The 288,358-nt window shown below is 45.6% G+C and overlaps 2 protein-coding genes and 2 long non-coding RNA genes across 12 annotated transcripts; all 4 read left to right on the top strand.

Annotated features, from left to right (window-relative positions):
• The first annotated feature begins 45,337 nt into the window (after positions 1-45,337).
• On the top strand, positions 45,338-173,458 carry RNF182 (ring finger protein 182). 8 transcript variants are annotated; one of them, XR_015251057.1, is made up of 7 exons: positions 137,722-138,682; positions 143,831-143,952; positions 145,469-145,539; positions 151,375-152,320; positions 162,394-164,996; positions 167,671-167,799; positions 172,294-173,458. XR_015251057.1 is itself a non-coding variant. In XM_086706253.1 (3 exons), exon 3 carries the CDS (start codon positions 106,724-106,726, stop codon positions 107,465-107,467), a length of 744 nt encoding a protein of 247 aa, XP_086562379.1. In that variant the 5' UTR covers positions 46,236-46,289; positions 74,147-74,298; positions 106,653-106,723; the 3' UTR covers positions 107,468-107,952. The 8 variants fall into 8 exon arrangements, 4 of the variants coding, with proteins under 4 accessions (XP_086562378.1, XP_086562377.1, XP_086562379.1 ...); XR_015251055.1 differs by having other exon boundaries at positions 162,394-165,102; XR_015251056.1 differs by lacking the exons at positions 137,722-138,682; positions 143,831-143,952 and adding an exon at positions 46,239-46,289 and having other exon boundaries at positions 162,394-165,102.
• A 68,285-nt stretch (positions 173,459-241,743) lies between these two features.
• On the top strand, positions 241,744-243,411 carry LOC147580752 (uncharacterized). Its single transcript, XR_015250769.1, has 3 exons — positions 241,744-241,910; positions 242,562-242,725; positions 243,013-243,411. It is a non-coding gene; the product is annotated as an uncharacterized LOC147580752 (long non-coding RNA).
• Positions 243,412-249,171: 5,760 nt separating this feature from the next.
• CD83 (CD83 molecule) lies at positions 249,172-265,912 on the top strand. Of its 2 annotated transcripts, none has more exons than XM_086706228.1 (5): positions 249,172-249,347; positions 249,456-249,571; positions 262,322-262,535; positions 263,355-263,461; positions 264,774-265,912. In XM_086706228.1, the coding sequence occupies exons 1-5, from the start codon at positions 249,311-249,313 to the stop codon at positions 264,897-264,899; spliced, it is 600 nt and encodes a 199-aa protein (XP_086562354.1). In that variant the 5' UTR covers positions 249,172-249,310; the 3' UTR covers positions 264,900-265,912. The 2 variants fall into 2 exon arrangements, with proteins under 2 accessions (XP_086562354.1, XP_086562353.1); XM_086706227.1 differs by having other exon boundaries at positions 249,179-249,347; positions 264,771-265,912.
• An 8,623-nt stretch (positions 265,913-274,535) lies between these two features.
• LOC147580751 (uncharacterized) lies at positions 274,536-284,752 on the top strand. The gene is made up of 3 exons (XR_015250768.1): positions 274,536-275,821; positions 282,412-282,491; positions 284,625-284,752. It is a non-coding gene; the product is annotated as an uncharacterized LOC147580751 (long non-coding RNA).
• The last annotated feature ends 3,606 nt before the right edge of the window (positions 284,753-288,358 follow it).

Here is a 288,358-nt window from a genome sequence, read left to right as displayed (position 1 = left end):
GGGGCTCAAACTCACCAACTGTGAGATCGTGACCTGAGCCGAAGTGGGACACTTGACTAACCGAGCCACCCAGGCGCCCCTATTTCACTGTTTTCTAAAAGAAAATAATTCTTTTTTAAAAACCCGCACATAACACTCTTACCATACGTGATAAAAATAGCATGAATTCTTTGCTGTCATCAATTATCCAGTTAGCATTTATATGTCCTCAGTTACCTGACCACATTTTTCAAAGTTGGTTGGCTCACGTTAGGATACAGTTAAGGCTCAAACGGGACCCTTGATTGCTCTATCACTTAAGTCTGTTAATTCTAAATTGTCTTCCTTCGGGGTGTTACAGTAGCGATATAAAGACAAGGGTCAAGTTTCAGCTTTATGAGTTTCACAGTAGCCTTTAAGTATTGCCTCAGAGTTAGTCGTTGAAAGTGTCTTGGGCTTTTGAATGCCCTGTCGTTTAAGCATTCAGAGCATAGTATTCACCCTAAAAACAGCAGACGTGGAGGAATGTTGGCTGTGCCATGTTGTTTTTCCCTCCCCAGAGGAACTGAAGATGTCTGGAAGCTGGAAGAAGGGCCAAAGGTGGATGAGCGGGCTCCGAGCCTGTTCCTGGTCCGCTCTGCCGTGCCTGCCGGTGGAGGCTGTGTGGAAATACAGCTGAATGTGTTTAGGGATCAGAGGTACGGAAAAGACCAACCTCATGAGGAAATCAGAGGTGATTTATTCAGAGCTTGCTGTAGCGAAAGAGTCGGCCTTGCTGACTTGCATTTTGAAAGACACTCAAAGGCAGGCAGGGACATGAGAAAGCTTGAGAGTAAGAAAAAGGATCCGCTTCAGGTGTGTCCTCATCAGAAGCCGTTGGCCCCGGGAGGCCGGAGGCAGGGTAACTACAAGGGGGGGCTTCCTGTGTGACTGGAAAGGGATATCTATTTGGTTATCTCTGATTGGTCCTGAGTTGGAAGCAGGGACAAACCTTCGGGAAGCCGTCAGTTATCAGACGAGTCCTGGCCATTTGGGGCTAACTGTTAGGTTTCCCGGATTGTTGCCCCAGGTTGCGGTCCGACTTCCGGAAGGTCTGCTTTTGAGCAGACCGACTTCCGGGGCTGGTCACTGTAGATAAGGGGTTGGTTTCCTGGTCAGGTGCTGCAGGTTGTGGGTCAGAGTCTGACTTTTCTAAATGGTCTGGTCATTGTCTGGTTGTCTATTCAGTCTCTAAAGGGCAGGAAGGACACCTGTGTGCCCTCCGCACGCCGGCCTTGCCGGTTCTCCTGACAATGAGCTGTGACAGGGACGGAGTGGATGCGGCACAGGGCCAGGGAAGACTTTCTGAGTGAGAGGCATGGGGAAATGTCCCAAGTCCTCCTCAGAGAGCCAAGAAAGAGCTGAGAAGGGCCTGCAGGGAGGCCACGTCCTCTGAGTGTAAGAGTAACCTGTGTGGTTCAAGGATCAGAGACCAGACAGAAACACGGGACTCCTCCGAGCTCAGGATTTGGTCTCTAGTTGTCTTAAAGAAAATATATTCTTCTTTGACATTACAAAGATTGCATCATTTCCATCTCATGGTAGCCCTGTGTATTGACTACGTGTTTTTTTGTTTTTATGTTTTCGTGTTCTTGATGCTCTGGCATGTGGGGCCTTCAACCTGGGCCTCCCAGGGCTAGCTAATTCCTAGGGGTAGCAAATAAGTCCCCTGCGAGCTTGCCTTGGATATAAAAACCAACCAGTGCCACAACACTCTAACCATCTCCTTTATCAAATTCTCAAACACCAAGCCAATTTTTCCCTGCCCTAAATCACTCCAGGGCTAGATATGGGTCAACTAAGGACCACTCCTAAAGCCCAGAGCCCGCTGAAATTATTCAAACTATCCAGTCCCACCATGTGGGAAGGGAAGGGGGAAAAAGAAAAGTTACGAAGAGGGAGGGAGGCAAACCACAAGAAACTCTTGGATACTGAGAATAAACTGAGGGCGGATGGGGGGTGGGGGAGAGGGGAAAGCGGGTGATGGGCATGGAGGAGGGTACCTGTTGGGATGAGCACTGGGTGTTGTATGGAAACCAACTTGACAATAAATCATATTAAAAAATAAATTAAAAATATTGTATTGGTTTTACTTGGAAAAAACCAAAAACTACCCAGCCCCAAACTTACTCAGCATATGTACCCTGCCTTGCCCACTCCTTCCTGTGAAAACCCCAACAGAGGCCCTAAGCTATGCTCTCCCTTCTCACCCCTCTTCTGTCCCCTGACTGTCCCTGGTGCTTCTCCATGTGTCCCTGCGTGACATACCTCCTGTTCCTAGGGCTCTGTGAGTATAAACTTCTTTCTTCATTACAATAATCTCTGTGTCTGCATGTCTTACCGTATCTGATGAAAACAAATGAGAGTATTTGTCAACACACCCCCCTCAAAGGGTTTCACTATCCCTGTTGAAAGATGAGTACGTCTGCGTGACTCAGTCAGTTGAGCGTCAGACTCTTGATTCGGGCTCAGTCGTGATCCCGGGGTCCTGAGATGGGGCTTTGTGCTGGGCGTAGAGCCTGCTTGGGATTTTCTCTCTCTCTCCCTCTGTCTCTGCACCTCCCCTGCTTTCTCTCTCCGTCTCTCTCAAGAAAATAAAAAATAAAAAAAACAAAGATGAGCAAACCGAGACTTGGAGCCGTTTAGTGTCTGCTAAGCTGGTGAGGTGTGGAACTGGAATCCAAATCCAGACCCTTCTCTCAATTTATGCGTGTTACACAGAGGACAGCCTCCATCAAGGTTCCCACAGAGATAGGCCCTCTCTCTCTCTCTCTCTCTCTCTCTCAATCTCTCACTCTTCTATGTCTCAAGCTCTGATGAAAGTCACATCCTCTGGGCCCACTGAGGGCCACCAGCAGGGACGGGTGAGCACAAATCCATTGCACATTCCTATCTCCTTGGGTCCTCGGGTTCCTTCCTCAGTGTGATAGGGAGGAATTTCTGGCATCTCAGCTTCATTGGGTCAAGTCTGCCCCTGGCTTCAGGTTTTAGTCAGGCCCATGGGCAGGCAGTGAGAGTCCCTCCTAGTGGCAGAGACTGTAGGCATCATGCGTAGGAATCGCAGCTAAGGATTGTCACCATATAGATGACGTCAGCGCTGAGCTCTTCCCTTTCGGGATAAGTCTCTTGGGGATCTGTGTCCACACTCACTCCCCAAGGGTTCAGAACCTCCACAAACCAGGCTTTCCTTTTGCTGTGAGACTCAGTTTTTCCTGGAACTGTCTTCTTAATTGGCTCCCGAGGGGCACAGGGGGCCCGACTCCATGTGGGTTTGGGGGTGCGATAGAGGAGTGGGGCAGGAGGGCAGTTGCCAGAAGAGCAGGCAAGGTAGGGTCAACCTCATTACGCGGGGAGGATGGTTGCTTCTCCTGGAGAGGGAGACTCAGAAGTTTTGGAGGTTTAAGTACTCAGCATCATCCAAATTTTTTTTTTAATTTTTTTTTTTCAACGTTTATTTATTTTTGGGACAGAGAGAGACAGAGCATGAACGGGGGAGGGGCAGAGAGAGAGGGAGACACAGAATCGGAAACAGGCTCCAGGCTCTGAGCCATCAGCCCAGAGCCCGACGTGGGGCTCGAACTCACGGATTGCGAGATCTTGACCTGGCTGAAGTCGGACGCTTAACCGACTGCGCCACCCAGGCGCCCCTCCAAATTTTCAACAACCATATTTTAAGTCTTTCTTGTTATTGTTTTGGTAATTCTGATTTCTTGAGGGGCCATTTTTGGGGTCATCTCTGATTAGAAGATTATTATTTTTACCTTACATTATGACTAATAAAGACCGTGTGCAAGGGAAGCAACAGCTCTGTCATTTTCTTGTTATGCCCCCGGTCTAATGTCTTAAAAAGCATTTTTTTTTTAAATTTTTAAAGTTTATTTATTTATTTTGAGAGAAAGAGAGAGAGAGTGCACGTGCACGTGTGAGTAGAGGAAGGGCAGAGAGAGAGGGAGAGAGAGAATCCCAAGCAAGCTCCGTGCTGTCAGTGCAGAGCCTGACTCGGGGCTCGAACTCATGAGCAGTGGGATCATGACCTGAGCTGAAATCAGGAGTCCAACATTTTAACCCACTGAGCCCCCCAGGCGCCCCATGAGTAGCATCTTTCATCTGAAGTTTACTCGTGGGCGGGTGTTTCAGCTTGCTAAAGCTTCTGTAGCAAAATACCACAGACAGAGTGGCTTAAATAAAAAGAAATTGGTTGTCTCACAGTCTGGAGGCTGGAACTAAAACCAAGATGTCAGTAGGGTTGGTTCCTTCTGGGGGCTGTAAGGGAGAATCCGTTCTATGCCTTTCTTCTTGGCTGGCAGAGGGCTGTTTCTCCCTTCTTCTTTACATGGTCTTCCCTCCGAGTTTGTCTATGTCCAAAGTTCTTGTAATACAAATGGCAGTCGTGTTGGATTACAGCCCACACCAATAGCCTCGCTTCGACTTGGCTACCTCTGTAAAGACCCTATCTCCAAGTAAGGTGACATCCTGAGAGATGGGGGGTTAGGACTTCCCACACATGGGTTTTAGGAATGACAAATTCTATCCATAACAAAAGATGTCTTCTTAAGTAAAGATCAGTTTACTTACTATAATTTTCTTAAGTTGATTTATTTTGAGAGAATGAGAGCAGGGGAAGAGCAGAGAAAGAGGGAGAGAGGGAGAATTCCAAGTAGGCTCCACACTGTCAGTGCAGAACCCAATGCAGGGCTTGAACTCATGAACTGTGATAGCACGACCCCAGCCGACACCAAGAGTCGGAGGCTTAACTGACCGAGCCACTCAGGCGCCTCGAATAAGATAATTCTTGACTTGACTTACCTAGCACGGGTAAACTGTAATTCACAGCAATTCTCTGAAAGTGAATGAGGCTACTACAAATCCTTGTTGTGGTAGAAATCCTACTTTTCCTTCATGATCCCTTACCTACTACATACAGCACGTGATCTTACTGCCTGTGGGCCCAGTTGGGGCAGAGCAAAGCCATATGCTAAACATTAATAAGGTTTCAGTTCTTATTCTTTACAATCATTCATGTTCTAGTATTTTCTTCCAACTTTGGAGACACTACTTTACTGGTGTCTTTCTGGTCCAAATCAAGAGATCTGTAGGGGTGCCTGGGTGGCTCAGTCCATTAAGCGTCCGACTTCGGCTCAGGTCATGATCTCACGGTTTGTGAGTTCGAGCCCCTCGTCGGGCTCTGTGCTGACAGCTCGGAGCCTGGAGCCTGCTTCGGATTCTGTGTCTCCCTCTCTCTCTGCCCCACCCCCGCTCAAGCTCGACCTCTCTCTCTCTCAAAAATAAATAAACATTAAAAAAAGAAAACACATGAAGGGAACTCTAACTTGAAAAAACGAGGGTAAATTTGGAGAGAATGAAAGAATCCTGGCTGTAGGAGGTCATTAGCTAGCTGTTACAATTAATCATAAAAGAGGTATCCCTCCACTTGGGGTATGAGAGTTGTGACCATTGGTTTAAAGGAGGTGAAGAGTTGGTCAGTAGCATGATTAGCTAAATGGGTCCTCAGTCAAAGTAATTTCCAATTGCTGAGTAATATTCTCCCACAACCCCTTGCACAGCTGAGCAAGCTTAGGTTGACTGAATATATGCACATCACTTTACTAATAAACAAATAGCATTATTTGATGGAATACATCATTACATGATCAAATTCTGAAACTTCAAATCTGAAAACAACAAATTAGAGCCAGTATTCTGCTAACGCAACAACGGCTTTTGGTATTGTGTGGCGTTAGGAAAATACCAACGATTTATTCAATTTATTCATTTTTTTTCAACCATCGGGTTTCTATGCTGAGAAGTGCTGTTTTTGGCTATTGTCCTATGGGACAATAATTTTTTTTAGCCCAGTGGTTCCCCAATTGTAGCATGCATCCAAATCACTGGAGAGCTTGTTAAAAAAACAGATCGCCAGACCCGACTCCCCTCTGATTCGGCAGGTCAAGGGATGGGGTGGGTAGGAACTTGTGTTTTTTTAACAAGTTCCCGAGTGAGAACTGCTCCTCTAGTGCATTCTGTTTTCTTTACTTGTAGATGGGTTTTGATAACTTTTTATCTAAAACTGAAGCAATTGGGAGAGCTTAACAGCACACTATTTTATATTCTTTAAAAAAATGTTTACGTAATCGCCATTTCCAACATGGGGCTCAAACTCATGACTCCGAGATCAAGAGTCACATGCTCTTATGTTAATTTTTGAGAGGGCGGGGGGGGGGGGAGGAGCAGAGAGAGAGACAAAATCTGAAGCAGACTCCAGGCTGTCAGCACAGACCCTGACGTGGGGCTTGAACTCACAAACCATGAAATCATGACCTGAGCCCAAGTCAGACGCTTAACCAACTGAGCCACCCAGGCGCCCTGAGAGTCACATGTTCTTTTGACTGACCAGCCAGGCGCCCCTGAAAATATTGCTTTTGATTAATGCTACATGAAGGTGTAATTATATTGGTAATTATTAAGTTATAAGATTTTTCATTTGTATTGATCTAAATTCCTCACATTGGACTTGCCACCCATTTTCTTGGAGTAGAGATATATATATGTCATCAGCACTATTTTGAGTATGGTTTAGGGAATTATGGATAATGTTAACTTTAATACACATTTCTGCACCACTAGCTTGTCAAAGGAGGATTTAGAACTGTTCCTTGTTTATTTAAAAACTGACATTTTGGGGCGCCTGGGTGGCGCTGTCAGTTAAGCGTCCGACTTCAGCCAGGTCACGATCTCGCGGTCTGTGAGTTCGAGCCCCGCGTCAGGCTCTGGGCTGATGGCTCAGAGCCTGGAGCCTGTTTCCGATTCTGTGTCTCCCTCTCTCTCTCTGCCCCTCCCCCGTTCATGCTCTGTCTCTCTCTGTCCCAAAAATAAATAAACATTGAAAAAAATAAATAAATAAAAAAAAATAAAAAAATAAAAACTGACATTTTATGCCCCATTTCTAGGCAGAAGATGTTGCTTTCTTAATAGTTATTATAAAATTCATTTATCTTAAAAAATTGATTATATGATATCTCTAGGTAGCATAAAGTTTATTAAGCATCAGTTATCGGGGTGCCTGGGTGGCTCGGTTGATTAAGTGTCCAACTCTTGATTTTGGCTCAGCTCTTGATCTCATGGTTTGTGAGATTAAGTCCTGTGTCAGGGCTCTGTGTTGTCAGGTGAGATTCTGTCTCTCCCTCTCTCTTTCTGTCCCTCTCCCACACATGGTCTATCTCTCTCTCTCTCAAAATAAATAAATAAACATTAAAAAACCCCACTAATTATAATTTTTGAGGTAAAATTATTGCTATTACATTAATGCTCAGTAAGATTTTCCCATTAGTATTTAATAAGAAATAATTTATAAAATAAATAATAAAAATTTTTTAATTTAATTTAATTTTTTTATTTTTTAAAATTTATATCCAAATTAGTTAGCATATAGTGAAGCAATGATTTCAGCAGATTCCTTAATGACCCTTACCCATTTAACCCATTCCCCCCTCCCACAACCCCTCCAGCAACCTTCAGTTTGTTCTCCATATTTATGAGTCTCTTTTGTTTTGTCCCCCTCCCTGTTTTTATATTATTTTTGTTGCCCTTCTCTTATGTTCATCTGTTTTGTCTCTTAAAGTCCTCATATGAGTGAAGTCATATGATTTTTGTCTTTCTCTGACTAATTTCACTTAGCATAATACCCTCCAGTTCCATCCACATAGTTGCAAATGGCAAGCTTTCATTCTTTTTGATTGCTGAGTAATACTCCATTGTATGTATATATATATATATATATATATATATATATATATATATATACATACATCTTCTTCATCTGTTCATCCATTGATGGACATTTGGGCTCTTTCCAGACTTTGGCTATTGTTGATAGTGCTGCTATAAACATGGGGGTGCATGTGTCCCTTCGAAACAGCACACCTGTATCCCTTGGATAAATGCCTAGTAGTGCAATTGCTGGGTCGTAGGGTAGTTCTATCTTTAGTTTTTTGAGGAACCTCCATCCTGTTTTCCAGAGTGGCTGCACCAGCTTGCATTCCCACCAGCAAAGCAAAAGAGATCCTCTCTCTCCACATCCTCGCCAACATCTGTCGTTGCCTGAGTTGTTCATGTGAGCCATTCTGACAGGTGTAAGGTGGTATCTCATTGTGGTTTTGATTTGTATCTCCCCTATGATGAGTGATGTGGAGCATTTTTTCATGTGTCGGTTGGCCATCTGGATGTCTTCTTTGGGGAAGTGTCTATTCATGTCTTTCGCCCATTTCATCACTGGATTATTTGTTTTTTGGGTGTTGAGTTTGATAAGTTCTTTGTAGGTTTTGGATACTAACCCTTTACCTGGTATGTCATTTGCAAATATTTTCTCCCATTCTGTCAGTTGCCTTTTAGTTTTGCTGATTGTTTCCTTTGCTGTGCAGAAGCTTTTTATTTTGATGAGGTCCCAGTAGTTCCATTTTTGCTTTTGTTTCCCTTACCTCCAGAGATGTGTTGAGTAAGAAATTGCTGTGGCCAAGATCAAAGAGGTTTTGCCTGCTTTCTCCTCAAGGATTTTGATGGCTTCCTGTCTCACATTGAGGTCTTTCATCCATTTTGAGTTTATTTTTGTGTCTGGTGTAAGAAAGTGGTCCAGATTCATTCATGTCGCTGTCCACTTTTCCCAGCACCACTTGCTGAAGAGACTGTCTTTATTCCATCGGATACTCTTCCCTACTTTGTCCAAGATTAGTTGGCCATACGTTTGTGGGTCCATTTCTGGGTTCTCTATTCTGTTCCATTGATCTGAGTGTCTGTTCTTGTGCCAATATAATAAAAAATTTTTAAGTATTACTGTTAATCCAAACAACATGAGAACTTTTAGTCTTTTATTGATTCAGAGATTTTTAAAAAAATGATTATATAGCAATTGCAGATGTAACGGGACCACCAATTTGTTCAGAATTTAATTTTTTTAGTACAGAGTCTAATTTGCTCAAATTTGAGGCAAATCTCAGGGCATCTGGGTGGCTCAGTTGGTTAAATGTCTGCCTTCAGCTCAGGTCATGATCTCACGGTTTGTGAGTTCAAGCCCCACGTGGGGCTCTCTGTTGTCCCGCACGCAGCCTGCTTCAGATCCTCTCTCCCCCTCACTCTGCCCCTCCCCCCATTGTGCATGCCAGCTCTCTCTCAAAAATAAATAAATAAAAACTTTTTAAAAATTTGAGGCAAATCTCAAGAATTGACAAAGTGGGTAAAAAACACGTGCATTTTGAATAATTCCAAAATAATTACATACTTCTGATCCTTGCTTACTGTCTTGTTAGTAAAGAAATTGAGATTCTCTTATGTCTGCTTCTACTTCAATTATTTTATTCATTTATTAATATACTTCATTTATTGTATTCATTCTACCATAGTCCTGCCTATGGTAGGACATTTTGAATGCTCCAGATCGCTGAAACTCACAGTATCCAAAATTAATATAATTCTAGCAAGTTGAACCATCCTCCAAAACAACAAAATCAAGAAATGGTTCCTTGGTATCTGTTTTTTTTTTTCCCTCTCCAAAAAATAGATCTTTGGAAAATTTGGCTGTATTTACACACTAAATTTAGTTGAACTCTTTGAAAATATTTTGAGTTGTATAAGCAAGGCAAGGAAAATATAGAGGCTCTTTAATCTATCTACTTAATTATTTTCCTAAGTGGCTCAAGCATTTAGTAACTTAATTTTGCATCTTAATATTATGTCATAAGTCCAAAAGTTGCTTGATGCCTACATTATATTCCATGGAAAACTTTTCCACATTAAAACTTAAAAAAAAATTCTTGTTGGTTAAAAAAGTTATGACAATATTAATTACTTTAAAGAAGTTAGCTATAGGGGCGCCTGGGTGGCGCAGTCGGTTAAGCGTCCGACTTCAGCCAGGTCACGATCTCACGGTCCGTGAGTTCGAGCCCCGCGTCGGGCTCTGGGCTGATGGCTCAGAGCCTGGAGCCTGTTTCCGATTCTATGTCTCCCTCTCTCTGCCCCTCCCCTGTTCATGCTCTGTCTCTCTCTGTCCCAAAAATAAATAAACGTTGAAAAAAAAAATTAAAAAAAAAAAAAAAGAAGTTAGCTATAGAGGGGTTTATAATTCAGGTTTGAGATTCCCTATGTTGTCTATGGTCAAAAATCATAATTTATATACCATATGCATTGAGACTTTTCCAAAAATGGAATCATACTAGTCTTATTACTTTGTAGTTTGATTTTCTTTTCCCACTTAGCATTATACCTAGGACAGACCTTCAGATCAATATATATTGTCCTAATTTATTACTTTTCATTGCTGTGTATTATACCATTCTTACAGCCCATGAATTTTTGGACGACTTTAGAATGAGTTTAATGAGTTTCTCAGAAAGTTGTCTTCAAGCTCAGGTCACGATCTCACGGTTTGTGAGTTCAAGCCCTGCACGGAGCTCTGTGCTGACAGCTCAGAGCCTGGAGCCAGCTTCGGATTCTGTGTCTCCCTCTCTCTGCTCCTCCCCTGATCACGCACACTCTCTCTCTCAAAAATAAATAAACCTTAAAAAAATTAAAAAAATAAAAGAAAATATTCCTAAGCCATAAAAACCATGTTTCTTAATTCTAAGGCAATGTTTTGACCCAACTGACAAATGGCTGGTCAAACATCTTCCTCTCACTCTCCGTGTTACAATGACCTGTTCTGACCAGTTTACATGCACCTGCCATCCAGTGGGATGTAATAGAATTGGAATGTGAATGGGTTTGGATAAGCCGATGTGTGTGCTTAAAGAGGCAAAGGAAAAGGAGAGACAAACTTGGGTGATGTATCCTCCTTGGAACTGTGAAAGGGGTGATTGATGTTTTGATACAACCCTTTCGACAAGGGTAATTTGTTGCAGGCTAAAAAAGTCATTTGACTTGCAACCTCTAACTGTAGCCACATAACAAAGCTTGACAGATACTGCTGCCTCTCCTGGCCCCCATCCCATCCTTGACTTCATTCCTTCTCTTTTAAAAGATATTCCATTTGAAAATTTGTATCTTCGATTATTGATTTTTTTTCCTCAGTGGAAACATTACGATAAAAACACACACAACATAAAATCTGCCACCATGACCATGTTTCAGTGTGCGATTCGGTGACATTAAGTACATTAACGTTGTCCTGCAGCCATCACGACCATCCCTTTCCAGCACTCTTACCCATCTTGCAAAATTGACCCTCTGTAACCATTGAACAATAACTCCCCGTTTCTCCTCTCTTCTTTTTTTTTTAATTTTTTTTTTCAACGTTTATTTATTTTTGGGACAGAGAGAGACAGAGCATGAACCGGGGAGGGTCAGAGAGAGAGGGAGACACAGAATCCGAAACAGGCTCCAGGCTCTGAGCCATCAGCCCAGAGCCCAACGCGGGGCTCGAACTCACGAACCGCTCCACAGCCTCGCCAACACCAGTTGTTTTCCGAGTTTTTTTGGTGGTAGCCATCCTAATAGATGCGAGGCATTCCCTTCCCTTTTAACTGGCACGAGGGTGTGCGGATTCCAATCAACTTGGGATCGGTTGCCTGAGAGAGGCTCTGCGTAAAAGAAGCCAGTAGCTATTGGCAGGGGTGAGAGAAACAGCATGAGACGGATTGAGCTAGAAAATGCATCGCCGTGCAGAAGTGAATTGGCATCACAGCCGTTCATCGTGCTTTACGAGACTCCACGAGGATACACGGAAAACAAACCCTGTTCAGCTACGGTGTTGGGATGGGTGTGACAGGCAAGCCTCTGTTTTGCTCCCGAAGTTCAGCAAGAAGCAAAAAGTAGGGAAGAAATATCCAGGAGGAATCGCGCTGGGGGCCAAACTGCTCTGAGTTTGACTTTGGTGGAATGCTTCCTGAGATAACTCTCATTAATGCTTATCAGGCAGAAAAATGTGCAGTGAGCCCGCGTAATCCAAGGTGAGGTCTTGGGTGCTCAGCCAACTCCGGCACCCAGGCTCCTGCTTTCATGGTTTCCCTTTACTTCCGGTGAGGGTGATTCCAGGGACGTTTTAGTCTCGGGTGTCTACTTGTGGCTCAGTCTCTTTGCCTGAGTGGAGCTACTCCTGTTGTAAGAGAAGGGTTTATCTCCCTCCCCCCAGCCCCAACTCCCACATGTTATTTACCAGCGCTCACCCACTGGAAACGGGTTTATGGAACCCATTTGAAGCGGTTAAGGAACTTCACACCAATATTTGTGAGTCGGGGGGAGAAGGGGGCTTAAATATGGGCAACAGGTGGCTGGCACGTATTTAGTGTGGCCACAGCCTGAGGGGTGCTTGTGTACAGAGGACAGACGGTGAGAGGACACAGGGAGAAAGCGGCCACTTACCGGCAAGGAGAAGAACCCATTGACCCCTTGATCTGGGACTTCCAGCCTCTAGAGCTGTGGGCAGAGACTTTGTCCTGATGGGGCAAAGTCGAGAAAAAAGAGGAAAGCTGGCTCATCTTCTTTTCTTGGGGGGGTGTGTGTGTGGGAGAGAGAGAGAGAGAGAGAGAGAGAGAGATAAAGAGGTGGAGGAGAGGGCAGGTGGCTTTTCTTCCGGGGGATCAGAGTTGATGATGGCAACAATCCCTTCCCCCTGCCCTGCCCTTCTGGTGAGGAGGGGGGCGCTCACCTGCCTGCCACATCTCAGGCAAGGGTTAATGATCTACCCCCCAGGCCCTGGGGTCCCAGGAGAATGAAGAGGCTGCGAAGTAGGTGGCTGGGCCACCAACGACCGGGAAGGGCAAGGACTGTCGAGGAGAAGCGACCACCACGAAGGAATTCTCCGCACTGCTCTCCTGGAGCAGGAGCTCTGAGCGCCGAGGCAACGGAGGTCCCCCGCACTGCCGTGCGGAGTCCCACCCCTTGGTGGTCCCCGGAGCACAGGCCACTGAGCACTGGAGGCCCACCCACGGCTCCCAGGGCCATGGCCGCAGCGGCTCACAGCTCACGGTGGCGGGACCAGGTGAGGACAGGAGCAGGTGCAGCGGCGTGGCGGTGGGGGCGGGGCGGGGACACCTGGACGGCTGGAGGCCCAAGCGGCACAACTTCAAGGATAGGTGAAACTAGGATTTACGCATCTGAAATCCCCGGAAGGGTCTGAAACATTGTCAACAACCACTAGCTTTCAATCGGTTTCCCGCCCGCCCCTAGGGCTGGGGGGGGGGGGGGGGGGGGACCGGGGGGGGGGAATTGGGCGGAGCTCCTGGGAGCAAAGTCATGATCAGTTACCGAGAAGAAACACTCCACCAAGACCCCTGCGTCCCGAGAATCCTTAAAGAGTCAGTTCAAGGACCCCCGTTGGACAGTAACTATTGTATAATCAGCACTTGGAGAGGCTGGGTTCCAGGACTCACGCAAGGAAAGCTGCCCTAGCCAGCTGGTCCAAAAACCAGACTTTAAGGCAGAAAGGGTTACGAGACCGAAAGAGGGTCTCTTCATCATGATAAAACATTTACCGGAAAGAAATAACAATACTCGTGTTGTGTGCGCTTCATTTCCTTTGATACACAAAGGAAAAAGCCATTAGGAGAAATGGACAAAGCCGCCTGCCTATGGAGCTATATTAACGTACCCTTTTCACTTCTAGGAGACCAAAAGAGAGTAAATCAATAGGGACGGAAGATTTCAAAAATACTACTAACAATATTATGACACATTATAAAGTCTTGCATCCATGAATTGGAGAATAGAAATATTTTTTACAAGAACACTTACACAGAAATTGGCCATGAAGGGGCCATAAAGGCCATCTTGACAAATTTCAAAGATCACATTTTCTTTTTTTCTTTTTTAATGTTTATTTATTTTTGAGAGAGAGAGAGAGAGAGAGAGAGAGCATGAGAGGGGGAGGGGCAGAGAGAGAGGTTAGACACAGAATCCGAAGCAGGCTCCAGGCTCTGAGCTGTCAGCACAGATCCTAATGTGGGGCTCGAACCCACAAACAGTGAGATCATGACCTGAGCCAAAGTCAGAGTTTAACCAACTGAGCCACCCAGGTGCCTAAAGGTCACGTTTTCTGAGCACAGTGAAATTAAGTTAGAAATCAACAAGAACAACTAAAAACTCCATACATTTAGAAAGTTAAATAATACATTTCTAAACACCTTGCAACCAATTAATGAAGAAAGCACAATAGATATTTTAAAAATATTAACCATGGAATGATAATAATAATACTAAGCTGAAAGCCTATAACTAAAGAGGTATTTCATGAGAGATTTTTAATCTTAAAAAGAAAAGCTGAAAATTCAGGAAGCAAAACGCAGAAGAGGCAAATAATGACACGGAAAATGAAGAAACAATAAAGGAATACATTAACAAAGTTGAAAATGGGATCATTGAAAAGACACATTTCTGGGAATGGTAAATAAAAGGAAATCTGCAACTAGACATATGGTAATAAAGTTGTAAAGCATCCAAGACAACACAAAATTCTTAAAGTAGCCGGAGAGAAACCATGGATTACACAACAAAGAACAAATTTAGACTGGTAGGGGAGGAACCAAGAGTGGGGAGGGGGGGAGGGGGGAAGAGGGAAGGGGGGGAGGCGTTTAGCCAGAGGAGAAGGAAACAATATAAAGTGTTAGAGGAAAATAATTATCAACCTAGAGCTACATACTCTGCAAAGCCATTCTTTAATAAGAAGGCTGAAATATAGACAATTCTGATAAACACTGAGAATTTATCACCAACAGATCCTTGTTAAGGGAGTTTCTAAAAGATATACCTCAAGAAGATGGAGAACCACCCCAGAAGGAAGAACTGAGATGCTTATCTGTACCCTTTCTTCTAAGTTTTTATCATGGACTTACCACCATCTGACCTACTGCATATTTTTCATATTCATTTGATTTTTGTCTCCTCCCCCTTCTCCCCTCCAATGGGATATAAGCTCCAGAATGGAAGAAAGTCCCAGGGAACAATACTTAGAGTCCCTCAATAAATATTTCTGGGGGCGACAGAGTTACTTATACCATAAAAAGGATCTTAACTTCAAAGAAGAAATTTACAGTGATAAAATAAAAATACGTTGTTTTCAAAAACTTTTCCTGTTATCCAGAGGTATTACAGGATCAGCTCCCTAGTGAGCAGACTGGGTCTGATTCCTGGGCAATGCTGGCTCATTGCTCTGGCTCACTGCCCCTTTAAGCAGAGCCCCAGAAGGATCCACCCCACCCCCCTCACCCCAGCACAAATAGCATTATCGTGTATTCTCCGCTAGGGAGAGCCGGGTGGTTTGGCTAGTCATGGGAGAGACTTTTAAAGAGAAAGGTTCAGGACCCTTGCTAGTTGGAAATTAAAATTAAGATGATGCAGGGCGCCTGGGTGGCTCAGTCCATTGTGTGTCCGACTCCTGATTTCAGCTCACGTCATGATCCCAGGGTCACAGGATCCAGCCCCGTGTCAGGCTCTGTGCTCATTGTGAAGCCTGCTTGAGATTCTCTCTCTCTGACCCTTCCCCACTTGTGTGCACTCCCTCTCTCTCTCTCTGTCTCTCTCTCTCTCAAAAAAAAAACTGAGATGGTGCATTCTGATTGGGTCACTAATTTTTTTTCTCTCCAAGTATAGTTTATATAGTAACAGGTGTTTCCTTGGCTTCCCACTTGCATTCATAGTAGTTACGGAAAACAGTAACAAATTGATTTTGAGGCTCTGAGCGGTCCAGCTACTTCTGGCTAGCAAGCCCTTGAAATTCCTCCTTCTGGCTGAGTGTGCATGTGAAGATACTCATGTGGACGTCCGAGCATGTGTGTGTGTGTGCGTGTGTGTGTATGAGCATGTCTGTTCGTGAGCAGGGAGGATGTGTGTGTGAGAGCGGGTGTGTGTGCATGTGAGGCGTCTGTGTGCACCTATGGGGAGTTTGTGTAGGAGTCTGCATATGTGTGTGAGTGTGCGGATCCCCCTCCTCCCCTCCCTCCTGCCCTCCTCCCCCTCCCCCTCCTCCTTCCTCCTCCCTCCTCCTCCTTCTCTTCCCTCTGTTGTTTCCTTCAGTTTCTGCCTCTTTAGAAAGGTGTTCTGTGCCCTCACTTCCGGTCTCTTCCTCTCTGTTTTGGAGTTTGGCACAATATCTTTCCAAAGACACACCTATTCCACAGAATAACGTACAAGTAGTCTCCTTAAACACAATAGTTACGTTTCCACTTTACCAATTATATTTTCATGACTGATATCAATATTTCCCTCTCTTGTAACTTCAGACTTTAGCTGATTAAAACAAGACACTTATACTTGGTGACCGAAAGAAATGCCTTTCTCCTCTCTGGAGCATTTCTTTTGGCCTTTGTAAATCTCCCCTTGGACACTTTGTTTTTCCTCCCTGTCATTATGGAGCAGAGTATTGTTTCAGCTTCTGGAAACAATACTTACTGGTTTTATAATTTTGCTAGTTCTCTTCTTAATGGCTCTCTGAATCTTCTCCAAAATGTTAACATTTATCTCCAATTAAAAGGTGCCAAGAACACAGCCGTATTTCTTTCCCTAGCTTGGAGCTACACTAACTGGCCTCATCACTGAGCAAGTGCTTACCTTGTTCTGAATCCAGCCGCTCAGGGCTTTACTCCTTTCTCTGGGAAGGGGACCACCCTCCACCCAGTCTCCCAAATGACTCTTCCATTTACTTCACCACTGACGGCAAAGCCTTCTTGCTTTCCGCCCGTCAACTGTGGCTCAAGCTGGGAAGGTCCTCTATGTCCTCACAATGGTTTCCCTCTGAGAGGCCACCGTGCTTCTGCACCCTATTTCCCGAAAGCGCCCTGGGTTTGGTCTCCTCACGTCACCACATCATCACTAACTGATTCTCCATCTGCAACCTGTCTTCCATCGAATCCACTCTACAGCCAGATAGTTCTGTGCAAAACAATTTTTTTTTTAATTTTTTTTATGCATTTGCTTTAGATCCTGCAATGGCTCCCCATTGCTCTTTGTAGAGGGTCAAAACTCCTTGGATGGAGCGCCTGGGTGGCTCAGTCGGGTAAGCATCTGACTCTTGATTTTGGCTCAGGTCACGATCCCACGATTCATGAGATCTGATTTTGGCTCAGGATTGATACGATCTGATCTGAGATGATCTCAGGATTTGTGAGATTGAGCCGGGTGATGGGCTCTGCGCTGACAGCTCACAGCCTGCTTCGGATTCTCTCTCTTCCTCTTGCTCTGCCCCTCCCCTGCTCTCTCTCTCAAAATAAATAAATAAATAAGCATTTTAAAACACACACACAGAAAACTCCTTGGATGACCCAATCACTCTCTACCCCCACCCCTCAGCTTCCTCTCTTACCACTGTGTCCCCTCCCACCCTTTCGCTGTGCAATGATACACCATCAATTCTCATTTTCTGACCTTTATTCCTGGATTATTCCTTCCCCCACTCAGCCTGATGTCTCCCACTCCTCTAGAAGCCCTCCCGGACCACCCCAGTCTAATGAAGTGCCCCACATCTGCACTTCCGTGATCGTGTTCATCCTATATCATTGCACTTACCACGTTATTATAATCACCCTTTGGTCTATTATCCTTCAAGAGGGCAGGAGCCGTGTCTTACATGCTGCCCATCGTATTGTTAGTGCATAGCATTGTGCCTGACAGAGACAAGGTGATGGTGATGATGATGATGGTGATGATGGTGATGATGATGATGGTGATGACGATTGGTGAATAAATGAAATAAGTTGCTGCTCATATAAAGGAATTTATGATGATGGAATTTCAGGCAGAGTGGAGATGCTGTTTGGCAGAAAGAAGTCTGGCTTTCTGTATTGGCTAGCTTGGGCTACCCTAAGAAAATACTACAGACCGGGTATCTTAAACAGCAGAAATTTATTTGCTCGCAGTTCTTTAAGCTCAAAGCCCAAGATCAAGGTGTTAGAAGGTTCGGTTTCTTTCAAGTCTCTTTTCTTGGCTTGTTGATGACTGCCTTCTCAGAGCTGTGTCCTCACCCGGCCTTTCTTCTGTGTGTGTGTGCATTCCTGGTATCTCTGCCTCTTCTGATAAGGACACCAGGCCTTTTGGATTAGAACCCATTCATATCTGACCTCATTTAACGCTAAACACCTCTTTAAAGCCCCATCTCCAATCACAGTCACATTCTAAGGTACTGGCAGTTAGGACTTCAACATACAATTTCTGTGACCCTCAAGTTACAGGACACATATCTGCTTATTCCGCCCGCATATACCGCAAATTCACATCTCTGCTTAGGCATTGCTCAAACTAAGTACGCTTGCAAAACTTATCCCCTGATGATACGCACCACTGATAAAGAAAGATGTAAAAAAAACAAAAGAAACGAAAAAACAAAAAACGAGGCGCCTGGGTGGCTCAGTCGGTTACGCGTCCGACTTCGGCTCAGGTCATGATCTCGCGGTTTGTGAGTTCGAGCCCTGCGTCGGGCTCTGGGCTGACGGCCCGGAGCCTGGAGCCTGCTTCTGATTCTGTGTCTCCCTCTCTCTCTGCCCCTCCCCCACTCACACTCTGTCTCTCTTCTTCAAAAATAAATAAACATTAAAAAAAAAAAAAAGATGTGATAGTATTACCAGTCTGAAGAATAATACTTGTGTAATCCTTAGAAAAACTGTAGAACAAAGAATATAAGATGATGCTTCAACTGCTCTGACCTATTTTACAAACACAGTTTCTATTTCTTTAGGTTCATTTTCGAGTTATAACGTTGCTCACAATATGTGGGACCCATTTTAACTTTTGAGCTTCCTTTCCGACAGACCACCTATTTTATTGACTCTTTAACTACCGACCTGTTCACCCAATGAAAACACAAATACAGGAAAACCTTAGACTGCGAGGAACTTGTTCTGCGAGTGTTCCACAAGGCGAACAAACATTTCTAATAAATGTTAACTTGATAAACGAGCCATGTCTTGCCATACGAGTCGTACATGATGCTGAACGTCACATGGTCACAACTAAGCCAATGGTTCTTGAAATTCATTTTGATATATGAGCGCTTTGGATTACAAGCATGTTTCCAGAACGAATTATGCTCGCAAACCAAGGTTTTACTGTACTTACCATTGCATGTGTATATTTCTTTTTTTTTAAAATAAAGTTTATTTATTTTTGAGAGAAAATACAAGCAGGAAAGGGCAGAGAGGGAGAGAGAGCATCCCAAGCAGGCTCTGCGCTGCACTCACAAACCATGAGATCATGACCTGAGCCAAAATCGAGTCGGACATTTCACTAGCTGAGCCACCCAGATGCCCCAGCACATGTATGTTTCTGCTGGTATGTCTTTAAGTCTCAGAGTGTGAAATCCCAGGTAATTTGGCAACTCTTTCATGACAAGAGGGATCGTCTCTGACTAGCACTTGCATTGTAGATGGCAGAAAAGCTCAGAGTACTTCGGAAGCGGCTTTGTGAATTCAAAACCCACATTGATGCCCCTCTTTGAGGACTTTTCTGACAAGTGTTCCTGGAAGAACGTAGCGATCCATAACTTTGAAAACATTACAATTCTTACTACGTGCCCAGGAGGACCCTGGATCCAGTGTTTGTTTGGGTCGTCACGGAAGCTTCTAGCATCTCTAGCACCTGCCCTCCTTCTTGCCTTGCAGGTGAATATTTGGATTTTGGAGGGCTGTTAGCTATTTTGTGATGAATTGTTAGCCAGTCACAGCTGGTCCTGTATGCGCTGTGCCAGGAAGTTGTGTAGCCCTGTAGACATTTAAATTCTGAATTCAACTTTGCATTGACAAACTGTGCTAAATAAGACTTTAGCCAAAGTGTACTCATTGAAGTAAAAATTGCGAAGCTTAGGAATCATTCGAGCTAAAGTACCCTGAATCACTTAATCACCTAGCACCTAAATGATAGAGCTATCCTCCTCCCAGTGGAAAAGATCTCAGGCCAGCTTGTTTCATTGGTGAATTCTACCAAACATTTAAAGAAAAATGAACAGCAATCCTTCTCAAACTCTTCCAAAATATTGAAAAGGAGGAATACTCTCAAACTCTTCTTATGGGGCCAGCATTATGATGTTAACAAAGCCAGATAAGGACACTACGAGAAAAGAAAACTACAGGCCATATCCCTGAAGAAAACAGATGCAAGGATTGTCAACAAAATACTAGCAAACTAAATCCAATAGCATATGAAAAGGATCATGCGTCATTATCAAGCGGGACTCATCCCTACAATTCAAGGATGGTTTAACATATGCAAATCAATAATTATGATTCATCAACTTAAGAGAATGAACAATAAAAATCATATAGTTATCTCAACAGATACAGAAAAAACCTTTGACAGTATTCAATATTCTTTCACGAATAAAAAAAAAAAAAGCTCAACAAATTGGATATAGAAGAAATATACCTCAACATAATAAAGGCTGTATATGAAAAGCTCAAAGCCAACATGGCATTTAATGGTGAAAGGTTCGGAACTCTTACTCTAAGATAGAAAACAAGACAAGGATGTCCACTCTCCCTGCTCCTATTCAACGTGGTTCTGGAAGTCCTAGCCAGGGCAATCAGGCAAGAAAAAGAGGTAAAAGTCGTTCAGATCAGAAAGGAAGAAGTAAAAGTGTCTCTGTTTGAAAATGACATGATCTTGTATATAGAAAAATCCTAAAGATTGCACCAAAAGAACGTGGTCCCTGCTTTTCTGACTCCCATGGACTGGCCTTTGAGGCCAGCTGAATAGCTGTGTCCAAATGCTGGCTGTCTTGGGCTTCAAGGATTTTAAAATCGATTTGTTTGTTTTTGAGAGCTGGTGGGGGGAGCGGGGGGGGCTCTCCACTGAACAATTCTCTGACATTGGAGAGTTGGCTCCGGTCGGATTGTTTGCACCTCTGCTTAGCTCCTGCCACCGCCTGAATGGCCAGGCTTTTTGCTGTTTGGATTCTTTTGTTTAGTGGATCCCGATAAGAAAAAGGCTCATGGCTGACTTCTTTCTGGGGAAGGGCACTCCTGTGTCCTTGCTGTGCCAAATGGTGGGAGGCAGGCTGGCCCACTGCTTCTGTCTTTTTCCACGTTACCTTCTCACTCTCATTATTGTAATTATCTTAATTTAGCACTATGCAGTTGGAGCTTTATTTAGAATATCCAAGGATTGGAAATGGATCAAGTCTCAATGATAGGGAAAAGGTTAAAAGAAATGTAATTCAATTTTACGGTGAAAACCTTTATAGTCGTTAAGAGTCACATTTTTAAGGAATAGTTCATTGCATGAGAAAATGTTCATAATATAACAGTAACAGAAAAACTAGTTAATTGTTTACAGTAAATCCCAATTTTACTTAAGACACACACGTGTGCATGCACACACACACACACACACACACACACACTAACACTCACACTAAGCAATCCTGCAGGAAATATAAGACAATGTTAATAATGGTCTCACCTGGGTGGCAGGATTATACGTGACCTCATATTCTTTTTTTTTTCTTTTTTTTTTTGAGAGAGAGAGAGGGCACAAGTGAGCAAGGGGCAGAGAGAGAGAGAGGAAGAGAGAGAGAGAAGTGGGGCTCACCTGAAGTGGGGCTCATGTCACCCAATGGGGCACTCTAGCTCACGAACCATGAGGTCATGACCTGAGCTGAAGTCAGATGCTTAACGGACTGAGCCACCCAAGCTCCCTGTCATATTCCGTATTATAGGTTTTTTTTTTTTTTTTTGGTTTGTTTTTATTTCCTCCAATTATCTGTAATAAATATATGTGCTTTTTTTTTTTTTTTTTAATTTTTTTTTTCAATGTTTATTTATTTTTGGGACAGAGAGAGACAGAGCATGAACGGGGGAGGGGCAGAGAGAGAGGGAGACACAGAATCGGAAACAGGCTCCAGGCTCTGAGCCATCAGCCCAGAGCCTGACGCGGGGCTCGAACTCACGGACCGCGAGATCGTGACCTGGCTGAAGTCGGACGCTTAACCGACTGCGCCACCCAGGCGCCCCATAAATATATGTGCTTTTATAAGTGAGGGAAAATTTTCAATCCTGTCTGTCTGCCACTTGTAATAAGGGCCATGATCTAAGACCACTGGGGACAGTGTAGGAACCAGTGTGCCAATAAAAAGGGGTTGAGGATAAACAAAGAAATGCCTTCCTGTGCATTTTACCAATTGCTAAAGGGAGGGATCTGTGCTTACAGTCAGGCACTGCTCTGTTACTCACACTCGTGATATATAACAACGGTAAAATTAACCATATAGTAGATTGGATATGGTTCTCATCTCATAGTGTGCATCATTTAATAACTGTCTTAAGAAGGTTTGATATTAAAAAATCCTTTCTGTTGCCCCTATGGATTCCAATGATTTTTTTTAAAGTTTATTTTTGTTTTATTTATTTGTTTAAAAAAATTTTTTTTTCAACGTTTATTTATTTTTGGGACAGAGAGAGACAGAGCATGAACGGGGGAGGGGCAGAGAGAGAGGGAGACACAGAATCGGAAACAGGCTCCAGGCTCTGAGCCATCAGCCCAGAGCCCGACGCGGGGCTCGAACTCACGGACCGCGAGATCGTGACCTGGCTGAAGTCGGACGCTTAACCGACTGCGCCACCCAGGCGCCCCTATTTATTTGTTTTAAAAAATAAAGTTTATGTTTAAAGTTTTGTTTATTTTGAGAGAGAGAGAGGGCATGAGAGCGAGCACGAGTGGGGGAAGGGCAGAGGGAGAAGGAGAGAGAGAATCCCAAGCAGGCTACATGCTGTCAGCACAGAGCCAGACTTGGGGCTGGATCTCGCGAATGGCGAGATCGTGACCCGAGCTGAAATCAAGAGTGGGACACTTAACCGACTGGGCCACCCAGGTGCCCTCCCCTCCCCAATTATTTTTAACCAACAAATTCTTTCTCTATGTAGATGTTGGACCCCAAAGTGGGATGCTCTTTACTACCCTTTCTCACAGGTACCCTCAATCCCAGTGAGTCTTTTGAGGATCCTCTCCCTTTGCTTCAGGATGATGGTGAAGAAGAAAGCTTCCTTCCCATGAAACTGCTTTCTGACTACTCAGAGATTCCCTGTCCTCTTGGGAGGGGCACTGGGTGGTGGAGAGTGGCAGGGACCAGTTCTGTGTCCTCAGTAGGTCAGAGAGACATGTAATTGTGGGCAGGTCTCTTTAGAAAGTGGAAGTCCCGGCTCAGTCAGTTGAGCGTCCCACTGCGGCTCAGGTCACGATCTCGTGGTTCTGGGTTCGGGCCCCACCTCGGTCTCTGTGCTGACAGCTCTTTGTTCTACCTTTGGGTGCTGATTGTCAATGCAGGGTCAACAGGAAAAGACTTGAATAGCCCGTTGCATTCTTAGTCACTATACTACATAGACTCTTGGCTGTTCGCTCTTCACGTTATATTTCACTACAGGCACTATTAAAATATATTGCTTCGCAGAGCAAATTTCTTCTCACTAGGCTTTTGTCGCTCTCTGCATGAGAGGCTCTTCAGTGTTGCTGTGTGAGCAACGAAAGGGAACTGTAGGTAGGTAATCCACATGAAGGGTCTAGCACAGTACCTGGCTTGTTGACCCTGGAAAAGTCCAAATCATTAATCCCTTTATGTTTTCAAGGCGAAAGGACTTAGGTACAGTTCAGGTCCGTTGGACTCCTTTTTACCAATTTACAGAGATTCAGAAGTGCTCCTTTTGATAATAACGGGTCCCTTTTGGGGGGCACAAAACCGTTAGGAATAGTTTGGGCCACAAATAACATAAGACTGAGGTGCCTGGGTGGCTCAGTGGGTCAAGCGTCCAACTCCTGATTCCGGCTCAGGTCCTGATCTCCCAGTTGCGAGATCGAGCCCCGACTGGGGCTCTGCTCTGAGCCTGGAACCTGCTTAAGATTCTCTCTCTCCCTCTGCCCCTCCTCAGTTCATGCTCTCTCTCTCTCTCTCTCTCTCTCTCTCAAAAAAAATATAATGTAATACTAACAAATAGTTGCTCAAGCTGTGATACATGTAATTATCTTACTTAACAAGAAGTTTGTGGGGCAAGCATTTCCAAGTTTGGTGAAACGGCTCAAGCGTGTCTTCAAGGACACTTGGTACTATCATTCTGCTCTGCTCTCCCTAGCCTGTTACTTTTTCTTGCTGCTTGCCAGATAATACAACAGCTCCAGATGTGACTACCTCTGAAGGCAGGAAACAAGGGGACGCGGGGGAAGGGCATTCTTACGGATCGCCCACCATTGGGCTTATAATCCCTACTCCCCCAGAGAGATGTCTCTTACAAAGCTTTGGCCAGAATTGGTTTGTCAAGCTACCTTGGCTGCAAGGTAGATTGGCAGAGCAAATTTCTTAATCGGCGTCAAGAGATCTGGGTCTGCCTTGCTAAACTGCCGAGTACCTTGGGCAAATCATTCAGCCCTCTGGAGCCTCGCTTTTCCCTGCCCTACGAAATCTTCGAGAGAAGGATTCAAACAGCCTGGACTGAACCTTAGCCCAGTCACCACCTTGGTCAACTTTCTCACCCCCTTTGTATGTTGTTTCTTTACATGTCCGATAAAGGTAATAGTAACTATCTAATACGTTCCTGGCGCACAGTAGGCACTTTCTATTCCCTTTATTTTAGGAAAGTTGTAAGATTGAAATCTAGACTCTAGCTCAACACACTAGTTTGACAAGTGAGAACATTGCAAAATGGAGAAATGAAGTCACTGGCAGAAAGAATATTCACTGCTTAAGCGTCTGAATCGTGACGAACTCAACTCTTCTGATGTGGACCTGTGGATCCCTGTATCAATCCCTGGTGATCACTTGTGATGCCAAGCTTAACCATGAGAAGAATAGACCTCCTTTTGTGGGTATTTCATTTTTCATCAATTGTTTGAGTTCTCATTTAGCCTAGTGAAGTAGACTAATTTTACAGCTGTTGAGTGAAGAGGTTGGTGGTTCGCTCCACAGCACAGGGAAAGTTAGGGGCAGCTGCAGGATTAGCACTCTCTTTTCCTTAAAATGAACCCGAGGGTGGAGTGAAAGAAAAATGTGAATAAATTTCTACACCAGGTCAGTAATGAGAATGTTGCTCTCTACTACATTCCATCGACAGGAGAGATTGCATGATTTTCCATTATAAATGTAAGTGGTTGTGGGGGGGTGAGCTGGGTGGCTCAGTCAGTTAAGCGTCTGACTGTTGATCTTGGCTCAGGTCATGATCTCACGGTTCATGGGTTAGAGCCCACATTGGGCTCTGTGCTGACGGTTCAGGGCCTGCTTGAGATTCTCTCCCCCTCTCTCTGCCCCTCCCCTACTTGTGCTCGTCTGCTCTCTCAAAATAAATAAATAAGCTTAAAAAATTTTTTAAAAAATGTAAGTGGTTAACTAGAAAATTGGAAAATACGAAAAGGTATAAGGAAGAAACATAAATGAGACTGCCACGATCGAAACGACGTTATTCTTAGCGATGGTAAATTTCTGTTTTATTTTCCATTCATTCAGAGCCCTGTTGCACACATTTGAATATATACTTCTGTGTCTTGCCACTTACCCTTAATATTAGTACCATTATCATTACCGTGAGCATTTCATGTTATTTCGTGGTCTTAATGCTTCTTATTAAATGGCTGCGTAATATTTTATTGAGAGTGGCGGTTTATTTAACTATTCCTGTTAACCACTTGGGTGTTTCCACTTTTCTGCTATTACAATAGAATCCTCTTTACGAATAAAGACTTTCTATATTAACTATTAGTGGATTAAAGAATATAAATGACACAATGCTTATAGCACACAGGAACTGTCTTAAAGGACCACATTCAGCTGACACACAAACTTTCATTTGAAACTTTCAGGTTATTAATGTGCAATTTATTTATTATACCGGCTCATATTTAAAATGACACAGAAATCCTTGTAAATTGGAGAAGTAATATGTGATGATTGTAAACACTTTACACGATGCAGAAATAAATCAGGTTGAACATGAAATTATCCTATCATGTTATTTCCTAGGATAATTACTGTCTATGTTTTGTTCCATATACTTCCAGATTTTTTGGGTATGCATATACCAAAATCATTAATCCGTTTATATTTTGAAGGCAAAAGGATTTAGGTACAGTTCAGGACCATTGGACTCTTTTTTTTTTTTTTTTAATCAATTTACAGAGATTCAGAATTGCTCCTTTTGATAATAATGGGTCCCTTTTGGGGGGGCACAAAACTGTTAGGAATAGTTTGGGCCACAAATAACAGAATACCAAGGTGTCTGGGTGGCTCAGTGGGTTAAGCATCCAACTCCTGATTCTGGCTCAGGTCCTGATTTCCCAGCTGGGAGATCGAGCCCCGAGTCTAACTCTGTGCTGAGCCGGTGCTGTTACCGTTAGTATTGGAAACATGCATGACATTTTGCAACTTGCTTTTCTTCATTTATTCATAGATGTTAAATATCGTGCCATTGACACATGCACATTTCCTTCATTCTTTCTAATAGCTGCGTGGTCTGAACACAGCACAATCTCTTTATGTCATCTCCTTTGATAGACATTTGGGTTAGTTTCAAGTTGTCTCCACTTGCAAACAATGCTGCAGTGAGAGCTCTCGTATACATGGTTTCTTTTTAATGAGCATTGACTGCTGGAAAAATGTGACTTGGAAAATAATTGTTGCCAAGATCCTTCTCTCTCAGTGTGCTGAGACTTGCAGTATTTAACCATCATTTAAATTTTAAAATTTGGATTGAGTCATTCCCATTAAAACCAGGTTAAAATCACAATGATCTTTTCCTCTTAAATAGGAATGAATCCTCTTGCTCCAGACGGGACATAAAGCTTCTTAAATTGAAATTCATTGCACGGGGGGCTCTGATGGCCCTTCGCAGACGGAAGAGCAATCTCGTTTGGATGGTTATGCAATTCAGCGATTATCACGGAACCCTTCAGATGGTCTCAGAGGTGAAGAGGCTGAGGGTTCACTATATTTGCTTCTTTGTGTGTATTTATTTGTTAGTGTCAAGAAGGCTGGAATCTGAGATCCGTGCACATAACACAGTCTGGTCTAAAGACAGATCTTGGGATCCAAATCAAGCATTTGGATCGCAGTTGGAATTCAAATAGTTTCCTGTTAAATAACCTCGGGAGGATCATTCCATCTCTCGTTTTCACAAGTATGCCACACAATGCCTCTAGTAGAAGGGCACGATAATAATATTCATTCATAGATATTTATTGAGACTTCTGTGCTGAGAAATGTTCCAAGTGCTAGAGATACAGCTGTAAACAAAATAGATGAGAATTGATTCCCATTCCTCCGAAGGTGATGTTACCTTCCTCAGCTGGAAGCAATCACTTGATCTACTCAAATGCAGTCGATACACCCTACCAAAATTTAGCCTTTATGCGTTACATCTTAGTAATGCATGCTACACTATGGTAAACATATTAACAAATTAAACGATCTTGTCTGAACTTACTCATTCAGCAAGATGCTATTTCTCCTGCCTTAGCTACTGTTTGCATTGCTAAAGTTAACATCCAGTTTTTAACACACTACAATCCATCATCCTTGTTTCCCTTTACCTGTGATAGTGCCTCGAGTAAGTATCTAATAAATGTCTATTCCTCTCTCTCTCTTTTTTTTCAAATATTTTTTCATGTTTATTTATTCTTGAGAGAGATAGAGACAGAGTGCGAGCAGGGGAGGAGCAGAGAGAGGGAGACACAGAATCCGAAGCAGGCTCCAGGCTCCGAGCTGTCAGCACAGAGCTCGATGTGGCTCAAACTCACGAACCGTAAGATCATGAACTGAGCTGAAGTCGGACGCTTCACTGACTGAGCCACCCAGACACCCAGTATCTAATAAGTATCTAGAATAGGGATTGGTACATGGTAGTTGCAAAATGAATTTTTGTTGACTAGATATCCATAAATATTTTTTGCCTTAACTCCAGGCACTAGGAATAGCTTTGGAATATGCAAGGACAAATAAAATACTATTTCTGCTTCGAAAGTTCTCACATCTAGTTAGGAGATAGGAATATCAACCAGAAATATGACTGTGCTTTAAGAATAGCGTGCACAGCGGGGCACCTGGGTGGCTCAGTGGGTTAAGCCTCCAACTTTGGCTCAGGTCATGATCTCATGGCTCATGAGTTCGAGCCCCGTGTCGGACTTTATGCTGACAGTTCAGAGCCTGTAGCCTGCTTTCGATTCTGTGTCTCCCTCTCTCTCCCTGCCTTTCCTCAACTCGTGCTGTCTTTCAAAAATAAATAAATGTTAAAAAAATTAAAAAAAAAAAAAAGAACGGTGTGTCTGCCTCAATCTCTTCGACGAAAGTTGCCATTTCTTATTCTCCTGTTCTGTTCACCTACCCTGGACTTTTAATTTGCCTAAAATTAGCAGACCAGGTAAGTAAGTCCAAACAACTTATTTTTTTGTTTCTGTTTTCTGGGTGAATCAGAGATGACAGTGTCTATCTTTTTCAAGGATGTGTTTGGAGGCAGAACTGGTAAATGTTTTATACCTAATGGCAAAGCTGGTATAAATATTTCAGGACACAGTTGAGTTTTTCTCATTAAAACCTGTTTTCTTGTCTCTGTATGCAGAAGTTTCCAGCTCCAGAGAGAAAGTACTATTTTAAAATGGTTGCCATGACAAATAGACCTTTGCTATGATAGGTTTTGATGGGCTTCTTTTTAGTTAGAACAGAGACAGTTTTTGCTATTAAAAAAAAAATCCCTTAACCTAACTTGATCTCTGTTTTTTTTTTTAACGTTTATTTATTTTTGGGACAGAGAGAAACAGAGCATGAACGGGGGAGGGGCAGAGAGAGAGGGAGACACAGAATTGGAAACAGGCTCCAGGCTCTGAGTCATCAGCCCAGAGCCTGACGCGGGGCTCGAACTCACCGACCGCGAGATCGTGACCTGGCTGAAGTCGAACGCTTAACCGACTGCGCCACCCAGGCGCCCCGATCTCTGTTTTTTTTTTAATTTGCTCCCAGTTAAAGGCTGGGGTGGGCCAGACGAATCAGAATCAATTCATTTTTCAAACCAATAGCATCATCTGTGAGTCACTGTTCTTAGGCAGATTTGCAGATATTTGTGGTAGGGTTGTTAGAAATCCTACATCTTTTTTTTTCTCTTATATTTCTGCATTTAGGAAAATCAGTGAATAAGCAAAAAAAACCCTTCTTTGCTACTTTCTGTAGAATGACATTTGAATGCATACTCTTTTTTTTAATGTTTATTTTTGAGAGAGACAGACAGAGAGAGAGAGAGAGAGAGAGAGAATGAGTGGGGGAGGGGCAGAGAGAGAGGGAGACACAGAATCGGAAGCAGGCTCCAGGCTCTGAGCTGTCGGCACAGAGCCCGATGTGGGGCTCAAACCCAGGAACTAGGAGATCATGAGCTGAGCTGAAGTTGGACGCTTAACAGAGTCACCCAGGCGCCCCCCCCTTCAGTCACTTTTAATGTCCTACCCATAGATGGCAGCAAGTGATCACTTTGCTAACGCGCCAGCCCTAGCCAGTCGCCGGTAGGCCCACGTGTTGTCAAACCACAGTGAAGGGAGAAACGTGGAAGCCCATTCCAGATCACATCTCTGGAGGACGCTTCATTTACTTGTCTGAGATGCGGCCCATCCCTTCAGACCTAGAGAACTTTGTTCCGCTTTGATTCTTCTTCTGAGGCTTCAGGGAAGAATCCCAGTAGCCCTGAAGGAACTGTCAAGGCCACGCGGGGAGGGCAGTAGTCGGGGTTTCCCTGATCCTGCCTTCTCCTTCAACTCAGCTCGTTCAACTCAAGTGTCGTGAAACGGAAGTTCCTCTGGCAATTCAATCTTGTTCATTTGGTCTCTATGGGTCTGGCATCTCTCTCTCTCTCTCTCTCTCTCTCTCTCTCTCTCTTCTTTCCCAACCTCCCTGCAAATTGTATTCCGGGGCAGCCCGCAAGTTCTGATATACTCCAGTGGCCCCGCGAGGTTGGAGAGTCAGCCTGCAAATGATTAAAAAAAGAATTTTTTTTTTAACGTTTATTTTTGAAGGAGAGAGACAGAACGTGAGTGGGAGAGGGGCAGAGAGAGGGAGACGAAGAATCCGAAGCAGGCTCCAGGCTCTGAGCTGTCAGCCCGGAGCCTGACATGGGGCTCGAACTCACAATCTGTGACATCATGACCTGAGTGAAGTCAGTCGCCCAATCGACTGAGCCACCCAGGTGCCCCTACCTGCAGATGATTTTAGACAGAATAACTTGAAATAGGCATAAACTGATTGATAGGTATGTATATATATTTTTTTCTTCTATTCTGTGCTTATTTATCTGTCTAGCACAAATACTTTACATACAATATCTTATATAATACTCACAAGCACTCCATAAATTAGAGATTATGAGCGGCGTCTGACTCTTGGTTTTGGCTCAGGTCATGGTCTCACCATTCCTGAGTTCAAGCCCTGCATTGGGCTCCGTGCTGACAGCATGGAGCTTGCTTGGGATTCTCTCTCCGCTCCTCATCCTAAGTAGGCCCTGTGCTGGCTGCCAGCACAAACCCACTGGAGGGCTTGAACCCATGAACTGTGAGATTATGACTTGAGCAGAAACTAAGAGTCGGATGCTCGACCGAGTGAGCCACAGCGGTGCCCCTAAGAAGACTCCTTCTTGAGGAGTGGTAAGACTTTGACCTTGCTCAGTATGTATAGGTTACTTCAACGTGCGTTATGAAAGACATAATTGTTCCATATCCTTGAAGACTTTATAAAATGGGAAGGCTTAGACACAGGAAAAAGACACCAAGGTAGCAGAATTAGAGACAGCCCAAATTATGGTAACTGGGGCCTTTGGAAGACACTGGAATAAAAGTCTTCATAGAAATAAAAGAGGCCTGGGGCGCCTGGGCGGTTTAGTCGGTTAAGCTGCCGCCTCTTGATTTTGGCTCAGGTCACGATGCTACGGTTGTGCAATCGAGCCCTGAGTTGAGCTCCACGTGGAGCCTGCTTGGGATTCTCTCTCTCTCTCTCTCTCTCTCTCTGTCTCTGTCCCTCCCCCCACCTCTGTCTTTCTCTCAAAATAAGTAAATAAACATTAAAAAAAAAAAAAGAAAGAAAGAAGACATGTAAGAGAGCTGGGTCGAAAACGGAACCTAAATAGGAACCTGGTGAACTCAAGATGTACTGTCCTATTTTCCTAGTTTCCCTTGATTCGTAAAACATTAAGAACATGACAGTACCGTCATCTTGCAAGGGCCAAGTTGGATGACCTGGATCTTCTCAAACTCTCACGGGAACCTACGATACAGATCTGCTCTCAGAACATCTCTGGTGTGTAAGGTCTCCTGAAACACCAACATGAGATATTTTGTAAGAATCAATGGCAAAGATGCTCAACATCATCAGCTCTTAGGGAGATACGGATCATAAAGCACAATGAGATGATGCTTCACACCCGGAAGGATGGCTAGAATCAAAAAGGCAGAAAACAACACACGTTGGTGAGATTGTGCTTCATTCACACCACCGGTGGGAATGAAAAATGTGCAGCTGCTTTGGAAAACAGTCTGGTGGTTCCTTGAATAATTAGCCACAGAGTGATGATGGGCCTAGATTTACATCCACGGGAAATGACAATGTTTGTTCACACAACAAGTTGTACATGGGTGTTTAGAGCAGCGGTGTTCATAATAGCCCTGGTGTGGGAACAACCCAAATGTCCACCAACTGATGAGTAGATCTATTCATACCATGGAATATTATTCAACAATTATAAGGAATGAAGTACTGATACATGTTACAACGTAGATAAATCTTGGGGACACTATGCCAAGTGAAAGAAGCTAGTCACAACCCCCCCCCCCCATGTTGAATGATTGCATGTATGTGAGCTGCACAGAAACGGCAAATCTATAGACACAGAAAGTAGATTAGGGGTTGCCTAGGGCTGGGGTGGAATGTCAGGGGTAGAAAGGTCATAGCTAAAGAGGATGGAGTGATAAAAAAGTTCTACAGTTGATTGTGGCGAAGGTTGCACAACTCTGTAAATACTGTATGGAATTATATAGTTGAAATGGGTGAATCGTATGTATATACGAATTCTATCTCAATACAGCTATTAAAAAAAAAAAGAGAGAGAGAGAAAGAACCCATAGTCTGCTACCTCTCATGACACAGAATGTATTTGCCAGGTACTTTCCTAAGCACTGTGCACGTGTTAATTCTTTTAATTCTCACAACACCCTCGTGAAGTAGGTACTTTAATCTGCCCTATTTTAGAGTTAGGGACACCTAACTGTAGATACCGGGGATCAAGGGTCTTGGCCAAGGTTGCTTAGCTCTTGGGAGGCAGCACTAGAATCTCTAGGGTAGAACTAAGAGGGACCCAAATCTGCTCTTAATTATGAGAATTCTGCCTTTGAGAGAGGAACTCTTTTTGTGTGATCACCTCGTTAAACCCTGCCCCGTATTATATTTTGGGGGAAAAAGGACACACGTAGAGTGGACCTGGCTTGGAAGCTCCACCTACTGCTCCCTGTCTGGGACTTTCCATGGCCTCATCCAGGTGCAAAAGGGTTAGCAAGGACAGTATCCGAGCCATGGCCCTAACACAGGAGGACAGTTTTCCCCGAACTTTATTGTTTTGGGATCTGGAAGGAAAGGTAGGTCAGAACACATAGATGGCGGGGGAGGGGTGTTAGAAAGAAGAAAATGAAGGCACAGGCGATGAAATTGGTTGGGGATTTGGGAATTTATGAGAAGCAAAGCGAAATAATATGCCAGCGTGCCCGCGAAATAGTGCCTGTTTCGTTTTTCATTATGTATTACAAGATTTCAGGGGGACTACATCTACAGAAAGATCTTGCCCGAAGTCAGAGTGATTCTTATATGAGAAACTATTAGGTATTCCAGATTCCACTTCTGCCTCTCTGTTAAATCTAGGGAGGCAGTGGGCCATTAGCGGCCGGCAACGGGGACCAGGGACGAACTCCGACATTCTATTAAAGTGACTGAGAGTCCTAGAGTATGACAGAACGCTTTCTGTACTCGTGGATGATCCAATTCCCCACCGTGGTTCCTCTTCGTAGCCATCTTGCAGGCATCACCCTCTTATTTCCCTAAGTCCGCCGCCTGTAACAGACCTACAACAGCTTTTGTGCCCCTCCTGCCTCTTTACCGTACTGGTGGCCAGTTTGGCCCATGCTCTTCTGAGTTTACTTTGAGCCTGAGCTGTCTTGTCAGTTCCCTGGCACTCCAGTGCTCAGGTGCTCCGTTCATCCCCACCGCTGTCTCTTGAATGGGTCAAAATGGAGCACGGTTTCAAAGAGCACTCTGATATTTGTAGCCCTACATTCGATTTGTGACCCTGAAGGTCACCCACCGCGCCGCCCCCCGGGGGAACTTATATATCCACGGGCAGGGGTAGAGCGCAGCATGTTCAAAGGAACACGGCAGCGAACGTGTGAATACCAGACATGAGGGGAAGAGCAATCCATGGAAAAGTAGATGAGGTGACTTTGGGGTGAGAAAGAACAACAAAAAAAGTAAGGATGCAAGGAAGCGTCCTAGGAAGCAGTGATAAAAGATATAGGGCGGCCGCCGTCGGGCTAGCAGGAAGTGACAGAGGTTGGGTGACTCCGTTTGAATGAAAGCTCGCGCCGCGATGGACAGATGGAGAGGCATTTCCCCACAACTCAGGATAAGCCTCTAGGTCATTATACATAAGCCACTATTGACTTAGCGAACCACGCGAAAAGAATGCACAGCGAGAGCCTTTCGGCTTAATTGAAGTCAACACAAGATAAATGTTTTCAGTAACTGCGTAATGAGAGCGTCCAGGATAATAAAGCAAGCCACAGCTTAAATCAGGGAGACCGTCTGGGCTCTTTTCAATTCAGCTATCCTTCCTCGTCCCTTTGATGACGACGGCGACGATGATGATGGCGAAAATAGCAGGAACAGTAGGTTATCACTATTATTTGATTGCGTTTGGATTAATCTATGCGGAAAGGCCTTCATGCACGTCCATTGGTACTGATTTCCGTCTATAAAGCATCTTAGGGGCATGGAGCCAGATGGACAGCATTCTGCAGCTTGTGGCGGGGACCGTGGCTTGTCAGCCTAACCACCACCTCTCCCTTTTCTTCCTCTCAGAGCCCCCTTTCTTTGTACACCTGTCAATGTGCCCGGCTGCAGGGCGTGAGGTCATTGGCCTACATCAATGATGGCTTTAGAATTTCCCTCTAACCGTGATTGGCCCAGAGATGAGCATGTGACGGAGTTCAGCGCACGAAGACTTGAGCTGCTAAGGAATTCTGGGAAAGATGATGAGAAAGGCCTTTTGTCCCATCCCCCTTCTTCCTGTTTGCAGGCAGTTGTGTGAAGATACGAAGTTTGCAGCCACGGCAGCCTTTCTGTGGCTTCTGTGGCTCTTAGAGGGGCTATTGCCGGCTTACTGGGAGGGGAGAGCAGAAAGACGACAAGAGCCCGTCCCTTGTTGATATTAGGAGAACTGCCCTCCTGCAGATGTCTCGTATGAAACAAACACCTGTTATTTGGACTACGCTTAGTTATATCTTTCCTTGCAGTGGAAAGCAGCCTACCTGATATAAGGTATTTTGGTCTGAACGTTTGTGTCCCGCTAAAATTCATATATTGGAGCCTAATCCCCAGTATGATGGTGTTGGGAGGTGGGGCCTTTGGGAGGTGGTGAGGTCATGACAGTGGAACCTTGATGAATGGCATTTAGTGCTCTCTCTCTCTTTTTTTTTTTTTTTTTTGAGAGAGAGAGGGAGAATCCCATGAGGGGCTGAGAGAGAGAGAAGCAGAGCTCCCCTGAAGGGGCTCGAACCCACGGACCATGAGAGGATGGCCTGAGCTGAAGTCAGATGTTTAACAGACTGAGCCACCCAGGTGCCCGAATGGGATTTAGTGCTCTTATAAAAGAGACCCTGCAGAGATCTCCCCTTCTGCCATCTGAGGTTACAGCCAAAGGACGGCCGTCTATGCACTAGGAAGCGGGCCCTCCCCAAGATGCAGTCATTACCACCTCTACCTTGGACTTCCCAGAGGAGTGAGGAAGTGAGGAGTGAACATTTATTGTTTGTGCCATCCAGTCTATGGTCCTTCCGTCATAGCTGTCCAAATGGCCGAAGACGCAGGTGCTTGAATAATGTAATGTTTTGCTGCCACCCGTGTGAGAACAGTCAAGACAACCATCCGGGGTACATGCAGTGAATGTGTCCCAGTGTCCCCCGAGGGAGAGCTAGCTTTCTGCTCCCCGGGACTGCCATCATTTAAAAAAAAATTTTTTTTTTAATGTTTATTTTTGAGACAGAGCGAGACAGAGCAGGAACAGGGGAGGGGCAGAGAGAGGGGAAACACAGAATCTGAAGCAGGCTCCAGGCTCTGAGCTGTCAGCACAGAGCCCGATGCGGGGCTCGAACTCATGGACCGTGAGATCATGACCTGAGCTGAAGTCTGACGCTTAACTGACTGAGCCACCCAGGCGCCCCGGGACTGCCATCATTTTAATCATCCGATTTTGTGCCCACGCATCCCGGTGTTACAAATAAAGCCCCTGAAGAGAAAACAAAACCAAATTAGAAGCGTGCTTCAACAAAGTGATCCTATAAAACCCTTTTGGCGTAAAAGCTGCTGAAACAAACGTGTTTCTAAGCGCAAGGGTGCTCAGGGCCATTAAACAGGGCAAAAGTCCAAGAGAGGAAAAAAAACCCTCCAACAAAAGAAGTCCGCGTGAGTAATTAGGGACACAGGAAAGGAGGTTCAGATCGCAACTCCAGAGCTGGGCTTTTGTGCCAACGAGGGCCCTGTCAGAGCAATGGGATGAGTTAATTTCCAGGCCACAGTTTACACGTTGCCAGCTCTGCAGTTTGCCTGCACCCCCAGCCCCCAAACAAGCAACCACCACCTCCCATATAAAGCACAATGAGGAGACACACCCCTCCCGTGCACCGTCACTTGGCAGCTAAGTGTGATGCCTCAGCAATGACCCCAGTGGATGTTTCACCTGGACCAGGAGATTGGACCCCTGGTGACGTACTTGGCGAATTCAACAAACTCTCAATGGCGGGCATGACACCATGTCAGGAGGGAGGGTGCCACGCGAGGGAGTCCATGGGATTCGAAGATGAGACCCCAAACTTTGTGGTTTGGGAGTTTTTATTCCTGACCTAATGCAGACACCGCTCTGGCACAAAAGGCAAGGTAGTAAGTTCTACAAGAGAGATACAAGGTCACGTGCTATGAGGGGTCCCGGGCGGGAGAGTCTATCCCACCCAAAGGATGGGAGATTGCCTCATGGGGATGGGGGCATTTGACGTGGGCTTTGAAGGGTGGGTAATCCTTGAACCTGGGGAGTTTGGGACAAAAGGGCACGCTGAGCAGAATAAACTCGTCACTGCGGAAAGACACTGTATTTTAGTTTAGCCGTGGCATGCAAACAATGTAGTTAGGCATCACCATGGGAAAAATAAGTTAGTGCCAGCTTACAGGGAGCAAAAGAGTTGGGAAAGGCTGTCATTCTACAGGCAATCGGGAGTTACAGAATGTTCAGGAGCAAAGCACGGCAGTGTGTTGGGAAGCTCAGGCCAGCGACACTGGGGGAGACGACGAGAGGTGGGGGGGGCTGAGGTCATGTGACCAGTTAAGACGCTATCGGGATATTTCAGATACTATATAGTAAAGTCCTTACTAGGGTTATAGAAAGGAAAGTGAGCAGGACGGGGGGTGGGGGGGTGGGGTGGTGGAGTTGAAACGTAAATATTTTATTTATTTTTTTTTTAATTTTTTTTTTCAACGTTTTTATTTATTTATGGGACAGAGAGAGACAGAGCATGAACGGGGGAGGGGCAGAGAGAGAGGGAGACACAGAATCGGAAACAGGCTCCAGGCTCCGAGCCAACAGCCCAGAGCCTGACGCGGGGCTCGAACTCCCGGACCGCGAGATCGTGACCTGGCTGAAGTCGGACGCTTAACCGACTGCGCCACCCAGGCGCCCCGAAACGTAAATATTTTAAAGATTGAGTTGATGGAACGTGGCAAGTGACCAGAACAAACGGGAGAGAAAAAAGTCCACCCAGGCTTTGCTCTATAGTGTGAGTTTCTGAAAGGACCGAGTACCCCTCCCGGCCTACGGGTTTTGTTTTTATTAAAATCAAACTGTTCTAATGAATGTCTTTCCCGTTAGATGAGTTAACTGAAGCCCCCTGTGATTCCACGGTCTCCAACAGCCCACACAGCAGGCCGCCTCAGAGGATTCCTGGCTCCCTGCCTTTCTCCGGCAAGCTGTCATTGATGAGGCTAACAATGGCGCCGGGCCTCGGCGACACTGGATATCCATCCATGGGAACCTGGCCTGGGACCAGCAGGCCTCTTAACTTCTAATACACTTCATTATTAATCGCATTCAGCTGTAATATTTGCTAAGGTCTTTGGAAGGCAGTCTCCTAGAGAACGTCAGAAAGCATTTAAGGGTGTGTGTGTGTGTGTGTGTGTGTGTGTGTGTGTGGTGGGGGGTGGGTGGGTGGTCACCTAGGGGATAAAGTCCCAGCTCCTCAGCTGGAAGGAGAAAGGTCCCCCAGGACTGTTAATATTGAGGGTTAAAAATTGTGGAGGGGGCAGGAAAATCCAGAAGGATGCAGAGTTAGGCTCTGGGAGGTCCTGTTCACCAGGAAAGGATTTTTCCAGAGCTAGATTTTACCAGCCTGGGTTTTAGTGTTACTAAAGAAAATGACTTTTCCTTACACAGCTCCATACACTCTGCTCTTTGCTACTGTCCCAATATCATTTCCTGCCACGAGCCCACAAACACCCTGAGTTCTGGCCACACCGAATCGAGGTCTTGGAACGCGATATGCTGGCTAGCATCTCGGAGCCTTGCGTCTGTGGTTTCCTCCACCTGGAATGACCTCCCTTCCTTTGTTGCCTCGGGGGCCAGTGGGAAAATTACCTCCTTGGTGGCCCAAAGCCTGATCCGTAGATTGTCACAGAGGGCTCGCCACCTGTGCTGCCACTGACTGTCACACTTATCTGCCCTGTACCTGCTTTCCCTCTTGGCTAGGCTGCCCCCTTCTTTACCTCTCGATCTCTGGCCTTGCCCAGAGATTGCATATGGAAGGGAGACAACACAAGAGAATAAAGTCTTGGAGTTCGCTACTGTTCCTCCACAGGTAGTAGGTTAATATCTTAGTGGGTTATTCTTCTCTTGTCTTATCTGTTCTAATCTTTACAAATCTGTAGCTTTTCTCCTTATTAGAGGTTGACATATTTGGCTCATCCCCTAACCTTCCTCCAGCCTCTCTCCTGATTTAGACTCCTGCGTGTGTCCCGGTACAGCCCTTTTGTTGGTGAGGAAAAGAAAGGGTTATTGTAAGGACAAGGCTGTTTTGCAACATCCAAGAGTAGACAACAGACTACGGCCGGCTGCCTGTGAACTAGAACCCGGCACTGGGAAGCCATGGGCTGAGGGACCTTTCACTAAGTGTTTGCCGAGTTCCTACCACGCCAGGTGCTATTCTAGAAGCTGGGGAGTCAGCGTGAAAGGGACAGCAAGTCCCTGAGATCTGGGAGCTGGCGTTCTAGAGGGTGAGGTGGTGGCCAGTATACATGTTAACCAGGGACCATTTCAGAAGATGGTATTTGGAAGACAATAGAAGAGGGCAATGTGATCATGAGAAACTGAGTGCTAGTTCGGATTAGGTGGTTTGGAAAGCTCCCCCACGACAGTAGGTTCTTCCCAGGAGCTGTATCTGCCCCTGCTGAAACCCTCCTGGTGCTCTTTGCCTATAGGGTGGCCTGATTTCACAAAAACAAAGACAAGAGCAAACAAACGAAAACAAGAAAAAACAAACAAAACCCAGAAAACAAACAACCCCAAACCAGAGGATGTCCAGTCCACTCTGACTTTCAGAAAAACACAACGAATACGTGTTTTAGTACCTGCACGTCCCAAACACTGCACATGTGTATTTTATCTGGCAACTCTAACCTGCCCTTTGCCAACAGTCCTCCCCACCCCGCTGAGCAGAGCTCGTTCCAGATCTCTCTTTCGCTGCCTCGTCTGCCACATCTGGCTGCAGTTAACAAGCCTGCATCTGGTCATTTTCCGTGATCTCTGCCCATCTAGCCAAGGTACGCTCTCAAAGCGGTGGTGAGGCGTCAGTGGAAATGGTGTCACGTATCCTTCCTTTGACATACCTCATCCACGAAGAGCCTGTCTGGTTGTAACACCCTTGGCTTGCCTTTGATGGGGTCAAATTCTTCATTTATAATGCTCAAAAGGTCCAGTCACAAAGAGGGCCTTTAAAATAATTTTACTATTAGAATGATGTGTGCAGCACACAGTTTCCCTTTGATACCTCTTCTAGGCTCTCGCTCCAATAGTATTATGGCATGAGCGTCACATAGAACCTTTGATCAATGAGCTTTACGAAACGATCTAATTCAGACTTATGAAATCCATTACCGGGGATAAGGGCAGGCTTCAATACCCACGTTTTATAGGTGAGGAAACTAGAAACAAATCATTTCCATTCTGCTAAGAGCTGCTTTGCAGCTGTGTCACGGATCAATAAGTAAATGAACTATGAATTTAAAACAGATAATATTGAATTTGGTTTTTATGCTGACACATTTGTGCCACTGAAATGAGGTAAGCTGTGAGTGTGGAGAAGGTCTGATGCCAGAGACCCCTGAAGTGAAATGTGAACCTCTGTCTAAGGACCCAAGGAGAGGAAGCAGCATCTTTCCATTGAATACGTTTTTGAACAAAGTCGAAAGTTAATTTATTTCCGACAAAATTTATTGAAAGCAGATTAAAGCACATCAAAAGTTTACAGTGATATGATTTGATCAATATCAAGTTATACTTTTGGCTGAGATATTATGCTGGGCGTTTCCATAGGGAGCTCTTGGCAAAGAACTGTGATGTATTTGTGTCTCTAATTCTCTGCTTACCTGCCATTTTCCCCATTGGCAGATTATATATATATATATATATATATATATATATTTTTTTTTTTTTTTGAGTGGACTGCGCAATAAACCCAAGGGGATCACAAATGATGTCTAAATGCTTCTCAATCCCATCTACTTTTGGCTGTGTTCTTCCAGATTCTTAAAGGATACATTTCTTTTTTTTTTTTTTTTTTAATTTTTTTTTTTCAACGTTTATTTATTTTTGGGACAGAGAGAGACAGAGCATGAACGGGGGAGGGGCAGAGAGAGAGGGAGACACAGAATCGGAAACAGGCTCCAGGCTCTGAGCCATCAGCGCAGAGCCCGACGCGGGGCTCGAACTCACGGACCGCGAGATCGTGACCTGGCTGAAGTCGGACACTTAACCGACTGCGCCACCCAGGCGCCCCAAAGGATACATTTCTCTAATTAGCAGCAACTTTTCTCATGCTGATGTTGATACGTCAGATAGCTCAGTGGTTAAATACTACACTCGATCTTAGCCAAAAGGCCGAGAAGCCATCAGCTCAGTGGTTAAATATATCGCCACTACCGACATTTTTCACAATACCTGGTTAAGTAGCAATGTAATTTCAAAATTTGTCTTATCTTTATGGAATGTACTGCAGTGAGAATTTCTCTCCTCCAGTTATATAAGCAGTTATGGAACTGTTTGGCATTGATAAGAAAGCTGGATGTCTTTTTGTTTCTTGCTTAAGCCATTAGGGTAATCTGTAGCCTTTTGTCAACCAACACATCGTACAGAGACCTCATTTCCAGTTAGGTGAAATTCTTGTGATTTCGTTGGATCTTTCGTTTCCCTAAGAGAGTCAATGTGATGAAGGAATTGAAGATGTTAATTGGGCATGTCTTGGAGCCTTTGAAATAAATATGACTTAGACACTCCTCTATGGCCACAGGTTTTTTAGTTCAAGGCACCAGTATACACACACACACACACACACACACACACACACACACACACACACATATACCTTCTTTGAGCAAGGATGTCCATATTGCTTAGAAGTCGTGTATACAGGAGTGATTTTTCTCTCCTTGTGGGGATATGATCATCAATATTTGCCTTTTTAGAGCAGATTTGCCTGGTGCCCTCCTGGGGCTATTGGAGGAGAGGAATTTGTGAGTTCTGAGTTTTCAGCTTCTATCAATTCGGCAGTGTGTTTGTTTCACTTTTTCAAGCCTTCTGAATGGCTGGAGCGGAGTTTTCCTAATCAAGTTTCGAAACTATCCAAGAAAGGGGCGCCTGGGTGGCTCAGTGGATTGAGCGTCTGACTCTTGATTTCAGCTGAGGTCATGATCCCGAGGTCATGGGATTGAGCCCCGTATCAGGCTCCACAGTAAGCGTGGAGCCTGCTTAAGATTCTCTCCGCCCCCCCACACCCCCTGCTCATGCTCTCTCTCTCTCTCTCTCTCTCTCTCTCAATAAATAAATACATAGATAGATAGATAGATAGATAGATAGATAGACAGACATCCAGGAAGAAAACGGATTTTAAGACATAGACAACAGAAGTATGTTTTTCATTTGTTTTGAATGTGTTCATATCACCTTATTAAACAATGTCAGAACATGACCAGAAGGCAGGGGTTGAGGAGTTATTGCTTAATGAGCCTGTGGTGAGGAAATACTGAAGTTTGCTTTTTTTCTCTGCCTATTCCAAAACTCGTGGCTTAATGGAATGAAACATATGTGAGTTCAAGCTCTCAAATGATTTAAAGATATTTCTTAGTGTGTGGTTAAGAGTCTAGTAATTCTGCTAATAAATACCTACATGACCCTGTACCCAATATGAAACGAATATTACCTATTATTATGGTTTATAATTGAGAAAAGAATAAGGATTTGGGGAGATATATTCCAAACTATTAGAACAGAAACATTTTTATACAAAGGCTTTCGGAGCAATATCTTATTTATTTTGTATAGTAGAGATCTGATGATAATAAGCAGAAAATAAACCACTTAAGGATACTTGTTGCATTGTGTTAAACCTGGAAATTTTAATATTTATCGAAATTATCATGAACGCTGATCTGGTAATTTGAAACTTCTTATTTATTTTGCTAACTTAAAATAGACCAAAAAATCTCTTTGATTTTGATAGTAATGTTATAACCAGTTCAGAATTGAGGAGAATTAAATTTTGATGGCTCAGCCACAGTTGCAATCAGCTTATTTAAAGGAAGGTGAAAGATTTCTTATAAATATAGACTCACCTCAACTGAAGGTTAATAGACTAAGTGACAGAGCTGACAAAGTATAAGGGAAAAAAAAAGCCTACAATTTACTCAGCATTTATATGACAAGGTATTACAGAGTTTTTCACTCATTTGTTTGTCTCATTCTTACAACTCAGCGAGGCAAGTACCATTATTACATCCATTTTACAGATGTGGAAACTGAGGACCAGTTGCATTAAACTGTTTGTCCATGTCGTGGAACTAATAAACAGGAAAGCTGGGATTCAGGCCTGGGTCTGAGAGCCTGCAGCCTGCTTTGGATTCTGCATCTCCCTCTCTCTACCCCTCTCCCGCTTCAGCGTCTGTGGTAAAATCTTTCTAAAATATAAGCAAATGAGCTAATGTTTGTATATAACATCTTTTCTAATCGGTTGACATTATTTAACATAAGTTGCTATATGATGGCACATCTATGAATTGGGAAGCATTAATTATATATATATATATATATTTTTAATGTTTATTTATTTTGAGGGAAAGAGAGAGACAGAGTATGAGCAGGGGAGAAGCAGAGAGAGAGGAAGACACAGAATCTGAAGCCGGCTCCAGGCTCTGAGCTGTCAGCCCAGAGCCTGTTGCAGGGCTCGAACTCACGAACCGTGAGATCATGACCTGAGCTGAAGTCGGATGCTTAACTGACTGAGCCACTCAGGAGCCCCAAGCATTAATTATATTTTAACTAAAAATTAAGAAGAATAGATAACTTTGGATTTCTTGATGATACTTTAGGAAGACACTCCTTCTAAAACAAGGCTATCCAATACGCCGCATATGTACTTTTTAACATTCTAGTAGCCACGTTATAGTGAAAAGAAACACATGTAATAATTTTAATGTTTTGTTTAACGGAACATATTAAAAACATTCCGACACATAAATATTCTTAATGAGGTATTTGGGGGTTATTGTTCCCAGTCTTTGAAATCTGGTGTGTATTTTGCACTTCCTGAACATGCCAATTTGCACTGGCCCCATTTCAAGGGTTCACCAGTCTCACGTGGCTGGTCGTGGCTACTAAATTGGACAGTGCAGCTCAGGAAAATCTTTTTTGGAAAGCAAATTCACTATTTTGGGTATCTCAAAAAGGTGAGGATAAGAAAGGCTTAGTCATGCATCCACACAAAAATTTCTCAGCTTCAGTACCTTCATTTTCAACTTAACTAATTGGATTAATGGCCACCACTTAACCTGTTCAAATGGCATCCCCTGGCAGGTATGGTGGAATATTCTAGAAGGACAGTTTCCTTGCAAGTTTGTCATTTGGTCTAAAAGCTAGAATGAAGCTGACCTGAAGGTAAAACGAAATCTCCTTGGGGAAAGTGAATGTCTGTAAGAATACCTCACAGAATAAGGCAGGACCAGGTCACTAAGGTATTCACTGAGTGTGGACCCAAAAGTGGACTTTTCCAGGCTTTTAACATCTGAGAGCAGGGCTGGCCAACTTATTGGCCCTTCACTGTATTCAGTTCTTAACCAGGCAGTAATGTATATGTCAACATACATTAGTAAGGGACTTTTTGAAAAATTCTTCATTGAAAACGAGATTAAAAAAAAAAAAATCGGGGCGCCTGGGTGGCGCAGTCGGTTGAGCGTCCGACTTCAGCCAGGTCACGATCTCGCGGTCCGTGAGTTCGAGCCCCGCGTCGGGCTCTGGGCTGATGGCTCGGAGCCTGGAGCCTGTTTCCGATTCTGTGTCTCCCTCTCTCTCTGCCCCTCCCCCGTTCATGCTCTGTCTCTCTCTGTCCCAAAAATAAATAAACGTTGAAAAAAAAATTAAAAAAAAAAAAAATCAAACAGACCAAACGATACTGAGTTGTATGTGGTAACAGCTGAGAGTTCTTTCAGTTCTTACCATAGTTTCAAAGACAACTACTGGTATGTATTTTTCCAGACCTTTATCTATGAGACTGTGTCTATGTGTCTGTCTGTCTATTATCTATCTATCATCTATCTATCTATGTATCTATCTATCTAGAAATTCTTTTGCGCAGAAATGGGATCACCCCACACACATGTTCTGTAGTCCCTCTTTTTTTATGTTTATTTATTTTGAAAGAGCACGTGATAGCTCTCGTGAGCAGGGGAGGAGCAGAGAGAGAGAGAAAGAGAGGGAGGAAGAGAGAGAGAGAGTCCTAAGCAGGTTCTGTGCTGTCAGCACAGAGCTGGACACAGGGCTCAATCTCATGAACTGTGAGATCATGACCTGAGCTGAAACCAAGAGTCAGCTGCTTAACCGACTGAGCCATCCAGGTACCCCGATTTTAAAATAAGAAATCAATATCTTTCTGTGTATCTTACATATTTTATTATTTGCAATGACTGCATAGTATTATATGCTATGAATGTGCCAAATTTCTTTAGCCACATGACTGTCGATGGATGTGCAAGTTACTTCAAATTTCTGCTATTACAAAACTGCTTCATGGCACATCCTTGTACCTCTACAATTGCACGCTTGTGTATCTGTGCACGACAGATTTCCAAGAATCGAGATAGCAGGGTGAAAGGTATCTTAAATTTAAATTAAATTTAAAGGTAGCTTAAATTTTGACGAACACTGCGAAACTGCCTGAGAGCCTATCACAAGCCCTTGTCTCCTGACTTCATCTGGAAATACCAATGTTCCTGTTGCAGGAAAGTGGCCAGCCTTCCCGAGGAACAACAAGCGGTTTCTACTCTCCACCATAAAATGGATCTTATATTTCCATTAATTAATATGTGTGGTTTCAATTGGTAATAACATTGTTCTGCTTTACAGCTTCTCAGACAGGTAGCAAACCCAGAAAACATCAGCCACCCTGGATTTTTTTTTTTTTAATTTAAGTTATTGACATTCCTTTGGTGATTCACAAATGCCAGAAAATAAATGCCATGCTCCCTGGGGCCTAAATGAAGATACTGTGGGTTCTGGATTCAGTAAATGATCTTTTAAGAAAACATTGTATGGGGCGATGACTCACTCACCCCACGTAGCTGTCCTCTAGCTCTGTCCTTTAGAGGAAGCCTTACTGTGGGTCTGCTAGTACTTTTCCTCCCTCTTCAAGAATTTCCTTAAGAAGGGACGCCCAGCAGGTGCCAAGGTCAGCCTGGCCGCCGTTCCCTTCCCCGGAGCACCATGCCACGGTCCGGTCCGTAGTGCATGGCCGGTGGTTGGCGCAGAGTAAGCCGGCGCTCAAGGCAGATGCTCAGCAGTCACAGCCAGTAGCCCAGCAGTGGCAGCAGCCGGGGATTCACGCTGCAGCCTGAAAGTTGAGTTTCGGCTCGTGAGGTTACAAGTGTATCCTGTGTTTACAATGAAACACAAGGCCCCCCTCCCGCCTCTCCTACTGGAGCCCTCCACGGGACTGAGGCGCGGTTTGCAGGGAGTGAAAGCAGACCCAGGTGGGGCGATGTCGGGGAAAGGGGGGGGGGGGGGGAGGAGGAGGAGGAGGAGGAGGAGGAGGAGGAGGAGGAGGAGGAGGAGGAGAAGGAGGACGTTGGGTGTCCCTTGGCAGCTCCACGCAGGCTGCGGCAGTGGCAACAGGAGCTCGGGTACCAGTTGCTCAACACTTTATCAGTTTTCACTGCTCCTTCTCTCTTCAGTGATTTTCCATTTTGAGGGTACAGCTCCATAGAGGAAAGGTGTGGTGGTGGGGGGGGTGGCTCGGGATGCCCAGTGCGGGAAATCAAGGTGTGTGGGGGGGGTGCCCGCCCGCTAGGACGGAAACAAGAATTGGCTGTGGGCTCGCTCCCCTCGGTCCCCTTCCCCTGTGGCCCGGGCGAGACACACGATTTGGCGAGGGAGACGAGAGAGGGGCGTGTTTGTGGTGGCGGCGGTTCCAGGCGGGAGGCGGGGGGGGGGGGGGGGTCCTTGCCCCCTCGGAGCACCCAGACTGCGGAGGAGGAGGAGGAAGAGGAGGGCGGGGGTCCAGGCGGCGGCCGCGCGCGCCCGGGACCCCGGCTGCCCTGGGGTCCCCACCGGGCCCGGGGGCCCCCTGGCGGTTGCCATGGTGACGCAGGGTCGGCGGCTCGGCGCAGTGGAAACAAAGCGGCCCGCCCGCTCCTCGCCCGAGCTCCTCCTCCGCGGGCGCCTCCCTCCCCCCCGCCCCCCGCCTCTGGCCCCGCCGCCGCCGCCGCCGGAGCGGCTCCCGGCCCCGCCGCCGCCGTCGCCGCGGGCCAGGTAAGCGAGCGAGCGCGCCCGCGGCCGGTGGGGGAGGGGAGGCTGGGGCGGGGCGCCCGCGGGTGGTGGGGGGGCGCCCGCCGAGGGGAGCGGGCTCGGGCCCGACCGCGCCCGGGTCCCCGAGGGGCGCGTCCCCCGCCGGGCTCCGGCCGGGTGCGCCCCCGACGCCGCGGCCTCCCGCCCAGCGCCCCGCGCCCCCGCCTCCAGCCCGGCCGCCCGCGGCCCCGGACGGCGGCCGGCAAGGCGGGCAGAGCCTCCGGCGGGTGGGCGCGCCGCCGGGGCTCCGACGGGGTGCGCGGCGCGGGGCTTCCCGAGCGACGGGGCGTGGGGCGGGCGCCCTCCGGTTTTGCCGGTTTGGCGTGTTCGCGAGGCTTTGGGGGAAAAAAGATGGGACGCCGTTTCCCTTTGGACTCGCCCGGTGGACTTCCTAACCGATCCTCTCCGAGGACGGGATGGGAGGCTCGCAGGGGCGAGCAAGCCAGGCGGCGGCGGCGGTGGTGGTGTTGTTGAACAGTCTCTGGAAAGCGAGCCCGTGCTTAGGTGCCCCTGCCCGGTTTGGTGCTTCCGAAGTTCCTTTGGGTTTTGAACATAACGACCTTTATCTTTGCAAGGTGTAGTCGCTAAACCTGCAACCGAACGGGAAGGGCAGCCCGGGTTTCCCATCCGGCGGTACCAGAGTTCCTGGCGGGACCAGTACTTTGCGGGTTAGATCCCGGGGGGCGGGGGGCATTCTTACTGTTTCTGGAAGGTATTGTGTTCGCGCTTTAAGGGACTGCAAAATGCCTCGCGTTTCTCTGCGTGAGGGAGCAGCCCGGAGCAGCTCCCGAGGCAGGTGTAGCGTCCGGTGTTTGCACCCGGGCGTTAAGGGAGGGGAGAGAGTGAAGATGCGGTTGCCAAGGGCGTGAGGGTACCGCTCGGGGGAATTGCTCAGGTGATGGGTGCATGCGTCCTTTCTCAAGGGCCCCAAGCCTTGCCATCATTTCGTGATACTTTGTGGCAGACACAGGGAAGGAATTCAAGATACCATTGTAAAGACGGCGTTGGGGCTACTTAGGCAACACGTGTGATACTGGGAAAGAAACCTCGCCGATCCATCCGGAAGGCAATGATATATTAACATTGTTTGCCTTCATTGGGGAGCGACGTCGACTGGGAAATGTTTCAACTTAAGTTGTTGCTCCCAACTTAGTAAAATAATACACAAGTTGGAGTAGATGAGTTAGAGAACATTCTGCGGAAGGCAGGAAATTGTGTCTTTGCTCTTCTAAAAGGTAGTTGGTGAAAAGAAACCGGTGGCACGGATCATCTTGCATTGCAGTTAAGTTGATTAGAATTATGGCTATTAAAGCCACTTGAGCTTTGAGGCGTGAAGTGATTAATAATAGCCCCTCTTCCTCCTCGTGGGATTTCAACACCTGTTAGCCTGCTGATTACCAGGTTTCCAAGTCAGTTTGTGTTTGCCAGCACTTGTAAGTGATGTGACTTCATTAGAAGATCGTATTGAAGACTGAAAGACGAAGTTGCCACCACAGTTTGCAGGTTCCTTCACAACCGGGGGTGGTGTTTGAAACTGATTTTACCTGTAGAGTGATTCACAGCTGCCGTGCTTAGCGCTCACCGATGGTGGCAACGAGAGATGAGATGTTAGGTCTGTTTTGAGAAGGTAACCAGGAGAGAAAATCAGTATTTTCTCATTGAGGCGTGAAAGGCAAACAGAATATTGAAGCCTAGACACAGGATATAGACACGGGAGGGAGTTTCTTGCTTTGTAGTAAAAATAATGATTTCTCTTGCGTGTTCGGGGGTACCAAGATTATAGCTTCATCCAGATATTTGTTAGCAAATCCAGCATTCTAGTGCAAGGCCTCTGGACCTGCTTTTCAGCCAGATGGAGCCCTCACGGTGGGTCCTAGCCTCAATAGTTGACGTGGTGGCCCTTAGCTTGTATTCTCAAGAACGGAGATACAACCCACTGTTGGCTCAGCACCACGAGGACCCACGATTTGCCTTTGCTGCTAACTCACACAAGGCACAAGACTCAACGGAGTTTGGCATTTCTAAAGCTGTCTGTCTTTCTGCCAAAAAGTAAAGTCCGTAAACATCAGGAATAAACAGTCACGGACTGCAGGCACCGCTTTGTAGTGGTTTGTTTCCACCAGTGTCTGAAGCGTGAAATGGAGCTGTTGTCGGGGCGGTGAAAAAGAACTTGGCGTGTTCATGTATGTTGCTGGCATTCCGAGGTATGTGCGTCCCCAGATGATGAAAGAAAAAAGTAGTTGTGAGATCCTCAGGATCTCCTTAGGAAATAAATGCACGTGGAAAGTGTGCTTTATGTCCTTGGTTTAGCTTAGCCACCTGGTGGACGTAGAAAACAGCCCAGCACGTCCTCAGGTGTAAAAAACCCTACTTGTCCGTCCCGCTTATTCGTAGGGGTGTGACTCTTTCGCATTTCTAGCCCCAAGACTCTGTATTTTAGGGAGTACAGCTGGTCCTAATTTTTGGTATAAGTTGTAAAATAGGGTCTGATCACTGTAATCACAGCCCTTGTCCTACAAGAGGGATGCTGTACCTTAACTTACCAAGCGTGTCCGCAGCTATGAGACAAACCGCGGAATGTTCTTGTTGAAGTTAGGATGAACACACTCGTGACATTGAAAGTCCGTTGTTTTGTAACCACGTGAGCCTGCATGGGCAGCAGAAGGCCACGGAAGCCTTTATTGCCTGTTTCTGGGTCAACGTTCTCTTGCAGTTTCTAGTAGCAGTGTGCTGACGGGTTCGTAATTTGGCATCTAGTACAAAGTGTTGTAGCATTTATAAAAGCGCATTTGTGAAGGCCGATAGGTTTTGAATGGTGTCTTCGTTACCAAAACACTCAGGCTCAGATCTGTGCCTGGGGGTGAGTAATGTGGTCCCTGAGACTAGCTCGAGGAAGAGTGAATTTTTATAAATATTCATATTTAATGAATATAATTTCAATATTCAATAATGAATGTAAATATGAATTTTATTCATATTTAATGAATTCATATAAATATGAATATTTATAAATATTCACTGACCTGCTGTGCATGGTGGGTATTGATCGGAACTGTGGTGCTGAGAAGCGGCATGGGAGACACATGATGGTGGCGACAGGAAGTGGCGTTCTGGGTTATGGAATGTTCTGGAATCCATGGAAGTATAGCATAGATTATCAGTAGTGATTGATGGAGATTGAGAAATGTTTGTTGGGCGTTGGTCTCTCTTTTCGTGTTCCCCGTTAAAATGAAGATCCCACGTCTTCGTTAAACCACTTTCTAAACCACAGAACTTGGGGATAATATATACGTTTCTACTGTCTGCCACTTGGAGTGTTACAAATACAGCTCTAGGTCAATGATTGATTTCCTTACCTGCCAGTTATTGGTAGCAATTACACAGTACAGTTTTGGACATCAGTCAACCAATGGTTATCAGGTGTTTCCTTCTATATATTCTGTGTTGCTTGATCAAAGGCATCCGAACCCTTATGGATGAGGAATTACTTGTTTCCAACTATTATGATTATTTCTTTCATTTCCGAACTCATTATGTGCAATAACCAAATGGTCTCCTTTGGCCTAGTTTTCAGCCTCCTTTTTCTTTTAAATTAAAAAAAAAATGCATATTTATTTATTTTGAGAGAGAGAGAGCACACGAGCAAGCACGAGGAGCAGAGAGAGAGGGAGAGAGAGACTCCTAAGCAGGCTCCATGCTCAGTGCAGAACCTGCTGCGGGGCTCGATCCCACGACCGCGAGATGATAACCCGAGCAGAAATCAAGAGCCAGACACTTAACTGACTGAACCACCCAGGCATCCCGATTCTTCTTTGTCTTATGGGGAAAAGTCACCAGTTAATGCCTTGATGATTTTTAAATAATTTTATATCTCCAGAGCTTTAAAAACATGATTTGGCTAATTTGTTATTCAACCAGAAGAATATTTAGAGGCTTAGTTTACAGTAGTGCGTAGTAAAAAAAAAAAAGCCCAGGGGCGCCTGGGTGGCTCAGTCGGTTAAGCGTCCGACTTCGGCTCAGGTCACGATCTCGCGGTCTGGGAGTTCGAGCCCCTTGTCGGGCTCTGGGCTGATGGCTCAGAGCCTGGAGCCTGCTTCTGGTTCTGTGCCCCCCTCTCTCTCTGCCCCTCCCCTGTTCATGCTCTGTCTCTCTCTGTCTCAAAAATAAATAAACATTAAAAAAAAAAAGCCCAACTCATATTATAATCTGACATATTGGACGTTTACAGAGCTGTGTGGTGAATAGGAAAATTTGGCATCCTGTAGGGTGATGAATTGTGCATTTCCCTAAGTGTCTCACGTTAGATTTTTACCTTACGATGAGTAGAAGTAAAAGACAAAGGGCCATGAGGTAGAGTCTTCAATGAATTAAAAGATGTTTAAAGGGTGTAATACACACTGAAAGCCTGCAGGGCATGATGGTCAAGGGGATGGGAAGACAAAAAGACTTTGATGGCATTAATAATCTCTTTATCACCTTATGGTCCAAACTCCTGAAGCAGTTACCGAAGGGCTGTTTCCATGGTTTTCAGAGGCTGGCCACTTCTACACCAGAGATGTGGGTCCTGGTCACTGATCCCCACCTTTTCCCCTGACTAACCAAAAAGCGACTCCCGTGAATTGTGACTAAGTGCACTTTGAATATTATAAGCCTCCAATAAAGGTACAAGAGTAGAAGGGCTTGTGTGTGTGTGTGTGTGTGTGTATGTGTGTGTGAGTATTATGTAATCTGATTGTTCCACTAGACCAGTTAGATTAATCAAGACAGTACTGGAAGTATAAAACTGTGCGTTTGTCTAACACATTTGATGTATTTCAGTGGGAAACTGTGTTTCTGAGTATCAGTCCATTAGGAACCTTCTTCCCTTTCTTATAACCACAGTCCTTCAATGAAGACATGGCATTTTACACAATTTTATCACGCTGTGACATGTCAGGCATGGTTATATTGACGAATAGATGCTTACTCAAACTCTTGAATTGTAAATCTGCAATAAAAGGTTTCTGTGTGGTCTTGTCTGGCATTTCATCCTGTCGCATCCGGTTTTTCTCAGACCACGTTCAGTATGATTGACGTTTCATCTTTTTTCTGTCCATCAGTCACATCCTCACTAGGGCTTCTGATGGGGCAGAGCCTGTGCGAAGCACTCCACAACTCTTAGCTTATTTTTAATGCTCACAGGAGCCCTATGTGGTAGGTACTTTTGTGGTCCCCAGTTTAAGATGGAGAAAACTGATGTGACTGCTCTCTGATGTATTCACCTAAAAGTACACAAAATACACCAGAATCCCAGCATTTAAAAAAAAAATTATTATTTTTTTAACGCTTATTTATTTTTGAGACAGAGAGAGACACAGTATGAACAGGGGAGGGGCAGAGAGAGAGGGAGACACAGAACCTGAAACAGGCTCCAGGCTCTGAGCTGTCAGCACAGAGCCCGACGCGGGGCTCGAACTCACGGACCGTGAGATTGTGACCTGAGCTGAAGTTGGACGCTAAACCGACTGAGCCACCCAGGTGCCCCAATCCCAGTGTTTTGATGGGAAGGAGTGCAGGCAGCTTTGCCTTTTTTTTTTTTTTTCAGTTCACTGGTGTGTGTGTGTAAAGTGTAGAAATGATGGCACTAATCGTTGTGGCACTCCAGCTTTTTTTCTTTCTTTTCAATGAAAAGAAACAAAGCCTAAAGTCACAAGAAGCTTTTGTTCATAGTATATTGTGACATGTACCAGGATTCTTTTCTGTGTATAGAAACTGGCAGAGATTGATTTGCAGAAAAGATACTTTCTGAAGGTAGTTGTCCTTTCATTATGGTTTGTATTCTGTCCTAAAAGAATACATATTTTCTATGGTGTTGGCATGGAATATACCTGTAAATATATCTTTTGAGTGTTGGTCTATTTTGCGTTGCCTTTTGTGCGCTGTCCTCAATCTGGGCTCACCTGTTTTGTCCTTAGCTGACTTCCTGCCCCAAGGACTAAGTAATACTCCTTTTTTACTCTCTTCCAAGATAATTCTGTGTATACCTTAAAAAAAATTGGCACGTTGTGTTCTATTTCTTTTTTTTTTTTTTTTTTTTTTAAATTTTTTTTTCAACGTTTTTATTTATTTTTGAGACAGAGAGAGACAGAGCATGAAGGGGGGAGGGGCAGAGAGAGAGGGAGACACAGAATCGGAAACAGGCTCCAGGCCCCGAGCCGTCAGCCCAGAGCCCGACGCGGGGCTCGAGCTCACGGACCGCGAGATCGCGAAATCCCGCGAGATCGCGAGATCGCGAGATCCCGCGAGATCGCGAGATCGTGACCTGGCTGAAGTCGGACGCTTAACCGACTGCGCCACCCAGGCGCCCCTTGGCACGTTGTGTTCAAAGATACATAGGTCTGTTTTTTTTTGTTTTGTTTTGTTTCTTTTTTTTTTTTTTTTTTTTTGTGCTAGACTGTAAGCTTCTCAAGCACAACAACTATGTCTTAACTCATTTCCAAAGATCAGGTCGGTACAAGGATGCTTTTCTTAATTGAATACTTAAACGATTTTTTATGTGATATAAAATGATTACATTTTACTCTAGTTCCGAAGTCAGTAGTGAGAGCTTAAAAAAAAAAAATCAATTTTAGGGCCTTAGGAAACGGACTCAAGTTTAATGTATCATTTGGGCACTATAAAATTAATTTGAGCTTTTAGTTACTTGAAATAGAACATTAGAAATCACATCACAGTTCTGTTTCAACTTATTTGGATTTCTGATATTCATGCCTTAAAAGGTTATATATAAAAAGCTTAAAAAAATAGTAGCTAGCTTGTTGTGATGAGCCCTGGGTGTTGTATGTGAGTGTTGGAGCACTAAATTGTACACCTGAAACTGATCTTACGCTGTATGTTAACTGGAATTTAAATGCAAACTTAAAAAAATAGCTAGCAGGGGCACCTGGGTGGCTCAGTCGGTTAAGCGTCTGACTTCAGCTCAGGTCATGATCTCACAGTCCTTGGTTCGAGGCGTGCATGGGGCTCTGTGCTGACAGCTCAGAGCCTGGAGCCTGCTTTGGATTCTGTGTCTCCCCCTCTCTCTGCCCCTCCCCCCAGTAGCTAGCAGAATTTTATACTAGCAATTATGAACAAGCTTTTGATTATTCTAGTCAAAGAGCAAAAAAAAAAAAAATGAATCTTTGACAATCATTTACATTTGTTTTTACAATACTTTCAGCATTTTACCTCCGATCGCCCCTCCTCCACCCCATGTAAAGTGATTAAGAGTGATTAAGCATATTAACTTCAGTGACCTTTTCTTATTTAAGCTACGTGAAAAATAAGATGAAGTGAGGGACAAGTGTCCACGAAAGCAAGTAACGAGGCAGAGTTCTGTGGGTTCTTTTAACCAATATTCTAATAGCTGCCATTTATTCAGTACTCCTTTGGTGCTAGGTAATTTATTAGTATGCTACACAAGCAGTCTCTTTTGATCTTCATAGCAACCCTTGTTTCCCCTTCAATAAAATACTAATAAATAGCTTATCCAGGGTTGCGCAGAGTTGGTAAATGTAAAACCGTGATTTGTGTGGGTAAGTCACAATGTGAAGTTGCCTGGGGTTGCTCTGCTAACTCCTGGCAAAGAGTGCTTCCTACAGCATCCAAGATGCTTTTGTTGGTGAGTACTTTGGGAAGAGAGGCCGTTGAGGAAACCAAGAAGAATACATCCTTGTTTATGCTCACCACTGCAGACACCGGTGGGGGTTTTGGGGTAGGAGGAGGGGAGAATGTTTGCTCTCGATCTGTTTTTAGAATTAAAACCAAAATTAGTCGAGCTGTCTTCTGTCTCCTGAATTTATTGCGTTTTATTTTACACTGTGCCCTGGATTGGGAATGTAACACAGGAAAGGGCCACGTGAGATGATCTAGATGAAAAGAAATGAAAACTCAGCATGTGTCGTGTCATATACCTCTGGGTAGGCTTCTCCGAGGGTCAGAGCAGCGTGTTCTTTGTTACGTGGGGGGAGGTCCTTGTCTAGGATGCTGGAGGTCTGGATGAAGTTGAGAAGCCTTGTTCTTTGAACATGCCAAGCCTCCTACGGTTTTTAGACCTTAGCACTTCCGTCCACTTTTCTGGGGCTGCTTTCTCTCTAAACATTTGTGTGACTTTACCCCCTCGTTCCTTTCAGGTCTGTACTCTGATATTATCAGAGTGGCCTTCCTAAGCTCTCTGTACAAAATCGTGATCTTTTGGAGTGCTGGGGTGGCTCAGTCAGTTGAGTGTCCAACTTCGGCTCAGGTAACGATCTCACAGTCTGTGGGTTCAAGGCCCGTGTCTGGCTCTGGGCCGACAGCCCAGAGACTGGATCCCACTTTGGATTCTGTGCCTCCCTCTTTCTCTCTTCTCTTCCCTTGCTCACACTCTGTCTCTCAAAAACTAAAACGTTAAAAAAAATTAAAAGTTGTGATCTTTCTGTCTCTCGTACTCTCTTCCACATCTGTTCTTTTCCACAGCTCTGTCACCACATGGTACATCAAGTAAACAGACGAAAAACATATAATTGTCTTACACAGCTATTGTGTACAATTCCATAAAGACAGTGGATCTATTTTGTTTCCTTTTTTCTTTTTGCTGCTGTGTTCTCGGCTTCTAGGACAATGCCTGGAACATAGTAAGTGCTCAATAAATACTTCTTGAATGAATAAAGTAATTTTTTATGATGTCCATTTCCAGCAGAGGGGACCAGTTTTAGGAAACCACTGGAATATCATAGGAGAGTTTTAGATTTCTGTAGTCAGGTCTCTGTCTGCTTTGGTGTTCTCAGATGGTTGTCCCCGTAGCTTTTTTTTTTTTTTTAATTGTTATTTTTTCAATGTTTATTTTTGAGAGAGACAGAGCGTGAGTGGGGGAGGGGCAGAGAGAGAAGGAGACACAGAATCCGAAGCAGGCTCCAGGCTCTGAGCTGTCAGCACGGAGCCCGACGTGGGGCTTGAACTCATGAGCTATGAGATTGTGACCTGAGCCGAAGACGGATGCTCACCCAACTGAGCCACCTAGGCACCCCGTCCCTACAGCTTATTAAGTGGTCCCAGAGAAGAGTACAGAAAAATGCCATCCTCTGTTCTGGTAAACAGGTCAGAATTAGCGATTTGGTGAAAGTTGAGACATCTGTAGTCCCTGAGATGTGAACATTTCCATGCAGAGACTTTTTCAAATGCGTGGAGAGCTTTTGATAATACCTTTGTATTCTAACTGTTCTGTCCAAGTCTTAAAAAAAAAAAAAAGTACTGTGTAGTCCCTTCTCTTCTCAAGGCTTTTGTAAAACTGGATATAAACCATTCAGAGATAATTTTTGAACTCTTGCTAATGTTAATACGAACTAGAATTTCTTCAATTGTACAATTGTGGGGCTAAGACATAAAAGAACAATACAGCCCTCTTCTCTATGAGCTTGAATTAGCTATTTGCTTGTTAGATGTTCAAGAATTAATAAAAAGCATTTTAAAAAGCATTGCATCCCAAGAGCTAGAGGCTGTAAAATCCATCAGCCTAAGAGTTTGCTGATTTATCTATTTTTTAAAAAATCTGTGTTAGACTTGGGAGGGGGGGAGGTTGGAAAGTTGTGCCTAAGCAAAGCTTTTCGTTATCTCTTCATCAGTGCCATAGGAGCAGGACTATGGAAACAACGAAACACAGCCCCATTCCCCGGGGTTTAGAAAATTCTGCTTACTTGTTGCATGCGATGTGTCTTTGTCACTTAGGAACGTTTTCTTTTCAGAGCTTCTCTCCGTGTCTCTGAGAAAGCGAACAGACTCATTGAAGATTATTAAGTCAGCTCTCAGGTTCTAAACGATGGGAGTGAAATCAAGAGGCATTCATTGGCGTGTGATGTCACTTGCTGGCTCATACGAAGAATCCGGGCTTCCTGGTAGTCAGATCTGGGCCGGAATCCTGGCTTTGCACTAAGGGTCTTGCAACTGCTTTTGGTCTGTGGGTGGGAAGTAATGAGATTTAACTCTCCCTCTGAAAGAGAGGGCTGCGATTGAATAACTTGGCGGGTGTGGGCAACAAATAAATTTGTTGGGATAAGGCAGGAAGAAGTTCTTCCTACTGACAGATGGTGATGGTAGGAAATGAAATTTACAGAGCAGGGTGAATAACTTTTTCTGTTAAAGCTTCTGTACGCTTAATTCTGAAGCTGTCAATCTTGTACTCAGCCCGTGAGCTTCCGGTTTTTGTGAGAGAACGTGTTCATTTGCACCGTCCGTTGGCACAAGTCAGATGAATGACACAGGTACAAGAAGACGCCAGGAGCTGGGGGGCGCTGAGCTGTGACCTGGGTGCGGTACGTCACCGCGGAGGGCTGTTGTGAGGTCACGTGATGGCTGGCTGGACGCACGTAAAGTGTGCACCACGCATTCGACCGATGCAAAGCGCTTAATGAAGGCAGCCCAAAGCTCTTTGGCATCTTTTTCCTCCATCACATGCCCTCTCCTCTCAGCCTCTTCCCCTTACGAGATGAACCCTAACACTTGAAGATCATTTGAAATCATTTCTTTAAAAAAAAAAATAATTCTGGCATTTTACCTTTTTCTTGTCTCGAGGGTCTCTGTTTAGTTTGTGGCCACAAAGTTCTGCACGCCTGTGTTCCAACAGAGGGTCCTATATAATTTTCAAACGACGTTGCGAATCTACTTAGGATATTTAGTAGTGTAACATATGAAAGGGTAAGACCACACTCAATACAGCAGCAATGATGTCTGAATGAGGAGAATGAGGATTTCTTTTTAAACTAAATCTACAAATAAATTTTCATCGGTTGATGAGCATTATAAAGCATTTTTCATGCAGCAGCTTTTTTTTTTGTTTTTAGATACAATTAGGACAGAAATAAGAACAGATAATGATTAGGTTGTGAAATTTAGTTACATATGTTGTAGTAGCTCCTTTTCTAAAATTATGAGTAATTTAATACATTATCTTGTTTTATATATCTTATTTCGTTTTATTATGATGAAATAATTCTTCAGTGATTTTTCTTTTTTTTACATTTGGCTCTTGTTTTGCTCAAGCTGACAAGCGTATTAATTTCACTGTGCAATACTTGTCTTTGTATTCTTTATATTAGCTAACAGTTCTGACATCGATCTTATCTTTCTTTGTGTACTCTGAACTGAGCTCGTGGGGCTTCTGGGAATCCCTCACTTGTGCGGTGCTTTCTCCTGCCCCTGGGCCTTTGCACTGGTCATTCCTCTGTGAAGATGTTCTTCCCTTCTCTCTTCACTCAGTAACTCCTGCTCATTTTACAGATTTCAGTTCATTTGTTACTTCCTTAGGGAAATTTTCCCTGGCGTTCTTGAAGGGGTCAGACATTCAGCAAATGTGACTGAGTGCCGGAAGACTCTCAACTCTGGGAATATCAACAGACAAGGTTCCTTTGTGGTGGTGCTTGCATTTGGGTGAGGAGATAAGCACACATGTGCACATGTGTGGACACACACACACACACACACACAGAAATCCAAATAAAAAAGAAAACTAGCAGGGACAAATGAAACACAGATAATATGCAAAAAACCCCAGAAGAGCCAAAACAAATGTGGAAAAGAATAAAGTTGTGTGACTCACACCGACCGATCTGAAGGAAAAAAAAAAACCCCACACAGATAATTAAACTATGGCAAGTGAGTAGATGCTACCTTAGATTAGGAAGCAAGATCACGTTTAAGCTGAGATCTCAGTGACCAGGGGAGCCTTTATCAGGAGCAAAGCAATTTCAGACTGAAGGAACAAGTGCAAAGGCCCTGAGGCAGAGAGAAGGCAGGAGAATGCCGAGAGATGATGTCAGAGAAGGAAGGAGTGGCCACGTTCCTCAAGGTTTTGTCCGTGGCAGGGACTTGGGTTTTATTCTGTGTGCAGCGGGAAACAGGTGGAGGGCTGTTTGCAGAAGTAGTGGTTGGGAAAATGGGAATACTTTGGTTTACATTTTGGAAATGTTCTTCCACGTAGAGGTTGGGTCTACCCAACCTCTTGTGGTAGAAATGCCACAAGCCACGTATTAGAGAGTGGAAGGTATTTTCACAAGTGGAAGGTAGTCGAAAATGATAGCCACGCTGGTTATAACCACACGATGTTGCTGAAACTATTGAGGTTGTCCTCCTCACTTAGTCATGGTAATTTTCGGGTAGAAAAGTTATAATGTGCATCTTACATTGAGTGTATACATAAGTTGCTTCAAACCTTTTAATGAAAACAATAAGACCTATCAGTAGGATTCGTTTAAGCCAGACCTCACTTACTATAATGGGGCATTTGAAATGGACCGTGATACTGATTCATGTAGTTTGGGTATGGAACTAGCAACCTAGCAGATTTAATGTTTTCCCTTCTCCTGCCTTTATAGACAATGATGGAAGAGTTTGAAACCTTTAAACCATTTTATTCAAACAGTGGGGCACATAATTAGGAAGAGCTTAAAGCATTTTAGAGTTCAATTTTATATCTGGACTGAAATTCAATTATTCTTTGGTCTGCAGTAAATTTAAATGATTTGATTATTAACCTCTAGGTCATGGCCGATTGGTCTATGAATGATAGACTTTTCTGCCAGAGAAAGCTTAAAAAAAAGAGAAAATTTAGACAGCCCATGTTAAAGTCTCTCATGGTAGAAAGGAGGACTTTTTGCCAACTTTACTACTTAATTTTTCCAGTAAGTACTTATTGAATATCCACTGTGTGTAAGGCGCTGTGCTGGGCACTGATGACCCAAAAGCTCATACCTTGCTGGAACTGACAGTGTCGTGCTTGGTCGTTACACTAGAGTGTGATGCGAAAGGCATATGATGCTTGTGGAAGGGGGTGGGAGAGGCATCCAAGTAAGATTTGGGAGTAATTAGTACCTATGCTGAATGACGGGTGGCCCCAGCAAGGCCAGATTGGGAGGACCTTAAATTCTTTTCAGCAGGGAAGTAAATGATGAAATTTGAGTTCTAGAAAGTCTTTCTGGGACTGCGTGCAGACTTTTCAAAGTCATAGCATCCTTTTACCTGTTTTGTGTTCTATGTATCATGTAAAGATATAAGGAAGCGTCATTTTTATTTTTAAGTAAGCATTGTCATTGAAGGTTAACATGCATACAGAAAAGTGCACAGGTCAGAGGGTTATAGTGGTTTGTATTTTCCAAAAGCAAGCCACTTTCGAAACCCCAACTTACATCAAAACATAACATAAAATATTATCGTTACCCTAGAATCCATTCACCGCTTTCTTTCAGACCTTACCTGCACCCAAAAAGTGACCATTGGTCTGAGTGCTATTACTACGGATCAGTTTTGCAAACTATTTTAAAATGTTCTACAAGCGAAATCATGCAATGTGTCCTTTTTTTTTTTTTTTTGTCATTAAGCATTTCTTTGTTATATTTGTGACATTCACCCAAGCTGCTGGATGTAATCATATTTGATTTTTCTTCTCCCACACTTTGGTATTTTGTTATTGTAGATTCCACATTTTTTTCCTATCCATTTGTTGTCCATAGATAGTTGGATCATTTCTAATTTTTCTTTGTTACAAATGGTGCTGTCATGAACAGTCTCATACATATATGTATATGTGGGCATTTCTGTTGAGTATATACGTAGGATTGGAATGGATCATAGGTTACATGTATGAGTTACCACTGATATGGCCAAACATTTGCCTGAAGAGGTTGTACAGTTGACATTCCCAGCACGAATGTCTCAAAGTTCCAGCTGTTTCTCATTTTTGCTCACACTTGGTATTGTAAATCATAGTAGTGGGCAAAAAGTAATATCTCATTGTGGTTTTTATTTGTACTTCGCCAATAAGTGATGTTCTCTGATACTATGGGCTTGCTTTTTTTTTTTATTTAATGATTTCTTTATTTAATGATTTTTTTCCCCAAAGTTTATTTATTTATTACTGAGAGAGACAGAGACAGCATGAGTGGGGGAGGGGCAGAGAGAGGAGAGAGAGAATCCCAAGCAGGCTCCACACTGTCAGTGCAGAGCCTGACGAGGGCTCGAACTCGTGAAACTGTGAGATCATGACCTGAGCCGAAAGCAAGAGTCAGACGCTTTACTGACTGAGCCGCCCAGGAGCCCCACTATGGGCTTGCTTTTTAATCTCGTATTGTTGTGTCTTTGATGAACCAAAGATTCTAATTGCAATGAATTCTGACTTATAAATCTTTCCTTTACGTTAGTGCTTTTTGTGTCTTGTTTAAGAAACCTTTGCTTGCCTCAAGGTCATAAAGATATTTATTTATATTCTTAAGAAGTCTTACTGTTTTGGGGCACCTGGGTGACGCAGTCGGTTAAGCGTCCGACTTCAGCCAGGTCACGATCTCACGGTCCGTGAGTTCGAGCCCCGCGTCAGGCTCTGGAGCCTGTTTCCGAGTCTGTGTCTCCCTCTCTCTCTGCCCCTCCCTCGTTCATGCTCTGTCTCTCTCTGTCCCAAAAATAAATAAACGTTGAAAGAAGTCTTACTGTTTTACCTTTCACATTTAAATTTTTTACCCTCTTGGAATTGAATTTTGTGTGTGGTGTGAGGTAGGGGTCATGATGATTTTTATCTGTGTTATTAACCTGTTAACCCAGCATTACTTGTGATAAAGATCATCCTTTCTCTACTGAATTACAGTAGCACATTTATCCTAAATCAAGAAATTGTGTTTGTAAACCTCTTTCTGGACCCTCTGTATTCTGTCCTATTGGGCTGTTTGTTTAATAAAATACCTTAAATTATTGTAGACCTGGTACCAGGTAGTATAAATCTTTCAATTTTGTTTTTCTTCTTGATTTCCTTTTGGCCTTTTCTTGGTGTTTGGCATTTACATATAAATTCTAGAATCACCCTGTCAATTTTCACAAAAACACTGGATGAGCTTTTGATTGGAATTGCATTGAATCTGTAGATCAGTTTGGGAGAGTTGACTCTTTATAATAATTGAGTCAGTGATAGGGGCGCCTGGGTGGCACAGTCGGTTAAGCGTCCGACTTCAGCCAGGTCACGATCTCGCGGTCCGTGAGTTCGAGTCCCGCGTCGAGCTCTGGGCTGATGGCTCCGAGCCTGGAGCCTGTTTCCGATTCTGTGTCTCCCTCTCTCTCTGCCCCTCCCCCGTTCATGCTCTGTCTCTCTCTGTCCCAAAAAAAATAAATAAACGTTGAAAAAAAAATTAAAAAAAAATAATTGAGTCAGTGAACACAGTATAGCTCTGTGTCTAATTAGGTTGTCTTTAATTTCTCAAAGTAATGTTTTCAAGTTCTCTCTGTGGGATTCTTGTACATCTTTCATGAGGTTGATTCTTTTTGTTGTTGCAGATGACATCTTTATTTTTTTTTCAACGTTTATTTATTTTTTGGGGACAGAGAGAGACAGAGCATGAACGGGGGAGGGGCAGAGAGAGAGGGAGACACAGAATCGGAAACAGGCTCCAGGCTCCGAGCCATCAGCCCGGAGCCTGACGCGGGGCTCGAACCCACGGACCGCGAGATCGTGACCTGGCTGAAGTCGGACGCTTAACCGACTGCACCACCCAGGCGCCCCTCAGATGACATCTTTAAAGTTTCACCTTCTAACTTTAGGTTGCCTGTGAATATAGACTACAGTAGATTTTGGTGTATTGACCTAGATTCCAAGGATTTTGCTACATTGGCTTCCTAGTCTTAATAGTTTATCTGTAGAATCATCCGTCCTTCACTTGAATTTACTCTCAGCGCTTAACCACTTTCCTCATCATGCACAATTCTAAGAATACTTTACCTCTATAAAAGCCCCTGTTCCCTTTTGTACTGTTGCTGTCATTTATTTTAATTTCACGTATGAATAGAACCACACAATATATTGTTATTGATGTTTTGTGCTGTTAATGTCTGTTTGTATTTACTATTTCTCTTCATTCCTTCGTGTAAGTCTGTTTCCCTCTGGGATTATTTCTTTTCTGCTTGAAGACCTGTTTTTAGTATTTCTTTGTATTTTTATTTGAAACTTAAAAAAATCTGTCTAACTTCTCATTGCATGTAGAATTCTGGGTTGTCAACTGTTTTTCAGTGCTTTAAATACATAATTTAATCATCTTCTGTCTTCTATTATTTTTGTTTAAGAAATGAGCTGTCAGTCTCATTGTTGGTCTTTTGAAGATGATGTGCTTTTTCCTCCATTTTAAATTTTGTTTTCTATTTCTTTGATATTGAGGGGTTTACTATAATCTGCCCAGGCAGTTTTTTCTTACTGTTTATCCTACTTGGAGATCATAGAGTGTCTTAAATCAGTTTTGAAATATTTTTGACAATTATCTCATTATATATTAACTTCTTCTGGTCCAATCTCTCTCCTCTATTCCTGAAAGTACAGTTTTACATATAGTAGACTTTTTCACTATGTCCTGTTTGATTCAAACTCTTTTCTGTATTTTCCATTGTATATTTTTCCTTCTTTGCCTTAATTTGGAGATTTTCTAATGATCTATCTTCCAATACACTAATGCTTTCTTCTTAATGTTCAGTATGCTCTTAAAAAAAAAAAACCCGTGTATTGAGTTTTTGTTACAGCTTTATTGAGGTGTAATTTACATGCCATAAAATTCACTCTTTGTAAGCGTACAATTCAGTGATGATAGTTAAATTTATAGGGTTCTGCAAACATTACCAAAATTGAGTTTTATAGGGTTCTGCAGCCACCCCCAAAATTCTCTTGAGCCCATTTGCAATCTCTGCTCCCAGCCCTAACCCCAGGCAAATTCTATAAATTTCCCTCTTCTACTAATTTAATATAAACCGAATCATACAAATGTAGTCTTTGTATCTGGCTTCTTTCACTTAGCATAATGTTTTTGAAGAAACTTACAAGTCTTGTCCATATCGTAACATGCATTGATTGGTATTTTATTCCTTTTTATTGCTGATTAGTATTATGTTGAAGGGATACACTTTGGTTTGTTTATCCATTCATCAGTTAATGAAAATTTGGGTTGTTTCCCAAATTTGGGGGAATGCTGCCATGAAAATTCATATAAGTCTTTGAGTAGACTATGTTTTCATTTCTCTTGAGTAAGAGAAGTGGAGTAGAATTTCTGGGTCATATGGTGCATGTATGTTTAACTTTTTAGGAAACTCCTGAGCTGTTTTCCAAAGTAACTGTAACATTTTATATTCCCACCAGTAGTGTATGATGGTTTCAGTTTCTTCACATCATTGTCCAATGGTTATTGATTATAGCCATTAGAGTATGTGTGTTGAATTTAATTTGTGATTTAATTTGCATTTTCCTAAGGATTAATGATATTGAACACTTTTTATGGGCTTCTTAGCCACTTGTAAGTATTGTTCGGTGAAGTGTCTATTTAGTTTTCTTGCCCATTTTTTACATTGGGTTGCTTTATCGATTTGTAAGAGTATTTTATATATTCTAGGTACAGGCCCATTATCAGATATATGATCTGCAAATATTTTCCCCCCAAAGTGCCTACTTTTGAAGCACAAAAAGATTTGAATTTTGATGAAGTCCAGTTTATTAATATTGTCCTCTATGGCACGCTTTTGTTGTACCTAAGAACTTTTTGGCTAATCTGAGATTCTCTAGATTTTTATGAGATAGTGATTTTTCTATATTTTTTTCCCAGAAGATTTGTGATTCTATTACATTTAGGTTTATGATCCATTTTGAATTATGATTTTTTTTTTTTGTATTTTGTGTGAGGTAGAGGTCTATTTATCTGTTTATTGATTTGTTTGCATGTAGGTGTCCAATCTTTTACCAGCACCATTTGTTGAAAAGACTATAATTTCCTCACTGAATTTGCATCTTTGTCAAAAGTCAACTGATAGTAAATGTAAAGGTTTATTTCTGGACTTAAAAAAATTTTTTTTTTCATTTATTTATTTTTGAGAGACAGCGAGAGCACAAGTGAGGAGGGGCAGAGAGAGAAGGCACTCAGAACGCGGGGCTCGAACTCACAAACTGTGAGATCATGACCTGAACCGAAGTCAGACGCTTAACCGATTGAGCCACCCAGGCACCCCTGTTTCTGGACTGTTAATTCTGATCCATTTATCTATCATCTGTTTGTCTTCTATGCTTATCCCGTATTACACTGTAGATGTATATTGAACTTTGAAATTAAATAGTCATCTTCCAACTTTGCGCTTTTTTTTTTTTTTTTTTGCAATATTGTTTTGGTTATTTGAAGTCCTGTGCATTCCTATTATACACATTTTAAGATACGGTTGTCATTTTCTACCACACACACACACACACACACACACACACACACACACACACACACACACACACACACAAAGCCTACTGGAATTTTGTTAGAGATTGTGTTGCCTCTATAGCTCACTTTGGGGGAGGATTTCCATCTTAACAGCAATGAGTCTTTCAATTCACGAATATGGAATGTCTCCATTTACTCAGATGTCTAATTTCCTTCAGTAATGTTTATGTGGTTGTCAGTGGGTAAGTCTTGCATGTCTTTTGTTAAAATTATTCCTAAGTATTTTATTCCTTTTGATGCTATTATGAATGAAATTGTTTTGTTGATTTCATTTTCAGATTGTTTATTGCTAGGATGTAGCATATTAGCTGGTTTATAGCTGATAGGAAGAAATGTAATTGATTCTTGTGTTTGTTCCTTCGTATTGCAATCTTGCCAAATTCATTTATTCTAGGAATTGTTTGTAGATTCCGTATTCTACATACAGGACCACATAATCTGCAAATAAAAAAGTTCTGTTTTTTTTCTTTTCAAATCAGAATGCCTTTCTTTCCTCATCCTCTTACTCCCTAGTTCCTCCTTGTCACTGTTTCCTCCCTCCCTCCCTCCCTCCCTCCCTCCCTCCCTCCCTCCCTCCCTCCCTCCCTTCCTTCCTTCCTTCCTTCTCTACTTCCTTTCTTATTGTAGGAGCCAGAACTTCCACTACAGTGTTGAATACAAATGGCAAAAACGGACAACCTTGCCTTATTTAGTGGTAAAAGCAGACATCCTTACTTTGTTCTTAAACTTAGGGGTAAAAGCAATCATTCTTTCAATAGTATGTATGATGTTAGCTGTAGTTTTTTCACAGACACCCTTTTGTTAGGTTGAGGAAGACCCTTTCTTTCTTGTTTTGAGAGAGAGAGCGTGCATGAGTCGGGGGAGGGGCAGAGAGAGAGGAAAGAGAATATCCCACGTAGGCTCCAAGCTGTCAGTGCAGAGCCTGATGCAGGGCTTGGTCTCACGCAGGGCTCCATTTCATGAACCACGAGATCAAGACTGGAGCCGACGTCAAGAGTCGGGCGCTTAACCAACTGAGCCACCCAGGGGCCCCAGAGGAAGACCCTTTCTATACTCAGTTTGAGAGTTTTAAAAAATTATAAATGAGTGTTTGATTTTATTAAATATTTTGCTACATGTATTGAGACGATCATGTGTTTTTCCCCTTCATTATTATTTATTAATTTTCCTCTTACTAATATTATATTTACAAATCTAGTTTATTATATCAGTTGGTTTTTGAATTTTAAATGAACTTTGCTTCCATGGTTAAATCTCACTTGTCTCAGCTGTCTTTTCTGGTATTGCTCAATTCAACCTGCTAGTACTTTTTAAGAGGATTTTTGTGTCTATATTAATAAGGAGTGTTATGGCTATAGCTTTCTTGTGATATCCTTATCTGGCCTTGGGATCAAGGCAATACTGGCCTCATAGAATGAGTTGGAAAGTGTTCTCTCCTTTATTTTTTGAATGAGTTTGTGAAGAGTGGATTTTGTTTCTTTAAATTTTTGACATCATTCACCAGTGAAGCCATCTGGACTTGGAGTTTTCTTTGTGGGAGGATTTTTATTTACCCAATTTTTTTTCCTTGTATAAGTCTATGAACATATAGTTGTTTATAATATTCCTTACAAGTCTTTTAATTATATACAGTAATGATGTTCTCTCTCTATTTATTTTGATAATTTGATAATTTATATCTTCTGTTTTACTAGGAGTAGTTTAATTAACTTAGTTGGCTTGCCAATTTTATTTGTTACAAACCAACATTTAGTTTCAGTGGTTTTCACTATTATTTTCTGTTTTCTGGTTCATTGATTTTATTTTTAATCTTTATTATTTCCTTCTTTCCAGTTGCTTTGGGTTGTTTATTTTTATCTAGTTTCTTAAGGTAGAAGCTTAGGTTTTTAAGACCTTTTTCTTCTCTGATACAGACATTTATAGCTATAAGTCTAAGTGTTCCTTTCAGTAGGTCCCACCCAGTTTCATATGTTTTGCTTTCATTTTCATTTAGCTCAAAATATTTTTAAAGTTCTCTTTTGATTTCTTTGATCCAAGTGTCTTGTTTAATTTTCAGATTTTTGGGATTTTCCCTTTTTTTTTTTTTTTTTGTGGATCTCAAATATAGTTCCATTGTGATCAGGGCATATACTTTGATGATTTTAATTTTTTATTTCTTGAGACTTGTTTTGTGGCCAGCCTGTGTTTTATCCTGGAGAATGTTCCATGTGTGTTTGAAAAGAATGTGTATTCTGTACTTACAGAGTAGAGTTTTCTACTAATATCAGTTAGGTTAAGTTGGTTGATAGTTTTATTTCTATGTTGACTAACATTGCTGATTTTTGGTTCAGCTGTTCTATCAATTAGTGAGACTGTGGTTTTGAAATCTCCAACTGTTATTGTTGAATTGTCTATTTTTCCTCTCATGACTGTCAGATTGTGCTGAGTTTTGGGGTTTTATTATTAGTTGTATATACATTTATCATTATTATGTCTTTGTATGTACATTTATAATTGTTATGTCTCCCTGATGTACTAGCAGGTTTATTATTTTAAATTTTTTTTTTTTTTCAACGTTTATTTCATTTTTGGGACAGAGAGAGACAGAGCACGAACGGGGCAGGGGCAGAGAGAGAGGGAGACACAGAATCGGAAACAGGCTCCAGGCTCCGAGCCATCAGCCCAGAGCCCGACGCGGGGCTCGAACTCCCGGACCGCGAGATCGTGACCTGGCTGAAGTCGGACGCTTAACCGACTGCGCCACCCAGGCGCCCCGCAGGTTTATTATTTTAAAATGCCCCTCCTTGTCTCTAGTAATATTTCTTACATTACTGTTTGTTTTATTTTATATTAATATAGCCATTTCAGCTCACTTGTGTTTGGTTTTAACATGGTATATCTTTCTGTGCTTTGATTTCCAGTCTATTTGTACATTAGAACCTGAGGTGTATCCTTTGTAGCTAGCATCTAGTTCAGTTGTGCTTTTCCATTTAGTCAGTCTCTACTTTTTGAGTGAAATGTCTAGTCCATTTATATTTAATGTAATTATTGCTACGGTTTAATGTCTGCCATTCTACTTATGTTCCATATATCTCCTGTTTCATATCTCTCTTCCCCCTGACTTCCTTTTGCATTAGTTGCTTTTTAGTTGGCCGTTTGTCTGTTGATTTTTAAATTATGCTTGTTTTTTTTCCTGTTATTATGATCTTAGTGGGATTGCAATATGTGTCCTAATTTAATTTATGTGTACTTCAGATTTTTTTTTTTTTTTAATTTTTTTTTTTTTTTCAACGTTTATTTATTTTTGCGACAGAGAGAGACAGAGCATGAACGGGGGAGGGGCAGAGAGAGAGGGAGACACAGAATCGGAAACAGGCTCCAGGCTCCGAGCCATCAGCCCAGAGCCTGACGCGGGGCTCGAACTCACGGACCGCGAGATCGTGACCTGGCTGAAGTCGGACGCTTAACCGACTGCGCCACCCAGGCGCCCCGTGTACTTCAGATTAATAGTAACTTAATTCCATTAAAATATAGAAGCCTTGTTCCAATAGTTCTCTTTTTCCTCTCCTTCCTTGGGGTTCTTATTGTCATATATATTATGTCTACATATATTAAGAACTAAATAATTATATTTCTAACTATTTCAAACTCAACAATGTTGTAATTATTGCTTTATACCATTTTTATGTATTTTAAAGAAAATAAGAGAAAAAAAATGGGAAAAATAGTTTTTATACATTTTGTATTACCTACATACTTAGCATTTGGAACACTTCTCATTTTTTCTTGCCAGTTCAAGTTGATGTCTGATGTCATTCTCTTCCAGCTTGAAGGATTTCCTTCAGTATTTCTTGTAAGACAGGTCTCTGCTAGGAACAAATTCAGACTTTTTTTTCTGAGAAATTTTTCATCTTCTTTTTTTTATATTAAAAGTTTTTATTTATTTATTAAGTAATCTCTACACTCACTGTGGGGCTGAAACTCACGACTCCAAGATCAGGAGTCGCACGCTCCTCCGACTGAACCATCCAGATGCCCTTTCATGCTCCCTGCCTAGTGCAGAGCCAGACCTGGGACTCAAGTCTCACAACCATGAGGTCATGACCTGAGCAGAAATCAAGAGTCAACTGCTTACCTGACTGAGCCACCCAGGCGCCTTGGGAAGTCATTGTTAATCTCATTGTTCCTTTGTACATGATGGATGTTTTTTTTCCTTGCCGTTTTCAAGATTTTATCATTTTCTTTGCCTTTCAACAATTTGACTGAGACGTGCCCTTGTGTGGATCTCTGTGTTTATCTTAGTTGGGATTCATTGAGCTTTTAGATTTGTAGGTTAATTTTTTTACATCAGATTTGGAAAATTTGGGGGCCAGTATATCTTCAAATATATTCTTTTGTTCCTTTCTCTCTCTGCTTACCATTTGACTCCCCCATTACATGTATATTGGCATACTTGATGTTGTCTGATACTGGGTAATATTTCTTTATCTTAGTATTACTGATTTTTTGTTTGTTTTGTGGCTATCTCAAATGTACCCCTTGATCTCCTCAGCTGAATTTTTCCTTTCAGTTATTATAATTGTCAACTCCTGAGTTTCTGTTCGGCTCCTTTAAAGTAATATCTCTTTGTTGAGAGTCTCCATTTGTTTAGCCGCTGTTGTCATATTTTTCTTTGATTCTTTGAACTTTTAAGAAAAAGTTTTATACGTGTGTTTGTAATAGCAGCATGAGGTCTTTGCTAAATCTAATACTTGGGCTCACTCAGAGACAGTTTTTATTGATTCCCTTTTTTTCCCCTCCTGACTATAGGTCACACTTTCTTGTTTTTTTTTTTTTTTGCATATCTTAAACATTTTTGTTTGAACACTAGACATTTTGAATAACATACCATAGCCACTATGGATTGTGACTTATTTCTCCCTGAGGGTGGTGGTGGTGGTTTTATTTTGTTTGTGACTAGTAACTGAACTGGCCTAAATTTGTGAAATCTGTCTCCCCATGATCTGCGGCTGATGTCTCCATTCAGTTCTTTTTCTCATCTTCTATTTTTGAAAGCCTGGCTCCCTGGGGACCTTTCCGGAGTCTGCCTCGCTGGGGCTACCGCCAAAGATTAGTCAGAGGTTGTGCTCAAATATCTCTAGTCTGGAAGGCTGCCACTCTGCCCAGGTGAATCTGCAGGTGCACCGGGGGGCTCCGTTCACAGTTCAGACTGCTTTCAAGGTTTTCCTCGCTGCGACTCCCACTGGGTGCTCTGAGGTCTTCTGTATGCGTGTATCTAGGCCCTGTCGACCATGAACGTTTTAGCGTGTTAAACTCTAGTCTCTACTATGGATGTACTCAGCCTCTGGTCAACCCAGGCCACGTGGAGTGCTTTTCACGCCTCCCTTTGGCCTCTTGAACACCGTATCTGGCTAGTCTGCCGGAGTATGGCTTGCCCTAAGCAGAATTGTTACTTTAGGGTAGTGAAGCTGCTCCCTCTTAGCTTGTGACCGAAATGACCACTTTCTTTTTTTTTTTTTAAATGTTTTTTTTTTTTTTTTTCAACGTTTATTTATTCTTGGGACAGAGAGAGACAGAGCATGAACGGGGGAGGGGCAGAGAGAGAGGGAGACACAGAATCGGAAACAGGCTCCAGGTTCTGAGCCATCAGCCCAGAGCCCGACGCGGGGCTCGAACTCACGGACCGCGAGATCGTGACCTGGCTGAAGTCGGACGCTTAACCGACTGCGCCACCCAGGCGCCCCCGAAATGACCACTTTCAACAGCAGCTTCATATCACATGAGCCTCCTTGACAGGAGCGGTGAAGCCACTGTTTCTCTTAGTTGGGTAGGCCTTTGACATGCTGAGGGGGGGTACAGGTTGAAGGGAGCAGCCCCAGACAAGAGCACTACAGCATGTATGGTAATTTCACCTTAGGTCGCTCGTTTTCATGGATAAATGCTTCTCATTTGGTTGTATGCGGAGATTTCCAGAGTGCTGAAATGACTGTTTTTGACAGTTTTGAGCCGCTTTATGGTGGCTTGGTGGGGAGAGGGTTTACCAGCCTCCTCACTCCATCGTGCCCACGTGATCCTGTTCTGGTTACTGTATCTTTGAGATTCACAATCTCTATTTGATCTTTACTTTCTTTTTCCTTTTTGAAGTGTTTATTTGTTTATTTGTTTATTTGTTTATTTATTCATTTAGAGATGCACGCACGTGAGATTTACTTGATTCTTTCTTTTTCCTTTTCAAAGTTTTTATTTATTTAGAGATGCACGCACGTGAGATTTACTTGATTCTTTCTTTTTCCTTTTTAAAGTTTTAATTAATTAATTAATTAATTAATTTATTTATTTAGAGATGCACGCACGTGAGATTTACTTGATTCTTTCTTTTTCCTTTTTAAAGTTTTTATTTATTTATTTATTTATTTATTTAGAGATGCACGCACGTGAGATTTACTTGATTCTTTCTTTTTCCTTTTTAAAGTTTTTATTTGTTTATTTGTTTATTTATTTAGAGATGCACGCACGTGAGATTTACTTGATTCTTTTTCCTTTTTAAAGTTTTAATTTATTTATTTATTTATTTATTTATTTAGAGATGCACGCACGTGAGATTTACTTGATTCTTTTTCCTTTTTAAAGTTTTTATTTATTTATTTATTTATTTATTTAGAGATGCACGCACATGAGATTTACTTGATTCTTTCTTTTTCCTTTTTAAAGTTTTTATTTATTTGAGAGTGATGGCACATGTGCGTGTGAGCAGGGTAGGGGCAGAGAGAGAGAGAGAGAGAGAGACAGAATGAGACAGAGAATCCCATGCTGAGTGTAGAGTCTGACGTGGGATTCAGGCCCACGGTCATGAGATCATGACCTGAGCTGAAATCAAGAGTCAGACACGTAACCGAGTGAAGCACCCAGGCACCCCGCTTTTTTTCCTTTTGCACACAGATTTGCAGTTCTCTGGTGAAACTCTTCAATTGTCCTCTATTTTCTTGAACATATTAATCATTGTGCTTCTAGTGTCCATATCTGATAACTTCAGTATTTGAATCACCAGTGGGTCATTTTCTCTTGTCCCCTCTCTCCCCGGGTTTTAGGCATTTGGTCTCATCCCCTAGCATGCATGATCTTTGTGATAGAATGTCAGCACAGTGTATTTGAAGAAATTGTGGAAGCCCTGTTTGATGTTGTTTTTCCTTTGGAAGACAGGGTAGGGGTAACCCATTTTTATTTAGTCAGGACTTGAAGAAAGAATCTGATTCTCAGTTTTATTCTCTTTGAAGGATATTTGGCTCTTGGTTTTCCTCTATTCCTAGGACATAGCCCTTTAGATTCCAAGTGCAAACCCGAGGTGTTTACTGGGACCTTCTTCTTTGCTAACTCTGGGCTCTACTTTCTTTTTTCTGGACCCTACAAATCTCCCAGAAACTCTGCTTGGTATTTTAGCTTCACACATGCCACTTTCTCTTTGCTTTTCTGGCTTCTCATATCATACAGCTTTGGAAACTTGAAGGGAGATGTTGTGTAGACTGTTGATCTTGCTTCTCTGTACTTTTCTTTTTTGGTGGATCTTGGCTCTTCCAGTCCCATCTGCTTTGGTAAACTTGAACTCTAATTTTTGAGCATAGCTCAGTAAGCTAGAATTTTTGAGTCACTGCTGTCTCTTTGGCTTCCTAGCCCCTGAGTGTGCAAAGAAATTGGCAAATGCCTTGATCATCCACAGCGGCAGGGAGTGTCAGACTCACTTCAGAATTTCTCTTCTCTCCGGGGTCTCCCTCTTTCGAGTTCTGGTTGCTTTGGTTGCTCTCTGAGAATTTGAACAGTTTTTTGCTTTTGTAAGTTTTATTCAGCTTTTCTTCCTGGAGGGTTGACCTGATATGAACTATTTCCCTCTTTATGGAAGCGGATCTCCAAAAGCATTCTTCAGCATCATTGCTTTACTTGACCTAAGTTGAGTTGTAATTTTTCTCTCTAGATCAGAGTCTTTTCTTAGAATCGTCAGAGTGTCTCTCCAAGATAAAGACTAGGTGGGAAAGTTAAAAAACTTATTTTGCAAAATTTGAACCAGGGAACTTCTATTCAATCTTAATCAGTAGCTAAGAGACTACCCGGTTTTGCATAAAAGGACAAACTGACCTGCAATGTTGTTATAATACTGGTCTTTTGAATACTTGCTCTTGAACCAATTAATTCTTTATTCTTGCAGTAAAATCAATGAAATATATAAATCAGTTTTACAAAAATTTGATAATGACTTTGGGGTAGATCTTTATTTGCAATTTGTGGAATATTAAGATCAATTTTATTTGAATTTATTGTTAGGAAAACACACATATTTATCCTGACTCATTAATGTCAAATTATTATTATTTTTTTCTAGTTTTTAGTGAAATGACACGGAATGCTTAATTTTTTTTTAAAAAACTTTTTTAACGTTTATTTATTTTTGGGACAGAGAGAGACAGAGCATGAACGGGGGAGGGGCAGAGAGAGAGGGAGACACAGAATCGGAAGCAGGCTCCAGGCTCTGAGCCATCAGCCCAGAGCCTGACGCGGGGCTCGAACTCACGGACCGCGAGATGGTGACCTGGCTGAAGTCGGACGCTTAACCGACTGCGCCACCCAGGCGCCCTGGAATGCTTAATTTTTAATGCTGGTATCTTTAGGATTTAATACTTTGTATTATAAAAATGAAAATCAATCTTGATAATAGCTTTTAAAAGTTATTAGGTGCGATTAATTGTATCAAATATACCACTCTGGTGGGGGGATGTTGATGATGTGGGGGCTGTGCTTGTGTGGGGGCGGGGAGTATATGGGAAATCTCTGTACCTTCCATTCAATTTCACGATGAACCTTAAACTGCCCTAAAAAATAGGTTTTGGGGCGCCTGGATGGCTCAGTCGGTTGAGCGTCTGACTTCGGCTCAAGTTATGATCTCATGGTCTGTGAGTCAAGCCCCGCATCAGGCTCGCTGCTGTCAGCCTGTCAACGCAGAGCCAGCTTCACATCCTCTGTCCCCCCTCTCTACCCCTCCCCTGCTTGTGCTCTCCCCAAAATAAATAAATACTACAAAAAGTAAAGTTTTCAGGAAAATTACTGGATTCCCAGAAATTACATTCAGCTACTCTGATATACCAGATACAGTGCTGGATAAACGTTTGAATTATTAAGTGGAAATTAACAACCTAAATATGTTAGGTGCCATTTTCCTATGAGCCCCTGTAGTAAACAACCAATATTGCCATGAACTGTAATGATCTTAAGTACATGTTTTTGATAGGCATTGATGTTGAACGAACAGAGGCTCAAAAGTTGAGGCTAGGGGCGCCTGGGTGGCGCAGTCGGTTAGGCGTCCGACTTCAGCCAGGTCACGATCTCGCGGTTCTGAGTTCGAGCCCCGCGTCGGGCTCTGGGCTGATGGCTCAGAGCCTGGAGCCTGTTTCCGATTCTGTGTCTCCCTCTCTCTCTGCCCCTCCCCCGTTCATGCTCTGTCTCTCTCTGTCCCAAAAATAAATAAACGTTGGAAAAAAAAAAAAGTTGAGGCTAAAACATTTTAAAATAAATTTTGTTGTTTTTGTTGTTGGGCAGGGGCAGGGGCAGAGACAGAGGGAGACACAGAATCCGAAGCAGGCTCCAAGCTGTGAGCTGTCAGCACGGGGCCCGACGTGGGGCTCGAACTCACAGACCGCGAGATCACGAGCTGAGCCGAAGTTGGACTCCTAACTGACTGAGCCACCCAGGTACCCCAAAGCAGATTTTAGTCAGTACTACTGCAGTAGAGGAGACAGACTTCAATGTAAACCGAAGCCAACAGCACTGTAACAAAAGGCAGGAGGCCTTTTCCAGCCCGGGATGTGCCAAAGGAAAGGTTTCAAAAGTCTTTAAGAGGAGTCGGTCTGTATGGTTAGGCTATCTGGATCGCCTGGCAATCCTCTGGAGGAGAAATCACCTTCTCATATCTTTAGGACAGGAGGTAGTTTTGCAGATGGGAGAGAGGTGCCCACCCCAGTTAGGCTGTTGCCCTCCCACTGAAGCTGGGGGTCAGGAGAGCTACCTCCCCGGATATTTGCATTTCAAAGAGCTGGCTTCCAGGTCCTTAAGGAGACATTTCTGGGTGGTAGCAGATGAACCTCTCATAGGGGGCAGCCCAAGGACTGACGAGATTGTAAGCCTTTTAAAGTAAGTGCTCTAAGAGAAGGGAGCCCATTGCCAGGCTTTGGCTGGAACGCACGGTCCATTCTTCTGGGGACGTGAGCTTTCTCAGGCAGATGGTTTAGGGACCTGGGGTCCTCATTCTAGGAACAAGGCCTGGAGCTAATAGAAACTATTCTAGTGATTAAGTCGGGGGGGGGGGGGGCGGGGGATGAAATCATTTGTGCTGAAAGGTGCGGTTCTCATAGGCCAAGGTTGAGGCCTGATTGAGGAGAGGGCTCAGAGGAGCCTGAACAAAGCTTGGTCAAAGAGAGAGTCCCATCACACACAGGGCAACCAGCGTACTTTATGAATGGAAATCGAAGGTGAAAGCGAAAATGGGGTAGAAATCAGGGATACCTAGAATTTAATATCCAGTTCTAGCTAGGGGAGAAGGAACTAATGTTTGTTTAACCAGGCACATGACATCTGTCATTTTTAATCCTTCTAATAACCCTGTGAGGTCCATACTGTCTCCATGTTAAATCATGAGGCTCAGACACTTTAGGTAACGTGATCAAGGTCATCTAGTTAGTGACTGCAGGAGTTGGGGGTTCAGACCCAGATTCATTTGACTTCAAAGTGCCAATACATCGTAATACATGCTTTTCAACATGTATTTTGATCTTATTATATAGCAACATGCTTTTCTTAGAAATAATTTACATTAATAACAGCATCGACAAGCTGTTTACTGTGTGCCAAATCCTAAGAAGAAAATTTAGCAAAGCTTAATAAACATTCAGCGAGAAAGTAAGAGTGTTAATAGTGCTTTGTCGGGATATAAATGCTCTCAGTTGTCTCGGGAACTACTGTTAACACCCCAATACGTATGGAAAAGCTGCTCCGGATCACAACTCCCAGTAGTGCTTGAAACGGGAAGGTCTCGAGCCATCAAGCCCAGACTCTTAACTTCTTAGATGAAAAAGCCATGAGCCAGAAAGGTTAAGTGATTTCCCCCAAGTGATTTACTCAGGATCCCAGAGCTTGCTTCAGAAAACTGGAATTGGTTTAACCAGAAATTATCGTGGCCCAATTTGGGGATTTACCCTAAGAGGTCATTATCACTGAACGTATTTATCCAGTGGCAAACTGCCACAGTGTTGCCCCTGCATTCTTCTGGAAAATAACCTTAAGAGGTGAAATTGCCTGTAGGTGGAGGTGACAGTGACTCAGCCGTGTCCTGGGGAGCCCCAGCAGGTGACTTAGCAGATCTCTGTGTCAGACACTTCTGCCTGAATCTGTTAAATCTCTTTTGAGTGACACCCCCCCCCGCCCCCGCAACACTATAGTTTAGGCAAAAATAAAGTAACAGTAATAGGGATAATGATAACAAAACAACCAACTCAGAGCTAAAAAAGCAGACCTTGATTTTTTTTCTTTTTGCCTAAATACGTCCATTACAGTGTTTTAAAAATTTTAAAGATTGAAGTAATACCACCCACGTCTCTTCTGTCGAAACATTAATTGATGCTGTTTTGGGTGTGAAATAGTAAATCGGGGTTTTTCCCCTTATTCTTTTCCATTATTGCCATGCCTGAATTTCATCTCGACAGTTTTCCTTAGCTTGTGCGTGTGTGTGTGCGTGCATACGTGCGTGTGTGCGTGCACACTAAAATAGCCATTAAAAAAAGCTGTAGTAAGAATGCTTAACATGAGATCACCCTTTTTACGACTTTTTAAGTGTGTAGCACCACACTTGTTGACTCTAGGTTCAGTGTTGTTTTCTAGAACTTACTCATCTTGCTTAACTAACTTGCGACTGTTGATCAGTAACTCCTGATTTCCCTCTCCCTACTATTCCACTCTGATTCTATGAATTTGACTGCTGTAGATACTTCCTATAAGTGAAATCATGCAGAATTTGCCTTTCTGTGATTGGTTTATTTCACTTTAATCCATGTTGCTGAAAATGGTAGAATTTCCTTCTTTTTGTGGCTGAATAGTATTCCATTTGTATGTATATGTATACGTATATGTACATGTGTATGTATATATACCACTTCTTTATCCATTCATCCATCGATAGACAGTTAGGTTGTTTCCACATCTTGGCTGTTGTGAATAGTACTGTGGTGAACATAGGGTGCTCATATCTCTTCAAGATCTTGATTTCAGTTCTTCTGGATGAATTCCTGGAAGTGGGATTGCTGGATCATGTGGTAGTTCTATTTTTAATTCTCTGAGGGACCTCCATGATGTTTTTCATGGTGGCCACGCCATTTTGCATTCCTCCCAACAGTGTGCAAGGGGTTCCAATTTCTTTACATCCTTGTCAACGTTTGATATTTTGTTGTTTTTTTCTTTTTTTTAACAGTTGATATTTTCTGATTTTTTTGATACGAGCCATGCTGACAGGTATGAAGTGATGTCTCATTGGGGTTTTGATTTGCTTTTCCTTGATTAGTAGCATTGAATATTTTCTCATATACCTGTTGGCTGTTTGCATGTCTTCTTTGGGAATGTGTCCATTCAAGTCCTCAGCTTTTTTTTTTTTTGAGAGAGAGTGCACACCTGGGCAGGGGAGGGCCAGAGGGTGAGGGAGAGAGAATCTTAAGCAGGCTCCACCCCCAGTGCAGACATCGACGTAACCCAGAGTCAGGTGCTTAACCAATTGAGCCACCTCGGTGCCCCTGTTAGCCTATTTCTTAATCAGATTGTTAGTTTTGTGCAGTTGAGTTGTAGGATTTCCTCATATATTTTGGATACTAACTCCTAATCAGAAACCTGATTTGCCATTTTCTCCAATTCTGTAGGTTGCCTTTCACTCTGTTCATTGTTCCCTTTGCTGTGCAGAAGCTTTTCAGTGTGTGTAGTCCCATTTTGTCCTCTGCCTTTTTGGTGTCCCTTTCATTCTGGTGATACCAGTGGATCCCTGGGTATGGAAACCTTGGGTGACTCTTCATACCATTTAGTCACACAGCAGACAGGGGAGTTACTAGTGAAGATGTGGAAAAAGGGGTTAGCACTGCACTGGGTGTGAGTGTGTGTGTGGTTGTTAATAACCAGTGAGCATGAGTGAGTAGGCACTGAACTGATATGGGAGTTTGGGGTTGTGAGAGTCGGTCGCAAGAGAAGTAAAGGGCCTGTGGGGACCGGGGTGGAGGCAGATTCCAGTCTTTTGCTTTCATGGAGTCATGGTATAGGCAATAGGAAACCCCCAAAGATGGTGGAAGTCAGGGCCACTTGAGCAAGTTCACCTAGGAGAGAAAAGTGCAAAATCAGGATGCTCTAACTACCACAAATAATATTAAGGGGTAGGAATGAGGAACACAGAAACGTGCAGCTCCCCCTTCTTTGCATTGTTCCCTGAGCATCCTTTGGGCCTTTGTCCTGTGGCGTTTACCCTCCGTACTGTAATAGCTGAGTTACTTACTGGGCTCCACGTCTAGATTATAGATCACCTGAAGGTAAGATCATTGCCAGCACCTAGCACATGGGCCATGTTATAGTAAGCATTCAATACATATATGGTTTATGAACAGATACATGTGGTGGATGGACAGAAGAGAAACAAAACAATCATGAACACATACATTGGAAGTGGAGACAAAAAGCTTTGTTAATCGTATGAATTTTTATCTTTTTATTATGAAAAGGTTTAAACATAGTCAAAAGTAGAGAAAATGGCAGAACGAATCCCTTTTTACTACTCAGCTTTTGACAGTGATCAACACATGGCCAATCTTGGGGTGCCTGGGTGGCTCAGTTGGTTAAACATCTGACTTGGGCTCAGGTCATGACCTCACTGTTCAAGAGTTTGAGCCCCGCGTTGGCTCTGTGCTGACAGCTCAGAGCCTGGAGCCCGCTTCCCATTCTGTGTTTCCTTCTCTTTCTGCCCCTCCCCCGCTCATGCTCTGTCTCTCTCTGTCTCTCAAAAATAATAAATAAAAACATTAAAAAATGTTGATGGCCAACATTAAAAAAAACAGATGGCCAATCTTGCTTCATTTATCTGCCCCTTCCCCATTGGATTATTCTACACAAAACCGAGATTATGGGGAAGGGGCAGAGACAGAGGGAGAGAGAGAATCCTAAGCAGGCTCCACACTGTCAGCATGGAGTCTGACGCGGGGCTCGATCTCGTGCACCACAAGGTAATGACCTGAGCCACAATCAAGAGTTGGACACTCAACCAACTGAGCCACCCAAGCGCCCCAAGAGACTTGCCTTTTTAAAAAGTCTAATCACAACACTATTAATACACCAGGAAACAGTGCAGTAATTCCTTACTGCTGGTAAATATTGGATTCGTATTCAGATTTGCCTGATTTGTCTTGTAGATTTTTTGTCCAGATGGTATGTTAGAATCAGAATCCAAATAAGGACTATACCTGCGTTCAGTTGACAAATCTCTTAGGACCTTTCTTCTTGTACATTTTTTATTTAATTTCCCATTAGTTAATATACAGTGTAATATTAGTTTCAGGTGTACAATATAGTGATTCAATACTTCCATACATCATTGGTGCTCATCACAAGTGCTCTCCTTAATCCCCATCATCTATTTAAGTGATCCCCCCTCCCCCCACCTCACCTCTGGTAACCATCGGTTTGTTCTCTAGAGTTAAAGAGTCTGTTTCTTGGTTTCTCTCTCTCTCACTCTCTTTTTTCCCCTTTGCTTGTTTGTTTTGTTTCTTAAAATCTACATATGAGTGAAATCATATGGTATCTGTCTTTCTCTGACTGACTGATTTCACTTAATACTCTCCAGTTCTGTCCACGTTGATGTAAATGGCAAGATTTCACTTTTTTTTTTTTTTTTTAATTTTTTTTTCAACGTTTATTTATTTTTGCGACAGAGAGAGACAGAGCATGAACGGGGGAGGGGCAGAGAGAGAGGGAGACACAGAATCGGAAACAGGCTCCAGGCTCTGAGCCATTAGCCCAGAGCCTGACGCGGGGCTCAAACTCCCGGACCGCGAGATCGTGACCTGGCTGAAGTCGGACGCTTAACCGACTGCGCCACCCAGGCGCCCCAAGATTTCACTTTTTTAATGGCTTAATGATATTCATATATATATGTATATATATGTATATATACATACACACATACATATATATTCCCACCAACAGTGCAAGAGGGTTCCCCTTCCTCCATATCCTTGCCAACACCTCTTGTTTCTTGTGTTGATTTTAGCCGTTCTGACAGATGTGAGGTGATATCCCATTGTAGATTTGTATTTCTCTGATGATCAGTCATGTTGAGCATCTTTTCATGGGTCTGTTGACCACCTGTATGTCTTCTTTGGAAAAATGTCTATTCATGTCTTCTCCCCATTTTAATTGGATTATTTGTTTTTTGGGTGTCGAATTTTATAGGTTCTTTACAGATTTTGGGCGCTAACCCTTTATCAGATATGTCGTTGACAGATATCTCCTCCCATTCTGTAGGGTACCTTTGAGTTTTGTTGACTGTTTCCTTCACTGTGCAAATACTTTTTATTTTGATGAAGTCCCAATAGTTTATTTTTGCTTTTGTTTCCCTTGCCTCAGGAGACACATCTAGAAAGAAGTTGCTATGGCTGATGTCAAAGAGCTTTCTGCCTGTGTTCTCCTCTGGAGAACCTTGTCTCACATTTAGGTCTTTCATCCATTTTGAATTTATTTTTGTCTATGGTATAAGAAAGGGGTCCAGGTTTGTTCTTCTGCATGTTTTCCCAGCACTATTTGTTGATATTCTTTCCTACTTTGCTGAAGATTAATTGACCATATGGTTGTGGGTTCACATCTCTTAGGACTTTTTCATCTATAGATTCACCTTTCCCTTTTCCTTGCATTTTATGTATTGAAGAGGCCAGATCCTCTGTCTGTAGGATTTCCCACAGTGTGGATTTTTACTGATTGTATCCCCATGGCGTAGTTTAATTTGTTTTTCTATCTGCCGTCTTTCCTGTAAACTGCTAATTAGAACCAGAGGTTTGATCAGAGTTTTAATTTTTTGGCAAGAAGACTTCAGAGGTGGGGTATATGTACTTTCTAATGCATGGCCTCCCGGGCACATAATACCTTGTCCCCCGCCTTTGTGACTTAAAGCTTCACCAGTGAGCATAGGTGTTATCATTATAAGCTTTCTCATCTGCTTTTTGCCGAGTGGTGTTAGCAACCATTGATCATTATCGTCAAGATTATCAGGGGTTAGCAGACTTTTTCCGTAAGGGCTGAATAGTGAGTATTTTCAGCTTTGCAGACCATATGGTCACTGTCATTCTAGTGCGACAGCGACTGTAGGCAATATGTAAATAATGGGCGTGGCTGTGTTCCTATAAAACTTTATTTACCAGATTCGATTTGGCCTGCTAGCCAAACTTATTTGCCAACTCTTCTGACCTACATCAGTTATTTCATTAGGGGTGTGCAAAATAATATAATAATTCTATCACTCTCTGTTTATTAATTGAAGTGCTTCTAGAAAGAGGAATTTTGCCTCATCAATTATTAAGGAGCTGTTTGCAAAGGAAAGGGAAGATAAATGCACGAGTCTTTCCCTTTATTTATTATCTATTTTCAGAACAATTGATTCTTAGCATCTTCCAAAGGTGATCGGTTTGTTCTTTTAAGTGTCATCATGAAATTATGGATATTAAACATATTTGATATTTCCGTCTTCCTAGACTGAGGCCCTGTAGATACACAGGAGAACCCTATGGCTGATGTCTGTTAGGAGTCACAGTGCAGCCGTGTGGTACTTCTGAGGCCCTGAGAGCTCCCTGGCGGAATGTCTCAGTTGTAGTTTTTTTTTAAATTGAGGTACAATTGGCAAAAATTGTATTATTTAGTTATTATATTAACCATTATATTTAGTTTAGTAAATAGTATTAATTAACTATTAATGGTTAACTACTAACTAATATTATTATATTAGTTTCAGGTGTACAACATAGTGATTTGACATTTCTTTTTTTTTTTTTTTTTTAATTTTTTTTTTTTTCAACGTTTATTTATTTTTGGGACAGAGAGAGACAGAGCATGAACGGGGGAGGGGCAGAGAGAGAGGGAGACACAGAATCGGAAACAGGCTCTAGGCTCTGAGCCATCAGCCCAGAGCCCGACGCGGGGCTCGAACTCACGGACTGCGAGATCGTGACCTGGCTGAAGTCGGACGCCTAACCGACTGCGCCACCCAGGCGCCCCTGATTTGACATTTCTATACGTTGCAAAAATGGTCACTGCAATGAGTCTTGTCATCATCTGTCACCTTACAAAGTTAACACAGGGTTATCGACTATATTCCCCATGCTGCCCATTACATCCCCATGCTGCCCATTACATCCCCGTGACTTATTTACTTTATAAATGAAAGTTTGTACTTAATCCCCTTCACCCATTTCACTCCCATCCCCAACACCTTTCCCCTCTGTCAGCCACCTATCTTTGTATCTATGAGTCTGGGTTTTGTTTTGTTTGTTTATTTTTTTTAGATTTCAGTGTAAGTGAAGTCACGTGGTATTTGTCTTATTTCACTTAGCATAATTCCCTTAAGATCCGTCGCGTTGTCACGAATGGTACCATTTCATTCTTTTTTATGGCTGAGTAGTATTCCATTGTATGTGTGCAAACACACACACATACACACACATACATCTTCTTTATTCATTCATCCGTGGATAGACACGTAGGTTGTTGCCGTATCTTAGCTCTTCTAAACGATGCTACAGTGAACATAGGGGTGCATGTATCTTTTCGAATCAGCGTTTTCATTTTTGTTCAGACAGATACTCAGTAGAGGAATTGCTGGATCATACGGTAGCTCGATTTTTAATTTTTCGGAGATCCTCCATACCGTGTTCCGGAGTGGCTGCCCTCGTTTACGTTTCCACCAACAGGGCGCAAGGATTCCATTTTCTCCCCATCCTTACCACCAACTTGGTATTTCTTGTCTTTTTCATTCTAGCCATTCTGACAGGTGTGAGGCGATATCTCATTGTGGTTTTGGTTTGCATTTCCCTCATGACTGGGGATATTGAGCATCTTTTTCATGTGCCTGTTATCCGTCTGTATGTCTTTGGAAAAATGTCTGTCTAGATTTTCTGCCCATTTTTAAATTGGATTCTTTGGACTATGTTTTGTTTTGTGTTTATTATTGGGTCATATGAGTTTGTAAGATATATTTTGGATATTAACCCCTTCCCAGATACATAATTTGCAAATATCTTCTCCCACTCAGTAGGCTGCCTTTTCATTGTGTTTATTTTTTATAAATTTTTTTAAACGTTTATTTAATTATTTTTTATTTATTTATTTATTTTTAATGTTTTTATTTATTTTTGAGACAGAGAGAGACAGAGCATGAAGGGGGGAGGGGCAGAGAGAGAAGGAGACACAGAATCGGAAGCAGGCTCCAGGCCCTGAGCCATCAGCCCAGAGCCCGACGCAGGGCTCGAACTCACCCACTGTGAGATCGTGACCTGAGCTGAAGTCGGACGCTTAACCGACTGCGCCACCCAGGCGCCCCAAAACGTTTATTTATTTTTGAGACAGAGAGAGACAGAGCATGAACGGGGGAGGGGCAGAGAGAGAGGGAGACACAGAATCGGAAACAGGCTCCAGGCTCTGAGCTGTCAGCACAGAGCCCGACGCGGGGCTCGAACTCACGCACCGTGAGATCATGACCTGAGCCGAAGTCGGACGCTTAACCGACCGAGCCACCCAGGCGCCCCTCATTGTGTTGATGTGTGTGTTTCCTTCCCTGCGCAGAAGATTTTTAGTTTGATGTAATCCCATTTATGTTTGCTTGCCTTTTTCTTGCCTTTGGAGTCAGATCTTTAAAAACAATCATAGGACTAATGTCAAGGAACTTGCTGCCTAGATTTTCTTCTAGGGATTTTATAGTTTCTGGCTTCACATTCAAGTCTTTAATCCATTTTGAGTTGATTTTTATATATGGTATAACATAGTGGCCTGGTTTTATTCTTTTGCCTGTAGCTGTCTGTTTTTCCCGACATTTATTAAAGAGATGGTCCCTTAAATGTTGTATATTCTTGCCTCCTTTGTCATAACTTAATTGTCCATATAAGCATGGGTTTATTTATGGACTCTCTATTCTGTTCCAGTGACCAGTGTGTCTGTTTTCATGCCAATGCCATATTGTTTAGACAGTATAGTTTTGTGGTATAGTTTGAAATCAGGGACTGTGATATCTCCAGCTTTGTTATTCTTTCTCAAGATTGTTCTGGCTATTTGGAGTCTTTACGGTTCCATACAGGTTTTAGGATTCTTTGTTCTAGTTCGTCATTGGAATTTTGGTACAGATTGCCTTGAATCTGTAGATTGCTTTGGGCAGTATGAACATTTTAACAATATTACTGCTTTCAGGGGCACCTGGGTGGCTCTGTTAATTAAGCATCTGGCTCTTGTCATGATCTCACAGTTTCGTGAGTTAAAGCCTCGTATTCCTGCTTGGGGTTCTCCCTTTCTCTCTGCCCCTCCCCTGCTCGCACTGTCTCAGTCTCTCTCAAAATAAATAAATAAATATTTTAAAAAAGTTAAAAAATATTACTTCTTTCAATCCATGAGCATGGATTATATTTCTATTTATTTCTGCCTCAGTTTCTTACAGTTTTCAGTAGAAGTCTTTCAGTCTTTCACCTCCTAGGTATTTTATTCTTTTTGATGTGATTGCAAATGGGAACATTTTCTTGATTTCTTTTTCTGATAGTTCACGATTAGTGTGTAGAAATACAACTGATTTTCGTGTATTCATTTTGAAACCTGCAATTTTACTGAATTCATTTATTCTAACAGTTTTTTGTATATGTGCTGCCGAAGCGAGCACTATTCTAACAGTTTTTTGGTGGAGCCTGTAAATTTTTCTACATATAGTATCATGTCATCTACAAATAATGACACTTTTACTTCTTCCTTTACAATCTGCATGCCTATTATTTCTTTTCTTGTCTAACTGTTGTAGCTAGGACTTCCAACGCCATGGTGAGTAAGGCTGAGGATAGTGGGTATCCTTGTCTTTTCATAACCTTAGAGTCAAAGCTTTCAGCTTTTCATGGTTGAGTGTGATGTTAGTTGTGGGTTTGTCATATACGGCCTTACGTATGTTCCTTCTATACCCACTTTGTTGAGAGTTTTTATCGTAATTCAGTGTTGAATTTTGTCAAGTGCTTTTTCCGTATCTACTGAGATGATCAAATGCTATTTAACCTTCTTAATGCGGCATATCATGTTGATTGATTTGCAGATGTTGAACCATCCTTGCATTGCTGGAAAAAGCCCACTTGATTATGGTGTGTGATTCTATTAATGTATTGTTAAATTCAGTTGTTAAATTCAGTATTTTGTTGAGAATTTTTGCATGTATGCAGTGTCAGGGATATTGGTTTATAATTTGTGTGTGTGTGTGTGTGTGTGTGTGTGTGGTATCCTTATCTGATTTTGGTGTGCTGACCTCATAAAATGAGTTTGGAAGCTTTCCCTCCTCATCAGGTTTTTGGAAGAGTTTGAAAAGGATAGGTATTAAATCTGAATGTGTGGTGGAATTTGCTAGTGAAGCCATCTGGCCCTGGACCTTTGTTTTAGGGTTGATTACTGATTCAATCTCCTTATTAGCAATCAGTCTATTCAGATTTTCTATTTCTTCATGAGTTAGTCTTGGGAAATTGTAAATTTCTAGGAATTTATCTAGTCAAGGCTGTTCAATTTGCTCGCATATAATTGTTCACAGGTCTCTTATGATCCTTTATATTTCTGTGGTATTAGTTGTAATATCTTTTTCATTTCTGATTGTATTTGAACCCTCTTTTTCTCTTGGTGAGTGTAGCTAAAGGTTTCTTAATTTTGTTAATCTTTTCAAAGAACCGGTTCTTAGCTTCATTGACCTTTTCCATTGTTTTTTTAGTTTCTAATCTATTTCTGTTCAGATATTTATTTATTTATTTATTTATTTATTTATTTATTTATTTCCTCCCTTTACTAACTCTGGGCTTTATTTTTTCTTCTTTCTTAAGGTATATTTTAGGTGTAAAAGTAAATTGTTTACAATTTCTTTTGTTTCTTGAGGTAAGCCTGTATTGCTATGAATTTCCCCCTGAGAACCACTTTTGCTGTATCCTATCAATTTTGGTACGTCCTGTTTCTTTTTCATTTGTCTCTAGTTATTTTTTGATCTCCCCTTTGATTTCTTCTGTAGCCCAGTAGTTGTTTCGTAACATGTTGTTTAATCTCCACATATTTGTAGTTTTTCCAAGTTTTCAAGTTTTCTTCTTATAATTGATTTCTAGGTCCATACCATTGTGATTGGAAAAGATGCTTGATCTGATTTCAATCTTCTTGAATTTATTGAGATTTGTTATGTGTCCTAATGTGTAGCTATCCTGCAGAATATCCCATGTGCACTTGAGAAGAATGTGTATTCTTCTGCTTTTGGATGAATGTTCATTATATATCTGTTGAGTCCATCTGGTCTAATGTGTTATTCAAAGCCATAGTTTCCTTATAGATTTTCTGTCTGGACGATCCACCCTTTGATGTAAGTACAGTGTTAAAATTTCCTACTATTGCTATATTACCTGTTAATATTTGTATATTTTGTATGTTTTGGTGCTTCTATATTGGGTGCATGTATATTTGTAAATATTATATCTTCTTGCTGGATTGACCCTTTTATCATTATATAATGCCCTTCTTTGTCTTTTATTACAGTCTTTGTTTTAAAGTTTATTTTGTCTGATACGAGTATAGCTATACCAGGTTTCTTTTCATTCCCGTTTGCATGGGATATATTTTTGTATGCCTTTACTTTTAGTCTCCATGTGTCCTTACTTCTGAAGCGAGTCTCCTACAAGCAGAATATAGATGGATCTAGTTTTATTGTTCGTTTAGCCACTTTGTTTTTTGATTGGAGTATTTAGTCCATTTTCATTTAAAGTAACTATTGATAGGTATATATTTATTGCCATTTTGTTAATTGTTTTCTGACTGCTTCTGTAGTTCCTCTTTGTTCCTTTTTTCTACTCTTTCTTCCCTTGTGGTTTGATGACTTCCTTTAGTGTTATGTTTAGATTTCTTTCTCATTTTTTCTTTTGTGTATTTACTATTTTTTTGTTTTGTGGTTTACCATAAAGTTCACATGTAACTTCCTACGTATATAATAGTGTGTTTTGAGTTGATAGCAACTAAAATTGGAACACGTCCTCCAACTCTACATTTTACTCTCTCCACCACGTTTTATGCTTTTGATGTCATTTTGTACATCTTTTTATTTTATGTACCCCTTAACTAATTATTGTAGTTTTAGCTAATTTTGCTGCTTTTGCCTTTTAACCTTTATAGTAGTGTTATTAGTGATGGATCTACTACCTTTCTTATATGTGTACCTTTTCCAGTGAGATTTTTACCTTTGTATGTTTTCTCGTTACTAATCAGTGTCCCTTCTTCTCAGCATGAAGTCCCTTTAATGTTTCGTGTAAGGCTGGTTTAGTAGCGATGAGCTCCTTTCGCTCTGTCTGGGTGAGTTCCACTGTTTCATCCTCCAGCTCACTGATCCATTTTTCTGATTTCCCAGCCTGCTGTTGTACCCTTCTGGTGTATTCTCCAGTTTAGGTAGCATATTCTTCAGCTCTGTGACTTCGGTTTGATACTTTCACATGTTTTTTGTTGAAGTTCTCATTGTGTTCATCCATTCTTCTCCCAAGTCCAGTGAGTATCTTTATGACCATCATTTTGGATTATCAGGTAGATTACTTATCCCTGTATCATGAAGGTCTTTTTCTGAGGTTTTGTCTTGTTTTTTTAGTTTGGGACATATATTTGCTCATTTTGCTTGACTCTCTCTGTGTTTGTTTCTATGTATTGGGTGAAACAACTACCCCCTCAGTCTTTTGTTTGTTTGTTTGTTTATTCATTCTTGAGGGAAAGAGAGTGTGAGTGGGGGAGGGGCAGAGAAAGAGGGAGACACAGAATCGGAAACAGGCTCCAGGCTCTGAGCTGTCGGCACAGAGGGCCCGATGCGGGGCTCGAGCTCACGAACTGTGAGATCCAGACCTGAGCCGAAGTCGGAAGCTTAACCGACTGAGCCACCCAGGCGCCCCTGCCTCTCTTAGTCTTGAAGCAGTTGTTTTCTGTAGGTGTGATCCTTCTTGTTCAAGCCTGCCCTAGCTCCTGCTTGTCTCTCAAACCTTCGTGACTGTCTAAACTGCCTAATTGCCCTCATTGATGTGGATGTGCCAAGACCTGTCGGTGATCCAAGGGGAGGAATCTTATTTAGCGCCTAGTTTCAGGCTGTTGGGAAGCCAGACCCTCAGGCAGCAGCGTTTAAAGTATGCAAGTACGTACTGTCCTGTGGGGCCACAACCATACCTAGCAGGGCCAGAGAGGCGCGTGAGGACGGTATCTGCCTGCTTACGTTCTCTGACCTGCCTTCCTTAGCCTCTAGATGTGTGGGAGGCCTGAAGCCTGTCCCTCAAGCTGAAGCTCCAGGCTACCTAAATAGGCCTCCCCTCCCCCCCCCCCCCCCCAAGGAAGATTGGGGTTGTGTTTCCTTCTGTTGTCTGCGTAGTAGCACCCTGGAGGTGGTCGCCTGGCCAGGAGCTGTCCATCTATTTGTTACATTTCTTTGGAGCTCTGGAACACCAGCCTTTAGGCCACCAGGGCAAGGTGCTCAGGGGGTGTCTCCTGTGCGGATTGCACCTGCCTGCTGGCCTCGGGGAGGCAGCTGGAGATTGTAGTGGGTGAGGCACACTCGCTTCAGAAACGCAGTGGGAAAAATCTCCTGTCTGTGTGTGTCCGCAGCTTTGTCCGTGCAGGCGAGGACCTCAGTGGTGGTTCTTAGAAAATACAGCTGTGGTCTCTTTCTGCGGTGGTAAAATCCACGATGCTTCAGCTTTTCAGTTCTATTGGGTAAGGAAAACGATGTTTTTTAAATTCAAAAACTAGACCCTTTCTTGCAGTTTGACATATTTTTATCTAGGTTAACATGCTTGTCTTTTTTTTTTTTTAATCTTTTTTTTTAATGTTTATTTATTTTTGAGACAGAGAGAGACAGAGCATGAATGGGGGAGGGGCAGAGAGAGAGAGGGAGACACAGAATCTGAAGCAGGCTCCAGGCTCTGAGCCATCAGCCCAGAGCCTGATGCGGGGCTCGAACCCACGAACCGTGAGATCGTGACTTGAGCTGAAGTCGGACGCTCAACCGACTGAGCCACCCGGGCGCCCCAACATGCTTGTCTTTTTTATCATGACTAGGTCACTGTTGATGAGCCGAACTGACGTTTTAAAGTTCATAATGCAACATCATTTAGTTGGCCTACGATGTGAAATTTGATCTAATCCCATATGTTTCTTTCATTAGTGCCAAGTGGGGGGGAAAGGGACATACTTGAAGAGCTCAAATTTTAGTACGTCCCAAGAGGCTGTCTCCTGATTGATCGTCGGTATTTCACTGAGATCAGTTGGCTGTGATAATGCTCTTTCTCGCTCCTTTTCTCTGTTCAGCTCTTCAAAGTCATTGTCTATCTTTTGTCTCTGTTACGGCCAGACTTTCACCCCAGCCCCGTGCAGTCCGTCTTTTCCTTAGATGCTTATGGTTACGTGCCGTCTTCTCTAAGTGTTTGTCTCATTGGCCCGCGTGCTGCTTTGACACTTCCCTCTTCGTCGTTTCTGTCCTTGGATTTGCAGATCACCTGTCTTTCTTCCTGTCTTCTTTATGATTCTTTTTCTCTCTTCTCTTTCCCCAGCTCATTAACGATGTTTCCAGATCTTGCTGATGCATCCTCACATTTCTCATTTTCTCTCTCTCTACCTTACTTTAACTTCCTAGGAAGGCTCACGGTTTGCCAGTCTTACTTCTCATGATTTCAGTTACTCCCCATAGATGGATGACTTTTAGAACTCTGTGTCTCGTTCTGAGCTCTGATGTTTTTATCTCTATATTTATTGTGGAGTATAAGATGTTTCAACTTTGACTTTTTTTCTAACAAATAAAAACAAAATCTAAGAGAAAGAGTACACCGTGTTCTCGAGGTGCCTTTTAAATGTATTCCTGTCACTGATGGGGCCCCTGGCTGCTGGTTGATCAATGAAAAGATTTTGAAGATGGGTTTAAAGCCTTCTGAAAGTTGTCTCCCAGTAGCTGTCTTATTTTATTTTGTTTTATTTTACTTGCGAGTAATCATCTGGTTTATAAAAAGATACAACAAATTTTAAAATGATACAAAATATTAGTTTCAAAAACCATCAGAAAGTGAGTGCATTTTTTAATGTTTATTTTTTTATTTTTTTAAAATATTTTTTTAAATGTTTTATTTATTTTTAAGACAGAGAGACAGAGCATGACTGGGGAGGGGCAGAGAGAGAGGGAGACACAGAATCTGAAGCAGGCTCCAGGCTCTGAGCTGTCAGTACAGAGCCAGAGGCGGAGCTTAAACCCACGAACCATGAGATCGTGACCTGAGCCGAAGTCAGACGCTTAACCGGCTGAGCCACTCAGACGCCCCAATAACTGTTTATTTTAATTTTCCACTACACCCGGTCTCTGCATTGGCCCAATCTCGGCTGGCTATCCTTTGCATTAGACTCTATGACATTGCTTCTATGACATTACTTCTCCATTTAATATATCTTGTCCCACAACGTTTCCCTCCTTTCCATGAAGATTTTCTTTTTTCTTTTTTTAAGAGGAAGTAGCATCTTTTTTTTTTTTTTTTAATGTTTATTTATTTTGAGAGAGAGGGAGAGAAACAGGGAGAGAGAGACAGAGAGAGAGAGAAGTAGGGAGAGAGAGAATCCCAAGCAGACTCCATGCTGTCAACACAGAGCCCAATGCGGGGCTCGATCTCATGAACCACGAGACTGTGACGTGAGTAGAAATCAAGAGTCAGACACTTAACTGACTGAGCACTCAGGCGCCCCTCCACAAAGATTTTCTAGACTAATTCTGACCACCTTTAAGGATACTAGCATCTGAGCTCTATTTTTCTCTCAACCATAAAACTGGGAGAAATTTTTTTCATACCTTAGAAGCTTCCCTAAGCCAATTATTTTCTGGGCTGATAAGAAAGACAGCAGCACTCTTCTAGGTTTGCCTTTTGAGGGTCTGAGTGTTTAATGGGTCTGTCACACAACACAGTCGCTTAACCTTAATATGTAATAAATACAAAAGTATCTTTCTTCACAGTGCGGTGCTTTTCCTGTACAACTATCATTTTTATCTCCTCAAAAATAATGTTGTAGCGTTTCGCTTTATCCTGATCTTTGTGGTTGAGTTTGTGCCAGTCAGTAACGCCACATTTTGTAGCTGTGTTGCAAAGTGACATCTTCATTAAGGTTGAGTCTGAAAAGCCTATTGAGAAAAGCCATTCAGGGCAAATAAATGCAATGAAATCTGACTTGATTTCCGTTTCCCCTTGCCCATTTTTTGGCCCATTATTAAAGCATTTTTGCCCCTTATTAAAGCATTTCGTGAATTCGATTGTTCTCATTTTGCTGAGTCAGAGCACAGTTGGACTTTGGTAGCTGTAAATATACTACATTTCAGGAGGTGTTGTAAATGTTTTTATTAGTGCTGGAGAAGAGATGATATGTACTTTAGAATTTGGGAAGTGAACAAAACACTTTGGGGAGAGGAAGAGTATTTTTGTCACTTTGTTTTTATTGTAGAGTAATATTATGAACAACACCTTTCTAGCTTTTCCTGTGTCTATAATAATTTTGAGAAAGCTGTGTTTAGATATAGTGGCGATGACAGTTTTGCTTAGTATATCAGGGTACATGTAGAGAAAATGAAAAAAGGTCTTAAAGCAACATATAGCTTCTTAGGTTGATGTCTGGACATTTACAGAGAAACAATCTTAAAGGAATTGTATTGTATCCATTTTATTAATGCATATCTTTGATGAGCCTAAACCTGAAGCTAATGGTGGACAAATATGTATGAAAATTGGGGATTGTCAGTAATGAAGATAAAGGAATTCATTCATTTGTTCAACATCTATGAAGGGCTGCCTAGATGCTGTGATTTATGAATATTTTTACATATTTACTTTCGAGTTAAAGATTTTTTGGGAAATTCATCTGATCGGATTCAATATTTCTTTACGATAATTACAGGACATTAGATTTATAATTTAAAAATCCAGATTACAAATGTACAGTGTTCAAGAATATTTATGAAGACAAAGTGCTCACTTCACCACACTTAGCAACGTGTGATGTGGTAACACCGATTGATGGAGAGAGGAGGAATCTTGGAGATAATTCAATATATTTATTTATTTGGCAACTATTTACTCTGTGCTGGCTTATGATAGGTGCTTGTGCCACAGTGGGAAACAACGTATCAGTGGCACTTGTATTCTTAGAAACTACATTCTAGCAGTGGAGATTGAGAGCAGACAAATTAATTAGTTAAATTGGGATTATGGAAGTTGGTTGAAGAAAAAAAATGGTGCTATAATAGAAAACAAATGGTAAAAGAATTTTAAAAAGAAGGTAATTAGGGAGGTGCTCCCTGAAGACTTTATCTGGAGGTTCAGATCCGTAAGAGAGAATGAGCTTGGTAAGGACATCTCACATCAAGGGCATCGCCTAAAGCAGGAAAGAGCCTGGACTGTCCGTGCAACTTAACAAAGGCCTATGTGATAGGAAAGGCAGTGTGGACAGCGGTTTAGGGGGGGACTGGAGGGAAGGCAGGGGCCACACTGTTGTGCCTTGCTGTATGGAGTTTGGATTTTAATCTCTATGCAGTGGGAAACTCTCGAACGAGCAATAGGTATGATCTAATTTGTATCTTCAGAAGTGCACTTTTGGCTTCTGCAAAGAAAACAGTTTGCAGTGGGGCAAGCTTAGAAGCAGGCAGGTCAGTGAGGAGGCAGTTTTGTAGTGGACGAGGTCGAAGATCTGATGAAGGTGGAAAGACTGGAGGCTCACTTTGGAAGCGGAGTTGACTTGACTTGCCCGTGGGTTGGACGTGGGGATGAGACACACCGTAGAATCAAAGATGACTCCCGGTTTGGGCCCGAAAAACAGGAAACTGTGGTGCCGGTTGTTCTAATGGGGACGCTGGTTGGGTGGGAGCTGCAGAGGAGGGTTGAGGCCGGTCTCGGACTTAGGTTAATTTGCCATATTTATAAGAGACAGGTGGTGGTGTCCAGTAGGCGGTATGGAGCTGAGAAGAAAGGCACGAGCCGTAGACACAAAATTGGGGGAGTTGTCAGATGGTATTTAAAGCTGTCGGGGTAAATGAGACAATCCAAGGCAAAGATGGCAAATAGAGAAGGAGCATGTGGCTCGAGGCCAAGTGCGAGGATGCTCTAGCATTTAGAGATTTGACAGAAGAAGAGCTGGCGGAGAACGTTGAGGACGAGCCGTCAGGAAGAGAACTGCAAGAGTGTTCCATCACGGCAGCAATGAGGAGAGAGGGTTTCAGGAGGAAGGAGGTTGTCACTGGGTAGACAGCTGTCGAGAGGTAAAACCAGATAAAGGCAGAAAAGGATCCACGTACCTTTATAATCAGCTTCTGCTTTCAGAACTCTTATCTTGTTTGTCTTTGCGTCCCCAGCATCTAGCATCTAGCCGGACACATAATAGATACGAGGAAAATAGTTGTCGAATGATTAAATGAAAGAGAGTTTCAAAAGAGAGCTGTATCATGAATGAGTCAGTCAAGAATTAAATTCAGCAGTTGATCTTTTAAGTGAGTTTCTAAATCCATCGAGACAACGTTACTATCAATTGCTAATAAACTGATAAAAACATATCAGAAGTTTTTGATCTTCCGTGTGACTTCAGGAACGTGACTGCAGTCTTTTTGGACAAGTAGATACATTCCAAAAGAGAGGTGCTTACATTGGTTTGGAAAAAGAGGGAATATTTGCATGTGTGCGTGTGTAATGTTCGTTTCATTCAGTGAAACTGGCATCAGAATAGTTCAGCTCCTTACACCTAAGTTTGAAATTGAAATTGCAGAAATGGTGCAAAGCACCTCAGTTTCTTGAGACATTTTATTCTTTCTTGATATGGTCAGAGAGTTTTAGTAAGCCTTGGCCAAGGGAAATTGTGGAGGAAGGAATTAATAGCAAAGAGATTTGTTTAATGGGGAAGGAGTCAGTCACTTTTAATAATGTCATGTGCAGCCTGTATCCCCGTTAACCCTTGATTTTCTTAAATCTTATCTTTGCCTCTTCCAAGTAAAGAGGAAGGTACAAATCAACCAATCAAAACTTGTAAGACTTCTACATGATCTGTTAATGCCCCCTGTAGACAGATTAAGAAAAACATAATAAAAGATCTCTTGCAACTCATCAGGTAGTGGAGCTTAGTATGATATTGCAGAATTAGTAGCATATACTTTACTTGCAGCGTGTTCTATCTATAGACAGAAAACCTGTGTACCTTTCGGTACTGTATTCAATGCAGAGTCTTCTGTTAATACCAGATTGGAACGCTGAAGGACTTTATTTTTTTTAGAGAAGGCCCAAGTGAGCGAGGGAGGGAGGGAGGGAGAGAGAGAGAGAGAGAGAGAATATCCCACAAGGGGTAAAGAGGCAGAGTGGGGGGGGGGGGGCGGGGAGAGAAGGGAGAGTGAGAAGGAGGGCTCACCTGGGGCTCATGTTTTTACACGAAGTGGGGCTCACGCTCACCCGATGTGGGACTCGAACTCACCAACTGTGAGGTCATGACCTGGGCGGAAGTCAGAGGCTTCACGACTGAGCCACCCAGGCGCCCCTGAGTACTTTAAAAATATCAATGGCTATGTTACTTCTAGATTTCCAGGACATCCATATGGTGCTTATTTATGCAAAAATGTTTATGCCTATGTGATTTCATGGAATCACTGCCTCGTGAGCCAGGGTTCATTATCTTTTAGCCCAAGATCCCGTAACCAGTCAGTATCAGAGCTAGCCTGCAAATCTAGGTCTCCTGATTCCAGATCCCTATGTGTTTCCATCTCAGACTGCCAGAAGTGACGGTCATGTTCCTGGCTGTACATCCAGGGCCGTGAGGTTGCCGATGTGGGTCACTATGCATAGGGCGAGGAGTACCTGGTTTTTCTCCTTTGTTGCTGGACGTTCATTTGGATTAAAACCCTAGCAAAGAATGCATCATAAATCTCTCCTCCGCATGTATAAATAGCGGCTTCTTGTCCAAAATCAATAGCCTAGAATTGTAGATCATTAACTTGGCTGTATTCGAATAGATTATGGTTCCCTATCAAATTAAATTGCTTGGTCCTGGAGGAGGGGCAAGAGTTTTAATCTTTGAGGGAAGTTTCTGGAATGGTGTGTGTGCTGTCAGGCAGCCATTAAGGATTATGGGTGTTGAAGATTAAATTCATTGAGAGTCAGCTGTTGATCTGTTAGGAATGAGTGCTCGGCATCTGTCAAGGCAATTCTTTTAGGGTTTTCTAAGTGACAGCCGTTTATAATAGCAAGAAAGATTGCTTTTAACAAAAAGGCATAATAGCAGAAACCTGAACTCTGAGGCGGTCATGCTGTAATATGAAAGTTCAAATATTGCTAATGTTTCCCAAATCATTAGAGAATTTAGGCTGTCATAAAAACTGATGCCCACGAAGTGACCATGTTTGAGGAGTGAGGCTCCTTTTGCAAAAAAAAAAAAAAAAAAAAAAAAAAAGAAATTGAAAGACAGAAGCAAATCGTTAGCACTGGCTCTGAAAACAGAAACCATAGATCACGGAAATGACAATCCCTTAGTTTGTATCAGTTTTGTGTCGTCGTCGTTGTTATTGTTAGAGAGCCCTTCAAGATCTCTTGACTCATCATGTAGAAAGCGATGCTAGTCATGTTTATTTTCCAGGATGGGAGGAGGATCCAGGAAATGAGAGTTGGAACTTGGCAGCTGTTGCTCTGAAATAAGGGGAAAAATAGAACCTGTTCTGTTGATGCCAAATTAAAATGGTTGATGGACTCTGGGAGCATGATTCAGGCTAAATGAAACCTGTGTGAGAATCACTCGGAAGAACCTAAAGTCACCCTAAGGCATAGAAAATCAACTTGCGTGGACAGTAGAGCAATACACAGGCCAGAGCCCCGGATAGGCGGAAAACCGGATCACAGCGACAGTTTGTTTCTGAGCTCCGTTTGTCCTAACTTAGGGCATCTTGGAAAAAATGCTTACCTTCTATGGGCATTTACACATCTGTTAAAAGGGAATTATAATTGCCTTTCACCGTTAGGAAGATTATGCAGGATTTCTAAAAGTTTTGAGCTTCTTAGAGGCTTATAATTAACAGAAACTTATGATAAAGATCATAAAGGTTTATATATAGCAAAAATACAAGAACTGGATTTTGACCAAGAATTTTCTCACAGAGACAAAAATTGCAAGAACCACAGGGTCAGGCAGCTTCCGAGTACGTAAGAATGTCTAAATCTTCTAGGTAGGAACGGTGGCCATTGATAAATGAGGAAGATAATTTCTTTGGACAGAGATTAGCTTTGGATTTTGTCAGAAAGGGATAGTTTAGTATGGTAGGCTGGTGATCTATTGTTGTAAAGCAAACCACTTGAACACATGGTGGTTTAAAATAACAGCCATTTTATTTGCTCATGATTCTGTGGATCAGCATTTTCTACTGGGTTCTGTAGGGATGATTCTTTGGCTGGTCTCTCTTAGGGTCACTCATTCAGTGGATATAATCACTGGTGGTTCAGCAGAGGCTGGTTGCGCCATGATGGTCTCACTCACATGACTGGTGTTGGTGTGGATGTTGATACTGGCTTTTGTCTGGGCTTCTCGTCTTCACAGAGAGTAGCCTGGGCTTCCCCACATGGCTGTCCCAGGGTCCTAAGAGGCCAACAGAAGCCGCAAAGCACCCTGAGGTCAAGGGTCAGAACTCTTAGGAAGTCACTTCACTTTGCTATTCAAAGTAAGTCACAAGGTCAGCCTCGATTTCAGGGATGGGGAAGCAGCTTCCTCCACCTGTTGATGGGTCAATAGAAAGTCACATTGCAAAGGGCTGTGGAGAATTATTACAACTCCATTTGCATGCAAACAATCTACACGTGATGGGGGAAGGGCAAAGGATAGTTAGGTAAAATGGTCTACTAGTAAATTTAAAATTGAAATAGAAGAATTATATCATGAAAAGCTGGGGGAGAAGACCCAAGATAGCCTAAGATCCAAACAGGAAAGACCATGAACAGTCTAAGTTTTTGAAAGTATATATGAATATTTTTGAAATATGAAAATATGATATGAAGAATTCTTTTTTTAAATTTTTTTGATGTTTACTTATTTTTGAGAGAGAGAGCGTGATTGGGGGAGGGGCAGAGAGAGAGGGAGACACAGAATCGGAAGCAGGCTCCAGGCTCTGAACGGTCAGCACAGAGCCCGATGTGGGGCTCGAACCCACCAACTGCGAGATCATGACCTGAGCTGAAGTCGGATGCTTAACCGACTAAGCCACTGAGGCGCCCCTGAAGAATTCTGATCTAGTGGTTTTTTGATATAACTGATATGTGTTAATACAGCTTCTGAAATAGAAACCAGGACTTGAGAGGTGGCAAGATAGCCAAGGAAAAAGTAAGAGGATTCTGATACTTGTGGGTGGCAAGTTTATGTATTCTTGGGGTAAGACAGTTTGCTATAGAAGGAATAACACAAAAGAATATTCGGGAAGGAGAATCCTTTTTAAAAAGTGAATTTCAAAAATCTTTATGAACTTAGAGATGTATATCAGTTTGACATGTGTCTTTACATAACAGTCACTGAACATGATGAGGACTCCCATGTCCTGCCCCCCCCCCCCCCCAAATTAAACTTTTATCACAAATTCCCATGTTTTTGATCTGGATACACATTTGAAAAAGAAACCCAGGAATTATAGTTGGTGAGGATTCTGGGAAGATGGCAAGGTAAAGTGGTTCACTGTCCTGCCATTCTCCATTCTACCCTGCCTCTCCTGACCCAGACCAACCCCTGCAGCCAACAGAACCCGCAGTGCAGGGAAGTCCTGAGCTCTGTGGAAGTTGAGGGTGAGAGGGAGCGGGTGGGGGCTTACTTCCTGGGCTGGATGGGGCTGGCAATAAAGGTAGGCATCTGATAAGTCCTGGGGGAGGATCAGAATGCATCGGATACTATATAGAGCCTGATCTACAAAGGTTGAGGGAGTCTTGGGAGGAAAATTGAAAACCTCCCTCGCCCCACTGTGTGCGCGTGACTGTGTGTGTACATGTCCCACAAAAGACCAAGGAGAAGACGAACCTTGGGCTGAGTCCTCCCTGTTTCGGAGGCTGGGAGAGAGTGAGGAGACTCTAGAACATAAAGCCCTCCCCCTTGGTGCCTCGGCAGGGCCCTGGTGCCTGCCTGCTGTCGCACTGCTCCAGGAGTCGCTGTACAGGAACAGAGGCCACTGTGCTCCCATTGCTGATGCAAGTGCAGCCACATGGGTCCTCCAACAATCCGACCTGAACCCCAGCGATACAACAAAGAGAAATAATGGCACCACAGCCAGCGAGAAGACAGTCCGTGAGAACAGATAGAACACACGGTTAATGCGATAGAGCAGCGGCTGGAGACGGATGACAATCTGACAAAACGTAGTTAAGAGCGTATGAGGAAATTTAAATGCAGCACGAAAAGGCTTCCTAGAGATGAAATGCGTGAATTTCCAATCAAACATTTCAGCAAATGAATTAAAGGAGGCGACGATTATTCCTGAGGCTTGAATTAGCACCCTGGCCAGTCAGGCAGAAGAACCCGAGAGCACAGAACAAAAATATAAAGGACGGAAATCACAAGAGAAAACAGATCCAGGAAATGCAATGTGTGAGTAACAGGAAAGGCAGAAGGAGGCAAAGGAACGGATGGAGGAAAGGCCATAATTACATAAATATAAGAAACAATTTTTCTGAGCTTTAATATCAAGCCTGGAGTCTATAAATTAAAAAAAAATTGTAATGTTTATTTTTGAGAGACAGCGTGAGTGGGGGAGGGGCAGAGAGAGAGGGAGACACAGAATCTGAAGCTGGCTCCAGGCTCTGTGCATCAGCTGTCAGCACAGAGCCCAATGCGAGGTTTGAACTCACAAACTGCGAGACCATGATCTGCCTGAGCCAAAGTGGGACGCTTAACCGACTGAGTCACCCAGGTGCCCCTGGAGTCTATAAATTCAAATGGCTCATCAAGTTCCAGGCAAGATTTATGAAAAAAAAAACATCTATGTATATATTGGGAAAGCGCTTGAACTCTTGAGAATAAAAAGCAAAATCTTAGAAGCTTCCAGACAGAGAAAACAAATGAACTACCATGAAGAAGTATCAGACTAGCCCCAGATTTCTCATGTATGACAGAGAGTGCTAGAGACAGTGGAGTAACTTCCAGAGACAAAAAGCCAGCAGCCTAAAAGCCACATATATACCCATGCTGCCATTTCCCTGTCAGAGTAAAAGAAAATTTGCTGCTCTTTAGGAACTCAGAGATGCCATCACCCATTTTCTGACAAAAATACTCCAGAAACAGTATCAAACAAAAAGTATCCACATGAGAAGTTCAACAGAAACACCTCAAGGTGAGGAGAGATACTAGCAGAGGAAATTTTTCTACATTACTCAGTTAACTCAAGTGGGAAGGAAAGAATAAATTGGAATATAGCAGTCTTGACATTCAATGAAAATGAACTAAAATTTCCCCATTAAACGTTTGATACTGTTAGACTGAGTTAATAAGCAAAATGCAGTAATCTGGTGTTTATAAGAAAAACACTTGAGACAAAGTGAGAGAAGGTGAAAATAAAAGGATGGACGAAGATCCCATGCAAATACGGAGAGTCAGAAACTAGCAATATGAGGTTTAGACAGGTAGTATTTAAGGGAAAGGCATAAATCAGATAAGCAAAGACATTACATAATAATTTTTAAAAGGCACAGTTGATGAGGGAGGTAAATAAACCTGTATGTATAGAATAACATAGCCACTAAATCTGTAAAGCAAAAGTATTACAAATGCAAATATAGTTATGGTGAGAAATTGCATAAACATCTCTTGCTTGTCTCAACCTGTGCTAACCTTGTATAGAACCCTAAGATGGAGAAATTGAACAAATAAAAAAGTTGGATTTGATGGGCATGGGACACCTCATATCCCTTAACACAGAATATTCGTTTCTGAATCAGATGCAAAACTTGATCATATACTTGACCACAAAGAAGACCTTAGCAAATTCAAAGGCAAGGGATTTTTATAGATCTTGTTCTCTGATCATAACACAGTAATATTAGAGACAAATAATGGAAGGTAGTAAAAAGACCCTTTACTGTTTGGAAATTTAAAAACATTCTTTAAAACCTGAGCATCAAAGGAGAAAACAAAAGTCAATTTAGAAGATACCTAGATATCTGTCAAAGGAGCACAATTTATTCCGAAAGGCTTGGGATAGAGTGGGATAGCTAGTGGGAATTTTACAGCCTTTAGATGTTTTCATTACTTAAGAATAAAGACAAATTGTACCCTTATTATAAAGTGAGAAAAAAGAATGACAAAACAAACTAACAAGTTAGAAAGAGGGAATAATAAAAATGAAAGCTGAAGCTCATAAAACAAAAAATAACGTAAAGGACAAATGCATTTTCTAGTTCTTTGAAACAGCAAAATAGATACAAAGATTCATGTGTTTGATTAGGAAATAAACAGTAAAAAATGTACAAGACCAGAAATGAGAACAAAGACGTAATCAGAGAGGCAGGAACGAATCAAAGAAGATAGCAAAGAGAACGGTATTCAACGCTATGGCAACGAACTTGAAAAACTAGAAGAGATAGGTTATTTCCTTGCCAAATATAAATGTCCAAATTTGGAAGAAAATAAAATTAGGACTGTATCTTATACCGTATATAAAACTGAAAACAAGTTAAAAATAAAGCGAGACAAACTTTGTAGGAAAACAGCCACATGTATAATATTAGGAGCCGCATTAAGATCGGAGACCTAGAAGCTGCAAGAGAGAGGATGAACATCTGACTGTCCGAAGAGTCAAATATTTTGCATTTCAAAACATATGAAGCAAAGCCAATAAATAGTAAAATTTGAGGAAGCGTTTGCAATACAGAGGACAGAGTTTCATGTGTCTCATGACAAGGAATGTTTACAAATGGACAAGAAGGGCCCAACAATCCAATAGAAAAATAAGCAAAACATGAGAAGGTGTAGTTCAGAGAGGAGCAGACACAGAAAGCCACCAGGTGAGAAGGCACTCAGACCCAAATCATGATCTGTCACCCCTCAGACAGGCAAACATTTGAAGTCCAATAACATCTATTGCTGGTGGGGGACAAAGTACTTTTATTACTACTGGTTGATGTATGGGTTACACTCCTGTTGGAGAGCAGGCTGGCCACATCTGTTAGGGGTAACATCTGTTTGACTCAGGAACTCCACTCCTTTTCTTTCAAAGAGATAAAAACACCCGGATGTAAGGATGCTTATCATGAGGTTGTGTTCTGCCGAAATGTACGTGTTGGGGAAGAATGGAGATGGATGAACGTCTACCGGGAGAGAGGTGGTTGGCTGTATTACGGTGTATCCAAATGATGAATGAAATATGCACTCATGAAAAAAGGAATTTTTCATCAGTTGAATTGAGAGCTTTTCATGAACCGTTATTGAATGGGAAAAGCAAGATGCGGACAAGTGGGTATTAAATAGTCAAGACAATGGAAAACACGGTGCTTGTGTGTGCCATTATAATGATATGTACTGGATAAATATGTGTACATGGAACTATATACAGAAGAAACATACCAGCTAGTTAATATGTGTGACTGGGGGGGGACGGGGAAGAAGGTAGCATTGACGCTGATGTGGATGGAGGGAGTGAAGAGGAGAAATTGGCCAGATACACAAGAACACACACACTCATGCGTGCGGACACGCGCACACACGCGACTAATAAACAATGATATTTATGACGACCTTTGCATGTTTAGTAAATTTAAATTTGTATGTATATGTGCATGTGTGCTCGCGCACACAAGTGAAATTTTAAAAGTACGTGTATTCAGTTTTACAAATCATTTATAATTTCTGCCCTAGCAAGGAGGAACCTAGATCTAAAAACATAATACATTCTCAAATCAAATACAGCATGGTAATTGTGTCCGGGGCTCTTGGAGTTGTAAGTAGCAGAAATCCAATCAAAACACCAGCAGAAGCAAAGAAGGGAATTCATTGGCTCACAGGAGCCTCCACCCAGGTCCGGTTCACCTGTCGTCAGGTGTCTGCCTTTTGCCTCTGTCTGTATCTCCACCTTCTGCTGTCTTGTATTTCTCTTTTTGGTTTTGGCTTTGGCTTTTTCTCCCTTTTTCTCCCTCTGGAGGGCAGGACAGTTCCTTGAAACATCTTTTTCTGGTCTGTGCGCCCTCCCTTGGCCTTCCGGGTCACAAAGCCACACCTCTGGAGAGAAGGGAGGCAGCGCGGGCAGTGGACGGTGGAAACACAAGTCACGTGGTTTGAGTGCGCAGGGAGCACGTCCCCGCAGAAGCGGTGGCAGTGGCAGAAGGGGGTGCAGCTCGGTGTAAAGAAGAAAACCGGAAGATCCCAGGTAGACGGAAACCACAGATGTCTGCTGGAGGCTTTGCCTCAAATAGAAGCAAAATTTGCATCTTTAAGATCAAAAGAATTGAGCAGTGGAGGAAGTGGGTTTGAGTCAAACAATAAGTACCGTACATTTAGGGCAGTGCAATTAAACGTTGGTCTGATAGCACCAAGATTCATAGTAGGTAATTATTTACGTGGATGGTCTTACCCCAGATGACTTATAAAAGGATTAAAGACTATTAAGTGGTTGATAAGGAATATCACTTCATATATTTAAATATGTATTTTTCCAGGAAAAGAAAACCTTTTCCCAGCTTTACTGAAATGCAGTTGACAAACACCATTGTGTAAATTTAAGGTGTAACCGTGATGTGATACGTGTACATATTGCAAAATGTTTACCACGATAACATTGGTGTAACACATCTGTCATCTTGCATAATTATGTGTGTTTATTTTTGAGGCGGTTTTAGCATGCCAGACTCTCTCCCCTGTGCCTGCTGAGACAGACTTTCAGCAGTAGTTCTCCTCAAGGAACGTGCCAGACCGGCGTGTCTTAAAGATTCCGTTCATTTCAATATTGACTTAACAGTAGTGCCTGGATGTTTAGGTGATAAGTAAGTGACATTTCAATTTTGTGGAAGAAAAACAAAAAAAAGAAAAGGAATTACAGATCATAGAGGGAAAGATAAGTTGATCTAAAATACCTACTGACAGAAAAATCTAGGCTATTAAAAATACCAAAAATATTTAGGTATTTCCTTTCCCTTCCCTCCCCTCCCTTCCCTGTCCTACCCCTCTCCGCCCCCTCTCCCCTCCCCTCTCCCCTTCTTACTTCTTACTTTTTACCGTGAAAGATAACACCAGTACAGAAACAACGTATTGCCCGATGGCATATCACCAACTGAGCACTCCTGAGAACCCAGAGGACCATCAGCCTATCAGCCGGTGCCCTCCGACCCCGCTTCTCCACCCCTTCAAAGGCATCCGAGATCCTGACTTGGATGTTAATCAATTCCTGGCTTTTCGTCTTAGCTTTACCACCTAAACTTGCATCCGCACAGCTTAGTTTTGCCTCTGTGTGTGTGTGTGTGTGTGTGTGTGTGTGTGTGTGTGTGTTTTGAGCTTTCTAAAAATGGAACCCTGCGGTATGTGCTCTTTTGGGTCTGACTTCCTTCACTCCGCATCGTGACTGTTGCCCGCAGCTCTTGTCAGGGGTGAACGCATAGCTTTTGGAGGACCAAATAACTCTGACTCGTGGCAGCCCAATGAAGTTACAGATTTTCGGTTATTAGTCGAGTCCTTTGAGAGACCCTCGAGTCACAAGGAGACAGTTGAAGTATTTACTCTTAAGAACTCCAGCAGGTGGTACCCTGCCTTCCCGAGAGGAACGATCACCATGCTGCTTTATGGCATCCCAGGAAGAAACCCTTGTCCTGGCCGCATTTCCAGGGATGCAACTCAAGGCTGTCAGCCAGCCCTGCCCAGGGGGGGCCTCTCTCAGAGGCAGGACTTAAAGTATTTGTGCTGGTGAGAGCGGGTTTGCTACGGTTGGCCTTAGGACTGAAGTAGATGTCTCTTTGATTGGATATTCGAACATCTGGTATTTTCTTTGCATGTTATCAAGAAGCCCCCGATGTGAAGTTTTATAAAGAGGAACATTATCACATAACACTGTGTCACCACATTCGAAGGTCCGATAGAGTGGTTTTCTGTGACAAAAGGAAAGCTTTGTTTCAAAGCGTGATACAGAAAGTATTAATGGGACGAGCTGCTCATCAAATGCCGAATTTTCACATCCATACACGCTTCTTGCTGATGTTACTAGATGCACAGTCTAGCTTTCTCTGATTTTGCTAACTTATCCTCACTGAATATTTCACTTGCTCTTTTCCAGATATCTCGGCGTATATGTTTACATTTTGTCTTTTACTTTTTCACACACCTTCAGACACATCGGTCCTCTCGATGGCGATGGAGGCAGTCACTGCTGCGAATTCTAGCCCTATTATTAGTTTCAGCCCGCCTGGGTTTTGGAAGGCAGTAAGGCTGAGTGGGAGGACCGCTGCACAGAGAACAGAACATACTCCTTTGGGATGGGCCTTTGGTCTGTGCGTGGCCACAGGGGACGCCTGACAAGGGGGAGCTGTCCAGGAAGCAGACTTGCCCGGTGCCGGGCCCCATTCTGTGAAGGTGGCGAGGACTGGGTGTAGTGACAGGGATAGAACATCTTCGTGGCCCTTGGCTCCCCTCCTGGAGATAGATGTCCATCCCACAGGAAACTAGGAAGCCAGCTTTGTAGAATTGTGGGCAAGATACAGTCCCATTTCGCGATCACATGGGCACATGCTTCAGGACCAGGAATGAAGAAAACATTGAGGGCACATGGAAAGAAAGGGCACAGAAGAGAGGATGTGTGTGTCTGTATATCCTTTTTTGTGCGTAAGAGTAGATATACAGAAATTGGCTTATGATGGCAGTTTTGAAATAAATACATGCATTCGTATACAATAAACTCTATTAAAAAAAAAAAAACCCGGGGCACCTGGGTGGCTCAGTGGGTTAAGCCCCCAACTTCAGCTTAGGTCATGATCTCATGGTTCATGAGTTCAAGCCCCACGTCGGGCTCTGTGCCGACAGCTCGGAGCCTGGAGCCTGCTTCGGATTCTTGGTCTCCGTCTCTCTCTGCCCCTCCCCCACTTGGGCTCTGTCTCTCTCTCTCTCTGTCCCTCAAAGATAAATAAACGTAAAAACTAAAAACTAAAAAAAAAAAAAAAACAAAAAAACCAAAAAAAACCCCCTACCTCCGTGTCTTGGGTGATACTAGAGATTCTGTTTATGGAGTGACTTCCTTTTCCCAACATTATGTCTCGTAACTGCCATCCGTTATGCCTTTTTGTATTATATGATATCAATTAACAAATTAGCTGAAGTCATAAAAAGGAAGATAATACATATTCACAAGCCAGCTGTTCATAATTCCAAATATTTCAAGTTGAGGCACCTGCTGCCTCTTCTCTGTTAAGCAGGATGACCCACAGCGAGGTTAATCCTCGAAGAGTTGTGCTGGGCTTTCTAGAGCTGCTGCGGCAGCCTTCTGCCACTGGGCTTGGAAGTGTGCTCAGAAATTCAAGTACATTTCGATATTTTCCCCAGCAAAACATAAGATCAGTCTCTTACCAAAACAGTCATACACGTCAAAGCCAAATACTGGTGATGTGGAGACGGCCCAGACTTCAGCCCCCTTTGTGACTGCTAATAATCGAGGACTGACTGGGCGCACGAAATCAAGCCTCAGCCTTCTGTCCAGAGCCAGTAACAGCACCCGAGGGCCGACGTTAGGCACTGTTGACTCTATTATGCTTTCTGTTCACTGCAGAGACAGAGTTTACATGAAATACTGGGCGAGTAGGGGAACTTTGAGGACTTCGTCCCCATAGCCATGCATGCACGATTCTTCTCACTTAGAGATGCAACTGTGCATGTATTGTTTACTTCTCTTTTAAATGTTTGCTTATTTTTTTAGCGATAGAGCAAGAGTGTGGGTGGGGGAGGGGCAGAGAGAGAGGGAGAGAGAGAATCCCAAGCAGGTTCTGTGCTGTCCGCGCAGAGCCCGACGTGGGTCTCGAACTCAAGAACCGTGAGATCATGGCCTGGGCTGAAATCAAGAGTCAGGTGCGTACCCACTGAGCCACCCAGCTGCCCTTCTGTTTACTTCTCTTTTTTGAGAGTTAGACTTGGCCTGGTTGTAATGCTTGTGTCACGTGTCATCTGCCCCATTCTTCCCGGAGTGAACTTATCCTTAAGGCTTTCCTTCTTTTGTGTGTATTCCTAAGCACTGCTGAGGGTATTTAGAAGACTGGCATTTACGGTATTGATGATCTGAATCGATCAGTCTGTACTGAATGGAATTTGATTGCAAATGTGTCTGTTTCTGATGCACGTCCTGTTCTGTTTTCAGAGGGCCCAGAAATGTTACGAGTTTCAGAGAGAGAATCTCTGTATGTAGTCAAAATCACGATGCTCTAGAATTTACTTAGACCAGTAGGAATCTGGATTCGTTCTTTCCTACCGTATCTGTGGACTGAGAAAGCTAAGCATGGAGACAACACTTTCCTGTCCTGGCGCAGAAATGTGTGAGGAGGTGAAGGGCTCTAACCTTTAAATCTATGGCTTCTCAGCCACTGGAGCTCTGAAAATTCCAGAAAGCCCTTTTCAGTGAACTCTTCACTATATTAGAATCTCTTTTTTTCCTTTGCAGACCCTGCATGTGGCCTTTTTAAATATGTGTTTGAGACAGAGTGAATGTAGAAGCTCAAAATGCCTGGACGATTTCTGATTTCTGTCCCTCCTTTTCCTGCCCTTTGGCCCCACTGCCTGATTCGGATGATGTGATATTCAGAGGGACACCTTAATCAAAGTCATCCTTCGGAGAGACACTTCTGGCCAAAGACCGTGTCCACACCATTCAGGATGGCCAGTCAGCCGCCGGAAGATGGGGCAGACTCTCAGGTCTCCGACGAGCTCGAGTGTAAGATCTGTTACAATCGGTACAACCTGAAGCAGAGGAAACCCAAAGTGCTGGAGTGTTGTCACAGGGTCTGTGCCAAATGCCTCTACAAGATCATAGACTTCGGGGACTCCCCGCAAGGCGTCATCGTCTGCCCTTTCTGCAGGTTTGAGACCTGCCTGCCGGATGATGAAGTCAGCAGCCTGCCGGATGACAACAACATCCTGATAAACTTGACTTGCGGAGGCAAAGGCAAGAAGTGCCTGCCAGAAAACCCTACTGAGCTGCTGCTGACCCCCAAGAGGCTGGCGTCTCTCGTCAGCCCTTCTCACGCTTCCTCCAACTGCCTGGTCATAACCATCATGGAGGTGCAGAGAGAGAGCTCCCCGTCTCTGAGCTCCACTCCTGTGGTCGAGTTCTACCGGCCTGCAAGTTTCGACTCTGTCACCACCGTGTCCCACAACTGGACCGTGTGGAACTGTACATCCCTGCTGTTTCAGACATCCATCCGGGTGCTGGTTTGGCTGCTGGGTTTGCTCTACTTCAGCTCCTTACCCCTAGGGATCTACTTACTCGTGTCTAAGAAAGTCACCCTCGGGGTCGTCTTTGTCAGCCTCGTCCCTTCGAGCCTTGTCATCCTCATGGTGTACGGTTTCTGCCAGTGCGTTTGTCACGAGTTTCTAGACTGTGTGGCCCCTTCTTCTTAACCGATGTGCAAACTAGGAAATTTGACACCCGTTTTCACCTTTGAAGTTAGGTCACTCATCATTTGTTTATTTTGTATTTCTCTGTGAGGAGCGTCTGTGACCTTAACGAAGCCGTTGGCCAAATGTTTGTGGTCTCTTTTTCCACCGAAGTCTGGACTCCGTCGGTTTTCCTGTATGCTGGACATAAACACGTTCATTTCTACTTAGGGGTTGGCAAAGATGCAGAAATGTAGGAGCTAAGCCTTCCTAGAGCTCTTCCGGGGAGTCTTCCCCCAGAAATGGCCAAGATCTCCCCCAGCCCTGCTAGACAGGCCCCAGGGGCGAGGGGTCAGGCTGTAGTAAGGTCTTTGTAGACGGCTAGGGATGAACGATTTCTCTCGTAATCCTCGATAATCTGTGGTGGAGGGTAGACACGAGAGGAAAGCTGTTCTGAGACACGGCCGCTTAAAAAGTGTGACTCCCCCTGCGCCCCCCCCCCCCGCCTCCCCTCCCATGCCTGGTTGTTGACGTTCCCTGGAATCTTCAGGTGTTTTGTCTCGAAGTTAAGGCCACTGTCTGTGGTCTGCTGCCCCAGCGAGGGGCTTGTTCCCTGTGCACAGGCCCCTTTGCCAAGAGCGAATCGGCCTCGTGCCCTTGTGCGGTTTCAATTAAATACCTGTTCTGCCACATCACTGAAGAGAAATTAAACCCACCGTGGACTTTGCATCACAGCGCCCTTCATGACAGAACATGGCCCCTTGTCTTTGAGATACACCCTTCCCTCCATATTTATTTTCCTCTCACCTCAGTCTTCTCTGAAATTCTCACAGCCCAGTTAGTGTTCGTGGAAACCTTCCGTGGAGTCTCTCCCTAAAACGTTTTAGTTGAGTTTTGTCTTGTCAGCCACCTTGTTCAACGAGCCCCACCCCTTACCCAGAATGAGGTTCCCCTGAAATTAGTTGTTAGACACTCATGAGGCTTTTTTTTTCCCCCACTGTATTTCAAATTCCACTGTGAACTTCTGGAACTTACTCCTATAACGGTTTGGGGTGAATGAATTGTGGCCGTGGAAGCCCAGAAACAATTGTGGAGATGTTCTAGCTCACGGTCTGAGGTGCCGCGGACCGACGTATTTTGCTGTGCTGTACTGAATAGTAACCCAAACACAGTGGTTTAGGCCTGTGTGCAAAATTGTGTTGCAGGAGGCCGGGCAAAGAGATGGGCCAGAAGCAGAGCCGGCGGGCTGCTCGAGAGGACCCTCCCAGGAAACACAAAGGAAACGGCAGAGAACAACTTGACATATCGCTGGTCCTGTTGGCAGTCCATTTTAGAACGGGTTCAAGTTCTTACGTAATTGATTTCAAATAAAAGCGTAAGCCGTGTGACTCGTGTTAATGATTCTGTGACGGAGGGGAAGTCGAATGTATATATTTATGAGAAGAAATTGTCCAGCAGGTTTTAGGTTTGAGGGAATAGAATGTCCACAGAAACTAGGCCAAAAAAAAAAAAAAAAATAGCGCTTTTCAGTTCCTAAAACCCATTACTGATGATTAACATTAGAATATTTATTACTCTTAGAAAAGGGCGTTACTAACACTACTTGAACTTGTTGGCGATGAAACATTCGTTGCGTGGCACCGTTACAGTGGGTCAGTCCAATCTCCGAATTTTCGGGAAGAGTTGACGCTTATTTTTAGAATAGTCGTAGTTTGATTTTAATCGTATAACTATTGACTCTGAGAATATGTCCACCCAAGGGAAGTATGACGGGAAAGCATACGTGGGGTGTGGCCCAATGAATTGGAGCCCCAAGTTACAGCTCAATACATTTATAATTTCATAAAATCTAGTTTAGATAGCATTGTGAATGCAGTTTCCAAAAACCCATTTGTACTTAGAGTAAATCTAATGTTTAGGAGGTGTTTTGTGGTTCGGATTTATATATTTATAAGGTTTTTTTTTTTTTAATGTTCATCTTGTCTGAAATGTAACATCAAATAAATTGGTGAGTAATATGAGATTTCTAGAAAGCTCTGGTTGTGGGTACTGTGCATTTTGCTTATTTGTGTAATGTCTGCAGTGCTAAATTCGTGTTTCTTTGAATATTGTGATAGTCTCCTTTTTAAAAAGTTGCTGGTAACTTCATTTGGTTCTAAAGAGTTTTAAATGGAAGACAGCAAAAAACTCTTCAGGCTGTTGAATGAAAACACGACAATGCTTCGATATTTTATCCACTGTGATAATATTTTGTTTGTCCATTAAATTGTTATTGTTTCCACACCAGAAGTGTGATTTCTTTGACTCATGGTTGAGATTCAGTTATTACTTTGGACTTCTGTTAACGTCAGATCATTGCAAACCTGAGCTTTCGGAAACACGGACGAAGATGAAACAAAACCATTACCTTTACCTTGATAAATAACATTTTTGGTTTTATTTTTTTTTTTTTTAATTTTTTTTTTTTTCAACGTTTATTTATTTTTGGGACAGAGAGAGACAGAGCATGAACGGGGGAGGGGCAGAGAGAGAGGGAGACACAGAATCGGAAACAGGCTCCAGGCTCTGAGCCATCAGCCCAGAGCCCGACGCGGGGCTCGAACTCACGGACCGCGAGATCGTGACCTGGCTGAAGTCGGACGCCAACCGACTGCGCCACCCAGGCGCCCCACATTTTTGGTTTTAATTTGCTTGACTCATTTTCCGGAATGTGCCTTGCCGCTCAGCAGAACAGTGTCTGTTTTAGTCGGGGAATCACTAGCCTTCTGTGATCTGGGCAAAATTTTTTAAATTACCCGATCTTTAAATGTGACCGTTGTTAGGCAAAGTAGACATCGCTTGGGAATATGTCATGATTCCCTGTTTACGATAATTAGTGAGTTGGCACCACCTGTTCATCAAGAGTGACGGTTTCCTTCACTTCTGAAATTTTTGCACAGATGAGCAAGGAGTCTGGTTAAGGAAGGGCATTGCCTGCGCTAGTCATGACTTAGATGAGTCATGCTTAACGCTGAGAGACCCACAAGTGACGAGCGTTTGCCTGGTTTTGAACGGACACCCTGACTTTGAAGAAGTGTTCTGATATGTCATCCAGGTAGACGCAGATGCCGAAGGAATCCTATATTGATAGATAAACTGACACCGAAGTATCAATGCCATGTCTTTGAGTCCCAGAGCACAGAAGATGGGGGGAAAGAGTTAACTTGAGTGTAATGGGGGCAAACTATAATCCTCCCTGTTTCTGCATTTTTTTTTTTTGAGGCTTGTTCTTTTTCCCCATTCTTTTTGGCAAAAAAAAAACAAAAAACAAAAAAAAAAAACAAACACTTGCGTTCTTTTTTTTTTTAGCATTTGTTTACTTTTATTTTTATTTTTTTATTTTTTTTAATATGAAATTTATTGTCAAATTGATTTCCATACAGCACCCAGTGCTCATCCCAACAGGTGCCCTCCTCAATGCCCATCACCCACCCTCTCCTCCCTCCCACCCCCCATCAACCCTCATTTTATTTTCAGTTTTTATGAGTCTCTTATGGTTTGGCTCTCTCCCTCTCTAACCCCCCCTTTTTTTTTCTTCCCCTCCCCCATGGTCTTCTGTTAAGTTTCTCAGGATCCACATAAGAGTGGAAACATATGGTATCTTTCTCTGTGTGACTTATTTCACTTAGCATAACACTCTCCAGTTCCATCCATGTTGCTACAAAAGGCCAGATTTCATTCTTTCTCATTGCCAAGTAGCATTAATTCTTTTTTATTAATTTTTATTTATTTATGAGGGAGAGAGAGGGTGCGAGCAGGGGAGGAGCAGAGAGAGGGAGACACAGAATCCGAAGCAGGCTCAGGCTCTGAGCCGTCAGCACAGAGCCTGACGCGGGGCTTGAACTCCCAGACCGCAATATCATGACCTGAGCCGAAGTTGGACGCTTAACTGACTGAGCCACCCAGGTGCCCCAAATACTTGCCTTAATTCTTTTGCAACACCCGCAGAAACACCACAGACTATTCCAGAGCTTTCCTCAAAACCAGTGGGAGGCCTGGTTACAGGTAAGATCTCTGAGAGATGTTCACCATTTGCCGGGGAAGCTTGAGTGCAGTGTATTTTCCCCATCTCTGCCCATTTGTTAGATGTTACTTCTCATGGCCTCAGACACTTTATGAATTTTTGCTCTTCCGTGAGGACCTCAAGGCTTCATGTTGGGTCTTCCCTGGCAGGTTTATTTTTGTGTAAAAGAGTCTTTTGGTTTTTTTTTTTTTTTTTTTTTTTTTTTTTTAAAGAAGAATGTGCACGGCTGGATGTTGGAATTTGTATAAATTCCAAGTGAGTCCAGGAGGCTATAGAGATTCGACTCAGTTGCTTATATCATGTAAATTCGTGGTATAATTCAAATCTCAACTAAGTATACTCAGTATATAGATGTTTACGGTTTTTAGGGGTGCCTGGGTGGCTCTTCTGGTTAAGCGTTGGGCTTCGGCTCAGGTCGTGATCTCACAATTCGTGGGTTTCAGCCCTGCGTCAGGCTTCCAGCTAGCTGATAGCACAGAGCCCGCTTGGGATTCATTCTCTCTCTCTCTCTCTCTTTCTCTCTCTCCCTGCCCCTCCTCCACTCTCTCTCTCAAATTAAATACACTTTACCCCCCCCCCCCAAAAAACACGGATATTTATGAGTTTTGACATGAAGGTGCTTTAAATTTAGGAATAAAAAAAAAAATGATGCCCTGTGCATTGTGTATACTAACTGGGGATATGTGGTAATGTATTTTTAAAAGTGGCTGAAGCTTGATTTGATGAAAACATTCCATTACCTGGGACAATTACCCTACAACCATTTTTAATTAGCCAGGAGTTTATTAGATTTGCACCCTATTAACATTTTCCCTTTACGCTGAGATGGTGGGAATTTTATAAGGGAAAAGAACGTGCTCTGACTTAGTAGGTCAGTTTGGATCTTAGGTTTCCCATGAAGTTCAGTGCTTTAGTTAAGTTTTTTTCAGCAGTTCAGATCCATTTACCACAGATCAGCGGTCTGGCCCGAAGACACACATTTGAGAGTCTCTGGCATTTCGATGGCAACGGAAGCTAAGAAAGTAGAGACAAGGAGAGCGGGAGAGAGCAGAGGGTCAAGGTTGAGCTCTCTGAAGTTCTAACTGAATGATCAGTAGCGGAATTGCAAAGTGCAAAGAAATTGCATTAGTGCAGCCAGAGCCCGCGGAAAGAGGTACAGACACTGGGGGATGTGCGGTCACAGGAGCCAAGAGAAAGGAGGTGGAATTAGGATGATTAGATGAACACACGTGAAAGCAGATGGAGATGATGTATTTTGATTAAAAACTTTTTTTTTAATGTTTGTTTATTTTTGAGAGAGAGAGAGAGCATGAAGGAGGGGCAAGGGGCAGAGAGCGAGGGAGACACAGAATCCGAAGCAGGCTCCAGGCTCTGAGCTGTCAGCACAGAGCCAGACGAGGGGCTTGAACTCACAAACTCTGAGATCATGACCTGAGCTGAAGTCAGATGCTTAACTGACTGAGCCACCTAGGTGCCCCAATGGAGATGACTTTATTAACAAAAGGCTTGTCAAGTTTTTCTCCTGATGAAAAAGTTCAGAGAATTGCCTAATTGTCGCTGGTACGCTTAGCAGTTAGAGTCCACACTTGACCTTTTGCTGTATTTGTTTTTTCTCTCTCCCCTAAAAATAAGAGACTTCCTCTAATTTGACTAAAATATCATCATTCTGAGACAATTAAAAATACTTCTCTAATCATTTATGCAGTCTCATCAAATCTTTCTATTCCCAAAGTATCTTTTATAGCTCAAAGCACAAAACACAAGCCGGGAGCTAATCAAGATTCACGCATTGCGTTTGGTTGCTACGTATTTTATTCTCTTTTATGCCGGAACAGTCGACCCACTCTGTTTTCCCGTGACGTTGACTGCTTGAAGAAAGAAGGCCCGTTATTTTGTACACTATCCCGCCTTCGGGATGTCTGCTTCCTCGTGGTGGTGAGGAAATCGTCAGAAATCCTCCTGTCACTTGTAGTTCGGGTAAACTGAGAGTTAGGTATAGAATTTTGATTGCATTCACATTTGGCGCGAGAAGTCTTCTTAGGGGATGCGGTGTACTCGTTACTGCATCACACCGGGAGGCGTGATTGAAAGTTGGCTCCCCCACTTGAAGTGCTGTCTGATCCCTCAGTTAAGGTGGTGACATCTAGGTCTTTCCATTTCCCCTGTGCAGTGAGCAGGTCGTCTTTCGGGGGATGCTCGGGCACCAGGAAATTTCATCTTCCTTGAGAATTTGTTCCAAATGATCTTAGTATCCAATGATGATCCTGGCTTGAATCGGTTATTTTATTTCCCCAAGATTTGGAATGTGTTATTCTCTGAGAACGGATTTCCCACGCCTCATGCCTGCCTAAAGCTTCAGGGAATCTTGAGGTTGGAATGTATCATCGCAGTCGTTCAATTATTGAAGGAATAGACTGGAAAGGATAACACACGTTTGTCTCCTGATGTACCTTCTGTAATCTCAGAGAAGAAGGAAACTCAAATCTGTGAAGTAACATTTGTTCCAGCTTGTAAATAATGTGCCTGACTCGCTTCAAACCTTCAAAATACCACCTGGATATTTAACTACCCATCTGGAACACATTATTACTCTCTGGCTTAGCTTAACCGACTCCCTGGTTATCCTTCAACCATGTTCGGGCTCCTTGTCATTTCCCTTAAGACTGCACATTCCTTTGCCTCAGTCTTTGTCAGATCTTCTTGAACATTCCACTTCAGACAGCTCTATTTTCTTGTTTTCCTAGTAACTAGTGCGCTCCTCAGTTTATCTTCCGAACCTCTTGTTTATTGTCTGACCGTTTTCTCCCTTCTTTTGAGGAGAATTCTCTCATTTCATCATTTTGGCTGTTTTCTGTCTTGTACGTGTTTCAGTAGCTTGTTATGTGCCCTGCACCTGTGAGTACGACTCTATTAAAAAGGGGTCAGACACTGTCCAGGGCCTGGCCCTTCAGGAAGCGTTTTTGAAGTGTGTTGAGTGCATTCTGTTGTTGCATCTCGGGTTGCTTTATCTCCCTACTCGTAGTGGTGGTTTGGACCTTCCAAAGGTGTGCTTTGATTTGTTCGTTGAAGCCACCCTGGAAAAAAATGGAAAAGGGAGGGGGTGGCGTGGAAGACGCCTTATCCCGTACGAAGAGAGAAATGACAGGGCTGGGAGAAAAAAAAAAAAAAAAAAAAAGACCAGGCAGAGAATCAAAGAAACTATAAGGCTTAACCCAGAGAGAGAGAGGGGAAAATAAAGAAGGAGATACAGAAGAGGTCTAAAAAGAATAAACATGCACGATTCAACAAACAACCAGAACAGAGAAGGAAGAAGAAAAAAAAAAGACAAAAATCTATATATAATAAGAATTGACCAAAAATCACATCAGAAAATGCAGAACCCCTGGACAGTTCCCTGTTGGTGCCTGGGACCGGTGACGGTGCTGGTCTGGAGGAGGGGCCCTCTGGTTAAGAGAAGTGTCAGTCTCGCTACCAGGCCCGGGGACTGGCTCCCCTTCCCCCAGGCACATGCCTAGGCAGTGGCTCTGGTCTGGAGAAAGCTGTGCGACCCCGAAGACTCCAATCTTCACTCCGAAGGATGTCTGCAAGGTAGAAACGGACTCTCTCCGTATTGTTCCTTCCCCAGTCCGTGGCCCGGAGAGGTTTCTCTCCTGTCCAAATACAATCCCGCACTTGCACAGCCTCTCTTTCCCTTCCCTTTGTGTCTCCACAGAAGGGGATCCCTCCCCTCCTGGCCTACCCTGCCCGTTTCCTCTCCCCCAGTTGGAAAACGCTCACCTCTGTCCTGCCAAGCTGTCCCTGTACCCCCGTGGAGATGTTTCTGTCACCCCGTTGCCTGGATTCCCGGAGTTCCAAGCGTTTGAGGGATCAGGGAATCTCCGGTTCCCCTACCTCTCCTCCATCTTGACTCCCTCCCCCATTTTTTCCTTTCTTAAAGTCCTTTCCAAGCAGTGGATTCTTCAGGAAGGTTCACTGTGTTTCCAGTCTTGATGCAATTCTGGAACTTTTCTGCATGTGCCCTCCCGTTTTTAGCTTTTTCAGCCCCTTGAGTGGCAAATGGAATTCAGGCAGAGCTCCTGTCAGCTCACATAATAAATTCTATAGTCTTTAGATATAGTTTTAAGGTTTTTAAATTTTATTTTATTTTTATTTATTTTTTGATTTGAGAGAGAGAGAATTTCAAGCTGGCTCCACGCTCAGCATGTATGCCAATGCGGGGCTCGATCCCATGACCCTGAGATCATGACCAGAACCCAAATCAAGAGTTGGACGCCCAACCTACCGAATCACCCAGGCGCCCTATTTTTAAAGTTAAAAAAATTTTTTTTAATATTTATTTATTTTCGAGACAGACAGAGTATGAGCGGGGGAGGGGCAGAGAGAGAGGGAGACACAGAATCCGAAGCAGGTTTCAGGCTCTGAGCTGTGAGCACAGAGCCTGACGCGGGGCTCGAACTCACGGACTGCGAGATCATGACCTGAATCGAAGTCGGCTGCCCAATGAACTGAGCCACCTGGGCGCCCCATAAAGGTTTTTTTTTTTTTTTGACAGACAATATAAAGTTTTTAATAAACATTATTCATAAGCAAAATGTATGCTGTGTAATTCCAAACTTAACATCTCCCCTTCATTCTTGCCGATACAACTCCGATCTGGTTGAATGAGTCATGAATTACCCTGGCTAATAAATGTGAACCGAACTGCAGCGAGGTAGTTTTGAAAGTTGGCTTCATCTCCAATCCTTCCCCGATAGTTTAGAATACATGAAGTTTCCGATGGTTCCATAGCTATAGGTAAGAAAACTTCTCTCCTAACATGGAGTTTTAATTGGATTAAAATTACACTTTAGGAGGTGCCTGGGTGGCTCAGTCGGTTAAGCCTCTGACTTCCGCTCAGGTCGCAATCTCATGGTTTGTGAGTTCGAGCCCCGCATCAGGCTCTGTGCTGACAGCTCAGAGCCTGGAGCCTGCTTCGAATTCTGCGTCTCCCTCTCTCTCTGTTGCCTACTTTCTTTGATTTCTTTAACGTCATTCGTGGAAGAACCTACTTCTCACTGTCCTCCTCCTTCACACATCCTGCACGTGCCTCCTACGCACACACATGCGTGCACACACACTCCAAATCTTCACATTGTATGAAACAGATTTGTAAAGGAGAACCACACTAGTCTTTTGCCAGTTGGTAAATTATCCACTTAAGATGTATTTCGGAATAGTTTTGTGACCTCTAGCAACTACATTTCTGACTGCTCATAGAATAATGGATTCCAGCTCCTTGTTTCAGGAGCAATGAAATATGTGTTTACTCTTTTACAGTATTCACCATTACTAAGCAACAGAGATTATCCCAAGCTATGTGATGGACTGGTTGTGACCTTGCTTCCTTTGGATGTAACTTTTTTCACGATATTCCAGCTGGAACTATGTATTTATATGGTTAAATTTGTTGTCATTACAGGTTTTATCTTTGGTTAGGGTTTTTAAAATTATAGAGCTATTTCCAGCCTATCGTTTGACCAACTCCAACCCCCAGTCGAAAGAGAGCAAGACGTACTGTAATTTTGTGGGATTTTTCTGCTGTCGGAGTGGAGGGCAGAGTGGAGTGGTACCAGAAGGCCAAGAATACGAACTTTTGTTCTTGGAGCCAAGGAGGAAGACCACACTGTATATTACTTAGTCTTCTTCCTTACCTGTAGCTTTATATCCCAAGTGGAAACCTTGTCAGGTTGTGGATCAGACATTTAGATTAATTATATCGGCCATATCATTGGCCATGTCTTGGGCAAATATTCCTTGACTCTTTGACGTGATATCCATGCATGTCCTGCTATGGTGAAAGAATTTAAAGACAATCACAGTGTTTGAAAAGGGTCTCACATTAAAGCAGTTGTTCCAAACCACGTGACGTGGAATGTGTCCAAAGAGTTGGCTCAGGAAGAGAGGGCTTCGTGGCTGTGTGGTCAAGTAGCTATGCAGGCTGTATCTTCCCCTTAAAGATCCTCACTGAGTGGCCACACGGTAAAGTGCCTGGGAAGACAGTCAGTTAAACCCGTTTTGTGGTTTAACCCCGTGTTTTCCCAAACTTAAGAAGCCACGAAAGTTTTTCTCAAAACATCTATGAATATTTAGTGGAATTAGTGTTCTGTGGGGCACATTTGATGACATTTTCACTACCGAATTGATAAAACAGTCGTGTGGAATCTGACGGCAGATGTAAATCACGGAACCGGGGTGTGAATTAAAAAGACAGTCGAGAAGAAAGTCATAATTTGGCAGTGGGTACAAGCAGAATGCCACAATGCACAGGAGGAAGGGAACAGCTTTCCAGCAGCAGGGATAGTAAAATGTTGATAATACCACTTGTTTCCAAGTTAAGTGATTTCTATTCTGATCAGAGTTTTTCATTGGAATGAGACACTGGAACTATGGCTCTAAGCCCTCTGTCGGCATCAGTCATTATGTTACACGTGGGGAAATATCTAAATATAGGCAGAAGGAGGTCCCCGGCAGAATAATGAACTGGTGGCTATTTTATTATTTTTTTTTGAGCCTACAAAACTTGCAGAGTTAACTCGCAAAGGATGGAACCCAGTGTTCCAAATTTTGAAAAACAGGTACCAGATTTAAATGTTTGATCCTTGAATGTTGGGGCTGGAAAGATTTTAGAGAGCACGGTCCCACGGCCTCATTGTACAGAAAGTAAAACCTATGCTCTGAGAAGTGATCAAAGGAGTCAACACGACAAGTGCCAGAGCCAAGTTCCGACCAAGGTGTTTGAGGTCCAGGTTTGCTTTTTACCCCACGCTTCCCTGCTGTTAGTCATATCGGTCAACTTATTTTTTCCACACAGATTATCAAATTATAGACAATGAAATATGCAGCTGGATGAGATTATTTTATTCGTCGAGGTTGTGTCTAGCTGCAAAAATTTGTAATGAAGACACGAGATGGTCTTCGGAATTATTTAACATCCTTCTTTGTTCTGGAGAAATAAGATTAAACATTTGAGTGAGTACTACCGACTTATCCAGAAAACAAACACTAAGAGCTTTAGCACGCACAAGCAGACAGCTGTAGTCATTAGGCAACGGAAGAGGGTATTATGGTAAGAGGTCAGGAAATGCGTGACAAATCATCAGGATCGGTAGGCTCTCATGGGGTCTTACAGTTGGAGAGAGACACTGGATTCAACTCTGGCTCCAGCAAGGACAATGGGGATTTATATCCATAGCGCAGGATGGGGGTCAGCAGATAGAAAATTAGTAAGAGGAGGCCAGAGTGATAAGATATGAAGGCTGGTCAGACCCCAAGGGTAGGTGAATTTTCTTGTTCAAAATGGATTCTGCAAAGACAGAGTGGAAAGCCCAAGTGGGGCAGATTTGAGCAGAGGGCTCAGAGGTTAAAGATGGGCCGTGGAGAGACAGTCTTTGTGAATATGCATCATCCTCATTTACACCCTTACCTGCATAGTTGCAATAGTCTTTGAGGCAAGTTTCCTGCGGGGCATATGGGGATACCCTGCGCTCTGACGTCCTCGGCAGCTGGAATCATCCTCACATCCAGGGAGATGCTCCTCTAATGCCCTGGTCCTGCAGTGCCTGGATCTCAACTCCCATGTTCTGTTCCCCACCCCCCACATCCTCTTGCTCACGTTGAATTATGCAGGTTTGGCTTTTACCACGACAACCGTAATGAGACTGTTTTCTCAAAAGGACTGGTAACTTAAAAAAAAAGTAAATTCTATTTTTATCACAGTTAAACATGTTCATGGTGTCAAAAGCTGAATGTATGAATGCTAAATGTATAAGGTCATGTAATAAAACACAGGTGCCCTGACCTATTCTTTCTGGTCCTCGAAGGGCAAACACCTTCTACTCTAAAATCCTTTTAACTCTTTACTTCCATATTTCTGAAAACTGTGCTTAAAGAATTCCTTATTTTTTTTCCCCCAATTTTAGTCATTATTTATTTTCTGTTGTGGAACGTGAGGATTTAGTGTCTTGCCGTCTGCCTTCCAACACACACACACACACACACACACACACACACACACACACACACACTTCCACTCTTTACAGCTCAATGTAGTTCTAGCGCAAGTTAGAGATTGAGTGCTTAGACTGTTGATGACTATAGAGTGTTGTTCGTAGCTGCGGTCATAGTGTATTGTGAGTACATTTTCTTCTTTCAACAGCTTTTCTTGAAGCATAACTGGTCTACAAAAAAATTGGACCGACTTAATGTATGCAATTTGATGAGTTTGGCGATGTGTGTATACCTGTGAAACCATGCCCGTGCTCCGGGTAATAAACGTATCCGTCACCTCCATACTTAATGTGAGATCTACTCATAATAATACCGAACTGTTAGCTATGGGCCCTATATTGGACAGCGGGTCTCCAATGCTAATTCATCCTGCATAATGGGAACTTCATGCTGATACCAACTCCCTGTTTCCCTCCCCCCTCAGCCCCGGCCAACCACCCCCATTTTCTTTCTTATACAGTGTTCATTTTCCCTAGAATTAATTACCTCATCTAAGAACTTACTTTGATTTCTCTGTACTTACAACTGAATCATCCCGAGAGTCTCTGACTCGGGAAAAAACCTTTCCTTTACATCAAACATGATAGATAATCTGCCAGTTTGCCCTCCTGGAGCCCTTCGTTGCCTTGATGAGATTTGTATGCGTTGTTTTCCGCCCAGCTGTCCTATAGGGACTTCCTTTCATCCTGGGAATCCTCTCTTTCTGAATTGCATGCCATCTTTTTCTTGGTTTATTTATTTATTTATTTATTTATTTTGGTGGAGCACATTCTCCAGCAGCTTGCAGGAGGAAAAAAAAAAAAAAAAGAGGCAGAAGAAGTAAAAATCTTCAGACCTCGTGTGTTTGAAAACATCTTACTTCTAGCCTTAGGCTTGATTCCCAACTGGTTTAGAGATCATTCTTTCTCATTGCCTCTTTGGCTGGCAACCCCCAGCTTGCTGTGGAGAAGTTCTATAGCATTCTGATCTCTGAGTCTTTGCCTGTGATCTTTATTTTTTCCATTGTGTAAACTGTTAGGGTCTTTTTTTGCCCATATCGTTCTGAAATTTCACAGTGAAAAACTGTTATGCGGTTTCTTTCCATTTATTGTGCTAGGTGTTCAGTAGGCCATTTCAGTGTGGAAACTCATTCCTCTGGTTCTAGAGATGCTCCTGAATTATTTTTTAATGTTTATTTATTTTTGGGAGAGAGAGAGAGGGAGAGAGTGTGCAGAGAAGGGGCAGAGAGAGAGAGAGACACAGAATCCAAAGCAGGCTCCAGGCTCTGAGCCATCAGCACAGAGCCCGACGCGGGGCTCGCACTCATAAACCGTGAGATCATGACCTGAGCCGCAGTCGGACGCTTAACCGACTGAGCCACCAGGTGTCCCAATTTTTAATGAAATATCCTCCCCTTCATTTGTTTCCCTTCTGGTTTCTGAAACTCCAGTTGAACCTTCTTGGTTGATCTTCCGATTTTCTTATTCTTTCCCTCCTATTTCTCATCTCTTTCATTTTTGATCTAATTCCCCAGAATTGTCCTCAATCTTCTATCAACCTTTCTCTTTAATGTTACGGTGTCTGCCATCATTTTTAATTTCTTAGAGTGCTTCCTTGTTCTCTGAATGTTTTTTGTTTTTAGTTTTTCGAATGATATTCTCTTCTCCCTTCATGAACACAGGATCTTCTCTTAGTGAGAATCTTCATTCTAGAGTTTCTATGTATTCCTTTGCTCCCTGCATTGTCTGTTTCCTTCAAGTTGATTTGGTTAGTTTATTCTGGCCTCTGTCTTTCATGGAGAACCACCCCTCAACTATGTGATCCCCATCTGCCTTTTTGGTTTAGTGAGGAGCTTGACAGGCCAGTTGGAAATTGTACGCGTGGCTGGGGCTTGTCACCTGGCCCGGGGGAAGGTCCTCCTGCTTTACTGGCCAATGTTCACTTCTTACTGTCTGTGGGTCTTTTATGTTAATGAGTCCCTTCCCAGAGGACGATCGTGGCTGCCAGTGATTTGGAAGCTAAACGATGGGGAGAGGATGTCAGACTCCCTTTCCAATATAGAACCTGTCATTTAATGCCTCTGTTTCCGGTAGGTGCCCTAGCTCTGCCCTCACATCCTCTGGTTGTGTCTGGGGATGTAACCCCTCTAGAAAGTAAGCCTCTGGCCCTCGGTGGGCCGGGGGGAGAGACAAGAGAATCCCGAGACTAATCCCCTCTGCGCCAACTCTCCACCACTCTGTACCCCCATCTCCAGAAACAGCTGGTATTTCTAATTCTCGAGCTTTCCCAAGCTTCTGTTAAATGAATCAACTTGCTTCTCTTTGCCATTCCTTCTCCTTGCCACTTTTTGCCACTTGGTCCTGCTGCAGGCTTAAGGGCATCTTTCGGTAAGTGTATGCTCGCTCTATCTATTAGCTGAGGTGATTCCAGATGAGTTTCATGGGTTCTAGAAATTTTAGAACTTTCTCCTATAGTGCGGTTGAAGTGTATATGCAACACAGTGAGGGTTAAACAATTTCAAAAACATACGCAGTGCCCTGTGCCGATTCCCCCCCGAAGCATGGGTGGGCTCATCTGGGATTCAGAATGGCAAGAGACACACATGATCACCAGCCATCTCGTCAAAGAGAAAGATTCTTTATCAGTGGGTGTTACTGTCTCTATGTTAGAATGTGGGAAATGAGCAGGACGGCCTGGCTGTTTGTTTTAATTTCTTTTTAATGTTTATTTACTTTTGAGAGAGAGAGAGCACGCACGCGCACAAGTGGGGGAGGGGCAGAGAGAGAGAGAGAGAGAGAGAGAGAGAGAGAGAGAGGGAGAAAGAGAGAATCTGAAGCAGGCTCCAGGCTCTGAGCTATTAACACAGAGCCCCATGCGGGGCTCGAACTCACGAACCGAACCGTGAGATCGTGACCTGAGCTGAAATCTGACACTTAACCAACTAAGCCTCCCAGGTGCCCCTGTTTGCTTTTTTTTTTTTTTTAAGCCTACTCTTTCCTATGTTTTTTTTTAAATTTTTTAAAATCTTTATTTATTTTTGAGAGAGAGACAGAGTGTGAACAGGGGAGGAGCAGAGAGGGAGGGAGACACAGAATCCGAAGCAGGCTCCAGGCCCCGACCTGTCAGCACAGAGCCTGATGTGGGGCTCGAACTCACAAACCACGAGATCATGACCTGAGCCGAAGTCGGATGCTCAGCTGACTGAGCCACCCAGTTTCCTATGTTTAATGGAGAGAAGGAAAAATGATTCCTGGTTTAGAAATTGTTTTTAATAAAATCTGAATAGCTATGAACAGAAATCATTTTCTTTTTTAACTTCAGCCTAATAAACATACTACGGCCCTAAGGGGCCTAGTAAAACAACCCTAGCAGAAATGAGACCTAACACTTGCAGTGATGAACGACCTCATAATCTGAAAATCTCAGATCATCAAAGCCAGCATTTTTCTTTTAAAAGGTTCACTGTGGCCAAGTTATTCGTCAAAATCTATTTTGCGTGACGCTGACATCGTCCTAACAGAAAATTCAGAAATAATTAAGCATTTGTCAGGCATCATTTGCTTTTCAAGTATGCAGGTAAATGTGAGACTGGAGTCTGTTGCCTGTGAAAGTATCTGACATTGACACTGACATTAGCCAGTCATGGCCTCACATCGGGCTGGAGGCGGATAGCATGCTATACATAACGCAGCACTAAAAGTGCAGAGATGTGCTCTATCCAGCAATAAAGTTGTTTCCTGCGCTTTTTCAGCTACCTTGTGCTTATGAATTGAGGCCCCTGTGGAATCTGAGGTCCTGTTCCCTCCTCCTGTAGGATACATTTCTGGAAGCTCTGTAATGATCCCATGTGGGATTTACTGAGCACTTACTACTTGCCACAGTCTGGGCGAATGGCCTTAAGCGCGTTCTTTCGGCCAGCTGTCACAGCAACCCTATTATCCTCATCTGGCGGGTAACTGTGGCAGCTACTATGTGAAAAACAAAAGTTTTCTTTTCCCAAACTCAGCTCTACTCTCTATAAGTATTCGCTTTTAACTATGAAAACAAATTTGGGGGGGGGGTGGCACCTGGGTGGCTCATTTGGTTAAGCATCCGACTGTGGCTGACGTCATGATCTCGGGGTTCGTGGGTTCGAGCCCCACGTCGGGCTCTGTGCTGACAGCTCAGAGCCGGGAGCCTGCTTCGGATTCTGTGTCTCTCTCTCTCTCTGCCCCTCCCTGACTTGTGCTCTGTCTCTGCCTTCTTTCAAAGTAATAAATAACCATTAAAAATAAAAAAAAAACAATTTTTTTTTAAGTATCGCCCTTACATGGTATTTGATTCCCTTCTCTGAGAGGGGAAGTATTTAACTCACACTCCCTTTCACCAAATCTCTCTCCAGTAGAGAGAATTCCCATATACCCTATGCTCAGTTTCCCCTCTTAGTATCTAATATTAATATGGTAGACTTGTTACAATTAACGAGCCAATATAAATATATTATTATTAACTAAAGTCCATGCTTTGTTCAGATTTTTTCATTTTTGCCCCAATGTCATTTTCCTCTTCTGGGATCCCATCCAAGTTAGCACATTCAGTTGTCATGTCTCTGTGGGTGCCTGTTGGCCATGGCAGTCTCAGAATTTCTTTGTTTTTGATGACCTTGGCAATTTGAAGGAGATTGACAAGTATAGTTGACCCTTAAACAAATAAGTCATTCAGGTTTGAACTGTGCAGATTCACTTATCTATGGATTTTATTTTTTAGAGAAATATGGGACAGTCCTCTACATGTATTTTCTCTTCCTTATGATGGTTTTCTTTTCTTTCTTCCTCCCTCCCTTCTCCTCTCTTTCTTTCTCTCTTTCTCTTTTTTCTTTCTCTCTTCTTTCTCTCTTCTTTCTTTCTTTCTTTCTTTCTTTCTTTCTTTCTTTCTTTCTTTCTTTCTTTCTTTTTCTCTCTCTCTCTCCCTCTGTCTCCCTCCCTCCCCCGCTTCTTTCCTCCCTTTTTTTTTTTAAAGTAAGCTCCAAGACCAACATGGGGCTTGAACTCATGACCCCAAGATCAAGAGTCTCATGCTCTACCGCCTGTTCCAGCTGGGTACCCCTCTTCCTTATGGTTTTCTTAATAACATTTTCCAGCATAGAGCCCAACGTGAGGCTCAGTCTCACGAACTGTGAGATCATGACCTGAGCTGAAATTAAGAGTCGGACACTTAAACTGACTGAGCCCTCCAGGCGCCCCACTATAATTTCTTTTTAAAATGTTTGGTAGAATAACCAGAAAACCCTATGAGCCTGGTGCTTGCTTTTTTTTTTTTGGAAGATTATTCATTATTGATTAGATTTCTTTAATATATATAGTCATTCAAATATCTATTTCTCTGCATGTAACTTTCGGCAGTTTTGTTGAAAGCTGGACATTTTGTATTGTGTACTAGGAGCTGAAGGAGATAGACCTTTGCTGTGAGGCTATGTTAACTTGGCTAACATTAGGAGTTGAAATAAATATGGAGTTTATAAATTTCTGTATAAAAGCTGCAAAATGCCAACCTGCAAAGATTTCCTGTTATCAGTAAAGGGCTTCCTTTAGCCTGGCAGGCAAAGGCTTCCATGTTTTGTCTTCAACCTAACTTTTTCACTTTTTCTTCTAATAAAAATGACGTTATTATGTATAGAGTACCTGCTATTTATAAGTGTTTAACACAAAAACACTCACTGCAAGGTACATATATGTATGTCCGTTTTACAGATGTGAACTCTAGCTGTAGAAAAGTAGAAGAAATTGCTATGGTCACATAGATAATAAATGCCTAAGCCAGGATTGGATCCCAGGTCTATCTGGTTCTGAATCTCATGCTTTTTCTCACTAGATTTCAGTTGTTATTGCTTTTATCAAGCCTTCTAGTTTACCTGGTCAAATTTGTCTGTTCATCATCCCCCAAACGTGCTAATAGCTCTTGCTGTTCCCGTTGGAATGCCTGAGCCACCTGTGTCGGTAATGGAATGGCCAACTAAAGTATTTTCAATAGTAAAGGCATAGTTACTTCACATAACAAAATTTGGAGGTGAGGGGTCCTAGAGTTGACAGAATGACTCTGCAGTATCACCAGTGACTCAGACTGGTTCATCCCTGTATTCTACTACTTTCATTGTCTTGGTGATGCCACTCATAATGTTCCTTAGAGGGTCGATTCAGCTTCCAGAATCATATCTTCGTAGAACAGCAATCCAAGCGAGCAAGAAAGGGAGTGGGGCAAATAGCAAGACAATATCTCCCAGAATTTGAGCAAAACTGTACCCTCAACTCATCCCTAGATCCACCAGCTGCAAAGACAGCAGTTAGACATGACTTCTCTTTCAGAATGGGCACGTTGCTGTCCAAACAGAATCAGGGGTCTAGAGGCAATGAGGAAGGGGAGAATGACTTTGGACGCAAACCTCTGGGCTGCCAGACCACCCATCCTTCGATGTCCAGATCAGGCACTCTTCCCTGCCCCAAATGATCTCCTCACTAACCCATGCAGCTCATCTCTTTTTCCACAGAATTCTCACATGCATTGTCTTTCCAGGTGATTAACTTTAAATTGTTAATTGTTCAATTGTTACATTGTCTGGTATTATGAGTTATCTTTTTTTTTTTTTTTTTAATTTTTTTTTCAACGTTTATTTATTTTTGGGACAGAGAGAGACGGAGCATGAACGGGGGAGGGGCAGAGAGAGAGGGAGACACAGAATCGGAAACAGGCTCCAGGCTCTGAGCCATCAGCCCAGAGCCTGACGCGGGGCTCAAACTCACGGACCGCGAGATCGTGACCTGGCTGAAGTCGGACGCTTAACCGACTGCGCCACCCAGGCGCCCCATGAGTTATCTTTTTAAGCCTGTATTCAAAAATATCTTACAAGTGTCTTGTGAATACAGGCTATGTGTTACGCATGGCTTTACCTCCAACACGTCTAGTAAATAGTAGACACATTAAACGTTTGCTGGGGTCACGGAATGTGGTCTGGTCAGCAGCATCACCTGATAGGCTACGTCTGTACAGTTCCTTATTGCTCAGATATCTAGACTCCTTGTTTCTCTCCTCTCACATTCATCAGAGAAGGGATTTGCGAAAGTAAGTAGTTTTGAAACTGATGACTATATAGTATTGTTTTTGTAATACATGATGTGCAGAATGAGTAACCGTAGGCCTTGAAAATAGAGACCAGTCTTCTTAAGTCAAGAGAAGTCTCATCCATGAGCAAGGTAGTTTAAAAGATTATGGCTTTGTGATACGGCGTCTTACCCACTATTGTAAAAGACTTTAAGAAAAAAAAGAAGGAAGGCAAAAGCATTTTCCGTTTATCACTTTGATGGTGTTGTTTGATGCATTGAGCTAATGATACCAGTTAAGAAGAAATATTGAGAATCCAGCAGACCACCTTGTTGGCTGAAGGGCTATATTTTGGGTCTAAATGTGCGACTGGGACTTTTCAAAATTCCAAGCACACTTGGATAAGATAGGCTGAGAGAACAGCAGGGTTATAGGCTGCTTCACAGTGTAGTCGGTGGGATGGAGGAGGAGAGAGGGAGGAAGGACGAGGGCACAGGATGGAGAATGGTGTTAAGATGCTGAGCCCAGTCCCAGGATCTGAGTAATCTGCTTGGTGTTCATTTCTTGTGAGATCATCCAGGACGGTAACGGTTTTCACTTCCTTAAAATACATCAGAATTTTATTCATCAATCTTAAGGAGAAAAACTACCTATTGCTCCCATATATTGGATACTGTACTGGGTAATGTATAAACATCATTCTTTTTTTAAATTCTTCTAACAATCCCCGCCCCCAAATGAGTGTTATTATCACTGTTGTTCCAATGGAGAGCTTGATAGTGAAATTGCCCAAGATTACAAAGCAGTGGCGGATCTGTGGTTCTTCCTCACAGATTCTAAAACCTGAGCTCTTCCTACCATTTCTCCTAAGGCAGTTGTTCTCCACGTTGGCTGCACTTAGAATCACCTAGAAGCTTTAAATGCTCTTAACACCAGGCCACGCCCCAGGTCAAGTTACAGGCATACGTCATTCTATTGCCCTCTGCTCTATTGTGCTTTCAAATACTGTTTAAGTTTATTTATTTATTTTGAGAGAGAGAGAGAGAGAGAGTGAGCATAAACAGGGGAAGAGCAGAAAGAGAGGGAGAAAGAGAATCCCAAGCAGGCTTCTCACTGTCAGTGCGGAGCCTGAGGAGGGGCTCGATCCCACAAACTGTCAAATCATGACCTGAGCCGGAACCAAGAGTCAGAGGCTTAACCAGCTGAACCACCCAGGTGCCCCAGATACTGTGTTTTTTTTGTGAATTGAAAGTTTGTGCCAACACTGCATTGAGTGAGTCTATTGGCATTTGCTCACTTCACATCTCTGTGTCACCTTTTGGTAATTCTTGCAATGTTTCAAATTGTTTCATCTCGCAGTATTTCAAATTATTATATTTGTTATGATGATCTGTGATCAGTAATCCTTGGTGTTGCTATTGTGTTCTGGGGCACCACAAAGCGGACCCATATAAGACAGCAAACGTAACTGATCAGTGTTGTGTGTGTTCAGACTGCTTCACTGTTTCCTCCCTCTGTCTCCCTCCTTGGGCTTCCCTAGTCCCTGAGACACAACAGTCTTGAACTGAGGCCAGTTAATAACCCTACAATAGCCTCTAAGTATTCAAGTGAAAGGAAGTGTTGCAAGTTTCTTACTTTAAGTCAAAAGCTAGAAATGATTTTTTTTTTTTAATTTTTTTTTTCAACGTTTATTTATTTTTGGGACAGAGAGAGACAGAGCATGAACGGGGGAGGGTCAGAGAGAGGGAGACACAGAATCTGAAACAGGCTCCAGGCTCCGAGCTGTCAGCACAGAGTCTGACGCGGGGCTCGAACTCACGGACCGCGAGATCGTGACCTGAGCTGAAGTCGGCCGCCCAACCGACTGAGCCACCCAGGCGCCCCAAGCTAGAAATGATTAAGCTCAGCGAGGAAGCCGTATTGAAAACTGGGATAGGCTGAAAGCCGGGCCTCTTGGCCCAGTTAGTCAAGTTGTGCACGAAGGGGGTAGTTCTATGAAGGAAATTAAAAGTGCTACTCCAGTGAACACATAGACGATAAGAAAGCAAAAACAGCCTCATTGTTGATATGGAGATGGTTTTAGTGGTCTGGACAGAAGGTCAAACCAGCCACAACATTCCCTTAAGCCAAAGCCTTACTCCAGAGTAAGGCCCTAAGTCTGTTCAGTTCTGTGAAAGCTGAGAGAGGTGAGGAAGCTACTGTGGGAAAGTTTGAAGCCAGTGAACATGAGGTTTAAGGAAAGAAGCCATCTTATCTCCATAACAAAGAAGCACAAGATGAAGTTATCTCCATAACAAAGAAGCACCGATGTAGAAGCCGCAAGTTCTCCAGAAGATCTAGCTAAGGTAGCTGATGATGGTGGCCACACGGAACAACAGATTTTTAATGTAGATGAAGCAGCCGCCTACTGGAAGAAGATGCCATGTGGGATTTTCATAACTGGAGAGGAGAAGTCAATGCCCGGCTTCAAAGCACAGGCTGACTCTCTTGTTAGGGGTAATGCAGCTGCTGACTCTAAGCTGAAGCCAGTCCACAGCAAAACTCCTAGGGCCCTTAAGAATTATGCTAGATCTACTCTGCCTGGGCTCTCTAAAAGGAACAATAAAGCCTGGATGACCGCAAATCTGTTTACCACATGGTTGACTGAATATTTTAAGCCCCCTGTGGAGACCTACTGCTCAGGAAAAAAGATTCCTTTCAAAATATTACTGCTCATTGACCACGCACTTGTTCACCCAAGAGCTCAGATGGAGGTGGACGAGGGGATTAGTGTTGTTTTCATGCTGCTGACACGACACCCATTCTGCGGCCCGTGGATCAAGGAGTCATTTCAACTTTCAAGTCTTATTATTTTAGAAATCCGTTTCATAAGGCCATAGATGCCATAGACAGTGATTCCTCTGCTGGATCTGGACAGGGTCCATCGAAAACCTTGTGGAAAGGATCCACCATTCTAGGTGCCTTTCAGAACGTTCATCATTTCTAGGAAGAGGTTAAGATCTCAACATGAACAGGAGTTTGGAAGAAGTTGATGCCAACCCTCATGGATGACTTTGAGGGGTTGAGGATTTCAGTGAAGGAAGTAACCGTAGATGTGATGGAAACAGCAAGAGAACTACAGTTAGAAGTAGAGTCTTGGGCCGCCTGGGGGGCTCACTTGGTTAAGCGCCAGACTCTTGATTTTGGCTCAAGTCATGATCTCACGTTTTGTGAGATTGAGCCCTGCATCGGGCTCTGAGCTGACAGTGTGGAGCCTGCTTGGGAGTCTCTCTCTCTCTGCCCCACCCTCACTCACATGCACACACGCTCTCTCTCTCTCCCTGCCTCTCAAAATAAAATAAACATTAAAAAAGAAGGAACTAGAGTCTGAAGATGGGACTGAGTTGCTGCCATGATAAAACTTGAAGGATGACAGTCGCTTGTCGTGAGCGAGCAAAGGAAGAGGTTTCCTGAGATGAAAGCTTCTCCTGGTGACGATGCCGTGACGATTGTCGAAATGACAACAAAAGATTTAGAATGTTATGTAAACTTAGTTGAAAAAGAAGAGTTTGAGAAGACAGACTCCAGTTCTGAAAGAAGTTCTACTGTGGGTAAAATGCTGTCAAATGGCATCACAAGCTACAGAGAAATCATTCATGACGAGTCGATCAATGAGGTCAATTTCATTGTTGTCTTCTTTTTATTTCTTTAAAAATGTTTTAGGATACATGTATGTATTTCTTTCTTTCTTTACTTATTTATTTAAAGTTCATTTATTTATTTTGGGAGAGACGGAGACAGCGCTAGTGGAGGAAGGGCACAGAGAGGGGGAGAGAAAGACTCCCAAGCAGGCTCCATGCGGTCGGCGCAGAGCCCGACATGGGGCTTGAACCCGTGAAACTGTGCAATCGTGACCAAAGCGGAAACCAAGAGTTGGATGCTCAACCGACTGAGCCACCCAGGCACACCTCAACCCAATCTAAAGTTGTGCTATATGAGTTTCAATTTTTCTTAATAATTAAAGCGAGACCCATTGCAAACCTATATTCCTGACTCCATTATCCTCTCCCTCTGATTATGTGTATCGTTCCCTTGCAGGCTTTCATACTCTTACCGTGTGCTTCTTATATACGTCTCTATTAAAGCGTACAGGGTTTCAAACTTTGTGTAAATGGCACCCATAGCACACAACTGTCTGCAGCTTAACTGTTTGGCTTGTGTTTTCGAGATTTATCCACGTGGATGCAAGTGGTTGTGAATATCCCACGATATATATCACAAATTACTCATCTACTCTGCTGGGGGTGGATATTGGAATCGTTTCTAATTGTTTGCCATTAAAAACAAGCCCACAAAGCGTGTTCCTGACTACCCATCTCCTGGTGCGAAAGGGGTTCCTAGGAAATGCACTGAGAAGAGTGACTATTCTTGCCTTGAAAGGCAAGTGTACTCAACTTCACTAGATTTGTCCAAATTGCTCTTCTGTGAAGTTCTTCCTCACATCCTTGACAATCTGAGGTGTTGTTGCAATTTTAATTTTTGCTAAACCGACTATGTGAAATGGCTTAAATCACGTTACTGTGCATTTCTTTAATGGTTAGATGATTTCAGTAGTTTTCTCTGTTCCTTGTCTTTTCATATTTTTGCTTATTTTTCCCTTTGGCTCATTTGTCTTTTCTTTATTGATCTTCAGAGTGTTTTTATGCACATTCAACACTCACCTCTGAGCTGTTACGCACACTGCAAATCCCCTTTCCAGTCTGTTGCTTATCTGTTCCATGTATGGTGTTTTCTAATGAACAGAAGACTTTAACTTGGATGAGGTCAATACGTTGATCTTTTCCTTTATGGCTGATCATTTTTAAAAACTTTTACAGAGTCCTCCCATACTCTGAGGTCATAAAGACCTTTGCCTGTATCTTTTTCTAAAAATTTTAGAGTTTTCACATCTGGGTTTTTAATCCATGCAAGTTTAATTTTGGGTTCTTTTCGTAGTAGGAGAGGCTAGGTTGTACTGCAGAAATAAACCCGAATTCCAGAGGTTTAACCCCAAGTTTATGTCTCATTTATACTGTCGTCCACTGTGGGAGGGTCTCTGCTCATCGTAGCTCCTGGGGGACCCAGGATGCTGGGGGCTTATCTAGACAGGGGCCTCTGGGATCCCTGAATAAAGGGGGGTGAATGCGGTGAGTCTCATACTGGTGCTTAGGGCCGTGCTTGAAGGGACACGTGTGTCTTCTGATCACCTTTCCGTGCCCAAAGCGAGTCACATAACCATGTCTAGTTTCAGAGGGTTTGGGACGATGCAACTCCTTCCTGCGCCCAGAAGGAGAAGAAAACAGCTGTATTTAGTGAATGAAACGAATTTTTTTCTTGGACTAATCAACTGTCTCAACGCTGTTTTTCGAAGAGTCCGTGATTTCCCGTTGATGATGCCACGTTGGTCACATAACAGGCTCTCCCAAGGCTGTGTGTTTCCCGCCGGCTTTCTCTTGGGCGTCGCTGTTCTACTTGCTCGCTTCTGCTGCGATACCCCATTGACCACATTGCTTTAATCACAGCAGTTCTACACGGCTATGAGTGCGATATCTTGCAGCGAAAGACCCCTCACGTTGGCTATCGCCTTTACAGGTGTCTCAGCTAGTCCCGGTCCTTTGCTTCTCTTACGAATTTCTAATTCGGTTTGTCAAATTTGGTGAAATCCTCCCTAGGATTTGGCCTCGTGTTCCACAGCGAGCAGGCACTGGTGCCAGAATAGGAACTTGGGTCTCCCCGGCTCCCGTATGAAAAAGAGATAGAAATGTCAGCCTAGGAACTGGTGCCAGCACGTGAAGACAGAGGGATCGTCTTGCTTCCTCCCCGAGCTCCTTCAGGGCATTGGGTCTTATTTTTGTAGCTTCCACAGCTCCTAGCATGGGGCTTGCCCAGTGTAAACACCACCCAGTGAGCATTTGCTGAATTACACTAAATGTGAGTGTGGGAGACGTGAGGTCTAGGTGCACAGAGTGGAAAGGGGCTTGGAACATTCTTAATAGGTCTGGGTGTGTGTGTGTGTGTGCGTGTGTGCGTGTGTGTGTGTGTGTGTGTGTGTGTGTGTGTGTGTGAAAATACAGACTCTGCTTTCCACTATGAGATGGCTTGATCTCATCACTGGGTTTTGGGGGGTGGGGCGCAGAGGAACATGACCAAGTAGGGACAGGATTTTATTTATTTATTTATTTATTTTTTAATTTGTTTTTTCAACGTTTATTTTTTTGGGACAGAGAGAGACAGAGCATGAATGGGGGAGGGGCAGAGAGAGAGGGAGACACAGAATCGGAAACAGGCTCCAGGCTCTGAGCCATCAGCCCAGAGCCCGACGCGGGGCTCGAACTCACGGGCCGCGAGATCGTGACCTGGCTGAAGTCGGACGCTTAACCGACTGCGCCACCCAGGCGCCCCGAGACAGGATTTTTCATCAGCATCCAGAGCCAGGCATTCTGGACATGCAATCTACTTGCCACTTCTTCCTAAAGCACTGATCTCTGGTCATGAGTCACTTAGCCTCCAGGCACCAACTCGTAGCTCATAAGAGTTAATCAGCCCTGTGGCTCGAGCAGTTTCTCCTTGGGGCAGATGGTCCGCACATGTGCTCGACAAATGCTGTTGTTGAATGGGCTGAGGGGAGATGGCAGGAATTCTAGCTTTCCGGTCCTTTAGGAAATGTGGCTGGTTGGAAAGAAAGAAGGTCATGGAATGCATCAAAGATGCTTCCCCCGTCCCCTCGACTATTCCAGTGGGATTTTCCCATTGTCAGCATTACTCTGTGACTCACAGCTCTGTTTCCGTCCCTGTTCTTTTGTAGCAGGAAAGGGAGATGCTGCGCTCTGGCTCGCGAGTTGGGCTTCTTATGACTCAGTCGGCCAGCCTGTTAGCATTGATTTGTTCCTCGTGGGCACTGGGTCGGGCAGCGGGCTCTGCAAGCCACAGAAGGGAGTGTAAAGTGTGCTCTTGGCTTTTTAGTTCGTATTAGGGAGGCCAGAGCCTCCATCCAAGCACCGAGTACTTTTGTTACCTCCGAGCGAACAATGGGGCCTTGGTTATAGGCTAAGCCGGCGATCTGCACATACTTTTCTACGCATCGCCCTTTTCTTGCATGTTAATAGCACTTTATATAAGAAATGAAAAGGGGGCAACTTCATGTTAACTAGTGTTGCAAATAATTATATCGCAAAAGCATGATACCCCACACAATGAAATAACTGGAACCATTCAGTTGAATGTGTTACCCCAAGAACAGTGGCCTCCGCATCCCTGGAAATGTCCCATGGAGGCTGGCGGAAGTGAGCGTCTATCCATACGGGGAGGAAGATCTGCGTTAAATAGGAAATTGGATGAAATCACTCCCAGGATTCCTTCTGTATTCTGTGTTCCTGGGGCTGCTGTCACACATGGCAAACAGAGCGGCTCCAACAGTAGTTCTGGAGGCCAGAGGTCTGAGATCAAGGTGACCGCGGGGCCACCCTCCCCCTCTCCCAGGTTCAAGCACTGCCTTGGCTTGTGGCCGTGTAACTCCGGTCCGTACGTGGTGTTCCCCTGTGTGTCCGTCTCTGTGTCCAAATTTCCCCTTTTCATAAAGACACTGGTCACGTTGGTTAGGGTCCACCCTACTCCAACGTAACCTCATCTGAACTAATGACATCTGCAACCACCCTATTTGCAAATACAGGCATATTCTGAGGTTACAGGAGCTAGGATGTCAACATGAATTTTGGGGGGGGGGGACACGATTCAATCCGCAACAACGCCAGTCAATCACCCTGTGATTCAACCAGATTCAAGAGATATAAAAGCCTAATTACGATTAATAGCCATGTGCAGTATTCCTTAGCCCTATTTAGCTGTTGCTCATCGAACCCTGGCATTCCCCATGTATGGGCTTAGAAGGAACACGTCTTCGTGTTAACCCCAAATTGCAGATCCTTCAAACTTTCCTGAGTTTAGCTCCATGGAGGACTACTGCCTACCAACTGTGTTTTCCTCTAACTAGAGATTCTTGGACTTGATTGTACTTAATAGAAGGAGAATCTGGGCTTCAGATCAGCAGTTAATTTGATTTTCTCAATAATCCCTCTGCTGTCCCCTTGCCTCTGCGTTTGCCAGTCTGACATTCTGGCACTTTTTCCAATCTGAAGGGAGGATTCTTCCCCATCAACGTCAGCTGCTTGCCCTTTGAACCTTGAGTGTGTGTGTGGATGGTCCCCCACTGTCCATCTTATACCCAAGATTTCAAAACAAAATCGCACACGATTCAGCAACCCCAGAGCATCACTTAATCAGAACCTAATGAAACTTTGCAACAAAAATGTGATAAATGAGTCTATCACAGGAGGACAAAGGCAAAATGATTCATTAGGAAAAGGTTGTGCCCACGGGGTTTCTGTGGTGATAGAGGGAATATTCTTCTTGCAATGTTGAAAGGAACATAAACAAGACATAAATGTATACACATTCAGTACAATTTTCAACTGTGGGGGAAAAAAACAGAAAAAGCCGGAGGAGTGGGTTAAGGCCACATGTTAATGGTAGTTATTGACAGATCGTAGAGTAAGGCCATTTTAATTTTTTCTTTATATCTGCCAGGATTTTCCAAATGTCTTTCAGACAGCCTGTTTCTTTCATCCTGTATCATTCTTTTGTTAGTTGGGGCACGAGAATATGAACTCCTGCTCCCGGAAGGCTGTGCTGTGAGTCACATAAGCTCTTGGACTCAGTCCTCTGCCAGTTGAAGACATTTGCTCGGTATTGGTTGACTAACTGTGAAGAAAGATGCTTTGGGCTGTGGAGCTTTGTAGGGGAAATAGTGTCGAGGGGCCATTTTAAAAAAAAATTTTTTTTAACGTTTATTTATTTTTGAGACAGAGAGAGACAGAGCATGAAGAGGGGAGGGGCAGAGAGAGAGGGAGACACAGAATCTGAAACAGGCTCCAGGCTCTGAGCCGTCAGCACAGAGCCTGACGCGGGGCTCGAACTCACCGACCGTGAGATCGTGACCTGAGCCGAAGTCGGACGCTTAACTGACCAAGCCACCCAGGCGCCCCTCGAGGGGCCATTTTTTCCCCCTCATTTCATGTCCCATGACATTTCCAGGGCGGGTCATATGCCGCAGTCATGATGAAGTTGTGCCCAGGAGCTCACGTTTGGATGACAAAGGGAGTTTAGGCTGAAGACTGGGAATTATCCCGGAAGCTGCTAGTGATGGAAGCCAGTTGCTGTCTTCTAAATTATCCTGATAAAAGAGACTTTTTGCTGGATTTTGTTGCTGGAAATCAGCGAGCTGGGGGAACGTGGATGGAAAGATTTGAAGAATAAGCGTAGACGCCTGGCTTACTGGATCTCTTAATCTATATAGAGCTGTGTGATAGCCAAGGCCTAGATCAGAATATTCTTTTTTTTAATGTTTGTTTATTTATTTATTTAGAGAAAAATCGTGAGCAGGGGAGGGGCAGGGAGGGAGAGAGGGAGAGAGAGAACCCAAAGCAGGCTCCGTGCTGTCCGCACGGAGCCCGACATGGGACTGGATCCCACGAACCGTGAGACCGTGACCTGAGCCGAAACCAAGAGCTGGACGCTCAGTTGACTGAGCCACCCAGGTGCCTCCAGAATACATATTTTCCTTTCAAATTCCAGAGTGAAAGCGTAAGTCAGTGCGTTTCCTCAACCCACTGCAAATCTCCATAGCAACGGAAAATGCCAGGCCTCGCAGGTATGAACGGTGAGGAGCCATTGACAGCTGTGAGAAACACTACCCAGCTGCCACGACTCTTCTCAGAAAAACCTGCTGTTCTTGCCCCAGTGTCTACCTCCATGGGAACGTGTTCGGAGCACGAGCGAAATGGAAAAATCCTCGTATTAAGATCCCGGTGCTATGACCCGAACAGAGGACTCCAGGCGACTTTCCAGGTGAGGGTGGGTGCCCAGCCCGTAGCTCTCCGGTGGTTAAGTCCTCAGGGCAGCACTGAGAGAATCCCTCGGGTGTTGGCATTCATGGTCACGGGCACGTAGCCACGCTTCCTGCTCGACGCGGGGCTTCCTTTCACACGGCGTGAAATTAAGGACCACAGACACCTACTTCCCTACATTTGAGGGATGCGCTTCCAGCAGAAAATTGGTGTCTTCTTTTTGCTCCAAGAAGGACTCATCTGTAGAATTTCAAGCCTCTTTTAACTCTTTGTCCCAAACAAGAGACGGATCCCACTGTGACTCCACAGGAGACCAGTGAAAGCCCAGAGCAGAGGAGGTGATGTGCACCTTGGAATGGGGGCTCTCTGAGTCCCAGGTTCTGCACTTTGCTGAGATTTGACTTCCCCAAAAAACCTATTTTCTTTTGCAGGAAATCCTCCGTATCTGTCTTCACACTGACCTGAAAATGTAAGACGAGTGGAGGAGTCCACACCAGCCTCGCACGTGCCGTTTAGACACGGCGTCTCCTGTGCTGTCCTCCCCTTTGGTGGGCACCCCCATTTGTCACCCCGTTGGACTCCTCCTGCCACCACGTGGCCGTCAGCTCCACGCCCAGATCTGCCTTTTGTGCTCTTTTGACAGTGAAACTGTCATGCTCTCTGCAAAGCTGGAGTTGAAGACGCAATCTGTAATAACAGTTCGTCAAAACTCGTTTTCTTGGTCTATTGGTTGTATTTTAATACAAAAAGATTTACTCACTTATTTGTTCTCTGGGATTCGTTTTAAAAATATTCTTTTGTTTTTTATTTATGTAGTTATGTACTCATGTAAGTATGTATTTATTTGAGAAAGAGAGAGAGAGAGAGAGAGAGAGAGCACGAGCGGGGGAGAAGGGCAGAGGGAGAGAGAAAATTCCAAGCGGGATCATGAGCTGAGCCGAGATCAAGAGTCAGGCACGCGACCGACGGAGCCACCCAGGGGCCCCTCCCTGGGATTCTTGTATCTCGTTCTCTCTGCGCCTAAGTGAGGCCTGGCGAGCAAAGCAGGTGAAGCAGGTGTCTTGGGAAGGTGCCTCCCAGGTCTTGGGTGACGTCTTTATCGTTTAGCGTGGATTCCCATCCCATCCTTCCCTTCCCCTCCGTTCCTCTCCCAGACAGGAATGATGGAGATTCATATGCCTCCCCACTTCCCTGCTTCACTCTCTTTCTTCCTTTCTTCCAAGGAATAAGTGCCTTCTTAGGCTCCATGGCTCCCCTAGGGTGGAGGGAAGGAGTCTCTGTAAGTAGAGTTATTCCCATCCTGTCTCACACCCTCACTCGAATGTTCCCATGACACACGTTTTATTTCAAGGACTCTCCCTCTCCGCGTCCGCCACAGACCTTTCCCAGAGCCGGTGCCGTGGGTGATCTCCTTCACCAAATGCTTTGGGGGTGGCTGGGAAGCCTTTGCAGGGTGGCCGTCTGATCTTGTCACTGAAGTAGGTGCCCTGCTGACTGTGGCTCCTGCTGTTGTGTGAGAGATGCTAAGCGGGGTTTATTTTATTTTATTTTATTTTATTTTATTTTATTTTAATTTCCTTCTTTCTTAAAAACTGACAATTTTCTCCAACTCGCCCGAGATTTAATTTGAACTCCCTGATCCTTTACATGTTTTGACATTTTAGAAATCAAAACGTCAGTGAGATGATCTCCTAGCAGAGTCTGAGCAGATATCACACAGACTTTACCCAAACAGTGATTACTCCTGCCTGTCTGTTCTCTGTTGACGGTGAGGGGTTGGAAGACAGGTTCAGCCTTGAGACAGGGTGGGGGAGGAATCAGAACCCAGTTTCTGTCTGGCTGTGTTCAGAGGAAGCCATCTGCTTTCTCTGCCTCAGTCTCTCTGTATAATAATCATAGAAGTCCCTTTCTTTTTTAAAAAAATTTTTTTAATGTTTTTCTTTATTTTTGAAGGAGAGAGAGAGACAGAGCATGAGTGGGGGAGGAGCAGAGAGAGAGGAAGACACAGAATTCGAAGCAGGCTCCGGGCTCTGAGCTGTCAGCGCTGAGCCCGATGCGGGGCTCGAACTCACAAACTGTGAGATCATGACCTGAGCCGAAGTCCAACACTTCACCGACTGAGCCACCCGGGCGCCCCATAAAAGTCCCTTTCTGAGTGTATGTTTGCTCCATGCCCATTTGTCACAGAACAGCAAGTCTTGTCCTTTTGTGATGTTTATTATTTTGTTTTATTTTATTTCATTATTTTACTTTGTCATGACAAATGCCCTCCTTAATCTCCATCACCTACTTCACCCACATCCCCTCTGGTAACCACCAATTTGTTCTCTACAGTTAAGAGTCTGTTTCTTGGTTTGTCTCTCTGTCTCTCTCTTTCCACCACCCCCCCCCCTTTGCTTTTTTGTTTTGCTTCTTAAATTCCATATATGAGTGAAATAATATGGTCTTCATCTTTCTCTGACTGGCTTATTTCACTTAGCATTATATTCTGGCTCTGTGCGTGTTGTTGCAAATGGCTAGATTGCATTCTTTTTTTATGGCTGAGTAATATTCCATTGTATATAGATACTACATCCTTTTTTAAGTTTATTTTTGAGAGAGAGAGTGAGAGAGAGAGAGAGAGAGAGCACGCATGTGTGTGAATGGGGGAGGGGCAGGGAGAGAGGAAGAGAGAGAATCCCAAGCAGGCTTCCTGGGGTCAGCACAGAACCCAACTCGAGGCCCCATCCCATGAGCTGCGACATCGTGACCTGAGCCGAAATCAAGAATCAGATGCTTAACCGATTGAGCCACCCAGGCATCCCTCCACCTTTAACTTTTTGAGGAATATCCACTCTGTTTTCCACAGGGGGCTGCACCAGTTTGCATTCCCACTGACGGTGCGTGGGGTTTCCTTTTTCTCTGCAGTCTCGCCAACACCTGTTATTTCTTGTGTTGATTTTAGCCGTTCTGACAGGCGTGAGATGATATCTCATTGTAGTTCTGACTGCATTCCCCTGATGGTTAGTGACGTTGAGCAACTTTTCGTGTGTGTGTTGGCCATCTGGATATCTTCTTTGAAGAAATGTCTGTTCATGTCTTCTGCCCAGTTTTCAATGGTGTCATTCGATTTTTGGGTGTGGAGCTGTATCAGTTCTTTGTATGTTTCCAATACTCACCCTTTATCAAATTTATCACTTGAAAATATCTCCTCCCATTCAGTAGATTGTCTTTTAATTGTGTTGATTGTTTCCTTCGCTGTTCAGACACTTTTTATCTTGATGGAGTCCCCATAGTTTATCTTTGTTTTTGTTTCCTTTGCCTCAGGAGACATATCTAGAAAAATGCTGCTATGGCTGATGTCTGAGACATTACCGCCTGGGCTCTCTTCTAGGGTTTTTAATGGTTTCGGGTCTCACATTTAGGTCTTTAATGCATTTTGAATTTATTCTTGTGTATGGTGTAAGAAAGTGGTCCAGTTTCATTCTTTTGCACGTAGCTGTCCAGCTCTCCCAACACCATTTGTTGAGGAGACTGTTTTTTTTACCCATTGGATATTCTTTCCTGCTTTGTCGAAGATTAATTGGCCATATAATTATGGGTTATTTCTGGGCTTTCTGTTCTATACCATTGATCTATGTGTCTCTTTTTAGGCCAGTACCATACTGTTTTAATTACTTCCAATTTGTAATATAACTTGAAATCTGGGATCGTGATACCTCTAGTTTTGTTTTTCTTTTTCAAGATTGCTTTGGCTACTGGAGGTCTTTTATGGTTACATGCAAATTTTAGGACTGTTCTATTTCTGTGAAAAACGCTGTTGGTGTTTTGATAGAGACTGCATTAAATCTGTACATTATTTTGGGCGGTATAGATAGTTGAACAATATTTGTTCTCCCAATCTACGAGCACGGAATATCCTTCCATTTCTTTGTATTGCATTGAATTTCTTTCATCAGCGCTATAGTTTTCAGAGTACAGGTCTGTTACCTCTGGTTAAGTTTATTCCTAGATAGTTTGTTCTTGGTGCAACTGTAAACGGGATTGTTTTCTTAATTTCACATTCTGCCAGTTCATTATTAGTGGATAGGAACATAACAGATTTCTGTACGTTGATTTTGTATCCTGGGACCTCACTGAATTCATTCATCAGCTCTAGCAGTTTTTGGGGAGTCTCTCAGGTTTTCTATACATAGTATCATGTCACCTGCAAATAGCGAACGCTTGACTTCTTCCTTGCTGATTTCGGTGCCTTTTATCTCTTTCTGTTGGCTGCTTGCTGTGGCTAGGACTTCCAATACTATGTTGGACAAAAGTGGCAAGAGTGGACATCCTGGTCTTTTTCTTGATCTTAAGGGAAACGCTCTCAGTTTTTCACCTTTGAGGCTGGTGTTGGCTATGGGTATTTTACATAAGGCCTTTATTACGTGGAGATGTGTTCTCTCTAGACCTGCTTTGCAGAGGTATTTTTTTTTTTAATCATGAATGGATATTGTACTTTGTCAAATGCTTTTCTGCATCTATCGAAATGATCATATAGTTTTATCCTTTCTCTTATTGATGTGACGTATCACGTTGATTATTTTGCAAATACTGAACCACCCTTTCATCCCAGGAATAAATCCCACTTGATTGTGGGGTGTATTATTTTTTAAATATATTGTTGCATTCAGTTGGCTAATATCTTGTTGAGGATTTTTTTTTACCTATATTCATGAAAGATATTGGCCTGTAGTTCTCTTTTTTGCTGGTGTCTTTATCTGGTTTTGGTATCAGGATGATCTCTGGCCTCAAATGAACTTGGAAGTTTTCCTTCCTCTGGTGTTTAAGAATAGGTGTTGGGGCGCCTGGGGGGCTCAGTCGGTGAAGCGTCCGACTTTGGCTCAGGTCATGATCGCACGGTCTGTGAGTTTGAGCCCTGTGTCAGGCTCTGTGTTGACCGCTCAGAGTCTGGAGCCTGCTTCGGATTCTGTGTCTCCCCCTCTCTCTGCCCCTCTCCTGTTCATGCTCTGTCTCCGTTTCTCAACAATAAACAAACATTTAAAAAATTTTAAAAGAACACGTGCTAACTCTTCTTTAAATGTTTGGTCGAATTTGCCTGTGAAGCCATCTGGTCCTGAATTTCTGTTTTTTGGGGGAGGTTTTTGATTACTGATTCAGTTTCACTGCTGGTTAGCAAGTTCTTTCTTGCCCTCTGAAACATCTCTCTGAGATAAAGGCAAAGTCTAGAGAGTCAGTAAAGAAAATTAGGGGTGCTGATAACTTTCTCTGCCTTGATTCAGAGGCCCTTAATTTCCCATCATTGTCAGAAACTGTTTTTTTTTATTTTTTTTTTAATTTTTTTTTTCAACGTTTTATTTATTTTTGGGACAGAGAGAGACAGAGCATGAACGGGGGAGGAGCAGAGAGAGAGGGAGACACAGAATCGGAAACAGGCTCCAGGCTCTGAGCCATCAGCCCAGAGCCCGACGCGGGGCTCGAACTCACGGATCGCGAGATCGCGACCTGGCTGAAGTCGGACGCCCAACCGACTGCGCCACCCAGGCGCCCCTGTCAGAAACTGTTTTGAGGCACTTGTCTGCAGCGGGCTCTGAGCTACCTGTCCCCCTCATTTCTCCTGCACAATGTGCCACTGGGCTTTGGGAAAGCCTTTTCTGGGTTTTTCTTTCTCCTCTTGTAAAATGGGCACGTGGATCTTTACCTGCCCTACCGCATAAAGCTGTTATTAGGTTACCTGGAATGCGCTCCAGTGCTCTGAGCTTTTTACAAAAAAATTTTTTTCCCTGTTTTCCTGTCGTACAAATTCTTGTGGGCTTGATACAAAAAAAAAAAAAAAAAAATGCATTCCCTCAGACATTTGCATTCAGTATTACTGAGCCCTTTGAAGCAGCCGTCAGCCTCACATAGCATGCGAAGATGCTTCTGGTGGTGTGGAAAATACCACCTTGGAAGCCGGAGAAATAAATGTCGGCATCAAGGGCATTGTTGTTGTTTTTAAGGAGAGAAAAATCTGTCCGTCGTGTGCTGCAAATAAACACCAGTAAGGTGACAATTTGTCACAAGAGGATTGATCACATTTAGTTACAGTATCCTGTACGGGGAGTCAAGATCCACATGCTTAGGGCTGCGGCACAGCATTTGGAACCCTGGAGGAGAAGTCAGGGTCTACAGACGTGATCGTGACAGTATTTACAGAGTAAAGGCAAGGCAAGACATGCTAGGGGTGTGTGTGTGTGTGTGTGTGTGTGTGTGTGTGTGTGTGTGTGATTTTTTTCTTTAGTCTTCCCAAGGAATAACGAATTCACTAATAAACCTATTACACAACCAATCCGAATGAGTACGTACCTGCTGATACAAATTAGCAACAATAGTTGTTTACCTGTGTCTAGACCTTTACAGGTTACAAAGCATCTCAGTGTTTCTGCCAACAATTGAGTACACGAGAATTGATTTACGCGGTGATTTTTACCAATAGCCTAGTGGTCCTCACTCAGCCTTAGATACTCCAGAAGTGCTCTTGGTCTCTCTCTCTGTTTTTTTTTTTTAATTTTATTTTTTATTTTTTAAAATTTACATCCAAATTAGTTAGCATAGAGTGCAACCATGATTTCAGGAGTAGATTCCTTAGTGCCCCTGACCCATTTAGCCCATCCCCCCTCCCACAACCCCTCCAGTAACCCTGTTTGTCCTCCATATTTAAGAGTCTCTTCTATTTTGTCCCCCTCCCTGTTTTTATATTATTTTTGTTTCCCTTCCCTTATGTTCATCTGTTTTGTCTCTTAAAGTCCTCATATGAGTGAAGTCATATGATATTTGTCTTTATCTGACTAATTTCACTTAGCATAATACCCTCCAGTTCCATCCACGTAGTTGCAAATGGCAAGATTTCATTCTTTTTGCTTGCCGAGTAATACTCCATTGGATATATAAACCACATCTTCTTTATCCATTCACCCATCAATGGACATTTGGGCTACTTCCATACTTTGGCTATTGTGGATGGTGCTGCTATAAACCTGGGCGTGCATGTGTCCCTTCGAAACAGCACACCTGTATCCTTTGGATAAATGCCTAGTAGTGCCATTGCTGGGTCGTAGGGTAGTTCTATTTTTAGTTTTTTGAGGAACCTCCATACTGTTTTCCATGGTGGCTGCACCAGCTTGCATTCCCATGGTCTCTATCTCTGTTGACTCAAACCTTTCCAGAAGAATATTGGACTAGCTTTCAAAGTTCCCAGTTGTCTCATGATTGTAAAGCCTGCATTTCTGACAACCCTGGAGTCAGTTCAGAATTAAACCCGGCTGCTGTATCTCTCTTCCGACACAGGATGTGGAAAGCTATCTGGCTGCAGGCAGGACCTTGCACTTGCCCATGTGTTTGGGCCCTGAGTATATACCGAGTTTCCAGCTAGCGATGAGGCATCCCTCTGTGGACGTGTTCAAAGACAGGTATGCTATCCGCTTAGAGGTGATTACAGACAGGTATGAAAGATTGTCCTAGAGAACTATTTTATTATACAGCTTGACTGGCTGCCCATCAACCTGTTCTCTTCCTAGGTGTCAAACCAAATACCCTTCCCAACCTCCCTCGAGGCTTTCAACTTCTTTTTTATGAAGTCATTGAGATTTCTGTGTTTATTTGTTTTAGCAGCTAGCAGTTATTACCTTGCCTAATATGATAACCTTTAAGGTTCCATCTAATCCTGAGATTCTTGGATTCTAAATCTTGAGAGACAGCACTGTGTTATGATTACCTGTCCCTCTCTCACCACTTACAATTGATCCTTCCTGTGTTTTCTCTCCTTCTGGTTTTCCACAGGATTTCCATTCCTTTTTTTTTTTTTTTAAGTTTGTTTATTTATTTTGAGAGAGACAGAGACAGCGCAAGTGGGAGAGGGGCAGAGAGAGAGGGAGAGAGAGAAAATCCCAAGCAGGCTCTGTGCTGCCAGCACAGAGCCCAATGTGGGGCTCGAACTCACAAAACTGTGAGATCATGACCTGAGCCAAAACCAAGAGTCAGATGCTTAACCGACTGAGCCACCCAGGCGCCCCCTCTATTACTTTTGATCCTTATTGGGCTTTGGATTCACTCATGGGCAGGGAACTGGCTAGTGTTAGTAACTGGGCTCAAAAGCAAGCATGCTTCCTGGACACATTCAGCCTGCTGCTGGGTAGGCTGAGTACATGAGGCAAAGCCATGCATGGAAACAAGGGTGACACAGCCCCAGGATGTGGTAATGACAGATGACATTGGACCTGATGTGAAGATGGGGCAAGGGTGGTGGAATCAGTGGGACCACGGTGCCTGCCACAGGAGGCACCTGCAGACGCCCGCTGGCCTCTGCTTTCCCGAACAACACCACTGAAGCGGAGTTCTAGGGGCTCCTGGGGGGCTCAGTCGGTTGGGTGGCCGGCTTCGGCTCAGGTCATGATCTCGCGGTCAGTGAGTTCGAGCCCCGCGTCAGGCTCTGTGCTGACAGCTCGGAGCCTGGAGCCTGCTTCGGATTCTGTGTCTCCCTCTCTCTCTGCCCACCCCCCCCCCCACCGGCCCACTCACACTCTGTGTCTCTCTCTTTCTCTCAAAAATAAATAGCCATTAAAAAAATTTTTTTTTGAAGCAGAGTTCTAGTTCCCTACACATCCACTTGCTGAGAAGCCAAGTAAGCAAGCGCTAACTGACTGTATCGTTCCCTCCGGCGTTTCCAAGTGGGTCCCTAATACCTTGTACAATCGTTAACTAATTAATAGAAGTGGAAGGTTCAGAACTTGGGAGAAGGACTTAATGAAAATTGTTTTGAATGGTAACTAATTATTGATAAGCCAAGGGAATCCGATCTAATTAGCATGAACCTCTTCCTGAGAAATCGGGTGTTGGGGTTTAGAACCAGTTTGAGGAGGGCTAGCTTTCCAAGGGAAAATCATCTCAAAGTGCGTTTTGATGAAAATTTCTGTTTTTGTTTTGCAGCCTTTAAAAAAATCATCATCATCATCATCATCATCATCATCATCATCATCAGATTTAGAATCTGAATGAAGGTGAGCATTCTGGCTTAAGAGATGGAAACCCTTGACCAACACCCCGATTCTTATTTTTAACGTATAGAATAGAGTATGATGAATAAGCCTGCTCAGCCTTTCATCCAGGGTGGTGTGTGTGTGTGTGTGTGTGTGTGTGTGTGAGGGAGAGGGAGGGAGGGAGAGATTTTATTTAAGACTTAGATACAATCATTTTTAATCACATAATATTTGTCAGTTACCCAATCAACACGTGATCATGTTCTAATACACAAATATGAATACTGGAGTACTTTATTTAAAAGTGTGCATTATTGGGGCGCCTCGGTGGCTCAGTCAGTTAAGCGGCCGACTTTGGCTCAGGTCATGATCTCACAATCTGTGAGTTTGAGCCCCAGGTCAGGTTCTCTGCTGTCAGCTCAGAGCCTAGAGACTTCTTTGGACTCTGTGTCTCCCTCTCTTTCTGCCTCTCTCTCTCTCTCTCTCTCAAAAAGAAAGAAACATTAAAAAAAACTTTTAAGTGTGCATTGTTTGAGGGGTGTCTGGATGGCTCAGTTGGTTAAGCGTTTGACTCTTGGTTTTGGCTCAGGTCTCACGGTTTTTGAGTTTGAACCCCGTGTCGGGCTCTGGGCTGACAGTGTGGAACCTGCTTGGGATTCTGTCTCTGTCCCTCTCTGCCCTGGCTCTATCTTGCTCCCTCTCAAAATAAATAAATAAACTGAAGCACCTGGGTGGCTCAGTCGGTTAAGCACCGACTTCAGCTCAGGTCATGATCTCGCGGTTTGTGAGTTCGAGCGCCGCGTCGGGCTCTGTGCTGACGGCTCAGAGCCTGGAGCCTGCTTTGGATTCTGGGTCTCCCTCTCTCTCTCTGCCCCTCCCCCACTCAGGCTCTGTCTCTCTCTGTCTCTCAAAAATGAATAAACGCTAAAAAAATTTTTTAAATAAATAAACTTAAAAAAAAGTCTGTCTGCATTGTTCAAATATATTTATTCACCTGAAGCTTTTTAATAAAGTGCTTCCTATGTGGAATTCGATTATTTTAATTAGCCCTGAAGGTGAGGCAATTACTGGACTGTGACATATAGTATTTGAAGGTTTTTTCTCCCTCTTCATTTACTTTCTGATGTTGCATAAGCTACTCACAAATATCAGTTGCTGTTGACATCCAAACCAACAAATATATTTAGCACAACACAGCAGAGGCTGAAGCTTTTAATTAACCTTCAGGGACTGTTCTGAGATCATAGGTGTAAAAAGAAAAAAAAAATTAGAGGCAGGAAGTTCCCTGAGAAAGTAACACATCCATTTTCTCCTGACTTTGGGGCGTGTCACCACAGGGCAGGGCGACCTCTGACCCACCAATGTGAGGCGGGTCATGGGAAAAAAAACCCCATGCAATGACCCTGCCCTGCTAAGAACAGTAATATCCCCAAACTGTGTCAGCGTGATTAGTTTAGAATTCCAAAAACCCACAAGCCCCCCGCAAAGTTATGAGTTGTGCCACATTCCCTCCTTCTTTCTGACACCTTCTCTTCACTCGGGGTCCCTTCCTCCCCTGCCCCAGGACCTGGTGCCCCCTTGCTGCTCCCTCCCTTCCTGGGGTGTGAAGAGGGCGCCCCGCCCTTGCAGGCCGCCCATAACCCCTCCCCCTCCCTCCCCTCCCCGGGCCCAGGCCCACCTGTTGGCCCACCCGTCCCTTGCACACCATCTAGACTCCTCTGCCTGCCTGTGTCAGATGCAAAACAAACCACAAGGTAGGTTGAATGTGGAGAGCTTAATATGAAGATGTATTAACTACAACAGGGGAGGAGGTCACACGGAGGTAAAGAAACCCCTGCAAAACACCATAAGGCTAGTGGAGAGCACCGGTGGAAGAGCCGGGAAGGGGACCCCTCTCTTAGGCTGCGCTTCTGACGGCGCTGGAGAGGGTGCAGTCGCAACCTTCTGGGTGGGCAAGAAGGAGACACCCGTCTGCGGTGGAGGTGGGTGGAGGTTGGCAGGAGAGCTCACAGAAGGCAGAGGGGCGTCAGAAGCCTGCTCTCCAGCCGGGCAGTGCAAGGATTGGGGTGCTGGGTGCTACATCAGGAGCTCTGTGGCCAGGTGGTCACCATGGGCAACCAAGGGGCTGGGGCTGGATGGAGGCTGCTGGGTGTAGGACTGGGGCCAGCCACTGGGAGCCAGGCGGCCCCAGAGGAGACGAGACAGCAGCAGACGAGGAACCACAAAGAGAAGATCCTTCCTCCTGCTGGACCCAGAGCTCTGTGCTGACACAGCTTGCATTTGCTGCGAACGAGAGCTGCTTACAGCTCCTTTATCACAGAGCAGTTGAAGAAGCGAGGCGTTGAGGCTGAGAGCAACAGATCAACAGCCGGCCCCTGACCTTGACTGCTCCCCAGTCTGGCTTACGTGGCTTTACGAATTCTATTTCCCAGCACACACCCTCCAACTTTCAGTTTGGCTGCTTAATCGTCTCTGTCCAAGTGCTGATCTTTCTGGCCTAGGGGGAGTGTTCTTCCTTCTCTCTTCTGACCAAACTCTACCCATTCCGTAGGTCTGGCTCAAGACCCCGCCAGGCAGCCATGAACCGTCTCCTAACTATTCTGTTATAGGTCAGTCAGTTCTGCCACATCTGATTCTTGTCATTTCCTGATTACCTCCCCAGTAAGACTGTAAGCTCTTTGAGAACAAGGACATTGTCTCTCTGGCCCCATTTTCTTTTCTTTTTTTTTTTTTTTTTAATGTTTTATTTATTTTTGACAGAGAGAGAGAGAGACAGAGCATGAGCGGGGGAGGGTCAGAGAGAGAGGGAGACACAGAATCGGAAACAGGCTCCAGGCTCTGAGCCATCAGCACAGAGCCCGATGCGGGGCTCGAACTCACAGACTGCGAGATCATGACCTGAGCCGAAGTCGGACACTCAACCGACTGAGCCACCCAGGCGCCCCTCTGGCCCCATTTTCTATGGCGCCTGAAATAATGCCTTGTCCTCATAGACCCCTAATTGATATTATGCTGTGATTGATTGATGACCTGGAAATTTCAGGGTTGGGGATCTAGTCAGGGAATGCTTGGAGGTCTCTGGAAAAAAATTCAGCGTCCACTCCTTTCTGTCCTCATCCCCAAGACCCAGTCTGAGTGCTTATAAGAGATTGAGAGCCTCCTTGACATGCAGCCTTACTTCTTTTCTTCCTGGAATTAGGAAATACCATCATGGCAACCCACCCAGCTGCTAACAGCATGTAACTTCCTCGGTAATTCCGTGTACCGAGGGAAGGAGATGTAATGAGGTCACATTACAATGAAAATGATTTTTCATACTTTGACCTGAGTCTGGTTGCGAAAGAATGTCTTCCTCTCTTTATCGCTTTTAAGAAACAGAGTTGCTTTCATAATAGAGACTTATTTCTCAAGATGAAATACTAGAGATCATAAAGAGGTGGACAAAGAGAATGACCCGAGTGCTTTATAAGGGACACTTCATTGGATCGATGCTGTTTTGTCTTACTACTTTGTGTTTTCCCAAATGGCCAGTAAGTGATTCTCGAATCACTGTGATCTTAGCCTCAATAGCCAGGGCTAGGCTATATCAAAAGCTTTGGCCTGTGCAATGAGTCACTTGTTGTTTACCAAGCAAGACTCTTCTATCACTTTCCTTTTATATCCGAGCGCCATCTTCCCTGACTACCTCCTCCTACCATTAGACTGAGCTGATTTTCTTCTTTTGTATTTTCTTAGCATTAAAAAAAGAGAGAGAGAATACACATCACTACGTATGGTAATTGTTAGTTAATCCCTTGTCATTCTGGAATGTGCTCTCTTTAGCTACGTATCCCCAGGATGTAAACCAGTGACTTGCACATAGGAAATGCTCAATAAATATGACTTGAATGAACGGATGGTTGGTTGAATGATGAAGCAGTCTTGCTGCTTTGGGTGGCAAACATCAATCACCCAATTTGACCTCTTTTAACCAGATAAGAACATTTTTCAGCTCGTATAGTCAGGAAGATCAAAGGGTACGGCTTCTGGCTTCAGGTAGGAGTGGACCCAGGGATTCAAATTCTGTCATCAGGACTCTTTCCTTCTTTCAGTATATCTTGGTTTCTGCTGACATCCAAATTTACCTCATTCTCAATGAAGATCTCTCCATACGGCCTGCCTAAATAAATAAACAAACACGTAAACAAATCCACTGAAGGTTCTAGCTCAGGGTTTCTCACTGTGGAGGTATTGACAGTTTGGAACTGGTAATCCTTTGTCGTGTGGGACTCTCCCATGCATTGCGGGACAGTTACCACCTCTAGCTTCCAGCCGTCAAATGACACGAGGGATTCCATAAAATGTGACCTATTAAATATGTCCCCCCTTTCCCACTTTTCCTTAGGGAGATAATAGAGCCTCTGGTTGAGATTCCAAAGAAGATGGCTTGACTCCCTGTCACCTGTTTTCCATATTAGTTCTTGAGAAGGATTCTGATTGGCTCTGCTTAGGTTGTGTTTCTTCCCCTGGACCAATCACGGTGTTTGATGTATTGAGGAGTTTGCTATAATCTGATTGGCCAAGACATTAGTTACCTACTGGTGCACAGCAAATTATTCCAACCCTTAGCAGCTTCAAGCATTTGTTATCTCAAGTGATTTCGGTGGGACAGGAATCTGGGAGCAGCTTGGTAGTGTGGTTCTGACTCTGGGCCTCTCACAAGGAGGCAGTCAAGCTGTTGTCTTCCCAAGGCTCTTGGGGGGTTGGAGGATCCACTTCCAAGGGCACCCATGCGGTTGCTTGTAGGCCTCAGTTTCTTACTGGCTGTGGGCTCGCTGACCGAATGGCCTCTCCTTAGGCTGCATGAATGTCCTTTCCAAAGACAGCTGGTTTCACAGAGTGACTGATTGGAGAAAGAAGAGGGGAGGAAAGGAAGGGAGGGGAGGGGACAGGGAGGGAGGGGAGGGGAGAGCCCAGTATCACACCGCAGTCTTTTATAACCTAATCTTGGGACTGACACACCATCCTTTCTGCCCTATTCTGTTGGTCACACAGACCAGCTCTGGTACGCCGTGCCTGAGCCTACACCAGGGTATGAGCCCAGGAAGCAGGATCATTGGAGACCATTTGGAAGCTGCCTTCCTCTTCCTCAGACAACGAGGGTGCAGGGTGCGGACCACGCTCATTCCTGTGCCTGGAAGGCAGGATGACAGGAATGCCAGCCCTGGGGGATAGCTCAGCAGGCCGGGAGCTGCATTTCCCAAAAGGAAGTCCTGCGGTGTAAACAAAAAGTAGATAGATAGCTGCTACAAATGAATATTTAAATTCCCTGCGTCACCAACTCACTCAAGGCCGCACTGGGGCAGGTCTGGTGAAAACAGGGCTATGAATTATTTCTCTCTATCTCTAGATCACCCCTTGTCCCTTAAGAACATTTTTTTTTGCTGCTGCGGACTGATGTTTCCCGGTCAGCATTTATTTACGCGAAGGCGCTCACAAGTGATTCAACTGCTGATTTATAAGTAGGGCTTGTAGGTCTTGGGAGTAGACCAATATTTGAGTGTGCATCTCTTGTATAAATTGTTCTGGCTGCTACTTACTTGTTTCTCCAAAGTTCTCCTTTCTCTGGTGCTCTTTAATTCTTTTGAGTTATAGCAGAGAGAAAGCATCGGCTATCTCCTCCTGGTAGGTTTCCACCAGGAAGAGGTAGGGGGAGGGACTGGAGCAGCCCCGGGAACAGGTGCTGCTGCACCCACTACGAGACACGAGATGACTCTCCACAACTAGGCATTTGGATTCTGTGCGTTAGGATAGGTTTCCTGTAGGTGCGTTCCCCCAGAGACTACGTGGACTAAGTGAATGCTGTTTTCTCATTAGGGATTAATGGCGTCCAGAGGCAAGGTGATTTCCGAGACTTCGAGACTTCGGTCTTTGGTTGGAGTACCGCCAGCAGCTGAGCCATCCCAACACCCCACTGCTGTCAGTAACGAGAAGCCACTATTTGCCTTCTCGTCGCCTCGCCAGGAAGAAGCCTACCAGGTATCCTAGAACCCGTCCCAGACAGCCGATGGAAGATTTGGCTCCCCCTCTCTCCAAGCTTTTGGAAAATAATCGTAGCACTGCAGGAAATGAGTGGCTCCTTTTTGAGATGGATTGAGAAGAAGCCTTGCTGAGGTTTAATCGCATAAACGGAGGCACGGCTTTCCCGCGCTCTCTCAACCGATGGAAACAAAGATGCTAAGCGTGAGGCTCTGTGTTCACTTATGCTTGATTTTGTATAAACCCTGCATATCACATTGGGTACCTACCCATGGACAGCGAATGAGGAAGAAGATGCCTCCGACTTGGGGCAGCTCAGTAGATCACCAGGCAGAGACCAGCAATTATCAGGTCTCTGCACGGGGCGTCTAGAAGACAGGCAAATTCACGCAGCCCGGCCAAAGGGTGCGGATTTACGCACTGGCCTTTTCAGCTGGTCTTCAAAACTGATTAGACGTTTGAAAATGACACTCCTCCACATTTCGTTTGTTCCTGATAATTCTCACTCCTTGAACTCTCCAGGCAGCTCAACAGAGAAGGGTAGAGAAGGTGAAGAAAACTACTATCATCGGTAGATGCACGCTGTTCCCCTGCACAGGCGAAAAGGGAGAGAAGGGCAGAGCCACGTGGATTAAATAGGCTGTCTTATGCTGGGTCTCACCAGGCTTGATGTTTTCAGCTTACATCTGCAATACCCCGAATACAGCAGATCCCCCCTTATCCACCGAGGATACGTTTTAGGACCCCGAGTGGGTGCCTGAAATGGTGGCGAGCAAAATCACAGGTAGAGGGAGGGACTCCTGTATTTGGGTAACAAGTTATCTACGGCTGGCTGCAGTCAAAAAATGAGGGTCATCCCCAGGGGTACTGAGAGAAGTTTCAGTTAACCTTGGTATCATCGCTGGAGGAATGAATGGGATATGTGCGGCCCCTATCCGTGTCCGTGTTTCTCTCCTTACACGTAGGTGATGGCTGTTCTGCTGTCCCATGTTCCTGGCCCTGGTCCTCCCACTCCTGAGTGACCAACTGGCAGGGCTTGGATAGAAAGGAGTGTGAGGCTGATAGTTAAAGGTAAGGTCTCTGGCTCTGGACATAGGCAGTCCTGGGTTGTTATTATTATTATTATTATTATTATTTAATTTAAATTGAAGTTAGTTACCATACAGTATAGTCTTGGCTTCAGGAGTAGAACCCAGTGATTCATCTCTTACAAGTGATACCCAGCGCTCATCCCCAAAAGTGCCCCCCTCAGTGCCCATCACCCATCTAGCCCATCCCCCCAGCCACCTCCCTTCCAGTAACCCTCAATTTGTTTTCTGCATTTAAGAGTCTAATGGTTTGCCTCTCTGTTTGTATCTTATTTTTCCTTCCCTTCCCCTATGTTCATCTGTTGTGTTTCTTAAATTCCACATATGAGTGAAATCATATGATATCTGTCTTTCTCTGACTTTCTCTGTCTTATTTTGCTTAGCATGACACCCTCTAGTTCCATCCATGTTGTTGCAAATGGTAAGATTTCATTCTTTTTTTTTTTTTAATTAAAAAAAATATTTATTTGTTTTTGGGAGACAGAGAGACAGAGCGCAAGCAGGGGAGGGGCAGAGGGAGAGGGAAACACAGAATCTGAAGCAGTCTCCAGGCTCTGAGCTCCGAGCTGTCAGCACAGAGCCTAACGTGGGGCTCGAACCCACAAAGTGTGAGATCACGACCTGGGCCGAAGTCAGACGCTTAACCGACTGAGCCACCCAAGCACCCCAGATTTCATTCTTTTTTTTTTTTTTATCATTGAGTAGTATTCCATTATTATGTATGTATATGTACACGTGTATGTACATACACGTATATACATTATATCTTCTTTATCCACTCATCAGTAGATGGACATTTGGACTCTTTCAGTAATTTGGCTACTGTTGATAGGGCTACTATAAATATTGGGGTGCATGTACCCCTTCAAATCAGCATTTTTGTATCCTTGGGATAAATACCTAGTAGTACAATTGCTGGGTCATACAGCAATTCTGTTTTTAATTTTTTGAGGAACCTCCATACTGTTTCCCAGAATGGCTGCACCAGTTTGCATTCCCACCAGCAAAGCAAAAGAGATCCTCTCTCTCCGCATCCTCGCCAACATCTGTCATTGCCTGAGTTGTTCACGTGAGCCATTCTGACAGGTGTGAGGTGGTATCTCATTGTGGTTTTGATTTGTATTTCCCTGATGAGGAGTGACGTTGAGCATTGTTTCCTGTGTCTCTTGGCCATCTGGATGTCTTCTTTGGAGAAGTGTCTATTCATGTTTCCTGCCCATGTCTTCACTGGATTATTTGTTTTTTGGGTGTTCGATTTAGTAAGTTCTTTATAGATTTTGGATACTAACCCTTTATCTGCTATGTTATTTGAAAATATCTTCTCCATTCTATTTGTTGTTTCCTTCGCTGTGCAGAAGCTTTTTGCCTTGATGAGGTCCCAATAGTTCATTTTTGCTTTTATTTCCCTTGCCTCCAGAGACATGTCAAGTAAGAAGTTGCCGCGGCTGAAGTCAAAGAGGTTGTTGCCTGTTTTCTCCTGTAGGATTTTGTTTCCTGTCTCACATTGAGGTCTTTCATCCATTTTGAGTTTATTTTTGTGTCTGGTGTAAGAAAGTGGTCCAGGTTCATTCTTCTGCATGTCGCTGTCCAGTTTTCCCAGCACCGTTTGCTGAAGAGACTGTCTATTTCCATTGGATATTCTTTTCTGCTTTGTCAAAGATTAGTCGGCCATATATGTGTGGGTCCATTTCTGGGTTCTCTGTTCTATTCCTTTGATCAATGTGTCTGTTTTTGTGCCAATACCACAGACAGTCCTGGGTTCTACTTCTACTGGCTACGTGAGCTGGCACGAGTTACCTAACCTCGCTGGACTCTGTTTTCTTATGCTAACAATGGAGACAATCGTGGTACCTCTTTAACCCAGGCGGCTGCAGTGAGGACTAAGTCAGGGGATGCCGTGAATAGCACAGCTCAGGAAGGATCTACGCTTCTAGCACCTGGTGTGATTTTCTCCTCATAACACTGCCTTCCACAGCCCCAGGGGCTCCAGAGGACAGGGTGGCTGAGCAGGAGGGCGCTTAACTGCTTACAGGGCCCCCTTCCCTCCTTAGCTCTTAGGGCTCAAAATCCAGCCTCGCTGCTGTTGTTCAATCAGTCTTTGTAGGTTTTCTTTCCGGGAGGAGGAGTTTGGGATGTCCCATGGCCTCATCTTAGGGAGTCGGGGGGACCTCTGGCACAGCTTTTGGAACCACCTGCCACTGGCAGTTTTACTGGAAAAACTCCCACATGATCTTCCTGAGAAGGTTTGCTTCAGTGAAGCTTCATAAGGCTGAAGGCAGACAATTTAGCCCACCTTTTGAGCAGGTGGGTTTTTTTTTCATTAAATTAAAATGTATTTATTTTTTTATTTTACGAAAGAGAGGCTAATAATTGTGAAATGCAGCCTGTAAGGAGTAAACAAAATACTTCTGTGTTTACTAAGCCTCGCGTTCATTAATTTCCTACTCGGATTTTTCCCCCCCTTTTTTTTTTTTTTTTAAATTTTTTTTTTCAACGTTTATTTATTTTTGGGACAGAGAGAGACAGAGCATGAACAGGGGAGGGGCAGAGAGAGAGGGAGACACAGAATCGGAAACAGGCTCCAGGCTCTGAGCCATCAGCCCAGAGCCCGACGCGGGGCTCGAACTCACGGACCGCGAGATCGTGACCTGGCCGAAGTCGGACGCTTAACCGACTGCGCCACCCAGGCGCCCCTCCCCCCTTTTTTAAAATGGAAAAATAATTGTGTTCATTTCTTCCTCCCTGGGAGACCTTAAGGGACCTTAATATTGGGTCCTCTGCTGTTTCTCTTCTTCCTAAAGCTCTGCTTCAATCACATCAAAACATTGCAGTCTCGGCTTTAAAACCCAGTTAGGAATGAAATAGGGCCAGAGTCAGGGACCTGCCTTCTCACTGCCTGGGGCCCCACAGATTAGGGCAGGCTTTACCTTAAACGCCCAAATATTGGCACTGAGTGTTTTAGGCACAGAGCCTGGCACCACACGTGGGCCTGCGTCCAGCCCTGGCCCTGCCACACGGGAGCCCCAGTGTCCAACTGAGCGTACCTGCGACCTGGCTGACCAGGGGCAGGGGAACCCAGAGAACAGGCACACGGCCATTGCCACCCCGAGCTTCTGTCCTTCAGGAGAGGTGCAGGCACGGAACCAAGGCCATTGGAAATGCATTCCCAACAGCTGTTGGGAGTGAGGACCCCCAAAAATCAAGGAACGGTTGAGCGGCATAGTGGGGACTCCTTCTCTGGATGCTGAAGGTCCAGTAAATCCCTTGAAAGAAGTGTTTGGGGAGCTCTTCCTTTGCAATCATATTTGAGACTGAACTGGGGGGAAATCGGAGGCTGGGGAAGTGAAGGAATTGATTAGCATTGCAGAGCAGTCCGTAGGCCGTTGGCAGGCTTGTCTGTAGGTACTTTGGCGGAGAGAGCTGGGGTCTGGCCGGCTGGGCCTGGCCCCACAGCCACGTACCTAGCGGCCCAGCAGCTGGCGGCCCAGGTGCTGGGGGAGGCTGCGGTCCTCCAGAGTCTGCAGCATCCGGGGCCTTTGGAGCCCAGCACCCCCGACCCTGCTGAGAGGCCGACCCCAGCCTCCCCATCCACTCCCCCGGCCCCGGAGCCGCCCTTTCCACCCACCCCTTGGCTTGCTTCCGCCCCATCTCTTCTGCTCTCTCCCATCTAGCAGAAGCTTCTGCTCCACCTTGCCTTCCCTGGGTAGCCAGCCACTGCGTTCTGGAAGCTGTGTGAAGGAAGCTTGCATGCGGCTTAGGACCTTTCCCAGGCAGGACGCTGGCCCCGCGCCTGTAATCAAAGACGGGTTCACAAAGGGTTGTTGAATCCTGTCTACTTACTGATGGGCCTGGACTAAAGCTTTACCCAGGACTAAAGCTTAGCCATTGTTTAGGTCTTTCCGCTTCTGGAACATTTTCCTTCACTTCCTTCAGACAATGTCTAAATGACGCCACCAACTGGAGCAGTCCGGTCTCTGGCCCCGGCTAGGGTGAGCAAATGAATGATAGTGAAGGTAGCTTCTGGCGCCCACCCCGGGCCTTTAATTCACTCGGGCGTCCGTGAGCTCACCTCTCAGGACCCGCACATTAGCGACCTCGAACTAATAACTTTCCTGGCAGAGGCAGAAGTGACAGCCCAGCTTGAACCATTAGGTCACTCTTGCCGGTGTAGACGGCCTCCGATGCTTTACCACTGCATCTGGATACATCCAGGGCGCTGTGCCCGGCCTGAACGTGCCCAACAGTCTGGCCCCTGCTGCCTTTCCAGCTTCTTTCCCCCACCCCGCCCGCCTACCCCACCTGCATGGAGCCTGTGTTCTAAGAACACTGCGGCCACTCTGTCCACTTTCCTGGACACCTCTGCATTTTCCCACTTCTGTGCCCTAACTGAAGCCATTCATTCACTGGAACGCCCTTCCCCCTTCCCTACGGGTTGAAATCTCATTATTCTCCAGCGCACAACGCAAAAGCCATCTCCTTGAGAAAGCCTTCCGAGATTTCCCCGAGCCAGGAGCGAATCTGGGCTTTGTTGTGGCCTCTCGGGCTCTCAGCTCCTTGTCCATTTCAGGCTCAATTCCATCAGCCCTCACCTTTGGTGTGGGTCTTGAGCTTTCTGGACTGACTTTTGTTCCACAAACATCCACGGAAGGTCTTTGAGTTCCAACTGCTGTGTTAGATGCTGGCTGAATAAGGATGAATAAGACTGAAAGTGTCTTTGAGGAGGTAGAAAAATCCGGTGGACAGACAGGCAGGTCAACATCTCATTACAATGAAATGTGCTAAGACAGAGAAATAGGGTCCTGGGAGGACTCGGGGATGCACAAGGCCCAGAGCCTGGTGTATCTGAGGAGTAGTTACTAGCCTCTGAGTGGCCAGAAAAGGGGCTCGTGTAAGGACCATGTTGGAAAAAGAAGCTGGAAAACCATGTGTGTGATGGTTTATTTTATGTGTGAACTTGGCTGCGCCATGGTACCCAGATATTTGATCAAACGTTGTTCTACATGTGTTTTTGTGAAGGTTTGTTTTAGATGAGATGAACATTTAAATCGGTGGACTTTGGGTAGAGCAGCATCGTGGGTGGGTCTCATCCAATCAGTTGAAGGCCTTTACGGCAGTAAGACTGGCCTTCCCGGAGGAAGAGGAAATTCTGCCAGGAGACTGCAACACCGCTTCTTTTCTGGGTCTCAACCTGCTGTCCTGATCTGCAGATTTAGAGCTTGTCAGTCTCTGTATCCCCATGAGCCAATTCCTTAAAATCTCTCCCTCTCCCTCTCTCTGTCTCTCCTTCTCTTTCCACGCATGCACGCGCGTGCACACACCTCCACCCTCCTGGTTCTGTTTCTCTGGAGAGCTGTGACACAATACTGATCCCCGATTGTGAAGGAAGCTGGCAAGCAAGCTGTTTCGCAGGCAGGAAGAAACCGCCGGAAGTCACTGAGCAGGGGAGTCACGGGTCAGAGCTGTATTAATAAAGGCCCTGTCTGGGCCCAAGTGTAGCTGTTATTCTGGGGTACCCAGAGACCTTAGGGTGCCCTGCCCCTCCCTGGCAGCAGCGGGGTCCTGTCATGTCAGCCATCAGGAAGGAGTTCTTGTCACAGTACCTGAGGCGCTTGGAAAGCTGTTGCTTTCTTTCCATTCCCACAGACTCAGTTTGGATATTCATCAGCAGAAACCGCTGAGACCCTGTCCCGCCCCATCTCTCCTGCTCTCTCCCATCTAGCAGAGGCTTCTGCTCCACCTTGCCTTCCCTGGGTAGCCAGCCACTGCGTTCTGGAAGCTGGGTGAAGGAAGCTTGCATGCGGCTTAGGACCTTTCCCATGCAGGACGCTGGCCCCGGGCCGCGCCTGTAATCAAAGACGGGTTCACATAGGGTTGTTGAAGCCTGTCTACTTACTGATGGGCCTGAGAAATGAGTGGCCCGCCCCGGCGGAGGCTGGAGGAGCCAGGATATGGTTTATGGACTATAAGCTTTAGCACGGCCCTGCCTAGAGGGTGAGTAAGGGACTGGAACCCGAGGGGGGTGTCAGCAGGGCCGAGGAGAAGCTCACCTCCGTGGAGTGCATCTACGCTACAAGGGCAGGCGGTGCTGAGACTTGAGGCAGCTGGAGTTTGCAGGAGCCCAGAAGTTCAGGGTCACGGGTTCCTCGTTTGGGGCTGCAACTTAATTCCACACCACACTGGCTCGTGTGGCTAAGGATGCTGATTTTTTCCTGTTGCTCTGAGTTCAGGCTCCGGGGCTAGAGGGGTCCCGTGGGAGATGTGGCTGTGGGAGGCTGGAGAAGGTGAAGGCAGGGGAAGTGAGGCAGGGCTCTCAGTCCTGGTATCATGTCGACTTTCTTAAATTAGCGGTGGGGAGAGGAAATAAGAAAGCAGAGCCAGAAAGTCAGCAGTCAGGCTTTTCCACACCATCTGTGATGGGATGCAGAAGGCTGCCAAGATAATCTAGGCGCCAGAGCTAATTGGTGGAACTTGAGAGCAGAAGTCACACGCCATCCCACGAAACCGAGAGGCTTTCCTTTTCTTTTTTCTGTTTCCTTTCCTTCCTTCCGTCTTCCTTCCTCCCCTCCCCTCCCCTCCCTTTCCCCCTTCCGTGCTTTCTTTTTTAAACACGTAGCTCTGTGGAGCCTCAAAGTAATGACACTGCTAAGCAAAATACAGATCTGAAGATTTGGTATAATAAGAAAGCACGTCCATAAACGAGGGAACCAGGATTAAGCTGAGTCACGTTTGACAGTTTAACTCAAGGCGGTGCTAGTTCAGGGTGTAGGAGTTCGACTTCTAAAAACCTTGCTGCAAATTGGATTCCTAATTTGTGATAGCCTCCTCAGGGATATGGCTTTTCAGAGAAACTAATCACGATTGGACCACTGCACGCATGCTTTAATTTCTTCATTTTATTACTCGTAACGCAGAATAGTTTAACTGTGGCTCCTGTGCGGTCTCGTCCGGCGTGACCAGACATCTGGTGTGGTAAGTGCTCCAAGCGTGGGAAGGGTTAAGGAGTCTTTAGGCGAGTGCTTGAAGCTTTTGATCCTATCAAGATACTTCGAAGGCCGTAGAGAGGGTTTGCGGTTGTCAGGGGTGGAATATTTCCATCTTTCCCCGAGCAGATGAGGGAAGCAGCCTGTGCAGTTGTACGACCTGAGCTGAGTCTACAGCCAGTGGTTTACAGAGCCAGCCTCTGATTAGGCGTGTGTGAGTCAGAAACCTGTCCTCTTTCTGCCACATCGTCTTCTTCCTGCTGCCTCTTCACAGGCTAAGGGGCCGGTGGAGTTTGCAGCTGGGACAGTAAGGAAGCGACCCGAATGCCTGCTGGGGGCTCGGGGTTGGGGGTGGGCAGCACGGAGGTGGGGGGCATTGACCCTGATTGGCTTTGAGCACGGTTTCTCATTCCTTCATGCTTCTGCTTCTACGTACTCAGAAGTCTCGGCCGTGAGCCCTGCCCTGGCGACGTTGTGCCCAGGCACGGCATCCCCTGAGTACGGCAGCTGACCTCGAAGCAAGGGCATCCCGTATGTGTCCTTTCTCTCCCGGTGCCTGTGATCCTGTCTCAGGGCAGCCCGACAGCCCCACCTGATCCCCCGGCGCCACCTCCATGAGTCAGCTTTCGTCATCTTGTGCTTCCATTGGTGCATGCCCAACACAGTGGCCCGCCCGAGGACGCACTGGCTTGTCACGGTGGAGTGGGTGGGCTCACAAGTGTGGCCCCCGCTGCCTGGTCCAGGGGTCTTTCCTCCACCACCCTGGTGCTCAGAGGGGCATCTTCAAGGGGCCTCTCCCGTATCGGCTGTATAAGTACACCTTGCTTTTTTCCCTCTAGTTGATCTGATCCCTTTTTGGCATTCTGCTGAGTGTGATTAAATATGACTTAAGTAGAATCATTGCCCAGGGAGTAGGAGACGGCTTGTTCCCTCACGGTTGATGCATCAAGTCCGTAACTGGTGTCTGCTTTGGATGCATAGACTCTTGAGACATTAAAAATGAACAAAGCCCATCGTTTCCTGTGACATGAAGACACAGCCAGTACTGTGTTCCTATTTGTGGTCAAGTGGGATAAGTCCCGGGCTGAGAGCCGGGAAACCTAGATTCAAGTTCTAGCTGCTTGACCTTAGATGGGTCCCGTAACTTGGTTATCCTCAGTTTCTCCCTGTGCACACTGGAGATGCCTAGTGGAGACTCCTGGCAGGCGGCTGTGAGAATTCAAATAAGGTCATTCTTTGAAAGAGCTCTTCACTCTACAAAAGCTCAGACAGATGTCAGGCACGGAAGGTTAAAAAATATTCCACATGGTTTCTCCTCCAGGATCTGCAGCCTGGAAGCTCAGTCCCTTTCATGCTGGCAGTGAGAACTTGTCGCTTGTACACTACACCAGGCCCCCAAATGTGACCTGAAAGTTTGCACACTCTCACCACACCCCCACCTCCATGAGAATCACCAACAAAAGCGAAAAGGCTGATAGAATTGTGTTTCATTTCAAATGGTATAAAGGAAGGAAAAAAATGACTGCCTGCCTTAACACACTATTTTAAGCACACTTTTCCTTCCTTCCTTCCTTCCTTCCTTCCTTCCTTCCTTCCTTCCTTCCTCCTTCCTTCCTTCCTTCCTTCCTTCCTTCCTTCCTTCCTTCCTCCTTCCTTCCTTCCTCCTTCCTTCCTTCTTTCTTTCCTTCTTCCATCCTTCCTTCTTTCCTTCCTTCCTCCTTCCTTCCTTCCTTCCTTCCTTCCTTCCTTCCTTCTTCCATCCTTCCTTCCTTCCTTCCTTCTTCCATCCTTCCTTCTTTCCTTCCTTCCTTCCTTCCTTCCTTCCTTCCTCCTTCCTTCTTTCTTTCCTTCTTCCTTCCTTCCTTCCTTCTTCCATCCTTCCTTCTTTCCTTCCTTCCTCCTTCCTTCCTTCCTTCCTTCCTTCCTTCCTTCCTTCTTCCATCCTTCCTTGTTTCTTCCTTCCTTCCTTCCTTCCTTCCTTCCTTCCTTCCTTCCTTCCTCCTTCCTTCTTTCTTTCCTTCTTCCTGCCTTCCTTCTTCCATCCTTCTTTCCTTCTTTCTTTCCTTCTTCCTTCCTTCCTTCTTTCTTTCTTCCTTCCTTCCTTCCTTCCTTCCTTCCTTCCTTCCTCCTTCCTTTCTTCTTCCTTCCTTCTTTCTTTCCTTCTTCCTGCCTTCCTTCTTCCATCCTTCTTTCCTTCTTTCTTTCCTTCTTCCTTCCTTCCTTCTTTCTTTCTTCCTTCCTTCCTTCCTTCCTTCCTTCCTTCCTTCCTCCTTCCTTTCTTCTTCCTTCCTTCTTTCTTTCCTTCTTCCTTCCTTCCTTCTTCCATCCTTCCTTCTTTCCTTCTTTCCTTCTTTCCTTCCTTCCTTCCTTCCTTCCTTCCTTCCTTCCTTCCTCCTTCCTTCCATCCATCCATCCATCCATCCATCCATCGACTTTCATGGACCACCTGTTAGGCCAAAGTAAGCACACAGGGATATACAATTTATGAAGAGACAGTTTCTGTCTTAGTTGCTTGCTATAGTGAGGGACAAATGAGTAATCAAAAAACTAAAATGCTATATGACCAAGTTCTGTAAGTGATCAGGTCTTCTCTCTGTCTCCCTCCCTCCCATCTCCCTTCTTTCCATCCCTTTATTCTTTGCGTAGAACAGTGTGCTCCGGGGGAGTCTAGAGTCTCTTTTTTTCATTTTCTAAACAACAACAACAACAACAACAACAACAACAACAACAACAACAACACCTATATGTGAAGGAGCTTTGAAGCCTGTACTGTTTCTTTTTCTCCACAGAGAGAAGACAGACTTCTTCATTATGTGCAGAATAACACTTTAATGGACTTTTTCTTTATGAAACTCATAAATCCCAGATCATCTTCTGGAATAAAGAATCTAAATGTTTTCCATAATTAAAATGTCTTCACTGAGGGCAGAATTGCAAATCTCAGATGATTTCCTTCTAGAAACAACTTTTTTCCGCCCTTCTGTGGAAGCCTCAGAAAAGACCCATTTGGACTCCAAGTTGGGAAGACATGGCCCTTTGGAAGCTGGGTTGGCCTTTTCATCATGACCGTGGGATAGGGCCTACGGAGAACGGTGTCCAATGGAAACCCGAGGAAGTCTTGGTGCATTGGCTCCAAGAGCAGCCGAAGCTTCTGTTATCCCCACGCTTTCACCAAAACCTTGTTAATTATTATAATCTATATTTAGCATTAAGGGATGGTCCAGGGTTCAAGCTTGAGCAGAGCAGTTCTGGAAACAACAGAAACCCCGGAAAAGCCAGAGTCCAGTCCACGCGGGTGACTGGACGTGGGCCGGAGGAGCAGACAAGAGCCAGACGGTGTCATTTGGGGCGTCATAGAATACAGGCCTTGGACCACTGTCTTCAAGGTGTTACTGAGCATGTGACTCATGTAGGCTAGAGGGGTCTGGGGCACTTGGGTGTCAGGCAAATTTACTTAGCAATTCCTTATGCTTGTATATGCATGGCATCCCACCCTGGAGTCACTGGCTCAAATTCTTGGCTAAAGGACACACAGAACACTCTTCTTCTTACTCTGATTTCCCTCTCCCCAGCCAGGTTGAACCTCCCTGCAGGCACCTGTCGCCTAACACGGTTTCCATAAATACCTCTTGAAGAGCAGCCCAGGGCCTCGAGTCCTGTAACCCCTTTTCCACAAAGCCTTTTGGAGGCACAACAGAACTGTGGCTTAGAAACTTGGGATCATAAAGCCAGAAAATGCTAGATTCAACCCGTCAGGAATAGCTTGCTCGTCGCCAGGTCTAACCCCCTGAGGATCCACTTGTTCCTTGTTTTTCTTTTCTTTTTTTCTATTTTTTTTTTAACGCTTTATTTATTATTGAGAGACAGAGAGACACAGAACGTGAGCAGGGGAGGGGCAGAGGGAGAGGGAGACACAGAATCCGAAGCAGGCTCCAGGCTCTGAGCTGTCAGTATAGAGCCTGACGTGGGGCTCGAACTCACAAACTGCGAGATCATGACCTGAGCCGAAGTCGGTCGCGTAACCGAGAACGACTTTCCGTCTCCTTGCGATCACTGATGTTGCCATCCGGCACCACCCAGCAGAAGAGGGGGGGAGGCTTGGTGCAAAGCCCTATGTCCTCTTGATCCTAAGGCCTCCAACTGGTCCACATCTAGAGATTCCAAAGAGGCAGCGGTGTGGGGGTCCCTGTTGTGATGTCCTGTATGGAGACTAGGACAGGCTGGCCTCATACCTCCAGAAAGAGAGAATTTTTCTTTTTCTTTTCTTTTCTCTTCTCTTCTTTTCTTTTCTTTTCTTTTCTTTTCTTTCTTTTCTCTTTTCTTTTTTAAAAATCCCAGTTCCTTATTCCTGGAGCCTAAATAGTTCATCATTTTCTTGCTGTCTTCTTGCCCTCCTGCAGTGGGTTGAACGATGTTCTTCCCCAACCTCCCTCCCCCCCCCCCCCCCGCCCCGCCAAAGACATGACTACAAATAATTAAGGATCTCAAGATCATTCTGGATTATCCAAATTGCCACTGACTCCAATGACAAACGAGTATCCTTAAAAGAGACAGGAGAAAAGCAGAGGGGAACACTCAGAGGAGAGGGGGCCACGTGAAGACAGAGGCAGAGGTCGGAACAAGGCAGCCACGAGGCGAGGAAGGCTTGGGGCCACCGGAAGCTGGAAGAGGCAAGGAAGGGTCCTTCCCCAGAGCCTTCGGAGGGAGCGCGGCCATGCTGACCCCTCGATTTGGGACCTGAAGCCTCCAGAACAGCGGGAGAAGACGTTTCTGTTGCTCCAAGCCATCAAGTTTGTGGTAATTTGCTACAGCGGTCCTAAGAGACCCAGACACCGACGCACAGACACGCGCACACACGGTTCTGCCCCCCAAAAGAATTGCAGAAAGAAAACTAAGTAGGGAGAAATACCCATATCCTGGTACTTCAGCTTGTGGAAACCTCGCGTGCGCAGAAAAGCCCCGTCTTCCCTACCTGAGGGAGGGATCCCTGGGAGGGATTGATTCTCTCCAAGTCTCTTTCTTTGCTCCCTCTCCCGGGTCAGAGAAAGGCCGCTGGATTCACTCAGCTGCTTTAAACAGTTGCCTGCTTGTTTTGCTTCCAAACTCACGTGCTCTCTCAATCACGGGGGAGCCTGGCTGAACAAAGCCTGACATGTCCTAGCTCTTGGGTCTGTGCCTGGAGTCGACAACCCTCATCAGGCAGGCTGAACAAAACTCCCAGGATGTCCCCGCAGAATTCCCTCGGCTGCCTGGATGTGGCCCTCCCTTCCTTCCCTCCCCTGAAGACAGCGCAGCGTGTCTGGAGGCTCCATGGTGAGCGAAGAATGTTCTCCAAGTGGAATCATACAGGCTGCCTCCATAGCCCTGGTGGCTTCAGGAGGTCAAGGTCAAGGTGCACCCCCGCCCCAGCTCTGGATAACCCAACTTTAAGAAAGGGTAGTCAGGGGTGTGGGGCAGCTTTGTTTACTGCCCCAAAGCGAAGCTTTCCTGAAGCCCAGGTGAGTGGCAATCCAAGATGTCCGAGAGCCCCCTTGTCTGAGTAAGGCCCAAAGGTTCCGCTGACCCGGGGTATGGCCCAGGGTAGCGGGTGTAGCCAGGTCACCGAGCGGGCCAGTCCGGGGGGCCACGCAGGCAGGAAAAATCCATGTTTCCTCACCACCCATTGCCCTTTCCCCCCGGAATTTCCCACATGCCTGTCTGGTCCCGATGCTTCTCTGGTCACAAGGCCCTCGTGGGCGGCCTCCCTCCCTTAATCTCGTTGAGTCTAAGATCAAAGCTTCAGTGCCTCCAGTTTCCAGCTGCTCACCCAGCAGCCCGCAGTGAGGAGAATGGCAGTGAGGTCTGCTTCTCTGCTACGTCTGTGTTCGTCTTCCCTTTTACACTCCTGTCTGCTCCCTGGGCTGCCTCGACCTCCCCTCCGGGCTGAGGGGGAGGGAGGAGAGACAGGGCGTGGGAGCCTCGTCGCTGCTGGCCTCTGGCAGGGCCGGGTGCCCCAACGTGAGCTCGGATCTTTGTGAGTTCTTTGACAGTGTCCCTCTGGGGGACCCCCTTTGGGGCCGTCCGTTCAAGGCATGGCTCCCTGGTGCACAGGTGCAGGTGACGACCCTTCTGAAGCTCTACCCTTCGCAGACCCTTCTCTTGTGCTCTCTTGCTGTTCCAGGCACCCCATTGGGAGTGCTCCCTTCAAGGCAGCTCAAGCCCCATGACCTTGTGCAGGGCCCGCTCTGGTCTGTGGGAAACGCTCTCTCCCTCTTCCGAGCTCTGGGAAAGCAGGCCGCTCCCCACCCCCACGCCCCCCCAACCTGCTTCTCCCCACGCTCTCCCATCAGGGTGCCTCTGGTTGGACCGGTTTCCAGAACGCTGCAGGCAGGGGCCAGGCGCCAGTCTCTGTCTGCGTCCTCCAGACTCCGGGGTCACATCACGTTCCTCAAGGGGTTCCCTTACAGACCCCTTGTCTGGCTTCAGGAAGGGAAAGAGAACAGGGAACCCCTCCCCTTCCTGCCTTCCCAGCCCCTCCAGACAGGCAGAAACCCTCTCCTCCACTCTTCTCCCTCATCATTGTCCCCCCACCCCCTGCAGGTGATGATACGCTTGAGGTCACAAACTTGGCTTCCCTCAGAAAGTCCCCCAGACATGGCGCAGCCCCTTTCGTTGAGCGTTGAAGGCACTGGCCGGCTTCCAGTCCCCGCCTTGGGCCATCAGCAGGGGATTCGCTGAGAATGCCACCAGGGCGTTCCCCTTGCTTCAGGTTTATCCTCCCACCCGCCATCTGCTGTTCCAGGGCCCCCTTGAAGCCCTTCCTGTTTGGGGCCCACGCCTCCTCCTTCAGGACGCGGCAAGCTTCCCCGTGGGATAATTCCAGTCCTAAGACTTGGACGCTTGTGAACGGCGTCACCAGGTTGTGTCTGGCTGTCCAAGGGGTCCCCCTTTGCCCTGGGCTCCTGAAGGCTTCTGGGAGAGAGGGCTGAGATGGGCTCAGATCCGTGAAAAGGGGGACGAGGGCGGGGGGGCCCGTGGTTACCTCCATTTCAGGGAGGTCTCTCTCCACCAGTGCCCCCTGGGCTTCTCAAGCACATAAAAGTGCCTCAGGGCTGCTCTGTGGAGTGCCTCTGTGGCCACACCCCGGGCTAGTCTATACTAGCGAAGGCATATCTCTCTTAATAGCTGTGTCTTGACCCCAGTGCTGATCAAACAATGGCTTGGCACTCTGATGCTAAGTCTGGTCACGGTGGCGCCACGTTCAAATAATTCTGCTTCGCCACAGAGAAGCAGCCTTCTCTCCGCCCCCTTCGGAGACAGGGGGAGGTACCCTGGGGAGGGGGTGGGAGACGGAAGCACACAGAGGAGGGAGCCCATCTCTGGTGACGATGGAGCCTGTGTTCCCCTGGGACCCTCGGGTGGTTTGCCTGGAGCGTCGTGTGCCCGTGGGCTGTTGGGGAGAAGGGGCGGTGGGGGCGGGGGTGATGCTGGAGAACCGAGCAGGGCACCGATGATGTGAGACCTTGCTGGCCACACCAGGGGTCCTAAAGTTTATCCTGAAGGCAGCGGGGTCTATTACAAAGTTCAAACCAGGGGGTTGGCATGATCAGCTTTGTGTTTTGGAAAGAACACTCTGGATTGCAGCACAAAGCATAGAGCGGATGAGGTGAGACTAGGTGGAGGCGGGGAGACCAGGGAGAGGCTGTTGCAGAAGCCCAGAGGCCGATGCTGAGCCTGGGCTAAGGCCATGGCAGTGGCATAAAGACAGTGGGGTGAACGAGGTGGGGGGGGCAGCCGGGTGGAATCAGCAGGGTGGGGACTCTGCAGGGGCGAAAGGAGGTTTAGGCAGCTGGGTAGATGGTGGCGCCCCACCCAGGGCAGGAGACACAGGAGGGGCACACGACGTGTGTGGGGATAGGTGGACCGGCTCATCCCCACCCTGCCAGGGATGGTCCTGGGCCCCCACATCCTTCAGTAGATGTGTCTCATGTAACTTGCTACCTAAAGCCCTGGTCCTGGTTGCCCTACAGAACACTGTGCTTGTGGAATAATTCCCAAGACTGGCTCTTCCCTTCTTTCTCCGCCAGGGCCCTCTCGATGCGCTGGCCTCCAGGCCTGACCACCGTAGTGTTCCAAGGGGGACTTCAGATCTTGGCACGCTCCGTGGGCACACCAGTTCCTGTGAACTGAGACGTCCGTGTAGTTTGGAACGAAAGGTAACTTTTGGGGCGCCTGGGTGGCGCAGTCGGTTAAGCGTCCGACTTCAGCCAGGTCACGATCTCGCGGTCTGTGAGTTCGAGCCCCGCGTCGGGCTCTGGGCTGAGGGCTCAGAGCCTGGAGCCTGTTGCCGATTCTGTGTCTCCCTCTCTCTCTGCCCCTCCTCCATTCATGCTCTGTCTCTCTCTGTCCCAAAAATAAATAAACGTTGGAACGAAAGGTAACTTTTTAGGTCTGTACAGTGGGTTTTTGCCCCTTGGTTTAGTTCTCATTTGGTCCGGCATCTGGTGATACTAAGTCGGATCAAAGACCTGATTGTATCAGAGTAACAACAGCTTTTTTAGCCCCTTCCATCCTTCCTTCCTTCCTTCCTTCCTTCCTTCCTTCCTTCCTTCCTTCCTCTCTCTCTTTCTCTCCCTCTCTCCCTCTCTCCTTCTCCCTCTCTCTTTCTTTCCTTCTTCCTTCCTTCCTCCTTCTTTCTTTCCTTCTCTTTCCTTTTTCTTTCTTTCTTTCCATTGCTTATGTAGCACACTCAAAGCTTAATGACTTAATAGACTGAAGAAAACATCACCTCTGGCAGAGATTGGCTACATTTCAATCTGGTTTTCTCTTCCCTGAACCCTGGGAGGATGCATTTCCCAGCTGCCCTTGTAGTTAGGCTGGGGCCATATGACTGGGTTTGGGCCAAGGGAATGTGGCTGGAAGAGAGATGTGAGGGGTTTCTAGGCCTGACGCGAAACCCCGTGTGCAGTGGCCCACGCTCTCCTGTGACAACCTTGGAAGGACTCGTGTTTAAGGTGGTGGCAACACAAGATGGAGAGAAATGAGATTCCTGAGTCACCTGTTGGAATCAAGTCACTGTTCCGCTTCAGATGTGACATGAACAAAGGATGAGCCAATACCGTATCGAGCCACTGAGGTTTGGGGGTTGTTTTTTTGGGGTTATCCTGACTATCCTCGTTGGAATATACATATTCTATTATATGTAATATACATAATACATGTGTGTATATTGTTTTGTTTCGTCAGCTAATTCTTTTTATTTTCAATTTGTTTAATATTTATTTTTGAGAGAGAGAGAGAACGGGGGAGGGGCAGAAAGGGAGGGAGACACAGCATCTGAGCTGTCAGCACAGAGCCCAACGTGGGGCTCAACCCACGAACCATGAGACTTCGACCTGAGCCTGCGTCAGATGCTTAACCAACTGAGCCATCCAGTTCAGCTAGTTCTTGAAGTGTGCACCCACGGACAGGTACATGCTTTGGGGAAAGTACTAGACCACACACAAGAAAAATAAAGTAGAAAGAAATCTTCATGCTTCTGGGCAGGATTGATTTTTAAAATTGGAAATATGATGATAACGCTTCATGGCACGATGTCCGCGAGCCCCTCCGTCCAGACCAGCGCTTCTCTTGCGGGCTGAGCGGCTTTTTGTTATACCTCACATGTTCATCGCCGTCACCATGGGGACAGCTGGACACATCCCCCCTTCCCGGCTGAGGGGCCAGGGTGTGGGTGGTGGGGGCGCAGAAAGGATCGCTTGAGATGAAAGTGAGCCCTGGAGAAACCAAACCCATCATATGGGTACACAAATACTGGGGTTTCACCATTTGATTATTTTTCTCTTTTCGGGCCCCGGGAAGGGGGGGAATGAATTTCCTGCTCACTCGCAGAGGTTCTCTTCATGATGTGGTCTCAGCAGAGTGGCAGAGGGAGAACCGAGTTTCTATGAAGGGTTCCTGCAGCTACAGGAAGGAAAAACGTCAGGGGGTGTAAGATTCTTTAGAAATGACTCAGACACAAAAATAAATTAAAGTTCATTTTTCGGGGCGCCTGGGTGGCGCAGTCGGTTAAGCGTCCAGCTTCAGCCAGGTCACGATCTCGCGGTCCGTGAGTTGGAGCCCCGCGTCAGGCTCTGGGCTGATGGCTCGGAGCCTGGAGCCTGTTTCCGATTCTATGTCTCCCTCTCTCTGCCCCTCCCCTGTTCATGCTCTGTCTCTCTCTGTCCCAAAAATAAATAAACGTTGAAAAAAAAAAATTAAAAAAAAAAAAAAATAAAGTTCATTTTTCATGTCCACACGTGTACACTTCAACGTGCACACACATCCACATATACACACATGCACACACATGCCCACATGTCCACACACATGCACATGCATCTAGACACACACACGCACACACATGTTCACAGGTACACAATACACATACATGTCCACACACACACACACACCCACATGTCCACACACATGAGCACACACACACATAATCCATATGCATGTCCACATACATGCACACATGTCCAGATACACACACACACACATGTTCACATGTACACAATACACACACGTCCACACACACCCACATGTCCATATGTACACACATGCACACACACACTTCCACGCATCCACACATGTCCACACGTGTACACGTCTACGTGCACACACATAGCCACACACACACACACATATGTCCACGTGTCCACACATGTCCACACGCACACATGTTCACACGTGTACACCTCTATGTGCACACACATCCACATATACACACATGCACACACATGCACACATGTCCTCACACGTGAGCACATGCACACACCCCCATGTATGCACACATGTCCACACACATGCACATGCATCCAGACACACACACGCACACACACAGGTTCACATGTACACAATACACATACATGTCCACACGCACACACACACCCACATGTCCACACACATGAGCACACACACACATAATCCATATGCCTGTCCACATACATGCACACATGTCCAGATACACACACACATGTTTACATGTACACAATACACACACGTCCACACACACCCACATGTCCATATGTACACACATGCACACACACACTTCCACGCATCCACACATGTCCACACGTGTACACGTCTACGTGCACACACATAGCCACACACACACACACACATATGTCCACGTGTCCACACATGTCCACACGCACACATGTTCACACGTGTACACCTCTATGTGCACACACATCCACATATACACACATGCACACACATGCACACATGTCCTCACACGTGAGCACATGCACACACCCCCATGTATGCACACATGTCCACACACATGCACATGCATCCAGACACACACACGCACACACACAGGTTCACATGTACACAATACACATACATGTCCACACGCACACACACACCCACATGTCCACACACATGAGCACACACACACATAATCCATATGCCTGTCCACATACATGCACACATGTCCAGATACACACACACATGTTTACATGTACACAATACACACACGTCCACACACACCCACATGTCCATATGTACACACATGCACACACATGCACGTGTACATGTATACACATGTATCCATGTGCACATGTCTGCATATACATGTGCATGTGCCCACACACATGTGCACACACCCACATGTACATACATGCACATGTCTACGTGTACACATTGCCATACACACGTCCACGTGTCCACACATGTCCACATGTATACACATGTCCATGCGTATGCATGCACACATACAAGTACCCCCAATTATAAGAGGAAGATAGTATCTGAAACTTCTCTAAAATGTTTTACTTTCTCCCCAGGATCTGGAAACCCTGGGTGTTTTGGAAAGACCCTCTTTTTCTCATTTTCCGATACCAATTTCATGGTTAAAAACACCCAGCCGCAGCCAAACTACGACCACACCACACCAAACACACCCAGCTACCCGTTTTTAGCTGACCCTTGTATCCACACCTAAGCTGTGGTGCTCCTCATTCATTAAGTACAAAGTCGTTCCCTCTTTTTTGCCGTTAAAGAAAACCTCTTTGGGCTAAAATCGTAAACTTGAGATTTAATTCTTTGCTGATTATCGCTGGAAAGGCCTCCTGACTCCTCCGGATTTCTGCTGTCTGTGCTAGCCGCAACGTAGTTGGGGCTGGAGCTAACGCATGGTTTAGAGGCCGCCTAGTCACCGTCTGTGTTTGTTCTGTTCTGTTTGGGAGAGGACTTAGCCACGCTGGATTCCAGTCCATGAACCAGGCGGGTGACCTGGAAGCCTTGATTTTGCTGCCCTGTACCGAACCTCCAAGTGATTATCCACTTCTAACATCCAAAGATTCCAGGACCCTGACTGGCCCTCGGCTGACAGGGCTGCCCTAATTTGTGGGCAATCACGGTCTTCCGTTGTCCTGTTTGGCCAATGAAGTTTTTGCCGCTTGACCCACTTGGGATCACGGAGATGTGCAGGGAGAGGGGGCATCTAAGGCCACTGGTTGCACTAAGATACGCTTTGGCAAAAGGTTTGGGGAAGGAAGTTGCAGGCTGGCTGCATTTAGATGACTTAACGGCTTCAAACCCTCGTTTCATTTATTATATTTGGGGATTTAAGTTCCAAAGTTCATTCAGTCTAATGTCTGGGGAAAATATTTTAAAATCAGTCCTATCACGTAATGTAGTTTGCATTTATTTTCTCTCTGTAGGGCATCATGCTTTCATGGTAGAGGTGGTGACCTTCCACAGCGGGGACGTTACCAGCCAAGGTATCAACACAACTGGAATGGAATCTCTCTCCAGCTTCAGGTTTGATATAAGGAACTACATGGAAGTGAGACATCGTGTGTTTCTACCTCCAAAATATTTGAATCAGCAAGTGTCCTGGCAAATAAGAAGTCGACTTTTCGAGAGGATTTTATTACGAACATGCCTATTGCAAACACATTTCCTTTATTACGCCTTAACAGAAGACCCAACTGATATTAATGATTTTCCTACTTCATATCCCACGAGTTGTACGGCAACCACGAAACAGGGTCAGGATAAAATGAGAAGTCAAAAAAAAAAAAAAAATTGAATTCTGGAGCTGGGCCCTGCGTGTTCTGGAGGTATTTACACTCTGCGAAGAGTGACGCTCTTCTCTGCGCTGTGTGCATCTATAAATCATATTTCAAATTCCGCACCAAATGAACTTATCAACAGCCTTTGCTCATGGCGTTCATTGCCTCTGACAGATCTATCCCCCAGCTGGTGTTGATTTCTCCCTGCACTGCGGGGAGATCATTAATCTTGTATGTTCTTTCACTCTGTGTGTTTTTTTCTCTACTGAGATTTTAAAACAGATTGTGCCTGTTTCCACTGACCTTTGAGAGATTTGTCATGTGTCCTTTTTTTAAACAGGCTGTGTAAAAGCCAATTCCTTGAGTGTAGCGGGGGTCACGGGCAGTAATTCTGCCACCAGGGTGGTAGCCTTGGTTTTGTCATCCTTCCCTACGGAAGAATCAGGGCGAGGCCACCGCCACAGAAGCATTTATTATTAGGCGTCTGAAGAGATGTTCTGGAACCATCCTGATTAGCGATTCTTCTCCAGGCCTGGTGAAGTCACTTCATCCTGCCTCCTGAGCTGCACTGATAAGGCACGGCAGATGCCGGCAGCCCCAGACTGACTGCCAATGCCAAGGCAGAAGGGGATTCCTGAGGAGCCCCACTGCCCCTGCAGACGTCTGTCCTTGAACCTCGTACTGGGCAGTGCTGTCCGCTGCCCAGAGAGGAAGGATTGTATCTGCACAAGCCGCAAAGAGAAGGACAGTAGAATTATCTAGTGAAGACAGGTGTTTGGAGAGATATCAGTGCTTGTGGATGAAAGAGTGGGTATAGGGGCGCCTGGGTGGCGCAGTCAGTTAAGCGTCCGACTTCAGCCAGGTCACGATCTCGCGGTCCGTGAGTTCGAGCCCCGCGTCGGGCTCTGGGCTGATGGCTCAGAGCCTGGAGCCTGTTTCCGATTCTGTGTCTCCCTCTCTCTCTGCCCCTCCCCCGTTCATGCTCTGTCTCTCTCTGTCCCAAAAATAAATAAAAAACGTTGAAAAAAAAAAATTAAAAAAAAAAAAGAAAGAGTGGGTATAGACAACCCACTGTGGGCTCAGGAAGCGCTTCCTTCTCCGTGGCTGGTTGTTTCCTTCTGAATTCTTTAGGACATTATTTAAAGTGCCCGTTTTAGATAAAGTTGCCATTTGCTCCAGTGAAAGGACTTTTGCTTTGGTATCATTCCTTACAAGTGGTAAGGACTCAACATTGATGGAATGTTTACGCTGCTTCTCACCCCACATGGAAGCCCTTTGTAGGATTCAAAGCAAGTGAGGACAAGCCTTCAGAGAAAAAGAGGCCACATGCCTGTCAGACTCGGTCCCCTACCAAATCTCTCTTGCCCGTTCCATGTACCCAGGGCCTGTGAGTGGGAGGCGACCGCCGGGCGACTGCTCTGTAAGCGACATTGAACTCTCCTTCTGCCCACATCTGGTGCAGCCACCCAATGAAGACGCTGCTTTTCCACCTTTACAAATTCAAGTTGCACCCTCCTCCCATCCTCAATCATGATACCTTACTTCTTACTTGGACTCTTCCAATCACAGACATGGCTCTTTGCTTTCTGGTTTCCATCCTTTCTTCTTCTTTTTTTTTTTTTTTAATTTTTTTTTTCAACGTTTATTTATTTTTTGGGACAGAGAGAGACAGAGCATGAACGGGGGAGGGGCAGAGAGAGAGGGAGACACAGAATCGGAAACAGGCTCCAGGCTCTGAGCCATCGGCCCAGAGCCCGACGCGGGGCTCGAACTCACGGACCGCGAGATCGTGACCTGGCTGAAGTCGGACGCTTAACTGACTGCGCCACCCAGGCACCCCTCTTCTTCTTTTTTTTTTAATGTTTATTGATTTTTGAGACAGAGAGAGAGAAAGCATGAACGGAGGAGGGTCAGAGAGAGAGGGAGACACGGAATCCGAAGCAGGCTCCAGGCTCCGAGCTGTCGGTACAGAGCCGGACATGGGGCTCGAACTCACAGACCGTGAGATCACGACCTGAGCTGAAGTCGGACCCTCTACCGACTGAGCCACCCAGGTGCCCCTTCTTTTTGTAGATTTGATGTGAAGTGCTGTGCGGTCTCTGGCTACAAACTTGGGTTCTCTCATAGCAAAGTTGGCTCTATCCTGGCTGCACCTTCAGGTCGCCTGAGCGCACATCATCATTCCGGTGATACTTGAGCCCAAGACCTTGCCACCCCACTGCCGTCCCCTCCAGCACGGATTCTACCTGGTTCAGCCCAACCCTTTGGGAAGAGACAAGAGGCCCAACTAAGAAGGCGATTAAAAATAGCCTGATTAAAAAAAAGCCATGATTAAAAAAGAGTTTGCTAATATGTCGGAAAGAATCCAGTAATACATACACGATGCTGGTCCGCTGTTGACTTCTCTACCCTTTAAAAACTATTGTTGCTGCTGACAAAGGCAATAATAAAAATCGGTGGCTGCTGGGTTTGACTGTCTTTGTGTTTTAACTGTAGTGGGGGTTTCTGCCTGAGAAAGGCTAAGAGACAGAAGTTTGGTTTTCATCACGCCCTCTGAGCTTCCGACTGAGCATTTGGCCATGTGCAGAGGTGGTGAATTCTCCTCCCGAGTTTACTGACTGTTCCACTGGAGGGGTTAGGGAGGGCAGCTACGGAGACAAACCAGATACCCAAAGAGCTTGGGCTCAGAGAGCGTGTATTTTGGTGGGAGAAGAAAAGAATAGAGAAATACGCAGGCACGGAAATAAGAAAGTCTCGGATGGCCTACCACACACGGGGGATCTCTCGGAGCCCTTGACGGGGATACGCTCGGACCCCTTCACCTCTAACTTGCCCCCCTTCTAGAAGCCGTCCTGTAATCAGCCCTCTCCCTGTGAGCTCCTCTCCCCACCGCGCCCGATGGCAACAGTCCGGCCCCACTCCATCTGGCAGCACCAGATGGCTGAGGCTCCCTGGGCCTCAGTTTCCTCACGTATAGAATGGGTGTTTTAGCCTCAGTCTTCAGGGGCTTTTCTATCTAACAGTTTTGAGGCCAAGCGGGGGTGGTGGTGGTGAAATTGAGGTGGGGCAGGGGCAAAGGTGAAAGTTTTGTCTTCCCTCGATGCCTAGAAAGATGTGTGTGTTCTTTTGGGGAGACGTTTTAAGTTCCTGGAAGTCAGAGACCGCATATCTTCTCCCTTACCCTTTTTTTTTAACAGTACTAATATGGGGCTGAGAGCCCAGAAAACACCTGATTAGGAGCTGCTTAACTAGCTAACTAACTAACTAACTAACGAACTAACTAATGTATGTATTTTCTTTCCCTCATCCTTGCCACCTTCACAGCCACCAGACAGAGACGACTGGATGCCAGTTCTACCATACGGTTGCATACATCACCTCACTGAATCCTTGCTGTAACCGTGTAGAAGTTAATAAATGGCAGAACTGGAGTCAAATCCAAGTGTAGACATCCGAGGTACTCTTTGGGGACAGTCTAGATATAGATATAGATATAGATATAGATATAGATATAGATATATTTATTTATTTTGAGAGAGACAATGAGAGAGGGAGAGGGAGAGGGAGAGGGAGAGAAAATCCCAAGCAGGCTCCGAATCATGAGATTACGACCTGAGCCAAAATCAAGAGCCAGCCCCTTAACCGACTGAGCCACCCAGGCGCCCCGGGGTACAGTACCTTGTATTTGATTTTGGGCAAATCTTTAGCAGCAACTTTTATGTTCAAACAGCGGTCAAAATGAAAATCGTGGAAGCGTCAGGAATACGAATGGTGTTTGCGATCCCCAGCTGCTGCCCTTGTTAAGGAGAGGCCTTCGCTGCTGAAGATGGTGATGGACACTCAGGGTCACGCTTCGGCTTTACCTTTGACCTTCTCTGCCCGTCGCTGGACCGCGGCCCTGGCCTCCCCACGGAAGGGCGGATCTCAGGTCTGGGGGCAGACTCTTCCTTGGATGGTCCGCCCCCTGTCACAGATGCTGCTCCTGTGTCTTTAGAATCCGAATGAGGCCCCATCCGTCTCAAGGGTGTCTCGAGGTCAGGACTAGTGACACGCTGGGCCAGATCATTCCCTGCTCTGTGGGGCTTTCCCGTGGACAGTAGGATTCCCAGCCTCCCTGGCCTCTCCCCACCTGCTACCAGCAGCACCTTCAAAGTGGTAGCAGTAGAGAGTGTTTCCAGGCGTCGTAAAACGTCCCGAGGGAGGCGGACTCTCCTCTGACTGAGAACCGCTGCCTGGGTCACAAGTCTCCCCTTCGCATCTCGTCCTACCCGTTCCCGTTTTCTCTCTCTTCGCAGCACCACGAGGTAACCAGGGTATGTCTGTTGAATGTGCATCTGTTTGCCGTGTCTCTCTCTCTCTCTCTCTCTCTCTCTCTCTGGCTTGAATGGACAGCCCAGAAGGGCGTGGGCTCTGTCTTGTTCCCTGCCATGACTGTGACACCTACGACACTGTCTGATAACACGGTGGCTGCTCAGTAAATATGAGCGAATGAGTGGGTGGGAGGAGGCAGGGCTGGAGAAGGCAGGAGAATAGTGCAAGACCCTGGACAGGAAAGGACAAGGTGTAAAGAGAGCAGGAGGGAGGGGCCCAAGAGGCCAGAGGCCGGAGACCCTGCGTGAGCAAGGGTGCTGGGTGAGGAGGCAGCCGGAGCCCCCAGGGCCCTGTGGGGACATGCTCTTTGGCACCCTGGCAGAGCTCTGCGGGGCGGCAGGCAGCAGACCCCTCTCTTTGCCAAAGCCCCGGCAGTATGTCTCTCCCTATGCCGTGTCACGAGGTTTTGCTTTCCGAGAACGAAGGCAAGTTCTGTGTCCTGCCCCGTGGCTGGCACCTGCTGAGGACAGACCCCCCAAGAGCGCTCAACCCAAACCGGGTGACCCAGATGAACACGTGGACCCACAAGGAATCTGCATCGCATCAATGCCAGTGACCCTAAGCCCCGCTCGCTTCTCCGCGCGGATTTTCTTTCAGGTTTCCTTGCTCCCCAAGGAGGCGTCGAGGCCCCCAAGAGGCTGGTAGCAGAGGTGAGACTAATTACATGGGTGTAATGAACAGCGCAAAGCCCTGAGGAACAGAAACCACGGGCTCATTCACAGTTATTTTTGAGGACGGAATTATTTTGCTTTTGCTCAACTGGTTCATTTATTTAAATTCAACGAGATGATGATGGGTGCAAGAGTATTGGTTGAAGTGCGGAGTTCCATAAACTCCCCCGGGGGTGGTGGTGGGGGAGGGGGGTAAGGTGTCGATACTATTGCTCTAAGAGGTAACCTGTCTGCTGTCTTTTAACAAAGTTCTGAACAGGAGCGCAGTCAGTGTTTGCTGGCCGCTGAAGTGAAAAGGGCTTTGTGCCCCGTGGGGAAGAGATTCTGCACTGGTTACTAATGATTCCTTTGAAGGAAGCGGGGACCGTCAGCCCGTCCTTCTCCTGTCCCCCAGAGGGGGCGCCCCTGAGCTAGCTCGGGTGCCTTTCCCAGTTCCCCCCGGGGGCCAAAGAAGCTTCTGTCTGTGTGGCTTGTCCAAAATAGCCGGCTCAAAGCGTGGATCAACAACAGACTACGGATGCAGGGCATTGGGAAGAGAAGACAGGGGACCACTGAAGCTGTTTCAGGCCTCACGGAGTGCTCACATACACCAGTGGCCTTTGATGACATTTTCCTGTTCCGTCTGAGAAACGGAAGGTCGTTTGAACAAATGCAGATCAAACTTGGCCGTTTAATGTTCAGAAAGGAAAGGAAAACAAGAGATAAAGTAGCCCTCCGTTACGCAGAGTGCCATCTTCTCTTGGGAAGAATGATTTTTGTAATGGGTGCCCCTTGTAGATGGATAAAAGCATGACAAAGAAAATGAAAGTTCATTTATCCTTTCTCGTCTTCTCCAGGGGGCTGGGCCACTCCGTTGGGTCTTAACCTCCTTGGCTCTGAGCCATGATTCTGTCTGGGCGATAAGGCCCTTCCTTTTCCACAGAAGCCACGCATCTCAAAAAATGTGTGCCCTGAAAATTCCATCAACTAAGAATCAGGCAGTGATTTAAGTCTAGGGTTTATAGCTTTTTACGGAGAGCCTGAAGCCCCAGCTCTGCTACTTACCCACGTACCGGAACTTTCTGAACCTCTATTATTTTAAAACCGGTGTGAATGTCTGTATCATTGTTTGATGGTGGGGGGGCTAAATAGTATAATGTGTGAATAATATGGATCACAGTACACAGGAAGTGCTCCATAAGTGGTCGTAAAATTATTATCGTGTTTCCACGTTGGATGTGTGTTTTTTCCCATCGAGCACCTGCAGTCAAGTAAGGCCAGCGGGGCAACAATAAATGGTCTGGGAGATAATTGCAGAAACTAAACCACTGAGCTGTTAACTCAGTCTACTCCAGGAAAAGGGCACGTCAGTTCGGAAGATGTTCATCAGATGCCCACCTTCCGCCTTGAGGTAAAAAATATGCTTTGAGTCTCTCCTATGCTCGTTCGACATGATGGGGAACACGTTTCTAAGTGGCGATTTTGTGGGTCCTGAGTCTTCCCGAAACCTTGTTAATGCTGAGTCAGATACGACTAGATATCTACTCTGAATTGTAGGCTACTTTGACCATGGGGTCGCGGCTGTAGGTTGGGGATAATAAGATTATAATTTATTATTCCTCCCTGCTCCCTCGGTCCAAAGATCCAGCCATTTTTCCGAGTCCCCTTTCTCTCAACGACTGCCGTGCCAGGACCTACATTGTGTCAAAGTGACTGACTCCTTCGTGACTCGGGGTCTTGTTAATGGAGGGGGTAGTCATGCAAACATTCCAAATAAAATATCTTTAGGCTGTGACGAGTAACTGAATTCTTATTTCTGTATGAGTAGCTCGCTAAATCAACCTCTCAGAGAAGTCCTGGGAAAAAAAATTTTTGGGGGGTTCCAGAATTGAACTCTGCCCTCTTGTTAGGCTGGACTACTGGTTCTGTGCAAGTAAGGAAAGAAAATTCTCAACGTAGAAGTACTTTTGTAGCCTGGAGACGGTTTAATAATAAAAAATATTAAGAAATTTCTCCTGGCTGGGGGCTGATTTACTCACTTGACGATGACTGGGGTGTGGGGCTAATTTACTCACTTGACGATGACTGGGGTGTGGCCCTGTTGCCTGGTGAGATGCCTTACTCGGCTCAGCTCACAGAAATATGTCTTGCACTCAGCTGCCCTCTATTGGCTGGAACACAGATTATTCTCTCCACTAGCGGCTCCCTTGAAGACAAGAATAATGACTTGTGTTCATGAATATTCATCTGGTGCATTTTGTACCTCTGGACCAAAATAAAGATCTGTTTGGATTTCAAATTAACACATTTTTAAAGTAGGCTCCACACCCGGCACGGGGCCCAACGTGGGGCTTGAACTCACAACCCTGAGATCAAGACCTAGGCTGAGATCAAGCGTCAGGCACTTAACCGACTGAGCCACCCAGGCACCCCACACCCTCTACTCTTTACCTTACCTCCTTACCTTGCCTAACTTTACTCCTGAGCACCTTTATCTCCTCTTACCTATATCTGTTTCTTTATTTGCCTTTTGTCTGTCTCCCTGACTAGAAGGTAAGCTTCATGAGATAAGGGACTTTGATTTGTGGCTGTACCCTCGGGCTTAGGAGAATGCCTGGAACGTAGTAGGTGGTTTATAAATATAAGTTGAATACCTGAATGGATACCAATTGTTGTGTCTTCGAACTGTACTGTGGTGAATGGTCAATGGTACCCGGTCCGGCCATCTGGAGGTCTACAATCCAGAAGAATGGTACCAAAAGGACTCTGGTTGGAAGAAGCACTGTCACCACAACTAGTGTGTTATAATCTGGAGGAGGTCGGCTCTAGGGAGTCATTCCTTCTTATCTTTAGTGTTTGAAGATGTTAGGTGGAAAAAGATTAGCTAGTTCAATTTATTTCCAAAGAACGTATCAATTGGTAGAAGGCCCAGGGAAAGAATTTGGCTCAACAAAAACCTCAGAATCTGAAATAGTTTTGGACTATTTTAAGCATCATCTGAGGCGTTTAATCGTAGCCTCGAGAAACTTCTGTCAGGAGATGCTATCAATTGCAATGATTCTCAGGCCTGGGATGTTGTTAAAAACTCATTTTCCTGAGACTTTTCCCAGACAGAGTGAATCCGAGTCTCCAGAAGGACGTCCCAGGAATCTCTGTTCTATAATACGCTCCCTGGTGAGTTGGACGTGACCGTTTGCATCATAGGACTGGGGCAACTGAGACATCAGAGGGGTAGTTGGACTGAATTATCGTAAACTTCTAACCATGAGATTTCACGGCTCCAGAAGATCATAGAAGTTACTTTCTTCTTATTCATGGTGATAATGGTAAGTGAAGTCTCTGCTATGACCATCATCAAAATAGAAAACCAAATCAAGAATGTCAGTATGGGGGCGTCTGGGTGGCTCAGTCAGTTGAGTGTCCGACTTCAGCTCAGGTCATGATCTCGTGGTTCGTGAGTTCGAGTCCCGTGTTGGGCTCTGTGCTGACCGCTCAGAGCCTGGAGCCTGCTTCAGAGTCTGTGTCTCCCTCTCTCTGCCCCTCCCCCAATCATGGCTTTGGCTCTTTCTCTCTCTCTCAAGTATAAATAAACATTAAAAAAAATTTTTTTTAAAGAATGTCATTAGGGAAGCCTAGCAGATATTTCGATCAAATATAGAGTAAAACTCCATACATTCTATCATCCTGCTGAGGGGAGAAATGGCTAATCCTTAGATCCCGTGCCCACTGATCCACCCTACAAATTCTCTATGGTGGAATAAATGTTTCTATATATTTCATGCCCAATCCTCAGGGCTCCGAGTCGAAACAGATAATTGGTCAGCTTCTTTAGGGAGCGTTATCAAATGAAGAAATGTACTTGGAACCCTACTGAGGATAGCTCACTGCACTCTATCCCACCACCCCCTAATCTTCGTGTCGTTTGCTGAAACTTTGTGTCCCTGTTTTGGTCCTGCAGGAGGTTTGGTGATTAATATGGGGACTAGAGAAAGAAGTTAACGGTTAATTGCTCATCTTTCTTGGCTTTTATTTATTTATTTATTTATTTAATCTCTGCACCCAATGTGGGGCTCAGACTCATGACCCCAATATCGAGAGTCACATGTTCTACCAACTGAGCCAGCCAGGCGCTCCTCTTAGCTTTTTTTTTTTTTTAATTTTTTTAACATTTATTCATTTTTGAGAGACAGAACGTGAGCAGGGGAGCAGCAGAGAGAGAGGGAGACCCAGAATCTGAAGCAGGCTCCAGGCCCCGAGCTGTCGGCATAGAGCCGACGCGGGGCCCGAACTCACGGACTGAGAGATCATGACCAGAGCCCAAGTCAGACATTTAACCGACTGAGCCACCCAGGCGCCCCTCCTCTTAGCTTTTAATGCAAACAATTTTTAGTTAGAAATTTGGACGCTTATTGGACAAATCCAAGCCTGCACTGGTCCATCCCCAATGAGCGCCCGATAATTACTAGTTATTGTGACGGTCACTTACTGAGTGCCAGGTCGAGGGTGTAAACATAAAGATCCGTCTGTGGGTGGGCCCTGCTCTCAAGGCGTGTGGTGTCCGGCTGTGATGAGTCAATCACAAACATGTGACAAGTGTTATACTAGGGTCCTTTCCACTCGTGCAAAGGGGTGTGTCTGGTATCCCCGTTCAGTCTGAGCAGACATGTGTGAAAAAAGCCTATTACCTCCCCTGCTCAGGTCATTGATTCGCCTTGGCTCATAGGCCTGGTTGCTTTTGTGGGGTTTTCTTTGCGTGTTTTTGTTTTGTTTTTTTAATTTTTTTTTCAACGTTTATTTATTTTTGGGACAGAGAGAGACAGAGCATGAACGGGGGAGGGGCAGAGAGAGAGGGAGACACAGAATCGGAAACAGGCTCCAGGCTCTGAGCCATCAGCCCAGAGCCTGATGCGGGGCTCGAACTCCCGGACCGCGAGATCGTGACCTGGCTGAAGTCGGACGCTTAACCGACTGCGCCACCCAGGCGCCCCATTGTTTTGTTTTTTAACCAGAAGGAGGAAGGGTATGCTTGGGCCCCAGGACACTGAAGAAAAAAGCAAGAGCATGGAGAGGAAATGAATGGCAATCTTCCCCCACCTGATCCGGGAGGCCGGCTCTATGGAGAGTTGGGGGGCACAACAGAAGGTGAAAGGGCTCTCTACAGACTTGGGGTGCACACAGAGTGTCTTATGGCTCAGCTTCTCATAGAATGGAAGGAGAGATTTTTCTCTGCTCCTCCCCCGGCCAGAGAAGCCCAGTGAAGCAGAGGGACCCAGAATGAATGAATTTTCACAAGGGCATCCGCTGGGCAGAAGAGGGGTGCCTTCCTAAAGAAGACTTGGGGTATCATAGCTCCAGGTGAAGACCGAGACCAAAGTTCAACCACAGAGGTCTTGCTGAGAACCTTTGTGGTAGCCTTTGGGGGTCCACAAGAATCACTGGGGGATAATCTGAGGCTGAACTTAGGACTTGGGTCACTACATTAGCAAGCTAGTAAAGCTCAAGTACTTTTTGGTGATTAGTTTGTATCACAGGCCGGGGAGGCCATGACCATTTCTGTTCTAGGAACAGAGAAAAGTGCCAGGGATCTGTGAGAGAGGCAAGGTGGATGGGGGCCGGGAAATCTGCTCTAAGGAGGATGCTCTGAACTGGGCTTTGCAGGATGAGTAGGGTTTGGTTAGGCTGACTCAGGTCAGTGCACATCTGAGACTGAGAGCATTCTCTTTTGCGCTTCTCCCTGGCACCTTCTCATCTTTTTCTCAGCCTCCAGTGTCACCCAATGCTGTGTCGCGCCTTCCAGATCCACGGTGAGGCACGGTGCAGCTTTGGGGTCTCTCCCCAACCCAAAGGGCAGACCCCAGAAGACCAGTGTAGGTTTCTGAAACCGTGATTCTCCACTTGGCCCTAGATGACGTTTGGGATTGGCCTCAAATGCCAGAACAGGGAGAAGGAAGCCTTCTCTGTCCTTGTCTACATTCATATTACATATTTACATAGGCACATATGAGGGAGAGTGATTCTTACTAAACGCAACACGAGTTCTACTTGGAGACCCCTGCTCCCTTGGCCTGTGTGCCGGCACTGTGGCCAGACAGCTGGGTGTGGACAAAAGGGTGGCAGAGGACAGGTGGAGTCCCACCCAGCAGCAGGGCAGGGCCGATGAATGAGGAGCACGGTAATGAACTGAGCGGCAGCCTATAGGGCAGGGAAACGCTTTAAGGACCACCCCTCCCCCACCCCCCGGCCAGGCTTGAGATGGCTCTCCTAGGGAGCCTGGCCAGCGGGGGCGACAGCAGCAGATCACATGGATCTGTCTGTCACCAACAGGAAGGTGACGGAGTTGATTTTTGACCAAGAGTGTCAGGAATCATCTAATAGACTGTCCAGCATGAATCATCAAGGTTGGGAACTTGAGCCCCTCTGTCCCTGTCCCGACCAACACACACACACGCACACACACTTCGGTTCACCTCCACCCATGCAGGTGGGCACCGAGCTGTTCCCTAGCAGGACTTTGGGCACAGCCACACTTTCTGGGGACGGCATCTTTGGTAGCTGCAAAATGCAGCCTTCCTTACCCCTGGGGGCTTGGCAAGTATGTGCAGAGATTAGAGGATGTGCTCTTTCCTGTCAATCCGAAAAGACTCCGTTTTGCGAAAGCAAAAAACTGTCTTTAGGCGGTCGCTCTGCTGGCCAGGCAGGCGATGGCTTTGCCGCACAATTAAAAAGATGGAACCAGGAGCGCCTGGGGGGCTCAGGCGGTTAAGCGTCTGACTTCGGCTCAGGTCGTGATCTCGCAGTTCATGGTTGGAGCCCCCACGTGGGGCTCTGCGCTGACAGCTCAGAGCCTGGAGCTTCCTCGGATTCTGTGTCTCCCTCTCTCTCTGCCCCTCCTTTGCTCATACTCTGTCTCTCTCTCTGTCTCAAAAATGAATAAACGTTAAAAAAGTAAGAAATAAAGAAAAAAGATAAAACCATTTCCTGTTCAGTTAGCGTTCTTCCTGCTGTTGTCGCACCTGCTCGGGGGACCCTGGGGGCTTTCCATCCTTGGACTCAGGATCCCGCAGAGGGGAGCTAGGGATCGTGTTCGTGTGCCCCACCTCGGGTTCATATACACTTATTTGATGTGTGGAGGAACGCGAGAGGGCCGTGTCGACGTGCAAGGTGAACATCAGCTCCTTGAGCTTGCCAAGAATCGGACACTCCGTGAAGATTAATTATGGGCTCTGTCTTTTATGTGCTCTGTCATCTGGCAAACATCTCTCTTGCTCTGAGAACTTCACGCAAATAATTAAAGCCAACCCGTCCTCTGTTTGGGGGCCCACCTGCCACCTGGACGCCCTTCGCTGAGCGAGCCCAGGAAACCGACAAAGGGAGGAAAGGAGGGAGGGACCGGGGACTGGGACTCGGCGTGGGAAAAGCGTGTCCCAGCTGGGGCACGTGTGACTCTCCTGCACACACAGTCTCCTGCTTCTGCCAAAACACCAGCAGAGCCCTGAATGCGTTTTTATTCCTTGGCAGGGTGAATTCGGTGGGAGAAATCCTTCCCACAAACGCTGCTGCCGTGAATTCAAATTGATTTCTTTCTGCTGTGCTACCATTTCGTTAACTCAACGCAGACTCCAGTCCACCCAGAACTGAAAGACGAATGTTTGCCGGGGGTGGGTAGTAGGATTTGAACCACTCAAAGCCAACCGATATCCATGATGATATATTTGGGGCTGGCTGATAGGATGGGATAGCATGTGTTTTTGTTTTTTAGTAGAACAGGCATTGTGTCCACGTGGGTAATTGTTTATTTTTTATTATTATTTTTTTTAATGTTTATTTATTTTGAGACAGAGAGAGAGAGAAACAGAGCACGAGAGGGGGAGGAGCAGAGAGAGAGGGAGACACAGAATCCGAAGCAGGCTCCGGGCTCCGAGCCATCAGCACAGAGCCCAACGCGGGGCTCGAACCCACGGACTGTGAGATCATGACCCGAGCCAAAGTCGGACGTCTAATCGACTGAGTCACCCAGGCGTCCCATGACATGGGTTACTTTTTAAATGCCTGAAAAAAACTGGAAACACGGTCATTAGATTCCTAGGCTAGCCCACCAAATCTTCTTTAAATGACACAGTGCCACACGGCAGGGCTGGTTCATTGTCTGCTGGAAACGCATCCCATATTCCTTGTTTTATACTGGTGGCAGCCTCTAATCTGAGAAGAACAGCACGGCTCATTTGTCCCTCCTGGTCTGACACACATTTTGATGACAGTGAGTTGAACCGATGACCTAGAGGCCACACGTGTTTCATTCATTCTTCTCAGAGCACGCAGCTCCAAAGGTACTCAGATGAATAAGCCAGAAATCCTGCCCTGAAGAAGCCCACAGTTGGGCAAAAAAGGTAGATGAGTAAACCCAGCCATTCCAACACAGAGTGCACCTGTTGTGTTCAGGGTCTGCTCGAGCTGCTATGGGAACCCGGTGGGGATCGTGCCTGCAGAGATGCTCCTGGTCAGAGAGACGAAATCAAAGCAGGAAGCAGGGCGAGGACAGCCACATAGCGGCTCTTTAACGGGGGAACCTAATAAAACGATAACTTAAACAGCCTTGAGTTTACAAAACACTTTGCGTACATGCCGATCGATTGGATCCTCACAAAAAATACGAAGGCAGAATTTGTATTTATCACCACCCAGTCGGTTTAGCGAACGTTGATTGAATGCCCACCACATGCCAGGCACCTTGTGAGGCTTGGGGGAAAGCAGTGAACAAAATCAGGTCCCTGTCCATGCGAGTCTACACTCGGGTAGGAGGCCAGGTTACCTTCACTGACGACTTACTCATGATCACAGAGCTGGTTGGTGAGGAAACAGCTAATCCTAAGTCTTCTGTGCTGTTGGATTTTCCATCTTGTTACTCAACTGCCAAACCGAGGACACAGTCTTCTGATACCTTCCCGAGTATCCCCCAAATAACTCTGATTGTTCTATCTACAGCTTCAACGCTAAGGAACAGATGTTGTCACCAGACACATCGTAATGGGGGCTTTTCAGCAATGCTTAACCCAGGGAAGATTTCAGATTCTACAACACCGGTTTACAGGAATGGAAGACGTGGGAGAAATTAAGCCATCGTGGAGAAAAGGGATTATTTCTTCTTATACCCTACAATTATCAAAGCCCTGAAAGTGACTGATTTAACCAGACTACAGCGTGCCTTATTATAGCCCATTCGACCTACGACTGTTGTCTCATATTTTTTTTAAAAATTTTTTTTCAACGTTTATTTATTTATTTGGGACAGAGAGAGACAGAGCATGAACGGGGGAGGGGCAGAGAGAGAGGGAGACACAGAATCGGAAACAGGCTCCAGGCTCCGAGCCATCAGCCCAGAGCCTGACGCGGGGCTCGAACTCACGGACCGCAAGATCGTGACCTGGCTGAAGTCGGACGCTTAACTGACTGTGCCACCCAGGCGCCCCATGTTGTCTCATATTTTAAAATGACTTCACAAAATTTTCAGAATATATTAAGTCATTTTTCTTCTGGTGGTTGATCTATAGGTGAGGTTGAGAGAGTGGGTTTACTCTGTTTTTATTGGAGCCCCATGCGAAGTGGTACCCTGATAAATGTCCATCGAGTGGCTGTCCAGAAAGAAAGTGGGCAAATATATACGCACATACATTTGTTATAAGTTTTATTGACACAAAGGATGGATACCACACACTTTACAAATAATTACAAAATATAAAGCACTCTTTAAAAAATGTTTAACTCCAGTATGGTTAACATGCAGTGTTTTATTAGTTTCAGGTGTACGATATATGATTGAACAATTCCATACATGACTCAGTGCTCATCATGATAAGTGTACCCCCCCCATCCCCCCACCGCCTCCCCTCTGGTAACGATTAGTTTGTCCTGTGTAGTTAAGAGTGTGTTTTCAATTTGTTTCTTTTTTGTTTACTTGTTTATTTCCTAAATTCCACACGTGAGTGAATTCAGGTGGTATTTGTCTTTCTCTGACTTATTTCGTCTAGCATTACAGCCTCCAGATCCATCCATGTTGTTGCAAATGGCAAGATTTCCTTCTTTTTAATGGCTGAGTAATATTCCATTATATGTATATATACCGCAGCTTCTTTATCCATTCACCTATCAATAGGCACTTGGCCTGCTTCCAGAATGTGCTTCCTGTCAACAATGCTGCAATAAACATAGGGGTGCAATAAATACATCTTTTCAAATGAGTGTTTTTGTATTTTTTTGGTAAATACCAGCAGTGAAATTACTGGATCATATGGTAATTCTATTGTTAACATTTTTGAAGGACCTCCATACTGTTCTCCACTGTGGCTGCACAAGTTTGCATTCCTACCAACAGTGCAAGAGGGTTCCTTTTTCTCCGTATCCTCACCAACACCTGTTGGCGTGGCAGGTGTGAGGTGATAACCTCACTATAGTTTGGATTTGTGTCTCCCCGATCGTAAAAGTGATAATGAGCATCTTTTCATGTGTCTGTTGGCCATCTGGATGTCTTTGGAGAAATGTCTGTTCATGTCTTCTGCCTATTTTTAATTGGATTAATTTTTTTGGGGGGGGTATTGAGTTATATAAGCTTTTATATATTTTGGATACTCACCCTTTATTGGATATGTCACTTGCAAATATGTTCTCCCATTCAGTAGTTTGTCTTTTAGTTTTGTTGATTGTTTCCTTTGCTGTGCAGAAGCTTTTTATTTTGATGTAGTTCAAATAGTTTATTTTTGCCTTTGTTTCCTTTGTTTCAGGAGACACATCTAGAAAAATGTTATTACAGCCAATGTCAGAGACATTACTGTCTGTGCTCTCTTCTATATTTTTATGGTGTCAGGTCTCACATTTAAGTCCCAATCCATTTCGAGTTTATTTTTGTGTATGCTGTAAGACAGTGCATGCGACTTTCCAGTTTTCTGAACACCATTTGTGGAAGAGACTGTCTTTTTCCCATTGTATATTCTTGCCTGCTTTGCAAAGCATAATTGACCGTATGATTGTGGGTTTATTCCTGGGCTATTTTATTCCGTTGATCTGTGTATCTATTTTTGTCCCAACACCATACTATTTTGATTACTATAACTTTGTAGTATACCTTGAAATCTAGGATTGGGATATCTCCAGTTTTGTTCTTTGTTCTTTGTTCAAATAAACTATTTGAACTACATCAAAATAAAAAGCTTCTGCACAGCAAAGGAAACAATCAACAAAACTAAAAGACAAACTACTGAATGGGAGAACATATTTGCAAGTGACATATCCAATAAAGAGGCGTTTTGTGGTTCCATACAAATTTTAGGATTGTTTGTTCCAGTTCTGTGAAAAACGCTGTTGGCGTTTTGATAGGGATTGCATTAAATCTGTACATTGCTTTGGGTAGTGTGGATATTTTAACATTATTTGTTTTTCCAGTCCGTGAGTATGGAATGTCTTTTTATTTGTTTGCATCGTCTTCCATTTGTTTTCATCAGTGTTTTATAGTTTTCAGAGAACAGGTCTTTCGCCTTATTGGTTAAATTTATTCCTGGATATTTTATTGGTTTTGGTGCAATTGTAAACGGGGTTGTTTTCTTAATTTCACTTTCTGTTGCTTTGTTATTAGTGTATAGAAATGCAACAGATTTCTGTGCATTGATTTTGTATCCTGTGACTTCACTGAATTCATTTATGAGTTGTAGCATTTTTTTGATGGAGCCTTTTAGGTTTTCTGTAGATAGTATCATGTTACCTACAAATAGCAAAAGTTTTACTTCTTCCTTGCTGATTTCGGTGCCTTTTATTTCTTTTTGTTGTCTGATTGCTGTGGCTAGGACTTCCAGTGAGAGCGGACATCCTTGTCTGGTTCCTGATTGAAGAGCGAAAGCTGTCAGTTTTTCATCATTGAGGATGATGTTGGCTGTGGGCTTTTCATATAAGGCTTTTATGACATTGAGTTATGTCTCCTCTAAATCTACTATGTTAAGGTTTTTATCATGAATGGATGTTGTACGTTGTCAAATGCTTTTCTGCATCTATTGAAATGATCATATGGCTTTATCCTTTCTCTTGTTGATAAAATACACAGCGCTCTTTACTGTAAGTTTCATATAGCCAATTGCTACTTGATACAGAATGTCTTTGTTGATTTCTGCCGGACTCCTGTATTCAAAGTCAACCTATGGTTACAAGTAGACCATAATTTGAGAAAATTAGCCTGCAAATAAATGTTGGATTACTATCTAGTTCAGCAAAGTCTATTCAAGCATTGACAAATGAACGTAGTTTAAACATGAATGTTGATGGATGTTTTTGTTTATTTTAAATAAGACAAAAGGGGAAAATGAAGACATATATAGGAAACTTATTCATTCATCAATATGTGACTTCTTCACGGAATCAGGTCATGGTTTTTGAATACTAGAAGACTATTTCCTCGGTTTTATGTGTTATTCCCAATGTCGCAGCTACTCAAAGGACATACAATATGCTTAATCTACATCATTAACATTTTCTCCATCATTTTTTAAAAATGTTTACTTATTTTTGAAAGAGAGAAGAGAGATAGAGTGTGAGTGGGGGAGGGGCAGAGAGAGAGGGAGACACAGAATCCTAAGCAGACTCCAGACTCTGAGCTGTCAGCACAGAGCCCCACGCGGGGCTCGAACTCATGAACTGTGAGATCATGACCTGAGCCAAAGTCGGAAGCTTAACCAACTGAACCACCCAGGCACCCCACTCCATCATCTTCTTAAGTCTAGACAGACAACAAAAAAATAACTCAAGCCCTGATGTGTGCTGCTTGCCAAATTCTGTGGTGTAAATACTGTAAAACCTTGGTCTGCAAGCATAATTCGTTCCAGAAACATGCTTATAATCCAAAGCACGTGTATATCAAAGCAAATTTCCCCATAGGAAATAATGGGAAACTCAGATGATTCGTTCCACAACCCCAAAATATTCATAAAACGTGATTTCAATACTTTAATATAATACAAAATAATAAAGAAAATACAAAATATAAAGAAAAATAACCAAATTAACCTGTACTTATCTTTGGAAACCTTCATGCCTGGTGTGAGGGAGACAAGAGAGAGGAGGGTTATTGTGTAGGACAACTTTCCCCATCACTAATGGAATCACTGTTATCGATTGGCTCAATGGAATATTGGAATATTGTTCTGCATGGGGGTCGTGGTATGCACTCGCACAGATGTTGACTACAGCACAGTATTAATAAATTCTTATCATCTACTGTATTTAATGTCACTGGCAATAAGGCAGAAGAGGAAAGTGTCTCTATCAGCAGGCGGCCTGACCTAGAATGGAGCAAAGCATTCCTAAGCTTCCTCTTGTCGGGAAAAGCAAAGGACTGTCCAGGGGTGCTTTGAATTGACAAAAAATACACGAGTACCAGCTGTGGGCACCCTCCAACTTTCTGAAAAATCACTGATTTCTGCCAAACACCGCAGCCTGAGACTGAGCATCCGAGCATGGGAGATGATCACCCACAATCCCACAGTGAGAGAGAAGAGCCATTGGTTCAGTTGTGATCATGTGCCATTCAAGGTCATGTGCTACTCACATTGCCTCAAGACATGGCTCCTTTATCAAGTTAAAATGTCCTGGAAATGTTTGCTTGTCTTGCGGAACACTCACAGAGCAAGTTCCTCGTAAGCCAAGGTTTTACTGTACTCCCACTGCGGCTGATTTCATGCTACGAACATGATGTTGCACAAGGATGTTCGGTAACGTATCATTACGTAGTATGTCCACAATACAGGCACAGAGTAGAAAATAACCTCGAGAGCATAGATAATAGTAAAAGGTAGTAAAATAATAAGGAATGATAATTTTGAGTATTTATTACCTTTATTTTTGATATAATTTAGGTGTACATTTATAATTTTTTTTTATTTGAGAAAGAGCACAGGATGGGGCGGGGGGGGGAGAAAGCGAGAGTGAGAGCGAGAGAGAGAGCGAGAGAGAGAATCTTAAGCAGGCGCCACACTGAGTACTGAACCCCATACAGGGCTTGATCCCACGGCCCTGGGATCATGCCACCGACTGAGCCACCCAGGTGTCCCTGTATAATTTACTTTTTAATAATGGCTGTCTTTCTTTCTTTTTTTTTTTTTTAATTTTTTTTTCAACGTTTATTTATTTTATTTTTGGGACAGAGAGAGACAGAGCATGAACGGGGGAGGGGCAGAGAGAGAGGGAGACACAGAATCGGAAAGAGGCTCCAGGCTCCGAGCCATCAGCCCAGAGCCCGACGTGGGGCTCGAACTCCCGGACCGCGAGATCGTGACCTGGCTGAAGTCGGACGCTTAACCGACTGCGCCACCCAGGCGCCCCAATAATGGCTGTCTTAAACAACTGGCTTGCAAAAACCTGCAGATGTTAACAGTTGGTTCTTTTTAAAAATTTTCTTTAATGTTTTTGTTTATTTTTGAGACAAAGAGAGACAGAGCGTGAGCAGAGGAAGGGCAGAGAGAGAGGGAGACACAGGATCCGAAGCAGGCTCCAGGTTCTGAGCTGTCAGCACAGAGCCTGACGTGGGGGCTCGAACTCACGGACTGTGAGATCAGGACTTGAGCCGAAGTCAGATGCTTAACCGACTGAGCCACCCAGGCGCCCCAGTTAGCGACTGGTTCTTAAGAGCAGGTATAACCCAGCTCCAGCATACCGCCGCCCCGTGTCACACTCCTTTAGGTGGGAAACATTCATTTCTTCTCATAAACGCTGTGACACCTGGCTGCTAAAGGGGAATGGACATACGAACAGGTGCTTGGTACATGTTATGTTGAATGAATAAAAACATTTAGAAGAATATCTTTTTGCTGTAACTGAAGCATGCTCTTGTTTTTTTCCTACAAGATCATACAATCAAATGTAGAACGACCATACCTGAAGCAGCAGATACCATACTCACTGCGATCAGTCCTGTTTCTCTGCGACAGTGCCATCTTCTACCCTTCCTTGGATGGCACCCACGATTGAATCCTGCTTTGTTCAATCTGGAAAATACCCCATAATAAAGCTAATTTAAAAAAAACCCAGCAGGTTCCTGGGGCGCCTGGGTGGCTCAGTCGGTTGAGCGTCCGACTTCGGCTCGGGTCATGATCTCGCAGTCGGTGGGTTCGAGCCCCGCGTCGGGCTCTGCGCCAACAGCTCAGAGCCTGGAGCCTGCTTCGGATTCTGTGTCTCCCTCTCTCTCTCTGACCTTCCCCCGCTCATGCTCTGTCTCCCTCTGTCTCAAAAACAAACATTAAAAAAAAAATAATAAACCCAGCAGGTGCCTTAAGCCCCCAGATGGAATGTCTTCTCACATGAGCACTCGCTAATTGGCTAGCAGGGGTCTCAGGGGGTCTCATCTTTGGGGCCTCGTCTCACCAGCTGCCACAGGGTTGCTCTTACCAGGAGACATGCACCTGTATCCCTGCAACTAATGAGAGGTGAGGTCTTCCCGGTTCTTGCTTTGATCCACAAAAGCCAAACATCTTGCCCCTCATGCCCGCTCCTGTCTGAGATGTGCTTCTGTGAGTGATCTGTTCAGAGAGGCAGGGACAGAAGGCAAGCCTCGCGCCGTATTGAAGTCACCGCTTTAGAAGCACAGGAACCAGCCGGCCATCAGCTGACCAGGGACAGGCTGTACGGGACGGCTTCTTTGGCGTTCGTTCGCCTTCATTTATTCTCACCCACACGTCTGATTAATGAGCACCAAATGCCTGCCTGGATTCGGAGCAGTGTGATGTTTCAAATATTTAAAAAAATCTTCCTTGACGGGTTCTTACAGAAGCAGAGCGGATTCGTTGTAGAAGACAACAGCAAAACGCAGGTCAGTGACAACAGAAGAAAAACACCCGTCATTCACCCCATTTTCCAGATTTTTCCTTGCATGTGTAACATGCGGTGGCAAAATTGGGATCATACTTACTAGAAGACTTTTTCGTTTAAAATTCTAGAGTGAGGGGCGCCTGGGTGGCGCAGTCGGTTAAGCTTCCGACTTCAGCCAGGTCACGATCTCGCGGGATCTCGCGATCTCGCGGTCCGTGAGTTCCAGCCCCGCGTCGGGCTCCGGGCTGATGGCTCAGAGCCTGGAGCCTGTTTCCGATTCTGTGTCTCCCTCTCTCTCTGCCCCTCCCCCGTTCATGCTCTGTCTCTCTCTGTCCCAAAAATAAATAAACGTTGAAAAAAAAATTTTTAAAAAAAATAAATAAAATTCTAGAGTGAGGAAATATTTTTCATTTGAATACGGCTGTTGCACTGGTCCTGGGAGGGGACTCGTTGTAAGTGGAGGGGAATGAAATTCCACCCCGTGGAAATTCAGGGCCACAATTGCAGCAAGTCTGGAACACGCTCTCGCTGGGACAACGGAATCTGAGGTCTTGGAATCTCGTCACTGTTCTTTTGAGGTGTCCTTCGAATTAGAATCTTTAATTTTGGAAGTTGGACTGTTAATAAATACGTATTCCTATACCTAGTTCCTTTAGTTTACTCAGTTAGGGGCAAAAAAAAAATTTTTTTTAATGTGAATTTAAGTTAACCTGTGTTGAGAGGAAATGCAGAAAAGAGATTTTGTATACACTTTGCCTCTAAAATAGAGGAAGCAGAATTTTGCCCGGACCTGGACAGGGAGAGCCAAGATCGGACTCTTTCGCCCAAACCACTCTCCGCTCTGATGTTGGAGGCTTAGAGCAACGCTCATCTTTTGTTACTGAGCGAGCCCCCGTGATGTTAAGCTTTGGCTCTGAGCCCGACCACAGGTAGACATGATAAAAGGGGGGTGGCAGCCTGAGGTGGGGGGGAAGGGGGTAGCCAGAGAGACGGGATGGACGGAACTAGCATCCGGAGGGGGTCTGCACCCCTACCTCTGTCCCTTTTGCTCCTCTCACATTCCCTGGGCGATCACTCCCCACACCCCCCAGGGGCTTGAGCCGTGACCTCTCTCTTCAGAGTTCCAGACTCTCATGGCCAACTTTTATTTATTTATTTAATTTTATTATTATTATTTTTTGAGAGAGAGAGAGAGAGCATGAATGGAGGAAGGGTAGAGAGAGGGGGACAGAGGATCCGAAGTGGGCTTGGACCTGACAGGCTGACAGCAGAAAACCCGATGTGGGGCTCGAACTCACACACTGTGAGATCATGACCTGAGCCGAAGTCAGATGGCTCAACGGACTGAGCCACCCAGGCGCCCCATGGCCAGCTTTTTATTGGGCAGTTCTACCCATGTCCCGCCTTCCCTCTTCACACTCGGTGTGTCTAAATGTGAGCAACTAAAAGTGACACCCCTCCACTCCCATTTCTGCTCCTTTTCCTGTGTTCTTGGGAATAGTGTCCCTACTCCTCAAGCCTGTTGGGCTGTCCCCTGACTATCCTTACAAGTCCTCTCTTGTGGCCCCCCACTGCCACTGGCCTGATTCAAGCCCTCATTGTTGCTCTCCTGCGTCCCCTCCCCCACTTTGCAGTCAATGTCTTGGCCCCCAGGCTTCCCCCTTCCAACCAGCATGGTCACAGTAATCTCGCTACAGCCTTGGTATTGCGAGTGGGATCCTAGACCAGCAACCCCAGCATCACCTGGAAGCTTGTCAGAAATGCGGACTCCCAGGGTCCATGTTCTCTATCAGCAAGGATCCAGCCTATGGACTGAAAGCACCATTAATTTGGATAATTTCAATTAATTTGAAATTTTAATACAATACCCGAGGGAAAGGACAAATTGTATGCATCCGTACCATGGAAACTAACTTAGGGAACAACATGAAGGAATCACAAAGGCATTCGGCTGAGTGAAAGACTCAAGTCTCAGAAGGTTACAAAGAGTACGATTCCATTTGTATAACATTCAAGAGAAGACACAACTCTTAAGAGCAAAGTTCAGTGATTGCCGAGGGCTTGAAGGAGGGGGAGATTTGACTACAAAGGCACAGCATGTGAGAATTTTTTGAAGTGTCCAATGTGCTCTGTCCCCTGATTGTGATGGTGGGTGCAACTGTCTATACATGTGTTAGCTCTCCTAGAACTGTACTCCGTAGAAAGCCGAGGGGACTGTATGTAAATTTTAAAATCATAATTTAACTAATTGATAAAAAAAATTAACACTGATAGCAGTGAGTTATAAACCACTGAATAAAATCGAAAACCCTGAGCTCACATTGACGCAAGGAAGCTGTATCTTTCCCTCAACACGTACTCCTGACCAAGGACGGAAGGTGAACTTTATGGTGGAGAAGGCTGGCTGACATGTTATGTTGCATGAATGAAAACATTTAGGAGAATATCTAAATGCTAACGGAGTGCGTAATGTTAACCCCATCAGCGATGGACGAAGCTGGACCATTGGCTGTCTGACCGAGATGAGATGCAACGTGGAGAACGCCCAGGGGGCCAGGGCCATGTGTGTGTGCAGCGCACGGTTTCATGCTCTGCCGTCGCCGTCTTGAAATTCCTAAAATTTTTAAGCAAGGGGTCTGCATTTTCACTGCATTTCGGGTGGAGCCCTGCAACTAACGGAGCTGGTCACGAACACAGCCTCTCTTTTGTGATATTCCTACCGAAGACGTCAACCTGAATTTGATCATGATGAAACATCAGACAAGACCGAATTGATTGGGCATTCTTACAAAATCAGTTGCCTCTACTCCTCCGAAGTGTTGAGGCGTGACAATCACTGAAAGACTGGGGAACATGTGGAAGGAGACTAAAGAAGTAACTGCAAAGCAGAATGCTGTCCTGGGTCCTTTGGCCGTAAAGGGTGTTGTTGGGATAATTGGTGAAACCTGATTGGGGTCTGAGGTTAAATAGCAGCGATGTATCGTTGTTATTTTGCCCATCCTGATGGCTGTATTACAAGAATGTTCTTGTGGTTGAACTTCCAAATGTACCTATTTAGGGGTGATAGGGCATCTCGTTGGCGACTTACCCTTAAATAGTTCAGGAGAAGTTCTTTGTATTCTTTCTGCAACTTGCCATTATGGTTGAGATTGTTCCAAATAAGGAAGAGGGATGGCAGGGTAGAGTGGGGAGGGGGGAAGGGAAGGTCCTCTCGAATAAGTTGACATTTGACCAGAGACCGGAAAGAAATGGGGGACCGAGCCACTTGGGGATCTGGAGAAAGAGCATTCCTGGCAGAAGGAACAGAATGTGCAAAGGCTTTGAGGAGCCGTATGCCTGGAGTGTTTCAGAAATAGCTAGGAGCCAGCGAAGTTGCTGGAGAGTGACAGTGTGACAAAGTGTCAGGTGATGAGACCAGGGAGGTAATAAGAACCAAATCAAAGTCCTGGTAAGGACTTTGGGTTTTGTTTTCTGTGATGGGACACACTGGGCGGGGGGGGGGGGTGCATAAACCCACTTACGTTGAAAGGGATCACTCTGGCTGCTGTGTAGAGAGAAGCAAGATTGGAAGCAAGGAGACCAAATGGGACACTCTGGGAATAAGTCCCTTTTGGATGGATAGATGGGCTGCAGGAACCTCCAGAAAGGCTTCAAAGAGCCACCAACTGGGCCACAAGCACAGAGCACTGGGATCATTCAGCCCCAGCAGCAGACATCTTCTCTCTCTCATGTTCGCCTTCCCTTGGAGGCCTGCCAAGAGGGTCCAGCACAGAAGCTTCTCGCCAAAGGGCAGCTCTGATCATGACTTGCCAGGAAAGTTGAGAAGCCAGCTGGTTGCATTTTGAATCTAATTTTTCTATTATTTGGCACAAGTGCTAAAGTGTCCTTTTATATTAATTATCATAGAACCAAAGACAAGCTCTGGGAGAAATATTGTAACTGTTAGATCTTGTCTCCCTCCCTGGGACTGCATGACAACCAAAGGCACTATTGTCTTGTGTAGCGGGCCCTCTGATGAATGGGTCTTGAGGTTTTATTTGGTTCCAACAATGAAGAAGTCTGTGCATTGACTCCTGATTTTGAACCCATAAAGGACCTTGGAAAGGAATGATTCTGGTTCCCTCTTTTCTGGACCCACCAGATGAGTGTTAAGTCATAGTTTGATTAGTTTTGTTTTGCCCCAAACTTGTCCTCAAAAGTTAAAGTCCCAGGGAAAGAAACCTGGATTTGGGTCCCAGGAACTATGTTCATTGTGATTTGACATCACATGTTCATCGCGATGAACACAACTCCTTGAGTATGTCCGGGTCTTTTTTCTCCTTCTTGGAACCCCCAGTGGTCTCGAAGACATATCTAAAAGACAATTCGATGTCTCTTTTGTGTTTGTACAATGACATTTTAATCTGCCAAGTGAGTCTTTCCAAATGTAATTATACACTTTATAGTGTTAGATTTATAAATTTTATTCATTTACTTATTTTTGAGAGAGAGAGAGAGAGGGGGAGAGAACCAGCGGGGGAGGGGCGGAGAGAAAGGGGGACAGAGGACCCAAAGTGGGTTCCGTGCAGACAGCCTGATGTGGGGCTTGAACCCCCGAACCGTGAGATCATAACCTGAGCCGAAGGCAGCCGCCTAACCGCCTGAGCCACCCAGGCTCCCCTATTGTGTTAGATTTAAAGCACCCATTTTCAAATCCAAGAACAGGCACACACTTGAAGAGCAACATTTAAAAATATTTCTCTCCTATCTTTGATAAACGCATATCTATTTTAAAGTGCATGTCATATGTGATGCTAAGCCTCAGAGAGTTAATCCCCAGTTTACAAAGCAGCGAGCTGCATGATTAGTGGGTGATCTGTTCCAGGATGGAGAAAAAGCCGGTGACCTTGGCAATGAGGCAACCAGTTCGAGTCGAGTGATTTCTAGGTCAGGGCTCAGGATGACGTTCTGCCAAACAGAGCCCTAGCCACGGATTTTGTTGGCTTGATAATGACTGAACTGACTTTCCCTTGGCCAACGGCGCCTGTTCTATTCGCTGAGTACGGTTAGTTTCAAATTGTGTTTGAGGAGATTTATAACATTCCACGAGGAGAGACGAAAATACGGTCTCCTCCCTCCATGCCTTTCAGGATCATCATTCTGCGGGCAGATCAAGCCTCTGATTCCCAGAATGTGACCAAACCAGCTCAGCCTTCGAATGAAAGCATTGCCATGAATTTAACCTTTCAAACAATTTGCAGAAGACGTTAGGCGTGCTCCGAGGCCTCCGTCCGTCAGATTTGTAGTAGCCTTTTCAAAACCATCGGCATTTTCCCTGACCACCACCCAACTTCCGGTCTTATTTCCTGACAATCATTCACAGGGCCACTCGCTTGGGCCCACTTCCGGTACCTGTCCGTCCCCCCCCCCCCCCCAACAGACTGGAAAAGGAAACTCAGAATATCTGGGTCTTGAGCGTACGAGCCACGTGACCCTAAGCTTCTCTGCACGTTGATAGTCTCATCCGTGGGTTTAATTCTCGTTCGCGGGTCTACTGCCTATTACGGGCTGGATTGCATGTTTCCCGCAAATACCTGTATTGAAGTTCTAACCTCGCGGTGTCTCAGGAAGCAAGTGTGTGCCGAGGCAAGGTCTTTAAAGGGGTAATGAAGTTAAAAGGAAGTTTTTAAGAGGGGCTCTACTCCAACGTACCTGGAAGCCTTCTAAGAAGAGGCAACGTGGTTACAGATACACAGGGAGGGAAGACCGTGTGAGGACCCCGGGAGAAGAAGACCATCCATACGCCAAGGAGAGAGAGACCTCAGAGAAAACCACTCCTGCTGGCACCTTGACCTTGGACCTCGAGCCTCCGGAGCCGTGCGGAAATATATTTCCATTATTTGAGCCACAAAGTCTGTGGTATTCTGTTACGGCAGCCCTGGTGATTTAATATGGATTTTGGTATTGGGGGCTGGGTGCCTCTATGAAAAATGCCCCCCAGAATGTGGAAGTGGCTTTGGAACTGACTAATGAGTAGAGGCTTGGGAGAGTTTTGAAGCACATGCTAGAAAAACCTAGATTGCCTCGAAGAGACTGTTGGTAGAAATACGGATGTTCAAGGTGATTCTGTTGAGGGTTCAGATGGAAATGAGGAATATGTTATTGGACACTGGGATAGGCCATCTTTGCCATAAAATGAACTTGGCTCACTTGGGTTCTGGGGTTTGGTGGAAGGTAGCAATTGTGTATAATACATTTGTATATTTAAGGTGAGGAGATCTCTTTCTTTCCTTCTTTCTTCCTTCCTTTCTTTTTTATGTTTATTTATTTATTTTGGGAGGCATGGAAAGAGAGGGAGAAAGAATCCCAAGCAGGTTTCGCACCATCAGCTGACACGCGGCTGGAACTCACACCTTTGAGACCATGACTTGAGCCAAAACCAAGAGTCAGGGGCGTTACTGACTAAGCCACACCGATGCCCCCTGGCTGGGGAGATTTCTAAACAGGGTGTGGAGGGTGGGGCCTCAGTTCTCTTGACTGCTTATAGTAAAATATGAGAAGAGAGGGAAATTAAAAAAAATTTTTTTGTAATGTTTATTTTTGAGAGACAGAGACAGAGCACAGGTGGGGGTGGGGGGTGGGGTAGAGAGAGAGGGAGACACAGAATCCAAAGCAGGTCCCAGGCTCTGAGTTGTCCGCACAGAGCCCGACGCACGGCTCAAACCCACTAACCGTGAGATCATGACCTGAGCCAAAGTCAGACGCTTAACCGACTAAGCCACGCAGGTGCCCCAAGAGAGGGAAATTTAAAAAGGAATTATATAGCAAAGAGGAACCGGGACTTGAAGATTTGGAAGGCTCTCATGCATTGCCTTCTACCCTATAGGGTGGCTATGGGACGAATGTAGTAAGTACATTATAAATTGTAAACTATTATACAAAGACCGGATGCTATGATTTTATTATTATTATTATTATTATTATTATTATTGCCTTATGTATTTTTATAGCTTCCTCACAAGGTGGAGGGGGAGGAAAATGTCAGCACTGTTATTATTATTTTTTTTTCATTTGGGATATTTGAAGTCTGGAGAGATACAGTGATTTATACAATAATGTCATCAGGTCACAGAACCTGGATTAGGCTTGAATCTTCAAAGGCTCTGTCCAGCACTCTTTCTAATATCACCGAAGACTTGCGGACTTCCTGCAAATCAGATCAACAAGCGTTTAATGACATTCTGACCAGCCCACAGCTAGAACCCGTGAGGAATACAAAACAAGCAGGAAGCTTGTCTCCACATCACCCAGAAAGCCAAAAATAAATCTATATCTCAGCTAACAGACGACATAGGAATCTTAGCGTGATAAATTCCCAGCTTTCCACACTGGCTAATTGGTTAACCTATAGAGGCAGGTTGGCTATCTCCACAACATTTGTTGGAAAACTAATAAACACACGTTAGATTTAGAATTATAAAAGCTTTTATTGTTTTTTTGTTAGTTTGCCAGAGATGCAATTTTTTCCCTTGTACCTTCTCTAATTGCCTTGGAATAGAGGCGTTAAAATGCTTTGTTTTTAGTTTTTTATTATTTTTTTCAAAGAAATTAAATCCAAGCTAGTTAACATATAGTGTAATAGTGATTTCAGGAGTAGAATTTAGTGATTCATCACTTACACCCAAGTGAGCACTTGGGACACCCAGTGCTCATCCCAACAAGTGGCCGCCTTAATGCCTGTCACCCATCTCGCCCATCCCCCCACCCACCCTCCCTCCAGCAACCCTCAGTTTGTTCTTTGTATTTAAGAGTCTTTTATGGTTTGCCTTCCCCTCTGTTTTAGCTTATTTTTCCTTCCCTTCCCCTATGTTCATCTGTTTTGTTTCTTGAATTCCATATATGAGTGTAATCATATGATATTTGTCTTTCTCTGACGGATTTATTTCGCTTAGCATAATACACTCTAGTTCCACCCACGCCATTGCAAATGGCAAGATTTCACTCTTTTTAAAAAAATGTTTATTTTTGAGAGAGAGAGAGTGAGAGAGAGAGAGACAGAGCATGAGTGGGGGACGGGCAGAGAGAGAGGGAGATACAGAATCTAAAGCAAGCTCCAGGCTCCGAGCTGTCAGCACAGAGCTCGATGTGGAGCTCGAACTCATGGACCATGAGATCATGACCTGAGCCGAAGCCGGACGCTTAACCAACTGAGACACCCAGGTATCCCTAGATTTCATTCTTTTTGGTTGCTGAGTAATATTCCATTGTGTGTGTGTGTGTGTGTGTGTGTGTGTGTGTGTATCACATCTTTATCCATTCATCAGTCGATGGACATTTGGGCTCTTGCCATACTTTGGCTGTTGTCGATAGTGCTGCTATAAACATTGGGTGCATGTGCCCCTTAGAATCAGCATTCCTATCCATTGGATAAATACCTAGTAGTGCAATTTCTGGGTCGTAGGGTAGTTCTATTTTTAAATTTTTGAGGAACTTCCATACTGTTTTCCAGTGGCTGCACCAGTTTGCTTTCCCATCAGCCGTGCAAAAGGGTTTTAGAGGTATTAAAATTCTGCCTTCTTCTACACAGAGGTAAAAGCTTTTGCAAGATAATATCAAAGATAATAATAATAGTAATAATAACAATAATTAGGAAGGGAAGACAAAGGAGGGGAGACTTGAAGGACACCCAGCAACCCTTCTCATCCTGTTGACAATTCACCGGCTGCACAAACACTTCCGTGATGATATCTGTGTGGCTTATGCCAACCAACTAATCTGAATGGAAACTAATGCTTTTTATAAACCCTTTTGCTTTATAATAAATCTGCTTTCAAGCAGGAGGTCCTCAGATCTGCTGACCCCCTAATACAGTTCTGAGAGGTGGTGTGGAGATAGAATCCGAATCCTATCAGTGACTTAAAGCAGACCCATGGTGAATTATTTTGGGAAGTGCAGAATCTTTTTTTTTTTTTTTTGAAGACTCTCCCACTCTTGGCTTTTTTTTTTAACGTTTATTTATTTTTGAGACAGAGAGAGACAGAGCATGAACAGCGGAGGGGCAGAGAGAGAGGGAGACACAGAATTGGAAGCAGGCCCCAGGCTTTGAGCCATGAGCCCAGAGCCCGACGCGGGGCTCGAACTCACGGACCGTGAGATCGTGACCTGAGCTGAAGTCGGACGCTTAACCGACTGAGCCACCCAGGCGCCCCAACTTTTGACTTTAAAGTTTGGATTTCCATCTATTTGCCCCAAAGTAAGACACCTAGATCAACATGACCTCGAAGCCATATGTGAGCACTGGATGAGTCTCCCCCAGGGAGCAAATCTGTTGTGATCACACGGCCCATCTCCATTCATGATGCTCCCGCGGTCCGGGACAGGGGCGCGCACGTGTACGTGTGTGCCTTTGAATGTGATGTGTGTGTGTTTCTCTGTTATCCGTTTCCTGTTCCTCCCCTAGGCGGCCATGCTGAGATCTCCTCCCTACTCCTACAGATAAAAAGCAAAGCCCTCGGCTAATACTAAAGGTGGTAGTAATATTTATATGGAGCTCAGTGTGCGTCAGGCCACTCATTCTCTTTCTGGATTTTAATTCATTGAATCACCACCATAACCCTACCAAGTTGGAACTATTGGCCCCATTTTATATAGAAGGACACCGATACAGAAACTCTTGTAAGTAAATCCAAGGAAGTAAAAGAAGCTGTCCCGCAAATGCACTCTCTTTAGGCTTACATGTTTCTCTGTGCGTGAGATGTGCATGTGATGTGCACGTGTGGGTAATGTGTGTGTGTGTGTGTGTGTGTGTGTGTGTGTGTTGGACCCCTCCAATGTCTTCAGGAGCCCGTGGTTTCCCTTGGTTCCTTCCTCCCACCCAGGCGGCCAGAAGAGACGAGAGAGCACAGGACAGCTCTGGCACCCAGTTATCACCTCTCAGTTTCCCTTCCCCGTTCTTCAGACTCAAGACTGGAGACACCTGACAGGCGGTTGCCGAGCGAACCCCGGGTCTCCATGGTACGCGACCGCCACCTACAGCTCATAGGCTGAAACAGACCCTGGACGCGGCAAAACCGAGAACAAAGAAAGCCAAAAAGTAACCCCCAGCCCTGTCCTAAAGCAAGATGATTTGATCTGATGGGTTTTTTTTTTTTTTCCGACAGTTTAATGCGCTTTCACATTAGAGCCCCTTCCTCAAGATGCCGCACTTCTGAATGCGCCCCATCGTCCAATAAAATTATTAAAGTGGAAAAACTCAAGTTTGGCAGTTCTCAAAATAAGAAAGAAGGGGAGACAGAGGGAGACAGAGACAGAGAGAGATACAGAGACACACACACACACACTCACCCACAGAGGGAGATGACAAGCTTCGAAAACTAAACCTCTATGTTTGTATCCATCATCATCGTCGGACAGACAGGAAATTGAAGCTCCGAGAGGTAGTGGGTTTCTCATGGTTCCAGAGCTAGTCAGCGATGCTGGCAGGATTGGAACGCAGGGTTTGTCTGGGTTTTTTGGTTCCAAGATGAACTAGTCACATCAAATCAACGTAAAGCTTAAAATTTCTTCTCAGTAAAGGGTGGGTGGCCTTTCAACGGCTACCCCCTCCCCCATGACCCCCACAGCCCCAGGAGGGAGATGCCAATGTGCTGTTCTGCTCAAAGACCACCGGTGTGGGGGACCTGGGTGGCTCAGTCAGTCAAGCATCTGACTTCGGCTCAGGTCATGATCACGTGGTTCATGCGTTCGAGCCCCGCGTCCGGGGCTCTCTGTGCTGACCGCTCGGAGCCTGGAGCCTCTTTCGGATTCCGTGTCTCCCTCTCTTCCTGCCCTTCTCCCGCTCGGGCTCTGTGTCTCTCTGTCTCCCAAAAATAAACAAACGTATGACCACAAAAGAGGCCCCACTAACACCATGTTCTCACGTATCACTTCTCAAACTGGCGGGCAGGAGGGACCTGTCCTTCAGAAGCAGAAATGTGACCCAGTTGGAGCAGGGCCGACAGAAAGGGGGGGTGGGGTCTCCTCGGGCAGGGGTCTGTGATGTGTCTTTGTGCCATGGGCCCCTCTGGTGATGCATGTGGACCCATTCTTAGAATAACACTTTCAACTACATAAAAAAGAAATCCACCGGCTTATAAAGGAAACCAATTATGAGGAAATAAGTTATTAAATTCTTTCAACGTGTGGGAGAGCCTATTGTATGTGCGTCCTGGTCTGCTAGGGCCTCCGGGACAAAAGACCACAGGCTGGCTTAACAAACAGACATTTACTTCTCAAAGTCTGGAGGCTCGAAGTCCAGGAGCAAGGCGACGGAAGATTCAGTTCTTGGCGAGGGCCTGCCTCCAGGCTGCAGATGGCTGCCTTTGCTGTATCCTCACATGGTGGAGAGAGAGCTCGGGTGTCTCTTCCTCTTCTCTTTTTCTTTTTTTAAGATGTTTATTTATCTATTTTGAGAAAGAGAGAGAGAATGAGTGGGGGAGAGGGGCAGAGAGAGAGAGAGAGAGAGAGAATCCCAAGCAGGCTCCGCCCTGTCAGCACAGAGCCCAGGGTGAGACTCGATCCCACCAACCGTGAGATCATGACCTGAGCTGAAATCAAGAGTCAGATGTTTAACCAAAGGAACCACCCAGGCGCCCTGTCTCTTCCTCTTCTTAGACGCATTGGTCTTATTGTGGAGCTCCAACCTTAGGACCTCACCTAAACCTAACTCCGTCCCCAAGGCCCCACCTTCTAATACCATCACGTTAGGGGTTAGAGCTTCAACATAGAAATGGGGGAGGGACAGAAACTGTCCATAACAGTGTGCTTCTGTATCGAGGCATTACACAGCAAGCTCCAGTGGCTGTCCTAATCACCACTACACTCGTCAAGAGGTAATGAGCATAATCGCTACTTTGTCATGTGGTAGGAACATGTCGGTGCTCTCCATTGGTGACGGAGTCACAGGCACTTAGTAAAGATAAGTATGCATTTTTTTCCCCCATCCGTGGTCAAAGGCCCTTCAATTTCATCCACGGACCTCAGTTTCTACGCATCTACCTTCGCGTATCTCAGCAAATTCACGGGCTTGTATTCGCTGGAGTGTGAGGGGTTGAGAAACACCCTGTAACTCACTGCATTAAATAGCCCTTTACAAGCGTGCCTGGTTGGGCAATTGTGATGGTGTAGACAGGGAGAATGCCTGAGCCACCACGAGACACTGCTGCCCTGAATATTCATCTTTCCCCGGCCCGATTATTTTTCTGAAATGGAGGACGTGGGGCTGTTGTAGAGTCTGTCCTAAGTCCAGGGCTCTTTTCTCACTGTCTGGTCTTGGGTGACCTGGGGAAAGAGAATATTAACAGGTCGAGTTGACTTTCTGGCCCCGCATTGCTGACCGGTAGGGAGTTCTTCTTTCTTTGATTTCCTTCCTGGAAATATTAGGGTATCCACCGATTGGTGTTCCTTGGGGGAAATGGCTTGTGTTTCTAGTGGTTAAGTCCCAAAGAACCTTTTTGTAAGTAAAGTAAAAATTAAAATTAAAAAGGAGGGAGAGGTGGAGTCAGTCAGAAGCTTGTCAAATCTCAATAGAAATATCTTAGGAAGCTAGAGGCAAATTTTAGTCAATATCTGAAAGAATTAAAGATGGACCAAAAGATCCTCTCTCCCCCTCAGGGAAAACTATTGGTCAGTTCTGAAGTCAATATCTGAAAGCCATTCCTTTTGTCTCTATCGTGTAATCATAACACCCAGGGAGATGGTTTAGTTGCACTTTCTAATCATAAAGAAAAATACTCCATGTTGCTTCTTCTTCCTCCCAGCGAATGGCATTATTGGTACCTGTTCCACACAGAGGAGTGTAGGCTCATGTAAGGCCTCCAGTCCGTGCAGATTTGAGGGCTCTGTGCTCAGATGTCCACACTGTGGCTTTTCCGCAACAGGTCGGGGGAGGACTCCGCCAGGGGGGGTTGGAGGCCAACTCAGAAAGCTGGAGGCCAACCCCCTGGTCAACACTCCAAAGCCAAGCCTGGTGGCCGTGGGGTGGGAAGGACCAGGTAGAACATGGAGCAAGCAGACGGTGGAAGGAAGAAGGAAGAGAGGGGTGGCTTATGGAATTCATTTGGAATTTAGTAAAAACAGTTAGTCATCCTGATGATTCTTTATGAAAAGGGAAATTCTCACTATGACCCAGACGCACCCACTCATCTCCCCAGTTCCATCTTGGTTACCAAAAAAAGCCAACAGGAGTTTTAAGAACAAATGGGCCACGGGCAGTGAACACCCTGGACGTGGGCTCAACTCTTTCCAGCATTAGACTCCTGTCACTAGACAGACTCTGAAATTCCCCGATGGAAATAAGAGCACTGCCTGATGCCAAGACCCCCTAGACCCCTTGCTTTTTAAGCATCTTTATTTTTATTAAAAAAAAATTTTTTTTGAATGTCTATTTATTTTTGAGAGAGAGAGAGAGACGGAGACAGAGCATGAGCGGGGGGAGGGGAAGAGAGAGAGGGAGACACAGAATCCGAAGCAGGCTCCAGGCTCCGAGCCATCAGCACAGAGCCCGACGCGGGGCTCGAACTCACGAGCCGTGAGATCACGACCTGAGCCAAAGCCGGAGGCTCAATCGACTGAGCCACCCAGGTGCCCCTAAGTGCCTTTATTTTTAGATGGTGGACACAAAAGCAGTTTGAACCGAGTGCATGAAGAGTAGATCCGAGGCTATAAAACTTTTTATAATTTCAACATTTAATTTTGACAAATACCCTTTCTGTGTGTGGACACAGGTATTTTTATGCTCATCTAAACATAGCACCTCTTATTATGTAATTCATATTGTTTCAGCATTACATTATGTGCATTGTCTCATGATGGCCTGCTGTCTTTGTAAGTCTCCATTCGTTGTGTATGGACATACTATACCATTTTTAAAAAAATTTTTTTAATGTTTATTTTTTTTGAGACAGAGAGAGACAGAGCATGAACGGGGCAGGGGCAGAGAGAGAGGGAGACACAGAATCGGAAGCAGGCTCCATGCTCTGAGCCGTCAGCCCAGAGCCCGACGCGGGGCTCGAACTCACGGACCACGAGATCGTGACCTGAGCTGAAGTCGGACGCTTAACCGACTGAGCCACCCAGGCGCCCCATAAACCATTATTTTTAAATCATGCTATTATTGCATATGTATCTCTTTTCCATTTTTTTTTGTGCTATTTTGAAATGTTTCCTTCGTAGGGTTTTATTTCTTCATTCGAATTAAGGATGAAGTTTTGGGATAAATCCTTAAGAATTGCACAACCAGATCATGGAATTTGAATATTTCGCCTAAAATCAACGTGTATTACCATTTTGCTTTGCGAAAGAGTTGTACAATTTGATGATGTCGCCAGCAATGAAAGATGTTCTAACTTCGTTACAAATTCACCAGCACAATGTTCTAACAAAAAAAGAAAGAAAGAAAGAAAGAAAGAAAGAAAGAAAGAAAGAAAGAAAAAGAAAGAAAGACAAAAGAAACATAAAACCAAAACAATAATTCTTTGCTATTTCAGAGGGTATGAAATAGCTCTTTTTTTAATTTACATCTGCTTCCGGATGAGATTGGACATTTTCTCAAATATCTGTTTCTTATTTGTGTTTTCTCTTTTGGGGAATTATCTGCCCCTACCTCCCCATTTTTTCTAGTGGGTACTTCATCTTTTCCCACTACATTGGAAGGACTTCTTTTTTATTTTATTTAGTTATTATGTTTTTTTTTTTAGGCGGGGACGGTGAGGCAGAGGGAGGGAAAGAAAGAGAATCTTAGGCAGGCTCCATGCTGAGCCAGCATGGGGCTTAGTCCCATGACCCTGGGATCATGACCTGAGCCGAAATCAAGCGTCAGATGCTCAACCGACTGAGCCACTCAGGTGCCCCTGGAAAGACTTAAGATATTAAGTCACTGCCTGTGATTCCTGTCGTGTGATTCCGTTTGGGTGACATTTCCAGTCTGGGCCAGGCCCGGACACCCAGAAAGCAGGCCGATTTCGGGGTTGTGACGAGGGGGCATGGGGCGGGACTGCTCCTGGGCGCAGGTGTCTCTTTGGGGTGATAAGTGTCCTGGACACAGAAGGTGATGACTATTGCCCAGCTCTATGAATACACTAAAAACGCCTGAACTGTATACTTTCAAAGGGTGGATTTTATGGCATGTGAATTATACCTTAAAAAAAAAAAAAAGAATGGTGTCTTTTGAAATGCATTTCCTAACCCTGACCCCGCCAAAGGAATAAGTCTCTCCAGCCCACGTTAGAAGGGACCTATGTTTTTGCTCTTTCTCTCTCTAGCCTCACTAAGCAGGGACCTGATGATGCCCGTTAATGTCCAGCCGCAGAAGGTGCAGACTGAATTTGACTCTTGAATCTTGGCTCTCTCTCTTTTTCTCTCTCTCAGTTGCCAAACGGATGGCCTTGGACCAAGTGACCTAAGCCCCGCTGAGCCTCTGTTTCCTCATTTGTCAAGGAAGGATGACAAGCATATTTATGTCATATGTTAGTAAGAGGATTAATATACTCGGAGTAGAGCCTGGCATGGGATCGATGCCATATAGGTGTGAGCAACTGTTCTCATTCACTCATTTGACACCAAAAATGCTTTGTCTGTTCCTGTGGCCCCTTGTCTGTAGGGATGGAAAGGTAAGGAGGACTCCGTCCCTGCCCTCGAGGTACCTGCTGTGGCACTGGGGCAAAACAGATCTTCCTTGCTCCCGAGGGCGGCCCGGAGACCGGACTTGAGGCCTCCTTTACCCGGAGGACTTGGGATGGGCTCACGTGGATCATCTGGGTATTCAGTGGTATGTCGTGTGCATGAGGGGTAACCCTCTCCTTGGTAAAAGGGAGGCGTTTCAATAGGATTCTGTGGCCTCCAGCCTACCAACCCCACAAACAACGATTTTGCAGATGAGAGGCCAAGGAAGAACAACTAAGGACGATGCTTTTATTTCCTGGGGAGATCGCCAGGTCTGAAGGCCCTGAAGGGGCAACAGCCTGAATCCAAGGTTCCAGCGTCACGGGGAGTCTCTGTGTCCCCGGAAGCCTCGAGAAGCAAGGAACCCAAGTGAGCAACCCCGTGGGAGCCCTCCTGGCTCGGTCCCGGGTCCCGCTGACCACTGGCTTCGCATAGTAACATAAAATTTGCTGGAGTGATTTCCTCGAGGGGATGCAGCCTGCAGCAGACTACCAGAGTCCTGACGCGGGTTCTAGTGGGTTCTAGTGGGGGTTCTAGAGGGACCAGAACCCTGCTTTCTGGTCCTCACCGCATCACTCAGGAATTCAGAATGGTGACTCACCCTGGGACTTTCTTGGGCCCTGAGACCGTCCCTTTCTTCCCTGAAGAAAACAAGTTTGCATAGGCTCAGGGCTCTGCAAATTGGTCTTTTCACAAACCCTGGGGGGCCAGGCAAGAAAAGCATAAGTCAACAAGCCACTTCACTTTACGGGGGCTTGTGTGGAAGCTTCCTTTCTTTTTTTATTTGAGAGAGAGAGAGAGAGAGAGAGCGAGCTCAACCCACTGAGCCACCCAGGTGCCCTGGAAGCTTCCTTTTGAAGAAAGGAGTCCAGGCCTTAAAAGCAGGAGAAGCCACAGGAGTAGACCTCTCTGAGGTTCCAATCTGTGGCTGTGAGAAAAGGGAAGGTGGCACAGTGCTTTTCATTCTGAGGGGTGTGTGTAGACAAGAGACTTGTCACTCACTGTGTGTCCCCAGGACTCCCAGGTGCTCTGACCATTCCTACCAGTGCCTTTCCCCAGTGGCCCTTCAGAGAGCCTGGCCTGAGTCCAGCTGTGGGAGGTGCTGGGCCTGACGGGGAAGCCCAGCCCTGGCCCGCGGCCCGGGGCCCTCCCGGAGGCCACAGGGGAGCTGGTGACCTTGTCAGTTGCAAGTGGGGATTTTCTGAGGTGGTGCTGCTTTTAGAACATTGACATTTTAAGACCAGGAAGGCTGCTTCTAGCTCATGGGAGTGGCTTTCTTGGCACTGTTTCCTGCGGAGTCCTCTTTAAAGAACTGAAATCTGGGGCGCCTGGGTGGCGCAGTCGGTTAAGCGTCCGACTTCAGCCAGGTCACGATCTCGCGGTCCGGGAGTTCGAGCCCCGCGTCAGGCTCTGGGCTGATGGCTCGGAGCCTGGAGCCTGTTTCCGATTCTGTGTCTCCCTCTCTCTCTGTCCCTCCCCCGTTCATGCTCTGCCTCTCTCTGTCCCAAAAATAAATAAACGTTGAAAAAAAAATTAAAAAAAAAAGAACTGAAATCTGCAAACCCCTACAGGCTGGAATTTGCCAGATTGATTACCATTGTCTGAAGCCCCTGAGTTTGTGGGGGTTACAACAAAATGGAAAGTTGGTCTTTTTAGTGGACTTTTTGTCACCTCTATCTTTCCCTGCAATTTTATTTTTTTACGTAAAAATTTTTTTTGATGTTTATTTCTGAGAGAGAGACAGAGACAGAGCATGAGCAAGGGAGGGGCAGAGAGAGGGGGAGATACAGAATCTGGAGCAGGCTCCAGGCTCCAAGCTGTCAGCCCAGAGCCTGATGTGGGGTTCGAACCTATGAACCGTGAGATCATGACCTGAGTAGAAGTCAGACACTTAACTGACTGAGCCACCCAGGTGCCTCTTTCCCTATAATTTTAAACAAGCTGGCCAACTACATCAGTTCTTAATTCTGCTTACAGTTGCAACGCCTCCGGAACAGAGGCTAGAAAAATGCTGATGCCCAAGTGCCACCCCAGGGAGTCTGATTTTATTGGTCCAGCTTTTAGGGTCCTTCACTCCTGGCATTCTGCCATCCAGATGGGTTTGAGAACCAACAGACTAAAGGAAATATACTGAGAAAATGAGTGGGAAAGACACACACACACACACACACACACACACACACCAGACTTAATGTCTTGAAATGCGTCTGTTCAAAACTACCATTCAATAATTTCATCTCTCACTGTATAAAAGGTCACAGGCAGAATATTTGCTTCAAAGGAAAATGACTTCTGAATCATGAGAATGATCAACTTAAAGGGATTAGCTAAAGTAAAAGTCACCATCTAATTTGTAAGTGAGGTTTGTACTTCCATTCCCCCCCCACGCCGTGCCCCCACCCAGTTCCATCTTGCCCTTAAAATCACATAATAGATTGTCACAAATGCGATGTTTTCTTCCAGGGACCCTGCTCTCATTGTTGATTGACTTTTTTATTTATCATGGAAATTTGGAGTATTTGTGAGTTTTGCATGTATGTTTACACCATCATTTTTTTTTAAGAAGAGAAAGAGTGCAAGAGTGGAGGTGAAGGGCACAGGGAGGGAGAGAGAGAATCTCAAGCAGGTTCCACACTAAGCACAGAGCCCAACGTGGGGCTTGATCCCATGACCCTGGGATCATGACCTGAGCCGAAAATCAAGAATGAGATGCTCAACCGATTGAACCACCCAGGTGCCCCTACACTATTCATTTTTTAAAAATTGAAATATAGTCCACATATAATACTATACTAGTTTCAAGTGTATAACATAGTAATTCAACTATTATATGTATGTTACAAAATGCTCACCACAGTAAGTGTAGTCACTGTGTGGATACACACACACACACACACACACACACACACACACACCACATCTTCTTTGTCCATTGACCCTCGATGGACACGCAAAGGATACTTGGGTTGCTTCCGTATCTTGACTATTGGTTGACTCTTGATTAAGGACTAAGCAGCATATAAATTAATCAGAGACACGAGTAGTTGTCTATCAGAAAAGCAGATGTTCATTAGCTAAATATCCTCACTTTATATAGTAAACTACCATTCAAGTCCAGTACATGGACAGAATGTGTTGTACACACAGAGTATACGAGAGGTACCTGAACATCCACTGAATGAAGAGTTGGGACATAAAAATACAACCCCACTGTGTTATAAATTTAACCTGAGGCTAAATAATGCCAACTATGAAAATTCCCTCAAAAGATGATTCCGAAAATCGAGGTGGGGTAATGTTTGTAAAAGAGCTCATTGGAAATAACCATTATAACCACTACATTCCACATGTTGACTATCTGCCAGACCCGTGAATGTGCACCAAACAGATCCCATCTGTTCACGAGGCAGTGGCTCATCCCTCCTTCACGGCCACACTGCCAGGAAGCGGTGACACCAGGAATGTACCCAGGTTCGCCTCACCCACACTTCCTTCCCAGAAACTCTGCTGTGCCTGAGTGCCCTCCAACTGGGTGGTATCGTTATAAGACTGATAATGTCCTTCTAGAATTTAGAAAGTTACTCTCAGGCTTATTTGGGAGACCTCGATAACTTTAAGAAGTTGCCCAAGGAAGTATGCGCTGATAGTTTCTTTCTCACTTATGAAAATCTTTGGACATCAATAGGGACATTCCATCTTTCTGTTAACCTTGGAGCTATTGTGATAAGAAAATGTTTTTGTGTTTCAGGATGAAGGTCATTAAAAGCAAGAGCTCAGTTTTCAACTCTTTCTACAGAGTGATCTCTAGGATATGTTAAGTAAAAAAAACACAAGGTTTTAGAGAAGATAGAATGCTAAACAGTATGTGAGAAAGAAAGGAAACGCAAGCACACACACACACACACACACACACACACACACACACAGAGTCCTATTTGCTTAATTTTTTATATGGTAGGATAAAGCCAAAACTAATAAAAATGGTTTCTTGTTGGAAGGAGGGGCAGGTTGGAGAGGTAGGGACAGAAGCCAGGCTCTCTGAATTTACCTGGTTTTGATGATTGGACTTTGGACCTATGTAAATGTTTTATATAATTACAAAATACAATTAAATAAAATAGACAGGGGCACCTGGGTGGCTCAGTCGGTTGAGCGTCTGGCTTTGGCTTGGGTCATGATCTCGCAGTCTGTGAGTTCGAGCCCTGCGTCGGGCTCTGTGCTGACAGCTCAGAGCCTGGAGCCCGCTTCGGATTCTGTGTCTCCCTCTCTCTCTGACCCTCCCCCGTTCATGCTCTGTCTCTCTCTGTCTCAGAAATAAACATTAAAAATTTTTTGAAAAAAAAATAAAATAGACAGCAACTCTTAAAAACGAAAGCAAAGTGAAGCAAGTTAACAGGACCATGTATTGAGTAGCTGGCTTATCCACACCACGGGGACCTATTTCATGTGACTGTAAAGCACAATGACTTAATTGTCACCCCTAGTGGGTTATATCTTAAGGTACTAGACAACTGCAAATATATTTCACATTGTATTAGTAATAACAGTTACTAATCATAGGCTTATTTGGTAATAAATTGGTAATGTTTACCTGAAACACGTGTGTGTATGTATGTATGTGTGTGTGTACACATATATGAAGATGGCTAATTAACAATAAAATCATTAGGAACAAAGCCTTTCAGTATAAAAAAGATGCAAATCTAAAATAAAAAAATAAGTACAAACCCTTGGCTTCTAAATTTTATTTATTTTATTTTATTTTTTTTTTTTTTAATTTTTTTTTTTTCCAACGTTTATTTATTTTTGGGACAGAGAGAGACAGAGCATGAACGGGGGAGGGGCAGAGACAGAGGGAGACACAGAATCGGAAACAGGCTCCAGGCTCTGAGCCATCAGCCCAGAGCCCGACGCGGGGCTTGAACTCACGGACCGCGAGATCGTGACCTGGCTGAAGTCGGACGCTTAACCGACTGCGCCACCCAGGCGCCCCAACTTGGCTTCTAAATTTTAGTTGAAAATACAGATATGAACTCCTATATACTTCCTCCTAAAAAAGAATTTCCTGGGGCTCCTGGGTGGCTCAGTCGGTTGAGCCTCTGGCTTCAGCTCAGGTCATGATCTCGAGGTCTGTGAGTTCGAGCCCCGCGTTGGGCTCTGGGCTGACAGCTCGGAACCTGGAGCCTGCTTCGGATTCTGTGTCTCCCTCTCTCTCTGCCCCTCCCCCCACTCATGCTCTGTCTCTCTCTGTCTCAGAAATAAATAAACATTAAAAAAAATTTTTTTAAAAAGTATTTCCTACCACTGCCCACAGAAAAGTCTAGAAATAATCTAAAAGTGAGCATCCCTAGCACTCAAATATTTGTGTCTAAGTACCAATTTCCAATAAAAAGAATGAACGTTCCTTGGAGAAAGGGCTGATTATAAGTTTGGGACAAGAATGTACAAGATGAACCTAGAACACATTGATGAACCAGAAAGCAAAGAGATCATAAAAACTTTTGGAGTTATGCCAAAAAAATTCAGAGCCAACTTGAAGGGGCTCTCACTGTGCAAAAATGGTACATTTTGAGCTCAACAAGAAAATTAACGACAATGACATTAAAATGATGTTACATATATGTTAAGCTCTATGAGTTAATTATAATAGTAAAATAATAATCCTTATGGGTAGTTTTTGTTGTTTTTGAGGTTGCTCAGGAGCCAACTCATTATTTTGAAAGCCAATTAATAAAGGACATGAATAAAACATTGATTCTGTCTTGCTTGAATGAACTGTACTTCAGGATAAGTAGCTGATGTCAGAAAGTTCTTTATATTGATAATTTATAATGATAAGTTTTTGATAATGATATATAATGATAAGTTTTTGATAATGATATATAATGATAATGATAAGTTTTATCATTTCAGATATTAAATGCAGAAAAATGAAGAGAATTCAAGATTACATTTCTCGACCCCGAACAGAATAACATCTCTCAACAATGGTCATCGATGTCTATTAAATCCATTGAATGAAAGGCCGGTAGATACCTTTCCATGAACGGATCAGGCTGCTATCCTGGAGCCTGTGGTCAGTCATAACATTACAAAAGAGAGACATGGCCATCAAGGGCCACCAGGTGTGTTCTCGCTAAAATAACTGTACTTGAATCTGGTCATGGATTTAGGTCTGTCTCCCAGTTTACAGGAAATACGGCGGGATAGAGAAACATGTTGTATGGGATCATGAAGAAGAAATCAGCAAAATACAGAAGAAGCCGAAGGATGTCCGGGCTTGTTCAACAAACAAATCACAAGGGAAAAAAAAGACATAAGGAAATTATTATTGGTTGAATTATGCCCCAACCCCTCTTCCCATCCATGTGTTGAAATCCTAACTGCTTTTACTTCAGAAAATGACCTTATTTGGAGACAGGGTCTTTATAATAAAGTTAAAATGAAGTCATTAGGGTCGGGTCCTATTTCCACTATGACCAGTGTCCTTATAAAAGGGGGGAAATTTGGATCCAGACATGCGCAAGAGAGAATGCATTGGGAAGATAAAGGTAGAGGTCAGGGACGGAGCGGGGGATGCTTCTACACGCCAAAGAACACAAAAGATTGCCACAAAGCAGCAGAAGCTAGGAGAGAGGCATGGGACACATTCTTCGTCACGGCTCTCCCAAGCACCGACTCTGCCTGCAGACAAACACCTTTATCTCAGACTTGCAGCCTCCAGGACTGTGAGACAATGAATTTCTGTTGTTGAAGCCACTTACATTGTGGTACCTTCTCGCCGCAGCTGTCGCAGACTGAAATAGAAACCAATTGATTCAAAGAGACTCAAGACACATGTTAACAAAAACGACTGTGTGACTCCTGCCTGGATCCTGCTTCAAGCCAACCAACTGCATAAAAATATTCAGTTGGAAATTTGATGATGCTGAGATAGCATAGGGTCTTTGGGGGTATGGTAATGCTATTTTGGAGATATTTTAAAAGAGTCTTTATTATTTAGAAATATATATCAAAGTACCTGTATATGGAAACAGTAAGACGTCTGGGATTTGCATCAAGACGAGCCATTAGGGATGCGAGAATGAGTAGAAGTGTAGATAAAGCCAGATTAACCAGTCGATGGTCAGTCTTGAAGCAAGGCAGGAGGGACAGGCAAGGATGTGTTAGCAAAGTGGCTGGGGAAGCAGGAAACCCTGATTGGAAGCATTTGCCAGTTTCTGGGATATTCCCATCATGGTGGATTCCAAGCTACCCATGGTTTCACGGACAACTCGCAAAATTTCCGAACAACACTCAGACCGTGGGAGCTGGTCGTAGGAACCGGCTCCAGCCTATCACGGCACCACGGCTGTATTTTATTTATTTAATGTGAAATTTCCCATCATTTTTTTCTTGAAACAGGACCACAACCTGGCTAACATTTCTACTCTTCGTTTCACCCTGGAGTTTGGTGTTAGAAAACAGGATCTGGTCTTGGAAGTCCCCAAACGAGTCTCAACTCTACAACTTATTAGCTGTGTGACATCAGGTAGGTCACTTAACTTCTCTGGGCCTGGTTCCTCAGAGAAAAATACTCTCTCACAAAGTTATTGTAAGGACTACCCGAAGTAGGACAAATGGCTTTTGGAAATGTCAAGTATTGGGGCACCCGGCGGGGGGGGGGGCTCAATTGGTTAAGCGTCTGACTCTTGATTGCGGCTCAGGTCGCAATCTCACGGTTCGTGGGATCGAGCCCCGCGTTGGACCCTGCGCTGACAGGGTGAAGCCTGCTTGGGATTCTCTTTCTCCCTCTCTCTCTCTGCCCCACTTCGCTTGTGCTCTCTGTCTCTCTGGAAATAAATAAACAAACAAACAAACAAACAAACAAACGTGTTTTTAATGTCAAGTATCGTTATTATGGTAATTATTGTTGTTGATTATCAGACACAGACTAAAAGGAAGTAAATGAGATGAAGCCTTGAGAGTAGACAGCAATTAGAATTTTCTACAATCCCTTGAAAGTCATAAAACCATTACGGAGTCATTAGCAAGAACTTTCTAAAGGGATCTTCCGACCCTCTTTCTAAATCCCTAATGACGGCTTTGGCTGTGTGGCAAGGATGTTTGGGACTGCGGGGCACATGGCGGTGACAGCAGGGAGCCTTGAGTAGGTGGAGCGTGAAGGGCCAAAAGATGGGGGCAACCTGGATGGAAAAGTACCATCTGGGACCACAGAGTGGGGCAGGCAAAGAGGGCAGTATGGACGACTCCCGTCTACAACGCAACAGACCGAACACACACTCCAGTGCCTTTGAGTGCAATCAGGTTAGAATAAGAAGCGTGAGCATCCCTGCTGGGCAAAGGAGTCACTCTGAAGTCAGGTTGGGGGGTGGGGGGTGGGGGTGGAGGATGGATGGGGAATGGAAGGAGGGGACCGCAAGCCAGTCATGTTGCCTGGGTGCTGCATGTCTGAGTAAGAAAGTTCCTTTCTCAGGGCGCCTGGGTGGCTCGGTTGGTTGAGTGACTGCTGATCTCAGCTCAGGTCATGAGCCCAGCCAGGGTGGTGGGATCGAGCCCTGTGTCAGGCTCCACACTGCGCACGGAATCTGCTTTAAGATTCTCTCTCTTTCTGCACCTCTCCCCACTCATGCTCTCTCTCTGTCTCTCAAAAAAAATTATAAAAGAGAAGAAGAAAGTCCTTTCTTCCTTTCCTCAGCTTGAAATCCCATCCTGTTTCCCGAGGAGAACCCCCATTCCGTGGCCCTGGAGATAGCCCTGACTTACCCTCCCCATCGGCACGGGTGTGCAGAGGGATCATTGGGTGTGAAGCAGAGGGTGTGCGTGTGGATGGACACCACGGGGAACAGTCTGGAATTGGCATTCCTCCTCTCAAGACCCCTACCCAAAGGAAGGACCCTGTGAGTGGAAAGACGGCTCCCAGACCCCCAAAGTGGATGCTGGACAGACAACTTTCTAGGGTGAGGAGCCACGAACCCCTGAAGCCCGGCCTGTCTCCTAACATGCACCTTCCCTGCAGAGAGCGGCGCCGGAGGACCTCTGTGCGAGGCGCCACCTGCCACCACCACAGGGGGCGCTGTTTGCCGCGTGACTTCTAGCCCAAGGCGGGCGGATGGGAGTGAACGAATCAATCCCCAGCCTTGGGTGGCACTTAAACCCTCCCCTCCCCTTAATAAGCGGCTTCTAAAGAAGGAAAAGGCTTCCGGGGCAAACAAAAAACCCCAAACACCCACCTATAATGGCACAGTGCCAGGAGAGGGGCCTGATGGTTTGGGGCCCAGGCCCCGTTGCCGCCCCTTTCAGATCTCAACTTTGGGTAAGGCTGGCGAAGGGCCACCCGGAGGCTGTGGATGCTTTAGCAAAGGAGGCTCCGTTCATTCATGTGTTCATTCATTCATCCATCCATTCATTCAATCAAAGAAAGACTTCATACACACCCGAGCTCACGAACACTGACACAGACACCAGTGATTCCGGGACACAGACCACGGCGCCCAACTGTAAGGGGCAGCATAGCGTAGTGTCTAGAACCAGGCCGCTGTGTGGCCTTGGACGTGTGAGTTGATGTCTCTGTGCTTTGGTGGGTTTTTTTTGTTTGTTTTTGTTTTTGTTTTTTTTTACCTATGAAATGAGGAATTTAATAGAATCTCCCTCCTGGAGATGGGAGGGCCAAATGAATAAATACATGAAAAAAAAAAGCCACTTTAAAACAGTTTCAGCGGTGCGCGTGGGTGGCTCAGTCAGTTAAGCGTCCGACTTTCAGCTCAGGTCACGATCTAACAGTCTGTGAATTCGAGCCCGGCATCCGGCTCTGGGCTGATGGCTCAGAGCCTGGAAACTGCTTCTGATTCTGTGTCTCCCTCTCTCTCTGCTCCTCCCCTGTTCATGCTCTGTCTCTCTCTGTGTCTCAAAAATAAATAAACGTTAAAAAAAATTAAAAACAAAACAAAACAGTATCAGGCACTTAACATGCTCTCAGTAAATGTTAACGCTGTTATTATGATTGACACCTTAACAACAATTCTTTCGGATTCCCGGGGATCAGAGTAAAGTTTCAAAAGTACTCCCATCTGTAGGGGCACCTGGGTGGCTCAGTCGGTTAAGTGTCTGACTCTTGATTTCAGCTCAGGCCATGATCTCACGGTTTGTGAGTTCGAGCCCTGGGTCCGGCTCTGGGCTGACATTGCCTGGAATTCTCCCTAGAGCTCGCTGCCCCTCCCCCGCTCACGCTCAAAATAAATAAACTTAAAAAAATACTCCATCGATATCAGTGGGGTTCTTTTGTTTGTCTGTGTGTTTTTCCCCCCAAAATCCACATACCGTCCCATTGCAGAGGCGGGCATGCGGCCCCAGAGGTGACATCAGGACGGCCCCCCCCCCCCCCCCCCCCCCCCCCGCTGTAGCTGGGAGAGAACCAGGTTTCAGGCTGGGCATTTTCCATTCAAACAGCTCACTTTCCCAGCTTGCACTCACATGCCTGACACTTCTGTGGACACACAGAGCGGCCGCAGTGAGACAATGCTAGCCACGCTGTTCAGTCCATTTTTCAGGCCCGGCTTGTCCGGCACAGCCCCGCTTATCTCTCCGCTCAGCCCGGGACAGGTGTGTGTCCTCACTCATCGGGCACCCGTGCCCTTGTCCCGGTTTCCCGACAAAGAGACAGAGTGGCTCGGCCCGTCTTATCTTCAGCTCACAATACCCACGATTTTCCGCGCATCTGTCTTCCTAAAATCTCCGAAGCTCCCACCCGTGAGGATTTCAGCCGAGAAGGGGAGAGACCTCACTCCGTAACTGTGCCTCGTTCCAAGCTCTGTAGCAGAGGTGTGTGCAGAGTTTGAACGAAGAGAACCTCACGGACTGGGGGAGCAGGTAAGTGTCGCTGAGCTAGAAGCCTCTGGATTTCACCAGATGCATGGGGCGGGGGAGGTGTGAAGGGCTGGGCTGTCCAGAATGAAATGATATCTTCCCTTTAACCCCTGTTCCTCCCTTTGTGGTGAAATCACCGTCTAAGTTTGCTTCAGGAAAATCCAAACCCATTGTCTTTGGTTGGAAGCTCTTCGTAAACTAGCCCTTTCCTTCCTGCCTTGGCTTCTGTTCTCTCTCCGTTTGCCCATTTTATCTGATTTAATGGGAGATTTTACTTATTTTAATCACCTCCTCTTTACTCCACTGGTGGAAGAGGGATTCCCACCCTCCGGTTACAGTGAGGGCAAAACATACACCACCAGACATGGGGTACGTGAGATCCATAGCAGTTTATAAATCGCCTGTACTCACAGCCTGGGTGAGGACATTGCACTCCACGCGGGACCACTGGTGGTTGCCCTTGGGAAGAGAATGAACAGCCAGGGGGTCTGGGGACAGGCTTTTTTTTTTTTTTTTTAATATTTATTTCTTTATTTTGGAGAGAGAGTGTGCAAGCACACACATATGTGTGTGCACATGCACACACACACACACACACACACGCATGCAAGTGGGGGAGGGACAGAGAGCGAGGGAGAGAGACCCCCAAGCAGGCTCCGGGCTGTCAGTTCAGAGCCTGATGCAGGGCTCGAACCCACCACGGTGAAATCATGACCTGAGCCGAGATCAAGAGTCCGACACTTAAACTGAGTGAGCCACCCAGGCGCCCCCTACAGACTTTATAGTGGCGACAGGACAGAGTGCCCCCTGGTTGCCATGGGGGAATGTGATTGGCTTGTTCGCATAATTCCACAGGCTGGCAGGGCACTGAGGACCCCTACTCAAAGAAATGCACTGTGCCCCTTGAAAAGGAGGTTGTTGAGCTCGGGGAACTTCTATCCAGGAGCAGAGCGGAGAAGGAAACTTGCACCTAGAGCATTCGAGGTCCTCCCAAATTTTACCAGACGTCAAGGCAGCCCATAATAATTTTAGGCCTTACACCTGTTAAAAGCAAGACAACAGGCCCCAATGGGGTCACTCAGCCCCGCATCAGCAAACTGAGACTTAGTCATAGTTCTGGCTTTCCCAGAAATGGAGTCTTAAACCGGTCAATCAGGAATCACCTGATCAGCACGGCTTCCGTCACTTGCCTGGTAGACCCCTGCCGTCCCCTAAAGAAAGGTAATCTTGCAATAACCAGCCTTTTTTTTTTTTTTTTTTTTTTTTTGCGTGGTATAACTCCCTTCTGCCTATGAAAGTCATTTCTTCGTACCGCTTCTCAGAGCTCCCTTCTACCTGTTCGATGGGGTGCTGCTCCGTTCGTGAATCGCTGAACAAAGCCAGTGAGGTGTCCAGTCAGTTGAAGTTTGTTTTTATAACCCACCACACACACTGTCACCCACTCAGTTGCACAACCCGGGGAGTGGGTCTCGTACTTGATTCCTCCTCTTTCTCCCGCACGCAATCAACCATTAAATCCTGTTACTTCTAGATTTCCTGTATGGAAGCCGCCCACTTGTCACCGTCCCCACAGCCACCATGTGGCTTTCAGGCTCTTCTGTCATCTGTCATATGCCTTTCTTTACCCGTGCTTTCTCCTAGGACTTCACGCAATTTCTTTTTGCATCTAGATCTCGCGTTCATGTGTACCTTTCCTTGCGTATGGTGCAAGAAATAGGTCTGCGTTCACTCAGGCTTCCTCCCTGTGAGAGTGGCTGACCCCCAGGGACTTCTTCCTCGCCTGGCACCCAGCCTGCTGAGCACCACTCACTGTCCTGGCTTCCACCTCACTGTGGCACACCTTGCACAATCTGACAGCCCCTGGGCTTATTCTAATCCTGTCTCCCCTCTCCAGCTGGAGAGCTTTGGAGGAAGGAAATAGGATGAAATCAGTGCCTATTTGCTTCAGGAAAATCCAAACCCAGTGTCTTCGGTTTAAATTGGTCCCTTCCTTCCTGCTTTGGCTCCCATTATTTCTCCTATTGTGCATTGTATCCAAGTCAACACTATAAACTATTTCCGGTTCCTAGACGGGCACCTCCCACCGCCGGGTCTTTGCACGTGCTGGCCCCTCTGCCGGGCTACTGTTCTCCTAACACGAACTCACCTTCCAGGTCTCGAGGGAGACCTCACTTCTTCCACCCACGCCCTTGGTCCTGGCCAAGCTTGGTTTGGCCACCTGCCATGCCCCCTTGGGTTAATCCTGTGGTAGGACTTCTGTGCCTTAGGATTTGCTGCTCTCCCCACTAGTCCGTCAGATACTCGAGGACGGGGACTGGATCTTGTCCCCACCTTGGTCCCATCATCTCGTACAGTGCAAGGCACGTGGGCAGCAGTGAGTAAATGTCTCTGTCGGCTAAGCGAGGGCCGTGGCACTTAGGAATCAGTTGCTATCACCCATTGGGGGGTGTATCATGAACTGCTTTTGTGTTTCCTTAAAACAACTCTGTGAGATGATTACTATTATCATCCTCATTTTAGAGCTGATGGTAAGATGACAGGCCCCACGTCTCACCACCAGCAAAGAGGAGAGACAGTTCTTAAATCCAGGATATCCTGATTTCAGACCCTTGCTCATAACCGCAACTCAGTCCTGCTTCTATGCAAACGCAGAGCTGAATTTAGAAAGGACGGGGGCACAGAAAGCGGCGTCTCAGTGGCCACTCAGTGTACTTCCTGCCTAAGGTGTATGCAGGAAGAGAGGGGCTGGGCTGTGGAAAAGGCAGCCTGAAGGGAGGTCCGGCCAACTGGCAACCATGGGTGATAATGAGGAAAGTAACTAAGCTGTCACCTGTGCCCTTGGAAAGATGGACGCAGAGAAGGGCCCAGTCCAGGGCTGCCTCTGGAGGAAGAGTAAGACGAAGCTGTAACGGAGAGAGTCCCGCTTGAGGTGGACCTCGTGCCAGAGGACATTCCAGAAGTTTCTCAAGGAGACTTTTGGATTTACACCTTAGCGAGCTTCAGGCTTTAATTGTGAAGTTTTGAAGCACGGCCCAAGAAAAAAGCTATTACTCGAAGCCCATGTTTTATGAAACACAGATGTAGTACTGATGCTTGGAGCCACTTAAGGAGTAATTTTGCGAAGGTTTCCCAAGCGATTTATTGGACGGGTCTGGAGATTTGCAAAATGGATTTTATTCTGTTCGTATTTTGGTTCTTAATCCCCTTTTATGCCAAATACCTCACATTTCAATTTGGAATTTCAGAACCTATTTAAATAAATCACGAGAGCTTAATGGAAAATCAAAAGCAAATTAAATAAACGGGTTAACTGTTCAGCTGCTAGGTTTTACTTCAGCCATTACAGGGTTAGGAAAAACCACAGTGCAATTTATAGCCAACTCGTCTGCTCAGGGAGAGACCTCTCTATCACCATACCCTCCTGGGCGTGCTTAACCCATCTCAAATGACACATGGAGAAAACATCTGTTCTTTGACAAATACCTACACAGGAACAATTCAAATCACAAGCCCAAATCAATACCAAACGTACATCCTGCTGCATTTTAAATAGAAATAGGAGATCTAGCGATGTCGAATTCATTGCAACTCATTAAAGTTTATTTACCAAGCGTAAAGCTCAGAAGGGAGTTCAATTCCCTGAAATGGAGAGGATGGTCTGTAATGCTGAGCAGAAAAGGAGGAGAGGCCTGAGAGGAAAGAAATGTATTTCCCTGAACGCATCCTTCCCCTTGGGGTCTCCAAGGCTCTCACACGTCTTCAGGACCTTTTATTTCCTCTCCCTCCCCACACCCCTCCACTTTACCAGCCACACTGTGATCCACCCCATACAAAAATTTCCGGACAAGGTTCCTGAAAAGGCAAGGTGCCGCCATTTCTTAAAGTGGTTCCCTCGCCCTTGTTTTCACTTATTCATCATCCTTGCCTTTGCTTCCATACGGTAGTCTCAGTCGGTAGCCTATTAGAGTTTTCTGCAGTAACAAACAACCCCAGCTTTTAATGGCGTATGAAAACAAACATTAACTTCTCATTGCAGGATGGTGGTTCAGCTGAGGCTCAGCATGTCTCGCTTGAACTTGGCTGGGCTCCACTGGGCTTGACTGGCAGGGAAAGAAGACAGACCGAAATACACCTAGTCAATAGGAATCATGGTAATGCTTAGAATTTACCGTGCAACCACGACGTGTGTGGGTACTTTATGTATATTCACATAGTGAGCACTCATGTCAGGCTTGGCGAACAATGCAACGATGTTTATGTCTGTACTTAATTTCTATTTCAGGATCCGGTTCAGCGCTCCCATTCCAAAGAGTGGCAGAAACCTAATCTCCGTCACTTTGGGGGTGACGCAGGTGGCGTGGGGGGGGGTGGGTTATCACCTATCGGCACTGGCACGCTCTCGAGTGTCTTCATTCCTACGTGGCCTCCAGTCAGTGACATGCGTGGCATTATCACTTCATCAGTCTTACTCCGTGAGGCCTTTTACGGTGTGTCACCCCTGCAGCCACTCCTCTGCCTTTTGGGGGAACATGGAAAATAGTCCCTTGGTTCCTTGATAGCCGCCTACCAATCTTGGCTTTCCTACTTCCCATTATGCTGAGCTCAGAGGACTTTGAGGTCTCATGGACCTCAAATTGTTTACACATCTTCTTGGGTCTTTAAGGCTAGTTGGGGTTTCCTTCGGTCATCCTCCTTCCCTGGGCATGGCCTGGGATGGGGTTGGGGTCAAGCAGGAGGAGGCAGGACTCCTTCTGGAACCATATCGCAATGTCCAACTCCCTGGGCTTCTACCAGTTTCTTTCTTCTCACAAACCTGCAGGCTTTTGTCTAGGTCCAGTTGGGCTGACCCAACTTTAGAGAGTCTTCCCAAATGTAGCGTGTAGGGCATCATTTTATGCTCTGATTCCCTCACCTTTGTCACAGGTAGAGAAATTGATTTTGAGGAAAATGGGGTCGCTTCCCAAAGTTACCTAAGGAGGGTCCGTGGGATTCAAAGGCTGCCACGCCCTCCCTCAGGCTAAACTGGTTCTAGAAAGACATTTTTTAAGAAAAAAAAAAAAGAGCAAAATGGGGAACTTTTGGCGTCTCAGTTCCAGTATAAAGATTGCAATGACATGGGCAGGACCAAATCAAACAGCATTTCTACCTCAGGATCTTCTATTGGGTGGCGGGAGACGCCTCAGTTGTTGCGGTAAAGTTCCAAAGTTTCAAAATGGCGCCGTTTCAGCGTCTGTTTCTAAGTCTACAGAACTCAGTCCAGAAGAAGAGAGTAAGAGGTAAAGATCACCTCTGCCTAGAAGTGATACTCAAATGTCCAGGATAGTGGAGGGCCACACTGAGTCAAAAACTGCTCGGGTTTGGGGTTTGGAAAACAGGCTTTTGAGAGAGCACTGCGATTTCCTCCCACTTTTGGAAAGGACCCGGTGAATGTAAACAGTCATTCCATCTCCTCTGATCTCTGCTACAGGTGCTGCTTCCTCCATTACAAGAGATTTTATTCCATTTCTGGGCACCAGAAAATAAATTTTTGTGACTTGTAATGAAAGCCATGTACACACACACACACACACACACACATTATCTACACAATTGACTGACTTGGGCAAGACACCCCATTCTCTTTATTCTCTGTTAAAACCACATAATTTCCTTCTCTTTCACTCCTGGTTTCTCTTAGCTGTCATGCATTGTGGTGGTATACCCAAATAATATTCTTTTTTTTAAGTTTATTTATTTATTTTTGAGAGAGAGAGAGAAAGAGAGAGAGAGAGAGAATCCCAAGCAAGTCCCACGCTATCAGTACAGAGATGGATGTGGAGCTTGAACTCATGAACCATAAGATCATGACCTGTGCCCCAAGCTGAAATCAAGAGTCGGGATGCTTAACTGACTGAGCCACCCAGGTGCCCCTACCCAAATAATATTCTTGCAAGAAAATGTCACCAAGGAAAGAGAAAAATCAGACCAACATTCTAGTGGTATAACTGTTCAACTTTTTGAGTATCTACCCATTTGGAAAGATGTTGGAAGTTAGGACACCCCTGTTTGCTTGTTACTTAGTTTTTCTGAACCTCATCAAATGGGAATAATAGGAACATTGACTGGAGATAAAAGGGGGGGATCCAAGCTGCCTATACGGCATATCCCGTGTGTGTTAAAATATATACATAAACAACTTACTTGAAAAAAAAATCCACCAACGTGTTGATGGTGGTTCTTTCTGGGTTGTGAGACTATGGGCACATTTGAATTTCTCCATTCCAACACTCAGCTTAATCTCATCTCTTTTTCACTAAACTTGCTTTGAAAGGCTTTTTCTGATTCCAAAATCACATGCATTCTCAAGGGACAGAGACTGCCTCCTTTAACAATGTATTTGGTAATGGAATTGTAGTTGATATACCAATTCTTTTTTTTTTTTTTTTTAATTTTTTTTTCAACGTTTATTTATTTTTGGGACAGAGAGAGACAGAGCATGAACGGGGGAGGGGCAGAGAGAGAGGGAGACACAGAACCGGAAACAGGCTCCAGGCTCTGAGCCATCAGCCCAGAGCCTGACGCGGGGCTCGAACTCACGGACCGCGAGATCATGACCTGGCTGAAGTCGGACGCTCAACCGACTGCGCCACCCAGGCGCCCCGATATACCAATTCTTAAAGTGTGCAGTAGACTGAAAGAAATCACAAAAAAGTTTATGGCTCACTTAAAATTTTTTTTTTATTTATTTTTTTATTTAAAAAAATTTTTTTTGACGTTTTATTTATTTTTGAAACAGGGAGAGACACAGCATGAACAGGGGAGGGTCAGAGAGAGGGAGACACAGAATCTGAAGCAGGCTTCAGGCTCTGAGCTGTCAGCACAGAGCCCGACGTGGGGCTCGAACTCACACACCGCGAGATCATGACCTGAGCCGAAGTCGGCCGCCTAACCGACGGATCCACCTAGGCGCCCCTCACTTAAAAATTTTTAAAAATGTTTTATCGATTTTGGAGAGAGCACAAGTGGGAGAGGGACAGAGAAAGGGGGACAGAGGATCCAAAGTGGGCTCTGTGCTGACAGGCTGACAGCAGTGAGCCCGATGTGGGGCTCGGACTCACAAACTGAGAGATCATGACCTGAGCCAGAGTCGACCCTCATCGACTGAGCCACCCAGGCATCCCTTCAGCACCCTTTTGGGCCCTGGAAATTCTTTGGAATAAGTGGATAAGGTGACCGGTTTGAAGGAACAGCGTTCATTTTGTAGCATAATTTCTGGAACATCGCCAAGTAAGCCACCGTGCTTTGGCAGTTGTCCACAGATTGGAGGAAAACCTAGCTGATACCGTTGTTAAATTTTTTTCTTTTTTTTAACTCCAGATCAATGTACTAGGTGAATGTAACAATTTGACCAGTCACCTGGAAAGTTCCCGCACATGAAAAGTAAATACGTGTCTTAAAAGAAAAAAAAAACCAAACCCCCCCCCCCCCCCCCCGGTTCATTGAATGCTTTATTATAAAACAACTCTGCTTACGTTAATAAAAAGAGGAACTAGATCGGATGTGAAAGTAAACCGTGGAAAAAAAATGTGATTCTGAAGAATTTTCTCTGCTCTCAAATATAGAATATGAAAATCAAAGATTATTGGTTTTCATACACAGAAGCTCGTTTTTATTAACAAAACTAATAAATAATACATATAAATCGATTATTAATAAATTAATAAAACTAATATATAATGTGAAAAATTATTAATAAAACTAATAAATAATATTAATTAATTGTAAATAAATAAATTATTAAGAAATTAATAAAACTAATACAATTCATCAATACAGAGCTGTCAAACTGGGAGTGAAGATTCGCTCTTCAGAGGGTTTTACTTCATACGGTGGGCCAAAGTTAAAGAACTTGACCCGTGTGAAGGACCTTCCCTGCTGGGGGGCTACAACACGGGCAGAAACTCCTGGACGAGGTGGAGTATCCGATGTTGGCCCTTCAGGGAGGGAGAGGGGGCCGCGTCTCGTCCTGCTGACGCGCCTGGACACGCTGACCCTTTCAAGTCTTTTTTCCAGTTCTGTGTTTCTGTGATGTCAGTGCTGCTTCCTCTCCCAAACCCCCCCCGGCAGTGGCCGAATGTCAGAAGCCACAGCTCACAAAACCCGTGACGGTCTTGGCGTCTTGGCGTCTTGGCGAGTTCTTCTTTTGGTTTCCCTGCCTGGAGGCTGAAGGAGGAGGAGCAGCAGCTAGAGGCGTGCTTTGGGGCTGTGGCGGGGGGGGGGGGGTGGTGGGGGGCGGGGGGGGGGTGGTGGGGGGGGTGGGGGGCGGGGGGGGTGGTGGGGGGGGTGGGGGGCGGGGGGGGGGTGGTGGTGGGGTGGGCTGGCAAATTGGTACCGAGATGGCACCCCTGGGTGCCAGCCTCTGGAGGCCTCCCTGTGCTGAAGAGGGTTGTGCCCGGGGAAGGACAGACGCCTGATCTGTGCGGGCGGGACTTCATCAAAGACCAGGTTCCACGTCCAAAGCTTTCACACGGATCACAGGGCCCTCAGGTCCAAGTGGAACGCAAGTGTTATTGAATCCCGCTTTGCATCAGCATTCCCAGTGTGCCCCGGGGGACGGCACCAGCCCCTCACAGCCTTTTGCAGGTGAAACAAGAAAATATATGTGAAGGTCCCAGCATGGTGTCCAGCACAGAGAAAATATCTATTGATGATAGCTTTTTTTTTAAATATGAAATTTATTGTCCAGTTGGTTTCCATACAACACCCAGCGCTCATCCCAAAAGGTGCCCTCCTCCATGCCCATCACCCCCTTTCCCCTCCCTCCCACCCCCCATCCACCCTCAGTTTGTTCTCAGTTTTTTTTTTTTTCAACGTTTATTTATTTTTGGGACAGAGAGAGACAGAGCATGAACGGGTGAGGGGCAGAGAGAGAGGGAGACACAGAATCGGAAACAGGCTCCAGGCTCTGAGCCATCAGCCCAGAGCCCGACGCGGGGCTCGAACTCACGGACCGAGAGATCATGACCTGGCTGAAGTCGGACGCTTAACCGACTGCACCACCCAGGCGCCCCTGTTCTCAGTTTTTAAGAGTCTCTTATGGTTTGCCTCCCTCCCTCTCTAACTTTTTTTTCCCCTTCCCCTCCCCCCTGGTCTTCTGTTAAGTTTCTCAGGATCCACCTAAGAGTGAAAACCTATGGTATCTGTCTTTCTCTGGTTGACTTATTTCACTTAGCATAACCCTCTCCAGTTCCATCCACATTGCTTCCAAAGGCCAGATTTACCAAGGGATACAGGAGTGCTGATGCATAAGGGCACCTGTACCCCAATGTTTATGGCAGCACTGTCAACAATAGCCAACTTATGGAAAGAGCTTTTTTGTTTGTTTGTTTGTTTAAAGACAACACCAAGAGAACCCCATTATTCGAAAACAGTTGGATGATTTTTTTTTTTCTCTTTGAAACTCAGTTTGGTGTTTATACAGACACTGCTGGCCTTGGGCAATACCACCAGATACAAGTTGAGGTCCTGGTTAAAAAAAAAAAAAAAAATCCTCAGATGCCCCCAGGGAGGGAAGTCTGGTTAAAAAAAAAAAAAAAAAAAAAAAGTCCCTTACCAAGAATTGTTTATCAATAGGCAACATTATCTGGCCTTGGGCCACACTGCAGAAGTGTGGTAGGTGATTTGGGTGGGTCTCCCTTCCCCGCAGCGGTTTTCTGCCCCCAGGCGCACACTTGACCTCACGGGCTTGTAACCTGCTCCAGGGTGAAGGTGATGTCTTATCCGTTGTTGGGGGCTCCATAGGGGTAGGCGTCACCAAGTGTAAACTCCATGTACTCAGTTAATGAACGTTTGCTGAGTGAGTACATCCAGAGTCAACCGACATTCTCACATCAGCTGGGGCTTCACGGATTTTCAAATCATGGGCTAAAACTTAATCCAGTATACACGATCACACCTTATGGTATAGGGGATGTTCTATCTCATGAGACTGTCCCAATGGCCAAGTTGGAGAACCAAGACTTCGTGTTGAATGAGCTGCACAGTGAACGTTGGCCAGCTCATCGGCCATGGGCCTCTGGGTGAAATTTCATTAAGCTTTGATAGACCTCTCATGAAATTTACTGAGAACTTCTATTTCCTCTGTCAAAGCATAAAACTACATTCAGGGGAACTTCCTCATCAGTGTGTTAAGACTAAACCCAGACTCTTGTGGGTTCCACATGGGAACCCATGAGAATGTCACCCAGCCTTTTTTAAGTTTTCACCGGGTTTCCTGTCCCCCAGCCAGCTGTACCTGTTCCCACTACCAGGAGACCAGGCTTGATCTAGACAGCCACCAGTGTCACTGGTTCCCCTGCAGGTACCCGGAGGCTGGATTTCTTCTTAGCTCTGCACTTGCTTTCCTCTCTGTCCTTGACCCTGTTACTACACTGACATACCAAGTTCACCAATCCACCTGCCAATAACTCGCCGATCACCCTCTGGGTTCAGAGCCTAGATTTTCTATCACAACGAACAGAACTTGAACTTGGGTCCTTGGGGTGCCTGAGTGGCTCAGAAAATTAAGTGTCTGACTCGATTTCGGCTCAGGTTGTGATCTCATGGTTTGTGAGTTCCAGCCTTGAGTCAGGCTCTGCACTGAATGCTCAGAGCCTGCTTGGGATTCTCTGTCTCTCTGTTTTTCTGCCCCTTCCCCACGGACCCCCCCCCCCCCGCCCTTTCTCTTAAAAATAAATAAACGTAAAAAAAAAAAGAACTTGAACTTGGGTCCTAATTCTCCTTTCCTTTCTTTAGTCTATGAACTTTCTATAGCAATTTTTATTCACAGCTCTGCCTGTAAACTCAAGATGCGGGGCGCCTGGGTGGCGCAGTCGGTTAAGCGTCTGACTTCAGCCAGGTCACGATCTCGGGGTTCGTGAGTTCGAGCCCCGCGTCGGGCTCTGGGCTGATGGCTCAGAGCCTGGAGCCTGTTTCGGATTCTGTGTCTCCCTCTCTCTCTGCCCCTGCCCCGTTCATGCTCTGTCTCTCTCTGTCCCAAAAATAAATAAACGTTGAAAAAAAAAAATTTAAACTCAAGATGCCTCCCAGAATTTCAAGTCACAAGTGGAGATAGTGGGCAGCATGTAAGTGGAGGTGGGGACGACAAGACCTTCAGTGACTTATACATTCCTTTCCCACTTTGGGGGACACATGGGTGGAGAGCAATAGTTCTCTGCCATGAGACCAATAGCGGTGTGAGATGCTACATGGCCACTGGAGCCCAGCCTCAGGTTCCAATGGGGGTGGGTGATGGGGAGCTGGAGGGCCCATCAGCCTCGCATGCCTGGGTAAAGCGGGTATCTGTGTCACGGTTCTAGCCAGTGTTCTCAATCTTGTTTGCTTCTATCCAAGAGGACGGCCAAAAATCTGGATTGGTATGGAAGATACCAGAATTTTTCAATACTGGCTGGTTGGGTTTAAAAAAAGCTCTGTGCCGGCCAATTAAGACCACCCGTGGGCTGTGTTCCAGGGTGCCAGCTACCGGGTTGAAGGACTCTGGCTCAATTCTCTGACCCATGGGGCATTATTGGCACCTTCCTTTCACAGGTGGAAGGCCGCACGTCTGCACAAGTGAGTGGAAAAGCCAGGATCTGAACCCACATCTGCCAGCTGTGGGTCTTGCTGCCACAGTGGTCGACTGTTGTCCTGGCTGGTGACTTTCTCAGCCCACACCCCGATGGGCTTATTGGAATAACAGAACCTTCATTCTACTCTCGTGGACGCTGTGTCTACTCGCCCCCAGAGGTCTGTCTGGGCTGAGACGTCAGCGTTCTCCAGTGAAGTGCGTCCCAGCGCGGCTGGAGACTTGGTGGCCATGCACAACGGCCTCAGAGCATCTCCTGTCTCCACTCAAAGGAAAGCAGAGGCCCCGGATCAAATCCACTGCCTGGGAGCAGTCAGGGGCAGGTGGACCGCACGCTGAAGGTGGTCTGGGGCATATTCGGCCATGGGTGGAGGAAGCCGACATTTTCTTCCTCTGGCCTCCCCTTCTACCTGGGATGTAACCCCTTCCTCAGTTTCTCCCTCAGGTAAGCCTGCGGTAAAGCCCCTCTACCACACTGACTCCATCATCTGCACTTGGACCCTGGGGCGGGGGTGGGGTCTGAGTGCGAGCACCACCTTCCCTATAATCTTCCAGTGTGATTTTTGGACCTCTCCCTTCACCTCGCTGGGCGTCAGATTCCGCATCCACGAAAGATGCGGCTTGAACCAAGTGGGTCGGTTGAGACTGAATGCACGTGACCGAAAACCCAACTCAAGCAGGCAAAGGCTAACACTTGAAATGCAACCATTTCACGTAATTCGGTACAAATAGCAGGTGCCTAAACGGTATCTCCGTACATTGTTCTCTTACCTCTCTCGGCTCTGCTCTCCTCCATTTTGGCTTCATTTCAAGGTGGCGAGAGGCTTGCCACTGACCCCAGGTCTACAGCTCCCTGGGTTAAACCCAGAGGAAAAGAGGAAGGTGGCCTTTGAACAGAGGCAGCTAAAGGCTTGTGGCGTATCACTGACTCACTAGCTTGTGTTGGGTGCCCTGCACCTGCCCCTATGGCCAGACTTGCACCACCTGAAACATCTGTGGGCTGGCGTGTGGGAGGAGCACTTCCCCAAGGACAATCAGGGCACGGCCACCCAAAGCAGGACGAAAGGGTACTGGGTGTTAAGCTCCATTAGTGATTGAATATGATTTTTTTTTTTAAATACGTAGAACATTGACAGTCTACCCAAAGTCAGAACTATACAGAAAGGTATATTCAGAGAAGCCTCACCCCTTTTCTCCCACACTCCTTTGTAGGAAACCAGCAACGTATATATATTTTTTATTTGTTCATCCTGTGTTTCTTTTTGTAAAGAGAAACATGGATGCAACTCTCATCCCCCTTCTTTCTTACACAGAAGATAGCAGACTACAGACGCTCTTTTGCACGTTGCTTTTTCGCTCAACAGTCACTCCATATCGTATCCCAAGCCGTATCCCAAAAGGGCCATAGAGCTCCTCTGTGTACTTTTTTATATCTCAGCACCTCATTATATGTACAAGCGTATTTTTTCCAACCGATCTCCTGTGCTTGGGCATTTAGGTGGTTTCCAATGTTGTGCAATTTTAAATAATGCTACAATGAATAACCTCAGGTATCTACACTTATATTGTGAGAGGTATATATTTGGAGTATATTCTTGGAAATGGGATTTCTGGGGGCGCCCGGGTGGCTCAGCCGGTTAAGCGTCCGACTCTTGATTTTCACTCAGGTCGTGATCTCACCGTTTTGTGAGTTCGAGCCCCACATCAGGCTCTGTGCTGGCAGTGCGGAGCCTGCTTGAGATTCTCTCCCTGTCTCCCTCGCTCTCTGCCCCTCCCCCACTTGCACTGTCTCTGTCTCTTGCAAAATAAATAAACTTAAAAAAAAAAAAAGAAATGGGATTTCTGGGTAGGAGGTTAAATGCATATGTGTTGTGTTAGATGTTGTCGAGCACCCCTCCACGGGTGTGGCACCATATCACATTCCTACCAACAATGGACCCAAGGGCTTTCTTGTTCAGCCTCACCAACAGAGGGTATTGTTAACCTTTGATTTTTTCTTTTCTTTTCTTTTTTTTTTTTTTTTGCTAATCAGATGGGTAAAAAAGGTTGCTCAATACGAATTCAATTTGCAGTTCTTTATTTGGAGTACAACTGGTCATAGTTTTACATGTTTGGGACCAATTTTACATCCTTCAAGTCACTGGTCTGTTCACGTCTTTTGCCCACTTTTCTATTGGATTTTTTATTTTTTCCCTTCAATTTTGAGAAGTTTTTACAATATGAGATGTTGGTTCTTAATGGTCTGTGATGCAAATATTTTTTCTGTCAGTTTTTCTTTGTGTTTTGACTAGTCTGAAGCTTTACAAAATTTTTGTGAACATTTTCTGTAGTCAGATTTATTGATCTCTCCTCCAGATTGTTAGTCATATGTAAAAATCTTTTCCTCCACAGATTACATAAAAGCTCATCCTTGTTCGCTTCTGGCACCTGTGCAATTACATTTCGCATCTAGATTTCTGCTTCCTTTGGCAATTATTCTTGTGGATAGTGCGAGACATAGATTGAATTTTATTTTATTATTATTATTTAAAAGAATTTTAAATTCAGCACAGAGCCCGACGCGGGGCTCGAACCCACAAACCGTGTGATCAGGACCTGGGCTGAAGCAGGAGCTTCAACAACTGAGCTACCTGGGCGCCCCTATTTTATCATTTGTTTAAACGACTATCCGGTCAGCCCAATACAGTTAGCCCCAGTGATTTGGGGATATCACCTTTATCATAACCTAGACTTTTACAAGTATTTGAGCTGGTTTCTTGACTTCTTATTTGATTCCAGTCATGTCTGTCTTTTTAGGTTCTGGTATTATCCTATTGCGATGACAAAGGCTTCGTGGTGTGTATTAATATCTTATAGGACCACTCCTCTTTCACAGGAGATTTTTTTTTTTTTTAAGGAATAGTTATTACAGAATATTTGCAGGCTGATGGGAATGACCATGTAGACAGACGAGTCAGGAGAGAGAGGGAACAATTCTGATGTCCTTGAATGGGCATGAGTGGAGAAGTCTCAAAGGAGCCAGACAATACAGATTCTGGAAGTTGGTATCTGTTGGTGAGGAGAAGAATTCCCTTCTGATTTTGTTTTCTGGTGAAGCAAGGACCAAGGTCATCAGCCCGGACTGGGGAAGGGGATGAAGAAGAGAAGGAGTCGTCTTGCAGACAGAGGCTGCCGAGCGACCAGGGAATTACTCAGACGATGTAGAGGACCCACCTGAAGTTTGTGGTCACGAATACCAGGCAGAACGCAACAGCATAGTTATGTGTTGTTCTCTAGCTTCATAGAATGGCTTGAGTTTGGGAGCTGGGTGGGCAAAGAGTTGAGTGTAAGCCAAGTTGGGATTTAGCCAACCAGATGTGACAAATGGAAACAGGGGGTTAAGTAGGAGTCGGAGCTTGGATGTAAGTGAGCCAAAGGCCGGGCCAGGGATCCAAGCGGGGTAAGAGGGAAATGAGGACAGCGGAGGGTGGGAGAGAGACACGAGAAGACGGAAGTGGTCTAGGAAATGTTGGGGTGTTTGGAAGGGCAGGCCATGATCCCAGGTAATGATCTACGCCATGATCTTGGGAGTGGGTGGATAAGTCAGGATAGAAGAAAAGATATCAACCAGGACACAACGAGGCTGGAAGGCCAGAACGGGGGTAGGTTGTCTTTGCCGTCGTGATAGTGACAGAGAGACAGTGAGCCAGGTCTTGAAATGTTCGTGAATAAGGGACGGTGGCTGGGAGGCTGGAGATGACTGCAGGGAGAGGGGTAGCAGGTGGTGTTTCCATGAATCGTTCCTCAGGGACCCGCAGGACCGTAGCATGGGGAAGCTCTGGTCCCCGTCACCCCTAGAGAATCTCCTCAGGCTCCTCTTCAGTCTGCTCCCTCCCCTGGCCACCTTCCAGGGTTGGATTTAGCTGTGAAGTCAAAGAGGCTTGCCTGAGAGATTTATCTTCAAGTTTGTAGAGGCTGCTGTTTCTTGAAACTCAGAGGCAACCAGGGAGCCTTGGGGGAGATCATGGAGAGCCAAGTGGGCCATGTTCTGAAGGGTTGGCATGAGTTTCATCATGGGTCCTGGGGTTCCTCTGCAGTGTAGACCAGGTGAATGGAGATGCTACTTGTCATCCAGGAACTCAAGGGGGTGAGCTTAAACGCTCAAAGGGTCAAATAGGCCCGGGGAGTGCTGCCTACATGAGGGGGTATTGTACACCCTCAGGACAGCCAACCTGGGCTCCTTAGCTCATTCTTCGAGAGTTCCTAAGTGCCCAAACCACCCTCCTGCTCCAAGCTTCCTTTCCCATCCAGACTTCCTGAGAAAGCCCAAGCATCCGAAGTCACTCCTGAAAGACGACACGTCCCGGCCCAGTGCACTGGGCCTCAGCACCTTTGAAAGGACCCAAGCTGTAGTGATCCGTGGCTGAAGAGGTGGCCCCAGTGTAGCTTCGCTCATGTAGCTGAGGCTCACTCACTCTACCTGAAGCCTGTTGACAGGAAGGGCCTCGGGTGTCCGTGAGGGAGAAATAGGTAACGTCCAGACAATCAACCTTTGAGGGAACAGGCATGTTCAAGGACTGAGGATAGGGTCCCCGAGAAGGGGCATGTGAGATCTGGGTCTTTGTCAAGAATGAAAGATTATGGTCTGTGACCAGTTAAGATGTTAGAAGGAAAGTCCAAATCAATGTTATTTTGCATTAGGGATAGCAGTTTGGAAGGTGGTGTAGAGGTAGGAGAAAAGTGCACACCGGTCTTGGGGCCACGGGCTCATGCTCACACGACTGGAGAGGACAGGTGAGAACTCCTCTCTGCACTCACGCTATGTCCCAGGAGGCCCTTGTGTTGGCGGGGGGAGGGACAAGATCCAATCGGCTGGTACTCTCAGGCTGTGATTGGCCAACGGGATCGGGTTCTCAGGTTGACAGACAGAGCCCGGATTTGGGGAGAAGAGAGGGAGGGATGAGGGGGAGGTTCCTCTGTTTGGAGAAAAGACTCAGGATTCCTAGCCCTGGATCCCCATCCGAAAGGGATGCCTCAGATCTTGTAGCCACGCACACACACGCACTCCTACCTAGGTACCTCCTCAAATCACGACTCAGAGTTGTAATTTTCCCCACGCAGACACAAGCATACCCTCTCTTTGCTCAGTAATCGGAGGTCCTAGGGAAGGGAGAAGAGCCTCATCCTGTAGAAAACGTGTTTTGGACCCCAGGACCAAAGTTTGTTAAAATGTACAGACCAGGGGAGACGCCCCTTGATAAATAAAGACTCCCCAAATCCTCCAGCGTCCGTGGCTTTTTGAGGGTTATGGGTGTGTCTACAACACCCAGCTCTGGGCTTGGGAACGAGGCTGGGGGGTCCTGGGTGGGAAGCTCTGCTCAGCTGGGACGCTCTCGGTCCTGCCTTGGCCGGTGGCCTGGAGTCCTCAGGGTCAGAGCTCCGGCCTTGCTCCCAGCCTGACTTTCCTGTCCCAAACGCTGGTCTCGGCCCTGGGCACACTGTCACATCCCCGGATGCCCATCATCTGCGATACGAGATACGAGATACGAGAAAGATAGCCTGTGATTTAGGGATGCCACAGTACTCTGCACTCAGGCGGGCTACCTGTTTGTGCTCCAGAGGGGTCCCCTCTGTAGCTGCTCTGCATCTCTATTAAATCAGTGACCACAGACAAATGTGAATGATCCCTTTTCTTTCTTTCTTTCTTTCTTTCTTTCTTTCTTTCTTTCTTTCTTTCTTTCCTTTTTAATTATTTTAAATTTACTTTTGAGAGAGAGACAGAGCATGTGGGGGGGGGGGAGGGGCAGAGAGAAAGGGAGACACGGAATCTGCGGCAGGCCCCAGGCTCTGAGCCATCAGCACAGAGCCTGATGCAGGGCTCCAACCCACGAACCGCGAGATCATGACCTGAGCGGAAGTCGGACGCTTAAGCCACTGAGCCACCCAGGTGTCCCTGATCGCTTTTCTTTCGGCTTGCTGCTCACTTGAGTTGTCTAGAGGGCAGTTATGGAATAAGTTTTATAGGGCACGAAAGAACCATGGGCCATGGGGGGGCCTCCTTACTGACCAAACAACAGAGTCTGCGCAGATTCTGGAGCCCCAGCCGGGTAACAGGAGGAGTATTCAAAATTTGCAACGTTCCAGACCTAGGATTACCGTATCTAACAATGGTCTTTCGCGTCAGGCTTAGCGGGGCATCATTTCTCTCCCGCAGGGAAGCAGACGTTGTAATACAACCTCTGGGAGTCACTGTAAGGATTAAATGGTGTGATGTGTGCGTGCGTGTGGTGAGTACCACTTAGTAGAAGTGGAACTTTCTTTTCCCTTCCTAGTCCTAGTGACGTGTGCTTCCTGTGGCTCTGTTGTTATATGTTCTTGGACGTAAGAGCCTTAAGAAAGCTTAGATGCTTTTGTGCACGAACACCTTGGCTGCCGTTACAATCTGACATTGCAGCTTTTCTTCTGGTGGCTGCTCCCAGGTCTGTTCCGGTGGGGGAGACTTTTCCTGGCCTTCCACAGAACCATCATTTGTGCAAGCACCCCCAGGGCTCCGAACAGCAAGGAAATGAGAGGAAGCAAGCAACATCTGGCACCGAACAAATACCATCATCTTACAAATGAGTTGTCTGTGGGATAATGATGCTTGCACATGTAGAGCAGAGGGAAGGTGACGCCAGGACCCGGGATTAGACGATAAACACCTGAAAGGCAGTCACAGGACCTACTGATCGCTCTGCTGGGTCTACAGCTAAGTTCCAGGAGAAAGAGCAGGTGCTGACGTTCATGGTTGTCAGTCACACCACGCGGGGAGCCCACCTCTTGCTCTCTGTTTGGAATAGCAGAATTCTGCAGACACAGAGGCATGAGAGTCGCTCAGTGTTTGCAGCGATGCCCAGTGGAGGGTGAGCTCGTGTGGGCCCCGTGAGCGTCTCCCGTCTTGCCCCCTCGCCCCGGCGGAGAACATTCCTGTCGGGCTGCCGCCTGGGTAGCTGGGAGCTACTGAATGTTGTCCAGCATCATAGGGGGTTATGTAAGCAAAGGACTCAGACACATGCTTTGTGCCTTGTCTGGTGCTTACGTGATATACCCCCAAAGAAGAAAAATGCTGATGAGTCATTCTGTAACATTTGAGGAACGTCAATCAAGCTGTGATGGGAACGGCCCTGGGCCACATGGCCATGGGGAACTTTGTCTTTGACATCCAGTTGTTATGTCCTCTCTCCTCTTAGCGTGATTTTTTCCTCCTCCACTGAAATCCCAGGCTCTCAAGGACCCTCTCTGTAAGGTCCCAGACAAGCCCACTGCCACCAGATGTCGGACTCCGTGACATAAAGGAGACATGGCATGGTGACAGATGCATTCGGTTCATCTTGCATGGTGTTTGGACAAAAATCTGTCATTTGCAGCATTTGTGAGATTTCATAAATATCTAAATTCTTAGCCACACACACACACACACACACACACACACACACACACACCATCTGAAAGAATGAAAGATTTGGCAAGCCTGGGTTAATTTCGGATTAGCAGCAATTGACTGGAACTGAGTAGTGGCTGCTCCTTTTAGATGGGCTGCTTCTGTTCCGTTTACTGCAGTCCCCACTATTCCCTATTGCCTCCATTCTCACGTAGTTCAAATTTATAGTCAGGCAACTGGCTCTTTTTATTCACGGACATTTACCTTGCTGGTCCTGTAGGTGTTTGCAGTCTCTGCTGTGGGTCTTCTTTTAATTTTTTTGAGTTTATTTATTTATTTTGAGAGAGAGAGAGAGCGAGTGGATGCATGGGGGAGGGACAGAAAGAGAGGGAAAGAGAGAATCCCAAGCAGACTCCATGCTGTCTGCACAGAGCCTGACGTGGGGCTCGATCTCACAGACCGTGAGATTACAACATGAGCCTCAATCAAGAGTTGGATGCTTGACCTACTGAGCCACCCAGGTGCCCCATCTGGTCTGGATCTTCTAAGTGTTCTACCTCCTCACCTGTTTCCCTACAAACCTTGTCAACCTGTGCCCATTTCCACAAGCCACCCTGTTTCAGTGACAATACAAAAAGCTCTAATTGGATCAGCAACCCCCCAGAACAGTATTAATGGTCCCCAATAGATTGATAACTTTATCAGCTAACTGTGTCCATGATAATATTGCTTAAAAACCAATCACAGATGGCATTTCCTTTGTTCAAGTGGTCTGCTCAGTGGATGAAGGTCAGCTGTTCCAGGCTGGGCTCAGCTGGAAGGGAAGGGGGGAGTGGCTCTGTTCCACATTTCTCATCTTCCTGGGACTAGTGGGTTAGCCTGGCCATGTTCTTCTTATGGTGACAGCAGAGGTACGAGAGAGAGAGAGAGAGAGAGAGAGAGAGAGAGTGAAATTGGCACACTCTGATTTCTGCCTCATTCTACTGGCCAACAAGGTCATGTGACCAAAATCAAGGTCAAGAGGTGGAGGAGTATTCCTGCCCACCGTTCAAGGGTACGGCAAAGTTGCAAGGCATTTGTATGGTGAGCTGTTAATCTCACCCCTAAAGAGGTCTGGCTTTTGCCTTTGGCTGTTGGAAAGTGGTCACTAGGTCCTTGGAAGGCTCTGCTTGGTAGGATTATCCCTGTTAGCCTGGGGGCTTTGGCCACTGGATAGTTTAACAGTGTGATTTATGATGGTCACTTGTGGTGGGGTAGTGGTGGCAGTGCTGCCTCTGGAGCCATGCAGGTAGCATGTGATAGGACCCAGTAAAACCTCTGGACACTGAGGCTTGGGTGGGCTTCCCTGGATGGTAACATCCCACCCATTTGGTCACACACCGTGGCCGGGAGGGGGCGATGCTGTCCATGAGCACACAGGGAGAGGATGCCTACAAGCTCTACGTTTGGACGCCTCCCAGACTTTGCCCCGAACCTCTTCCTGATTTTAATCTACATCTTTTCCCTGGAATAAACCATCGCTGAGTGTAAAGGTTACCAGTGAGTTCTGTAAGTCCTTCTAGTGAATTATCAGAACTGAGTGAGGGTGGTTTTGGGAAACCCCCTTGAAGTTGAATTGGTGTCAGAGGTGAGGGCAGCCATCTTGTGTGAGCTGTTCCCTAACTCTGCAGTTGACCTGAACTCCCACAGCACAGAAACTTCTTAAGAAGGGATGAAGGTTGAAGCTGATGACACAAATTGCCACAATATCCCTCTCCAGCACATCTTTATTCACTTCTTCATCCATTCGGCAAACACTGATTGAGCACCTACGGTATACATGTCTCATGCTATTCCAGCATCTGAGACTAAAAGAAGTTAATAACACACATCCTTAAATTCCAGAGGAGGAGACAAAATCTAAAAAGCAAACGAACATGTGAGGTAATGTCAGATTGTGAGACATACTTAGAGGAAAACAAAGTAGGGTCCAGCAGGTGGCTCTATTTGTATAGGGCGGTCAAGAAGGACTCTTCTGGAAAGGTGACATGTGAATAGGCTTGGAGGAAATGAAGGAGAAAGTTGGGTTACGGCTCAGGGCAAGAAGGTTTTAGAAGGAGGGATGAGCTGGCCCAAAGACCTAGGACGTAGGAGCATGTGAACAGGGCACTCCAGCATAGGTGATACTATACCACGAGGAACTCATCCTACAGAAGATTTTCTTCATGTGTCCTTGGAGGACTGTTGTGTGCTTTCCTCCCCGAAGTGCCTCAAATCAAGCCTGAGGCCAGCGTCTCTGTGGTTTTGTTTGTTTGCAACTTGGCTTGGGTGGTATGGCTTCTTCTGCCCGGTCGACACAGGGATCATGTCACCTGCCTCTTTCCTCCCTCATGGAGCAGGAACAGCAGTGTCTTCCAGATGCTTCTAGTTTCCCAGAGGGGGATAAAAAAGAAAGCCAGGAAAGTACAGGAATATGAGCTACTTCTGTTGGTTTTGTTCATGAAGTGAACAAATGAACACACAGCTGGAAAGTACAGGGTGACTAAGAAGTAGCCCAAAGGGAAAAACCTAATGGGGGAATTTTATTAAGAGATATAATTTACATAGCCACCCTTCGGGCTTCCCTCTCAGCCTCTCTGTGGTTCTTAAACCAATCCCCCCACCCAGTAGTGGGGAGAAGGGCACAGGTGCCTGTGTTGGGAGAAGCATGAGTCATGGAGGGTGAGCGCAAAGGTCCTTTCGGCTTGAGGGAAGGACTGTGGGAGGGACGTCGGGCCAGCAGCAAGGAGCTCTCCACATGGGGCGGCCTTGGGGGCTCGGGTTCAGAAGATGACTCTTGACCCTGACTCTTGATAGGGCTCAACAATTGGTAGCTGCTGTGGTAAGTTTATTGGCAGAATTCTTTCCAGTGTATTCTTTTCTGTCAACAACACTTCCCTGGAAAGGAGGTTCGGAAGGCACCCTTGGGGCAATGGGGAACCCCGTCTTCCCTTTTTGTAGGGCTTCCTCATCTACCAGGTCTGACAACCCGAGGGTGAGAGACTAGAGAGACAGATGGGTGCACAGGGTATGAAGCCGGGGTTTTGCCCCCCATCAACCAGCAACAGGCACCGGAAGAGCTAATGGTGGTCAGTCTCCAGGCATCTTTTGCAAATTTGTGATGTGCTCAGCATTTGATACGTGCCTGAAGGCCATCCCCCAAATGTGTTCCCTGGCCCCTCCCGCAGGCCTTTTCCTTAAAGGGCAAGCCTTCCTCTCATTTCCCTTCTCTCCTTATCCAATCTCTGGTTTCCTGATGCACTCCTCACTGGCTCCTGCCCTCCCTGTAGAGCTGCCCTCGACCCCCTTACGCCACACCCTGCCAGCCTCAGACTTTCAGAGAGAAATCGTGTAGAATCGAGAGACAAAGCAAGGTCCACCTGGAGAGGCAGTGTCCTCCCGCGTGAGCCTCTTGAGAACAATCTTTCATATGCACAACTTCCATCCTGCTTAGTAAATGTTCAGCAGGGAACTCAAATTTCCTCCTCTCCAGGCCCTTCCCCACTCCCGGGATCCCTGCCCTGGGAGCGGTAGGTGAGAAGACCTGACGGAACCTTCCAGAACTTTCTCCTCCCAGTCTCCAGTCCCCGAAGAGGTTCTCAAATGTCGGAGCCCCAGAGGTGTGACGTGCTTTTCCTGGCATGCTCTCTGAGAAAAGTAAAATAACAGTGTAATTGGGACAGAATCCCCTGACGTAAGCCCTAATAAGAAAGGAGGGCCTGAGGGTCAGCAGGAGTGACAAGGGCACTGGTTATCTTCCGGGTCTTCGCCCAAGGTTAACAGATGTCTGCCAAGGGCAGCGAGCATGTGTAACCACAGCGTTTTCTAGTGATCTAGGGGTTTTCTCTTTTTGAAAGTACAGAACAGAAGGACGTCCGGGTGGCGGCCAGAGGTTTCAGGGCGACAGTAAGCACGTTGCATTCACTGTTCGTTTCTCCTTCCAGTCAGAGTGGAGCTCAACCCGCTTGTGAACTTCTCCCGCTGGTTCAGAGAAGACCCCAAGCTAGCGCTTGGAGAGGTGGCTTGTCCCACATCCGTGTCACTTCAGAGACTCGCTGGGGGACACGCCAGGTTTTAATCGCGACGCGGCCGGTAGTTAGCCCGAGAACGTTGCATAAGGAACGGCCTTCTCAGAAATGTGTTCATACCTCAGTGTGAGGGGGGCTGTTTAGAAGAGGAGGAAGAGGAAGTGAGGAAGTATACTTGGGTTCTCCAGTGGGTTGAGAGGTGGTCGCTGGGCAGTCACATCTGTCGACCATTAAATGATAGATCGGGTACTTCTGGTTTCAGCAATATGGGTTTCTGTGTAATTAAAAATTTCTTTTGCAAATTTCTAGAACCTAGGAGTAAAGTCTCGCTGACGTCTAACTACCCGGGAGAGAGCAAAGGCAAGCTGGAGGGTCAGAATGAAGAAAGCTATGAACTCCCATGAGCTGACTCGGGGGCAGGGGTGCGGGGTGGAGGACAAGGGGGGGGTGCAGGTGGGGAAGAGCAGTTGTCCAGACTTGGGAATTGGCTGTCTAGTCAAGGAGCTTAGGCTCTAACGACCACCAGGCACACAAGAGGCCCCCGGGCCCTAGGAGAGTAAGAAAGTTAATCCTGAGACCCCCCCACCCCCAAAATAAGGATGAACTGAAAATAACTGTCCACTCATACAGCAAAATGACAAGGAAGCTTGTAGCTTTTGTTTTTTGTTTTTTAAACAAAAGCCTCTCCTTAAAATTCATAGTCATAGAGGTGTCCTCACGGGAATATGATATTTAAAGTTATCATACTTGTAGAATGGTCTAGCACACACCCCACCAAAAAATTAATATAAAATTCTGGGGTGCCTGGGCGGCTCAGCCAGTTAAGCAGCTGACTCTTGGTTTCGGCTCAGGTCATGATCTCACCGTTGCTGGGATTGAGTCCCACCTCGGGCTGTGCGCTGACAGCATGGAGCCTGCTTGGGATTCTCTCTCTCCCTCTCTCTGCCCCTTTCTTGCTCACACAAACATGCTCTCTCTCAAAATAAATAAACAAACTTAAAAAAATTCACATAAAACTTGAAATCATTGTTGCACTATATGCTAACTAATTTGGATGTACATGTAAAAAAGTAAAAAATAAAATTAAAAAAAATTAACATAAAATGCTGTCATAGCTGGTAGCACCTTTAGGGCACCTCGTTAAAACAAACATAAAATCTCTCTAGGAGTCCTCACCTTCCTCCCAGACCCTCTAGCATTCCCCTGTGTGAAGTCTCGACTAGAGACTGATTTACCGCTAAAAATCACAAAACGTATGGAAAAAAAAAAAAATCCATACAAAATCAAGAGTCGGCTCTCCAAAACAGATACCAATATGAAAGAACTTCGGATGATACAATTATCAGGTAGATTATAAAATAAACATGTCTAAAATCATGAGAGGCACAAAAGAAGTAAGAGAACACACAAAAAAGGATAAGACACCATGAAAGAAGACCAGACTAGAGTTAAATCAGAAATCAACTTTAACTTCAGAAGTTTTTAAAAAATTATAAGTTAAAACTTAATATGTTAAACTGATGATTACATATCACTGAATAAATAACTAGCAGGTGGGAAGATGGATTTGAGGAAGAGTCAGGGGTCTGCACGGAGAAACGCGGGCGGGCAGCATGTGGGGGAGGAGCTTACTGTGGGGGGTGGGGGGAGGGGTTCGGGGGTGGGGTGGATGGGTAATGGGAGGGGCTAGTACACACTTATCACCTGTTCCAGAAGGAAATAGAGCAAATGGGACTCAGGCAATATTCCAAGAGAGTAACAGAGAACTTTCCAGAACTAATGAAAGCCGCAAACCTAGTAGGTTGAATAATGCCACATTCTCGAGTACATACAACATTGTATAATGAAAACACCACCAAATAGGAAGGGAAGATTTTAGACGCATTTGTAGATGAAAGAACCCTTGCCTACAAAGATGAGTATCAGATTGCCCAGAAAGTTGCAACAGAAGCGGAGGACAAAGGACAACGGAATAATATATTCAAAGCCCCAAGAGAAAATAACAGTCCGCTTATATTATAACTAAATTAGCATTTAGGAATATGGGCGAAAGAAGTATTTTGAGACAGATGAAAATGAAGAGTGTTTACCAATAACAGGTTTCTGCTGCAAGAATTGCTCAAGAATATACTTCAGAAGAAAATGACTCTAAAAAGCAACAGTGAGATGTAGGATATCAGATTTGAACGAATATTTAATATATAAAAAAGACTGGGGCGTCGAAAAACAGGATGGAATGAAGGTACTGGTCACAGGCAGTGAACGGGCAGAGGTTGGGCATTTAGGCATTTGGGGGAGAAGTGTGGCAGTATTGGTTAACTTTAGACTTCATTTACAAGAAATTTGGTCAATGTTAAATATATGCAACCAAGAAAAAAAGAATCAGATGGAAAGCAGGTTAAGTCTAAAGCATGAAACAAGATGACTGAACTAAATTCAAATATAGCAGAATTCAGAAAAAACTAAAATTACACTCTCAAATAGAAAGGCAGATTGTCAGTTGTACTGGATTAGAAACATCTAACTATATGCGTTAAGAAAGACATTAAGAACGTAAAGACAAAGAAATATTGAACTTAAAAGTATAAAAAAATACCAGCATGATACCAGCCCAAAGAAAGTGGTTTGGTTCTAATAAGAGGAGGCAAATTCTTTGAAACAAAAAAGGGATATTAGGGGTAAAAACGTCACTAAATAAAGCTAAAAAGGAACCATCCACTGAGAAGAAATAATTATAACTTGCCGTCACCTAAAACAGCATCAAGTTATTATATGAGGCAAAAAGAACAATAAATGAACAATTTCATCATCACAGGCGGATTTTAACACACCTCTTTCAATAACTGATAAGTTAAGACGACAAAACATGAGGATGGATATAGATAGACCCATCACACAACGAGCAAGCTTGATTAAAGAGACCCACAGGGAGAATGCACATTATTTCCAAGAACATATGACACATTTACCAAAAGCCCACATATTAGGCCACAAAAATTTCTTGAGAGGCTTCCAAGAATCATACAGACCACAGTCTTGAGCATACTCGACTGCTAGACATTAGTAGCAACAATTAAAACCAAACTACATACTTGGGATTTGGGGAGGAAAAAAAAACCTCTAAATAATTCACGACCAGAAAAAGTGTCTTCATGCGGAATCTAAGAACAGATTGTAAACAGTAACCAGAAAGTTCAACAAGATTGCTGGCTGTACAAAAGTAAGTTTTTATTCACTTGTAATGAGCAATTAAAAAAAGTTTTAGTTTAGAAAATAGCGACCAAAAATATAAAGGTACCTAGGAATAAATCTACCAAAAATGGAGAAGACTTGTATGCATGAAATTTAAAAAATTCTTAAAGACCTAAATAAACAGAAAGATAAACAATATTGATGGATTTGTAGAGTTGCTTTCTAAAGATGTCATTTTTCTGCAGTACATAATTTGAATGTGTTCCTTTTAAAATTCAAAAGAGGGGGTGTGTGGGTGGCTCAATCAGCCACTTTGGCTCAGGTCATGATCTCACTGTCCGTGAGTTCAAGCCCTGCGTTGGGCTCTGTGTTAACCGCTTGGAGCTAGGAGCCTGTTTCAGATTCTGTGTCTCCCTCTCCCTCTGCCCCTCCCCCACTCATTCTCTCTCTCTCTCTCTCTCTCTCTCTCTCTCTCTCTCTCTCTCCCCCCCTGTCAAAAATAAATAAACATTAAAAAATTTTTTTTAATTCAAAAAAGAATTGAGATTCACAAGTCGATTATAATTTGTATAAGGCAGACCAAAGAACCAAGAATTCCAGGGCAATTACGAAGGGGAAGATTAAGGTAGGATGGCTTCCTTATTCCACCACCATAGTGAGACTTAACTATAGTTTAAGTAATTAGAAAGTGACAGAAATCCGGAAAGAGACAGAATATAGAAGCACATATGGAAATGTGTATATAACAGAGATGCTATTTCAAATCAATGGGCAAATAAGGAATTTTACCAAGCAGCACTGAACAACCAGGTCTCCATATGGAAAAAATAAGTTAAATCTCTACATCAAGCCATATTTAAGTGGATTAAAGACTTGCTTACGAAAAAGCACGACTTGAAAAGTTTTGAAAGAAAATGAAGGAGAATGTGTTTATGTTCTCAGGGTAGGAAGAGATTTCTTCAACACAGCACCAGAAGCACAAACCGTAAATGAAAAGACCAATAAATTTGACTACATGGAAATATTTTTTTTAAAAATCCCTCTTGTACATTAAAGACATCATAAACAAAGTAAAAAAAAAAACAAAAAAACCAAACCTTTGGCTTGGAAAAAATATTTGGCATACACGTAACCAAGAAAGGATTTGGCCCAGAGTTTATAAGCAGCTCAAATGGAAAAGGCCAAATGATGTATGACCAGCAAACCCCAAGACAACACAATGGCTTCAAAATGTAACAAAAGCTGTTCCTCCCTCCTCTAATCAGTGCCATGTAAATTAAAGAGGAACTGATATTTCACACTCATCAGATTGGTGAAAATGTAAAAAAAAAAAAAAAAAAAAATCTGATGATTTACTAAGTCCTGCTGAGGAGAGTGTAAATGGACACATGTATTTTGGAGGACAAGACCCGATGGGATTGCTAGGTCGGTCAGAGGATTTGACCATCCCCAGCTTCATGCAACATTGTACCGGAGAAAAATTGGAAAACAGCTTAAATGCCCAGGTATGGGGTCTAGCAAGGGATAGATGTTTTACTAAGAATACATTGCATACAGATGTGCTCGATTCTTTTATTTTCTGTACTTGTCTGCCTAACAATGTCTCAATTAAAAAAATAGTGTGATGATGGTTATGGAGAAAAGGCACTTAGGAACAGCTTGGTGTGACTGTCAATTGATTTAACCACTTTCAAGGGCAAAATAAGGCGTCAGGTGATGCTGTTCTTTTTAACCCCTCGGGTGGACCAAGGTGGGAGTCTGATGACCATTTATGCTGGCAAGAGTGTTGGAAACAGGCACTCTCATAGGCTGCGGGTGAGAATGTAGACCGAGAACACCTCAGTGGAGGTAATTTTGGCACTATTTAACAAAACTGTAAATGCTGACTTAGCCCAATTTCTTCCAGGTATTCATTCAAAGAAAAGAAGCAATATTAGGGCAAAGAATTACCTCCACGGAAGTTCATCACAGCAGTCATAACATCGTTTGTAATAATAATAAAGAAACAACGTACCATCACCAGCGATAGTCTAAGTGGTTAGACTAATCATGTCTAACACGATCTCATGGATTCTAATTTATGACGGAACTGTGTGATAGACTCTTCCGTAGCCACCAACACAACGCTGTTGGAGCTCTTTAATGTTATGGGAAGTCTCGCAAAATATTAAGCTAAAAGAGAGTAGGTTACAAAATCGCAGGTGTCCCACTAAAAATACCTATGCAGACATTGACGCGAAGACACCTCAACATTAACAGAAGCTACTTCTGGGTGAATCGTAGGTGATTTCTATATTCTTCTGGGTTGTCTTCTTTTGGGGGGGGGGTGCTTTGCCCCCAAACTCCGTGTGTGTGTGTGTGTGTGTGTGTGTGTGTGTGTGTGCTTTTTAACAGGAGAGGTTCTCCTTTGGCTGAAATAATTTCGATGGGCTGGCTCCATAACCCATGTCCGAAGGCAGGGAGCCGCGTACCAGACTCAGGCAGTTCCGTGGGAGGCCCGAGGAGTCTTTGGTTACAACAGAATCTGGGGGAGAGCGAGGTCCTGAGTTCACCTCTGGCGTCACCATCCACACGCTGCGCGCCCTGGGGAAGCGGCGCCACCTCCCCGGATCTGGTTTCGTGTCCGTGCACAGAACGGAACACCCCGGAGCTGGGCTCCAGCCGGCCGAGGTGGCGGGGTGGGGGGGTGGGGGGTGGTCAGCGGCGCGGTGTCACGCGCGCCCGCGCCGTCTGCAAAGCCCCAGCGCGCCGCGTTCCGCGCGGGTTGCGATCGCCGCGGCCCCGCGGCTGCCGCAGCCACGCGGGATCCGGGCGCGCGGGGGCGGGGCGCGGGGGCGGGGGCGGGGGCGGGGCTGCCCGCGGGTGGCCGGCGCCGGAGGGTGGGGCGCGGGGGGAGCCGCGCCGTCCGCTTCCGCCGCCCCGCCGGGGATTCCCCCAGCCCAGCGCCCGGGGAAGTCCCGGTGCGCGCGGGTACAAAGAGAGCGGCGCCGCGGAGCGCGCCACAGGCCGGCCGTCCCCAGCCATGTCGCGAGGCCTCCGGCTCCTGCTCCTGAGCTGCGGTAGGGCTCCAGACGCCTGTCGCCTCCCCACCGGGTCCTGGCGACCTCCCCCCCACCCCCACCCCCTTCTCTCGCTGGCTCACGCCGCTCTCTCTGTCCCTCTTGCAGCCTGCAGCCTGGCGCCCGCGGCGCGGGTGGTGAAGGTGGCTTGTTCCGAGGACGTGGACTTGCCGTGCACCGCCCACTGGGACCCGCAGGTCCCCTACACGGTCTTCTGGACCAAGGTAAGCGCGGCGATGCCCCCGGGCTAGGGCTCGGCCAGCCCCGTTGGAGGCTGCGGGGACCACCTCCTTTGGGCTGGCGACCCTCTGTAACCGCGGCTAGCCTCCGAATACCGCGCCTTCCCACACGCCTTCCTCACCCCCACCCCGCGCCACCCGCATCTAGCGACAAGGCGACTTAGATTGTGTTCCCCAAGGACCTAATTCCCTCCCTGCCCCTAGAGGTGGCCTGAGATGAATGATCCAAGTAAGACGCTTTGGAAGCGCAGAGACTCGCTGATTTGGATGAATTCTGGACGCCACCTGTGGTTGTGGCCACGAGAAAGCAGCCAGGGCAGATTTAGATATCGGACAGTAGGAATGCCCCCCAGATTTCTGATTTCTGGGGTTTGGGGGGCTGTGGTGTCCCTAATTCGGGGGCGGGGAGGGGAGGAATAGGCCCGTTGAGAGGAAGGCCACTAAGAGATAGTCCAATGTGCTCTAGGCTTGTGTCCCAGATGGGAGTTGTCTGGCATCCGCTTTCTGGGTTACCCTGTCCCTTAGCTTGTCCATGCTGCTTGGCGCTCCGACAGTCCTGAGGGGCCCAGCCTGGGGGCGTGGGCGTCTGGGAGGGGGCGTGAGCAGCACCCACGCAAGTAAGAACGAGCGTCACTGTGCCCCCCCCCCCTCCCCCGTAGGAGAATTGAGTTGCACCGCGGCTTCTTTAAAGAGTTCCTCAACTGGAACATTTTCAGAGGCTAGCACCTCGGTTCCAGCGGCTTCGCACAGCCCCGCAGTCCCTGGTCTTTTGTCCACCTCCCCTAATGAGGTTCTGTCACAACAGCACCTCCAGGTTCAGCCGAGGGCGCGTGATATCCTAGCCTTACTCCGCGGCTCTGATTTAGCATCCGAGAAGAAATCTCGGTGTTCGTTGCTTTCTGCAGAATGCAGGCCTTTGTTCTGCCCTCCAAAAGAAAGATGCTTTACGAACCTGCACGTGTATCTGGCCATTTAGCAAGGCAGTATAGGACAGGTGTGTGTGTGTGTGTGTGTGTGTGTGTGTGTGTGTCCTCTCCGGACCAGATGGCCTCTTTCCCTGGGACGGTGCTGCACCCCTGTTTTTGTGAATTCCACGCAGCACCCAGTGTTTGCCCGGCCGGTTGGGAAGGTGCTCCGTGAATTCAGGCTGGCACTTGGTGAGGTATGTGCACTGGATATACTTTTGCTGCCTTGGAGCACTGTATCGTGTAGGGAAGCACGTCTGTTATTATTCCTACTTGGCTTCCACTTCGTTCACTGTGGGATCAGAGAACATAACACTTGCAAGATTGTTCTGGTAAAAACAACAGCATTGAAGCAAAAATATCGTGAAGACATTATTATTTGAGTGCTCACTGTGTGCCAGCCTCCGGGGTAAATATTTACATCCATTATCTGTGTCAGTCCTTCCAATGGACTTAAGAGATCTATACTACTACTGCTGTTCCCATTTAAAAGATGAGGACACTGAGCCTTAGGGAGTGAAGGAAGGCACTCACTGTTATACAGCTTGGCTAAATGAGAAAGGGGGATTTGAACCAAGTAGTCTGATTCCTTAGCCTGAGTTCTCTGGTTTCCACCTCCGTTACTTAGGGTAAAGAATAGAAAAGTGTCCTTGGTCTAGCCAGGCAGGGACTTAGCTACCTTAAAGAAGGGGCAAAACATGAAACCATGATCCCTTCCAGAGAGGAATAAAAAAAAAAAGACTATCCCCAGGGGAGTAATTAAAAAGTACTCGTGAAACAAGTAGATGGAATTTCAGACTGTAAAGTTCAAATAGTTGTCAAGGTAAATCTTGCACAAGGTCATTTGGAATGATGCAGTAAACCGTAGCCATTAACCTTTGGCTCCTCCTTGGATGTCAGCTGATGATGTAACTCTATAATGCATGAGCTTGTTTATTGAACACGGTTCTTGCATGATTTACCCTGAAGGCTCTCAAAACTGATTTTTTTTTTTTTAAATGACAACAGTCTCTTGGCATTTTCTTTTTTCTTTTGGTTCATGGAATAGGGTCATTGAAAGATCATGCCATAGTTTTTTTTTTTTTTTTTTTTTAAAGAGGGAAACAGTGATCGAGTCGCGGGGGGAATAGGAAAGCTGTGTTCTGCCCATAAACTATTCAGCTACCTTGAAAATGAAATGCATTGTTCCTTCAAGTACTTTTTAACAGGCCTCAGCATGTTCTGTAGATATTTATTATTTTCCAGCCCAGTAATTACACTTTCGCATTGATTGTGTTTGTACAACACAAATGGATAGAGTAGTCTGGAAATAAGGTCAGTGGTGGGAGACTGAAGTACTTGGTTCTCCAGAAGATTAAGCATCTCGTTATTGTTTTTCTTTTTCCGCCACACAACTTGTTTTTTGAGGAAGAAACAGTGTGCATTTTATCCTCTCTGGATAAAGAGAGGTACAGTGAGGGGCGGGGGTGAGGAGGCGTAATATAACACAGGGGGCTGTAGGTGGAGCAAAGAGTGGGCTGAGATAGCCCACTTCCTGTGAACCCAGCATTTATTTCCCATGGACCAGTGCCCTTCTAACTGGGATCCAACACTGGGCCCTCCTCTTGTCCTTTCCTGTATTGTACCTGTTAAGGCAAAGTAGATGGTTAGGAAGAAATAGAAACACGAATACACATACCCATCAAGCTAGTAGCTGAATTTAGCTTTGAAAGTCGTGAACTGACTGTGTTTGTTTAGGGAGGGATTTTGAGAAAATATGCAGACAGACTTGGTCCAGCACTCTCTCCCGCTGGCTGTTGAGTGTCTTGTGTAAGAGGGCGTGGCACCATCCCATGTCTTCCAGGAGTAAGAGCATCCGTGAAAGGGCTACCTCTGTGCTTCACGCCGAGCACAAGTGGATTCACATTCTCTTTAATGAGGCTGCACAGGTTTGCAGGGAGAGGATGCCCCTGGACGCAGTGTTTGGGCTTGGTGATGTTTGCAACTGATAATAGCGAGTGGTTATTTATCAGGGAGATATAGTACCATCTGGAGTCATGCCGGGAGCCCTGACGACCTACGCTGATGCATAACGAAAGAGGATATATAGTGTCAACCTTGGGTGACACTGCGGGGGTGAAGACAAGAGATGTGTCACAAGACACATGCCCTTTTCAGATGATTTCCAAAGGAAGGGAGAAAGGGGAAGTAAGACGGATTTCAGAAGTCAGTCTTGGGTTTGTAAGAGTGAGAAGGGATCGTGGGTTATCCCCTGAACCAAGGGAGCTGTCAGAGAGCAGGTGAATGGCTTGTGTGAGGCTACTTCCAAAGTTCCAGGCTAGTCACCACGCACATCTTGCTTGTCCTTGTTTTGTGATGAAGCTGCCGTCCGTGTAGGTTGCTGACTTCCCATTCAGTGTATTTGTATTTTGTGTCTCTGCCGGCTTGTGTGATAGTGAACCACAAAGCCAGGAGGCGCTGAGGAAACCGGGGTCCCTTGGTGGGGGCTGGAGCGGATGAGTGGTCTGGGCGGATGTAACCCGTGCAGCCAACAAATGCGGATGGACCCGTGAAGGAGCCAGGGTGTGCCGCTCACTACAGTTCCTTGATTCTAGAATTTTATCTGCTGTAAGATGAGATTTAAGAGCGTGTCTTTGGGAGGAGAAGGAAACATTCCTATAGTAAACACAGAAGCACTGAAACATTGAAACGTGAAAGCAGTGTGTCAGGGTCACAGAAAAATCACGCTGTCCACATGGGCACCTACACCGCTTGACCTGGCTGACTCACTTCGATGGCCTTTACCCTCGGCCAAACCGTGAAAGACCTAAAGTTAGTTTTCAGATGGCCCTTACATTTACAGTTTCGTTAGTAAAGATTTCTGGGTCCCAAGTGCGTTCCAAGTCCTGGGCCTCATGCTGGCCCATCCTAATCAACACGGGACTTTGGCCAAAGGACCGTCTGGAGCAAAGGCATGGAAAAGGAACCCACAAGCATTTTGGGGGAGCCAGTGGGGTGACCAGTGATCTGGAAGGGAGAGTTATATAGAAGAGGGCTGGCAGATGTTACAGAGAAGGCTTGGAACTGATGGTGAAGGACCTTGAATGCCCAGTTCTAATGCCTCGAACTCCTTTTAGCAGCAAGGCGTCACTGAAAGTTTTTAAGCAAAGAGGGTGATGTAATGGCACGCATTTGTAGAGAAAAGATTATTTCTTGTGGGGAAACACAGGCTGTGATTCATCCTCGAAGATGGGTCTCCGAGGGAGGCGTTTTCTCGCTCGATTGCAAAAGACAATCAGGGTAACTCAGCCGAGACTTCAACACATTTCTGAGACGTCCCTTCCCTTCATTCGTGGTCACCAGTCGTGTCCCCGTGGTTCTACAGAGGACTGGGCAGCCCAGCACGTGGCCACCTCATAGGGGCCATAGAAACCTCAGCCCACTGGGATTGGTTCCTCATCGAGACTTTGGGACAATCATGAATCAGAGAGAAGTTGCTCAAATCTTTCAGTGTGCAGGAGAGTAGAGAGGAAGAAGGCGGCTGGGAGTGGAATGGAATGAAATCAAACACTTGTTTTCCATGAATAAAAGGGGGATTTAGGTCATGTGAGAACCGCATTATCTTAGTTCTGTATTTGGTTATGTCACTACGCAAAAAAGAGGAAGTGAGGAGAAGGTCGCTGTGATGTAAGGGAAGGTCTTAGCGAAAAGGGGAGGCAGAGCTAAAAAGAGATTCTACCTAAAAAAGGGTTTCTCCGTCTAAAATTGTTTGCATAATCTTTTCCTGGCTACTGCAGTGATAACCGCAGATTTTCTACCAAAAGCCCTCGCTCAAACCAGAGCTAGACATGAGGACTTCCCTGAGGTGGAAAGAACACCCACAAACCTACCTTGGGTTTTTGTTCTTGCACTGGGATGCCGTTGGCTAACGTTCCTGTGGGGTCCTGTAGGAGTGGTACAGGATTGGGAGCCCGAGGCTTTTAATAAGCTTCATGTTTTTGTGGAGCATCACCCACTCTGTTCTGGTCCCAATTCTCTAAGAGATGAGAGATTCCAGAAGAGCGGGTAGTTGTTTAGGATTATAGGTCCAGGTGGGGAACACCTACGGGGAAAGAGGGAGGCCAGTTGCCATAAACAATTCGTAATCATGTTGGATCACGCTGGGTCAGTTCTGGGGCACAAAGACTCTGAATCAGATTAGTCCTGGATGTCTCATTCCCGGGGGCGTGGGGAGCATCTGAGCCCAAGAGGCAAGCAGGACTGGTCTACAGGCTGGAGCCGTGTGGAGACAGTGCCCTCCCTGCCACATTTATTTCTGGGGTGGTTCACAGTGCCCCTACAAGGTAGGACTCTTTACTTGCAAAGCATTGTAATGCCGTCAAAGGTAGCTTCAAGTAGCCACCTGGGTGGCTCAGTTGGTTGAGCACCTGACTCTGGATGTCGACTCAGGTCACGATCTCACGGTTCGTGAGTTCGAGCCCCGCGCCGGGCTCCTTGCTGACCCCAAGGAGTCGGCTTGGAATTCTCTCTCTTCCTTTCTCTCTGTTCCTCCCTGACTCATGCTGTCTGAGTCACTCTCTCAGAATAAACAAATAAAAATAAACGATATTAAAAAATCTAGCTTCATATAAAGGGAATATATGGGTTTATATAATTGAAATGGAAAAAAGCTTTAAAATGCTAATTCACACTCCAGTCACGTCTGGTACTGTGGGTAGAATTGCGTCCCACAGAAAGATTATCCCTGGTATTCGTGAAGGTGACCTTATATGGAAATAGGGTCTTTGCAGATGCAAGCAACTCAAAGTGAGGTCGCACTGGATAAGGGCCCACCCTAATCCAGTGACTGGTGTCCTTAGAAGAAGAGAAGACGGATAGACAGATAGAGACACCCAGGGAGGACACCATGTGAGGGTGCAGGCAGAAATGAGTGCATGTGTCCCCAAGCCAAGGAATGACAAGGATGGCCAGCAATGCCAGAAGCTTCAGGAACGAGGCATGAAACAGATTCCTCCCTAGAGCCTTCAGAGGGAGCACAGCCCTGTCAGCATCCTTGCTTGTCGGCTTTTGGCCTCGAGAACTGTGAGAGAATACAGTTGTTTATTTTTATAATTTTATTAAAAGATTTCCAATTCCCGTCTAGTTATCCTACAGTGTCATATCAATTTCAGGTGTGTAATAGAATGACTCAACAGTTCTATACATGACTCAGTGCTCCTCATGATGAGGGTACCCTTAATCCCCTTCCCCTATTTTACCCAGTTTACCCCTATTTTACCCCCCCCCCCGTAACCATCCGTTTGTTCTCTATGGTTAAGAGTCGGCTCTTTTGTCTGTCTCTTTTTTTCTTTGTTCATTCATGTTGTTTCTTAAACTCCACATAGGAGTGAAATCACGTGGTATTTTGTCTTTCTGACTTATTTCACTTGGCATTAGACCCTCCAGATCCATCCGTGTTGCTGCAAGTGGCAAGATCTCCTTCTTCTTTATGGCCGATAATATTCCATGGTGTATCTATATCCTATCTGCTTTATCCATGCATCTATCGAGGGATACTTGGGCTGCTTCTGTCATTTGGCTGCTGTAAATAATGGTGAAATAAACACGGGGGCGCATCAATCTCTTCCAATTGGCATTGTGGTATTCTCCGCGTAAATACCCAGCAGTAGAATTACTGGAGCATGTGATCTTTCTATTTTTAACTTTTTGAGGCACCGCCACACTGTTTTCCACAGTGGCTGCACCAGTTTGCATTCCCACCAGCAGTGCAGGAGGGTTCCGAAAAGATCCTGTTACCTTAAGTCCCTCGGTTTGGGGTGCTTTGTTTCGGCAGCATAAGAAGCAAAGACAGCTGGATTTAGGGGTCCTTAAATATCCCCGGGACCTGGTGTCTTTCTGTCCCTCAACTCTTCCTTTCTTCATACTGGGTTTCTCGTCAGCCTCCCCACGGCAGTGAGATAGTAGCCAGTAACGGTAGTCCTGTGTACCCTCTTAGGGTCATGGGCGAAGGACAAGATTGTGTCTCTCTTCTAATAGCTCAACGAATGTCTGGTTATATTTAAGTGGCTTTGGTGGGGTCATGTGGTCGTCAGAACCAGTCTCTGTGGTCACGGGCGTCACGCCTGAGTCACGCGTGCCTCCTGTAGAACCAGATGCCATCCCTGTGTACGATGTGAGTCAGAGCTCCTAAGAGGGCCTCTTCCAGGTCCAGCGGGACCCACAGGACGCACGTGGATGAAGGACGCTCGGCACGGACACTGGTCAAATCCCAGTGCCGAAGGGTGTTGCCGCATTGATTGTCACGATGCTGGAGACAATTCGGAGTGTTGTGGATATTTTGTGGACACACGGGGGCTAGAAAAATAATTCCTCTCTAGAGCAGATGTTGGGACTTCTAGAACAACTTTGCCAGGGAGGAGACGGGACGAATCAGCGGTAAAGAATGAGAGCATGGACGAGTGGAAAGCTCTCAGGTATAATAACAACTTCCGTTACCCACACTACCATTTGTAAAGCCCTTTCATGTATTCTCTCCTTTGGCACTTTAAATCGCTCCACGGAGCAAGTGAGAAAGTTACAGGTGTGGAAACAAGATCCAGAGAGCGGGTGGCTTACCACGGGTGACCTGGCTAATGGACCACAAATTGAAGGACTTTACGCCTTTGATTCCAAAGCCAGTGCCCTTATAACTCCCCCTTTTTTTTTTTTTTTTAATTCACTCATGCACTCAGCAAATGCTTTTTGAATAATCCCAGTGTGCTGGGAACTCTTTAGAAGCTGAGTGAAACCTGGGCTGGGAACATGAGAGAGAAGAGTAAGACATTTAGGGCTCTCTGTGCGATCGACAGACACTGTTTTGTACTATCCACGCCCCTCATCATGCATGTCTTCTCACCCCCTTGGGGGATACGATTCCCCCCATTCCCACCCCCACCCCGTGTCTGTGGAGCAGACGGAAGCCCGAGAGCTGTTCGGTCAGTTGGCCAAGAGCAGATCTTAGCCGTGGTGAGGCTGGGGTTTGCTTCCAGGTCTGATCGACTCCAAAGCCTGTGCTCTTAATTATGTTGCCTCTGCCATACTCATAACTCTCTTAGCAGCCATAAATTCAACTCTGTCTGTTAGACCCAGTAAATTTCAAAGTGGAAAATCATTTTTCCAATAAAACTACACTTAGAAAAAAACGATGTTAATGCGCATACATTCTACCCTCATTATGACATCAACCTCCGAGCCAAACTATTTTGCACGTTATAAAGAGCTGTTTTTATGATGAATGGGGATTATATTGGCACTTTAATTGAGTTAGAAACCAAGGTACATGAAAGTTAGTGCATGAGAAATGCAATAAAGCAAACGCTGTTCAATGTGATTGGAATATATCAGATTACTTTCATACCACCTTTAAATACATAAGGTCCATACCTTTAAATATGTTTAATCAAACTGTTGGATGAAATATATACATGCATATATATACACACACATTTTGCCCCTCAAGAAAATCTCTTCCTTTTTAAAAACTTCTTTTTTTAAATTTTATTTTAGAGAGAATGCATGCGTATGAGCTGGGGAGAGGGGTAGAGGGAGAGAGGGAGGAGAGAGAGAGGGGGAGAGAGGGAGAGAGAATCTCAAGCAGGCTCCACACCGTCAGCATAGAGCCCGATGCGGGGCTCGAACTCACAAACTATGAGATCATGACCTGAGCTGACATCAAGAGTCGGATGCTTGACCAACTGAGCCACCCAGGCACCCCCGGAACTGTTGCTCTCTTATATTCAAATATGGCAATCTAGAAGGTGAGCATATATTTGGATCAAATTATTTAAATTAAAAAACATCATTTTCCACAGTAGGGTTTTTGACAGAAATATCAGTTCAATTTCAAACATATTAATTATTTCATTTCTTTTGTTCTAGTTCCAATTTGTCCGTCGTTTAAAAAAAAAACAACAAACTTTAATTCACATGCCCTTAAAATTAGTACATACTTGTATTTGCTTGCTTTAGTATTCAGCAAATTAAAGAGTTTATTTAATTTGGGGCTTGTGGTTTCCTTAAGGTCAAATCTCCATTTTAGAGAAAGAATAGGTTACTTAAATTGTTTAGTCACATTGAAGGCCTTGAGGCAAATCAAAAGTCCCTAGGTTTGCTGAAAATGAGATGTCCTATATTTTACCCTTCTCTAATCCAATCAAAACTATAGAATTGTCCGCATCAGAGTTAATGCACGGAGCGTGGATTTTTAAAACATAATTGGGATGACTCTTTTGAGGAATTAATTTGCGCAAATCGTGTTGTGGTTTAGCACACTACAATATTAGCTTTGGAAAGTGCGCATTAAATAGTTCCCATCAATTATGCTTGGCTGTGAATGAATCCGAGGGTTCCTTTTGTTATAAATTACTATTTCCTAAAATGCCTTCGCAGAGAGGCAATGAAACACTTTCAGCTTTGGAATGTTTAAAGAGCTGTTCTTTGCCAGTGGTTGATTTCGAGCCAGCTCAAATGCTTACAAGAACTCATGAAACACAGTTGAGGATGGCCCATTTGCTGGCTGGTCAGTTTACCTCTTTCTGGAATTCTCCTTTGGTTCTTGCACGGTGCTGCTTTTGCCACAAGGGACTCCCCTTGATCCTGCGGTGTGCTGGCTGCCGGGCCCCAGAACTGAAGTCAATGATTTGAACTTTTGCATAAAAAGTCTCCTGGTACTGCTAATGCCTGCTTGCATTTTGAGCATGCTACATTAACATAAAAACTACAACTATTTTTGCAGCTGTAGGCAAATCCCACACTGCCCAGATGGAGTCACATGACAAGATCTATCTTGAAATGGCATAGAGAAGGGGGAAGAGGCATTGTGTGTGCATCTACAACCTGAAGCCAGGAGGGAGCGTTCTGAAATATTTCCGGGTGCATTGTGTGAATTCACAGAAGGTTCCTTTTGCTATAGTTAGTCATCGGCAAAGGCCGGGCTCATGACTTAGGCAAGAGTTCCCAAGTTCAGCGAGTAGTTCTCCCAGTGTTCTGGGTCTTTCAGGAAGACCCAGGAAGAGGCCATTGGAAGATGGCCCCACGACATTTGAGGTATTTTGCCATGATCCCGCTGATGGCTGTGATGATGGGTCAGTAAATCACAATTCTGCAGGTTGCTTTGGGGTCCTTTGTTTTGCCTTTCCTTCCCCTACTTCTACTGTCTTTCTCATGACCTCGCTCTGCCTTTGTTTTTCTATTTGAAAAGTAACTGGAGACCCACTGGAGGTTTTGCCAGAGGCCCACGGAAATCTGACCACCAAATAAACTACTTCTCGCTGTTACTACTGATTTTTTTTTTTAAATGTTTGTTTATTTTTCAGAAAGAGAGAGGGAGACAGAATCATGAGCAGGCCTGGAGCTATCAGTGCAGGGCTCGAACTCACGAACTGTGAGATCACGGCTTGAGCGGAAGCCAGCCGCTTTACGGACTGAGCCACCTAGGCGCTCCTTACCACTGAATTTTAAAGTGAAATTCTTTTTCGCAAAAGGACAGGCGGCCACCGCCCGCCGGTTCTGATCACCTGCACGCTGGCTTCGGCCAGCTTAGCAGCCAGCAGGATAACGGGACCACAGGTTCTGTTCCCACCCCCTCCGGAAGGGTCTGCGGTTTTGATCTTGACTTTCAAGATGGGATCTTTCCGAGTTGAGGGAGGGATCGCTGAACGGGACCAGAGGCCCCCAAGGAGAAAACCGGAGATAGGTAATCTCAGAATGATTGCTGCCACCAAGTTTCTGCCCTTTTGGACGCAGGAGTTCTACCAAGACAGAGTCCGGTGAACTGTGTTAGAAATAACTCTGCAATTGACATATTTAGAGGTTAATTCTGAAAAGAAAGGCTGGAGGAGTGGCCTCGTGGCGGGGTGAGGGCCGAGCGGGCGCCCCGAGGGTCCCGGCCGCCCGCCCCCCACCAGCCCCGGTAGGGGGAGCCCAACCGCCCCGGCCAGGGGAGGGGAGGGGAGGGGCGGGAGCGCGCCGGGAGGCTGCAGTTCACGGTGTAATTAGGCCTGAAGGGGGAACCCCGGGCTAAAGGAGATGCGTTCTGGCGCCCATTGGATGCCTCCAGCTCTTTCTCGGCCTCCTCGGCCGCTCCTCGTTTCTCTGCTCCATTTTTGAAGCCCTGAAGCCCCGAGGCTGTAGATCCTTCATTATTTAGGAAAGGACCTTTTGACACCAGAAGAACCGTCCAGCAATGGGCTCCACTCTCCTAGGCGGTGCGGGAGAAAAGCCGCTCGCTCGCCGGGGCGCCGTGTGGCGGCGGGGACGGAGCGGGGCTCGTGCGGGAGCGGTGGTGGCTCCGCCGCCAGGTGTCTCTGCAGCCCGTCCGTCCGTCCTTCCGCCGAGTCCGCGAGCGCCCGGGGCCCAGCCGGCCTGCTGTGGGCTCCGCGCTTCCCTCGCGTAGTAAATGAAGGGGAAGCCACGGAGTGTGCGTGTAGCGTGTTGTGTGTGTATAGGGCTTGTGTGCAGTGTGTGTGCGCGTGCACAATACACGTGCGGTGTGTGTGCGTGTGTGCACGCCCCTGCCTGAGCTGCCTCGGCCTCCCTGGGCGTCCCCTGCCCTGATTCGCCTGGAAAGTGGGAGAGGAGCTGGCGGCTCCCAGGACAGGAGATGACATTCTGCAGCACAGGGAATCAATCCTGCTGATCGCTGGGTCATTCCCTGAGGTGGCTCCTTGGCGCCCTCACATTCTAGGGGCAGGTGAGGGATGCGGCCGGGTCCCAGGCTCCCTGGCGGTCCCGGCCATCCAGCAAAGGGCGAGGGCTGAACGCCGAGAACGAGGAGAACAAGAACGAACGGTGATTTGCCTTCCTTTTGTGTCAGTCCGGTTTGGACGCTTGAAAACATTTCGGTGGAGGATGCACGGGCGAGCTCATTAGGCAGATTAAAAATATATCTGGGGGAAAAAAAAACTGATGGGGAATGCGGTTGTGGCCTAATCTGTCAAGTAAGAGGTGAGGGAGAGACCCCACCGACATAACAAAGAAGATAGTTCAGGCAGAGAACCCCCGCCGGGTGCGGTTGGCTGAATTGGGCATCTGCCCCAGTCGGGCTGGTCTGTCCCGGGTCCAAAGATTTAAGCGGTCGCGGTCCTTCTGTGTGCATCTTGGTGTGACTGCCGCGTGATGTGGCACAAAAAGTCTCCCCGGGGCACCACCGTCGGTTGTCTTCTTGCCCTGCTAGGGCGTCAGTGTGGTGCACCCTGTGACATCATGGGTGACCCCACAGACACCCAGTTGTTTAAGAACAAGGTGACCGTTTACAGGAGGCATTTGCTCATGCATGTCTGTGCTTTTCGCCGAGCCGTCTGGCAGTGGTCTTCGAGTTGGGAGGCTGAGATACAAAAGTAAGAATCATTCAGGGGGTGAGTGGGTATCTGAAGAAAACAAGAAGGACATTTAATACAGAACAACCAGCAGCAACATGTGACTCAAAGTGATTCGCGCAAATCCTCATCGACGCATCATTATTGTCAGCAGCAACAACACTGTGTCCTTTATTAGGGGGTGGAAGCTGGGATACACCGAATCGTAAAGTGCAGTCCTGATCTTATGCCAGAAAAGATACAGCCTTACAGAATTTTCATACATTTTCTCCTCCTCCCCTGAAGGTCACACATACACATACTGTTTTGTTTAAAAAAAAAAAAAATAGTTGAGGACGGATGTTATGAAAACAAGAGGCAGAACCTTGATGCGGGTGAGGACGGTGTTTCCAAGTCCTGTTAGTGGAACCTGATGCAGCGTGATGCTTTTTCAACAGCTTACAGGCGACGGCGAAGAAAGGATAGAGATGCCCCCGGAGGGTCTGTGGTACCACCAGCAGAAGGATGGCTCCTTAGAAGCCTCCGGTGAAAGGCTGTACTCTCTGAAGATTGAAAACACTACCAGTGTCGACTCAGGGACATACAGGTGCATCCTGGAGGAGCCAGAAGGGCGGAGAAACCAAAGCGGCACTGTGACCTTGAAAGTGACAGGTGAGGTGATCTGCTGCACCTGTTTCCTTCTTGCAAGATGCGTGTGCACTTGCATAGGCTCTAAACTCCATCCTCTCGATTGGAGTCCAACTGGAAGCTTAGGATCGTGTGGCTAAAAGCTAAATTCTCCTATAAGAATGTCATAACTTTTTCTGCTTCCTTCTTTCCTTCCTTCCTTCCTTCCTTCCTTCCTTCCTTCCTTCCTCCCTTCCTTCCTTCCTCCCCCTTCCTTCCTTCCTTCCTTCCTTCCTTCCTTCCTTCCTTCCTTCCCAATAAAGACAGATCCACCCTAGTTGTGTAGATGCCAAATGTAGCCAAACCACCAATCTGGGTGTTGTTTATTCATACAAGAGTCCTTTGAAGCAAATAGGAAGTATCCAAGGGGCGCCTGGGTGGCTCAGTCGGTTGAGCGTCTGACTTCGGCTCAGGTTATCATCTCATGGTTCGTGGGTTTGAGCCCCGCGTGGGGCTCTGTGCTGACAGCTTGGGGCCTGGAGCCTGCTTCGGATTCTGCGTTTCCCTCTTTGTCTGCTCTTCCCCTGTGCACATTCGTCTCTTTATCAAAAATAAATAAAGATTTAAAAAAAATCACACACAGCCAGGCTCAGGTGCGAGTGAGCACCGGCCACCGCCGTCACCGCTGTCACTAGCATTCTTCTTCCCGAATGCACAGACGTGTGCGGTTAGGCATGGGAGACAAGAAGGACTTGGGGAAAAAAAAAGAAAAGCCAGAGCAAAGCATTCTTAGCTTTTTATCACAGTAGGAAAGTTCTGTTAAACAGCTTCATATTTCTACTCTCTCTCTCTCTTTTTTTTAAGGATGCCCTAAGGAACGCAAAGAAGACACTTTTCAGAAATACAGAGCCGAGATTGTACTGCTGTTGGCTCTGGTCGTTTTCTACTTAACACTCATTATTTTCACTTGTGTAAGTATCTTCGTAAAAAAACACGTATTATGATTAAAAGATCGCCCAGGGGCGCCAATCCGAACATATTTGGTAGATAGCGTGAATCCGTAATGCTGGCGAGAGATGTTCTTCTGTGAACCGGGCACCTGCTGAGGCGTCCGCGCTGTGAGGATCGGTGCGGGAAACGCCCGGCTTGTTTTGAATCCGGTTGCCCTGCACAGAGAGCTGCCGAGAGAAGACGAAGTAGGGTGTGTGAAGGAAGTTCGAGACCTGCCACAGGATCCTTCCGGGGCGCCAGAGGCCCTGGTGGTGACAGTGGTGGCAAGTGTGGCTCTGACTTGCCATCATCCTGGGGCAAAGGCACGACTCTGCCTGTAGGCGAGTGACACAGCCCCACCACACGGTGGTGGATCAGTCTCCTTCTCTTGACCTTGAACCCTTTCCTCCTGGGGGGTCTCCTCTAAGAGTTTTGGCGCTTGCCCCCACTCCCTGGGAATTAGCCCTGAGAAGCCAGAGGAGTGGGGTATACAGGCAGCGTCGTAGGGTGGAAGATGGCCGGCCGGTGCTGAAGTGGCCTTGACCGTAGCCCTTGAACTGTTGGTAGCAGGCTCCAGCTTACAGACCCTGAGCCTCTTTGTGCATGGCTGCTTACCTGGGTAGACCAAAGTTATAGGGAGCGAGGCCAGCTTTGGGCCTGACCCCCTAGGAAGTGATCTGTCTCATATGTCTCAATACTATCAGGAAGGACTGGCTACTTAGGGGCCAGGACAGATCTCACCCAAGAGCTATCCCGGGGCCTTGTCACTCACTGGCCGCCTGTATTCACTTCCTTGCCTCTCTGGCCATGGACTCATCTCTCTAGTTGCTGTTTTGGACGCCAGTCAAAAAGACTCCCGTGAGCACCTACTGGGTACAGGCGTTAAGCTAGGCACGGTGGAGGACATAAGCCATCTGCTTACGATTTGGGGTCATTAGGGTCATTTGCACACAAGATGATTAGAGTTACTGGAGGGTAAATTTAAACAAATGAATGACTTGAGTTTCTTGCTGGCAAATGCCTGTTTCAGGGGGCACTGATTTTCCACGCAGGTAGCTAACAGTAGGGGCTGGAAATGGCCCCAGTCTGTAGTCCATGCGTCTCCTGGTCACAGTTTGGGGCTGCCGGTGAAATAGTACAAGCCCAGTTGTCGAGCGAGCGAAGCTACTAGGCTAACAAGGGCTTCCCAAACAAGCTGTGCAGCCCGCTGTTAGCGAGTGGAGCTTAAATTGAGGTGTCCACTGTTGCATTTTCCCGATTGTTCATGTCTCAACTTCTTTTATTTTTCAGAAGTTTGCACAACAACAGAGTATTTTTCCAGATTTTTCTAAACCGGGCACGCAACGAGCTTTCCTCCCAGTCGTCTCCCCAAATAAGCATTTGGAGCCAGCGACTCTTCACAAGACGGAACTGGTATGAGCAGGATTTCTTGCAGGTTGTTTTCTCTACAGTCGAAGAAAGCTCAGCGGTGTGCCCGGATGTCACGCTGGACAAAAGCGGAGTGAGCCCCACACCGAAGAGGGCGTCCTTCCCGTGAGGTCCTTCCGGAAACTGCAGGTCACAGCCCGCTCTTTGTGAGCAGGACTTTGGGAACCAGTACAGGACCACGAAGCATGGGGCCGCCTGCAGGGAAGCTCTCTGCTTCTTCACAGCTAACTTCTTAGCATTTTATTCAGCTATCTGGTCAACCCCCCCGGAGCTATTTTCAGTCCCACACAAGCTATGGCGAGACGCAGCTGGAAGAGGGTCTTGGGAAATACAGACGCCCAGAGCCGGCCCTGTGACAGACTCTTGAGGACCGTGGTCTTCTTCACATCTGGGAAACCTCTCTCTTTGAGTTTGCTGTGTTGTCTTGTGCTAGCCCAGATGTTTTATGTCTGGGAGAAGTTGACGGGCCAAATTGTGAGACAGCGGGGGATATTTAGCGAATCATGTCCCGGTGTGAAGGCCCTGCTATTCCTAAGGAGTATTGTGTGTACCTAGAAGTAACAAGTTGATGAGCTGTTCCCCACTGGAGCCTTTTCATCCAGAAAGACCCACATAAAGAAGCAGTAAAGAAGATGCCACATTTGTTTTGATACCCGTAGATTCCTGCCAAAGAAGGACTGGTTTTTTTCTCTCCTTTTGAAATCTGTGTCTACGGTTAGATATCAAGGCTCACAGCACAAGTAACCTCAGTATGGAGAGAACGAAGTCAGAGAGGATGACCCCAGGATCGCGAGCTATTTGATGCCCTGGCGAAAATGCCGGACAAATCGTGCCATCTGGGTTCCGACCCCAGGTCGGAACCACTGCCAAGCTGTATGATCTTGAGCAGGGTCTTTGTGATTTCTCTTTTCTCAGTTGTAAACCAGAAGGTGGTTGTATGAATTGATTGTGACAGTGTATGTGAAAATGCTTTGAAAAAGCATAAAGCACCATAAAAATTTGAAGCTCCGTTGGGTCACTATCCTTATTCTTACAGAGGTGTTCTGGGCATGAGAGCATGCTTTTCATTCATTCTCATGTCTACCATTATTCCAAACAAAGGAGGCCAGACATAAGACGTTTCCATAGTCTTCTAGGAGTTCTTTTGGGGAAGTGAGGAGACCAGGTCAGCGAAGCACCAAGCCAAAAGTACTCCAAGATATGGACACACAGGAATCACGGGGCCCTGGGGAGAAGAGAGTGCACAGGATGTTCCATTGACATTTTGACAGTTGTTGGGTAACTCTTCTCAAACTGGGCCCTTTCCCTGCTTGTTTTCTAAAGCGATTTTATCCCGTTGGTAGTGTGTGCATGGTCCACACTGATACTAGAGAGGGAAAGACAGGGCAAGATGCTTCAGTGTTCTTGCTTTTTTGTCATAGCCTTCATGCCATTAAGGGGCTGGATGCGAGCAGGGGTGTTTTTCTTTTTTATATTTAAAACTACTCATAGAACTTTGGGATAAGTGCTAGGATGTCTGTAAAGTAGTTTGAGAACCAGAACCCAAGGTGAAGTTCGAGAGGTGTTACATTGGCTGAGTCCTTCCTCTGAGAGGGAGAGCATTTATGGCAGGTAGACCTCTATGAAACAGCGCCCCCTTCTGCCCAAGGATGCCCCTGCATCTTGCCACTGGGTAGTGCATGATTAGCTTGGCCACATGTATGACTGCCGGTCACGGGGGTGGAGAAGGGGGTGGAAAGAGGGAGGGTTGTGACTTCAGAAGGATGTGTACAATCAGGGTCCCTGTACCTGGGATTCGTGGGGTTTCACTCAAGATTCTCAAATAGGTCCATTAGCCTCAAAATGAAGAACAATCCAGGACAAGTGGTTGTAATAGTTATAAAAGTATCATAGATCCTTTTTTTCATCATAGATGAATCCTCTTTGGAAAATGGCTCTTTATGAAGATGAATGCTTATAAAATTTCTGTAAAAGCTGTAGATTCCCCTTCAGTGGAATTAACTCCGTTCTCAAAGCTTTACCAGAAGTGCTGGGGAGACCATTGGCATGGCCATTAAGAGTTCAGAGTTCATACTCAGCCAGGTTTGAAGCCTAGATTCATCACTCAAGTTTTTGCCACTCTGGGCAGGAGACAGACCTCTCTAAGCCTCAGTTGGCAGATGTTTAGAATAAGAATAAGGACAGTTATCTGCCTGATAGGTTTGTTGTGAAGATTAAATGAGATAATATATCTAAAGGCTGAGCCTGATATCTGGCAAATAGTAAGCCGTTGAATAATCTTGGCAACACAGAAGGTGCCAGTGACCATGAATCTTGAACAGACAAAGTGGTTTTGTTAACAGGAAGGAATTGAATTGGTGGGGGAGTTATGTTGCTTTCAAAGGATTAATACCCAATGAAACCAAATTTTTCGTGGCCATTAAGGTTATAGTTCAGGAAAGACCAGGGAGGGGGCCGCCTTTCATTAGCTTGAACTGACAAGTTAAAAACATAATGCAGATTTGAAATCCAACTTGCATTTCGCACCTAGTCTTTGGCATGAGAAAAGGGGTGTGTGTGTGTGTGTGTGTGCGTGTGAAAAAGAGAGAGAAGGGTAAGGTGGGTAGGGCAGAATTCATCAAGGAGAGTGAACTGCCTTCGTTGAAGAAAGTAGATGATCATGAACCATATTTGTTCTTTTTCACCACTGCCGTGGAAAGCTTTATTCTCAGGGCCCTCCTTTGTCTATGGAGTTAGCTCCGCAGTTAAAGCAATTTCATCTTCAGGGGCTCCTGGGTGGCTTAATTGGTTAAGTGGCCGACTCTTGATTTCAGCTCAGGTCCTGATCTCAAGGTTGGTGAGTTTGAGCCCCCCGTTGGGCTCCGTGCTAACAGTGAGAAGCCTACTTGGGATTCTTTCTCTCCCTCTCTCTCTGCCCCTCCCCCAATTATGCTGTCTCTCTCTCTCTCTCTCCCTCCCTCCGTCTCTCTCTCTCTCTCTCAAAATAAATAAATAAACTTAAAAAAATTTTACCTTGGGATACCCCAAGACACAAATACAGACATGAATATCAGCTCCACATCTTTCCAAAAGAAGGCCGATGGTTTTTGTTTTCATAAAAATTCTTAGCGGGTTTCATCATAGAAAACATAAGAAAAGTTGTGCTCACAGAACCCAACAAAGTCTGATTATTTGCTGGAGTTGCAGGAGGAGGAATCCAGTAACAGCGTGTGGACATAGAGTATGTGATTCTTATGTGTTTGACCCCACAGCTGAAAGACTGGGAGTCTCAGAATCATTCCGTATGGTTCCCCTGCCCTTTCCTCATTGGCAACTTTCTTTGGCTGGATTAAACGGCTCATTGTTTGATACTCCATCTTTCCTTTGTAAAATAGCCCACACCCTAAAACTCCTAGAACAGGAACTGTTTGCTTAATTCAACAGCAATTATCCCTCATAGTTTTACAACTGAGCGTTTGCAGAGCCAGATGTGATCTGCTTGATTGGTAAAATATCCATCAGTTCTTTGGTTGGAGACTTTTTAAAATTTTTTTAATGTTTATTTTTTGGGGAGAGAGAGAGAATGAGCGGGGAAGGGGCAGAGAGAGAGGGAGACACAGAATCCGAAGCAGGCTCTGGGCTCTGAGCTGTCAGCACGGAGCCTGATGTGGGGCTTGAACTCACAGACCACGAGATCATGACCTGAGCTGAAGTTGATCTCTCAACTGACTGAGCCAGCCAGGTGCCCCTGTACATATTTCTTTTGGAATTAGATCTGCTTTCCTTTTTTTAAAATAACAGAATGGGAAAAAAAGAAGCTATCCCTTTGATCGCTCTGTAACAGGTTGAACTTTAGTCATCTTAGAGTGCAGAAAAGGCCCTCATGTGTCCCAGCTGTTGAGGTAGCTAAGAGGACTCTGGTTCTGCCTCAGTACTAGATGCTGCATGGGGAAAGCTGGTTTCATGCATCTCTGTTCTGACTCCTGCCTCAGTTTCCCTGTCCCAGCCGAATATTCCTGGGGTTTTCCCTTATAGAATCTGGTACAACATTTGGTCCACGGTTGGTTGATTCAGGAAACATGGAGGGCATCATCCGAGCTCTCTGTGTTTATGTTTTCCTGCGTTTACAGCCACACAACGAACATTTGCTTCTTTCATTGGTTCTGAGCCCTTAGACTTTGGTCCGGCTGATTATAGGTGACATAATTGCTCCTCAGCAAATTTTAAAAATACAGTCTTCCGGCCGTTGGGTGACTAACAGACCCTGCCAACAAAGCGTTATGATGAGCCAAAGGATACCTTTGAGGGAGCCTCACAGGTTGTGTGTGGCTAGCGTGGGATGGGAAGGAGTGACCCTGTGTCAGGGAAAAGGAAAATGGTGCCCCGGAACATTGTTGCCCCAGAGCTTGATAAATTACACACGAGCCCCATTCTGTTTTCAGAGACCAGGCATTTCATTGCAGACATACTTTTTCTTTTGCACTTCTTCCTTTCATTCTCCCCATGGGATCCCAGGCAGGCGCACGGTTAGGTAACAAAGGACTATCAGGGAAACATCCTCTAGGAGGGGTGTATTTGTTTCCATGGTTCCTGAGAAATTAGGGTGAAGGGAGGAGGCAAAACTTGGCCCCTGCAAGCAAGTCTTCTGTTCCTTTCTCCTTTCCATGCATAAACACGTACAGAATCCCTCTGGGCAAGGGAGACAGACCTCACTTAGTGGTTCATTTAGATTCTGCATGAGAAGAAGATATTGTTTCATTCTTCATTGCAAGAGGGGCTATTTCTTCAAATTGACCGTTTCCCCCCCACACTCTTTTCCGAAGGAGCCTGTTTATGAGCTACTCTTGCAGAGTCTGGTACTTAGGAGAGACAAGGAGAGAGAAATTCAGGCACTGAAAAGCTTCAAGACATCCCACAGGGCTGGAATGCTTTTTTTAAAGGGGGAAAAAAATCTGCAAACGCGTACGTATTTGCCTACAGACCCGAAAAGAGCCGGCTGGGCAGCCCATAAACAGCTCCTACTCAGGAGCAACAAAAGCCCGTGTCAGAAGTCAAGGGACAGGAGGCTGAGAACTAATAATAATTTTGCTCTTACACAGCGGTTTTCATCCGAAGACCTCAGAGTGCTTGGGAGACATTAATTAAATTGCCCCGCAGCCCCGTGAGATGGTCGCGTATCACTATTGCCAGTTTGCTGGGGGCGGAGGGAGGAGAGACGTGCGCCCGGAGTGAGGTTGGAACCAAACCATGCTATGGTGCACGTGGACCGTGGGCTCAGAAATAACAACAGGACCTCGTCCCCTGTGCAGCCAAGGCTAGGGTCACGGGCCGTGGTACCTGCTGGGCCGGCCTCGCGGAGCACCGTATGGGGAAAGCGGATAGGTGACCCACCTGCCCTGGGCTCGGAAGGTGCGACCGGTACGCGCTCGTCACCACGAGTCATCCCTTGAGTGGCACGCATGACGGCAAGTCCGGGTCACCAGAGGTGCTGGCTCCGATCCCCTCGCGTTTCAGCCAGGACAGTTGTGTGAAGCAGGATGGTGATGTCTCCTCTGCCCAGCAGAAAATCCTCATGATTGGTCATTAATACCTGCCCTGCATGTGGGAAAAGGTAGTTGTGGGTGGAGTTGTCCCCCGTTCCCCGCCACCATCCCAAAGATACATTGAATTCCTAATCCCCAGTACCTGTGCATGTGACCTTATTTGGAAAGAGAGCCTTTGTAGATGTAATCGAGTTAGGATGCGGTCATATTGGATTGGAGTGGGCCCTAAATCCAATGAAGGGTCCACGAGAAAAAGGAAATTTGGATCCAGACACAGAGGAGAAGGCCGGAGGGTGGAGGCTGAGGTTGGGGTGATGAGTCTATGAGCCCAGGGATGACCAGGATTGCTGGAAACCACCAGAGCTAGAAGAGGCAAGGAAGGGTTCTCTGGAGCCTTCGGAGGGAGTGTGGTCCTGCAACCCTTTGGTTTCAGACTATCAGCCTCCAGAGCCGTGAGAGAATCAATTTCTATCGTTTTTAAGCAACCCAGTTCGTGGTGCTTTGTGACAGCAGCCCTTAGAAATTAACACAAGAGTCTAAACATTGGGGCGCCAGGGTGGCTCAGTTGGTTAAGCGGCTGACTTCAGCTCAGGTCATGATCTCACAGTTGGTGGGTTTGAGCCCTGTGTGCTCTGTGCTGACAGCTTGGAGCCTGCTTCAGATTCTGTGTCTTCCCCTCTCTCTTCCCCTTGCCTGCTCGCACTCTGTGTCTCTCTCTCTCTCAAAAATAAATAAACCTTAAAAAATAAAAAGAGTCTAAACATTGGAAGTTCCATATGTAGGATCATAAAACGGTCATTTACTTAGGTTGTTCATTTGAAAACTCATTCCACCATTGTAATAAGGGAAGGAAGGTTTCCCGGAGAGATGGGGCCCTGACAGTGGAGGCGAGGATAGGGTGGGCACATTGTAATGTCAGTGACAGTGACATCTCCGTGTCCTCTGACATGGCACACGCCGATGGTTCTCAGACACTTAGATGTCTTGGCAGGTAAGTCCTCTTACAATTTGTTGAATTGTAATTGTGCAACTATATTTAACCCATCCCATTTCTTTTTTTTTTTTTTTAATTTTTTTTTTCAACGTTTATTTATTTTTGGGACAGAGAGAGACAGAGCATGAACGGGGGAGGGGCAGAGAGAGAGGGAGACACAGAATCGGAAACAGGCTCCAGGCTCTGAGCCATCAGCCCAGAGCCCGACGCGGGGCTCGAACTCACGGACTGTGAGATCGTGACCTGGCTGAAGTCGGACGCTTAACCGACTGCGCCACCCAGGCGCCCCTAACGCATCCCATTTCTTAATCCCTATAATGAAATAGAAAGAAAGCCAAGGAATGCATCTAGAAGCCAGATCGAGTGTAGCAAGAAGGAAAAATAATCTATAGGAATTAAGATCCAAACTGGGAAAACCAGTGCGGCTTGGGTGAGGTTGTTGACGTGTGGGGCAAGAGATCATCGGCTATATTCAGCTTCAGTGTTGACCCTTTTGGGCTCCTCCTTTTTAATTTTTTTTTAAACGCCAACAGTCCTGGGAGGGGCAACACGGAAAGCGATACAATAACGCCAGCCTACACACTCTTCTGGAAAGAAAATGGTCTTTGGAGTCAGATGTGATTTGGAATCCAGGCTCTGTCATTTACTAGCTCTGTGGTATTAGGCAAGTCAGGCAGCCTCTTGGTGCCTCGAATTGCTTATCTGCTAAGTGAGTGTAACGAATTAAATGAGTTGATATTTGTTCCAAAACCTGCTGTATAGTATGAGTGTTACCATACTCATAGCAGTGTTTGCTACTGCTTGAGAATTGGCTGTCCTTCCCATGGAGAATGGATGAAGGGGGAAGGCAGGCTGGGGAGAAGCAGAGGGGGACACTGGGGGAAGAGGGCCCTGTTGACCGCTCCCGCATATCTGAGTCTGCCATGGGACGGTGGTTTGAGAAGTTGCTTCCTTGTCCACTTGGCCTCGGGTTAACCCTGTTCCTAGGATTCTTCTTTCCTCCTCGTCTAGGGTCCCCCAGAGCTGCCGGCAGTGACAGCAGGACCCTGCCCATACGGGGCCAGCCGTGGGCAATGGGGCTGCTTCCTTGTCTGCCTTTGCCCTCTGAGGCAGGGCCCATGTCCGAGAAGCTGGAGATGGCGGGCCACTGGAGGCAGGTCCAACGGTCAGTGGCATCCTCTTCACGGGCTGGGAGCCACGGGGTGCAAAGAAAAAAAGTAGAAGTTGCTTCCATCAGACGGGACCAAGGGAGAAACCAATAATCTTACCTCCTTGGATGGTGATCTCCGGGACCCGATTAAATGTGTCGTCAGCTCTAATTCACCTAAACCGAAACAATCTCTGCCAAGTGGCTCATTATATTATTCATTCATTCATTCATTCATTCATTCATTCATTACAAATGCTAACAAGTTTTGAGTACAACTTCTTCTTCTCCCCCCGGCTCTATACTTCCGAAAGCATCAGTGTCAGCCTTAAAAACAATAAAAGTATCTTTAATGTCGAGTGTCCCCCACCCAAAATGGCTGGTATTCCAAACATAGACCCAATTCCTGGTGGGTCCTGAGTGGCTCACCATTGCCCTTGGCCACCACCATGTTTTCCCCTTGCGTGGCAATGGGACTCTCGCTCTGCCACCTAGTGGACTCGCTCCGCAACTGCATCCCCCATTGGGGCGGCTTACCTTTCAGAGGTCGACGGGGGCTCTTTGTGGCTGTTCTTGCTGCTGTTGAGCCCAGGAAAGCTGGAGAGGCCCCTCTTGCCCATAAAAGCTCCCTAAATAAGTTAACTTCTCGAAACACCTTTCCTCTCTTCCTAGAACGGGGGCATCACTGCAGTGCTATGTTCAGAGGCATCTTGTCTCCCTGCGATGAGCTAAAACCCACATTAGGGCCCAGGCACTCGACAAAGACGCTCTCCTTCGACCAAACCTTAGCTAGGCTTCTCGGAACCTCCTGCTGGTCCAGGCCGGGCCTTGGCTTCCCTCTCTATTCTTGCAGAATCCCGTTTGAGCAAGCATCCTATAAATTCAGCTTAGTGAAGTTCCCCACCCTAGCTGTCTGACCCCTCTTGAGAGAGCATGCTGGTATTAGCTGCTGTCTTCAGCAGCGTTTCTGTGGCATTGGCCTACCAAGAATCCGCCTCATTGCTGATGCCTTCTCTTAGAATTTTCCAACCGCTGCCCCCCGCTCCGCTCCTTTGCTGCAAATTCCCACTTGTCCTTGTTGGAGGTAGAGTTGAGCCCCGTGTCTCTCCCCTCCTGTAGTAGCCCCGGTTGAACAAGGGGCTGCCTTACCATCTTGAACAGGTGGCATGCGTAATTTTTTCTAGAACATACTCCCGCTGCCACCGCAGGAGGCCTGCCCTGCCCACATGGGGCATACAGGTTGGGGCAGACTTTCTCTCTCATCTTTCAGACTCTTGATCCCAGGAAGGACCTGACAGGTCAGATTCAAGGTCTCCCAATAATCTCCCCCAGGAGGCCTACTGAGGTTGGCTGTCCTATATCCTAGATTTAGATGGGCGTTTGTTATTCCAAACCGTCTTTCTCACAGCAAATGAGTCTGAATTTTTTGTTTAAAAAAAGGTCTCGGGGCGCCTGGGTGGCTCATTCGGTTGAGGAACCAACTCTTGATTTTGGCTCAGGTCATGATCTCGCGGTTTGTGAGTTCGAGCCCCGCATTAGGCTCTGTGCTAATAGCATGGAGCCTGCTTGGGATTCTCTCTCTCCCTCTTTCTCTGTTCCTCCCCCACTTGTGCTCTCTCTCTCTCTCTCTCCTAAAATAAATGAATAAGCTTAAAAATATTTTTAAAAAGGTCCCCATATTTTCTGCTCAGGCATACCAGGGCTCCCGGTCATGCTAGGGGTACGGTTGACATTTTCCGGGGCTCCTACACCGCCTCTTTGGTGAGAGGATCTAAGGACGAGCACCCGGCCTTCTCCCTGAGACTCAGAACCACGTCTCCTTCATGAGCCTCCCCACGACTCAGCTCGGAACGACAGCTGACTGGCTGGGATGCGGCTGGAATGGTGGCTTGCTTGGTTTCCCAGGTCCTGGGGACTATGTACGGGGACAGGAGGAGAAGGAAGAGTAAGAGGTATGCCTTTGTTCTTGCTGCTGCCTCCCTGCCCAACCTCCTGCTGGCTGGGAACGTGATGTGCTAACCTGGGTATTTTTTTCCTTTATGACAATCCAATCCCATCGTCCCCGATTCCCAAATGGTTGGTACAGAGAGGGCCAGGCCAAGCCTCGAATGTGACGGCAGGAAGCAAAAGTAACCCCCCAGATTCAGGGCATTGAAGGGATCAGTTACGAGGCAGTGAGACAACAGAACCCCCCGGGGCAAGTCTTTGCTGCAAACAGGGGCTGGGCTCCGCGGGTGGCTTTGCGCCAGGCACTTCACATCCATTAGCTTCCCCCCACTTTATAGATTAGGTAACCCAACCTCAGAGAGGTTAAATCACGTCCCCGGGTCCCATAGCTCATGAGTGGAGCCAGGATTCAGACTTGGGTCTGCAGATCTCTTCGACTTCCATGCCCCGGCTCTCTCCACGAAACCCTACCCCTCCCACCGGGGAGAAAAATGCGTGTGCTCCTGGGAACAGGTACGTGGCTCTGACACTTTGCCTCCCGGGGCAGCCTGGCCGCCTCCCTCTGCCGCCCCTCTGTGCCACAGGTCTTATTACGGTTCGTGAGCTTGCCAATCAGATATTCGCAATAATCTCTGAGGTGACAGAAGTGGCACCGGTCCACGGACATCTGGAAGGGCTCAGGACGGCTGTGACCACTGGTCCGGGCTCCAAGCCCCGCCTGTATCCGCTGTAGACGGCAGCTGGCCTGAATCTGATACCTGAGCAGGGAAGGGCGTGAGCAAAATGGCAACCAGGCCCAGGAGGTTTCCCCGGAGATACGGCCGACCGTGAGTTATGTCCCTTCGGTAGGGCCGATCTGTGCAGCAGCCCTTGGGGAGTAGATAAGCCAGCCTGACAAGTGACCTTGACAGAATTACAGCAGTCGTATTTTCAGTTGGTTGAGCCAGTCGTGGCCAATTTCTCTAGAGCGTTAGTTGCAAACAGAAGTCCGCGACTCCACGTTGCACGCGCGCGTCCGCCTCTTCCCCTTCGCTGTTTAAAGTATTTACCCTGTGGCTTGTACAAGCGACATCTTTCTCTTCCCTGGTGAGCGTGAGCGTCTCCGGTCTTCCCTCCTCCCTCCGCTGGGCGGGCAGCGAAGCAACGCGGACAAGGATCTTGTTCCAAGCCCATTGAGCAGTGCTAGCGTGTAGTGACCTTCTGCACCAGTAATTCCGTCTTTCGGGGATTGAAATTGATTTTCCTCCTCTCTGTGTGTGAGCACAACCCGAGGGTACAGCTCCGTTCCGAAAGCTGATCTCAGGTGTGTATTTAAAGGCGAACGGCAACACTCTTGCAAAGATAAACGAGAAAAGTTGTTTTAAGAATGCCCTCTCTAACCTCTACAAATGAATGAACGGGCTGTGGGCTTATGTTTCCAAAGAGCAGTTTGTAATTTCTCCATGCCAGTGTGTGCGTGTGCGTGTGTGCATGCGTGTGTGTGTGTGTGTATGTAGGGATGGGTAGGGTGGATGATGTTAGGAGAGAAGGTGTATAAAACTCCAAATTCCTGCCCACATGGCCGGACTGAGAGCCAGGCAAGCAAGGTGCTTGCTTCTGGTGCAAGATTTAAGGAGGTGTCCAAAAAATCAGCACTCAAGCTACACTGTTTTAATGTAATATATTTTTATTTGTTTTTTTTTAATTTTTCAAATGTTTATTTATTTTTGAGAGAGAGAGAGAGAGAGAAAGAAAGAATATGAGTGGGGGAGGGGCAGAGAGAGAGGGAGACCTAGAATCTGAAGCAGGCTCCAGGCTCTGAGCTGTCAGCACAGAGCCCGACGCGGGTCTCCAACTCATGAACCTCGAGATCATGACCTGAGCCAAAGTCGGATGCTCAACCGACTGAGCCACCCAGGCGCCCCCGTAACATATCTTTAATAATAAGAATTAATGCAAAATTATCCATAACGAACACCACATCAGCATTTAAGGTATGTAAACAATTGACGTCCCTGATCTTCCTTTTAGCCTCAGACTCCAGTATGACTCAGCACAGCACTTTTTCATGAACTTTTGCTCTGTCCTTCATCATTGGTTTTTTTCACCTTAATTTTGATTTTTAAAATCTTGCACCAAGGTATTATTTATCTTGCTGACTGAGTTTTGTGGCATCTCTGGAAGTTTCCCACGCTGGTTGAATTACCTCTTCGAGGTCCCTGCCCCCTTCAGGAAGGCGTGGCCCGAATCAGAGGCAGGGCTGTTTCCGAGACTGGCCGAAGATCCTAGCTGGCATTTATTTTCAGTTCCCAAACCGGAAACGAGTTGTTGAACTATTCCTCTAGCTGGAAACTATTGGAGCCCAGAATGGCACTCAGGTTTTGTCATTTGCCTGGTCATGGCTAAAGTCATCTTGAGGAGTAAATCGGAATTGGTTCTCTTGGGGGTAGTGTTAATTCTGGATACCCCGTGCATGGTCCAGGAACTCTCCAGGCCATGGGAAGATACAGTGAGGGTCTTGGCAGGGGCTCAGCTTGAAGTTTGATGTCCAGTCCTTGCCGCTGACGTTTGCAGAGGAACCCCAACCTCTTCTCCCAAGCCGCCTAGCTCACGGCCTTGTGCCCAGAGTTCCTCCCCCGCACACGTCATTGTCACCGGTGTGCCCACCAGCGAGAGGCTGTGTGGGTGTCATTTCAATAGCTGCCCTTTAAGGAGATGGCCTGATGACCTCCGGTGCTTCTGGAAAAGCTGTTTCATAATTGTAAAACCGACCTCTACTCCTCGGCGCTGCGACCCACGGGCGTGTTTCCTGGCAAATCCATCTAATCCAAAATTAAATGACGTTTCCTGGCAAGCGATGGGCAAGCGGTCGAAAATACCACAGGAGCTTCTGGCCTCCACAGGGTAGCTCTCCTCCACAATCAATAGCTCAGTTCATTCCTGGGTCTATTAACCGGGAAGGTGGAGGGGCGACATCGTGAGTGCGGAGTCCTGCCAGTTGGAATAAGAGGCCATCGGGAGGCTGACTCTGGTTTTTAGTTTTAACTTGCCCGGGGTATTCTGTCCCATCTCAATCAACCCTCCCCCTCTCCTAGGCCTTCTTTTTTTTTTTTTTTTTAATTTTTTTTTTCAACGTTTATTTATTTTTGGGACAGAGAGAGACAGAGCATGAACGGGGGAGGGGCAGAGAGAGAGGGAGACACAGAATCGGAAACAGGCTCCAGGCTCTGAGCCATCAGCCCAGAGCCCGACGCGGGGCTCGAACTTACGGACCGTGAGATCTTGACCTGGCTGAAGTCGGACGCTTAACCGACTGCGCCACCCAGGCGCCCCTCCTAGGCCTTCTTTGAGGAGTTGATATCATCACTAGTACCCAACCAAACATTCCCAATTTTCCCTCTTGAGCCATTTACATCCCATTCTGCTGCAGAATGATCTTTTTATTTCTTTTAAATGTTTATTTCTTTATTTTGAGAGAGAAGGCACAGGAGGGACAGAGAGAGAGGGAGAAAGACGGGATCTTTTTAAAATGCTGACGTGGGGGCGCCTGGGTGGCGCAGTCGGTTGAGCGCCCGACTTCAGCCAGGTCACGATCTCGCGGTCCGGGAGTTCGAGCCCTGCGTCGGGCTCTGGGCTGATGGCTCGGAGCCTGGAGCCTGTTTCCGATTCTGTGTCTCCCTCTCTCTCTGCCCCTCCCCCGTTCATGCTCTGTCTCTCTCTGTCCCAAAAATAAATAAACGTTGAAAAAATAAATAAATAAAATGCTGACGTGAGGGTCGCCTGGGTGGCTCAGTAGGTCAAGTGTCTGACTTCGGCTCAGGTCATGACCTCGCGGTCCGAGAGTTCGAGCCCCACATCAGGTTCTGGGTCGACAGCTCAGAGGCTGGAGCCTGCTTTGGATTCTATGTCTCCCTCTCTCTCTGCTCCTCCCCCACTCACCCTCTGTCCCTCCCCAAAATAAAGAAACAGCATTTTTTAATGCTGATGTGATTGTGTCGCTTTACTTTCTAGAACCCTCTGCAACTCCTTCTAGGCTAGAAGATGAGGATCAGGTTCCCTATTTTGGCTCTGCCCAAGTCACTGTGCTCACGGCTCACTCTTCACCCCGTCCATCCACTTTGCAGCTCTGTCTCAACCCCTGGGCCTTTGCACATACCCTGCCCTCCTGTCATACTCCAGTTTCTTGTCTTAGGGTAACTGCATGGCTGCCAGCCTTCTCAGAGCTGAGGAGCCGACAAGGTGGCAGTGGGGCCTCAGGGTTCAGCATGTGGATTTTTAAAAAAATGTTTATTTATTTTTGAGAGAGAAAGAGACAGAGAGCACAAGCAGGGAAGGGGCAGAGAGAGAGAGAGAGAGAGAGAGAGAAAGAGGGGAACAGAGGATCTGAAGCAGGCTCTGTGCTGAGGGCAGAGAGCCCGTTGCAGGGCTCAAACTCATGAACTGTCTGGAAGTCGGATGCTTAACCTACTGAGCCACCCAGGCGCCCCATAGCATGTGGACTTTTACCCATTGCCTTGATGTCAGTAGAGTGCCACTCCCCTGCCCTCCACCATACCTGGTGGTTTTGTTTGGAGCCTTTCATGTTCATTTCACCCCCCAAATAAGACCCCTGCACCCCTTGATAGGTGGGGATGGGAACCAGTCTCCTGCCTCCCTCCTGCCTTCAACCATACTCTAACTTCTGAATCTTTCTAGGGTTCTAGAGAGCAGATCACTGTTCACCCTTGATCTCCCTTTTTGGAGGCACTTAAGACAGAGCTTTCTCGAGTGTTTGCTGACATTGTTGGTTGGACTTCATTTTACTTGTCTGTAGAATCACAAAAATCATACATTATTTTCAATTCCGTTGAAGGAGTTGAAAGAGCTAAGCCCCCAGGTGACTTCTCAGCCGGGATTCTCTTACAATTAGTCAGGAAACTAATCGTGGAGATGTTGTGACATTTCTCTTTCTTTCCTGGTTGACTGCGGTCCGAGGGAAATCAGACACTGTTGGCTCAAGGAAAAACCAGCCAATTAATGTACATTTGTTTTTAGATTAAAGTAAAAGGGTCATTGATTGTACGTATCAGTCTCGTTTTTTAGTTTAGTTTTTTTTTTTTTTTATAATTTCTCATTTTAGTGGCCTTTTAAAAATAGATTAATTGCCTGGCATGGATAATGGAGACAGTGTGTCGGGTAAGAGAGTGTGTGAAAGGAAACCAGCAGGTGCTCATGCTGGGGAAGAGAGGTGTGAGTGACGTCACCCTCTGGCTAGGGGAGTTAGCCCGCATCATCCGGGTCCCCTCTGTGACCGGGTGGGTAGTCGCGTGAGGGAGAGATGTTATTGAATCAATTAAGTAGATCATAGCCCTTAAAAGAGACCAAGTTCTCGTTACGCTCTCCAAGGGTAATTTTTATTTAAGTACACTCCGGCCACAGAAGTCTGAAATGTGTTACGACTTAGTGTACGTTACCGTTGTCTGGGGACATCACCCTGAATTGCTACTTGGGTCGCTCTGTGTGGTCACCGCTGGCCACGGCCAGTTACTGGGCAGTGCTTTCTTGGCAGGCGCGGACAGGATCTTAGTGCCACGGTTATTTTGGAAGGGAAAACGAGCAGATGTGCCCCTGGCCTGACTCTCGGCCTGCCTTGGGGACTCGCGTGCCCATTCTATGGGGGCTCTGATACCCTAGGGCACGTAGTTTGCTTTGGGTTAATTGTTCTTACTGTAGGAAGAGCTCTGGGTGAAACCGCCGGGTCTTTCACCAGGGCCAGAAATGGAAAAATCTTTCAAACAGCAAATGAAGTTTAGTTTGGCATTCTGAGAGCTCATTAGCCTGAAAGCATACACTTGGCCTTGCCTGTGGGTTTGAGGAAGGGAATGGCGACGATTCAGTGTTGATACGCTCTGCCATCCGAGGCCAGCCTCCTGTCCCTGGGGACTCCTAGAGCCCCGGGTTGGCTGAAGTCCTGCCTCAGACTGGCGCTCCTACCCTGTCTCTTTGGTGTCAGGGGAAGGATGGGTCCACCCCAGACTCTCATTTACTCGGCAGGAGCATTTGGCTCTGTTGGGTATCGCACTTGGTCTTTTCAAATCTCACTGCTTCCCACGGCCATGCCAACTTCATCTGACGGCCCCCCTTACCCTGCCACGATCGGTCTCTGCCTCCTGTTCCCCCATACACGGTCTATACCACCGGCAAGTTCAAAATGATACTCCCGTGATTTCTTCTAATGTCTGAGCACCTTCTTGACCAGCCTGTGCCCGTGGAGGACTTTGTCTAATTTTTTTTTTTCGGTTACATGTTTCCCACATACGCCGTTTACCCAATTTCTTAAAAAAATTTTTTTAATGTTTATTTATTTTTTGAAAGAGAGAGAGAGAGAGAGAGACAGAGACAGAGACAGATGTGAGTGGGGGAGGGGGCAGAGAGAGAGGGAGACACAGAATCCGAGGCAGGCTCCAGGCTCTGAGCTGTCAGCACAGAGCCGGACGCGGGGCTCGATCTCGCGAACCGTGAGATCACGACCTGAGCCGAAGTCAGAGGCTTAACCGACTGAGCCACCCAGGCGCCCCAGTTTACCCAATTTCTGATGTGGCTAAATTGCATCCCCTGGGCAAAGAAATGTACGAATCTTTGGACAGTCACAGCTGGGTTTGAAAGCAAGTTGGCATCAGTGATGATGTAGGAGTTGTGCAGATTTATGTGACGAGCTTGTCTGATAAGCCACGCCATCAGGGCGGCAAACGTCCGTCCTTTCCGACCTGTAGCCAAAACTTATCCGTCTCTCATGGTGTTCTTCGAGTGAAGGTCACAGACTCAGATGAGGTGCCAAAGTAAAAACAACTGGTTTTGTCATGAGCTGACTATGTATGTGAGGGAGGGTGAGTGGGAGCAGAGAAGGGCAGAGAGAGAGAGAGAGAGAGAGAGACAGCCAGGTGCTGTGGACCGAGGAAACGAGGCTGACAACTTAAGTGGCAACATAGAGACTTCCAAAGAGACAGAACGGGCCATTCTAAGACTGGTTTCTGGGACTTCGTCCTGGCAGAGCTCACAGAGGGACTGAAAAAGTGGACTGGGGCTCGACACGCCTCGAGGGTCAAATACGTGGAGTCTGAACCCTGACTCTGCCAGTCACTTACATTGAGACTCGACCCCGTGCCCCAGTTTCTTGTGTGGTGGGCGCCGTGAAGACTAAAGAGCCAGCCCTCGTGATTGCTCCCTGCAACTTGTAGGAGTCTGTTTCAGAGGGTGGAGGGAGGTGGGATTGCAAGGTGACAAAGGCCAGGGCTGTGTCCAGGGCTGTGTCCAGGACTCTCCAACGTAACTGGAGGTCAGGCGGTAGAACCCGGCCGGGTGCAGAAGGAAAGGCATCATTTGCTCAGGGACCGGAAGGGATAGAGTGTGGGCCAGCAAAGAGGAGAGAAAATACCTTAGGAAGAAATCCAAATCAAAGCCGGGGCAGGCCAGCCTAAGGGCCTGCGTGGTCCCAGAAAGGGCCTGCGTGGTCCCAGCCTAAGGGTCTGTGTGGTCCCAGAAACCCCTGGAAAGCGCAGCACCAAGGGTGAACTGTAATGTAAACTGTGGACCTTGAGTGATATTGACGTGACGATCGATGTAGGTTCATTGATTTCAGCCGTTTTCCCACTCTGGTGGGGGACGTTGGTAATGGGGGAGGCTCTTCATGTGTGGAAGCAAGGGGGGGGGTAAGGGGAATCTCTGCACCACCCCTCAATTTTGCTGCAAACCTAGAACTGCTCTAAAGAAGAAAAGTCTTCCAACACTTTTTTTTTTTTTAATATGGCCCCAGGAAGCAAGTATTACATGTAGATAAATACTGTCTAGTCAATGACGAATGGACCATTTCACTTGGGTCTGGGCATTGAAACCTTTATTAATACAAAGTGGTTGTTTTTTTTCTTTTCTTCTCAGCAATCATTTTATGCTAGTGGCTCAAGTTGGCGAGAGATTATTTGACACTATAGTTCGGCCTCCTCTTCCTGATGTTGCAGGTACGTGTTTGATTTTAATCCTTCTAAATACAGTATTTTAGGGGCTCCTGGGTGGCTCAGGTGGTTGAGCCTCCGACTTCGGCTCAGGTCACGATCTCACAGTTCGTGAGTTCGAGCCCCACGTTGGACTCCGTGCTGACAGCTCGGAGCCCGGAGCCTGCTTCGGATTCTGTGTCTCCCTCTCTCTGCCCCTCCCCACCCCCCATGCTCTGTCTCTCTCTCTCTCTCTCAAAAATAAATAAACATTAAAAAAATTCTAAATACAGTATTTCACATTCAGTTGCACCAAATCGCATCATCTGTGATTCAAATCATGACTCCAGGCTGCCAAGGTCTTTTGGAGACTGAGATCTGTCCTCCAGTATGCTATAGGGTGTCCCAGCTTTCTGATAAATGCAGATTTGATATTCATGTTTGATATGCTTTTACTGACCGAAAGGGTAGAAAAGATAAGGCGAGGAACAGTTTCCGTAGAATTCCATCAGCGATTTCTTTCCAGCTTACTATCAGCCCGTTTCAGTCGGCCACGGGGTGATCATTCCAGCCAGGGTGCCTGATACAGAATCTATTTGCCCTGAAGGGCTAGTGGCCATGCTTCAGGAAAGGCCACCCTTCAGGAAAGGCCAACCCTTTCCTGTGATCCTGGCTCTACTGTCTCTCTTCGAAAGGAAACTGCCTTGCCTGACCTCCTACTTAGGAAAACTTCCTTCACATTTGTCACTATTCAGCTGTGCTGGCTTCTCCAATCGCCTTTGGCCTGAGGCAGAAAAAGCTCGACCCATCTGAACTAACAAAAATGAAAAGAATTTTGTAATTTGCAATAGATATATCTGGTAGTGAAAGGATATGATCGGGCTGAGTTGGGGCTGAGGCACCCCGGAGCTTGCCTCTGCCTAGGGAGAGAGAGAGAAAGAGAGAGAGAGAGAGAGAGAGAGAGACGAGGAGGTCTGAAGGCTTCCTTTGTATCTGGGATCGCTCTGAGAAGCGTATAAAAGTGTGGACTCTCTCCCCCAGGGAAATGTACAAACGAACACATATGTGACTTTTTGCTTACGGTTCTAAGACATTTATACATCTTCTAAGTCTTGGGGTAGTTAGTCCTAAAAAAGAGCTAATAAATCTGGTTGGTACTGAGATAGTATAGAGGATTCACAGAGAGAAATGGGGTTGGAGAGAGACAGGCACCCCTAGACCTGCCTCATCTGCTGAGCTCTACACGCTGGGTTCTGGTCTACATGACCTTTCCAATAAATCCCACTTTTTTTAAAAAATGTTTTTTAATGTTTATTTATTTTTGAGAGAGACAGAGACAGAATGCAAGTGGGTTAGGGGCAGAGAGAGAGGGAGACACAGAATCCGAAGCAGGCTCCAGGCTCTGAGCTGTCAGCACAGAGCCTGACACGGGGCTTGAACTCACGAGCTGTGAGATCATGACCTGAGCCAAAGTCGGACGCTCAACCGACTGAGCCATCCCACTTTTCCTGAGATAAATTGAATGAGTCTCTGTTTTTGCAGCTGAAGGTGCCGACTTAAATAATCAGGTCGTCATGAACCGGTAACACAAGCCACACACCCTAGAGTCACATCTGTATCTCCAAACATCACTTTCCAAGGGCATCATTTAAAAAAAAATTTTTTTTAATGTTTTTTTTTGAGAAAGAGAGACAGAGCGTGAGCAGGGGAGGGAGGCACAGAATCCAAAGCAGGCTCCAGGCTCTGAGCGGTCAGCCCAGAGCCCGACTCGGGGATCGAAGTTGCAAACCACGAGATCATGACCTGAGCTGAAGTCGGACGCTTAACTGACTGAGCCACCCGGGCACCCCTCCGAGGGCATCATTCTTGACCCTCCATTCTTCTTTCCCAGGGGCAAACCCATTTCTTCCCTCTCACTTATTTGCCTCTATCCTAATGATTTCTTTGCTTCCTTCCCAAACCATAGACCAGATATCCAGCCCCTTGCTAAACAGCTCTATAAATTTTTGCCTCCTAAATGTTGCAAATAAAACTTCAAAAAAGAGCTCATAGCTTTTCACAAAAAAGAAACAGAAAGCAACAACGGAAGCAAGGCATCCCCAATTGCTTTTCTCCAAATGTGCTTTGTCTTTTCTTTTTTTTTTTTTAATGTGTCAACAGTAGCCATTCTATGAAGCCTAAGAGGTGTCCCTGATGCGCTTCTCTCATCTGACGTCAATCCAGCCAATCACGACAGCTTGCTGCTTCTGTCCTCTGCAAAGTTCCCACACCCGTGCGTTTCTTTCACCCCCCCCCACGATCCTGTTCTGCCTTCCTCATCCATCACCTGGATGAGTTTTGTTGTAAAATAAAAGTCTAATCTGTCTCCCTGTCGCCAACCTTGACCACTCTGATCTGTCCTTCAGTGGTAGCCACGTGGTCTAAGCGACAAATCTAAGAAACCCCCGCGTGAAACTCCTTGGCGCTCGTATGGAATCTGCGAGACCAGGTGCGCACGTCCTACAGGGCGGCAGGGGGTGGGGGGTGGCCTCCACAGTGTCTCCTGCTTATTGTCCTTCTAGTACATCTCTTGTGCACCTCCCCCCCCCCCCCGGCACGTCACTTCATGCTCCAGCCAGCTGACCCGCCTACCCTTCCCGTGACTGTGCTGGGGAAGCCCTTCCACAGCTGAAGGTTTCTTACAGGCTCCTCTCCAGCTAAATTCCTTTTGGGGGTCTGAAATACAAATATACAAAATTACTGACCTTTTCATAAAGGAATTGAGAAGAATTGCACATCCCTCACCACATAGCCAAACATCATAAGATTTCATTTAAAGATATATAACATGTTAAGCCTATCTAATGTCTACTACTTAAGGTCCCCAGCGTCCTTCTTTTGGTGATCTCTTGGTGGCTCCTTTCCGTCGCCAGTGACATTTACCCTGTGACCTCTCCAGCCATCCTCGCTTCAGCCTTTTCTTTCGCTTCTATTTCTACCCATCCAACCTAGTTTTCTCCCTCCCTCCTTTCCTCCCTTCCTCCCTCCCCCCTCCCTTCCTCCTTCCCCTTTCTTTCTTTCTTTCTTTCTTTCTTTCTTTCTTTCTTTCTTCTTTTCCTTTGCTTGTCTTTTTCTTTCTTTCTTCTTTTCCTTTTCTTGTCTTTTTCTATCTTTCTCTCCCTTTCTTATTTTCCTTTCCTTGTCTTTCTTTCTTTCTCTCCCTTTCTTTCTTCTTTTCCTTTTCTTGTCTCTTTCTTTCTCTCCCTTTCTTTCTTTTCCTTTCCTTGTCTTTTTCTTTCTTTCTCTCCCTTTCTTCTTTTCCTTTTCTTGTTTCTTCTTTCTTTCTTTCTTTCTCTTTCTCTTTCTCCTTTCTTCCCTCTTCCTTCTTTCTTTCTCTCCCTTTCTTCTTTTCCTTTTCTTGTCTCTTTCTTCTTTCTTTCTTTCTTCTTCCTTCCCTCTTCCTTCTTTTTTCTCTCCCTTTTTTTCTTCTTTTCCTTTTCTTGTTTCTTTCTTTCTTTCTTTCTTTCTTTCTTTCTTTCTTTCTCCTTCCCTCTTCTTTCTTTCTTTCTCTCCCTTTCTTTCTTCTTTTCCCTTTCTTTCTTCTTTTCCTTTTCTTGTTCTTTCTTTCTTTCTTTCTTTCTCCTTCTTTCCCTCTTCCTTCCTTCCTTCTTTCCTTCCTTCCTTCCTTCCTTCCTTCTTTCCTTCCTTCCTAGAGACAAGTATGATTCTCATTTAGATTTTCCAACTAGCATCCTTCTATTCATCACTCCATCAGCAGAGGCAACATTCTTCTAGGGACTGACCTTTGGAAACTAGGGTGAATCTGAAATATGTGGATTTTAATGGATATGTGAATTTGAAATATCACATAAATTTTTAAATAACTCATTTTTTCTGGTTATAACAGGAACTTCTGCTCATTGAGGAAATATTAGAAATCACAAAGGAATATAAAGAGGAGCACAACAGTTACCTCATCGCTAACTACCACAGATGTAACATATTTCTCTCTCTTTCTCTGTCTTTGGTTTGGCCAGGATCCCCACCAGAAACCAGGAAGAATCTTTCCAAGACCACTTAGAAGGCCGAAATCAAGCCTAACTTGCAACCAATTCTGAAGAAAGTTGAAATTTTCTTTCCTTTTAATGAGTGCAAACCAGTGCAACCAGGAAACCCAAAGGTATTCACTCTCGAGAAGTGAATGATTTAATATTTGACTAGGAAGCCCACGACATGGTTCAGAATTCTAGGAGAATAAAAATGTAGTGTGGGTTTTAAATACGTCTGTAAATTCTTTGCCATTTGCCATTCCTTCTATCAAGAGAGAGAGTCGGATTCCTCTCCCCTTGAATATAAACAGGCCTTAGTGACCCAGTTTCTTGAAGGTCCTTCCAGAGATTTTTAAGCACTTGAAAAAAATATACGTATGTACTTCCCCCCTCCTTTTTACACATCGCTAGATACTTTGATTTTTTTTTTTTCAGCCATCAGTACATTTTGGAGATCTTTCATTCTTTTTCAGAGTTGAACAATATTGCTTTGTCCAAGTCCCTTTGTAATGGACATTTAGATAGTCTCTGATCTTTTGCTCCTACAATGTTGTGACGAATAATCTGGCATATACATCACTTTGCATATATGTGAGTATAACTGTAGGATAAAGGTCTTGAAATGGAATTGCTGGGTCAGAGGGGAGGCACATTTGTAATTCTAATAGGTATTGCCAAACTGACCTTTGTAGCCTTTCAATTTATTTCCTCTCCAGTGATAAATGAGTTCCCCATACATACTTCAGGCCTCACCAACCCAGGACCTTATTGGACTTTTGGATCTTTGCCAGTCTGAGTGACCAAAAATGTCTCTCAGGGCAGTTTTAATTTGTACGTTGTTAACAAGTGATGTTGACCATATTTCATATGGTCAAGAGCCTTTTCATATTTACTTTTCGGTGAGCTGTTTATATCCTTGGCTGACTTTTGAATGGCTTGATCGTCTTTAAAAAAAATGAATTTGGACTCAACCTATTGGGGAAATTGAGACGTTGTCTATGATGGGAGAAGTAGAAATTTCCCCCCGATTTGTTGTCTTTCTGACTTTATTCGTAACACTTATTGTATGGAAAGGTTTTATTTTATTTTTCCATAGGAGAATGTATTATCTTTTCTCTTGTGGCTCCTCAATCTTACGTCACAGTTGGAAAAGTCTTCCTTATTCTAAAATCACTAGATAATTTTCTTCTGCTTTTTTCTTCTACTTTGGGGTTTTAAGTTTTTACATTTGGAATTTATCCAGGTGTAGGGTGTAATCCAAATTTCTTTTTTCTTTTTTTTTTTTTTTTTTAATTTTTTTTCAACGTTTATTTATTTATTTGGGACAGAGAGAGACAGAGCATGAACGGGGGAGGGGCAGAGAGAGAGGGAGACACAGAATCAGAAACAGGCTCCAGGCTCCGAGCCATCAGCCCAGAGCCTGATGCAGGGCTCGAACTCACGGACTGCGAGATCGTGACCTGGCTGAAGTCGGACGCTTAACCGACTGCGCCACCCAGGAGCCCCTAAATTTATTTTTTCAAGACAGCTTCTATGCTGCTTCAGCACCACTGATCAAATAATACACTTTCTCCTCACTCGTTTGAAATGTCAACTATGTATGTATTTTGGCTTATTTCCACATTCTCTGTTTTGTTCCATTGATTTGTCTGTCTGCTCTGAAGTAGTTTCATATTTTTTAGTTGTTACTGTCTTAGAACATGTTTTCATATCTGGTATAATATTCCCCATTCCTTGCCCTTTGTATTCAGATAAATCTTATTTATTTGTTCATATGAAGTTCTGAATCACCATATCGGCATTTTTAGACCAATATCCTTAACACTCTGCTGATATGGCCACCTTGTCTCAAAGTGCTTATCTCCT

Source organism: Puma concolor, chromosome B2 (assembly GCF_028749965.1).
Source record: "Puma concolor isolate L17-30 chromosome B2, mPumCon1.1.hap2, whole genome shotgun sequence".
Lineage (NCBI taxonomy): Eukaryota > Metazoa > Chordata > Mammalia > Carnivora > Felidae > Puma > Puma concolor.
This window is presented reverse-complemented; position numbering and strand designations above follow the sequence as displayed.

Excerpts from the sequence above, each read along its gene's own strand:
- RNF182 (XM_086706252.1), top strand. The coding sequence starts at position 106,724 with ATGGCCAGTCAGCCGCCGGAAGATGGGGCAGACTCTCAGGTCTCCGAC.
- CD83 (XM_086706227.1), top strand. The coding sequence starts at position 249,311 with ATGTCGCGAGGCCTCCGGCTCCTGCTCCTGAGCTGCG. Across the intron at positions 249,572-262,321 it reads ACACGGTCTTCTGGACCAAG|CTTACAGGCGACGGCGAAGA; the intron begins GTAAGCGCGGCG and ends CTTTTTCAACAG. Across the intron at positions 263,462-264,770 it reads CACTCATTATTTTCACTTGT|AAGTTTGCACAACAACAGAG; the intron begins GTAAGTATCTTC and ends TTTATTTTTCAG.